Here is a 288,358-nt window from a genome sequence, read left to right as displayed (position 1 = left end):
GGCATGGCCGTAATGTCAGGAGCCTCCGCCCCGTATCGCTAGTCGGGGGGGTGGAGTACCATTTAAGGGTAGGTCCATACTACATTCCTGCCCTTATTAGTCATATCCGTCGGCATCCCACAGAAATCGGGATGCCAGTCTATATTGTTAACGGGAGCAGCGGACCCAATGATTTCTCTGGCTGTATCCACTATTTTAAAAGCATAAAATAGCGCATAAAATAGCGCTTAGGTCCTGAACAAAGTCACTAGGGGGGGGGGGGATTCATCAAAACCTGTCCAGACGTGCCCAGTTGCCCATAGCAATCAATCAGATTGCTTCTTTCATTTTTCAGAGTCCTTGTAAAAATGAAAGAAGCAATCTGGCTGGTTGCTATGGGCAACTGGGCAACTTTTCCTCTGGACAGGTTTTGATAAATCTCCCCCCTAGGTGACTCCGCTCACCCATAGAAGTGAAAAGGGTCTGCTGCTCCTATTAACAGTGTACATCAGAGTCCTGTTTTCGGCAGGGGAAGGAACGCAGTGTGATCGTACCCTTGCAAAATAAATGTTAACAGGGGGGGGGGGGGGGGACTTATCAAAACCTGAGTAGAGGAAGATTGGTGCAGTTGCCCATAGCAACCAATCAGATCGCTTCTTTCATTTTTAAAAGGTCCTCTGGAAAATGAGGCAGTCTGATTGGTTGCTATGGGCAACTGCACCACTGTTTCTCAGCACAGATTAAAAAAAAAATCTCTCCCACAAATCCTATTGTGACTCCTCCTCATTACTAGATCAGAAGTAATGGTGAAGGTCCAGCTGAGTGTAATAAGGCATCAGGTGGGGCGGTGTTGGTGTGATAGGGAGGGGTATAAAGCTCAGCTCCCTCCACCCTCTCCTCATGTGACTTGTCCTCTAGTCAGGATGGAGCTGTGGATCAGGTGGAGGTGGCTCTTAGTGGTTCTGTTCTATGGATCAGGCTTTAGCAGTGCCTTGGGTAGACACCGGCGCCAGTCCAACACTTGGAGAAGTAACCAGCCTGAATGGGGATCTCCTAGAAGACTTGGACAATCTGCCTCTGGATTAGGCTCTTCTAGATCAAACCCTTGGTCTCAGACTCGTTCCGTCTCTGGTGTTGGGTCTGCGAGAGGTTTTCTGCCGGTGTCTGGGTGGGGCCCTGGGTTTGGTAGAGGAGACCATCAGTCCAGACAGCTTCCACCACAATCCTCCTCCTCCCCTATCAGTGTGCAGTGTAATGAGGACAGCATGGTGGTGACTGTGAAGAGAGACTTCTATGGGAATGGGAGGCTGGTGAAGCTCTCAGACCTGTCCTTGGGTTCCTGCCCCCCTGGAGTTCAGACTACAGATCCTGTTGTGGTTTTCCAAACTGACCTTCAAGACTGTGGGAACATCTTAGAGGTGAGTGATCACTGGAGGATATCAGATTTCTTCTGTTACTGATGTTCTCTCTAGTATGGTGCATATGCCTGGACTTCACAAGTCTCAGTACAGAACTGCTAATTTGCTTATATGACTTGCAGAGTTGTTTGTTTCAGTGGGAGACCTTACTGTAACCCAATGAGAAATGTGGCATCTGCTTTCATGCACATATGAAATTCTAGTTTTGTTACAATCAGTTTAAGGTTCCATTCCAGAGAATAGGAGGGTCATATCTATGGGGTCTTCACACATATGTAGGATCTTCTACTGCATTTGAGATGTTCGGTCAGTATATGACCCATATACCTACTCTTGTCTTCTTCTCACCAAGATGACTCCAGACTTGCTGATCTACAACTCTGCCCTACGCTACACACCCACCACCTCCAGCAATGTGCCCATCATCAGGTCCAACTCTGCTGTGGTTCCCATTCAGTGCTTCTACCCAAGGTGAGTCTATACTGGGGCAGGTGGTTTGGCAGTGGAGAGGCCGCAAATGTTGGGTGACTTTATAGGACCATCTCATGAGGTTAAAGGTAACCTGCTTTATGCTGCCTGTGGGCAGCATGAAACTGGTTCAGGGTCCTAGTAAAATAAAGGTGTAACTGCAGTACAGAACATCTTATTCCATATCTGCAGGATAGAAGATAAATGTCTAATTGCAGGGTATCCAACTACTCAGACTTCCTGTAATCTCCTGCCCGGTGACCTAGCTCTCCTGTAGACCACTGCACGATGCAGGGATTAACTTGCTTCCTCCATGTTTCTTTATGGGAGAGCCAGACACACATACTGTATCTCCGGCACTCCCATAGAGATGCATGAAGGGGGGGGTCAATCATGGCCGCTCCAAGCAAGAGAAGAGTCGGTGTTCAGAACACCCGGGTGCCGGGCAGGAGACTGCACAGGTCCCAGTGGTTGGCCTGGGGATAGCTGATAAGATGTTATGTATAGGAGTTCCCCCTTCAATTCTGAAAAGCATTTTTGATTGAATCTATTTTCCAGGACACAGCTCCCCTGTACTCTTCATGCTGCATGTTATCAAGGATTAGGAAAGCCCCATCTTGTACTGTGTGGTATTACAAATTGGCTTTATTGGCTTTAGTAGAGCTGCAATACTTATGTAGGATTGGAAGAAATGGCTCTGGTAGTCTGGATACAAAAGGACTATGAACACTGTATATAAAATCATTTTAAAGGGACAATACACACAGGCAACATGTTTCTGGTCCATACCGGACCCTTCATCAGGCAGTCTATACACTTTGCCTGACAAAGGGTCCGGTACAGACGAGAAATGCTTTGCATATGTATATAAAATTGTTTTAAAGTTAGTCCTTTTTATATCCAGACTACCAGCGCCAATACATTCCTTCCATTGCCTTTAACTTGGACAGCAAGGCTGCTACCAGAGGATGGGGGCTGCGGATCTGGAGATATATTCTGAAAACACTACAATTAGGTGTTTTGCTCTTAGCGCAGCACAACTCAGTGCTGAACCTCTCTCATAACTACCTTCACTAGGTGCGCAAATTTCACCTTTTTTCTTGTCTCATGTAGGATTGGAAAAGCATAGTGCCACATGTGACCTCAGTCAGTGGGTGGTATAACATCATAGATCCAAGCAGCAGTACCACAACCTGAGGACTGTTGTGGTGCTGTGCTTTTCCAATCCTGGACAACTCCTTTACATGAGATGGTATATAGAAATGCCTCCCTACTGTTTTACCACAGAATCAGGAAACCTACCAAACATCCAAAAAACACTAGCACTAGTTTGGCATTCCAGGTTTGCAGTGCCACAATAGTTGGCTGGAAATCAAATACCATAAAATCTAGATGTTTTTACTTGTGACAAGTCCTCAGTGTTCCACTGACCACACATGGCACATTCTTGCTACCTTTGTCCATCCTTCTTGTCTAGACATGGCAATGTGAGCAGTAATGCCATCAAGCCAACATGGATTCCATTCAGCACCACGGTGACCTCAGAAGAACGGCTGGCCTTCTCCTTGCGTCTCATGACTGGTAAAGTTTTCCTCATCTAGAATGGTACAAAGTCTCTTGGTTTATGCTAATACTCCAGTATCTTTTCTTCAGCGGACTGGAGCGCTCCCAGTCCATCCCTGGTCTTCCAGCTTGGTGACATGTTCTACATTGAAGCCTCTCTGGAGACCCAGAACCATGCCCCAATGATCCTGTTTGTGGACAGTTGTGTGGCCACCATTACCCCAGATGTGGCCTCCACTCCTCGCTATGAAATCATCTCTAACTATGGGTGAGTTACTACTAGAGATGAGCGAACTTACAGTAAATTCGATTCATCACGAACTTCTCGGCTCGGCAATTGATGACTTTTCCTGCGTAAATTAGTTCAGCTTTCTGGTGGGCTGGAAAAGGTGGATACATTCCTAGGAAAGAGTCTCCTAGGACTGTATCCACCTTTTCCAGAGCACCTGAAGGCTGAACTAATTTACGCAGGAAAATCGGATTTACTGTAAGTTTGCTCATCTCTAGTTACTACCATCAATTCTGTACAGGTCTTCAGTCTATTGTCTACAACTAATCTGTTCTACAGGTGCTTGGTGGATGGGACGGAAGAAGATTCCTCTTCAGTCTTTGCTTCTCCAAGACCCCAAGCAGACAAGCTTCGCTTCATGGTGGATGCCTTCAGGTTCACCAACAATGCTGCCTCTCTGGTAAGGTCTCTTATGAACTGTACTTCAGTGCTCTTTATATAGTTTCTATATTCTTTTTAAAGGTGGACATCTAACCAAAAGTGCCTGTACTTGGTTAGGATCAGATGATGAATCTGTTTTACCAGACCTGTAGTACAACTTTTGCACAACAAGAGCTAATAGTAAGATAGTGTGGGTTCTAGATCATGACTAGTCTTGGTTGTTCTAGATCTATATCACCTGTTCCTTGAGAGCTGCTGCCATCAGCCAGACCCCTGACCCAGTGAACAAGGCCTGCTCCTACAACAAGGCATCCAGCAGGTAAGATCCTAGACAGTTGGTTGAGTATCCAGGTCAAATGATAACATGACCTTAGATGGTGTAGAACAATGGAGTTGGATGATGCAATGGTGATCTCAATGTCTTCTAGTTGGTCACCTGTGGAAGGACCAAGTGGGATCTGTCAGTGCTGCACCACCGGGACGTGTGCTACTGCTGTGGGCCAGAGATCAGCATGGGGCTCATCCCTTTGGAGGCAGAGAAGACCTTGGAAGAGAGATGTTGGTGAGTGAACGTTTCTGACACTGAGTAAGATTTATCAAAACCTGTGCAGAGGACGAGTGGAGCAGTTGTCTATGGCAACAAATCAGATCGCTTCTTCAGAGACCTGTGAAAAAATGTAATCTGGTTGCTATGGGCAACTGCACCACTTCTTCTAAACAGGTTTTGATAAATCTCCCCCTATTGTCCTGGAGAATCCTCTATGCATTGGACTGTATATTAGTTCAGGCTAGTTTTCTAATGTTAGGACCAATGTCCTACTTGTGGCTCTCCAGGTATTTAACTACACATCAGGATTGTTGGGCATAAGACCTGGCATATGTTAGCTAACTTTGTCTTAGTTTGTGTTGCTGCAAATAGTCTAATACTTCTTCTTCTGTCAGGTTCTCATGTGGAGGAACATGTCCTGGCCACACTGGGTCCTCTTCTAGTGACTGGAGCTGAGCCTAACCAGATGTCCAGAGCAGGAACCGCCCAAGCTTCCATGATGAGTGCAGGACATGGACCTCTACAGCTGTGGGTGCTGGTGGCTGTGGGATCGGTCACTTCAGTGGTTGTTGCCGTGTTGCTTACTGTAGCTGTGAAATGTCTTCTGAGAAGATTTTCTGCTAAATCTGTGTAGAAATAAAACACATTTTGACAAATCATTGTTTATTAATTGTTTCATATAGATGACACGTGAATAGTTTCGTTCAGTCTTCATACAGGATGACTGTCGTCTAGTCTGAGGCAGTAGAGATCTGGGCACCATGCAGGTTCTTGGGTTGTACATTTGCTATAAATCACCTATAGACTTCTATACTGGAGTCATGGAGGGAGATTTATCAGAACCTGTCTAGAGGAAAAGTTGCTGAGTTGCCCATTGTAACTAATCAGATTACTATCATTTTTCAAAGCCCCCCCCCCCAAAAGAAAAATGAATCGCTCTGATTGGTTGCTACGGGCAATTTTTCCTCTGGACGGGTTTGATAAATCTCCCACCATATGTATTTAAAGCTCAAAGCATTTTGTAATGTTATATAAACCATATTAAGTTTAGGAGAGATTCCAAAACCAGACAGTCCCATTCACAAACATTTTCTGCACACAGGAAAAAATAATGTACAAGATCAAAACTGGACACAATCACATCTAGTTTTGTATGGGATGTCAAGTAAATTTTTCTTACTAAGGGTACATTCCCACACGGCATATTTTATTTGCTCTGAAGTCAATGGGTAGGAAAATACGCAGCACCATACGCCGTGTGAGAACGTACCCTAAAGCTGTATGTGAAAAAACTTGATGTGAATGCACCTAATAAACTTGGCCCATGTTCACTATTAGCACCACACAAAATAAAGGTGGACAACACCTGCAACAACAAATTCAAACAAGCTGTTACCGCATGTCGCCATAACACTTACGGTAACTTAGCTTTAAAACCCTCAATCCCTTAAACCTGTAAGAAGTCAGATGTCTTGTTCTGGGGGTCAGGGATGTGCACACATACTCAAAAGGGGCTTGAGCCCCTGCCCCTTTAATGCACATGCCCTGATTGGGACCCCCCCATGGGGAAATGTGGGTCCCATTCAGCTGATAGGACTGCTTGATGTCCCTTACCTCAGGAATTGTGGGTTAACAAGGTTTTCACTTTAGCCTCTGCCCACCCAAAATGTCTGTGCACGTCCCTGCTGGGGGGGTCCAGATGCTAATATGGTAAGCCTCGGGGGGGGGGGGGGGGTGTAGGGTAGCTGTGGTGTTGCTGAGGTGTTTAACCCTTGTCACTCGTGATGCCAGGGTGAGATTTTGTAGCATAGATCCGCTGGATTTAGGGGTAGGTTTAGGTCCAGTGATCTTGCGGAGTTAGAGGGGGATTGTAAGAACTCAGTCTTTAGCGTAGGCCGAGGCCGCAAGGCTTTGGCCTAGTAATTGTCTTTGGAAGTTGTGGAGGTACTACCTCATCCAGTTCAGCAACCCAAGAGTGATTATTGGCTGCAGCTCCCTTATATGGGCAGGGTCTGAGCGGTTTTGGATTGGTCCATAACAGCTGTCACTCACCGTTACATGGCATTGTGGGTGAACACCTGACACAAGAACCACCGAAGGTCCTTCAACAAACCATAGAGTTCTGAACAGTCACATGACCTAAGGTCCTGCAACGCTAACAGGTAGGCATTTAAATATACATATTTATATGAATATTAGCTAACTGAGGGGTGACGAGGAGCTAACTAGAAAAGAGGGACCCCACCGTTCTTAGGAACTCTGACTTTGGGGACCTCTACCAAGGTATGGTATGCAATACGGTACCGGGACACTACACTAAGACCCCACTGATCACTAAAATGAGAGGGTAGATGCCCTCAGCCCTTTGGCTTATTCTCTTGAAGCCGAGCAAACTGTATATGGACTAGTATATGGTCTTATAGACTTTCAGTAAATCTGTATAGGGCTCAGTCCACATTGCCCTAGGGCAGGGGTACTCAACTCACGGGTAATCCAGACCTCCTCATGATTCATTGCAGGCTGCGAAACAGGTCAGGTCACTGCAATAGTAGTTAGAGCAGTGTCAGGGCAGCAGGAGCGCTGCTGCAGCAAGTCGGGGGTTAAAATCATTGCCTATAATGAGCGCAGGGGGAGCACCGCTATACATTATGTTGCCACAGCAGGTCCATTACTTCATCCCCAGCGCCGGCTCTTTAAAAATCCGGTGCAGGTCAGGGGCTGCTGGGAGCACATGCACACATCTCCTCCAAACCCCTGACAGGTCCCACTGTCTGACCTCACAGATCACCGGCAGTGCACACAGGAGCACAGAAACAGCACCCTCCGTGCTCCCTCACATTCTACCAGCGGCACTGGCTTGGGGAGGGGAGGATGGGGAATGTGTGTGTGAGGAGACTGTGGATGGATGGGGGGAGCACAGCAGCATCACTAATTCTGGGGGCCCAGCAGCATCATTAAATTTGTGCGGCACAGTGGCATCACTAATTCTGGGGGCGCAGCGGCATCACTAATTCTGGGGGCATAGTGGCATCACTAATTCTGGGGGCACAACAGCATCCTTAATTGTGGGGGCACAGTGGCATAAATAACTCTGGGGCACAGTTGCATTATCAACCCCTTAAGGACCCCTGATTTTTTACCTCAATGACCAGGCTCTTTTTTTTTTTTTTTGACATGTATCTCTTTAAATGGTAATAACTTTAGAACACTTTTTCTGAGCAGAGCGATTCTGAGAGTTTTTTCGTGACATATTGTACTTTTGTATGGCTGGTGCATTTTTTGTGAAAAACTGAAAAATTTCTGATGTTTAAAAAAAAAAATTATGGTGTACACTGTGCGGTAAAAGCGTTAATTTTTAACGTAAATTTGTTTTCCCTTAGTCCTAACAGCAGCACAAGTGGGGTGTTCTGCCCCTGTGAAGCTGGCAGGACGGTGGAATTTTTAATTCCGCCCAAGTAATTAAAGACTTAATTAGACCCCCATATAAGGCCTCCTTCCTTAGGCCACATTGCTTAATAACAAGTAAAACAAAACAATTTGGGCGGGAAAATTTGTGTGCTGCTGTTAGGACTAAGGGAAAACAAATTTACGTTAAAAATTAACGCTTCCCTTACGTCCTAACCAGCAGCACAAGTGGGGACTTAGCAAGTAACAACACAAATAGGGAGGGACTAAGGCAGAGTGGCACTTAGGATTGATTGCCCGAAGGCCAACTCTTCCGAACGTTTGGCATTAACCCTGTAATGACTAATAAATGTATTATGCGTGCTCCAGGAGGCAGCAGCGCAGACTTGTTCTAGAGGAACAGCTTTTCTTTCTGCAAAAGAAGTAGAGACTGCCCTAGTGGAATGGGCAGTGACAAAGGCAGGAGGAGCTAACTCCTGGGCTACAAAAGCCTCCCGAATTGCCTCTTTAATCCATCTACTCAGAGAGGGTTTAGAGGCTTTAAGACCTTTGTTCTTCCCAGAAAAGGAAACAAGAAGGTGCTCCGATCTTCTAAATTCTCCAGTTCTTGAGATGTAAATTCTGAGGATTCTTGAAATGTCCAGAGTATGGTCAGCAGCTTCCTCGGGAGAGGATGGATTAGGACACAGAACTGGAAGGGATATAGCTTGATTGATGTTGGAGAACGTCGGGACCTTAGGAACAAAGGTGGGCAAAAATCTCAACAGGAATCTATCCTGGAGAAAAAGCGTATAAGGCTCGAAAGCCGAAAGGGCCTGAAGCTCGCCAATCCTTTTGGCTGAGGTTATGGCCAATAAGAAGGTGACTTTAAGGGACAAATACCTAAAGTCGACTTCTTCCAGAGGTTCAAAGGGGTGTGAGCATAACCCCTTAAGAACAATGGTCAAATCCAAGCAAGTGATGCTATGCAGAATGACTTCTGTATTTGATTGATTGTCCTTTTTGTTCCACGTTTACCCCAGAGCTGGCATAGTTTGTTGTGATTCTTGCCGCCAAGTTGTCCACTACCTTTCTTATTTGGTTCTTCCTTTTTCCCTTTCTTATTATTTTGCTCAACTCAGATAGCTAACTCCGTATTGCTATTATCTCTGATTGCATTGCTGTTAGTTGTGACATCCCCGTCTGGTGTCTGTAGGCACCAGTCGGGTTTTTAATCTTGTGGGGAGGAAGTTTAGTTGTCCGTCTCCGAGGTCGTCTACTGTTGACACTGTAACCTCAAAATGGGAATTGATGTAATTTCACTGAATGTGAATGGACTTAACAGTCCATACAAGAGGCAGTTTCTGTGGAAGGAGCTGGAGAGATGCAATGCGACCATTGCTTGCATTCAAGAAACGCACTTGTCCTCCACCAACACTCCCCAGCTTCGACACAGAAAGTACCCACATGTTATCCACTCCACTTACTCTTCCAAAAAGAGGGGTGTACTGATTGCAGTTAGAGATAGTGTTGCCTTCCAGATTACAAAGTGTATTATTGACCCGCATAGTAGATATGTCCTATTGGTATGCTATATTGACAATGTCGAGTACACAATTGTTAATCTGTATGCTCCAAATTCTAGACAAAATCGGTTCCTGAGGAAGGTGTTCAGACTCCTTGATCTTCACAAAAGAGGTGAGGTCGTAGTGTGTGGGGATTTTAATTCGATCTCTAATCCCACTGTGGACCTGTCGGATCAATCCTCCCATAGATCTTTCTCCCTTAATTCCCTACTGGGCGACCAGGACCTGTTTGACGTTTGGAGGCTGCAGCATGCCACAGAGAGGGATTATACATACTTCTCCCCCAGATTTCGCTCTTACTCACGTATTGATATGATACTAGTGAGCAGGTCTCTCCTTGATAAAACACTAGACACGTCCATAGGACAAATTACTTGGAGCGACCATGCCCCTGTAAATGTATCATTCTCAGAGCAGTCTCCAAAACATAGTGACTTCGTTTGGAGGGCGAACACACACATTATCTCACATTCAGAACACTCCAAGAAAATTGAGTCTGCCCTGTTAGACTATTTCTCCCTAAATGATTCTCCTACTACTGACAAAAACACGATATGGCTGGCCCATAAGCCAGTTATCAGGGGCACCTTCATACAGTTAGGTTCTATCCTCAAACGTCAGCGGACTACTCAAATTACGACAGCTATTGATCGCATTGCTACATTGGAGGCTATACATAAAGGAGTTCCCTCGCCACAAACTTTGACAGATTTGATGAACGAGCGTATGCATCTCCGTAGGCTTCTATTGTATCAATGTGAAAGGAGCTTTAAAAAGACTAGATTAAAGTACTATTCTCACGATAACAAACCGGGTTCTCTATTAGCAAAGAGGATTAAACCAGCTCACCTCAAGCAACGAATAGCTTGTATCAAACACCCGCTATCAGGTACACCTGTGGCCTCTCCTAGAGGTATAGCTAATGCCTTTAGAGATTATTATGAGAAGCTTTACAACTTGCACACGGACTTGAACACCCCGCAGCCGACCCAGGAGGCCATTGATGGCTTCTTGTCCACCATACGGCTCCCTCGAGTTGACAAACCCATGCTCGACTCCCTCAACTCACCGATTACTCCTGCAGAAATTCTAAAAGCGATCAACTCGCTCCCAGTGAATAAGGCGCCAGGACCTGATGGGTTGCCTAACGAATACTACCGTAAATTTAGTGGGATTTTAGTCCCTTACCTGCTGAGGGTGTTTGGTGGGGCGATGGAGTCGGGCACTTTACCCAGAGAGATGTTATCGGCCCTTATCACAACCATCCCCAAGCCGGGTAAGAGTACTGAACAGACATCGAATTTCCGCCCTATTTCGCTGCTTAACAGTGATGTGAAAATTTATGCGAAAATACTAGCGGAACGTCTAAAACCAATTATTCCCCAACTGCTACATAGGGATCAAGTGGGGTTTACTAATGGAAGGCAGGCCCCAGATAATACGAGAAAGGTGATCTCTCTTCTCCAACATTGCGAACATTACAAAGTCCCGTCTGTTTTCCTGACATTGGATGCCGAAAAGGCATTCGATAGGGTGAACTGGCGATATGCTTTCTCAGCGCTCCGTTCATACGGATTTTCGGGCTCCATTGTGACGGCGATTGCAGCATTGTACTCTAATCCGGCAGCGCAGGTTTTCACCAATGGAGCCCTATCTAACCAGTTCACCTTGTCGAATGGGACCAGACAAGGTTGTCCATTTTCCCCTTTGCTGTTCACACTATCCATTGAACCACTGGCCCAGGCCATTAGAGAGAATCCCAATGTCAAAGGTATAAGGATAGGACCGACTGAACATAAACTGGCGCTCTTTGCCGACGATGTGATGCTGACCTTGACGGACGCAGAGGACTCCCTACCTCACCTATTCTCGACCATAGAGACATTTAGCGCACTCTCCTACTATAAACTGAATACATCCAAATCCCAGATTATGCCAGTAGCCTTAAATCCCCGCCTTATCTCCTCCCTACGTAAAAAGTTTCCGTTAGACTGGCAACCTTCCGCACTATCCTACTTAGGTATCCGCCTTACCCACCCTACAACTAAACTGTTCCATAACAATTTCTTGCCACTTGCCCAATCTCTGTATAGCTCCATGCAAGACTATGCCAAATCTATACCTTCATGGTTTGGGCGACTGGCAACGTTTAAAATGATGCTGCTTCCGAAACTGTTGTACTTATTTAGAACTATCCCGATTATTCTCCCTAAAAAGTATCTCTCTGCCCTTGACAAACACCTCTCACGATTTATCTGGCAAAACAGAAGACCTCGCATTGCTAGACGCATAATGACCTTACATAGGAGAGGGGGGGGCCTCGGCTTACCGCACTTGGAGGACTACCTAATGGCATGCCATTTGGATCACATTACCAATTGGTGGTCTAACAATACTGAAAAATTATGGGTGGAGGTGGAGTCCTACTCCTCCCTTCCTATCTCTCTGAGATCCCGCATGTTATTACAATTGAGGGGTCGACAGCCCCCCAAGTCGCACCTCCTGTCTGTATCTTCATCTGATGCAGCGTGGAGGTATGCTCTGCGTCAAAAGTTATTTTGCATCCCCTGCCCTCTTAAGACCTTCTCACTTGACTACCTAGAATACCTGATCCCGGACCTGCAGATTCGTCATTGGGAAACATATGGCATTTATAATGCCCAAGATCTACTGTCCCCAGAGGGAGATGTTCATTTTCCCACCTTACACGCTACTTTTCACGTTCCCCATAGGGAATTTTATAAAAGCTTACAACTGCGTAGTCTGCTGACTAGAGACTTCTCTTCCCAACACCAGATCCCGAGAGACATACTCACTTATCTAAATAGTGACTCGAAAAAGGGTATTACCTTCTTTTATAATGTTCTCCATGATAAATGTGCCTTATCCAAACATCATTACATGACAAAGTGGGAATCTGATCTGGGGAAGGATTTCACGCTAGAGCAGTGGTCCACTGCGCTGAACTACTCACGTACACTGTTCAGATCTACGAACCACCAGGAAGCTGTATCAAAAACGATTTATAGATGGTATTACACACCCTCCAGACTTCATCTTATTGACAATACTGTTTCTAACTTGTGTTGGCGTGGTTGTGGTGGGGTTGGCTCACTCCTTCACACTTTATGGGAATGCCCTCGCCTCAAGGATTTATGGAAGGGGATTGAAATGCTATCCACCAAAATGCTGCAGTCTCCGAACACCCTTGCCCCGGAGGAGGTCCTTCTCCTCATGAACTTTGATACGGTCCCTTGTGAGGTGCGGTATCCTCTTGCCCACTTATATATGGCTGCCAAATTACATATAGTCAGAAACTGGAAATCGGAAAAAATTCCCTCCCTCAGTGAAGTAGTCAACCTCTTGAACCTCATCTGTAACTATGAAAAGGCTTTCTCCTTAGCTACATATACGCATGACAAATTTCTGACTCGATGGAAATCTTGGTTGTCAACTCCCCATTATGCGTAGTGTTCTCACCTGGGTAGATGACAACTTAGGTCTGAACTTCTGTACTCTTATTATGTTCTATTACTTAGTTCTTGATCTATTTGGAACCGTGAGTGATGTGCTACATGATCTGGTAAAGTAGCTCACACCCTTATTATTATTATTATTGTTATTTTATTTTCTGTTTTAACCACAATTTGCTATATTCTCACAGATGTTAACATGGTTTCCTCAGAAGTGGGAAACTTAAGATGTAATGTTGTGCTACTCATTCTTTATAATATGATTGAATTCTTGTCTAATTCTGTAACGTTTGATAACAAGTGAAAAACCAATAAAAAACTTTGAATTAAAAAAAAAAAAAGAACAATGGTCAAATCCCATTTGGGAATGGGTCTGAGAACTGTAGGCTTAAGTCTTTCAGCCCCTTTGAGGAATCTTCTAACCAGGGATTTTTGTGATAAAGATCTGCCTAAAAAGGCAGAGAGCGCTGAAACTTGAACCCTCAGAGTGGATGGGCTAAGACCCTTGTCAAGGCCATCCTGAAGGAAACGTAAAATTGCCGAAAGAGGAGGATCTGAGGTTACTACCTCTTTCGTAGCACACCATCGAAGGGAAATCTTCTTTATCCTAGAATAGACTTTGTTTGTAGACTCTGCTCTAGAGTGTGCAATTGTTCTCAAGACCTCCGCAGGAAGCCCACTACTTAGTAGGGTCCTGTCAATCTCCAGGCTGTCAGATTGAGTCTCCTCAGATCTAGGCAGGAGCCTGTGTTGTGAGACACAAGGTTCTGCACGTGGGGAAGCCTCCAATAACACCCCTGACTCATCCTCATGAGTTGGGTGAACCAGGACCTCTTGGGCCAGAATGGTATGATGGCAATCACTGAGGTCTGGTCTTGCCTGACTTTCATCAATACCCTTGGTATCATGGAAAGTGGAGGGAATATGTAGGCCAGCCTGAACCTCCATGGAATGGACAGAGCGTCTATCGCCACTGGATTGTCCTCTTTGTAAAGAGAGCAAAACTTGTTCACCTTGGCGTTCAGACGAGTTGCCATGAGATCTATCTCTGGCATACCCCACCTTAGGGTTATCTTCTTGAAGATGTCTTCGTTCAGGGACCATTCCCCTTGGACCGGAAGCCCGCGACTTAGACGATCTGCCACTATGTTGAGATCCCCCTTGATGTGGACTGCAGAAAGGTGGGTTAGATTGAGCTCTGCCCAAGAAAGAATTAGTCCGGTCTCCTTGAGGAGCACTTGGGACTTTGTGCCACCCTGTCTGTTGATGTAAGCCACCACAGTGGTGTTGTCTGACTGAACTCTTATCGCTTTCCCTAGAATAAGGGGTGCGAAATGGAGAAGAGCTAGACGAACTGCTCTCAGTTCGCTCATGTTGGAGGAGAGAAGTCTCTCCTGAGGGTTCCAAGTACCCTGTACTGGATTCTCGTCCAGATGGGCTCCCCAGCCCAGAAGGGAGGCGTCCGTGGTTAAAGTGATCCACTGAGGTTGAATCAAGGACTTCCCATCTGTCAGATTCGTCCACCATCTGAGAGATGCACGGACCTCGGTCGACAGGTTGCACTTTTTGTCCAAACCACTGGGGTTGCGATTCCAGACCTTCAAGAACTTGATCTTGGAGAGGCCGGAGGTGCCATAGGGCCCAGGGGACTGCCTCTGCAAACGCTGACATATGACCCAACATCTTCATTAGAGTTCTGATGGGAACCTTGCGAGGGACCATCAAAAACTCGGCGGCTCTTATGACTCGATCTTCCCTTTCTGGAGTGAGGGATAGAGTCATCTGAGAGGAGTTCAGGACAAACCCCAGAAACTTCCTTGAGGTGGACGGGTTGATTTCTGATTTCTCCCAATTTATAAGCCAGCCCAAGCGCTGGAGAAAATCTAGAGCCAGATGAAGATGAGACTGTAGAACGTCTAGAGTAGCGGCTTTTAGAAGCCAGTCGTCTAGATAAGGAATGATCTCTAGACCTTTTAGTCTTAGAGCAGAGACCACTGGAGCCACCACCTTTGTAAAGGTGTGCGGGGCTGAAGTGATGCCGAAAGGCAGAACAGCGAACTGGAAATGCTTTACCATACCGTTTATGGTGACAGCAACCCTCAAATATTTCCTGTGAGCAGAAAAAATAGGAACATGCAGGTAAGCATCCTTCAAGTCGATGGTAACCATGAGATCTTGAGGATCCAGGATACTGACTACTGAGCGAATGGTTTCCATCCTGAACCGCCTTTCCCTTATGAAACGGTTCAAAAAGCGAAGATCTATGATCATACGCCAGTCGCCCGATGGTTTCGGCACCAGAAATATTGGGGAATACACCCCTGACCCTCTTTGGTCGGGGGGAACTTCTTCTAGTGCATGTTTCCCCACATACTGTAGGACAGAGTCCTCTAGAATAGCCTGTTTTGGCTGAGGAAGTAACTTTGTTAAAACAAATTTCCTTGGAGGAGGGGAAATGAAATCTATTTTGTACCCCGACTGAATGACATCCAGAACCCAAGGATCCTGGATTTCTTGCATCCAGGTTGACAGAATCAAACTTAAACGTCCTCCGACCGGAGGGGGATTGGTAGATAGCTTCTCTACCTGAACTTCCCGAGGGGAAGGGAGAGGGGAAACGTTGGTGGACCTTAGAGGAGAGTCATAGCTCGGCTTTACGGTCTTTACCACGGCCGCGTCCTCCACCACGCTTTTGAGTAGACTGGCGTCTCTGGGATCTGGAAGGGCCCTGGAACTTCCCCCCCTTGGATCTACGCTTGCCCCGAAAGGACTGTACAGGTAGGCATTTACCTTTTTTATCCGCAAAACCTTCCATGATTCTGTCTAACTCAGACCCAAAGAGCCAATTAGGCTCAAAGGGCATCCCACAGAGGTTGAACTTTGAGGTATTATCAGCTACCCAGGGACGCAACCACAGGGGGCGCCTGCTTGCGGATGAGAGCGCCATGACTTGGCAGCAAGTTTGAGGTGCTGTTGGGATGATTCGCATAGGAAGTCTACCCCAAGGAGTAGCGTTTTGAAGCTGTCCAGAATATCCTCCCTAGCAACATTACTTTCAATCTCAGACTGAATGCGTTGTACGTGTTCTTTGACAAAGTCGGCAACCTCACTTGAAGCAACAGCCACCGAGGCAGATGCTGAGGCCGCCGAATAGTTGCATCTTAGAAGGGAGTCCACCTTCCTGTCAAGGGGGTCCTGAAGGTTACTGCCATCATCTGCAGGAACTAGAACCCTCTTGGACAGCTTGTTAACAGCCATATCCACTTTTGGCGGTGGCATTCAGGATTCCGACTCAGCTTCTGATAGAGGAAACATCAGCTTGAACCTCCGGGTAACAACAGCAGGCTTGTCTGGGTGCTTCCACTCAGCATTCATCAGTTTCCTAAGTGTATCATCCACTTTGAAAACCAAAGGTCCTCTAGAGGTGGATGTAGAGGCTTCCCCTTGATCAACATCCTGATCCCTTGATCGGATGGATCTAAGCAATCTCTGCGTCTTTTCCACAGGAAAAAGAGGTGGAGAGATTACTTCCTCTACTGACTGTTCCGACTGATCGCCCACAGACATAACGGAATCCTCCACGACAGATGGAGGACCAGACTCGGTCCTAGGCCTCTTAGGGGCAAAGGAATTCTTGATCTCGTTGATAGAATTTCCCATGAATTCTTTCATCCAGATGAACATGTCCTGGACTGTAGGTTCAGCTGGATTAACGGGTGGACGACATCCAGGACACCTGTTATATTCATAGGAATCAGGCAGTGGAGTACCACAGTCAGCGCAAGTTAGATGGCGCTTCTTTGAAGCAGACTTGCGACTATCAGCATGTGTATCACTCGACGGAGGAGTGGACATAGTTCTGGAATTAAAACAATAGGTTAGAAAGACACCAGAACTGTTACCATTGCAGCGCAAATGGAAAAAGAGTACCTATTGAAAAATAGACAAGCTCTTTTACAAAACCCAAGAATAGCAGGAACCACACAAGTGTAGTCAAGCTAGCAAGGCAGCAAGAGGCCAATGAAGGCCAGTACTGCCTTTAATAGGGGAGAGGGCGGCAATTTTAAAATAAGCCCCGCCCCTCCAGGAAGTCAGAGCACCAACCAGATCGAAATCTAAAAAACGATCTGAAATAAAACATTTTTGCTCTGAGCCCCTTCCTTACCTTGGAAGGGGCAAGTAACTAATATATTAAGTATAATAATAGTTAAAACTAGCGCTCATTGCGCCAGAAAGCTCCGATGCCGGACCGGAAGTCGTCAGATGACGCACTTCCGGTCCGCGGCTCCGCACACAGCAGAGGACCGGAGCGAGACAGCGGCGCTGCCGGAAAGGTAAGGGCGGAATGCCCGAGTAGCAGAGGGATCGGAGGATCCCTGAACCATAGAGGGCGGCGCTCAGCGCCGCCTGAACAAAGAAAATAAACTGTATCTACAAACCCGTACTGAGTCATAGATACAGAGTCTGAAAAAACTCAGCTGGGGCAGCGCCAAACAACGCCGCCCAGGCTGACAGAAAAGAAGGGGCAGCAAGCTGCAATGAAAAATAGGACTAACAGTGTCCAGGATGTGCTCTATAAAACTTAACTTTTAATGTCAAATTAAAGATATTAACAAGTGTCTAGTAGTATGAAAAAATATGATTATCTCGGTCTAATAAGAGACATTAACAAGGTGTGTCCGGGACTCTGCAGGGCCCAGCCAGTCCCGAATCACCTCTCACTAGAGGGTGCCGTTTAGTTGCACACCTATAGAGTATAGTAATCAAATAACCCAACGCGTTTCTGCTCGCTAGTATATAGCGGGCGTCCTCAGGGGGTATAAACAAAGAAATAAATCAATGACCGAGAGGATATGATGTGTAAATTCCGTCATCTATATCCAAACTGTTAAGAGAAAGGTACATCTCTATATATGCAAGATAAAGGAGTCAATTAATTATGTAATGACATCCATAGCATAAAATATAGTGACCCAGGAGCCTGGAAAAATTTTTTTACTCTATCCCTAATTAAACCTGCAAAAATTAATGTATGCAAGGTGTTTATTCCTGTGGGGAAGAAAAAAGCTGTCCCTAGGGTCACTTATGCACACAGAGATATATAATGCAGTTGGCATAAACCGGGTCCACGGTTAGCCGAACTGTGAACTGTATGCAGGCGCGGTCCCGCTGTCAGCGGGAGCCGGAGTTGTCCGGCCGCTCTCTCCTCGTGTGGGGAGCGAAGGCGTCTGACGTCACATCCGTCGGCTAGTCTGCTTAAATGCAGTGCGGCGCGCACCGCCCCTGTGACGCCAGAAATGGGGGCGTGCGATCGCATGTAAACAAAAACATGCCGCGCTGTCAATGTCAAGTAGCAGATGCCGATGTCTGTAGGCGTATTAATTAAACAGTAAAAGAACAGGTAAGGAATGGAGGAGTTCAATTATTCTAGATACAGGCTAAAGATGGCGAGAAACCGAGGCATAGCTGACTGTCACTCATATGTAGCTGTCATTGTCGCAATTGACAGGAGAGGTCAATATGCAAAAAAACCTGGTGTAGGGACAATGCTATCAAAGATGCATTGTTCTGATCCAAGATTGGTGTATCTATGGTCATCCCACAATCGGGGTATTAGAATCAGTTGTAATTGTACATGAAAATCAAAACCCCTTACTGGGGCTATAATTAGTGAATATATATACAGAAGATGAATTAGAGGTAAGAATCCAGACCACCCCACGGTAGGTGGTTATACTACTGCTAGTTGTAAGGTAACCCTCATTAAAGGGGGGTGTGAGGGTAAGGTAGGTTGGCTATGGATGGGGTGGGGGGGGGGGCAATCCTGACTGTCTATAGGGAGGGAGTGGGGATAGCGGGGCCCTAGGGATCCTGAACTCGCCCTAGTAGGCCCTGTACTCAGTCCCTAAACCTAGGCGGGGTGGCCGCCCTAAAAAGGGCGGTCCCGCACAGGAACCTCCTAGACTATAACTGTAAGGCCCTTTGGATAATGGGGTTCGGGTGATAGTTATCTCCTGTCCGACCAGCTACGGTCGTCCCTAACTACCTGGAATACACCCGTGGGGAGAAAGTGTGAACTATAGAAAACATGCAAAATGGAGCTGCTCATTTAGACCTCTGGGAGATAATGAATCTAGGTGGTATATCCACCTACATTCTTTTTGTAGGATCAACCTGTCCAGGTTGCCTCCACGTACAGAGGGAGTTACTTTTTCGATTGCTGTAAATTTAATCTGGCTCAGGTCTCCTCTATGTACTTCTATAATGTGTGTTGCCACCGGGGTGTCTCGTGCATTGCGTATATCGCCCACATGTTCCAAAATTCTTTTTTTGAAAGGGCGAATGGTCTTGCCTACGTAGAGGAGCGGGCAGGTACACACAGCTACATAGATGACACCTGTAGAAGAGCAATTCATAAATTGTTTGATTTTGATCGAAGACTGTGGGACTGTGGTACTTTTCAAAACATATTGGCATGCCCGACAATGTCCGCATTGGAAACACCCCTGTGGAGGTTTAGAACTATTAAGCCAAGTATGTACCTGAGTGTCATTAGTGGAAAGATGGCTATGTACCAAAAGGTCTCCCAAGCTTTTACCTCGTCTATAAGTTATCTGAGGTTTAGTGCCTACCAAGTCAAGGAGATCAGTGTCCATTCTTAGAATTTCCCAATGGCGGGAGATAATCTCCCGTATTGGAGCAGCCATTTTATCAAAAGTTCCAATTATTCTCGCTTGATGCGAGTGATTGGATTCTCTTGTTTTTGGAGTAAGTAATTCCGTGCGTGGTCTGGATGCTGCCTCTCTGTATGCCTGTTTAATAATGTATTGTGGATAGCCTCTATCTCTGAATCTTGTGATCATATCTTGGGCCTCCACCTGAAAGTCCTGGGTTCTTGAACAGTTCCTCCTGAGGCGGAAGAACTGCCCCTTGGGGATCCCCCTTTTGAGGGGGCCCGGGTGGCAGCTCTCCCACCTCAAGAGGCTGTTAGTAGATGTCTTTTTGCGAAAAATTGTACTCTGCAAGGTATGGTCACTATCAATGAATATCTTGATGTCCAGGAATGCCAATTCTTTATCCTGAATCTCGTGAGTAAAGAGCAGTCCCAGACTGTTTTGATTAAGAGATTGTATTAATCGGGAGAAATCATCTCTAGTCCCGTTCCACAGAACAAACACGTCATCAATATACCTCAGCCAAATTATGGCTAGGTCACTAAAGTGTTCCCGCTCATCGCAAAACAAAGTGGTCGCCTCCCACCAGCCCAGGGTGAGGTTCGCGTAGCTGGGGGCACAGGGGCTCCCCATCGCGGTGCCCCTGAGCTGGTGGAAGAAGCGACCTTGAAACAGAAAGTAATTTCTTGTAAGAGTAAAATGTAACAACTGAAGTATTAACTGGTTATGCTCTTGGAACTGGGATCCCCGTGTACTGAGATAGTATTCAACCGCATGTAGGCCCACTGTGTGGCGGATGGACGAGTATAAGGCCTCGACATCTACGCTAGCCATCAGAGTATTATTGTTGACAGTGATCCCCTCAATGCGTTTCAGCAAATCCATCGTATCCCTCAAGTGTGAGGGTAAGCTGAATACGAATTGCCGAAGAACCTTGTCAATATAGATCCCCACGTTTTGCGTGACACTTCCCACGCCTGACACTATAGGACGGCCTTTAAGTGGTAACAGGCCTTTGTGAATTTTGGGAAGGGCGTAAAACGTGGGGATCGTGGGAGCGGTAGGTGATAGATATTCGAATTCTTTTTTGTCTATGAGGCGCTTGTCAAGGGCTATTTTGAGGATCACATTAAGTTCTCTACAGTAGGCTGACGTCGGATTAGAGGGAAGGATCTCGTAGGTGTCTTTGTCATCTAAAAGTCTTTTGGCCATCCGTACATATTTGGATTTGTCCATAAGGACGATATTACCGCCCTTGTCAGATGCTTTTATGATGAGTTTATCATTGTGCTGGAGTTCAGATAGGGCTCGTCTCTCCATAAATGAGAGGTTGTCCCTGTATCCCCTCGTCATGGGAACTGTTCTGAGATCCCTCAGAACTAATTCCAAGAATACATCTATACATGACGTATCGGATACAGGGGGAAACAGTTTGCTTTTAGGCCTAAGGTCCGTAAAGGGTCCCTCACCTTCTATTCGCTCGCCCTCATCCATTAGTCCAACTAATTGTCTGGCGACTGCAAGTTCATCCTCAGTCAAACCATGATCTATACACGCTCTTTTGTCTTTCATTTTAAAGAACTTGTGCCATTTTAATTTTCTGGCAAATAGATGTAGATCTTTAGTCCATTCAAAAGGGTCATGGTTGACTGAGGGAACAAATGAGAGGCCCTTTAGAAGGACTTTCGTCTGAAATTCAGAGATGGAGACACTAGATAGATTAATAACTTGGGTTTGTACAGAGTTAGTTAGTGTCGGTATTGAGGTCTGCGAGGTGGAGGTTCGCGAAGTTGGTACGGATCTCTCTGATTGTTCCCTAAAAAAGGAGAGGGTGCAGAGGATGATTGTTGGGTAGAGCCACATGGTGGGGTGTAGTGAGGGTATGAGCCCCTGGGATCTGATGGTATATAATTATTATAGGCTCCCCTGGACTCTCCTCTCCCCCTTCCTCTCTTGTTCCTCCCAGTACCTCTATAAGGGCCTTTTTTACGAGATTGTGATCCCCCCTCCGATTGATCTGTGTCAGAAGAAGTAAGGTCAGTTTCTGTGTCTCTTGAATGGGTATTTTTCTCCAACACACTGTATACCCTATTTTCTTTGAAGTCAGCCAGATCTCGGATAAATTGGGTGTGCTTACGTTGTTTGATCAAATATTGATATTTCTCTATTTGGGACTGTAATTGTGATTCTTTATTAGCAAAATCAGGGTCTGTTTTAAATCTTAACACCACTTCTTTTTGTTCTTGTAGTTTGTTAGTTAATTGTTCTAAATTAAGTTTCTCTGCTTCCAAGAGAATAGTCATAAATCGTAGGGAAGAGGCTGTCGCCTCTGCCTCCCATTTATTTAAAACTGCAGGAGTTCTAAGACGTCTTGAGGGCAAAATTGGTACCCTCAACCCTCTAGGAACTATGTTATTCTTCAGGTAGCTTTCGAAACCTTGAATCTCCCAGAAGGAGGTAAGGTGTTGTTTGTAAAGGTTTGTGAGCTCTCTGAATGCAGATCGTATGGACGGTGTATATTTAGGTTGTGTGAAGTTGTTCTCTGAAAAGACGTCTCTAGCCTCTGTTACCCAGCCATTAGTATCCAAAACGGTATTGATAAAACCTGCCATTTATAAATATTCAGAAAAATTCACAAAAACGTAGAACATTAAGGGGGATCTACGCGGTGCCCCTAGTATCAATTGTTCCATCCAGCATAAATGATATGAAAAATAGGACTAACAGTGTCCAGGATGTGCTCTATAAAACTTAACTTTTAATGTCAAATTAAAGATATTAACAAGTGTCTAGTAGTATGAAAAAATATGATTATCTCGGTCTAATAAGAGACATTAACAAGGTGTGTCCGGGACTCTGCAGGGCCCAGCCAGTCCCGAATCACCTCTCACTAGAGGGTGCCGTTTAGTTGCACACCTATAGAGTATAGTAATCAAATAACCCAACGCGTTTCTGCTCGCTAGTATATAGCGGGCGTCCTCAGGGGGTATAAACAAAGAAATAAATCAATGACCGAGAGGATATGATGTGTAAATTCCGTCATCTATATCCAAACTGTTAAGAGAAAGGTACATCTCTATATATGCAAGATAAAGGAGTCAATTAATTATGTAATGACATCCATAGCATAAAATATAGTGACCCAGGAGCCTGGAAAAAATTTTTTACTCTATCCCTAATTAAACCTGCAAAAATTAATGTATGCAAGGTGTTTATTCCTGTGGGGAAGAAAAAAGCTGTCCCTAGGGTCACTTATGCACACAGAGATATATAATGCAGTTGGCATAAACCGGGTCCACGGTTAGCCGAACTGTGAACTGTATGCAGGCGCTGTCCCGCCTGCATACAGTTCACAGTTCGGCTAACCGTGGACCCGGTTTATGCCAACTGCATTATATATCTCTGTGTGCATAAGTGACCCTAGGGACAGCTTTTTTCTTCCCCACAGGAATAAACACCTTGCATACATTAATTTTTGCAGGTTTAATTAGGGATAGAGTAAAAAATTTTTTCCAGGCTCCTGGGTCACTATATTTTATGCTATGGATGTCATTACATAATTAATTGACTCCTTTATCTTGCATATATAGAGATGTACCTTTCTCTTAACAGTTTGGATATAGATGACGGAATTTACACATCATATCCTCTCGGTCATTGATTTATTTCTTTGTTTATACCCCCTGAGGACGCCCGCTATATACTAGCGAGCAGAAACGCGTTGGGTTATTTGATTACTATACTCTATAGGTGTGCAACTAAACGGCACCCTCTAGTGAGAGGTGATTCGGGACTGGCTGGGCCCTGCAGAGTCCCGGACACACCTTGTTAATGTCTCTTATTAGACCGAGATAATCATATTTTTTCATACTACTAGACACTTGTTAATATCTTTAATTTGACATTAAAAGTTAAGTTTTATAGAGCACATCCTGGACACTGTTAGTCCTATTTTTCATATCATTTATGCTGGATGGAACAATTGATACTAGGGGCACCGCGTAGATCCCCCTTAATGTTCTACGTTTTTGTGAATTTTTCTGAATATTTATAAATGGCAGGTTTTATCAATACCGTTTTGGATACTAATGGCTGGGTAACAGAGGCTAGAGACGTCTTTTCAGAGAACAACTTCACACAACCTAAATATACACCGTCCATACGATCTGCATTCAGAGAGCTCACGAACCTTTACAAACAACACCTTACCTCCTTCTGGGAGATTCAAGGTTTCGAAAGCTACCTGAAGAATAACATAGTTCCTAGAGGGTTGAGGGTACCAATTTTGCCCTCAAGACGTCTTAGAACTCCTGCAGTTTTAAATAAATGGGAGGCAGAGGCGACAGCCTCTTCCCTACGATTTATGACTATTCTCTTGGAAGCAGAGAAACTTAATTTAGAACAATTAACTAACAAACTACAAGAACAAAAAGAAGTGGTGTTAAGATTTAAAACAGACCCTGATTTTGCTAATAAAGAATCACAATTACAGTCCCAAATAGAGAAATATCAATATTTGATCAAACAACGTAAGCACACCCAATTTATCCGAGATCTGGCTGACTTCAAAGAAAATAGGGTATACAGTGTGTTGGAGAAAAATACCCATTCAAGAGACACAGAAACTGACCTTACTTCTTCTGACACAGATCAATCGGAGGGGGGATCACAATCTCGTAAAAAAGGCCCTTATAGAGGTACTGGGAGGAACAAGAGAGGAAGGGGGAGAGGAGAGTCCAGGGGAGCCTATAATAATTATATACCATCAGATCCCAGGGGCTCATACCCTCACTACACCCCACCATGTGGCTCTACCCAACAATCATCCTCTGCACCCTCTCCTTTTTTAGGGAACAATCAGAGAGATCCGTACCAACTTCGCGAACCTCCACCTCGCAGACCTCAATACCGACACTAACTAACTCTGTACAAACCCAAGTTATTAATCTATCTAGTGTCTCCATCTCTGAATTTCAGACGAAAGTCCTTCTAAAGGGCCTCTCATTTGTTCCCTCAGTCAACCATGACCCTTTTGAATGGACTAAAGATCTACATCTATTTGCCAGAAAATTAAAATGGCACAAGTTCTTTAAAATGAAAGACAAAAGAGCGTGTATAGATCATGGTTTGACTGAGGATGAACTTGCAGTCGCCAGACAATTAGTTGGACTAATGGATGAGGGCGAGCGAATAGAAGGTGAGGGACCCTTTACGGACCTTAGGCCTAAAAGCAAACTGTTTCCCCCTGTATCCGATACGTCATGTATAGATGTATTCTTGGAATTAGTTCTGAGGGATCTCAGAACAGTTCCAATGACGAGGGGATACAGGGACAACCTCTCATTTATGGAGAGACGAGCCCTATCTGAACTCCAGCACAATGATAAACTCATCATAAAAGCATCTGACAAGGGCGGTAATATCGTCCTTATGGACAAATCCAAATATGTACGGATGGCCAAAAGACTTTTAGATGACAAAGACACCTACGAGATCCTTCCCTCTAATCCGACGTCAGCCTACTGTAGAGAACTTAATGTGATCCTCAAAATAGCCCTTGACAAGCGCCTCATAGACAAAAAAGAATTCGAATATCTATCACCTACCGCTCCCACGATCCCCACGTTTTACGCCCTTCCCAAAATTCACAAAGGCCTGTTACCACTTAAAGGCCGTCCTATAGTGTCAGGCGTGGGAAGTGTCACGCAAAACGTGGGGATCTATATTGACAAGGTTCTTCGGCAATTCGTATTCAGCTTACCCTCACACTTGAGGGATACGATGGATTTGCTGAAACGCATTGAGGGGATCACTGTCAACAATAATACTCTGATGGCTAGCGTAGATGTCGAGGCCTTATACTCGTCCATCCGCCACACAGTGGGCCTACATGCGGTTGAATACTATCTCAGTACACGGGGATCCCAGTTCCAAGAGCATAACCAGTTAATACTTCAGTTGTTACATTTTACTCTTACAAGAAATTACTTTCTGTTTCAAGGTCGCTTCTTCCACCAGCTCAGGGGCACCGCGATGGGGAGCCCCTGTGCCCCCAGCTACGCGAACCTCACCCTGGGCTGGTGGGAGGCGACCACTTTGTTTTGCGATGAGCGGGAACACTTTAGTGACCTAGCCATAATTTGGCTGAGGTATATTGATGACGTGTTTGTTCTGTGGAACGGGACTAGAGATGATTTCTCCCGATTAATACAATCTCTTAATCAAAACAGTCTGGGACTGCTCTTTACTCACGAGATTCAGGATAAAGAATTGGCATTCCTGGACATCAAGATATTCATTGATAGTGACCATACCTTGCAGAGTACAATTTTTCGCAAAAAGACATCTACTAACAGCCTCTTGAGGTGGGAGAGCTGCCACCCGGGCCCCCTCAAAAGGGGGATCCCCAAGGGGCAGTTCTTCCGCCTCAGGAGGAACTGTTCAAGAACCCAGGACTTTCAGGTGGAGGCCCAAGATATGATCACAAGATTCAGAGATAGAGGCTATCCACAATACATTATTAAACAGGCATACAGAGAGGCAGCATCCAGACCACGCACGGAATTACTTACTCCAAAAACAAGAGAATCCAATCACTCGCATCAAGCGAGAATAATTGGAACTTTTGATAAAATGGCTGCTCCAATACGGGAGATTATCTCCCGCCATTGGGAAATTCTAAGAATGGACACTGATCTCCTTGACTTGGTAGGCACTAAACCTCAGATAACTTATAGACGAGGTAAAAGCTTGGGAGACCTTTTGGTACATAGCCATCTTTCCACTAATGACACTCAGGTACATACTTGGCTTAATAGTTCTAAACCTCCACAGGGGTGTTTCCAATGCGGACATTGTCGGGCATGCCAATATGTTTTGAAAAGTACCACAGTCCCACAGTCTTCGATCAAAATCAAACAATTTATGAATTGCTCTTCTACAGGTGTCATCTATGTAGCTGTGTGTACCTGCCCGCTCCTCTACGTAGGCAAGACCATTCGCCCTTTCAAAAAAAGAATTTTGGAACATGTGGGCGATATACGCAATGCACGAGACACCCCGGTGGCAACACACATTATAGAAGTACATAGAGGAGACCTGAGCCAGATTAAATTTACAGCAATCGAAAAAGTAACTCCCTCTGTACGTGGAGGCAACCTGGACAGGTTGATCCTACAAAAAGAATGTAGGTGGATATACCACCTAGATTCATTATCTCCCAGAGGTCTAAATGAGCAGCTCCATTTTGCATGTTTTCTATAGTTCACACTTTCTCCCCACGGGTGTATTCCAGGTAGTTAGGGACGACCGTAGCTGGTCGGACAGGAGATAACTATCACCCGAACCCCATTATCCAAAGGGCCTTACAGTTATAGTCTAGGAGGTTCCTGTGCGGGACCGCCCTTTTTAGGGCGGCCACCCCGCCTAGGTTTAGGGACTGAGTACAGGGCCTACTAGGGCGAGTTCAGGATCCCTAGGGCCCCGCTATCCCCACTCCCTCCCTATAGACAGTCAGGATTGCCCCCCCCCCCACCCCATCCATAGCCAACCTACCTTACCCTCACACCCCCCTTTAATGAGGGTTACCTTACAACTAGCAGTAGTATAACCACCTACCGTGGGGTGGTCTGGATTCTTGCCTCTAATTCATCTTCTGTATATATATTCACTAATTATAGCCCCAGTAAGGGGTTTTGATTTTCATGTACAATTACAACTGATTCTAATACCCCGATTGTGGGATGACCATAGATACACCAATCTTGGATCAGAACAATGCATCTTTGATAGCATTGTCCCTACACCAGGTTTTTTTGCATATTGACCTCTCCTGTCAATTGCGACAATGACAGCTACATATGAGTGACAGTCAGCTATGCCTCGGTTTCTCGCCATCTTTAGCCTGTATCTAGAATAATTGAACTCCTCCATTCCTTACCTGTTCTTTTACTGTTTAATTAATACGCCTACAGACATCGGCATCTGCTACTTGACATTGACAGCGCGGCATGTTTTTGTTTACATGCGATCGCACGCCCCCATTTCTGGCGTCACAGGGGCGGTGCGCGCCGCACTGCATTTAAGCAGACTAGCCGACGGATGTGACGTCAGACGCCTTCGCTCCCCACACGAGGAGAGAGCGGCCGGACAACTCCGGCTCCCGCTGACAGCGGGACTGCGCCTGCATACAGTTCACAGTTCGGCTAACCGTGGACCCGGTTTATGCCAACTGCATTATATATCTCTGTGTGCATAAGTGACCCTAGGGACAGCTTTTTTCTTCCCCACAGGAATAAACACCTTGCATACATTAATTTTTGCAGGTTTAATTAGGGATAGAGTAAAAAATTTTTTCCAGGCTCCTGGGTCACTATATTTTATGCTATGGATGTCATTACATAATTAATTGACTCCTTTATCTTGCATATATAGAGATGTACCTTTCTCTTAACAGTTTGGATATAGATGACGGAATTTACACATCATATCCTCTCGGTCATTGATTTATTTCTTTGTTTATACCCCCTGAGGACGCCCGCTATATACTAGCGAGCAGAAACGCGTTGGGTTATTTGATTACTATACTCTATAGGTGTGCAACTAAACGGCACCCTCTAGTGAGAGGTGATTCGGGACTGGCTGGGCCCTGCAGAGTCCCGGACACACCTTGTTAATGTCTCTTATTAGACCGAGATAATCATATTTTTTCATACTACTAGACACTTGTTAATATCTTTAATTTGACATTAAAAGTTAAGTTTTATAGAGCACATCCTGGACACTGTTAGTCCTATTTTTCATATCATTTATGCTGGATGGAACAATTGATACTAGGGGCACCGCGTAGATCCCCCTTAATGTTCTACGTTTTTGTGAATTTTGCAGCAAGCTGCAACCCTGCTAGAAACAAACCCTTCTCCACATAAAAGAGGGGGAAGGGAAAAACTCCATGCAGGCTCTGCTAAAAAATCAGAGCCTGCACCGTCCTGCTGTCCTGCACAGGACAGAAAAAAAGCAATGTGGCCTAAGGGAGGAGGCCTTATATGGGGGTCTAATTAAGTCTTTAATTACTTGGGCGGAATTAAAAATTCCACCGTCCTGCCAGCTTCACAGGGGCAGAACACCCCACTTGTGCTGCTGGTTAGGACGTAAGGGAAGTGATGTTATATTTATTCTGTGGGTCAGTACGATTATGGTGATAGCCATTTTAGATAGCTTTCTATGTTTTTTTTTCCTTTTCTGAGCAAAATTCTTTTTCTGCCATTCATTTTCCAACAGCTGTAACTTTTTTATTTTTCGTCCGACGCCATTGATTGAGGGCTTATTTTTTGCGGGATGAGCTGTACTTTTATTGATATCATTTTTGTGCTACGTGCTACCTTTTGATCTTTTTTATTCCGCTATTTGTACCAAAATTGGCGAATTTAGCGCTTTTTTTAATGTTTTTTTTTTTACGGAATATTATCACCATACGTTATCATTATACTGATACTAACCAAATCCTGTATACTGAAACCAATACTACCAATAATACCAGTATACAAGGAGGAATATTATCACTATACATATTACATCATACGGTAACTGACCAAATCCTGTATACTGAGACCAATATTCCCATTCCCTTACGTCCTAACCAGTGGCACATATGGTATATTTCGCCCCTTGGAACTGGTGGAATTTTAATGACACCTAGCAAGTAATTAAGCTTTTAGACTCTCCCACCCTTTCCATAAAAGGCGGAGATACCCCCAGCCCCTTGTGTTTTTTTCTGTTCTCATGGACAGTGTTAGAATCGGTGGTGGGTTCTCTGGTACCCCCCTGTTTTTTTCTATCATGACTTGGTGTGCTTTCATACCGTTTTTTCTTCCTAGCTTTGCCGGTATCCTTCTTCGCTCCGGCACTTGTGACGCAGGCCACCTCTATCTTTCATGACCGCGTCCCCGATACTGCTTCTCTGCGCTGTGAGCGCCTTGTTCGTGCCGGGGGGGGGGGGGGGGGGATGGGCGATTCGGAGCTCCTGCAACGTCACTTCCGGTTTTGGGGCTCCTGTTATTTCATTCAAAACGTTTGTTCCCTTTCCTGCAAACGTTTTTCTTGATCCTGGATATGTCCAGGATAGTTGTGGGACTCTTTCTACCTGTATTAATAAATAATAGATATAAGTTTCGGTACCGCCCACTTGGGGGCGGAGTCTAAGGTTCTGGCATCCAGGAGGCTATTTAAAGGGGTACTCCGTTGCTTAAACATCTCCTTTGGATAGGGGATAAGATGCCTGATCGCGGGAGTCCCACACCTGTGGACGCCCGGGATCATGCATGCGGCACCCCCTTTGTAATCAGTGCCCGGAGCGTGTCCCCTCCCGTAGGCTTGCATTGAGGGGCGGAGCGTGACGTCACACACCTCCGGCCCTGCGATCGCCAACAATAAGTCCCGGAGCGAACACGCTCCGGGCACTGATTACAAACGGGGTGCCGCATGCATGATCCCGGGCGTCCACAGGTGCGGGACTCCCGCGATCAGGCATCTTATCCCCTATCCTTTGGATAGGGGATAAGATGTTTAAGCACCGGAGTACCCCTTTAAACCTGCTAAAGCAGTCATCAGGTCTCCTGGAGTGGTGCTGCAAGTTCTTTGTTGCCACTTACCTTGAGTCCTTAGTGCTTAGCCTTGCTATTTATATTGTAGCAATTTATTTGCGCTATTTTCCGTACTATTGTTCGGTTAAAAAAAAAATTAGGATTTAAAAAAAAAAAATTTCTGTTTTTTCCCCCCTCTCCTGTTAATAATTCTTGCGCTTCTTTCAGAGCATGTCTTCTGCGGACGGGTCCAGGGATGCTTCCTCTAGGAAGACTGCCTCTAAGAGGAAACATCTCCAGTGCCATGACTGCCTGGGGCTTCTGGAGGATGATTATCAGTATTCCCATTGCCCGTCTTGCCATGCTAGAAATTAAGCCCAGCAAGAGCCATTCAGGAAATGGTCATCTGGGTGAAAGACTTTGTTTCATACAACATGTCTACCATGGGGGTTTCTATTGAGGAATTGTGTCCTCCAAGCGTGCTAGACCATCGTCTCCACCTAGGTCCATGGAGGTGTCGGGGGAAGTTGCTCGGGAAGACTCCCAGTCTTTGTCGTCTGAGGAAGAGAATAAATTCCAGTACATGTTCTTTCCTGAGAAGACCCAGCGGCTACTTAGGTCCATCAGGTCGGGGGACCATGATGTTGACGGGGGTGAAGCCTCTACTTCTGCCTCTAAGGGGCCTAGGGCCTTTAAAGAAGATGATTCCCTCCTGTCTTTGATGAAGACAGAGCAGAAGAAACCGGAGAAAGGTCCCGTTTTAACCAAACGGTTTAAAAGCATGTTTCCCATTCAGGAGGACCAGGTGTCTTCCTGGGGACCTATTCCTAAGGTGGATTTTTGCCATTTCCAAACTATCCAAACGGACCCTGGTGCCATCTGATGATGGCTCAAGTCTCCAGGATCCGATGTATCGCAAGGCCGACTGCGCCCTCAGGCGCTATTACTCTACTGCCTCATCTGCTGCTATTAATTCTATTGAGGTAGCTAGATTTCTGAGAAACTGTTTTTCTCAAATCCAGTCTGACTTGGACCAGGGGGTCTCAAGAGATGTCATCCTTGCCTCCTGTAAAACCGCTAGTTTAGCGATTGATTTTCTTTGTGATGCAGCTCCTCAGCAATTAAAGCTGGCCGCCAAATCCATGGCTCAATCTGTTGAGGGCCGTTGCCCTCTGTGGCTTACACCTTGTAGGTCAGACAAGTCCTCTAAGCATACGCTATCTGCTATGACCTATGAGCCGGAAATTCTGTTTGGGACCGAGCTCAACCGTATTATTGAGGGGCTGTCTGATAGGAAGGGGAAATCTCTTCCTCAGCAGTCCTTCCGTGGTCGAGGAAGATGGTACGGAGCCAGGTCCGGCTTTCAAAACCAAACCAAGAAAGATTGGGGGTCCCGAAGACAAAGGGGCGCCAGACGCTCCAGGGGTTCCAAGGGCAGAAAGTCCTCGGCGCCCTGACTACGGGCCTCTCTGAGGCTCTTGGATTGTTGCCAGTTCTCCTGTTCTGTCTCAACTCCCTTCCCCTTCCATTCCTGTAGGTGGTCGCCTTCAGCATTTCCTTCCTTCCTGGGAAGCTCATATGCAGGACCCTTGGGTCCTTCGGATAATTTCAGAAGGGTACAAGGTAGAGTTAGACAGCATTCCTCCAGACAAGTTTGTCAGGACCAGACTGTTACCTTCCAACAAACAAGCAGTTTTGGAAGCTTACATCCTAGAATATCTCCAAAAGGGGACCCTGGAAGAGGTCCCTCCTCAGGAGCTGGGGGCAGGAATCTATTCTCCTGTGTTCTTAGTCCCTAAAGTCACTGGGGACTGGAGAATAATAATAGACCTTAGTGTTGCTTGCAAAAATTAGCAACGCAAATTTTATTCGCGAATATCGCATATTCTCGAATTTGCAAATATTTTTTATTTTAATTTTTTATTTTTACAGTACACATCACACTGATCAACCTGTCTCTGCTTTCAGCTTGTGTGGTGTAAAGAAGGCTCTAATACTGTGTGAGACAGGTGTGCAAATTTTGGCATATGGAAAAATTAGCATATGCAATTTTTCGCGTATGTGAATATTCACATATGCAAATTTTTGTCTATGCTAATCTTTACATATGCTAATTTCCGCATATGCGAAAATAAAACGCAAATATTTCGAATATGCGAATTTAGCGAATATATGAGGAATATTCGGCCATATATTTGCGAAATATCGCAAATTCGAATATGGCCTATGCCGCTCAACTCTAATGATTACTCCTAAAAGTTCCCTAAAGGGACTAAAAGTGTAAGAAAAAAAGATTAATAAAATTCTACAAAAACACACATTAACCCCTTCCTGATTAAAAGTTTCCCAAATTCCATATAAAAAATATAAAAACATAATAAAAATAAACAGATGTGGTATCGCTACGTACATAAATATCCGAATTATTAAAATATAATGTTAATTAAACTGCATGGTCAGTGGCGTGTACATATAAAATAACAAACTCCAAAATTGCGTAGTTTTTGTCACTTTGTAAAAATTTATAAAAAAAACAATCAAAAAGTCCTATAAAAACTAAAATGGTACCGATGAAAACTTCAGATCATGGTGCAAAAAATTAGCCCTCATACTGCCCTATATAAGGAAAAGTTAAAAGTTAAAGGGGTCAGAAGTTGAAATTTTAACCCCTTTGGGATGTTTTTTTTTTCCATTTTTGCACTTTAGTTTTTTTCCTCCTTACCTTTTAACCCCTTAAGGATCGAGGGCATACAGGTACCCCTTTGCTCCCTGGTACTTAAGGACCAAGGGCGTACCTGTATGCCTGTGGGAATTTCGGTGTCCGCTGCACGCCGGGTGGGGACCGGACCGGGGTGACTGCTGATATCGATCAGCATGCACCCCGTGCCATTTCCCAGGGCGGTCATCAGACCCCCCCCCCCCCCTGTAGGCGATCATCGAAAATCGCAAGTGAATTCACACTTGCGATTTTCGGCTATTCCGGTGATACGTGTGACCCGCTGACCCGGAGATACATGGCAACCGGGGGTGTAGGATACACCCCCTATCACCCACTGTATCTATGGGGAGGTGGTGATTTCGTCATCCCCCCCCCCCAGGATCGCTGCTATTGGCCGGCAGGGGAGGGGTTAACGGCCCGCTCTTGCGGCTCTGCTTGCCCCCTGAGTTCATTCAGCGGGCAGAGCTGCGAGAAGGAGCCAGGGACTCTGTGAAGATCGGAGCCCCTCACAGAAGACCCCTTGTTAGAGCAGGGAGAGAATAAAGCCCAGGGACAGGTAGGGTTGAAGTAAAGTAAAAAAAAAAGTAAAATCCCCCCCCCCCCTAATAGGACCTAAAGGGTCCGCCACAATTTTTTTTTGTGTGACCCAGGCCTATTAGGGGTTCAGGGCGCTGAATTTGGCCCCCCCCTTTTTTTTTTGCCCGCCGCTTCTCCCCTCCCCATACAGTTACAGTTACACCAATCACACACACTACATACTCACCCCCCCCCATACACACACACACATACCCCCCCCCCACAAACCCCCCTCCCCCCGTCATCCCACCACCACCGTAGAAAAAAGGCGATGGCTCACCAGGCATTTTTGGCAGCGGAGGCATACGCTTTTCTTGCCTCCAAAACTGTCAGTGAGGACGATGAAGATCCAACATTCCTGTCTTCTTCATCATCCTACTCATCATCTGATGATGAGTCACCTGTGCGGCGGAGGAGACGCCGCCAGGCCAGGCCACACCCCCCCCCATGATTGTGGCCCAGTGGCCGGCACTAGTACAAGCGACAATGCCGCTGGTACTAGGAGTCCGACCCCCCCAGACAAGTTTACCGGAGCCCCATTCCGGTGAACCTGTCTGGAGACCCCAGAGGATTATCAGCCACGGATTCCGGAGTTTGTTGGCAACTTCGGAATTCGGATTGACAATTCTGGATTCACTGAAATTTACTATTTCAGTTATTTTTTCAGTGACAGTTTTGTCAATCTGATGATGGAGCAGACAAATCTGTATGCCAGGCAGTTCATCGCCCACCACCCTGATTCCGTTTTGGCCAGGCCCAATGAATGGTACGCCATTGATGCAGCAGAAATGAGGACATTTTGGGGCCTCTTACTGCATATGGGTCTGGTCAAAAAGCCAAGTGTCAGGCAGTACTGGAGCGGGGACATCCTATACAAGACCCCGCTTTACAGTATGGTCATGGCGCGGAGGCGGTTCGAGGCCATTTGGAAATGCCTCCATTATGCAGATAATGAGGCATGTCCACCCCGAGGTGATCCCACCTATGACCGGCTTTACAAAGTGAGGCCGGTCATCGATGACTTTGTGGCCAAATTTTTGGAGGCCTACATACCCCTCAGGGACCTCTCGGTCGATGAGTCTCTTATCAGTTTTAAGGGGAGACTCATCTTCCGTCAGTATATTCCCTCGAAGCGGACGCGGTATGGTGTGAAGCTCTATAAACTTTGTGAGAGTACCTCCGGGTACACTTACAAGTTTAGAGTGTATGAGGGACTAGATTCCCGTATTGAACCCCCAGATTATTCCCCCACTATGGGTGTTAGCGGGAAAATCGTTTTGGAGCTTGTACACCCTTTGCTGGATAAGGGTTACCACGTGTACGTGGACAACTTTTATACCAGCATCCCTCTGTTCACATCCCTTGCCGCCAGATCCACGTTCGCTTGTGGGACAGTGCAGAAAAAACAGAGAGGCCTCCCTCTAAATTTGATCCAGACACCTATGCCCAAGGGTGAGTCCTGTGCCCTTACCCATGAAAACTTGTTCCTGGTCAGGTATAAGGATAAGAGGGATGTCCTTATGCTAACCATTATTCATGGTAATGGGAGCTCACCCGTCCCTGTGCGAGGTACCACAACAACGGTCCTCAAGCCCGATTGTATTCTGGACTACAATCGGTATATGGGGGGAGTTGATCTTTCTGATCAAGTCCTCAAGCCATACATGGCCATACGGAAAACACGGGTATGGTACAAGAAAGTTGCGGTCTACTTGGTACAGGTTGCCATGTACAACTCTTTTGTATGGTCCCAGTACGCTGGCAACACAGGGACATTCCTCCAGTTCCAAGAAGAAGTCCTAAAGGTCCTGATCTTTGGCGACCGGGAAAGAGCAGGCCGGACTTCCCAAGAAACTGGAGTTATAGGTGCCAGGATCGTCCCAAGACAACACTTTCCAGGTGAAGTCCCCCACACTGGAAAGAAGGGACGATCCCACAAAAAATGCAGAGTGTGTAACAGGAGGGGGATACGGAAGGATACCACCTATCAATGTGACACTTGCCCCGATCATCCGGGCCTCTGCATTGAAAACTGCTTCAGGGAGTATCACACTTCCATGCAGTACAACATTTTCCCTTTTCATTTTCATTTTCCATAATTTGACCCCAATTTACCAAGTCCAGAGTACATTCAATTTTAACACCATAAAACCACTAAATTGCCCCAAAAACTCATCTTAAAAAAAAAAAAAAAAAACTGATAAGACCTCTGGGGGCATTTTTTTTCTCTGGGTCATGGGTCACTGAGTCACTATTATCGGGGACTTTTTATGTTGCCTCAAATGCGCAGCGCTCTCTCTCCACCTGAGTGGGGTGGGCATTGGAGGCAACATGTTAGGGACAGCCACACACACATCACATTCCCAGAATGATGATTCAGAGCATAGGGTTTGGGGTGGGCATATTTTTTAGTTTTGGCTAAGCTCTGGGTCATCATTCTGGGAACATAACCTGTTTAATAATTTTATGTCCCACTGTACCCCATTTTAGTTATTTAGTGTACCCCAGTTATTTACCCCATGTAATGCCCCTTGAGGGGGGTCCCACTGTTCTGACTCCATAGGCCGCAACGCAGAAGCTCAAGGCCCCTAAATGCGACTTGCTCCTCTAAGACCAGTGTGCATGCTGTTTACGCCCAGACATGAGGTATGTCCTTACTCCAAAGAAATGTATTTACAAATTTACAAAGACATTTTCTCTTTTTACCACTTGTGAAAATGAAAAATTTGAGGTAACCCCAGCATTTTAGTGTAAAAAAAAATCAAATTTTTCATTTTCACATCCCACTTCATGAATATTTATCAAACACCTGTGGGGTGTTAAGACTCACTGTACCCCTTGTTATGTTCCTTAACCTCTTAAGGACCCATGACGTATGCAAACGTCATCACGCCCTGGGTCTTAAGGTCCCCATGACGTATGCATACGTCATGTCTTTTCACGGTCTCCGCCGCTCCGGCGGAGATCGGAAGCGGATCCCTGCTGAAATCCTTCAGCAGGGATCCAGGGCAAACGCCCTTGCGATCTGCGGCGATACCGGGCTGATCGGGTCTCTGGGACCCGACCGCCCGGTAATTTCGCATGATCCCGGCTGTCACAGACAGTCAGGACCATGGTGAAGACTAGGAGCGAGGTGGCAAACCTGCCACCTCCTCCTATTTCCTGCGATCTGTCGGTTAGTTAACCGACCAATCGCAGGAGGGGGGGCGGTTACTTCCTCACGTCCTGCCCGGCCCCTTGAAGTCCGGAGAGGACGGGAGGAAGACCGGAGAACGCGGCGGGGGACGGGGAGTGCTGGGGACCGGCCCCGGTACTTACCTCGTCCCTGAAGACCCGGATCCCGGCGAGGAAGATGGCGGCGGCGGCGACAGGTGAGTAGATCTTCAGCCGCGGTCGGGCCCTTTACAGCAATGCACGTCGCCGTAAAGCGACATGCATTGCTGTATTGGGACCCTATATACTACAACTCCCAGTATGCCCAGACAGCCCTTGGCGTCTGGGCATGCTGGGAGTTGCAGTTTTGCAACATCTGGAGGTCCACAGTTTGGAGACCACTGTGCCCTTCCAGATGTTGCAAAACTACACATTCTCAGCATGCCCTTACTGTCCAGGCATGCTGGGAGTTGTAGTTCTCTAACATCTGGCCCTTCAGATGTTGCAGAACTACAACTCCCAGCATGCCTGGACAGTTTTGGCATACTGGGAGTTGTAGTTTTGCAACATCTGGAAGGGCACAGATAAGGAACCACTGTATTAGTGGTCTGCAAACTGTAGTCCTCCAGATGTTGCAAACTACAACTCCAAGCATGCTGGGAGTTGTAGTTCGGCAACATCTGGCTCTAAAGATGTTGCCGAACTACTACTCCCAGCATGCCTGAGAATGTTTGGGAGTTGTGGTTTTGCAACAACAGGAGGCACACTGGTTGGCAAACATTGTCTGTTTCCCAACTCAGTGTTTCCCAACCCGTGTGCCTCCAGCTGTTGCAAAACTATAACTACCAGCATGCACTGATAGACTGTGCATGCTGGGAGTTGTAGTTTTGCAACAGCTGGAGGTCCCCCCCTTGTGAATGTACAGGGTACATTCACATGGGCAGGGGGCTTACAGTGAGTATCAGGCTGCAAGTTTGCGATGCAGCAAATTTTGCGCGGCAGCTCAAACTCGCAGCGGGAAAATCGCTGTAACCCCCCCCTGCCCGTGTGACTGTACCATAAAAACACTACACTACACTACACTAACACAAAATAAAATAAAAAGTAAAAAACACTACATATACACATACCCCTACACAGCCCCCCTCTCCTCCCCAATAAAAATGAAAAACGTCTGGTACTCCACTGTTTTCAAAATGGAGCCTCCAGCTGTTGCAAAACAACTACTCCCAGTATTGCCGGACAGCCGTTGACTGTCCAAGCATGCTGGGAGTTTTGCAACAGCTGGAGGCACCCTGTTTGGGAATCACTGGCGTAGAATACCCCTATGTCCACCACAATGCAAATCCCTAATTCAGGCCTCAAATGCGCATGGTGCTCTCACTTTGGAGCCCTGTCGTATTTCAAGGCAACAGTTTAGGGTCACATATGGGGTATCGCCGTACTCGGGAGAAATTGACTTACAAATTTTGGGGGGCTTTTTCTGCTTTCACCCCTTATGAAAAGGTGAAATTGGGGTCTACACCAGCATGTTAGTGTAAAAAATAATTTTTTTACACTAACATGCTGGTGTTGCCCTATACTTTCATTTTGACAAGAGGTAAAAGGGAAAAAAGCCCCCCAAAATTTGTAATGCAACTTCTCCTGACTACGGAGATACCCCATATGTGGGCGCAAAATGCTCTGGGGGCGCACAACAAGGCCCAGAAGGGAGAGTGCACCATGTACATTTGAGGTGATTTGCACAGGGGTGGCTGATTGTTACAGCGGTTTTGACAAACGCAAAAAAAAAAAAAAAACACATGTGACCCCATTTCGGAAACTACACCCCTCACGGAATGTAATGAGGGGTGCAGTGATAATTTACACCCCACTGGTGTCTGACAGATCTTTGGAACAGTGGGCTGCGCAAATTAAAAATTTTGTACAGCCCACTGTTCCAAAGATCTGACAGACACCAGTGGGGGTAAATGCTCACTGTACCCCTTGTTACGTTCCTCAAGGGGTCTAGTTTCCAAAATGGTATGCCATGTGGGGGTTATTTTGCTGTTCTGGCACCATTTAGGCTTCCTAAATGCGACAAGCCCCCCGAGCAAAATTTGCTCTCAAAAAGCCAAATATGACTCCTTCTCTTCTGAGCATTGTAGTTCGCCCGTAGTGCGCTTCAGGTCAACTTATGGGGTACCTCCATACTCGGAAGAGATGGGGTTACAAATTTTGGGGGGTATTTTCTGCTATTAACCCTTCCAAAAATGTGAAATTTGGGGGGAAACACACATTTTAGTGATTTTTTTTTTTTTTTTTTACGTATGCAAAAGTCCAGAAACCCCTGTGGGGTATTAAGGCTCACTTTATTCCTTGTTACGTTCCTCAAGGGGTCTAGTTTCCAAAATGGTATGGCATGTGAGTATTTTTTTGCTGTCCTGGCACCATAGGAGTTTCCTAAATGCGACATGCCCCCGAGCAAAATTTGCTCTCAAAAAGCCAAATATGACTCCTTCTCTTCTGAGCATTGTAGTTCGCCCGTAGTGCACTTCATGTCAACTTATGGGGTACCTCCATACTCAGAAGAGATGGGGTTACAAATTTTGGGGGCTATTTTCTGCTATTAACCCTTGAAAAAATGTGAAATTTTGGGGGGAAGCACACATTTTATTGAATTTTTTTTTACATTTTTTTACATATGCAAAAGTCGTGAAACCCCTGTGGGGTATTAAGGCTCACTTTATTCCTTGTTACGTTCCTCAAGGGGTCTAGTTTCCAAAATGGTATGCCATGTGGGGGATTTTTGCTGTTCTGGCACCATAGGGGCTTCCTAAATGCAACATGCCCCCCAATAACCATTTCAGAAAAACGTACGCTCCAAAATCCCCTTGTCGCTCCTTCCCTTCTGAGCCCTCTACTGTGCCCGCCGAACACTTTACATAGACATTTGAGGTATGTGCTTAGTCGAGAGAAATTGGGCTGCAAATAGAAGTACACATTTTCTCCTTTTACCCCTTGTAAAAATTCAAAAATTGGGTCTACAAGAACATGCGAGTGTAAAAAATGGAAATTGTGAATTTTCTCCTTCACTTTGCTGCTATTCCTGTGAAACACCTAAAGGGTTAAAATGCTGACTGAATGTCATTTTGAATATTTTGGGGGTTGCAGTTTTTATAATGGGGTCATTTGTGGGGTATTTCTAAGATGAAGACCCTTCAAATCCACTTCAAACCTGAACTGGTCCCTGAAAATTTGTGATTTTGGAAATTTTGTGAAAAATTGGAAAATTGCTGCTGAACTTTGAAGCCCTCTGATGTCTTCCAAAAGTAAAAACTCATCAATTTTATGATGCAAATATAAAGTAGACATATTGTATATGTGAATAAAATAAAATAATATTTGGAATATCCAATTTCATTACAAGCAGAGAGCTTCAAAGTTAGAAAAATGCAAAATTTTCAAATTTTTCATCAAATTTGGGGATTTTTCACCAAGAAAGGATGCAAGTTACCAAAAAATGTTATCACTAAGTTAAAGTAGAATATGTCACGAAAAAACAAACTCGAAATCAGAATGATAACTAAAAGCATTCCAGAGTTATTAATGTTTAAAGTGACAGTGGTCAGATGTGCAAAAAATGGCCGGGTCCTAAGGTGTAAAATGGCTGGGTCCTTAACCCCTTAAGGACCAGGCCATTTTACACCTTAAGGACCGGAGCGTTTTTTGCAATTCTGACCACTGTCACTTTAAACATTAATAACTCTGGAATGCTTTTAGTTATCATTCTGATTCCGAGATTGTTTTTTCGTGACATATTCTACTTTAACTTAGTGGTAAAATTTTATGGTAACTTGCATCCTTTCTTGGTGAAAAATCCCAAAATTTGATGAAAAAAATGAAAATTTAGCATTTTTCTAACTTTGAAGCTCTCTGCTTGTAAGGAAAATGGATATTCAAAATATATATTTTTTGGATTCACATATACAATATGTCTACTTTATGTTTGCATCATAAAATTTATGAGTTTTTACTTTTGGAAGACACCAGAGGGCTTCAAAGTTCAGCAGCAATTTTGAAATTTTTCACAAAATTTTCAAACTCACTATTTTTCAGGGACCAGTTCAGTTTTGAAGTGGATTTGAAGGGTCTTCATATTAGAAATACCCCATAAAAGACCCCATTATAAAAACCACACCCCCTCAAAACTACACCCCCTCAAAATGACATTCAATAAGTGTATTAACCCTTTAGGTGTTTCACAGGAATAGCAGCAAAGTGAAGGAGAAAATTCAAAATCTTCATTTTTTACACTCGCATGTTCTTGTAGACCCAATTTTAGAATTTTTGCAATGGGTAAAAAGGAGAAAATTTTTACTTGTATTTGAAACCCAATTTCTCTCGAGTAAGGACATACCTCATATGTCTATGTTAATTGTTCACCGGGCGAAGTAGAGGGCTCAGAAGGGAAGGAGCGACAAATGGTTTTTGGGGGGCATGTCACCTTTAGGAAGCCCCTATGGTGCCAGGACAGCAAAAAAAAACACATGGCATACCATTTTGGAAACTAGACCCCTCGGGGAATATAACAAGGGGTAAAGTAAACCTTAATACTCCACAGGTGATTGACGACTTTTGCATATGTAAAAAAAATATATATTTTTTTACCTAAAATGCTTGGTTTCCCAAAAATTTTACATTTTTAAAAAGGGTAATAGCAGAAAATACCCCCCAAAATTTTAAGCCCAATTTCTTCCGATACAGAAAACACCTCATATGGGGGTGAAAAGTGCTCTGCTGGTGCACTACAGGTCTCAGAAGAGAAGGAGTCACATTTGGCTTTTTGAAAGCAAATTTTGCTCTGGGGGCATGCCGCATTTAGGAAGCCCCTATGGTGCCAGAACAGCAAAAAAAAAAAAGACATGGCATACCATTTTGGAAACTAGACCCCTCGGGGAACGTAACAAGGGGTAATGTGAACCTTAATACCCTACAGGTGTTTCACGACTTTTGCATATGTAAAAAAAAATATATATTTTTTTACCTAAAATGCTTGGTTTCCCCAAATTTTTACAATTTTAAAAAGGGTAATAGCAGAAAATACCCCCCAGAATTTGAAGCCCAATTTCTCCCGATTCAGAAAACACCCCATATGGGGGTGAAAAGTGCTCTACTGGCGCACTACAGGTCTCAGAAGAGAAGGAGTCACATTTGGCTTTTTGAAAGCAAATTTTGCTCTGGGGGCATGCCGCATTTAGGAAGCCCCTATGGTGCCAGGACAGCAAAAAAAAAACACATGGCATACCATTTTGGAAACTAGACCCCTCGGGGAACGTAACTAGGGGTCAATTGAACCTTAATACCCTACAGGTGTTTCACGACTTTTTTTGCATATGTAAAAAAATATATATTTTTTTTACCTAAAATGCTTGTTTTCCCAAAAATTTTACATTTTTAAAAAGGGTAATAGAAGAAAATACCCCCCAAAATTTGTTAGGCAATTTCTCCCGAGTACGGCGATACCCCATATGTTGCCCTAAACTGTTGCCTTGAAATACGACAGGGCTCCAAAGTGAGAGCGCCATGCGCATTTGAGGCCAAAATTAGGGACTAGCATAGGGGTGGACATAGGGGTATTCTACGCCAGTGATTCCCAAACAGGGTGCCTCCAGCTGTTGTAAAACTCCCAGCATGCCTAGACAGTAAACGGCTATCTGGCAATACTGGGAGTAGTTGTTTTGCAACCGCTGGAGGCTCCGTTTTGGAAACAGTGGCGCACCAGACGTTTTTCATTTTTATTGGGGAGGGGAGGGGGGCTGTGTAGGGGTATGTGTATACGTAGTGTTTTTTACTTTTTATTTTATTGTGTGTTAGTGTAGTGTTTTTAGGGTACAGTCGCACGGGCGGGGGGTTCACAGTAGTTTCTCGCTGGCAGTTTGAGCTGCGGCAGAAAATTTGCCGCAGCTCAAACTTGCAGCCGGATACTTACTGTAATCCTCCGCCCATGTGAGTGTACCCTGTACATTCACATTGGGGGGGGGGGAACATCCAGCTGTTGCAAAACTACAACTCCCAGCATATACGGTCTATCAGTGCATGCTGGGAGTTGTAGTTTTGCAACAGCTGGAGACACACAGGTTGTGAAACACCGAGTTTGGCAACAAACTCAGTGTTTTGCAACCAGTGTGCCTTCAGCTGTTGCAAAAGCTACAACCCCCAGCATGTACGGACAGCGGAAGGGCATGCTGGGTGTTGTAGTTATGCAACAGCGGGAGGCATACTACTTTGGCTGGGGATGCTGGGGATTGTAGTTATGCAACAGCTGGAGACACACTGGTTTACTACTTAACTCAGTGTGCCTTCAGCTGTTGCAAAACTACAACTCTCAGCAGTCACCGACAGCCAACGGGCATGCTGGGAGTTGTAGTTGTAGTCACTGGAGACCCGATTGACCCGGAATCGCCGCAGATCGCTGGACTGAATTGTCCAGCGATCTGCGGCAATCGCCGACATGGGGGGACATAATGACCCCCCTGGGCGATATGCCGCGATGCCTGCTGAACGATTTCAGCAGGCATCGGGCACCGGCTCCCCTCCGGCTAGCGGCGGGGGGCCGGGAAAGGACAGGACGTACTCCTACGTCCTCGGTCCTTAAGGACTCGGAAACGGGGGCGTAGGAGTACGTCCATTGTCCTTAAGGGGTTAAGGGGTTAAAGGGTGTAGTTTCCAAAATAATATGCAATGTGTTTTTTTTTTTTTTTTTGCTGTCCTGACACCATAGGGGCTTCCTAAATGAGACATGCCCCCCATTTCAGCAAAATTTGCAAATGTGACTCCTTCTCTTCTGAGCATTGTAGTATGCCCGCAGTGCACTTGACGCCCACACATGGGGTATTTTCATACTCAGAAGAGATGGGGTCACAAATTTTGGGGGCATTTTCTACTATTACCCCTTGTAAAAATGTAAAATTTGGTGGAAAACCAGCATTTTAGTGTAAAAAAAATAATAATTTACACATCCAACTTTAACGAAAAGTCGTCAAACACCTGTGGGGTGTTAAGGCTCAGTGGACCGCCTTGAGGGGTGTAGTTTCCAAAATAGTATGCCATGTGTTTTTTTTTATTTTTTTTGCTGTCCTGGCACCATAAGGGCTTCCTAAATGGGACATGCACCCTAAACCTATTTCAGAAAAACTCACTCTCCAAAATCCCATTGTGGCTCCTTCCCTTCTGAGCCCTCTACTGCACCCGCCAAACACTTTACATACACATATGAGGTATTTCCTAACTCGCAAGAAATTGGGTTACAAATTTCAGGAAGATTTATCTCCTTTTACCCTTGTAAAAATTCAAAAACTGGGTCTACAAGAACATGCGAGTGTAAAAAATTAAGTTTTTGAATTTTCTCCTTCACTTTGCTGCTATTCCTGTGAAACATCTAAATGGTTAACACACTTACTGAATGTCATTTTGAATACTTTGGGGTGCAGTTTTTATAATGGGGTAAGTTTTGGGGTATTTCTAATATGAAGTCCCTTCAAATCCACTTTAAACTGCACTGGTCCCTGAAAAATTCCGCTTTTGAAAATTTTGTGAAAAATTTGAAAATTGCTACTGAACTTTGAAGCCCTCTGATGTCTTCCAAAAGTAAAAACATGGCAACTTTATGATGCAAACACAAAGTAGACATATTGTATATGTGAATCAATATATAATTTATTTGGGATGTCTATTTTCCGTACAAGCAGAGAGCTTCAAATTTAGAAAAATGCAACATTTTCATTTTTTTCATCAAATTTTGGAATTTTTCACCATGAAATGATGAGAGTATCGACAAAAATGTATCACTAACATAAAGTAGAATATGTCACGAAAAAACAAGCTCGGAATCAGAATGAAAGGTAAAAGCATCCCAGAGTTATTAATGCTTAAAGTTACAGTGGTCAGATGTGCAAAAAATGCTCTGGTCCTACAGTGAAAATTGGCCTGGTCCTTAAGGGGTTAAAAATCATGACCGTTTTAATTTCGCACTTAAAAATCCATATGATGGCTTATTTTTTGCGCCACCAATTCTACTTTGTAATGACATCAGTCATTTTACCCAAAAATCTATGGCGAAATGGAAAAAAAAAAAGTTACTTTTGGGGGCTTCCGTTTCTAGGCAGTACATTTTTCGGTAAAGATGACACCTTATCTTTATTCTGTAGTTCCATAAGATTAAAATTACACCCTACTTATATAGGTATTTTTTTTTGTACTTCTGGACAAAATCCTAACTACATGCAGGAAAATGTATGCGTTTAAAATTGTCATCTTCTGACCCCTATAACTTTTTTCTTTTTCCATGTACGGGGCGGTTTGAGGGCAATTTTTTTGTGCCATAATCTGTAGTTTTTAGTGATATAATTTTTGTATTGATCTGACTTTTTGATAGCTTTTTATAAATTTTTTCATGATATAAAAAGTGACCAAAAAGACGCTATTTTGGACTTTTGGAATCATTTTGACCGTGCAGTTTAATTAATGATATATTTTTATAATTCATTATAATTCAGACATTTCCGCATGTGGCGATATCACATAGGTTTATTTTTATTTACACAGTTTTTTTTATGGGAAAAGGGTGGTGATTCAAACTTTTATTAGGGAAGGGGTTAAATGATCTTTATTAACTTTTTTTTCACTTTTTTTTTTTTTTTGCAGTGTTATAGCTCCCATAGGGGGCTATATCACTGCACACACTGAACTTTTACATTTTTTACAGGAAACCATTGATCAATGATTCTGCCGCTTGAATGCTCATGCCTGGATCTTAGGCACTGAGCAGTCATTCGGTGATCGGACAGCGAGAAGGAAGGTAGGGGACCCTCCTTCTGTCCTACAGGTGGCCCCGCATCATAGCGGGTCAGGCCCGGCCTCTAACAACAGCTGGGACCCGTGGCTAATAGCCTAATGGCTATTAGCCACGGGCCCCGGCTGTTGTTAGAGGCAGGGACCCGTGGCTAATAGAGGTTAATACCCTTTAGCTCAAAGTTGAATGCTGCGTCTAAAGTGAAAGCAAACCAATGTCGGTTAGCTCAGGGACATGTTCGGGATCGCCACAGTGAAATTGCAGCATCCTGAACAGCTGTAGGAAAGCAGGAGGGTCCCCTTACCTGTCTCCTGTTGTCTGATCGCCGAATGACTGCTCAGTGCCTGAGATCCAGGCATGAGCAGTCAAGCGGCAGAATCATTGATCAATGGATTCCTATGAGAAACCATTGATCGATGTAAAAGATCAGTGTGTGCAGTGTTATAGCCCCCTATGGGAGCTATAACATTGCAAAACAAAAGGGGGAAAAAAAGTGAATAAAGATCATTTAACCCCCTTCCCAAATAAACATTTGAATCACCCCCCTTTTCCCATTTAAAAAAAAAAAACTGTGTAAGTAAAAATAAACATATGCGGTATCGCTGCGTGTGGAAATGTCCAAATTATAAAAATATATTGTTAATTAAACTGCACGGTCAATGGCGTACACGCAAAAAAAATGCCTATGGAGGAATTTACTAATGGTTCCGAGAGTTAATATACAGACCTAGCGGCTACCAAAAGGAACATAGGAGGGTGACATCTAGATATAACCTCTCAACAACCTGGCACCTCTCGGTGTCTTGTACCTTTGTGTAGATATGTGAGGGGCAATGGGTACACATAGCCAATACTTTACAGTTTAGTTTCAGTTGTGCGTAAGCAAAGGGCTCCACTGAAATTACAGTGTAAGTGAGCAGTCACAGAAAATATATACAGAAGCCACTGAACTACCTATTAAGTTAGCAACCATGGAAAAATTACATACAGAAGCAGGGACTCCTGTCAAAGACAAAAATCACAGTACAGTAAGCAATGATACCATTGCATCACAGTTTTACCCCTGACATTTGAATGCTGAGCTGCATGCTTTATTGTATGATTGTAGGGGATATACAGGAATGTATGCATCACTGTTCCTCACTATATTCACATACTTGGGTGCTCTTCATGGTGGTGCTGGAAAACCCTTGATAACTTTATTCTATCTTGACAACTTTCTATTCAGTAAACAAAAGCTCAACATTTGTGTAGCATATAGCAAGTGAATAATAACATTGACAATTGTTGTGGAAACATTTTGCACATGAGCCAAGAACTGTACTAGCTGTATAAAGTTCTTTGGTATAGTCCTCAGTTTCAAGAGTTATTATCACTATTTATTTGGCGCTGCATTTGAAAGTGTTAAGGTATTTTATTTCTGTTTAATTCACCGTGCAATGAAATAATATTGTGTTATGAAAACAGCATTATGCCTACCTGACAGATTCCTCTACCTCTAAAACATGTGAATAATCAATCACACTGTCTGTTCTAAAGTCTACAAATGCTTGAGGTGCGTTTGGCAAGGAGAATCTAAACATGCACAGCACATTACAGTTAATCAAGTGCAGATACAGCCTTGAGTATATTCCCACCTGAGACTGTCAAACTCAGTTAAGAGGCAAATCTGAGGTACAGAGCAAAATTGTTGATCTTGTACCAATGTGCCTTGATAGCCTGCCAGTTACTTATTACCAGGTTATTGAGGCAGCAAATCAGCAGATGAGATGCTCTCTTACCCACTGAAGTAGAATACAGAAGAGAAAGGCAATTAAGTAATAAGAACAGTGTACATGTATACAGTATAACACAACTTATTTCCAAGGTCTGATTTTAGCCTAAATAATAAAAGTGAGGTAGAGAATGTCATTGAAAAGGTCATTCATAACTGAACTGAAATCAATCACACATTCTGTGCAACAAAAACCTTAAAGTACATGTCACTTGGTCTCCAATGGTTTAACTGGCAACACTGTGAAGTAGGGGATAACAACCACATACAAGGCATACTTGTTTTGGGATTTGGTAAGGGTCAAATAGGTGTGGCCTGTGGTTCACTATGCCCCAGGACCACAACGCCTTTCTCCTCTGTCAGGCCAAGTGCGCTTGTTGAGTGACAATCAGGGCTTACCTTCCAGTGGCAGTCCTGTGTAGATTGCCATGCATGCACTGTCCAATTCTTTAGCTGTCAGACTCACTACATGTGCATTGAAGTAGCTAGAAACAGAGCATTCAATCTGTTCCTCTAGCGATTTGTCTTCTTTGCGCATGCACGGGCAATCTACACAAGCAAGACAAGCCCTGTGTGTCAATTAACAAACAGAGCAAGCATGACACCCTGATTTGTTGTGGACCCAGGGGCACAACGCTCTGATACTCTCGATAGATAGATATACATGTGTGTGTGTGTGTGTATAACCTCTACTACACTGGTTCAAGCATTGTGCATTAAGGGACAGGTGTACTTTAAAAAATTTACACTAGTTTGGAAAAAAGGGCCCAGTACTTAGAGAAACAGTATTATTATGGAATCTTAAAGATTATTCTTTGTTTACTGAAAACTAATACAGTTTTAAAATATACTTTCTGTTTTACTTCCTTACAATATTCAAGATCTCTTTTATCTGACATTCAATAGAGACCTATTTGTCTGGCCATGTGATGGACATACACGTGCACACTTTGTTACAGGAGAGCTATTGTAACCCTCACGTTTCAGTAGACTGGAACACTGATGATAGTGGATCCACTGGACCTGTGTGGTAGATGACTCGGACCGTACAAGGGAGCAGAGTCTAAGGTGCCGCTGGTTTTAACCAGAGCCAGCCGCAAAGCACGAGGGACTTGCTGAAGCAGGCGGCACCCAAGTCGCGACCCCTGGCATGGCTTGACCACACAGGCGGCTGAGGAGATTCGAGGTGCGGGTGGGGTAATGCAACTCGTGGTCTGGATAGCAAGAAGTCAGGACAGGCAGCACAGTAGCGTAGTCAGGAACAAAGCAAATAGTCAGTAGGCAGGCGGCAAAGGCGCAAGGTCAGGTCACAGAGCAAGGGTATGATACACGGCAAGGCAATAACAGGAATACTTTCTCTAAGGCTCTAGGGCAACAAAGATCCAGCAGGGAATTGTGGGACGTGGAATAATTTATCAATGAGCCACAGGTGTTACTTCACTAATGGGTGCACTGGCCCTTTAAATCTTAATGCTCCAGCGCGTGCGTCCTAGGGGACGGGGAAACGTGCTCCAGAGCAGAGAGGCAGAGGCAGAGGCGGGGCAGGAGAAGCACCAGGTGAGTGACGGGCTGGGATTTGCATGCAGGCGCATCCCGTGATGCGAATCAAAGCCCCGCTAGCAGCAGCAGGTTACTGTACTGTGCTCATGGCCAGCGTGTGCGACCGGAGCGCACAACGTAACAGCTATCTCAGGTAGGTAGAGGTGAGTAAATCTCTTAAAGGGGTACTCCACCCCTAGACATCTTATCCCCTATCCAAAGGATAGGAGATAAGATGTCAGACCGCTGCTGGGGACCCCGGGGATCACTGCTGCAGCCCCCCGCTATCATTACTGCGCAGAGCGAGTTCGCTCTGCACGTAATGACGGGCAATACATGGGCCGGAGCAACGTTACATCACGACTCCGCCCATCGTGACGTCACGGCCCGCCCCTGTCAATACAAGTCTATGGGAGGGGGCGTGTCAGTCGTCACGCCCCCTGTCATAGACTTGCATTAAGGGGATGGGCCGTGATGTAATGAGGGGCGGAGCCATGACATCACGCTGCTCCGGCCCCTTTATTGCCCGTCATTACGCACAGAGCGATAGGGGATAAGATGCCAGGGGCGGAGTACCCCTTTAAGATTAATTTTGGGTCTGATTCGGCAAATCGGTCAGATTCATTTTGAATTGGTATCCCTATAAAGATTTGGAGGTGCCCCAATTGCCTTTCAATTGACCATGAACAGTATGTGTGGAGGAGCATCCCAGGGAGTATTATAGACTAATAGTGTTTTATTGTTCTATTTCACCAAAGAGGTAATATGAGTTTTGTTTACTGTTGAAACACATGCATATCCTGTTTGTAGTGGATGTTATGTTCTGTACCTCTGTGTAGAAATATTTTATGTGTTTTCATTATTGAGTTGCCAAGGGACCCTGGACGTTCTGCGTCGGGTGGAATGACAATATAGCAAGATGGTTAAGATGCCCTTTTTCAGGGAACAATCACATAAATAGGGGCATGTAGTACCTTGTTTGGATGCCAGAATTTGTGCCTCTTAGATGGATGAGCCACAACAGTGTTAACATGAGAGACAAGGTGCCAAGCATCCAGAATAACAAGGGCCAGATAGTGGTGCCATGGATAACAATATGACAAAGCAGAGCTGCTGGTTTTTGCTGGAAGACAAAAGTTCTCTGCCCTAAAGACAGACAAAGTGACTATGCAAGATAATAGTTGGCCTGCACCCTACCCATGTGTATATGTGGTAAGACCTGTAATGTTTAAATGGGCAAATGTATTTAATGTAAATAATATCATAATATGTTTATTGGCAATATACAATGGATAAAATAGGGTTATATTTTTTGGTGAAATTATTATTATTTTTTTCATTATGGGCCCCATCACTGTACAGAATACTGTCCTGTCCCTGCAGCTGTTGCCTGCGCACTGAGAAAAAAGTGTGGGCAGGGCATGCAGGTTTATGTTTATATAAAAGCAAAAGAATAACAGTTCTCAAGGTTATATGGGAAAATACATATAGGTTTATTCAGGGGTCAAGTTCCTGGGAAGAACTCCTGCTAGTGCGAATGGTGTTCCTGCTGTGAAAAAAGTGCAGTAACTCAGTTCCCACATGTTCCTGAAGGACTTGAGCGCTAGGTTTATTACCACAATATAAAAATGAGTTAAAGAGAAGTGGAAAAAAAAAAAAAAAAGAACTGCCGTACCCTTGTGGTCTATTCACATAACCAAATATAAAAAAATATAATTAAAACATGTCAGTATACATAAAATATCAAGTATTAATAGAATGTAATGAATAGTATAGCTGAATTCAGCAGTAATTCTTAAATGTATATATATATATATATATATATATATATATATATATATATATATATATGTCCCAAGGGAGCAGCACTCCTATATCTCAATAAGATAAGTGGTGGGGTGCAGATAGTTGCATAAGATCCTGGTGGCAGAGCCTTCCTGATAGCAAACGAATAGGCAACAGCACTCCCATAAGGTGCAAAAAAACGGTCCTTTATTCACATAATCGTGGAGGTGGAGATTGTCGAATCCATCGTATGTTGAGGGATCCGTGCAATGTAAAGTATAGGAAGTTGTAATCACCTGTCCCTGCCACTCCGGACCAGGTCCTCACCGCTCCCGATGCTATCCCAGGGGCTCCCGATGCTGTCCCGCTGCTCCCGTGTCTTCTTTGCGATCCTCCGGCTTCTTCCGCATGTTCTGCAGGGTCCGGGCCTTGCTTTCTGGTGACGTTATTACGCTGCTGCGCCGGCGCGGCGTGCGTAGTGACGTAATAACGACGCCGGAAAGCGAGGCCCGGACCCTGGAGAAGATGCGGAAGACGCCAGAGGATCGCGAAGTGGACCCGAAGCAGCAGGAATAGGTAAGCGAACCTGCCCGGGATGCTTAAACTGCTATCCGACAGCAGCTTAAGCATTTTGCGCTGTCGGATAGCAGTTAATGCGATGGCCCCGACATATAAAAGCATCGTATGTCGATGCTGACATCGACATGCGATGGCCTCTGAGAGGCCATCGTATGTCGATTTTATCATATGTCGGGGCCATCGCATGTCGGGGGGTTACTGTATATATATATATATAGATCAGCAAAACAAGAGTCTCTCAAGAGAGGTATTCAAAATGGCGTACATACTGGACACATTTCAGGGTGAAAGTCATTTCTTCAGCAGTTTAATTGATAATGTATTATTGAATACCAGTACATGTCCTTTATATTTATATACAATATGTATATGCATATTATATATGTGGTCTCCCGGTACCGTATCCTATCCGGTACCTGCGTGTGCGTCCCCTTAGCCAGAGTCCCTAGGACGTCGGGGTCCCCATTGTCTAGTTCACCCCTGGTCACCTCTCATCTAGATAGTTATTGAGCTAATAGTTTATTTAGGATGCATGTAAATATGATGATATCAATGTCTATAAATAGTTAATTACCTGTACACAGCGTAGCAGGACCAGCGGGTCACGTGATCAGGAAAACTCTATGGTTTTTGCTTTAGGACCTTTGGAGGTCCCTGTGACGTATGCTGTCCATCACTCCTTGTAACGGTGAGTGACAGTTACTGGAACCAATCCAAAACGGCCCTGCCCATATAAGGTAGCGGCGGCCATTGCTCTCGCTCTTTGCTCCTGTGCTCCTGACGAGGAAGGATCTATACAGCTATCTCCCGCAGTGAGTTAGGCCCGAGCCTTGCAGCAACAGCTGATCGTTTCTAAATTGAGAGTGTATCAATCCCTAAGCACTCTGCATGATCACCGGACCTTATCTATCCCCTAATTCCGGACAGATCTGCAAATATTACCCTAAATTCAGAGACTGTATCTAAAAGTCAAAGTCCACAACAACTTTCAGTCATTGCACCATATAGAGACTGTATTCCTGAGACTGTTATTGTGCATTGGATGTACCGCAAGCCTTTCAGTAAAGTTTGTTCAAGTTCAAGTACCTTGTGGACCTTCAGTCCTTTTTATATATGCACCTATCGTTACTGGGAAGGGCGGCGATAGGCCGGAGAATTACCTCAGCATACTACTGGCGTCACGAACTATAGGGTTAACATTAACCCCTCATCTACCAAAACAACTCCCCAACTACCATATGCCCCCCCAAGGGCTACCACAAAGCCTTTTTGGCGTCACAAACAGGATACGTGTGTGTGCCTACTACAGTCACCATTAGTGAAAGTGTACTCCCCCCCCCCCCCCCCCAGATAAAGAACTTTATTCATGTGCTCTAAACTGTGTTGTTGTGTACAGGAACGGTGCTTGTGGTGCACCATACAAAGGGGCCAAGAGAAAAGTAAGGGGGGAGGCTAAAATTCTGTTACAACTAAGATGTGTAAACTGCGCAATGAGTTCATGCTGCGATCCTTTGGTCTGGTCGGCACAGGTGGAGCCGATCTGCTGCCAGAGAAGCGCGCAAAGAAAGCCCGCACTGCGCCACGCCCCGCCGCTGGGCATGGCCACCAAGTTGCAGTGTCGCAGTCGAAAGGGAACTCAGAGATACAGGAGTCATTTCTGGAGGGACCGGAAGTCGGGGCTGCACCGATAGTGTCCTTCCTGCCGGGCGCCATTTTGGAGAAGCCCACTATAAGAGACGCCACGCACAGCGACCTCTTCAGTCTGCACGGAGAGCCGGAGAGTACATACATGGCGGAGAGCAGCATTCCACGTGGTGAAGTTAGCAAAATGGCGCCGGAAACACAGAAAGTTGTGTCAGTCGCAGCCCAACTTTTTCAAGAGCTTGCTGACCATCTGCAGCAGTTGTCATTAGACGAAGAGGGGGCCTGCAATCTTCCCCCACTGCCTGATGATGATGATGATTGGCCAGAGACACCTCCAGCGGAAAGCACAGGGACACCTGGAGGTGCATCACCGGTGAGATTGTCCCCTCACCACAGAACTTGGGGCTCGTGGGCCGAGATCCCGTCGGAGGAGTCTGCTGTGAGTACCCCACCAGAGGTGGCCTATTCTTCCTCCTCCAGCCCTGCGGTCATACCTCGATCAAGCTTGCCACGTGCACGACCTCACCAAAATTGCTCACCAAAATTGCCGCAATGGGTGTTCGGAGATGAGCCGGAGCTGATCGAGTACATGCACAGAGTACTTCAACCATTTCCTGGGAAGCCACTCCCACCAATCCCAACTGCAGAAAAGGAAAGGCCCCATCAAGAAGCCGAGCTGGCTGAATTGATAAAGGCACGTCACAAAGAACTTTATGCCCCCAAGCACGTGCATTTGCCTTATGAAGAAAAAGTGCGGTATCAAGAAAATGGAGGCATTGTACATACGCAAATGGGATCACCCCCAAGAAGGGAAGGAGCCATTAGAAAGAAGCAGAGCAACTGTGGCCAAGTTCGACAAGGTCAGAGGTTATGGGAAACTCCTTGACTGCCACACTGGGCAGACCATCCTCATAAACCGGCGAGCAGTGCAAAGGCCATTTCTCCATAAGAAATTCTACACCTTGGAGGTGGGTGAAATTGTGGAGCACACCCCCGTCCAGAGCCTTCGTGGAGAATGGGCTGCAGCAGTCACCAGACCAACAGCCCCAACACAGCTTTCCTTCAAATATTTCCCGTCAATGGATTGGGAGTCTGATCCCTTCAACTTGAGGCCGAAAAGGTCTGCTCCTAAAGCCTCCACCAGCGTACCCAAGGAGGAGGAGCCTAAAGAGTCAAGTTCATCATCTTCTATGTACAGCAAAGAGTCAAGTTCATCATCTTCTATGTACAGCAAAGAGTTAAGTTCTTCATCTTCTTCATACCGTCGAGAGTCAAGTTCTGCACAGGGTGAAGAAAGTAGGCCAAAGTTGCGGCCACCCAAGTCAGTACCTAGACCCTCTTGGAGCAATGAGTGTTTGTCTAACCCTGGGGTACCAACCTATGTACCTAGCCCTCTTGGAGCCATGAGAGTTCGCCTGTTCCTGAGGTACGAACGAAAGAGTTGTGGGTCCATCCTGGTTTGGAGATGGTACTCAAGCCCTATTGCCCCACTATGATCCCGGCTAGTAAGCCTATAACCCCTTCGCAAGCTGCTTTCCCCCACTCCATCCTCACCAATGTGGTGTGGCAAAGCTATGTCAATTCTAATCCTGCCCCTGATGTTTTCAGATATAGGGGAACCAAGAGAGGCACTACAAGAGTAAAGAAGAACATCTTCTAAAGAGACTCTAAAGTAATGTCCTATTGTTTTTCTGTCTAACCATTTTTTGTCTTAGAGCAACCAAGTTCAAGAATTGTGCCTAGCAGGACTGTGCTAAGATTGTTCCAGTTCAAAGTTCAGCAACGTAACCACTAAGCTTGTGCCTGACTATTAAGTCAAGAGACTCCTAGCCTGTAGGAGATTTGTCAAGGACTGTACCCGGCTGAGTTGTGGTTAAGGCCGTGTTTACCTTTCCCTTCCATGAACTCTTAGTGTAGGTGGACTGCTGATCCTTACACATCTATTTTATGTATATACCAGCAGCTTCATAAGAACTCTTATGCTAAATGTTGCACTTATCAGGTGAATGCGCCTGAACCATGTTGAAGTGTTGATAATTGTGTGTCTGTATAGTAAATATTTATATAATTCTTGTACACAGGAAGGTATCCTCGTGTCTGTGTACATAAAAAATAAGTAAAGGTTTGTACATAGAAAGATAGTCTAATGTCTATGTACATAAAAAGTGAGCTGTACACAGAAAATATCGACGTACTGCACGTGTACACTCAACGCTAAGAACATAAATAATTCTTGTACATACAAATGTATAAAATGCTAAAGGTGTTTAGTAGGTAACTTAACAGGGGACACCTCGGCTCCTCCAAGGGTAGTATTATTGCTTTCGCCCATCGCTAGCACCTGTCTCAATAAAAACAATAGGGAACATTGCCCCTTAAAATAGTAATTGCACACATAGTACCCTAGATTACTAACTTAAATGTACTATCTCAAGTTTCTCTAGTACATACATCAAAATAAATATCTCACTTAAGAAAACACTTAGGAATTGTAGCATATTGATATCTAATTCCTGCCACTGCTAGGTACACTAATTCTTCTCTTTCATTGCGTGTGTGAGATGCTCTGCCTGGCCAGTAGGTGCTCTTGCTAATACAGAATTAAACACTTCATTCTAATAATAACCTTGTTAGGTTGTTTTGAAAGTGCTCTATGGGTAAGTAGCGTGTAGTGATAGACCTTAGCAGCCACCACTACTGTGACCTAGCTTCCGGCTAGCCAGTATAACCTTATGTGTACTTACAGGTAACTTATTGTTGGCAAAGAAATAAAATGTGTGAGATAATAAAATTGTCTAGTCAGCTTGACGCTAAAGGTATATAGAGCTGAACTAATGTCTAGATAGTCTCATGTAGTGTTGCTCGCGAATATTCGCAATGCAAATTTTATTCGCGAATATCGCATATTCGCGAATTCGCGAATATTCGCGAATATTCGCGAATATAGCACTATATATTTGTAATTACGAATATTCTTTTTTTTTTTCCACAGTACACATCACAGTGATCATCCCTCTCTGCTTCCAGCTTGTGTGGTGTAAAGAAGGCTCTAATACTACTGTGTGAGACTGGTGTGCGAATTCTCGCATATGCAAAAATTTGCATATGCTAATTTTCGCATATGCAAATTTTTCCTTATGTTGATTTTGTATATGCTAATTTTCGCAAATGTAAATTTTCGCATTCGCGAATTTTCACATATGCGAAAATAAAACGAGAATATTACGAATATGCGAATATTCGCGAATATATGACGAATATTCGTCCATATATTCGCGAATATTCGCGAATTTGAATATGGCCTATGCCGCTCAACACTAGTCTCATGTATAGAGAGTTATACTAATGTTCAGTTTAGCCTCCAAGAATGTGTAGGGAGCTACTAAAATGTCTTAGGAGCTAGAAACTACATGTCAGATAGCTGCTTAGTTGTCTAGTAAGCTTGGAATGTATAATAAGCTTAATGAAAATGTCTGAAAAGCTAGAAACTAAAGGATAGATAGCTTCATTAATGTCTAGATAGCATTTATGTCTAGATAGCACCAATGTCTAGATAGATTCCTATTGTCTAGTCCAGATACTAGTAAGAGTATCAGAGAATGTAAATGTGTTCAATGTTTACTTAGAATGTATAGCAAATTTATAGATCATCCTGTTCTAGTCCCTCTGTCTTAGGGGACAGGAGTTGAGGTCGACTTATCTTAAGTAAGGGGGTTTGTGGTGTCCCGGTACCGTATCCTATCCGGTACCTGCGTGTGGGTCCCATTAGCCAGAGTCCCTAGGACGTCGGGGTCCCCATTGTCTAGTTCACCCCTGGTCACCTCTCATCTAGATAGTTATTGAGCTAATAGTTTATTTAGGATGCATGTAAATATGATGATATCAATGTCTATAAATAGTTAATTACCTGTATACAGCATAGCAGGACCTGCGGGTCACATGATCAGGAAAACTCTATGGTTTATGCTTTAGGACCTTTGGAGATCCCTGTGAAATATGCTACCCATCACTCCTTGTAACGGTGAGTGACAGTTACTGGGACCAATCCAAAACGGCCCTGCCCATATAAGGTAGCGGCGGCCATTGCTCTCGCTCTTTGCTCCTGACAAGGAAGGATCTATACAGCTATCTCCCGCAGTGAGTTAGGCCCGAGCCTTGCGGCAACGGCTGATCAATTCTAAATTGAGAATGTATCAATCCTTAAGCACTCTGCAAGATCACCGGACCTTATCTATGCCTTAAATCCGGACGGTTCTGCAAATATTACCCTAAATTCAGAGACTGTATCTAAAAGTCAAGGTCCGCAACAACTGTCAGTCATTGCACTATATAGAGACTGTATTCCTGAGACTGTTATTGTGCATTGGATGTACCGCAAGCCTTTCAGTAAAGTTTGTTCAAGTTCAAGTACCTTGTGGACCTTCAGTCATTTTTATATATGCACCTATCGTTACTGGGAAGGGCGGCGATAGGCCGGAGAATTACCTCAGCATACTAGCCCTGAGCCTGGCGTCACAAACTATAGGGTTAACATTAACCCCTCATCTACCGAAACAACTCCCCAACTACCATATACCCTCCAAGGGCTACCACATATACAGTCAGTATATTATTACTCTGAACATAAAAGACGTGCATCCCTCACCCACAAGGGTGCGGTTATTTATCTATTGCCTGCCATCACATAACTTGGAGACGTCTATAATAGGATACATGGATCCTGCATATTGGATATTTCAGTATGTGGATACCGACTATAATGGCTGTTTAACTTCCTGAAGTCACTGGCCGCTATACTCTTGCTAATACCAGAGGGCATTACTGGATTTGCAGTCCTCCAGTGCATATTGGAATGTACTAAAGAAGTGCCTGTCACCAATCATTTTTTTTTTTTTTACTTTGAATTCCTTTTAAAAGGCCATCCATCTTGCTACTTGATATTTTATGTATACTGACATGTTTTAATTATATTTTATTCTTACTTCATTTGGCTGTGTGAATAGACTGCAAGGGCCCTACAGTTTCTTGTTTTCACTTCTTTTTTACTCATTTTTGTATTGTGGTAATAAAACTATATGTATTTTTCCATATAACCTTGAGGACTGCTATACTTTTGCTTTTACAATTTATCTTTTATTCCTTGGGGTATAGGAAATTGGCAGTAACCTCGGTTATCTGGCTAGTACAGTGAGCTGCACATTATTTGTGTAAGTTTATCATCTAGGTTTCTGTTCATGTTCCCGCATTGTCAATCAGCCTTCTCTGTGAAACAATCTGATTGGTTGGTAAGGGCAACCGGTCAACTTTTTCTCTGCACAGGTTTTTGATCAATCTCTACATTTTATGTACTGCAAGTACAGCTTAAATCCAAAACAGCTGTAGAAGAAAGAATGAATGGCACTCACCATATGCTTCTTAGGACTTTGTTGTGCCCACGGTTGCAGGTACAATATGACATCATGCGGCCAGGAGCTTGAGCTCTGCCAACAGGTAACAATTGGTTTGTGAGTGCTCATGCTTTTACAGACCCTCCCCTTCCAATTCAGGTACGACACCTAAATACAACCATCATAGATGATGTCTGTCACAGGGCGGGCATTGCAAGCAAAGGATTAAAACCTCAAAACGTACAAAGTTAAAAACAATAAAAAATTCTTAGAGAAATATGCCCATGTCAATCCTGTCATTCAGACCCGCTGCTACTTGTGCATTTGTTATTAAAATCCAGCGGGCTTCAATTTCACGGAAGATTTTGACTGTCTCTCCCTTCCTGGCAAATTACTCTTTTTAAACCAATAAACTTCAGTGCACTAGCATCTCCATTGTGTGCTGACTTCATGTGCTCTATTAGATGTGGGGAACCTTTCCCGGACCTCAAAGACCTGTCATGCCCACAGAATCTGGTGTTCAATGCCCGAGCAGTGCTGCCGATGTAAAATTGCCCACAACTACAGGTAAGTGTATAAATTACAAAAGGGGTCCTAAAACAAGTAAATGCAGCATATACAGCTGAGTAATACAGGATTAATGGAAATAATGGAAGATAGACATAAAATTTGTCCATGTATTAACATAGACAAAACACTTTACAAATGCCACAGGATTATCACAATGGATTATGCTATTTAAAAATCTGGCACATCTTTAGCTTAGCTGGCTTAACTTTACATCCAATATGTTTTCCAAAATCTTTTTTTTTGCATATTTATTCCATGCCCCTTACCAACAAAGACTCATCCAATTTCAGGTAAGCAACAAGTTTGTTGAGCCTGACAATTAAGTGTCTTAAAAGTGTAAAAACATTTAAAAAATGTAGTGCAAGTCATGCAAACCAATTTTAGGTCCAAACAGCAACACATTTTTGGGGCAGCCATGTTTATTTATCTCCCCCAGTGTATATTTAGTGATAGAAAGTAATGGATATAAATAGTCCCTTCACTCAGTAGTGCCTTACTTGGCCTCCCGCTTGTTACAGCCCTACATTTATGTTTAAAGGGCAGTTTTATTTACAGTAGTATTTTCTTTTAACTCCGTGTCTGTAACATGAATTAAGTAAACAGCGCTGAGCATTCTGTTACCTGGAGGTTATGTTTCCCCAATATGATCCTGTTCAAATTCTGCTGCTCACCAATATGACAATCACTGTGACTACCACTGCCCACATTTGAATAGGTTATAATAATATCACATTGCCAAAGGAAAGGTGAAGACTGGTAAATGTGCATGGTCGTGCTGCACAACAGAGACTTTAGCTTAATACAACCATACACCAAAGAAGAAGGAAATATTGGAGCACTCACCACAATCTGATGTGAAACAGGTGTACACTGCTGCTGTATCTGCTCTGCAATCTGTATGAAGGTGTAGAACATATGTTTGTGTTTATGGAATAAAAGATTACAGCAAATATTCCTGTTGTTTTATTATTATTATTTTTTTAAATTACAATTTTTATTCATATTTGTTAAATAAAAGGAAAAAGAAATAACAATGACAGGGTCATAACCGCAATACAGAACGTATCACATAACAAGAGAGACATCAGAGAGTGAAGACTCCTGTTGTGAGTGCTCCAATATTCCCTTCTTCTTTGGTGTATCTCTGAGACTTACATTCACCTTTGTTATCCCTCACCAAACGGGATTGTGTAAGGGCAAATAAAGACACTGGCTGCTTAAAAAGATTATCTTCCATTCCAATATACTTGCAATTCTGACACTGATTATATACTCCAGTGGAAAACATTTTTTTTTTTTTTATGAACCTGTGCCAGAAATTTAAACAGATTTGTAAATTATTTCTATTTAAAAATCCTAATCCTTCCAGTATTTTTCAGCTGCTGTATGCTCCACAGGAAGCTCTTTTCTTTTTTTTTTTTTATTTATTTTCAGTCTGACCACAGTGCTCCATGTCAGGAACTGTCCAGAGCAGGAGAGGTTTGCTATGAGGATTTTCTTCTGCTCTGGACAGTTCCTGACATGGACAGATGTGTCAGCAGAGAGCACTGTGGTCAGACAGAAAGAAAATTCAAAAAGAAAAGAACTTCCTCTGTAGCATACAGCAGCATATTTTTTTAATAGGAGTAATTTACAAATCTGTTTAACTTTCTGGAGCCAGTTGATCAGTTGACCAGAGTACCCCTTTAAGATCATACATTTCTTATAGATCAATTACCTAATGTGTTTACTATAGCAGTGTTTACTTCATAAAATGGAGTGATAAGACCAAACATGCAAAAAGCATGGTGTACTCTTTGGCACAGGGATTTTTCCTATTTCTGACATTGTATTAAGCCTAGTGCATGGCCTTTATGTTGTAGTAATATTTCTGTTTAAACCAGAATAGGGCAATTGAGGGTTGTACAGTAGATAGTGTTAAAACTATTTACAAGACCCATTTATAACTTCAAACTAAATGTGAATTGTCAGTATTTACATGCAGTCACCACACCATTCTCATTACCGAGTATGTTATATTGTAACCAAGTACAGCACATAATGACTGAATGACATCAAGACAAGCACATTGTTCAGTCTTTCAGCTTGAGAACTGCTTGACGGACTAAAAAGAAAAAAAAAAGCCTATTTATTTAAACCCAATATTGTTTTGTTACTCAACTTTACTATGTGGAGAAAAGCAAGATTTAGTCAATTAAATATTGCTATTACATAGAGTGAAACTGGCAGTACTTTTTGCCTGAAAGCTATGTCTTAGGTTGAGAATTAAACATCAATCTCCTGGCTGGCAGCAGCTATTGGGCAAACAGCCAGATCCGCTGAAAGTATATATAACAAATAGTAGTCTGCCTGATTCATTTTCACTCAGTGGAGATAGCTTTACATCAAGAACCAGTATACATACTTTTCTACTTGCTAAGTTTTACATGTAGCAATATCCTAAATTGTGCTGAGTATTGAAATGCAATATATGAGATCATTTTCTATGAGAAAAAAGCAAAATGAAAAGATTATGTATAAGTATTATAACAATTCAGCAATAATCAATAATGATTGCAAAAAATATTGACCTTAGAATATATATATAAATCATATATACATATCCATTATTTAAAGTATATGTTTGTCTATTTATTTATAACTTCACTAATATTATTGTTGCTTATTTTATATATCCAAATCTAATATCAAACACAATTTGGCTTAAGGCTTTCCCACTCAAATGCTTTTTCAAAACTGCTTCCTCTCAGGAAAGACTATTAGCTATCAGACTACATTAGAGGTCTATCTTTGAAGTTACTGTATTCTGACATAACTCTGACATACCTGCAAAAAAGAGAAAAAGGGCAGAGTGCCTCATAGGGTGACACTGCAACACCGTCCGCAATAAATACAGAAAGGTGCTCACTATTTGGATGTGTAAGACCACAGCACAAATGATAGCCTTATTAACCCAAAAGTCCTTTAGTAAAAATTTTGTTAAATTCCAGCAAAAAAGCAGCAGCCTCAACAGGCCTGGCCTCAGTCTCAGGTTTGCTTATACATAGAGATGAGCAAACTTTTCAAAAATTCGATTCGGCCGGTTCGCCGAATTTTCCGAAAAAGTTTGTTTCGATCCAAATTTTTTCGCGGCAAATCTATATAAAAAAAAGGCTATTTCTAGCCTACATACAGCCTCTATAGGGGTATAGAACACTTTGCTGTGTTCTAAAACACATATGGAGTGTGCTGGGTTAGTGAAATAATACTGTTATTCAGAATAACTTGCAGATTACTGGTGCATTGCCATAGAATGAGATTTGCCATAGAATGAGATGGTCCACCTCCATCACATTCTATTGGCTCACTCTTGTCACGTGACATATTTAAACGTCACGCATCGCTGCGCACAGAATTCTCAGTTTGGCTATCACAGGGAGAGGATCTCCACTCCCTGTGATAGCTGAAGCTGCACGGAGCTCACATGGGCTCTGTGGCCTGACAGAAGCTCACACATTTACGCAGCTCATATACATTTACTGTATTATTACATGTACTGTTGATCCACAGCGCTATCGGGATCCCTATGCCCGATGGCGCTGTCATCAGTGTGCGTCCCCGCGAGTGCCCCACGCCCGCAGTTCTACTCCCCGTCCCGTTAACGCTCGCATGTGCAGTACTATTTTACCTGCGCCCGATGCTCTACTTTCCGTTCCCCGCTCCCTGAGCGTTAACGGGACAGGGAGTAGAGCTACGGGGGACAGGGAGTAGAGCTACGGGGGGCGGGGAGTAGAGCTGCGGGGGACGGGGAGTAGAGCTGCGGGGGACGGGGAGTAGAGCTGCGGGCGTGGGGCGCTCGCGGGGACGGACACTGATGACAGCGCCATCGGGCATAGGGATCCCGATAGCGCTGTGGATCAACAGTACATGTAATAATAGAGTAAATGTATATGAGCCAGCCGTATGAGCTGCATAAATGTGTGAGCTTCTGTCGGGCCACAGAGGCCATGAGAGCTCCGTGCAGCTTCAGTTATCACAGGGAGAGGAGATCCCCTCCCTGTGATAGCCAAACTGAGACTGCTGTGCACATCGATGTGTGACGTTTAAATATGTCACGTGACAAGAGTGAGCCAATAGGATGTGATGGAGGCGGACCATCTCATTCTATAGCAAACCTCATTCTATGGCAATGCACCGGCATCTCTTTTAGAATCACTGCCGCACAGCAGCACAATGACAGAGCCTGGTGGTGGCATCAGTGTCAGGAGACCATATAGTGACTGAATGACAGCGTGGAGGTGTTGGCAGCCTGAGGAGACCATTTAGTGGCTGAATGGCACAGCATGGAGGTGTTTGCAGCATGAGGACACCATATAGTGGCTGAATGACACAGCATGGACATGTTGTCAGCATGAGGAGACCATATAGTGGCTGAATGACACGGCATGGAGGTGTTGGCAGCACGAGGAGACCATATAGTGGCTGAATGGCACAGTGTGGAGGTGTTGGCAGCATGAGGACACCATATAGTGGCTGAATGACACAGCTTGGATGAAGCTGAAGCATGAGGACCCCATATAGTGGCTGAATGACACAGCATGGAGGTGCTGGCAGCATGAGGAGACCATATAGTGGCTGAATGACACAGCTTGGATGAGGCTGAAGCATGAGTACACCATATAGTGGCTGAATGACACAGAATGGAGGTGTTGGCAGCATGAGGAGACCATATAGGGGCTGAATGACACAGAATGGAGGTGTTGGCAGCATGAGGACACCATATAATCGCTGAATGGCACAGCGTGGAGTTGTTGGCAGCATGATGACACCATATAGTGACTGAATGACACAGCATGGACATGTTGTCAGCATGAGGAGACCATATATTGCCTGAATGACACAGCCTGGAGTTGGCTGATGCACGAGTTCACACCAGGGCTTCATTTTTTTAAAAAGATTTTGGATAGCGGGTGCTACCCATGAGAAAATTTGAAATTAACAGACCCAGGCCCCACATCGGCATCAGTAACCCATATATTTCCTGAATGACACAGCCTGGAGTTGGCTGATGCACGAGTTCACACCAGGGCTTCACAATCCCCCTAAAAAAAGACAACAATTTTTGAAATTTTTGAAAAAGATTTTGGATAGTGGGTGCTACGCATGAGAACATTTGAAATTCCCAGACCCAGGCCCAGCAGCGCCATCATTTTTTTATTTAAAATTTAAAACAACCTTTGCGTGTCCCGGACCCAAGCGTCTGGGTACGAAGGACCAAATCCAACAAGCCCACACAGGGCTCATGTGGCCGTGAGATTTAGTTGAAACGTCTCCATTGCCCTGACCGGCCATTGTTTCCAAGACTTCACGCCAAGGCAAACCATGTGAAGAACAGCGTGACACCGCCGTGACCTGCACACATGCTATGCTGAAGGGCCACTGAGACTTGTCCGGGCAGTGGAGGCTTAAGACAGAGTGGAGGATGTGGAGGCGGAGTAGCACACTGTCGCAGGACCAACGGGCTGACAGAGTGTAGCAGGAAGCAGCATTGCATACACTCCAGGGCTTCAGAATCCCAAAGAAAAAACAACCATTTTTAAAATAATTTTAAGAATATTTAGGACAGCGGGTGCTACCTATATGTTGCCTGAATGACACAGCCTGGAGTTGGCTGATGCATGAGTACACACTAGGGCTTCACAATCCCTCCAAAAAAACACAACAATTGTAGAAACTTATGTAGAGACTTATGGATAGCGGGTGCTACCTATGAGAAAATTTGAAATTCCCAGACCCAGGCCCAGCAGCGCCATCAGTAAACCATATATTGCGTGAATTACACAGGCTGGAGTTGGCTGATGCATGAGTATGCACCAAAGCTTCACAATCCCTAATAAAAAAGACAAACATTTTTGATGAAAAATGTTTACGAAAATTTAGGTGTGCTCTCTATATATTAATAGAATGACGCAGCCTGGAGTTGGCTGCAGCATGAGGAGACCATTGAAATCAAATTTGTGACCTGGACCCCGCCGTGTGGGTACAAAGGACTTAATCTCACTAGCACCCGCAGGGCTCATGTGGCCATAAGATGTAGGCGCAACGTCTCCATAGTTCTGACCGACCATTTTTGGTTTTTGTACCTTTAAGAACAAGCGCATATCCAAGAGACCAGAAGACTCTACAATGCAGGATGGTGGACCACCAAAAGACATTCTTCTATAAAATATTTTTTTATGAAATAAAGAAGCAGAATTCATCCCTCTATGTATTTTTTTTTGAAAATTTTACTTAAAAAATCACACACAACAATCGTTCAATGGTGTAATGGTTATTATTAAATTCAAGTTTATTACTGTGATCATTAACAGAGAATTTGAAAAAACACTACCCAAGAGTGTTTAATAACCCCATACATTGCACCATAAATGTTGAAATTTAAATTAAACATGTATGTATGTATTTCAAAAATCCTAAAATTAAAGGCCCAAGCCCAGAAGCCTCATGAAGTCAAGTAGTTCCTGAAAGACACAGGAGCAGTCAGGAGTAGGCTTCAGCAGTACCCAAGAGGCTTTAACAACCCCTTACATTGCACGATCACTCGCAAGATCGAGCAATAACAGGTGTGTTATGCCCTCAGATGTCCGGGGCTGCACGCGCGCTACACTGAACGGACCAGCGTGTGTCTATCTTTCACCGACAGGTGAGGGTAACCCGCTGAACCCTGTTCGTGATAGGGATCAGGGATTGCAATTATTTGCCAGGAAAGAAGAATCACAACTAAGCGCCGGTCATGAGCTCAGGTTCATTAAGTCCCTGTCCTATGTACACACCGCATGTCTGTACTATTGATTGGATGGTTTAGTGAGGTCCTCGGATAGGCCCCGGCGGGGTAAAGATCATTGTTGAAATTTGCATTAAGCATGTATTAGCTACTGCTAAACTGCCAAAAATTTAAGGCCCAAGGCCTGAGGCATCAGGGAGGCAATTATTTCCTGAAAGACACAGAATGAGTCAGGAGCAGTCATTCGCAGTACCCAAGAGGGTTTCATAACCAACCCCTCACATTTAAAAAACAATGTTGAAATTTGCATTAAGCATGTATTTAGCTACTGCAAAACATCCAAAAATTTAAGGCCCAAGGCTTGAGGCATCAGGGAGGCAGGTAATTCCCGAAAGACACAGAATAAGTAAGGAGCAGTTATTCACAGTAGCCAAGAGGGTTTCATAACCATCCCCTTACATTTAAAGATCAATGTTGAAATTTGCATTAAGCGTGTATTTAGCTACTGCTAAACATCCAAAAATTGAAGGCCCAAGGCCTGAGGGCAGGGAGGCAAGTAGTTCCTGAAAGACACAGAATGAGTATGGAGCAGGCATTCGCAGTACCAAAGAGGGTTTCGTAACCCTAATTGATAACCCAAGAGGGTTTCATAACCAACCATAATTGGGAAATGTTGGTGTAGCAGCATGGTCAATCTACTCTGAGGCATCTGGCATTGGTGGATGGAAATCCTGGCTGATCCATCCCTGATTCATCTTGACAAACGTCAGTCTCTCCACATTTTTGGTGGACAGACGAGTTTGCCTTGGGGTGACTATGGCCCTGGCCACACTAAACACTCGCTCTGATGGCGCACTACTGGCCGGGCAGGACAGCTTTTCAAGGGCAAACTCTGCTAGTTGTGGCCATAAATCAAGTTTGGCTGCCCAGAAGTCCAGCGGATCTTCATTGGTTGTTGGCATGGCCATGTCAAGGTATGCCACCACCTGCTGGTTCAGGTTCTGCTCCATGTCTACCTGCTGCTGATGAGTTGCTTCACTATGCGGGTGAAGAAAGCTACTCATCAGCGACTGTAGACTCAGGCTGCTGCTCATTGAGCTGCTCCTCCCACCCCTCCCATCCCCAGCAGCCATGGCAGTGGAAGGTGAGCGCAGAGGGCCCCCCGAGTCAGACCTGCGAGTGGATGGACCATGTGGCCGATAGGCATCAGCCAACTGACTACATAGAAACTCTCTGTAGTAGGTCAGTTGGTCCTCCCTCTCAGTGGGTGTAAAAAAGGCCCCAATTGTGGGACGGTAGCGAGGATCTAATAAGGTGGAGATCCAGAAGTCATCCCGCTGACAAATTTTGACAATTCCGGGGTCACTACGCAAGCAACTGAGCATGCATTGTGCCATTTGCGCCAGTGACTCGGAGGGACTACCTGCCTCCATCTCCACTGCATACTGCCACAGTGTGTCTGGGTCCTCTGTCTCAATTTCCTCATAACCCTCCAGCTCCTCTGGCTGCTCCTCCTCTCCTGTCCGAAGGCTAGAAACACCGGCCATCTCATCCAACTGAAACTGTGCTCCGCTCTGCCCCCTCATCATCCTCCTCCTCCAGTTCAGCCCCCACAGGGCTCATGTAGCCTTGAGATGTAGGCGCAACGTCTCCATTGCCGTGACCAACCATGGTTTCAATCATTTGTTGTAGAAAATGTAGGAGTGGAATTACATCGTTCATGGCGTAATCCTGGCGACTCCCAAATACTGTGGCTTCCTCAAAGGGCCTCAGCAAACGGCAGGTGTCACGTATGAGCTGCCACTGGTTCACATTGAAGTTACACAGGGGAGTACTCCTATCTGCTTGGATCATCAAGAAATCGGTGATGGCTTTTCTCTGTTCGTATAGTCTGTCCAACATACGGTGGGTGGAATCCCAACGTGTGGCAACGTCACAAATAAGACTATGTTGTGGGATACCGTTCTGACGCTGCAGCTCAAGGAAGGTGTGCTTGGCGGTGTACGAGTGGCTGAAGTGCATGCACAGTTTCCTTCCCATTTACAGGATGTTTTGCAAATGGGGTGAAGACTTGAGGAAGTGCTTGACAACCAGATTCAACACGTGTGCCATGCAGGGCGCATGTTTCACACTTCCTTGTTGCAGTGCGGACATGATGTTCTTCACGTTGTCGGTCACAATGGTTCCCATTTCCAGATTTCGTGAAGTAAGCCATACTCTAATTTCTTTACGAATTAACTTTAGCAGTTCCTCCCCTGTGTGACTCCGTTCGCCAAGGCAAACCATGTGAAGAACAGCTTGACACCGCCGTGCCCTACACACATGGTACGATGAAGGACCACCGAGATTTGGACATGCAGTGGAGGCCGAGGACACAGTGGAGGATGAGGAGGCGGTGTCGCACACTGTAACAGGACCAACTGCCTGGGAGCGAGAGCATGGAGGAGGAAGTGGTGTGACCTGTCCAAGTTGCTGTTGTGGCTGTGCAGCAACCACATTTACCCAGTGAGCCCTAAAAGACAAGTATTGTCCCTGCCCGTAGTTACAGCTCCACACTTCGGTGCTGCCGTGCACTTTTGAACACACCGACAGGCTCAAGGACTGGCCCAACTTCTCTTGTACAAACTTATGCAGGGCTGGTACTGCCTTCTTCACAAAGAAATGACGGCTTGTGACTCTCCACCTCGAGTCGGCACAAGTCATCAATTCTCTGAAAGGTGCAGAGTCCACCACTTGAAAAGGGAAAGACTGCAACACCAGCAACTTGGACAGGAGCACATTCAACTTCTGCGCCGTTGGATGAGTGGGTGCATACTGTTTACTCTTGGATATGGCTTCGCCGATGGATTGTTGGCGGAATGGCTGACTAAAAGCGGGAGAAGCTGGAGCGACAGAAGGAGGGTTTGACACACAGCTCCCTTCGGTTGAGGTGGTGGAGCCTTGGCTGGATGAAGGAGGGAGCAGATGGCCACTGGGTGATGCATCAGGCTGGACCACAACACCGGAGCCATGGTTCTCCCTGGCCGCTTTATGGTGGCAAAGCATGAGGTGACGCAGGGCCGCGGTGCTGACATTGGGACCCTGGCCACGCTTCACCTACTGCCGACAGATCTTGCATGTGGCTACATGAACCTCCTCCGGATGCCTTATGAAAAACTTCCACACCGCCGCGTAGCTGATTTTCCCACCCGCAGTCCGCACTAATTGACTGCTACTGGCGCTGTCTCCAGGAACCCCTGTTCCACTACCTCCCGGAAAGGTAGGCTGCCGCAAAGCAGGTGGTCTCCCCTGGGCACAACAACAGTTGTGTGCACGTCACTGATGTCCTCCTCAGGTTTCCCAACAGTGTCTGCTTCAGGACCCTGAACACTTGCAACACCGCCTCCCACGTCACTCTCCGCATCACTACTTGGCCGCCTAGAGGAGCAAGTGGTGCATGTCTCCTCCCCTTCTTGACTGTCCAGTAGCTGCTGACTGTCCTCTATTAGATCATCCTCAGTAAATAGTGGAGCTGATCCCACAGCATAAGATACTTCTTTAGGAGAGGGAACAGCATAGGACAAAGGCAATGGGAGGACACGGACTGCTCCCGGGTCATGCCAACTGAGGGTTGTGTCTGAGGAACCCACCGAATGTTGACTGGGGGTGTCAGATGTCACTTGTGATGATGTGGATGAGCGTGTTAACCAATCCACGACGGCAGATAGGTTGCTGGTGGAGACACGACCGCTGGCTGATAACGGGAGCTCAGGCCTCTCGCTGCGACTCCTGCTGCCACTCGCCCCAAGTCTGCTGCCAACTCTGCCTGAAGTATTTAGGCCTCTGCCACACCTCTGTGCACTTCCTGGCACTTCTCTGCCTGACATACTTAGTGCGTTTATGAGGGTATTACAATATGCTACACTACTCTTTAAGTAGTATTTGTCTAGAACAGCAGCAGGTGATTACTTGCGGCTGTCCTTTCACAGTATGTAGGCCCTTGACAGATTAACAGGTACTAGATGATACAATACTTGGATATACCTATGCGGTATGCACTGAGTAAGGCAGTAATATGCCTAACTATTAGCAGAAAAAATCTGTATTTTTGCAAAACACCAGCCGGTGGATACTATTGTTTGGACTTTGACGTTATGGAGCACCTTGACAGCTTAACAGGTACTAAATGGTATAATACTTGGATGGACAGATGTAGAGATGGTATAAGGTAAGTTAAGTGATATAAATGTAAGCAAATCCCCAGGGCCGGATGGACTACACCCAAGAGTTCTTAGAGAGGTAAGTTCAGTAATATCTGTACCCCTGTTCATGATATTTAGAGATTCTCTGGTGTCTGGTATTGTGCCAAGCGACTGGCGCAAGGCGAATGTGGTGCCAATCTTCAAAAAGGGCTCTAGGTCTTCCCCAGGAAACTATAGACCGGTAAGTTTAACGTGCATTGTGGGTAAATTGTTTGAAGGACTTATAAGGGATTACATACAGGAATACATAGGGGATAATTGTATTATAAGTGATAGCCAGCATGGGTTTACTAAGGATAGAAGTTGTCAAACCAATCTAATTTGCTTTTATGAAGAGGTGAGTAGAAGCCTTGACAGAGGAATGGCTGTGGATATGGTGTTTCTGGATTTTGCTAAAGCGTTTGATACTGTCCCTCATTGACGTCTGACAGGTAAGTTAAGGTCTTTGGGTTTGGAAATTTTAGTTTGTAACTGGATTGAACACTGGCTCATGGATCGTACCCAGAGAGTGGTGGTCAATGATTCATACTCTGATTGGTCCCCGGTTATTAGTGGTGTACCCCAAGGTTCAGTACTGGGCCCGCTGTTGTTTAATTTATTTATCAATGATATAGAGGATGGTATTAACAGCTCTGTTTCTATCTTTGCAGATGACACCAAGCTTTGTAGCACGGTACAGTCTATAGAGGATGTGCATAAGTTACAAGATGACTTGGATAGACTAAGTGTCTGGGCACTTGGAAAATGAGGTTTAATGTGGATAAATGTAAAGTTATGCATCTGGGTACTAATAACCTGCATGCATCGTATGTCTTAGGGGGGATTAAACTGTCAGAGTCACTGGTAGAGAAGGATCTGGGTGTACTTGTAGATCACAGACTACAGAATAGCATGCAATGTCAGGCTGCTGCTTCCAAAGCCGGCAGGATATTGTCATGTATCAAAAGAGGCATGGACTCAAGGGACAGGGACATAATACTCCCCCTTTATAAAGCATTGGTACGGCCTCACCTGGAATATGCTGTTCAGTTTTGGGCACCTGTCCATAAAACCCCTTAATTCCCTGGTTGAACTTGATGGACATATGTCTTTTTTCGACCGTACTAACTATGTAACTATGTAACTATGTACCTATGCAGTATGCACTGATGAGGGCAGTAATATGCCTAACTACGCAGAAGAAACTCTGTATTTTTGTAATACACCAGCCGCTGGATATTACTGTTTGGATGTTGACGGTATGGAGCACCTTGACAGCTTAACAGGTACTAAATGGTAAAAAACTTGGATGTACCTATGCGGTATGCACTGATGAGGGCAGTAATATGCTTAACTATACGCAGAAAAAACTCTGTATTTTTGTAAAACACCAGCCGGTGGATACTATTGTTTGGACTTTGACGGTATGGAGCACCTTGACAGCTTATCAGGTACTAAATGGTACAATACTTGGATGTACCTATGCGGTATGCACTTATGAGGGCAGTTATATATGCGTAACTATACGCAGGAAAAACTATTTTTAAAAAAAAACAGCCGGTGGACTTGCACAGTATGTAGCCAGCCCCTTGAAAGATTAACAGGTACAAAATGGTACAAATGCACTACAGTTCGCTGAACAATCACGTATTTCTGAACAACAGCAGGACCCAACAGTGCAGCACCACAAAAAAAATATCCAGGGATTAAACCCTAAATTGCACTCTGTCACACAATTTTGAGCAGCAGAAGATTTGTGGAGCAAATAAAAATAAACAATTGGGCTGAAAAATGAGGAGATAAGATGCTTCAGAAAGTTCAGGCAGCTTGGAGATCTGTATGAGGCAGCTGACAGCTATCTGCCCCTCTCTGCTGCAATGCTCAATAACGTGAATAGGAGGTTTAGCTATCAATGATCCTTCTCAGTGTAACAGCACAGCACTCTGCACTCCTGCCTTTCCCTAATGCTAATGTGAGTAGCAGTTGCAGTGTAATGCTGTGGTATGAGCTATTCACACATACGCAGTCCGTCCTCTCCATCTGAGTGCATAGATGAAATGAAGAGAGGCAAGATGGCCGCCGATTATATAGGGCCTGTGACATCACAGGGGTCAGTGAACACTGATAGGCTGCATCTCACATGTGATTCAGGGTCAGCCCGCCTACCTTCATTCCCGCCGCTGTTTCCCGCCCTCCCATAATCCCCTGCCCCATGTACTCACATGTGGATCCGCCATCTTAGGTCTCCAATAGCCTGGAACGCTGTAAAATGGAGTTTAATGAAGCGATTTGCACAATAGAATCGCGGCGGAATTTGTAATCGTTGCAAATCGAATTTTTCATGAAATTCGTAACGAATTCGGGTTCGTCAACTTCGATTCGCTCATCTCTACTTATATACAATGACATCTTACCTGTGGAAGGCCAGTTCACTGTGAGGCTTAGTTTCCACTTGTTTTTTCTTCTGACCGGAAAAACGCCAGAAAAAATGCCACAGCAAATTCCTGCGCTTGGCATTTTTTTTCTTCTTTTTTTGGGTGTTTTTGAGTGGAAATTGCATTTTTGGCCCCTTTGGCATTTTTTTTCTTAAATTGTTATAATTAATATACAATAAAGTTATTATTAGTCATGTATTTTAATAATGTGTTTAATAATGTGTTTAATTTTCACTTTTTCCCTTTTTTTTCTTTACTTTTTACATTTTTTAGGTAATACTACTACTCCCAGCATGGAACAGACTGTACTTATAGACAGATCACTTCTGACACCCGTTGTGATCCTCCTATATAATTTATAGAAGTGGGCGGCACTGCCACTTCTCCACTCCCTGCACTGTATTCTGCAATGTAAAGTTATCTTCACATCACAGATTCATATTTCCCGCAGAGAGCTGTGATTGTCCAGATGGTTCCAGCCAATCACAACTCTCAGCAGCAAATACGAATCTGTGATGTGAAGATAACTTCACATCACAAACTACAGTGCCGGGCAGGGGACTAGAGAAGAGTGGCCGTGCCGCCCATATCCATAGCTTATACAGGATGATCGCAGCGGGTGTCAGGAGTGACACCTGCTGTGATCTGTCCTTTACTGCAGGTACTACTGCTCCCAACATGGAGCACACTCTGCTCGATGTGTCACTTCTGACTTGCAGCCAACATCTGGCCACAGCATTTTTTAACTAAAAAAAATGCTATTGGGCCATTTTGAAATTTTACAATATCAATACAATACAATTTTACAATATCAATACAATACAATCAGAGGCTACAACTCTGCCCAACACAACTGGGATTGACAGATGTTGAGATAATAAGAAGAGAGTATAACAATCATAATAAGCAGAACAACAGCTATAACTTCACAGGGCATGGGTAGGAAAATATGCAGCAGAAAATACACAGCAAAATATGTCACACTTGACAGAATGTAGTCATGGTGGATTACTTTATGGTCGGTCTAAATTGGTTGCTGTTTGTATAAGGTATACATTATATAACTTTTTAAAGGTGTTTCAAGACATACCGTATATACCTGAGTATAAGCCGACCCGAATATAAGTTGAGGCCCCTAATTTCCCCCAAAAAACGCAGGAAAAGTTATTGACTTGACTATAAGCCTAGGGTGGGAAATACATCATCCCCCCATGTAATCATCAAGACCCCCGTCATCATCCCCCCCTTCATAATCACCGCCTGTCAATCCCTTCATCAGTGGTCTTCAACCTGCGGACCTCCAGATGTTGCAAAACCACAACTCCCAGCATGCCCGGACAGCCATCGGCTCTCCGGGCATGCTGGGAGTTGTAGTTTTGAAACCTCTGGAGATCCGCAGCTTGAAGACCACTGCGGCCTTAGTCATCATCCAGCTCCCCCCCCCTTTTGTTTTGTACTCCCCTCCCCTCGGCAGGAATTTAGGGTGAGCTGGTCTGGGCCATCTATGCTGCAGGCACCGTCCGGTGGGAATGGTTAGTCGTTGCGCGTTGTCCATTTTTACCAAGGGGCCCTCTTCTCCGCGCTTCAGGCTTTCCCCGGACTAGTGACGTTGCCTTGACGACGACGCACAAGGACGTTCATGCGCAACGTCCCTGTGCGTCGTCGTCAAGGCAACGTCATTAGTCTGTGGTTTAATAGACTGGAGGAGCAAAAGTGTTGCTGTCAGGTGCGGAGGACTGTCCGCTTGTGCGCCGGTGCAAGCATCACTACGGACGCGTTGCTATGGATGCCGGTCACATGACTTGGTGTGAGCCAATGGGGGCGCGGGGCATGTTAAGCTCCGTGCCCCATAGGAAACAAGTGATCGCAACGGAGATGCAATTAGCATAGTAAGGTGCAGGCTGACATTGTATTAAGTAATGATAATGCAGTAGGTGGCTTCATATAATACATGCAAAATTCAGGGGGACAGTACTAGGTCTTGGTAATGCAGTGGGTGGCAGAATATATATAAGGAGTACATAGCTAATGTATTAAGGATCTTTTCAATAGGCATGAGCACTGTGGGACATGCCTGGAGTGGTGGTTAGGTATAGAGCAATAGGGACCGGAGGTAGGGTGGTGATATATCACATGCAGGTAGGGGTCCAGAAAGGAGAGGGGGTTCATACTTACGTTGTGGTACAAAAAATGAATAGAGAGGCGCACATATGCTGGTGTATGTACATGTATACATCCACACCACTGTGCAGGTAAAAATGTAGTGAAGGAAGATAACATATATATATATATATATATATATATATATATATATATATATATATATATATATATATATATATATAAATAACCATAGGCATTGGATAACATGTATATATATATATATATATATATATATATATATATATACTCCAAAAAACAAGAAGCCGCAGCACTCCAGTAAGGTGAATAAGATTTATTGACCCAACATCAGGAACAACGTTTCAACTGCCCAATTGCAGTCTTTCTCAAGCTCAACAACCAGTGCAAATGACAAGATATTTATACAAAAGGGGTGTATACAATGTTAATTAATTAACATAGTGGATAAAGTGCTTACAGTATCAAACAAATATTAATAAAAGCCATCATGGCGCGCATCAAGTGCATAGTGCATTACGGGATATACATGCTTCGCATTCTTGATAGTGTTCCGCATATAATTATCATATCCTAACAAAAGTGTGTGACATTAAAATATTGTAAGAGAGGCAATTCATACTTAATACAATGATTGGATGGGTAATAATAGTGTAAATTACCATGTAAGATGACTGTATCATGTTGGCGTGGAACGCCGCCCGTGCTTCCGGTACGCTGCGCCATGACAGATCGCAGGGCGCATGCGTGTGGAAGACGTCACGGGACCAAAGGCCAATGACGGGCCAGCGTCACTGTAGCCATAGAAACATAACTAAATATATATATATAAAAAGCTTTTGGTTCTTCACTCATTTGTTTTCATGTCCTCCACATTCTTATATCCCTTTCCATACCTCTCATATGGGCTTGCTGTTTTTGCTTTTGCTGGGCTCAGCTTCAGCCCTACTTTTTATGGCAGTTACAACTAGCACCTAGGTAATGTGTCCCCTTTGTATATTTATACACCCACAGCCATGAGTTACTATTTCACTGTACTCTTATATCATCATCAGGATCGTGTATGCATGCCTGTATGAGTGGGACACTTCTGGCTGGGGCACCACTCATGCCACTCCCGAAAATTTGGCCTTCGAGACACGCTGTCTCCCCATTTACCACGGGGTACAGTTTGTTCTCCACTTGCCAGATCCCGGGACTTTTCCATCCTTGGTACCTGGCACACAACCCACGGGAGTCCAGATCGCTGTGTCCGTATGTATGGTTCGATCCTGACAGCAGAATGGTTATTATTTACCTATACAGTTTTGCGCCATTAGCATGAGTCATTGCGCTTTTAATCTTTTACTCTGGGTTACACATGTGCAAGTTGAACAATGCTTCTTCATCCAATCCATTCGTTATGTTTTAATTTGCCTTTTACTTTTAGTTTCTCATAATCCCTTTTATCATTTTCATTGCTTTATTATTTCACTCATACTTTCATTCTTTTTCTACTCTACTCACCTTTCACTATTCTTTACACACTTAGGGTGCGTTCCCACAGGGCGTATACGCAGCGTATTTGACGCTGCGCAAAATGTATGGCAGCAGCGGGAAATACGCTGCGTATCCCTTGCTCACTATAAACACAGGGCTTTCCGGCGGCAGCCCTATGTGTGTAGTGAGTTTTGGAGGCGGGGCCGTGTGCCGGCGTATCTGTGATGCGCGGCTCCGCCTCCAAAACTCACTACACACATAGGGCTGCCGCCGGAAAGCCCTGTGTGTATAGTGAGCAAGGGATACGCAGCGTATTTCCCGCTGCTGCCATACATTTTGCGCAGCCTCAAATACGCTGCGTATACGCCCTGTGGGAACGCACCCTTATTCTCACTTTTCTGCTTTTATTTCATTTTATCCATTCATACTCTCCCTTTTACACATTGCCCTTAGTTTTGCCCATCACTGTCATGGCTGCAGAGTCCATCCGGCATCTCCGCGCATGCGTGACTGCACGACTTCCGATTGAACTCCTGAGCTTCCGCTTTCTCCGTGGGATCCGAGCTTGGGTCTTTCACTGTGTGACGGCGCTGCCATTCGGCATCACGCAGGTCCAGCCCAGAGCTTCCGTCACTGTGAGTTTTATTTATGTTTGTATATGTTCTTTTTACACTGTATTCATGCGATCTTGTACACTAGCTATGCTATATATGAGTATCAGTGCACTGCACTGTTGTATCTTATTGTAACTATACCGTTCTTGTGATCTCCTTTTTGTTTTGGTAATTATGCAAATGCATGATGTCACTGTGATGTCACGATATCCACCATATTTATATGCCTTCAGTAACACTGTGTAACTGCTTGATAAAGGCTGCATGTACGCAGCTGAAACGTTGCCCTTTTTGAACTTGATGGAACAAACGCTTCTAAACGTTTTTCACTACAACTTGGAGTGCTGCGGTCTTCTTGCATATTTATCTAACCTCAATCCTGTGACCGAGGATTTCCATTGATAGCACCCACCTCTTGAGGTGTGCTGCTCCTTTCTACACTTCTATATATATATATTTATATATATATATATATATATATATATATATATATAACCATTGGCATATGATATATAGACTTTTTCTTGTGTTGATGTTTTTGCTCTGGGACCAGTGGACCAAGGGGCGTACACAGTATGAACATGAGTTATACTCAATATGCCCATTAAATTATTTATATGGACATGTAGATTGTACTTGTGCATCCTATTAGGTCGGTGGGGATATTTACTTAGTTTTAGAATATATTTTGATTTATTTCGGTAAGAGTCCCTCAGTGGTGTTGTCTGGACGAGTTTCACTACGGGTCATGCAGTGTTTATGTACATTGCAGGGCGGTACCTTGAATGATTGTGGCTTACATATGGCAGACAGGAGGGAGGTGACAGGAACACTGTACCTCTGTCACCTTGACTGACCATGCTGTGTTTCCCCCATATCCTAGGTACGGGCTGGAGAGTGTTATGTACAACTTTCTGATGTCCATAACTATAGAGGTTACGGGCCGTGGTGTATTATATATAGCTCACGGATGGAACTAAAAAATTAATAATTAATAGCATGCATGTTTGTATGTATGTTAACTACTATTGGGGGACTCATCTGTATATATATATATATATATATATATATATATATATATATATATCTCAAAACACCTACTACTATATATATTAATATACTTATATCTATTATAGACTTATATATATATTTTATATTTGTTTTTCCCGTGGACATAGGTTGCTAGAGACAACTACACCTTAATTTGCAGGTTTTGGGCAGTTATAGACTATTTCCAGCATTCAAGATGGCCTTGCGGAAATAAGAGAACATACAACTGTTACGCCTAGCGCTCCGGGTCCCCGCTCCTCCCCGGAGCGCTTACGGCGTCTCTCTCTCCGCAGCGCCCCGGTCGGTCCCGCTGACCGGGAGCGCTGCACTGTCATGGCCGTCGGGGATGCGATTCGCACAGCGGGACGCGCCCGCTCGCGAATCGCATCCCAGGTCACTTACCCGTTCCCGTCCCCTGCTGTCATGTGCTGGCGCGCGCGGCTCCGCTCTCTAGGGCGCGCGCGCGCCAGCTCCCTGAGACTTAAAGGGCCAGTGCACCAATGATTGGTGCCTGGCCCAATTAGCTTAATTGGCTTCCACCTGCTCCCAGACTATATCTGATCTCCTCCCATGCACTCCCTTGCCGGATCTTGTTGCCTTAGAGCCTAGTGAAAGCGTTACTGTGTTTATCCATACCGTGTACTTGACCTCCTGCTTGCCTTATTGACTACGATTCTTGCTGCCTGCCCCGACCTTCTGCTACGTCCGACCTTGCTTTGTCTACTCCCTTGTACCGCGCCTATCTTCAGCAGTCAGAGAGGTAGAGCCGTTGCTAGTGGATACGACCTGGTCACTACCGCCGCAGCAAGACCATCCCGCTTTGCGGCGGGCTCTGGTGAACACCAGTAGTGACTTAGAACCGGTCCACTAGCACGGTCCACGCCAATCCCTCTCTGGCACAGAGGATCCACCTCCTACCAGCCGGGATCGTGACAGTAGATCCGGCCATGGATCCCGCTGAAGTTCCTCTGCCAGTTGTCGCCGACCTCACTACACTGGTCGCCCAGCAAGCCCGACAGATCGCCCAACAAGATCACCAGCTGTCGTACTTGACCACCATGACACAGCAACTCCAGTCGCAGCTACAGCAGCTTCAGTCACAGCTACAGCAATTTCAGTCTCAGCTACAGCAGCAGCAACCATCTCCTCCGCCAGCTCCTGCACCTCTTCCGCAGCGAGTGGCCACTCCTAGCCTCCGCTTGTCCCTGCCGGACAAATTTGATGGGGACTCTAAGTTTTGCCGTGGCTTTCTTTCGCAATGTTCCCTGCACTTGGAGATGATGTCGGACCAGTTTCCTACTGAAAGGTCTAAGGTGGCTTTCGTAGTCAGCCTTCTGTCTGGAAAAGCCCTGTCATGGGCCACACCGCTCTGGGACCGCGATGACCCCGTCACTGCCTCTGTACACTCCTTCTTCTCGGAAATTCGAAGTGTCTTTGAGGAACCTGCCCGAGCCTCTTCTGCTGAGACTGCCCTGCTGAACCTGGTCCAGGGTAATTCTTCCGTTGGCGAGTACGCCATACAATTCCGTACTCTTGCTTCTGAACTATCCTGGAATAATGAGGCCCTCTGCGCGACCTTTAAAAAAGGCCTATCCAGCAACATTAAAGATGTTCTGGCCGCACGAGAAACTCCTGCTAACCTGCACGAACTCATTCATCTAGCCACTCGCATTGACATGCGTTTTTCTGAGAGACATCAAGAGCTCCGCCAGGAAAAAGACTTAGATCTCTGGGCACCTCTCCCACAGTCTCCGTTGCAATCTACGCCTAGGCCTCCCGCCGAGGAGGCCATGCAAGTGGATCGGTCTCGCCTGACCCGGGAGGAGAGGAATCGCCGTAGGGAAGAGAATCTTTGTCTGTACTGTGCCAGTACCGAACATTACTTGGTGGATTGCCCTATCCGCCCTCCACGTCTGGGAAACGCACGCTCGCACCCAGCTCTCGTGGGTGTGGCGTCTCTTGATTCTAAGCCGGCTTCTCCACGTCTCACGGTGCCCGTGCGGATTTCCCCTTCAGCCAACTCCTCCCTCTCAGCCGTGGCCTGCCTGGACTCTGGTGCCTCTGGGAATTTTATTCATGAGTCCTTGGTGAATAAATTCCGCATCCCGGTGACCCGTCTCGTCAAGCCACTCTACATTTCCGCGGTCAACGGAGTCAGGTTGGATTGCACCGTGCGTTTCCGCACGGAGCCCCTCCTAATGTGCATCGGACCTCATCACGAAAAAATTTAGTTTTTGGTCCTCTCCAATTGCACTTCCGAAATTCTCCTTGGACTACCCTGGCTTCAACACCATTCCCCAACCCTGGATTGGTCCACAGGGGAGATCAAGAGCTGGGGTTCCTCTTGTTTCAAGGACTGCCTTAAACCGGTTCCCAGTACTCCCTGCCGTGACCCTGTGGTTCCCCCTGTAACCGGTCTGCCGTCCTGCCATAAGAAGTGCCTCTCCCCCCCTCCCAGTCCAGTCAGGCAAGCCTCGGTGCCTCCCCATGGCCCCCGTCCTGGTGTCACACTGCCCCGTGCCAGGCCTCGCCCTCTGCCCTCCCTCCCCATTCCCACTCCTGCTGTACTGCCTGCCGTTGAGGAAACCCTCCTTTCTTTCCCGGTGTCCTCATCCCAGGGGAGGCAGTTACCGGACAAAGAGAAGGGGAGACCTAAGGGGGGGGGGGGGGGTACTGTTACGCCTAGCGCTCCGGGTCCCCGCTCCTCCCCGGAGCGCTTACGGCGTCTCTCTCTCCGCAGCGCCCCGGTCGGTCCCGCTGACCGGGAGCGCTGCACTGTCATGGCCGTCGGGGATGCGATTCGCACAGCGGGACACGCCCGCTCGCGAATCGCATCCCAGGTCACTTACCCGTTCCCGTCCCCTGCTGTCATGTGCTGGCGCGCGCGGCTCCGCTCTCTAGGGCGCGCGCGCGCCAGCTCCCTGAGACTTAAAGGGCCAGTGCACCAATGATTGGTGCCTGGCCCAATTAGCTTAATTGGCTTCCACCTGCTCCCAGACTATATCTGATCTCCTCCCATGCACTCCCTTGACGGATCTTGTTGCCTTAGAGCCTAGTGAAAGCGTTACTGTGTTTATCCATACCGTGTACTTGACCTCCTGCTTGCCTTATTGACTACGATTCTTGCTGCCTGCCCCGACCTTCTGCTACGTCCGACCTTGCTTTGTCTACTCCCTTGTACCGCGCCTATCTTCAGCAGTCAGAGAGGTAGAGCCGTTGCTAGTGGATACGACCTGGTCACTACCGCCGCAGCAAGACCATCCCGCTTTGCGGCGGGCTCTGGTGAACACCAGTAGTGACTTAGAACCGGTCCACTAGCACGGTCCACGCCAATCCCTCTCTGGCACAGAGGATCCACCTCCTACCAGCCGGGATCGTGACAACAACGCATACGTTCAATGATGGAAGCTAATTCTCGCGATATCCACAAATCCATCTTGATGCATCGGGCGCAATTAAGGGTACGCATGCACGAGGATATGCGTGTACGCGAATGTTTTTTCGCGTTTGCGCACATATGGGCTTATACCTGAATGCGCCTGCGCATACCAGTGTGCGCACGATTGGCCGTCTGTAACCCTGAGCAAACACTGCAAGAGCACGAGAACTGTGAACAGTGGTTCCGGTCCTGCGCTCTGTTTATTTACAAATGGAGACAGCGTGTTGACTGGAAAATGGGGGCGTACACATGTCACGGAAGGTGTATGGGTGAGTCACAGCCCACTTTATGGAAACTATTGTGCTTTATGGTGGATATTACACAAGCACTGATGATCGGAATATGAAGATTGATGACACATGATATGTTGCATAACACTGTATGCCTTTTTGCTGTATATTTTGTGATACACTGTATAGATTTATGAATTGTGATTTTTGTTTATATGCATATATTATGCAAATCAGAAGCACTGATGTCACTGAGTTGCATAATATAAAAGGAAGTGATGTTCGTTGTACCACTGGCTTGAAAAAGGTCTCATTGAGAAGACCGAAATGTAGCACTATTCACATGATGGGTGAATAAACCACCACTTTTTTCTACCTACTTTGGAGTGCCGCTTCTCTCTTTTGTTGACTATATCAGAATTTTGGATGCATACGCCTTATCCCCATTGAAATGATACCTAAAGAGGACCCACAGAAATTCAACACATTGCAAAAACAAGAACATTTCTGGATTTATAAACTTCAAACTTTGATACCATTAGGGTTTAATGAAATGATTGAATGCAATTTTTAATGAAGGCCCTTGTTTTTTTTCTGTTGCGTGGACATTTCTTCTGTTACGTGGACAATTTATTACTCCTTTCCATATTTTAATGGACACACATGAAGCTTATGGATATTTCCAATATATGTAATTTTACTAGATGTATTTATTTATTTATACATTTATATGTTTATGTACTTCATTTATTCCTGCTTTATTTTGCACCTTCCCTATGGTAATACATTTTTCTGCCTGCCAATACCCTATATTGGTGCTATCCTTAGTCCATAGCTTATCTATGGTTCCATTAATACACTCTACTCATATACATTATATATATATATATATATATATATATATATATATATATATATATATATATATACTTATTATTTTCCTTCCCTACATTTTTACCTGCACAGTGGTGTGAATGTATACATGTACATACACCGTCATATGTGCGCCTCTCTACAAATTTTTTGTACCACAACCTAATTAAGAACCCCCTCTCCTTTCTGGACCCCTACCTGCATGTGATATATCACCACCCTACCTCCGGTCCCTGTTGCTCTATACCTAACCCCCACTCCAGGCATGTCCCACAGTGCTCATGCCTATTGACAAGATCCTTCATACATTAGCTATGTACTCCTCATATATATTCCGCCACCCACTGCATTATCAAGACCTAGTACTGCCCCCCTGCATTTTGCAATGTATTATATGAAGCCACCTACTGCATTATCATTATTTAATATAATACAATGTCAGCACCTTACTATGCTGACCGCATCTCCGCTGCGATCATTTGTTTACTATGGGGCACAGAGCTTAACACGCCCTGCGCCCCCATTGGCTCACACCAAGCCACATCACCGGCATCCATAGAAACACCTCCGTAGTGACGCTTGCGCTGGCACACAAGCAGACAGTCCTCCGCTCCTGACAGCAAGACTTCCGCTTCTCTCCGACACCTCCAGTCTATTAAACCACATATTATTTATTTAACCAGCACAGAGCAGGGTCATTAATTTTGGTCTCTTTATGTACACTAGCCCTGGTTTCTTCATTTCTATTTGTTTCTTCTGAAGCACTGTTCCCTGTAACATCTGTGACATCCCACATCTAGTCCACGCCCCCTTATGTGTTTGGCGCCCTTTTTTCATATAAATATGGATCACTGTCACCATGTATGCACACCTGATCTGAGGAAGAGGGGATGGATCCCCCCTAGAAACGCGTCATCTGTCCTTTTATTATCTTTCTACAATAAACTAATGTTTTATTTGAACTAAAAGTTTATTTGGCCTTTTTTCCTCCATTTGATGACCAAGTGGGCAGCGCCTGGACTACATAGGTCTTTTTTCCTCCATCCTTGATGACAGCCTCAGGACAAGTATCCACTTGTTTCCTGTGACCTTCCGGCTCAGCAGCTCCCTGGACATCAGTGAGTACTCCATCACGGGGTGATATGCGCTATTATTGATTTCTTTTGGTGAGCATGCACCTATAAGACCTATGGGTTTTCCCACACTACACTTTTCTAAATATAAAGGGTAATACACAAGGCGCTGTTCACTGTCTTTGTTCCTTTCCTTTTCCGGATGAATAGATGCAGGCGGCATTGTGAATCAGCACATGGACAATGTCTGAGAGCAAAGGAAACCAATCCACACTCTTCACCTCTAGGCTTTATCCCAGACTGAAGTTCTCTCATTGGTGCTCTCTTTTACAGCTTCATGATCCTGGAAGAGGAGGGGTGAAAGCAAAGGAAAATAGTAAACGTGGAGTTAAAATAGCGTAAAGTAAAAGGGACACAAACTGATGCAAACTGATGTTATTAGATGCATGGGTGCATTCACACCACGTTTTTGCAATTCATTTTTGCAATCAGTTTTATTGCCAGACTGAAAACTGTGGCATATGTACATATTTTCATAGAATTTGTATATAGTATTATACTGTACATATGATCAGAACATTCATTCTATGTATACATTTATAGCATCTAGACTACGTATTTGTTCTATCAAATATACAGAAAACATGTTAATTATTTTTCCTTGAAATTATTCTCAGTTGTTGTCTTAGATATGTATAGTGTACTTCATATATATATATATATATATATATATATATATATATATATATATATGTGGGAAGCCTATCAGGCTGAATTTGTGGGAGGGGCTTTGGCTATTTAACATCCATCGTCCCCTCCCTCTGGGCGTATGCTGGGTTGGCGAAATTGCGGGGGTTCTTTCGTTGCGTACGCTGGGTCAGGTGTGTGGTGGTGCAGGTAAGTGCCGGGTGACCGGCAGGTTTCTTTTACTGGGGCCCTGGTCTGTTGCTATTGCTCCCCTCGTTTGGCGGGCAGGCTCCGGCACCCAGCGTGTTATGTAGGCGGCGGTCCGTCGGTGCAGCGCGTGCCCGGGCTGGCCGCAGTGAACACGGCCTCTGGATCCAGCGGCAGCTGGCGGCATGGCAGGCACGGGGAGACGCGACCCACGTGGGTCTCCCTGTGCCGGCGTCTCACGTGTAACACGGGGCTCTGAACGGGCGGAGTCACAGCATGCCAGGGAGCCGGCGGTATAGCTCCACGGATGGCCAGCAGGTGGCGCTGAAAAAAAAAAAAAAATGTGTGTGTGAGGAAATGTTAGGCTTACAGAGTGTATTGGTACCATGCAGTAATACGGGGCTGGCTCATGGTGCACCGGTGTCAGGCCACAGTTCCTGACACATGCACTGTCGCAGACAAGGGGCAGCTTGTAAAGTTAATAATACGATAATCCATATTACTGTGGCTTCGGTTTAGGGGGGGGGGTGGTCATGCATATCGGGGTACCGGGTCAGAAGCTTGGGGTAGTCAAGTAATTAGTGGGGTTGGGGTAGTTTCAGGCATAGGGGGGGGGTAAGGGGGGTCAGCATGTATGGGTCAGAGGTGGTAGGTGGCGCGTAAACCATATGGTTAGTACACTGTTAGTTTCTCTTGCAGATTAGGTGGGCTGTATCCAGTTAGGTGGTCGTTACATTCCTGATCATTGCAAATTTGGCTACGGTCAGTACCAACCGTACGGCGGTTGTTCATGTTATTTATTCACGTTTCACGGTGGTCATCACTTTCGCTAGCAGACGCTAGTTCACGTCATTTCAGTCAAATGCTTAATACTCCTGTTACATTAGTTAATGTTACGCACTACTGCTGTTACACATAGGCCCTGAATCACTGTATATCTGACTCGACATGTCAGATAGGGTTCAAGGCGTCATTGCTACTGTCACGCATACAGAGCATTTCGTTTACACGGGTAGTGGTCACTGCGATCTTAACTCTTCTTCAAGGGTGACCACTTGCCTGCGGTGGTTGCTGACACGTCTTCAGAGCCATCGCTAGTTAGTTAGAAACGGTGCACACTGTAATCTTGACTCGCAGTTAAGAGGTGTTCACGGTTTAATTATTCATGACTATACGCGTCATGCACACGTTCTCGGTCAGACACACGGTCAGGCCTCGTTTCAAACTATTCAGGTGGTACTCTGGGTCGCACTGGCACCACGGTCAGCACTCTTGGGTTCGGCCACATTGCACGGGCAGTCTGCAGCTGTAAGCTAACATTAAATATGTATTCGGTTGTTTGCAGGGTTACAGTCGATTTGCTGTTCGTTCAGACGTCTTACTGTTGTGTTACAGTGGTGGTAAGGTCAGTCAGTACTCAGCAAGGGGGGTACACGTTTCTCATATCTGGTGACTCACGATTACCGTTTTGTTTCCCCGGCACCCGTTACGGCCCGGATAGGTCATGTCTCACGTGTCAGACATAGAGGACCCGATGTCCATCCCTGATACACCAGCTAGAAGCTCCGTGCGAGGGACGCCCTCCTCTGCAGCTTACAGGGCTTGGACGATCCCCAAATTGATGGAGGAGTTGCGCAAGAGAGCAATTCCATTTCCAGCAACCGCCCGAAAAGCAGAGTTGTACAAACTCCTCATGGCGAATCAGGAGGCTGGCGACAGTCAGGAGGGGACCTCGGGCCAGTCCACCCTCTCTGAACTGCATGCAATGATGACTTCCATGTTGGGCAGGCTGGATTCTCTGGAGAGAAGGGGCATTCAGGGGCCCCCAGCTCCAGCAGCATTGCAGGCGCCAACGCCTACACAGATGTCTGCCCCTGTTCCAGTAGGCAACCCAGGTAGGCGCTCTGGGCCACCAAGGGTGTCACCAGTCCATTTTGTCCCAGCGGCCCTGAGAAAAGACATACTGGAAGGGAAGGACATCAATTTGGCGGCCCTGTTGCTATCTGCCTTCGACGTTGAGGACACTAGAACGGTAGCATGCGCTGACTTATCTGTTGTCCTTAAGAGTAAGGACACCAGGCTGAAACGGAAGCTAAATATCCATGAGTTTGTGATTGCCTTCAGCAAATACAGGGAGGTGATATGCTCAGCCAGGCCGGAGCGCAGAGAGGAGCTCGACCTGTATTTGCTGAGGGTTACTGAATATGCATACAAATACCGTGGTACCCATTTCTACGATTATCATAGAAGTTTCTCAGCCATGGCAGCGGCGGCCTTCAGCCAAGATGGGTACCTCACGGACTGGAGCATCGAAGATTCACAGATGTTCTGCAGCCACTTCGCAAATCTCAAATTCCCCGCATGTGCCGCCTGTCAATCAATCACGCATACTACAGCGTGGTGTGTAGGGCTGGCTCAACAGGGCGAGCAGGGCGCCACCAGACCGTCCACTTCCACGGACAGTTTCAGCAGGTCCGCACCTTCCGTGGATAAGTTGGGCCGTCCAGTACACTATCTCGGAGGCTCACAAATTTGTAACAACTATAACATGTCTTCGTGCAACTTCAGCAATTGCAGGTTATTACACGTCTGCTTCTACTGCTTCAGGGCACATCCGGGCTCTGCATGTAGGCAGAAAGGGCCAGCATGACTAGGCGGGGTACGTACCCCAGTCCTGGCCGCTCTGCTCGCGGATCACCCGGACCCAGATTGGGTCCAATGGTTGATCAATAGTTTTGATAGAGGCTTCCACGCCGGCATGGTCACACTGCTGCAGGCCACATTTGAATGCGACAATCTGCTGTCTGCCGTAAACGATCCCGCTGTTGTCACTGAATTAATAAATGCTGAGCTAATGAAAGGTTATATGATTGGCCCCTTGTTAGTTTCTCCATTCAGGTCTTGGAGGGTCAGTCCGGTAGGGGTGGTAACAGGCAAGTTCAATGGGAAAAGAGACTGATATTTGACTTGTCGGCTCCTCATGGGTCACTTGTCCCCAGTATCAACTCTCTCATTCCATCCGAGGAGTTTAGCATGCATTATTCTTCCATAGACCAGGCTATTCAGGTCATCTTGGCGCTCGGCCTAGGGACTTGGATGGCGAAGGCGGATATCACTGACGCCTTCAAGTTGCTGCCATTGCACAGGGACCAGTGGCAATGGTTTGGGCTCAAATGGCAAGGGGCATATTATTTTGCTTCCAAGTTGACTTTCGGATGCAAGAGCAGCCCGTGGCTGTTTGACCAACTGGCCCAGGCATTGCACTGGCTGCTGGTTAATGTCTCTGGATGCAGCCAGGTCATCCATTACTTGGATGACTTTCTTCTGCTCAGTCGCCCGAGGGAAGAGCCGGACCAGTTGGTCAGATTGCTGAAACTGTTCACTGATATTGGGGTGCCAGTGTCTCCCAAGAAAAGGGTCGGTCCAACTAAGTGTCTCACCTTTCTGGGAGTAATCCTAGATTCAGTCGCAATGCAAGTCAGCTTGCCCACTGACAAACTCAACCGTATCAGAGACACTATCCACAAGTACACCGTCTCTCAGGTCACGACCAAGGGCGAGTTGCAGAGCTTGCTGGGAATGCTGGCATTTGCTATGCGAGCAATCCCGCAGGGCAGAGCGTTCGTATCCAGAATATTGTCTTTGCTGCATGGTGTCCCTCATCAACACAGTAGGGTTTGGTTAGATTGCCAAGCCCTGGCTGACCTGAACATGTGGGATAGGTTCATGGCACAATGGAATGGGACGGCTATGTTTGTCCCGCCAGCCTCCGAGTTGTCCCCCAAGATCTGCACCGATGCGTCATCTTCCATCGGTTATGGTGCAGTGTGGGGCGGCAGGTGGATGGCGGGCCAATGGTCCAAGCAGGTATTGGCTCTGGCAGGCTTCAGCAGCACTTCGGCACTTTTTGAGGTTTTCCCCATTGTAGCAGCTGCAGTGACATGGGGCGACAAGTGGTCAGGGCAGACGGTGGAGTTTCAGTGTGACAATCAGGCGACAGTTGCCATAGTCAACAAGGGCAGTTCCGGGCATGCTACTGTCATGTCATTCATGCGCAGATCAGTCTGGGTGTCCTTACAACACAATTTTGTAGCCAGACACATACCGGGGGTAGACAACACGGCCGCAGATGCTCTGTCCAGGGCTAATTTCCGTCTCTTTTCACAGGTGGCTCCGCAAGCAGACGCAGTAGGAACACAACCCCCATTGCCTGGCACAATTAATCTTGGACTGAATTATTACACACAGGTGGCCCGGGAATTAATGTCGGACGCCTTAGCCCCCATTACCAGAAAGGCCTATCATGCAGCACACGACACCTTCAGGGCATATCTGTCGCAACATAGCATCCCCTTTTCTTACGACACCACTATCATTCTATCTTTCATCGGTTTCTGCCACTCTTCTCTGCACCTGTCTCATAGCACTATCAAATCTTACCTTTCGGGCATTCAGCATTTCATTTCTTTATCCCACCCAGACAGGCTATCTATCCTATCATCTCAGGCTGTCAAGGCTGCGCTCAGAGGGGTGGTGGCTCGTAGCGCCACAGCGCCAACTCTCAGGAAACCGATCAGCGGCGAGCTGTTCCGAGCCATGTCTGACGCATTAGCCAATAACCCGTTTGGCTTCGAGCGCAGTCTGATAATCAAATCTGCCATTCATCTAGCCTTCTATGGCTTCCTCCGGCCGGGTGAATTTTCATGTGTCAGGCGGGGAGCGACACATCCACAGAAGGCTCATTTAAGGTGGCAGGGTTCTTGGTTCGAAGTTTCACTGTCTGTCACAAAAACTTGTAGGTGGGGGGCGGTGGTTAAGTATTTTCCTTCAGGCAACAACTGGTGCCCGGTGGCGGTGTTGGCACAACTGGTTGAGTTCCTCCATGATAAGCCTCCGGAGTCGCCACTGTTGCCTTTCGGTGGGGGTGCTCTTACCACTTCTCTTTTCACATCGCATGTCCGCACGCTGCTTGGTAATTTAGGACACAACCCCAGAGAGTTCTCAGGTCACTCATTCCGCATAGGAGCAGCATCGGCGGCCTCCAGGCACAAAGTGCCTGTACATATCATCCAGAAGTTGGGGAGGTGGCGTTCTGATGCATATACCACTTATGTCCCAGATCCCTCAAGGGAAATGGCAGAGGCATTTCAATTTTTGGCACTGTAAATAAATGATACTTAATTACCCTAACTGGTGGTGTATTTTTGCCCTCTATAGGCGGACCCTCCACGCGGTTTTCAGGCACACCTCAACCGCTGTTCTATGTTATAAGTAGAGTTTTGTGTTAGGTCTTGGTAAATCTAGTTTCTTGCAGGTGGCCTTGGCAGGAGATAACAGGTAAGCCCATGCACGGTTCAAAGTCCTGACCACAAGTGGGAAGCCTATCAGGCTGAATTTGTGGGAGGGGCTTTGGCTATTTAACATCCATCGGCCCCTCCCTCTGGGCGTATGCTGGGTTGGCGAAACTCACCCTCCTCACCCTTTTCTTCATCACCATACATAAGGGAATGCCCTCTATAGGCGGACCCTCGACGCGGTTTTCAGGCACACCTCAACCGCTGTTCTATGTTATAAGTAGAGTTTTGTGTTAGGTCTTGGTAAATCTAGTTTCTTGCAGGTGGCCTTGGCAGGAGATAATAGGTAAGCCCATGCACGGTTCAAAGTCCTGACCACAAATATATATATATATATATATATATATATATATATAATTTATTTTTTTTCCCTCGCATTCTAAAATCCATAACTTTTTCATATTTCCATCTACAGACTCATATAAGGGCTTCTCTGCCACACATTTAACATCTTGGGTTATTAGACTCCCCCCCCCCCCCTTCTCCTCATCGCCTTGTCAGTCTTCCTTATGATTACAACCCCCCCCCCCCCTCTCCCCCCAATTATGTACATTTTAATCATCCAGCCCTTTTTTCCTATGCACAAATGCTCTATATATATTTTGTATATAGGCATAGGTCAATACAGAGGGTTCGCATAGAAGTTCTATTTTTGCTTTTCATAGGACGTTTCTAATATTTCTCACCCCGCACCTGTATATGCATATTTATCATGGTCCGTTTTACCTCTAGATTCGGCTAAATACTTTGATTCTTTCAGTTGCTGGCAGCACTGTTGGTAATTACCTGGCGCTGCCTAGCAACGAGCGACGCTCGGCGCTGGGATATGCGTCACCGGAGGTGAGACGTCACCACCGGAAGTGACGCACGGCGGCCTGGGAAGCGCGCGTGATCTCCTTTCAGACACGCATAAGTATAGCGTGGGTGTCCGCGGCAGGTTAGCCAGGACACCGATCGGCTGAGTGCGCTACCCACCATTGTGGGAGTGCACCTGGGGATACCGCCACTGCGGCAACCCGTGGTAACCGTGAGTAATCATCTGCTGGCATTTTCTGCCAGTAGACAGCTGACATTATTAGCACCATTATTGCCTAAACTGGATAGGTGCTTAATAGTTAGATATACTCATGGCATTGCCTAAATTGTAAATACTTTTGTAAATTCTATTTGGTGATAGCCCTTACTTTGATTACTTTTCACATTATTGTAACTGTAAATTGGGATATTGATTCTTTGCAAGTTGCCTGGTTAACCCCTGAGGAACCCACCGATGTGGTAGAAACGCGTCGGGTATACCAGAGCAAGGGCATGTTTTATTTTGCCAGGGATTTATAGGGCGCAGTCCAAGGGATATATCGGGGCAGGGGTCGCTCTTTTTAGGGCGAGTGCCCCGACAGTCCCTGTGGGAGCAGGGGTAGTCTACACTACATCTCCCCGATAGGGCATTTTAGGGTGATTTATGCACTCTGTGCACCACTGCTCCCCTCACTATCCCCTACATAGACACACCTCCATCTGTGTGCAGTCTATACTTTTAGATCTGGTGTCAACTTAAACCACTGGCTTTTTGTTGTGGGGCCTGTGCTATTGATTGGTTTTAGACGTGTCTGATTAAAAGTTATATTTTAAAGTGTGTACCCCTCTGTGAACTATTGTACTTCCTGGTACTATTTAGTTGTCCCCCAAGTGGATCTAACTGTGAATTACTTGTTTTTTGTGTGACCAATTTTACTTTGTAATTAAACCTCTAATTTTACCATAAAATGTACGGTGAACCCCAAAAAATATTTTTTTTAGGGCGGAAATTTTAATGAAAACCACAATTTTGCACATTTTGGAGGGTTTCGTTTTCACACTGTACAATTTACGGTAAAAATGACGTGTGTTTTTTATTCTGTGGGTCAATAAGATTAAAATGATACCCATGGCTAGATACTTTTATATTTTTTTACCGCTTAAAAAAAAAATCTAAAACATTTTGTACAAAATCAGTAAGCTAAAATCCCCCTATTTTGACCACATATAACTTTTTCATTTCTCCTTATATATTGCAGTATGAGGGCTCATTTTTTGCGCTGTCATCTGAACTTTTGATACCACATTTGCATGTATAAAACTTTTATATCTTTTTTTATAAATTTTTTTAATAAAATGTGACAAAAAAGCAGCATTTTTGGACTTTTAAAAAAATGTTTACTTTTACGCCAATCACCGTACGGGATCATTAACATTATATTTTGATATTTCGGACATTTATGCTCGCGGCGATTCCAAATAAGTTTTTTTTTTTTTTTTTTAAATACGCGTTTTGGGGGTAAAATGGGAAAAACGGCCAATTTTTTTTTTTATATTGGGGGAGGGGATTTTACACTTTTCATGTCCCCATAGGGGACTATCTATAGCAATCATTTCATTGCTAATACTGTTCAGTGCTATGCATAGGACATAACACTGATCAGTATTATCGGCTAGCTCCTTCTCTGGTCTGCTCGATCTCAGACCAGAGCAGGAGACGTCGGAAGACGGCATGTGAGGGGACCTCCGTCCCCCATTAAAGATGATCAGATCGCCGCGGCATCGCTGCGGGCGATCCCATCATCTATTTTATTATGTGCATTGCCGCAGATGCCTTGATCTGTACAGATCACGGCATCTAAAGGGGTTAATGGTGGACATTTGCGCGATCGTGGATGTCGGCCATTACCGATAGCAGCCAGAACCTGCTGTGTATGACGCGAGCAGCACTCCGATGCTCGTGGTCATACACAGGACGTAAATGTACATCCTGGTGCGGGAAGTACCGCCAAACCAGGATGTACATTTACGTCCGTGGTCGTTAAGGGGTTAAAGGCCGGTTGCCCTCACCAATCCACTAAGCCTCCAGATGTCATTCTGCAGAGCATGCATCATACGTGCCTTTGTCAGTTAGGTTTTCTATCATGGTATGGCACTCTTGTTGGTAGGTTCATAGGCATACATTGTGAAACTCAAGATAGTGGTAGTGCAAGCAAGCATAGATCATGTTATGTTACTGTTCTTTCGTTTGTACCCCATGCTCACCTTTTGTTAAGGGTGGATTACATGATGCTACGGAAGCCTCTTTTTTTTCTTTGGTTCATTCTTTCTGGTCCGGTTTACATGCTTCAATTTTGGGCACTGTCCTCACCATCTGTTCCATTCATTTGTTTGTTATGTACACTGTTCCTAAGAGGCAGATTACCCATCAATCCTTGCGCCTCACGTCATCTTTGTTATGCTTGTCAGTTACATTTGTAACTCAGTTACTGTAAGATCGGTTGCCCGTCAGTCCAGGAGTCTTTATCACTGTCGTTCTGTTTCTTCTGAACGTCATACCCATCCTTGTTAGAGACAGATTGCGTCGACAAAACGGACTCCTTGCAGAGGCAGTTAGAGGCAGATTGCGTCGAGAAAGAGGAATGGCTTATCACTGTTTTATAGCAATTGTCTTGCTGTCTGTATTCTTGTGTGCTATTTGGTTGTCATGACGTTGTAGTTTATTCTCTCCACATTTTAGGGTGAATACTTCGGTCTTGGTTAGCTTTGGAGTCACACGTTGAGTGTGTTTGTATGTTATTACACCAGTTAGGGGCAAATCTCCATGGCTTACTAAACTTTGTTTCTTGTATGTTCCTGCATTTTTTCTGTTGTATTCGGGCATGGTTACACCCCGTGTGCATGTTGTTTGTTCTTGCAAGATGCAACTAGTACTACCTAACAGGTACTAGTTTTTGCCACCTTAATATTTCATAATGTTTCATACGTCATTATATCTTAAAGATCCGTTTTTCTGGCCTTTCTTATACGTATCACCGTTGCTTTCCGGCTTCACTCAGATACCGCTATTTTGAGGACTTCATGTCGCTCATGTAAGTTTTCATGTCTTCGAGGACTTCATGTCTTCTCTGTCTGCGTAGGGGCAGGGCCTTTCCAGACCTAATATGGCATCACATGCCTATGACGGCATCTGGCTTGGTCCTGGGGGGGAGGTTAATACAGGTGGAGCAGGTGAGTGTGTTACAGGTGTTACAGATGTAGTTACCACATGCATAAATATGTGCACAGCCCTACAGTTTCTCAGATGGTACTGATGTTAGTCAGGTTGGTATTCATGTGACATTCCTGTAGTAAGGTGGCCAGGTTTGTCTTAAGTTGCTCATAGATTTGTCTTCAGGGGTCTGTGCCTTGGGGCTATAATAGATCAATACCCTCCTACATGGCAATCTTTACCCCGTTCCTTAGGTATTCCTACTTTTCCTACCAGGGCACCCCCCAGCAATCTTAACACCCTTGTTACGGACCTTTAAGGACATGACCACAAGTGTCAAGTAATTTAATTAATTAATTGTATTTGTGGGAGGGGACTGGTGTATTTAAGCCCCCCTCACACTCAAATGACGTTGACATCGGCACTTATGATGTACCCACCCACCCACCATCCACTTTTTTAGATATTCCTTTATTTTTACATTCTCCTCTACACTAGGTGTGCCCACTTCTTTAGGTATACCTACCCCAGGCAATCATAACACCCTCCTTACGGACCCATAATGACACAACCACAAATATGTATGCATACCAATTCTGCTGAAAGATAAGTAATACTTTCCTGCAGTTAGGATTCTGTAACATGATTTAGCAATTGCAGTGCATACACTTGGTTTTCCGAAAATGTAATTTTTAACCTTGATTTAAATTGCAGCTTATGACTTGACGGTACATCTTTGTAAGTTTCACGTTACACAAAAATGTATGGTTTTGAATTTGTAGGCTTTGAAAATGCTGATAAATATTGTCTGTCTTTAAAAGTTATTAGAGTTACACAGACACTAAAACAATTTTGTCACAAACACAGTTTCCACCTTGTCTGAGCAACAAAACAAAAGTGTGTCACTGGAGTCTGAGCACCAGGGGTGAAAAGATATATGTATATATATATATATATATATATATATATATATATATATATATATATATATATATATATATAGGACCTGTGGTCAGTAAAAAAAAAAAATTAATAATAATATATAACACTGGACTGACACAAATAATATTATATAACCCTCTTTGGGTTGTGCAACAAGGCAAAGTAGGTATAATCAGCTGTGTAACACATAGACAGACACAAACACACACACACACACATAAAATATATATATATATATATATATATATATATATATATATATATATATATATATACTGTTTGTTTTAAGTAAAGGCTGGTTTACATCTATACCATAGCAGTACAATGCAAAATACATTTAAAGGTACCTAAATGTATGCTGTCATGTGGTGTGTCACTTTTGGATTTGTTTTGCTCCCCGTTCCCTTGTTAAACATATGCAAATGTATGCAAGCGGATATAAATGTATACCACAAATGAAAACATATACCACAAAATCTTATCCAACACTGAGCCAAATTGGGCTTGTACATACACATGGTATACCACAAATGGATGTATGTAATACAGATGTGAACCCACCTTTACTTACATCCCTGTGTGGTTTTCTCCCCATGGATCTGATCACTTTCTTGATTTCTTTCTGAAATGGTGTCCTGCGGTTGCTAGGCAACAAAACACACACATTCCCACAATTCTCCTTGTTTGCATACATGTATGCCCTAAGATGACCATGCCAATGGCAACAGGGCAAAACAAAGATCAGTAAGTTATACCTGAAATACGTTTATTTTCCAATAATGCATCGCTATAGAGCTATTTTTTAAGCATTAATAACTCTGGGATGCTTTTACTTATGAATTTGATTCCGAGATTGTTTTTTCGTGACATATTCTACTTAAACATAGTGGTAAATTTTCATCATTACTTGCATTTTTACTTGCAAAAATTCAAGAATTTCATGAAAAATTAGAAAATTTTGCATTTTCATTAACTTTGAAGCTCTTTGATTGTAAGGAAAATAGACATACCAAATAAATTATATATTGATTCACATATACAATGGCCCTCATTTACTATTGCAAACCCAACATTTGTCTGCGTCAGATTTTGCGCCAGAATTGAAAAAAACCCGACTAACTCTCCATTTTACTAAGAAAACCCGAAAAAGGGCGTGGTCACCAGGAAAAGGGAGCGTGGTCACCAAAAAGGGGCGTGTCCCCAACATTTTCACAAAAACCCAACTTATTTACTAAGGTTTCCACAGAAAATATAGTCAATTTCAGCTGAGGAAATCCCGACAGATCAGAGCATGTGTAAAAAACAGGAAAATGTAGGGAAAGTGGAAAATGTAGGGAAACCTTAGTAAAATAAATACAGTGGAAATAAAATTGTAGGAAATTAAAACCCACAAAGAAACGTACACTCCACTCCACTTAGTAAATCAGGGCCAATATGCAATTTTCTAATTTTTAAAGAAATTTTCAAAATCAGAATTTTTCAGGAACCAGTTCAGTTTTGAAGTGGATTTGAAGGGCATTCATATTAGAACTACCCCATAGATGACCCCATTATAAAAACTGCACCCTCAAAGTATTTAAAATTACATTCATAAAGTGTGTTAACCCTTTAATTGTTTCACAGGAAAAGCAGCAAAGTGAAGGAGAAAGTTCAAAATCTTGATTTTTTACACTCATGTTCTTGCAGACCCAGTTTTTGAATTTTTTCAAGGGGTAAAAGGAGAGAAATTCCCCTAAAATTTGTAACCCAATTTCTCTCAAGTATGGAAACACGTCATGTGCACTGCGGGCGCACTACAATGCTCAGAAAAGAAGGAGTCACATTTGGGTTTTGGAAAGCAAATTTTGCTGAAATGGTTTTTGGGGGGCATGTCACATTTCGGAAGCCCCTATGGTGCCAGAACAGCAAAAAAAAACAACAACAACATGGCATACTATCCCTCAAGGAACATGACAAGGGGTACAGTGAGCCTTAACACCCCACAGGTGTTTGGTGACTTTTCGTTAAAGTTGGATATGTAAATTATTCTTTTTTCACTAAAATGCTGGTTTTCCCACAAATGTAACATTTTTACAAGGGATAATAGGAGAAAATTCCCCCCCCAAAATTTGTAACCTCATCTCTTCTGAGTATGGAAATACCCCATGTGTGGATGTCAAGTGTACTGCGGGCACACTACAATGCTCAGAAGAGGAGTCACATTTGGCTTTTGGAAAGCAAATTTTACTGAAATCGCTTTTGGGGGGCATGTCACCTTTAGGAAGCCCCTATGCTGCCTGAACAGCAAAAAAAAAAAAAAACACATGGCATACTATTTTGGAAACTACACCCCTCATGGAATGTAACAAGGGGTACAATGAGCCTTAATACCCCACAGGTGTTTGATGACTTTTTGTGTAAATGAACCTGCCGGTCTGAGTTGGCTCAAGACCCCCCCTCCAGGGGTTTGCACAGGGTGCCTGCTGAATGATTTCAGCAGGCATCCCGGTCCGGTCACCGTACGGCAAGCAGCAGGGACCGGATTTCCCACTGGCAAACCGGTACGCCCTTGATCCTTAAGTGCCAGGACGTCCAGGGCGTACCTGTACGCCTGTGGTCCTTAAGGGGTTAAATGTTACATAAAGTGCACATATTATGCACTAATTACTCATGATTTTTCTTATTTTAGTAATATGAAATATATTGAAATCATTTTACAGATGTTGCCTATGTATTCAATCATTAAGACCTGCAAATGTATATGATTTGAATCATGAGCTAATTTATTTGACAATTATGTATTTTAACATAGCGAATGCAGATACTGTACAATCTGCAATCAGAAAGGAATTTTGCAAGGTAAATGTCAATTTGTAAACCAAATAAACCTTTGTGTTTGCAATGCTGAAGACCAGATGCTGGTGAATTGAAGCAAAATCTCCAATTCTTCCCCTTTTTTTTCCTAACATAAATAATTAAATGACATTTTTCATATTATAGAAAGTCCAATGGTGACTATCTTGCTTTTTGTATGGAAAATTACAAGTGAAATCAGGAGTTTTCAGGAATTCAGGGGCGCTGTACAGGACTTCAAACACGGGAGCCAGCAGTACGTGTTAAAACTTTTACCCTGTATGTCATGCAACGTGTTTCACTGCGCATGTATAGCTTCCTCAGGCATGTCAGGAAGGGAACCCTCCCAATTTCATACCGGAGGATTTTAACCCTTTACATTCAAATACAATTTATCAAAAACATACAATACAACCCACTTAGAAAATCACATAAATAAAAATATACTTATGACTATACCAATCAGTCTACATATAGTATACACTATAAAAAAAATCCATATATAAAAAATATATAAAAATGTATAAAAATATAGGTGGATATATTGGCACCTTCATACTTGCTTAACTACACTAAGTACATAATAAAACTAGCGGGAATTTTCGACAGTCTCATTCAGGCCATGAGGGGTTAAAGTAGCCAACTTATGAATCCAAAAGGATTCACGATTAATTAAACGCTGGAATCTGATTGGAACTTCCACTGGAATAGACTCTAATATAACCAAATTGAGAGAATCCAAGCTCCTATGGTATATATTAGTGAAGTGTCTTGACACACTATGGAGAATGATTTGATACACTTCATTAAACTACACCATAGGAGCTTGGATTCTCTCAATTTGGTTATATTAGAGACTATTTCAGTCCTGTCAAACTAAACTGATCAGCTTTTATGAGGAGGTGAGCTCCAGACTGGACTGGGGGAATCACTGGATGTTGTATACCTGGATTTTTCCAAAGCATTTAAAATGGTTCCTCATAAAAGGTTGGGTAAGTAACTGGCTCAGTGATAGGAAACAGAGGGTTTATTATGGTTAATTCATGGTACTTATTCTGATTGAGTGACTGTTACTAGTGGGGTATCACAGGGGTCCGTCTTGGGTCCTGTCCTATTTAATATATTCATTCATGACCTTGTAGAGGGGTTGAATAGTAAAGTAGCAATCTTTGCAGATTATACTAAACTCTGTAAAGTGGTAAACACTACAGAGGACAGTGCACTATTACAAATGGAACTGGATAGGTTGGAAGTTTGGGCTAGGAAGTGGCAGATGAGGTTCAACACTGATCAATGTAAGGAAATGCACATGAGGAAGAAGAATCTGGATTGGGATTATGTATTAAATGGGAGAACACTTGGGATGACTGACATGGAAAAGGACTTGGGAGTCTAAATTAACAGTAAAATTTAGCTGTAGTGAAGAGTGTCGGGCAGCTGCTGCCAAGGCAAATAAAATCATGGGGTGCATCAATAGGGGCATTGATGCCCATGAAAAGGAAATAATTCTACCGCTGTACAAATCACTAGTTAGACCACACATAGAATACTGTGTACAGTACTGGGCACCAGTGTACAAGAAAGATATAGTGGAGCTGGAGAGGGTTCAAAGAGGGGCAACCAAGGTAATATGGGGAATGGGAGAACTACAGTACCCAGAAAGATTATCAGAATTAGGGTTATTTAGTTTAGAAAGAAAAAGACTGAGGAGTGACCTAATTACTATGTATAAATATATCAGGGGACCATCCAGAGATCTTTCCCATGATCTATATATACCCAGGACTGTATCTATAACAAGGGGGCATCCTCTATGTCTAGAGAAAAAAAAGGTTTCTACACCAGCACAGATGGGGGTTCTTTACTGTTAGAGCAGTGAGACTGTGGAATTCTCTTCCTGAGGAGGTGGCCATGGTGAACTCTCTAAAAGAGTTCAAAAAGGGGATGGATGCATTTTTGGAGAATAATGACATTACAGGTTATGTATATGTGGTGTCCCAGTACCGTATTGCATCCAGTACCTAGTGTAGAGGCCCCCAAAGTCAGAGTAACTATGTTCAGGTAGGGTTCCTCAGGTGGGACAGCCCCTAGTCGCCTCTCCTTAAGTCTAACTTTAATGTTCATAAGTGTATATATTAATAATTATATCTATATTCTATAGAAATGTATAGAAATGTATAGTACTTACCTTGTTCAGCGTCGCAGAACCTTCAGTCATTTGACCATGCTAGTAACCTCTTTGGTATGTTGCAGGACCTTAGGAGGTCATTGAGGCACATGTTACCCACAAATCTCTGTAAAGGTGATTGACATCCATTTGGACCAATTAGCGTTAGTCCATCCCCTGCCCATATAAGGGAGCTGCATCCAATTATCGCTCTCTTGGGTTGCTGCTCTTGTGGATGCCAGACTAACAGGATGGTGTGCTACGCAACTTTCAAAGACACGCTAGGCCTCAAAACCTACAGCCTCAGAAGAATCAAAAATCGTGAGTTTTACTCTAATTCCTGCTAATGCTAGCGTGACTACTGGACCGCAACTAATTCCCCTAAATCCAGTGAAATGCAAAAAGCGCAATAGACTAAAGACTTTTAAAGCTAAAGTCCCAACCATTGTCAATCTCCAAAAGGAAGCTGTTGTATTGATAAGAGACTGTTATGTTAATGAAGTGTACAGAAAATCTTCAGTAAAGTTAACGCTGTTTACAGAAGCTTTCTGGTTGTGGACAATCCATTATTACTCACTACCTCAAGCCTATTACCATCTACCTCCCTATTGTTCCTGGGAAGGGCGGTGGTAGGAAAAAGCTTTATTGAGGAGCCCCCACCCTGGCGTCACGAATAGCAAGGGTTAACAAGCACCCTTTAATACCCGCACAGCTACACTCCCCATACCCTACATCCCCCTGGCTACCACATAGCTTTTTTGCATCTTACGAACAGGATACGGGTGTGTGCCTCCAGCTGTGGCCACCAAGTAAAGTGTACTCCCCCTGTATAATAGACTGTCCTCATGTGTTACGGAGCACCATATAATTGTACGGAAGATTGCATATGATGCTGCGTGCAGAGAGCACATGCAAAAGTAAGGGGGAGAAGAAAATGTTATTGCTGCAGAAATGTGTAAAGTGAGATGTAATTGTATGCTACGATCCTCAGGTCCGGTCAGCATTGCAAGAGTTAACTCGCTGCTGGAAAAGCACGCGAAGAAGACCCCCGCTGCGCCACGACCCGCCCCTGGGCGTGGCTATCAAGTGAGTGTATCACAGCCGAATGGGAACTTAAAGACGCGGTTGTTGTTTCCGGGGGAACAGGAAGTTGGGGCTGCACCGATGACGTTCTTCCGGCCGGCAGCCATTTTGGCGAAGTCCAGTATAAAGGAAACCCTGCACAGCGATCTCTTCCGGCTGCACAAAGAAGAGCCGGAAGGTACAGACATGGCGGAGAGCAGCGTTCCAAGTGGCATGCGCACGAAGATGGCACCGGAACAAAGGAAAGTTGCGGCGGTCGCAGCCCAACGGTTCCACGATCTTGCCGACCATTTGCAGCGGTTGTCATTGGATGTCATTGGATGTCATTGGGCCTGCAATCTTCCCCCACTGCCCGATGATGACGACGGCTGGCAGGATACCCCTCCGGGGGACACCGCAGGGACACCTGGAACTCCTTCACCGGTGAGATTGTTCCCTTACCACCGCACCTGGGGCTCAGGGGCTGAGATCCCGACGGAGGAATCCTCGGCAAGCACACCACCTGAGGCTGCCTAACTTCCTCTAGCAGCCCTGAACCAGAGATTCCCTTATATGCCCTGCAAAATGCATGACCGTGCTCACCAAAATTGCCCCAATGGGTCTTTGGGGATGAATAAAACTTTAACCAATATATGCATGATGTGCTTCAATCCCTGCCTGGGAAACCTCTACCATCGGTTCCTAAGGCACAACAAGAAAGGGCCGGAAAGGAGGCCAAAATAGCCGACCTGATGGAAAACTTAATCCCTTGGGGACGGAGCCCATTATGACCCTAAGGACGGGAGCATTTTTTTCAGTTTTTGCATTTCTTTGTGAAAAATTCCAAAATTTGACGAAAAATTTGAAAATGTTGCATTTTTCTAACTTTGATGCTCTCTGCTTATAAGGAAAATACAGAGGTATAAGAGAAAAAAGCTGTGATGGTGCTCCCAAGGAATTAACCCGAAGTTGTGGTTATTGGTGAAAAATAAATAATTTATTTTTACAGCATAAGAAATCAAAGAAAAGAAAAGAAAGCAAGACGCGTTTCGGGAGTCACAGCTCCCTTTTTCAATTGCAGGTTGTTGCTGTATGGCAAGGTGACAGGTATACGTGTTTAAATACATGAAAAATGGCGCCAAAACCAGGTGAGTTGGTGACGTCATGAGGGGTAAATGCCGGGGCCAGGTAAGGGCCGAGCATAAAAGACCTATATAATAAAACATATTCAAAGAAGTGGCATGATAACCACATAAAACATGTAAAAAAGCATAGGTATAGTCTTTTACAGGAGTATTTTGATGTTCAAACTGAACCGCGAGAAATGTCCGTGGTGGCGACCAATCAGGAAGCTGCCGGCATCCGTGGGACCAATCAGGAGGCAGTAGGAGGCTGTCATCGCTGTGCAGGGTTGCCGCTGTGGGGAATGAATGGAGACGAGCCTCTTGAAGCTGATTGGCTGCTTGCTGTGAAGAGGTGGCCAATCAGGAGCAAGCCGTACTGGGTTGTGTACAGTTACGCTGTCATAGGGGAACATAGGCCGTACGGGGATAAAGTCCAAAGATATGTAAGGGGATAGTGGGCGGGATGCTGATTGGCTGTCCGTGATGTTAGATGAGCCAATCAGAGGTTTGCAAGTCCTTGTCGCTGGTGGCGGTAGAAAAAGGTTCAAATGTATCAACACTGGTGTTAAATGCTGCCGTTGAACTGGAACGTATTGTTCTTCAGGATAAAAAGGATGCTGTCCAAGATGAATTATAGAACAAAAAGTCCCGGCACTCACCAAGTTGCAAGCCAATTGGTATTTATTGTATGCGGGTAAACAGGACGCGTTTCGGCAAAGCCTTCCTCTGCTGTCTAGCTAGACAGCAGAGGAAATCTTTGCCGAAACGCGTCCTGTTTACCCGCATACAATAAATACCAATTGGCTTGCAACTTGGTGAGTGCCGGGACTTTTTGTTCTATATGCCTATTCTTTCCACGTGCACCACCCACCACAGAAGTGCCGACCCTTTTTCCTATAGTCCAAGACGAATTGGCGCTGGAGTTGTGGCATGGTGGGATCACTTTGAAGAAATTGCCTGGGAATTGCCTCAGTATCCCACTTTCTTCAAAGTGATCCCACCATGCCACCACTCCAGCGCCAATTCATCTTGGACAGCATCCTTTTCATCCTGCAGAACAATACGTTCCAGTTCAATGGCAGCATTTACCACCAGTGCTGTGGCACAGCGATGGGGAGCCGATTCGCACCTAGTCTCGCTAACCTCTTTATGGGACACTTCGAAGAGACTGTACTGTACAGAAATGAACTGTTCAAACACTAGATACTGTACAAAAGATACATAGATGACATCTTCATCATTTGGGCCCGCTCTAAAGAAAATCTTAATAACTTCCTCATGTCCCTCAATGAAAACTCCTGGAACATCCAATTCACCTCTAACCACTCAGGGGACTCCATTGAATACCTGGATGTCATTGTCTACCACACCGAGGACAACCAGATCCAGACTAAGACCAACTTCAAGTCAGTGGATGGGAACAGCTACCTCAACTATGACAGCTGCCATTTCAAGAAGTGGACTCAGAACATCCCCTTTGGTCAATACAAAAGAATCAGAAGAAACTGCACCGAACCCTCAGACTTTGTGGACCAAAGTAGAATCCTGGACCAGCGCTTCAAATCCAAAGGCTACCCCACCTCACTCATCAACCAGAGCAAACTCAAGGCTAGCAAATTCTCACAGAAAGAGTTCTTGAAACCTAAGGTCACCAACAATGACCCAATGAGCCACCTGAACATACCCACTCCTTAAACTTCATCACTACCTACAATGATGACCAGAAAAGCATCAAGAAGATCATCACAGACCAATGGAAGACTCTCCTGCTGGACCCCTTCCTTAAAGACATTCTGCCCCCCAGACCTAATATCACTTTCAGAAAGAACAGGTCTCTCAAAAATATGCTGTCAATCAGTAAACTCAAAGCACCAAAGAAACAAACTACCCTGCTGGACACCCCACCTGTCACCGGCTCATACAAGTACAGCAAACCCCTTTGCAAATGCTGCAACAACATTGCAAACAAATGCACCAAGTTCACCTGCAGGATCACCAACATCACTTACCCCATCAAGAGCTTCATCAACTGCAGCACCTCCTACGTGATCTACCTCCTCGAGTGCCCCTGTGGTCTCCAGTACGTCGGACGTACCATCCAACTGTCACGATGCCGGCTGGCAGGTAGTGGATCCTCTGTGCCAGAGAGGGATGGCGAGGACCGCGCTAGTGGACCGGTTCTAAGCCACTACAGGTTTTCACCAGAGCCCGCCGCAAAGCGGGATGGTCTTGCTGCGGCGGTAGTGACCAGGTCGTATCCACTAGCAACGGCTCACCTCTCTGACTGCTGAAGATAGGCGAGGTACAAGGGAGTAGGCAGAAGCAAAGTCGGACGTAGCAGAAGGTCGGGGGCAGGCGGCAAGGTTCGTAGTCAGGGGAGATAGCAGAAGTTCTGGTACACAGGCTTTAAACACACAAAACGCTTTCACTAGGCACAAGGGCAACAAGATCCGGCAAGGGAGTGCATGGGAGGAGACCAGATATAGCCAGGGAGCAGGTGGGAGCCAATTAAGCTAATTGGGCCAGGCACCAATCATTGGTGCACTGGCCCTTTAAGTCTCAGGGAGCTGGCGCGCGCGCGCCCTAGAGAGCGGAGCCGCGCGCGCCAGCACATGACAGCAGGGGACGGGAACGGGTAAGTGACCTGGGATGCGATTCGCGAGCGGGCGCGTCCCGCTGTGCGAATCGCATCCCCAACGGCCATGACAGAGCAGCGCTCCCGGTCAGCGGGACTGACCGGGGAGCTGCAGGGAGAAAGACGCCGTGAGCGCTCCGGGGAGGAGCGGGGGCCCGGAGCGCTAGGCGTAACAGTACCCCCCCCCTTAGGTCTCCCCTTCCCTTTGTCCGGTAACTGCCTCCCCTGGGATGAGGACACCGGGAAAGGATGGAGGGATTCCTCAACGGCAGGCAGAACAGCAGGAGTAGGAATGGGGAGAGAGGGCAGAGGGCGAGACCTGGCACGGGGCAGTGTGACACCAGGACGAGGGCCATGAGGGGACACAGAGGCTTGCCTGATGGGACTGGGAGGGGGGGAGAGGCATTTCCTGTGGCAGGCAGAGTCCTTAATGACCTTAGGGGGACCGGATACAGGAGGAACCACAGGGTCACGGCAGGGAGTACTGGGAACCGGTTGAAGGCAGTCCTTGGAACAAGAGGGACCCCAACTCTTGATCTCCCCAGTGGACCAATCCAGGGTTGGGGAATGGTGTTGAAGCCAGGGTAGTCCAAGGAGAACTTCAGAAGTGCAATTAGGAAGGACAAAAAATACAATTTCCTCGTGATGAGGTCCGATGCACATTAGGAGGGGCTCCGTGCGGTAACGCACGGTGCAATCCAACCTGGCTCCGTTGACCGCGGAAATGTGGAGTGGCTTGACAAGACGGGTCACCGGAATGCGGAATTTATTCACTAAGGACTCCCGAATAAAATTCCCAGAAGCTCCAGAGTCCAGGCAGGCCACGGCTGAGAGGGGAGAGCTGGCTGAAGTAGAAATCCGAACAGGCACCGTGAGACGTGGAGAAGCCGACTTAGCATCAAGAGACGCCACACCCACGAGAGCTGGGTGCGAGCGTGCGTTTCCCAGACGTGGAGGACGGATTGGGCAATCCACCAAAAAATGTTCAGTACTGGCACAGTACAGACAAAGATTCTCTTCCTTACGGCGATTCCTCTCTTCCAGGGTCAGGCGAGACCGATCCACTTGCATGGCCTCCTCGGCGGGAGGCCTAGGCGCAGATTGCAGTGGAGACTGTGGGAGAGGTGTCCAGAGATCTAAGTCTTTTTCCTGGCGGAGCTCTTGATGCCTCTCAGAAAAACGCATGTCAATGCGAGTGGCTAGATGAATGAGTTCATGCAGGTTAGCAGGAGTCTCTCGTGCGGCCAGAACATCTTTAATGTTGCTGGATAGGCCTTTTTTAAAGGTCGCGCAGAGAGCCTCATTATTCCAGGATAGTTCAGAAGCAAGAGTACGGAATTGTATGGCGTACTCGCCAACGGAGGAATTACCCTGGACCAGGTTCAGCAGGGCAGTCTCAGCAGAAGAGGCTCGGGCAGGTTCCTCAAAGACACTTCGAATTTCCGAGAAGAAGGAGTGTACAGAGGCAGTGACGGGGTCATTGCGGTCCCAGAGCGGTGTGGCCCATGACAGGGCTTTTCCAGACAGAAGGCTGACTACGAAAGCCACCTTAGACCTTTCAGTAGGAAACTGGTCCGACATCATCTCCAAGTGCAGGGAACATTGCGAAAGAAAGCCACGACAAAACTTAGAGTCCCCATTAAATTTGTCCGGCAAGGACAGGCGGAGGCTAGGAGTGGCCACTCGCTGCGGAAGGGGTGCAGGAGCTGGCGGAGGAGATGGTTGTTGCTGCTGTAGCTGTGACTGTACTTGCTGTAGTTGTGACTGGAGTTGCTGTGTCATGGTGGTCAAGTACGACAGCTGGTGATCTTGTTGGGCGATCTGACGAGCTTGCTGGGCGACCAGCGTAGGGAGGTCAGCGACAACTGGCAGAGGAACTTCAGCGGGATCCATGGCCGGATCTACTGTCACGATGCCGGCTGGCAGGTAGTGGATCCTCTGTGCCAGAGAGGGATGGCGAGGACCGCGCTAGTGGACCGGTTCTAAGCCACTACAGGTTTTCACCAGAGCCCGCCGCAAAGCGGGATGGTCTTGCTGCGGCGGTAGTGACCAGGTCGTATCCACTAGCAACGGCTCACCTCTCTGACTGCTGAAGATAGGCGAGGTACAAGGGAGTAGGCAGAAGCAAAGTCGGACGTAGCAGAAGGTCGGGGGCAGGCGGCAAGGTTCGTAGTCAGGGGAGATAGCAGAAGTTCTGGTGCACAGGCTTTAAACACACAAAACGCTTTCACTAGGCACAAGGGCAACAAGATCCGGCAAGGGAGTGCATGGGAGGAGACCAGATATAGCCAGGGAGCAGGTGGGAGCCAATTAAGCTAATTGGGCCAGGCACCAATCATTGGTGCACTGGCCCTTTAAGTCTCAGGGAGCTGGCGCGCGCGCGCGCCCTAGAGAGCGGAGCCGCGCGCGCCAGCACATGACAGCAGGGGACGGGAACGGGTAAGTGACCTGGGATGCGATTCGCGAGCGGGCGCGTCTCGCTGTGCGAATCGCATCCCCAACGGCCATGACAGAGCAGCGGCCATGACAGGAGCTGCAGGGAGAAAGACGCCGTGAGCGCTCCGGGGAGGAGCGGGGGCCCGGAGCGCTAGGCGTAACACCAACCACTGAATCAGCGCATTAACAAGCACAAATCTAATGTCAACAAGGGGTACCAACTCCATAGTGTCTCCAGGCATGCAGCGGAAAAGCACAGCAGCCACTTCAGGTGTCACACCATCACACCCATTGAACACATCTCAGCCGACTTGGCCCACCACTTCGCAGTACTGAGGAAACGTGAAAACTTCTGGATCTTCACCCTCAAAACTTTGACCCCCTCGGGTCTGAATGAATACATTGAAAACGCCACGTAATCCATACCCCCAGTCCACCCACTGATGCGAGCTAAAGGCAGCACAAGGCCCTGATGACATCATGACAGCCACACCAGTTGCCTCTTCACTGCGGGACAAGCTGACAGCAAGCCGCCGCCGGAACCACCTTTCTCTCTCCCCTCCCCTTCTACCTCTTTTCTCCCTTACAGGTTTACAACTCTTCCATGACAAGTTCCAAGGGTGTTCCGGACTTCGATGACCTCCAGATTAGATGACAGCCCTCCCGGTCGATGATAAAGTCTGACACCGGCATCCCGACAGCACTACTACACATCCCTCTTCATGATTGGTCCCCGCCGGGACCTGCCCAGCAGCTATTGGTCATATTCTTCAAAATGGATTTGCCGCCGATGCCTCTAGGAGTCACCAATAGAGGATATACATGTCTTCATTCTGATTGGCCGCCACCCGGACCGATCCAGCAGCAATTGACTGATACGTTTGAACCTTTTTCTACCGCCACCAGCGACATGGACTTGCAACCCAGACTTATACGTCCCCCCTCTGATTGGCTCATCTAACATCACGGACAGCCAATCAGCATACCGCCCACTATCCCCTTACATATCTTTGGACTTTATCCCCGTACGGCCTATGTTCCCCTATGACAGCGTAACTGTATACAGCCCAGTACGGCTCGCTCCTGATTGGCCACCTCTTCACCTCTCACAGCAAGCGGCCAATCAGCTTCAAGAGGCTCTTCTCCATTCATTTCCCACAGCGGCAACCCTGCACAGTGATGACAGCCTCCTACTGCCTCCTGATTGGTCCCACGGATGCTGGCAGCTTCCTGATTGGTCGCCACCACGGACATTTCTCGCGGTTCAGTTTGAACATCCAAATACTCCTGTAAAAGACTATACCTGTGCTTTTTTACATGTTTTATGTGGTTTTCATGCCCCTTCTTTGAAAATGTTTTATTATATAGGTCTTTTATGCCCGACCCTTACCTGGCCCCGGCATTAAGCCCTCATGACTTCACCAGCTCACCTGGTTTTGGTGCCATTTTTCATGTATTTAAACACGTAAACCTGTCACCTTGCCATACAGCAACCACCTGCAATTAAAAAAGGGAGCTATGACTCCTGAAACGCATCTTGCTTTATATTATTTTCTTTGATTGCTGTAAAAATAAATTTTTATTTTTCTCTTATACCTCTACATTTCTTTACGGACTCTCCTCTGGGCTCCGTCACCATGCTGCTGGCCTGCATACCAAGCTACCATCACCGGCAAGGAATACGCTACCCCCACTTGGGTAACCCCCTACACTGGCTAAAGACCTACACCGCACCCGACGCTACCTCCGCTTTTTTCCTTCATTTATTGCTGTAAGGAAAATAGACATTTCAAATAAATTATATATCGATTCACAAATACAATATGTCTACTTTATATCTGCATCATAAAGTTGACATGTTTTTACTTTTGGAAGACATCAGAGGGCTTCAAAATTCAGCAGCAATTCTCCAATTTATCTCAAAATTTTCAAAATCGGAATTTCAAATGACAAATACCCCACAAATACCCCACAAATGACCCAATTATAAAAACTTCACCACTCAAAGTATCCAAAATGACATTAAGTAAGTTTGTTAACCCTTTAGGTGTTTCACAGGAATAGCAGCAAAGTGAAGGAGAAAATTCAAAATCTTCATTTTTTAAACTTGCATGTTCTTGTAGACCCAGTTTTAGAATTTTTACAAATTTATCATTTTTACAAAGGGTTATGGGAGAAATGCCCCCCAAAATTTGTAACCCCATCTCTTCTGAGTATGGAAATACCCCATGTTAGGACGTAAAATGCTCTGCGGGCGAACTACAATGCTCAGAGGAGAAGGAGCACCATTGAGCTTATAGAAAGAGAATTAGTTTGGAATGGTAGTCAGGGGCCATGTGCGTTTACAAAGCCCCCTGTGGTGCCAGAACAGTGGACCCCCCCCACATGTGACCCCATTTTGGAAACTACACCCCTCACAGAATTTAATAAGTTTGCAGTAAGTATTTACACCCCACTGGCGTTTGACAGATCTTTGGAACAGTGGACTGTGCAAATGAAAAATTAGATTTTTCATTTTCACGGACCACTGTTCCAAAAAATCTGTCAGACACCTGTGGAGCATAAATGCTCACTGATCCCCTTAATACACTACATGAGGGGTGTAGTTTCCAAAATGGGGGGGGTCCATTGTTCTGGCACTATGGGGGCTATGTAAACACACGTGTCCTTCAAATTCGGACAAATTTTCTCTGCAAAATCCCAATGGCGCTCCTTCTCTTCTGAGCATTGTAGTTTGCCCGCAGAGCACTTTACATCCACATATGGGGTATGTTCTTACTCAGAAGAAATGGGGTTACAAATTTTGGGGGATTTTTTTCCTATTTTCCCTTGTGAAAATGAAAAATTTAGGGTAACACTAGCATTTTAGTGAAAACATTTTTTTTTTCATTTTCCCATCCAAATGTAATGAAAATTCGTCAAACACCTGTGGGGTGTTCAGGCTCACTATACCCCTTGTTAGGTTCCATGGGGGGTGTAGTTTCCAAAATGGGGTCAAATGTGTATATTTATGTTTTTGCGTTTATGTCAGAACCGCTGTAAAATCAGCCACCCCAGTGCAAATCACCAATTTAGGCCTCAAATGTACATAGTGCGCTCTCACTTCTGAGCCTTGTTGTGTGCCCGCAGAGAATTTTACGCCCACATATGGGGTATTTCCGAGAAATTGCGTTACGAATTTTGGGGGTCTTTTTTTTTTACTGCTTGTGAAAATAAAAAGTTTGGGGCAACACCAGCATGTTAGTGTAAACATTTTTATTTTTTTTACACTAACAGGCTGATGTAGCCCCCAACTTTTCCTTTTCATAAGGGGTAAAAGGAGAAAAAGCTCCCCAAAATTTGTAGTGCAATTTCTCCCGATTACGGAAATACCCCATATGTGGCCCTTAACTGTTTCTTTGAAATACGACAGGGCTCCAAAATGAGAGAGCATCATGCGCATTTGAGGACTGAATTAGGGATTGCATAGGGGTGGACATAGGGGTATTCTACGCCAGTGATTCCCAAACAGGGTGTTTGCTGTTGCTAAACTCCCAGCATGCCTGAACAGTCAGTGACTGTCCAGAAATGCTGGGAGTTGTTTTGCAACAGCTGGAGGCTCCGTTTTGGAAACACTGCCATACAATACATTTTTCATTTTTATTGGGGGGTCTGTGTAAGGGGGTGTATGTGTAGTGTTTTACCCTTTATTTTGTTTTAGTGTAGTGTTTTTAGGGTACATTCGCACTGGCATGTTACGGTGAGTTTCCCGCTAGGAGTTTGAGCTGCTGCTAAAAATTTGCCGCAGCCCAATCTTGAAGCCGGAAACTTACTGTAAACCCGCCAGTGTGAATGAACCCTGTACGTTCATACAGGGGGCAAACCTCCAGCTGTTTCAAAACCACAACTCCCAGCATGTACTGACAGACCGTGCATGCTGGGAGTTTTACTTTTGCAACAGCTGTAGGAACACTGGTTGGAAAACCTTCAGTTAGGTTCTGTTACCTAACTCAGTATTTTGCAACCAGTGTGCCTCCAGCTGTTGCAAAACTACAACTCCCCGCATGTACTAATCGCTGAAGAGCATGCTGGGAGATGTAGTTATGCAACAGCTGGAGGTTACGCAACTACAACTCCCAGCATGCCGAAACAGTTGTTTGCTGTTTGGGCATGCTGTGATTTGCAGTTTTTCAACATCTGGAGGGCTACAAGTTTAGAGACCACTGCACAGTGATCTCTAAACTGTGACCCTCCAGATGTTGCAAAACTACAAATCCCAGCATGCACAGACAGCAAAGAGCTGTTTGGTCATGCTAGGAGTTGTAGTTTTGCAAGATCTGGAGGGATACAGTTTAGAGACCACTGTATAGTGGTCTCAAACTGCAGCCCTCCAGCTGTTGCAAAACTACATATTCCAGCATTCACAAACAGCTGTCTGGGCATGCTGGGAGTTGTAGTTTTGAAGCATCTGGAGGGCTACAGTCTCAGACTGTAGCCCTCCAGATGTTGCTAGGCAACTTACCGTCTTCCGTAGGATCCACGGAGCCGTCCTCTTCTGCCGCACGACATCGCCGCCCGCCGGTCGCCTTCGGCCACAGCCTCCGGACGGGTAAGTTGATCTTCAGCGCCTGGTCCCCTTCGGTCCCCCGTTATTCCCTGCCTATTGTGGGTTGGCAGTAAGGGGAAAACAAAAGTTAATCCCCTCGCCCCCAATCTGCTATTGGTGGTCGCGTCTAGACCACCAATAGCAGGGATAGGAGGGGTGGCACCTCTGCCACCTCACTCCTATCCCTTCAGGGGGATCGTAGGTGTCTTAGACAACTACGATCCCCCTTATATCCCAGGTCACCGGGTCACCATAGACCCGTATGACCCGGAATCGGCGCAAATCGCAAGTTTGAATTCACTTGCGATTTGAACTGATCGCCGACATGGGGGGGGGGATCTAATGACCCCCCTGGGCATTTGCACGGGGTGCCTGCTGATTGATATCAGCAGTCACCCCGGTCCGGTCCCCACCCGGCGTGCGGCATGGACCGAAATTCCCACGGCGTATGGATACGTCCTTCGTCCTTAAGTACCAGGACGCAAGGGCGTATGCATACGCCCTTCATCCCCAACAGGTTAAAGGCCCGACACAGAGAACTTTATGCTTCTAAACATGTACATCTGCCTCTTGAAGAGAGGATCCGCTATCAGGAGAACACCAAGGAGATGGAGGCACTCTTTATTCGCAGATGGGATCATCCCCGAGAAGGGGAGAAGCCCTTGGAACCTTGCAGAGCAACAGTGGCCAAGTTCGACAAGGTCAGAGGTTATAGTACCCTCATTGATTGCCACACCGACTATACCATCCTCGTAAACCGGCGAGCTGTACAGAGGTCATATCTACATAAGAAGTTCCATTCCCTGGAGGTGGGTGAGATAGTGGAATACACCCCCGTATGGGGCCTGCGAGGAGAGTGGGCGGCCGCAGTCACCAGGCCAGCAGCTCCAACACAGTTGGCCTTCAAGTATTTTCCGTCAAATGATTGGGAAGCAGACCCCTTCCAGCTGAGGCCGAAATGGCCTGCTCCTGATGCCTCCACCAACGTACTCAAGGGGGGGAGCCTCAACAACAGCAACCAGTTCCTAATGTCTACAGCAAAGCACCCTGGCCTACTCCTGTCCAGGGGGTTTGGCCTCGACCGCGGGTGCCAACAGAAGTACCTGGGCCTACTTCCGACAAGGAGCTTTGGTCTGCCCCCCAGGTACCAACAAATGTGGTTCGGCCCATGCCTGATGAGGAGGTGGGGCCAAACCAACCAGCACCAGCTGTTAACCTCAATCCTTCTGTGTCACATTCTACCCTGACCAATGTGGTGTGGGAGAGCCACATTAACTCTTTGCCTGCTCGGGAGCCTGAGAGGGGTAGAGGCTCTAGGCGAGGAGCAGGACGACATCGCCAGAGTTTTATTTGAAGCTGACACTTATTCTGCTTTGAGAATTCTTTTATTTTTGCCTTCACAGACTGTTTGCAACAAGTTCAAGAAATGTGCCTAGCAGGACTATGCTAAGACTGTTCAAGTTGTAATGTAACCATCAAGCTTTTGTGCCTGGTGTTTAGACCAAAAGACTCCCAGAATTAGGAGACTCGTAAGTGTGTGCCCGGCTAATAGCTGTAGCCGTTAAAGTTTTTACTCTTAGTGCAGGTGGACTGCTGATCCTTGCACGCACGTTTACATGTATATACCTCAATCGTAACGTGACATTCTTCATGAAAGTTGCACTTATCAGGTGAATGCACCGGAACCCTGTTGGAGCGTTTAATAAATATTCATGCTAGAATAACTAAATGTAAATGGTTATTGTGCACATGTACATAAAAAAAATTGTTCATAATAGGTGTTGTAGTATTTGCTAGGAGGTGGCTTCTTCGGCAGAGGAATAACGATTTTGTCACCCATCACTAACACCTTCATAAAGGTTCACTCAAGGGAAACTACCCTTAACCTGTTGGGAAGGAAGGTCCTGATACTTAAGGACGAAGGGCTTATCCGTACGCCCGTGGGAATTTCAGTCCCTGCCGCGCGCCGGGCGAGGACCGGACCAGGGTGACTACTGATATCAATCAGCAGGCACCCCGTGCAAATGCCCAGGGTGGTCATTAGACCCCCCATGTCGGCGATCAGCGCAAATCGCAAGTAAATTCACAGTTGCGATTTGTGCCGATTCCCGGTCACACGGTTCTATGGTAACCCGGAATCAGGGCCGTTTGAAGGAATTTGGGGGCCCCAAGCAAAATGGACATGGAGGCCCCCCCCCCCCCATCTTTGATGTTCACTCATGTTACGCTCTAGGGACGGCTTCAGGACATAGTAATGCCGGCCCTTGAATTCTGGGAGCGCAACGTAAGGTGCAGCAGTGTTCCCCCTACATTAGGTGCAGCAGTGTTCCCTCCACATTAGGTAGACAGTGTTCCCCCCACATTAGGTACAGCAGTGTTCCCTACTCATACCCCCTGTCCAGACCCCCCCCAGGGCCATTTTTTTTGGTGGGGGTTTGACTGCTGAGACCCCCACCAATTACCTCGGTTAAAGTGGTTCTCCAGCTGTTGGAAAGCTAAAACTCCCATCATGTCTGAAGAGCCTCTGGCAATGGGAGTTGTAGTTTTGTAACAGCTGGAGAGACACAGATTGGACACAGTTTTACCCATCATCACTGCAGAACTTACAAGTGACTACAGCTCTGATGGGACAGTCAGGAGAATACACAATGATATCAGTGACCTGAGTGACGTCTTCTGACTTGAGTGATATCTTCTCTGTTATCTTTTCTTCTTAATCTGGTCCAGAGACCAGGTCTTCCTACAGCTCCATCTTCTCTGCAGAGTCTGACATCAAGACATCATTGGCTCTTCACTTTGTCAGCAGATCCCCATCCTCTGCATGAAGACAGTAATCATTATAACCTTGCCAGAAAGTGTACCCTAAATAAAATACTGCCCCACACTGTACCCTAAATAAAATACTGCCCCATACTGTACCCTGAATATAATACTGCTATACACTGTACCCTAAATAAAACACTGCCCCACACTGTACCCTGAATATAAAACTGCTATACACTGGGTGGTAGATGGGGGTCTTGTGATATGAAATATATCTTAAAAACATTAATCATATATCTATAATAATGTAATGTCTGTGTCTCTTTAATTCACACTACTATTTTCAATCCTGCATCTCTGCTTCTAGAAAATATCAGCTTAAATGTAACAGATGGCAAACCTTCCTTCCAGCATGGCAATACCAGGATATTAAGATTGAACTTTGTTTGATTACTAATATTGCTGTTGTAAGGAGATAATGTTAGCCATATCAGGATGTGTGTCCTGGACACACACTGATATGGTGATATTGCCTGCTTGCTAATGCCCGATCGATAAAATGTCAGGGTGACCACCTGGAAGGAATGTCAAACTCAGCGCTTAGACGCAAAAACAGGGCTATAAACTTATTGCATGACAGATTGCATACACATATATACACGTCATGGAAAAAATTATCAATAATATGGGTGTTGATTTTATGATGATCTTAAGGCCTTATAAACCCATGTAAGACGCTTGAATAAACAGAAGAGATTTGGTTATCTGAACCGTGTGTCAGTTGTCTAATTTCTCTCCTCCGATGCATGCATCTTCATATACCTTCCAATTTGGCCGGCAATAGATAAACCAGGAGCCTGAAGCAGGCATTCTATTTCAGGTGGCGCCCGAACAGGGACTCGAGTTCAGGCCTGATGCCAGTCAATTGCAAAATAAAATCCATTGGGTTAACCAATCGTTGGACGGAAACAGACGAGAGTTGATCGCCTCCTGTATGGTAGGACAGAATTTTTCTTGTAACCTAGCCAGTACACTGTCTCCCCCGCTTGGTTGCCTTATGGCTTAGCCAATTGCCTCATAGGCCACAAAAAGACAGGTATAGTTTTTGCTCGAGATCTATTTACTGGACCTGTCAAACAGTGTGTTTATCTATTGCTCAGATATATGTGTTGATTTGGCATAAGAGTGTGTGTGCTTGCTCATTACTTGTTCCCGGGAATGCATGGTACATTGGGCCTCTGAGGAATTGAATAGACCGAGGGGACTAATAACTGTTGCTGCAGATACTTCGGTTCAGTCAGCCACCAGGGTATTAGTGGATTGAGGTGCTAGACACCTGGAGTTTCAAAGAGTCACTCTGGAGGCGGAGTCTTGAACATACATACGTGTTGTGCTGCAAAGTATAACACGGGAGTCCCTCGGATTATAAGATATTCCTGTGAGCCTCCTTTGACATCGTGCAAGTGTGTGTGTATGGGCAGATTCACAGATTCACCGAGGGGTTTCATTCCAGGGAATACTAATAACCCTTCTTCCAGGGATCTGTGAGAGAAGGTATTAGTGATTATTGACATCTGGCAAGCAGCCAGGAGATAAGTGCATGATCACAGGAGGAAATTCCCTGGTAATAAGACACTTCTGATCTGTCCTGAGCAGTGTGTTAGTGTATTGTACTTTGTCTGTATATGTCATGTCATGTCCTAATTGTGTGTGTGGGTTAATGCTAGCAGTTTCAGCAAAAGGGTGGAGATTGGTTCAGGTTACTGTCCCAGGTTATCCTATTGAATTATTGGAACGCCACCCTATTTGGCCAGAGTTGGAACATTGTTTAGTTTTCAGATTGAATGTCCACTTTCTAATAGGAAACTGGAGAGTGGGGTTGCTTTGGAGGGAACTAGAAAGTAGAGCAAGAGCTAGAGGACTTGAACCAGTTAGGTGCCCCTGCCACCAGGAACAGCCAGAAGATTGTGAGAAAGACGAGCAGGAAAGAGAAGCAAGTGTTTTTGGACTCCCACTGGGAGGGCCAAAGTAAAGATGGGACAGAAACAGGTGAAGCCAAAGAAGGGAGTTTTAGCATGTGATTTGGTGGCAGAGAGAGAAGGTGAAGGGAATGTCAAAAAGATGAGAAAGTTGATGAAAATATGTGACATGCAACCTGTGATTGCTGGAAGGTTGCAACCAGAAGAGTGGCGGAAAGTGCTTAGAGAAAAAAAGGGATTATTGGTTGATAATAATCTGTTGAAAATAGCAGAAGCATGGTACAATACAGCCAGATTTGTGCAGCAGGAGAATTGGCTAGAGCAGGAAATGGAACAGGGGAAGAAGAAAATGTATGTGTATCATAACTGTTCTGATAAGAAGTCCCCATACCCCATCAATGTGTTTGGCCACCCACCGCCCTATGCTGGAGAACCAGGGTGGGTGTGTTTTAATTGTGGTGCCCAGAATGCCCCCTGGCGAGATACGTTATGCTTGTGGTGCCCATAGGCCCCACCCACTCTCCTCCCCTGGTAATGACTCAAAAATGCCTGCCTCCTTGTGTCCCATAATATCCAACCCGGCCGCACCCAGGGTGACACCAACTTCCGGTTGCGGCCATGCTGCTACTCTCAGAACTACCTCAACTTCCGCATCCGGAACTGGTGGCCATCTTGGTGTTCCCGGAAGTATGGGTACTCCCACTTCCAGCCCCACCCCTATGTATCCCGTGCTTAATCTTGATGGCTCGTATTATGTTCCACCCACCCCTATCCTTCCTCTCTCCCAGGTAAATGGGGAGGGGCAGGGTGATGAATCAGACAGAAACAAGTCTGGTATAGCTACCGGCGGGTTGGAGGTGGCTGAAGGAATAGAACCACCCCCTGTGGAGCCAGACCAAGGGCAGCCATCCCGGATGCCGGCTATGCATTTAACCCAGGGGATGTCCTCACGGAGGCACCAGCAGCCCACCCCAGGCAGCCGGTAGATTTGTTTACCCTCGCCCGCTTCCAAATATCAGCTTATGATCCATCTAGTGGCCATACCACGCCGATTGACAGTATTGTGAGACGGCCTATAGAACATGCACGGGGGAATGCCCCATTAGATGCCCCTACAATGTATGTCACTTTTAATCCGAGTCAAGCAGCCACCCATGTGCCTCAACTCCCAGACCCAGAGAAACAGCCAATGCCTTTTTACCGTAGGATCAGAGAAATCCAACAGGCCTACTCGGCCTCATTTAAAGACCTGCAGAGCCTATGTCAAATAAAAGCTGGTTACACCTACTGGCCAATAATGGAACCGCATCTCCAGAAGCAGTATTATCCTGAACACACTAGTTACCAGTTAGGTACCTTCTTCTGTGAGTGCCTCCTAAAGTGGTCTCAAGATAGATTGGAAGATCAAGCCACAAGTGTTCATGATGTTAGTCAAGACAAAACTGAGTCTGTTGAGAAATATTATGCCAGGCTCAAACAGCTTTTCCATGATTTGGGGTTTGATTCAACCAACAAATCTCATACACAAATGTTATCCTCTGCTTTGGTAAATGGTCTTAAGGACCCAGTGAAAAAAGGCCTTGTCCTCTCACGCCCAGAGTATAGAGTACTGCCACTTGACACCCTACTACTTGTAGCAAAAGGCCTAGAATCTAGTCAAGCCATGACCAGAAAACCTGCCCCTCTCATGGTTGCTAGGGACCAGCCCACTAACCATTCACCACGTGAATGCAGGCAACTCCTCTGCTTTAACTGTAAAAAGCCTGGTCATTTTAAGCGTTACTGCAGGTCACTAAAAAGATCTGGATCCCCACAAGACCCATACAGGCAATCCAATGGCCCATCTGACAATCAAGAGCCCAGATACCCCTCAAACCAGGGGCAAAGATCCAATCAGGATCATGTGGAATGACTACCATAGGTCCTAGGCAAGCCTGTGTCTCACTCCCCTTCTATGGCAGTATCCTCAATTAACAATGATGGCCCTCTGGCTAAAATGACACTACCCATTGAAGGGCACCCTACAACCTTTTTAATAGACACAGGTGCAGCCAGAAGTGTAATAAGGGCCCAAGATCTGCCAACTAAATCCTTTCTATCTAAAATAGATGTATCCTGTGTGGGAGTTGATGGAGTTCCCCGTACTAAACCCCTCACCAAGCCCCTCCGCATAGCCAACACTCCCCACTTGTTTGCGAGATTTGTGGTCTCAGACACCTGTCCACTCAATCTACTGGGTGCAGATGTCCTTTCTAGACTCCAGGCCTCCATCAAATTCAGTAAGGATGGGACTGTATCCATCTCGACCCCTTTGGAGGCTGATGATGTTTCTGCTCTATGTTCTATCCCGATTATGTTGGCTCTCCAACAAACTCCCACCTACACAATCCCACCAGAGGTACTTGCCCGTATCCCAACAAGTCTTTGGTCCACTGGTCCAGAAGACATTGGTAAAGTTAGAGTTCCGCCTGTTATGGTAACTCTTAAGCCAGGAGCTCCACTGCCTAGGAAACCCCAGTATCCACTCAAGATTGCCCAATCAGAAGCCATCTCTAAACAAGTTCAGACATTGGTTAATAAAGGGGCTCTTATCCCATGCACCTCCCCCTGCAACACGCCCCTATTCCCAGTAAAGAAGAAGACTGCAAAGGGGGAACCTGAAAAGTACAGGATGGTCCAGGACCTCAGAGCTGTGAATGAAGCCACAGTGCTGGAAACTCCTATTGTGCCTAATTCTCACACTCTGCTGTCAAAAGTACCCCCTACTGCTAAGTACTTCACCGTTGTTGATTTAAGCAATGCATTCTTCAGTATTCCTCTAGATCCCAACTGCTGGTATCTATTTGCCTTCACCCATGAAAGACAACAATACACTTGGACTGTCATGCCCCAAGGGGCCCAGAACTCGCCTAGCCAATTTGCTAAAGCCATGACTCTAATCCTATCCACCTGGCAAGAACAGAACCCATCCGTGGTGCTTGTCAGCTATGTGGATGATCTTCTGTTATGTGCTGATGACCTCTCATCTGCAGAAAAGCACTCTGAGAGTCTCCTCTGCTATCTAGCGGATCAAGGCTGCAAGGCCTCAAAGCAGAAACTACAGTGGTGTGCCACTTCAGTTGTCTTTCTTGGTCACTGCATCTCGCAAGGCACAAGACACCTTACTCAGGACAGGATCAAAGCCATACAGGCTATACCAGTGTCAACAAGGCCCAAGGACTTACATGCTTTTCTTGGATTAATTTCTTACTGCAGGTCTTGGATCCCAGAAGCCTCTCTATTGATGCAACCTCTCTACGACGCTTTGAAGACGGATCCCTTTGACCTCTCTGAGGAGGCTATCTCAAGCTTCCAGAATCTCAAGGCGGCCATCTCTACAGCACCTGCACTTGGCCTGCCAGACTATGACAAACCCTTCAAACTTTTTGTCTCTGAGAGACAGGGACATGCCACTGGTGTCCTAGCCCAGTCTCAGGGCAATAAGACACGACCTATCGGATACTACTCTTGCAGACTTGATGCCGTAGCCAGAGGAGGTCCCTCATGCCTCAGAGGTGTCTTTGCTGCACAAGCATTATTGGACAAAATATCTGACCTAGTTCTTGGTCATGACCTCATCCTTCTGGCTCCTCATGACATCTCTGCAATTCTTAACCAGACTCAACCAAAGCATTTCTCTACAGCAAGACACCTCAGACTACAGTGCTTACTCTTGATCCCTGATAATGTCACCCTACTGAGATGTAATGTTTTCAATCCTTCCACCCTGCTTCCACTTCCTGAGGGGGGAAATGAGGGCGATGAAGAGAATCAAGGTGAAGAGGTTATGGGGGATCACCCCCATGACTGTTTTGAGCTTATGAAGATGGAAACAACTCACTTACCATCTGTAAGTGAAAACCCACTGCCAAATCCAGATCTCATCCTCTTTGTGGATGGCTCAAGGTTTGCAGATAAACATGGAAAGTACCACACAGGATATGCTGTCACTACAGAGGACACAGTTCTAAAAGCAGAGTCTCTCCCTCCAACAGTGTCAGCACAGGAAGCTGAACTGCAAGCCCTTATCATGGCATGCAAATTGGCCGAAGGCCAAACAGCGAACATATATACGGACTCCTCCTACTCTTTTGGAGCCGCCCACAACTTTGGCCTCCTGTGGAAAAATAGGGGCTTCCTTACAGCAGCACAGTAAAACATGGCAAGGCCCTTAAGGACCTGATGGGTGCCTTACTTCTCCCAACTGAAGTAGCGGTTCTGAAAGGGAAGGCCCATGGAAAATTAAACTCTAAAGAAGCAAAAGGCAACAACTTGGCAGACTCTGCAGCCAAACAAGCGGCTAGGAATCCACAGGAAGTAGAGAGCAGAGTGGAAGATACACCAACATTGGCCTTACAGACCCTACCAGTGGAAAGATCCCAGTTGAGGGAATTGCAGGAGGCAGCAAGTCCTGAAGAAAAGAACATATGTGTTACGCCGAGCACTCCGGGTCCCCGCTCCTCCCCGGAGCGCTCTCTACACTCTCCTCACTGCAGCGCTCCGGTCAGATCCACTGACCCGGGGCGCTGCGATACTGCCTCCAGCCGGGATGCGATTCGCGATGCGGGTAGCGCCCGCTCGCGATGCGCACCCCGGCTCCCGTACCTGACTCGCTCTCCGTCGGTCCTGTCCCGGCGCGCGCGGCCCCGCTCCTTAGGGCGCGCGTGCGCCGGGTCTTTGCGATTTAAAGGGCCACTGCGCCGCTGATTGGCGCAGTGGTTCCTATTAGTCTGATCACCTGTGCACTTCCCTATATCACCTCACTTCCCTTGCACTTCCTTGCCGGATCTTGTTGCCATCGTGCCAGTGAAAGCGTTTCCTTGTGTGTTCCTAGCCTGTGTTCCAGACCTCCTGCCGTTGCCCCTGACTACGATCCTTGCTGCCTGCCCCGACCTTCTGCTACGTCCGACCTTGCTTCTGTCTACTCCCTTGTACCGCGCCTATCTTCAGCAGCCAGAGAGGTGAGCCGTTGCTAGTGGATACGACCTGGTCACTACCGGCCCAGCAAGACCATCCCGCTTTGCGGCGGGCTCTGGTGAAAACCAGTAGTGACTTAGAACCGATCCACTAGCACGGTCCACGCCAATCCCTCTCCGGCACAGAGGATCCACTACCTGCCAGCCGGCATCGTGACAGTAGATCCAGCCATGGATCCCGCTGAAGTTCCTCTGCCAGTTGTCGCTGACCTCACCACGGTGGTCGCCCAGCAGTCACAACAGATAGCGCAACAAGGCCAACAGCTGTCTCAACTGACCGTTATGCTACAGCAGTTACTACCACAGCTTCAGCAATCATCTCCTCCGCCAGCTCCTGCACCCCCTCCGCAGCGAGTGGCCGCTCCTGGTCTACGCCTATCCTTGCCGGATAAATTTGATGGGGACTCTAAGTTTTGCCGTGGCTTTCTTTCCCAATGTTCCCTGCACCTGGAGATGATGTCGGACCAGTTTCCCACTGAAAGGTCTAAGGTGGCTTTCGTAGTCAGCCTTCTGTCTGGAAAAGCCCTGTCTTGGGCCACACCGCTCTGGGACCGCAATGACCCCGTCACTGCCTCCGTACACTCCTTCTTCTCGGAAATCCGAAGTGTCTTTGAGGAACCTGCCCGAGCCTCTTCTGCTGAGACTGCCCTGTTGAACCTGGTCCAGGGTAATTCTTCCGTTGGCGAGTATGCCGTACAATTCCGTACTCTTGCTTCAGAATTATCCTGGAATAATGAGGCCCTCTGCGCGACCTTTAAAAAAGGCCTATCCAGCAACATTAAAGATGTTCTGGCCGCACGAGAAATCCCTGCTAATCTACATGAACTCATTCACCTAGCCACTCGCATTGACATGCGTTTTTCCGAAAGGCGTCAGGAGCTCCGCCAAGATATGGACTCTGTTCGCACGAGGCGTTTCTTCTCCTCGGCTTCTCTCTCCTCTGGTCCCCTGCAATCCGTTCCTGTGCCTCCCGCCGTGGAGGCTATGCAAGTTGACCGGTCTCGCCTGACACCTCAAGAGAGGACACGACGCCGCATGGAGAATCTCTGCCTGTACTGTGCTAGTACCGAACACTTCCTGAGGGATTGTCCTATCCGTCCTCCCCGCCTGGAAAGACGTACGCTGACTCCGCACAAGGGTGAGACAGTCCTTGATGTCTACTCTGCTTCTCCACGTCTTACTGTGCCTGTGCGGATGTCTGCCTCTGCCTTCTCCTTCTCTACTATGGCCTTCTTGGACTCTGGATCTGCAGGAAATTTTATTTTGGCCTCTCTCGTCAACAGGTTCAACATCCCAGTGACCAGTCTCGCCAGACCCCTTTACATCAATTGTGTAAACAATGAAAGATTGGACTGTACCATACGTTTCCGCACGGAGCCCCTTCTAATGTGCATCGGATCTCATCACGAGAGGATTGAACTTTTGGTCCTCCCCAATTGCACTTCTGAAATTCTCCTTGGACTTCCCTGGCTTCAACTTCATTCCCCAACCCTGGATTGGTCCACTGGGGAGATCAAGAGTTGGGGGCCCTCTTGTTCCAAGGACTGTCTAAAACCGGTTCCCAGTAACCCTTGCCGTGACTCTGTGGTTCCTCCAGTAACCGGTCTCCCTAAGGCCTATATGGACTTTGCGGATGTTTTTTGCAAAAAACAAGCTGAGACTCTACCTCCTCACAGGCCTTATGATTGTCCTATCGACCTTCTCCCGGGCACTACTCCACCCCGGGGCAGAATTTATCCTCTGTCCGCCCCAGAGACTCTTGCCATGTCTGAATACGTCCAGCAAAATTTAAAAAAGGGCTTTATCCGTAAATCCTCCTCTCCTGCCGGAGCCGGATTTTTCTTTGTGTCCAAAAAAGATGGCTCCCTACGTCCTTGCATTGACTACCGCGGTCTTAATAAAATCACGGTTAAGAACCGCTACCCCCTACCCCTCATCTCTGAACTCTTTGATCGCCTCCAAGGTGCCCACATCTTTACTAAACTGGACTTAAGAGGTGCTTATAATCTCATCCGCATCAGAGAGGGGGATGAATGGAAAACGGCATTTAACACCAGAGATGGACACTTTGAGTATCTGGTCATGCCCTTTGGCCTGTGCAACGCCCCTGCCGTCTTCCAAGACTATGTTAATGAAATTTTTCGTGATCTTTTATACTCCTGTGTTGTTGTATATCTGGACGATATCCTGATTTTTTCTGCCAATCTAGAAGAACACCGCCAGCATGTCCGTATGGTTCTTCAGAGACTTCGTGACAATCAACTCTATGCCAAAATTGAGAAATGTCTGTTTGAATGCCAATCTCTTCCTTTTCTAGGATACTTGGTCTCTGGCCAGGGACTACAAATGGATCCAGACAAACTCTCTGCCGTCTTAGATTGGCCACGCCCCTCCGGACTCCGTGCTATCCAACGCTTTTTGGGGTTCGCCAATTATTACAGGCAATTTATTCCACATTTTTCTACCGTTGTGGCCCCTATCGTGGCTTTAACCAAAAAAAAATGCCGATCCCAAGTCTTGGCCTCCTCAAGCGGAAGACGCCTTTAAACGACTCAAGTCTGCCTTTTCTTCGGCTACCGTGCTCTCCAGACCTGACCCTTCCAAACCCTTCCTATTGGAGGTTGATGCCTCCTCAGTGGGAGCTGGAGCTGTTCTTCTACAAAAAAATTCTTCCGGGCATGCTGTCACTTGTGGTTTTTTTTCTAGGACCTTCTCTCCGGCGGAGAGGAACTACTCCATCGGGGATCGAGAGCTTCTAGCCATCAAATTAGCACTTGAGGAATGGAGGCATCTGCTGGAGGGATCAAGATTTCCAGTTATTATTTACACCGATCACAAGAACCTCTCCTACCTCCAGTCTGCCCAACGGCTGAATCCTCGCCAGGCCCGGTGGTCTCTGTTCTTTGCCCGATTTAATTTTGAAATTCACTTTCGGCCTGCCGATAAGAACATTAGGGCCGATGCTCTCTCTCGTTCCTCGGATGCTTCGGAAGTTGAACTCTCTCCGCAACACATCATTCCTCCTGACTGCCTGATTTCCACCTCTCCAGCCTCCATCAGGCAAACTCCTCCAGGAAAGACCTTTGTTTCTCCACGCCAACGCCTCGGAATCCTCAAATGGGGTCACTCCTCCCATCTCGCAGGTCATGTGGGCATCAAGAAATCTGTGCAACTCATCTCCCGCTTCTATTGGTGGCCGACTCTGGAGACGGATGTTGTGGACTTTGTGCGAGCCTGCACTATCTGTGCCCGGGATAAGACTCCTCGCCAGAAGCCCGCTGGTTTTCTTCATCCCCTGCCTGTCCCCGAACAGCCTTGGTCTCTGATTGGTATGGATTTTATTACTGATTTACCCCCTTCCCGTGGCAACACTGTTATTTGGGTGGTCGTTGATCGATTCTCCAAAATGGCACATTTCATCTCTCTTCCTGGTCTTCCTTCAGCGCCTCAGTTGGCTAAACAATTTTTTGTACACATTTTTCGTCTTCACGGGTTGCCTACACAGATCGTCTCGGATAGAGGCGTCCAATTCGTGTCTAAATTCTGGAGGGCTCTCTGTAAACAACTCAAGATTAAATTAAATTTTTCTTCTGCATATCATCCCCAATCCAATGGACAAGTAGAAAGAATTAACCAGGTCTTGGGTGATTATTTACGACATTTTGTTTCCTCCCGCCAGGATGACTGGGCAGATCTCCTTCCATGGGCCGAATTCTCGTATAACTTCAGAGTCTCTGAATCTTCCTCCAAATCCCCATTTTTCGTGGTGTACGGCCGTCACCCTCTTCCCCCCCTCCCTACCCCCTTGCCCTCTGGTCTGCCCGCTGTGGATGAAATTTCTCGTGACCTTTCCATCATATGGAGAGAGACCCAAAATTCTCTCTTACAGGCTTCATCACGCATGAAGAAGTTCGCGGATAAGAAAAGAAGAGCTCCTCCCATTTTTTCCCCTGGAGACAAGGTATGGCTCTCCGCTAAATATGTCCGCTTCCGTGTCCCTAGCTACAAGTTGGGACCACGCTATCTTGGTCCTTTCAAAATTTTGTGCCAGATTAATCCTGTCTCTTACAAACTTCTTCTTCCTCCTTCTCTTCGTATTCCTAATGCCTTTCACGTTTCTCTTCTTAAACCACTCATCATCAACCGTTTCTCTCCCAAATCTGTTCCTCCCACTCCTGTTTCCGGCTCCTCGGACATCTTCTCCGTCAAAGAGATTCTGGCATCTAAAAAGGTCAGAGGGAAAACCTTTTTTTTAGTGGATTGGGAGGGTTATGGTCCAGAAGAGAGATCCTGGGAACCTGAGGACAATATCCTGGACAAAAGTCTGCTCCTCAGGTTCTCAGGCTCTAAGAAGAGGGGGAGACCCAAGGGGGGGGGTACTGTTACGCCGAGCGCTCCGGGTCCCCGCTCCTCCCCGGAGCGCTCGCTACACTCTCCTCACTGCAGCGCTCCGGTCAGATCCACTGACCCGGGGCGCTGCGATACTGCCTCCAGCCGGGATGCGATTCGCGATGCGGGTAGCGCCCGCTCGCGATGCGCACCCCGGCTCCCGTACCTGACTCGCTCTCCGTCGGTCCTGTCCCGGCGCGCGCGGCCCCGCTCCTTAGGGCGCGCGCGCGCCGGGTCTTTGCGATTTAAAGGGCCACTGCGCCGCTGATTGGCGCAGTGGTTCCTATTAGTCTGATCACCTGTGCACTTCCCTATATCACCTCACTTCCCTTGCACTTCCTTGCCGGATCTTGTTGCCATCGTGCCAGTGAAAGCGTTTCCTTGTGTGTTCCTAGCCTGTGTTCCAGACCTCCTGCCGTTGCCCCTGACTACGATCCTTGCTGCCTGCCCCGACCTTCTGCTACGTCCGACCTTGCTTCTGTCTACTCCCTTGTACTGCGCCTATCTTCAGCAGCCAGAGAGGTGAGCCGTTGCTAGTGGATACGACCTGGTCACTACCGCCGCAGCAAGACCATCCCGCTTTGCGGCGGGCTCTGGTGAAAACCAGTAGTGACTTAGAACCGATCCACTAGCACGGTCCACGCCAATCCCTCTCCGGCACAGAGGATCCACTACCTGCCAGCCGGCATCGTGACAATATGGAAACAAAAAGGAGCTGTGCTGAACAGAAATGGCCTATTTGAAAATGACAGGAAACCATGCTTACCCAAGAGTTTGTACCCAGCAGTGGTGCAATGGGCGCATGGAGCAGCCCACTTATCAAAGACTCTCATGAATGCTCTAATTCAAAAATACTACACAGCGTCAGGAATTACACCACTAACAGACAACTACTGCAAATCCTGTGCCATTTGTGCTAAGTGCAACCCAGGACGCATGGAGAAGACACCCCGGAAGCACTTGGCAAGAGCACAATACCCATTTCAAAGGATACAAATCGACCACATACAGATGCCAAAGAGTGGGAGATTTGAATATGCCCTTGGGGTAGTGGACATGTTCTCAGGATAGCCAGAAGCCTACCCAACTGCCAATATGACAGCCAAAGCAACAGCTAAAAAGCTTCTGAATGAAATAGTGTGCCGATATGGAGTACCAGAGGTCATAGAAAGTGACCAAGCACCTGCCTTCACAGCTACTGTCACCAAGGAAATCTGGTCTGCCCTAGGAGTCACTTTATCCTTTCACACTCCCTACCATCCCCAGAGCAGTGGTAAAGTGGAGAAAATGAATGGCACCCTTAAGACCCGAATCCTGAAGATGTCTCAAGAGACTGGTTTACCCTGGCCTGATAGTTTACCCATTGCCCTCTATAGCGTCAGGTACACCCCAGGAGGGGAACATTCTCTATCTCCCTATGAAATTTTGTTTGGCACTGCCCCCAGATTAGGGTGTTACCATCCTCAGCAGCTACAAGTACAATCTGATGCACTTACTTATTATGTGACCGCATTGTCTAAGGAGTTGACTAACATACATGCCCGAGTGTTTTCTTCTCTTCCAGATCCCGAAGCAGTTGCTGGGACTCACAGGCTATTACCTGGTGACTGGGTATTAGTGAAAAGATTTGTGAGAAAGAATCCTCTTGAGCCCAGATTTGATGGTCCGTTTCAGGTTCTGCTGATCACATCCACCTCAGTCAAGGTGGGGGGCAAAAACACTTGGATCCACGCCTCCCACTGCAAGAAAGTGCCGCCACCAGACGAAGAAACCAGTCCGACTCAATCATGAGTATCATACACCGCATCATACATATCCTTTGTATAATATTAACAACAGTAGGCAAACGCCGCCCAGACATTGCCATAACTAACAAAAATGGGATAGTACAATTTTGGTTTAACTCTGAAAACACTACTACAGCATCATATGTCTTTGATGCTTGCACAATACTACCATGCCCAAAGGGTGCCACTAGGATATATAAATGGTATCATGAGGCATATGGGGAGGGATATATATGTGTCACCGGAGGGGAGTGGGGAGAAGATTGTAGCTCCTGGGTTGCAGCCGCATGGAATTCCGGTCCCTCATGGGGTTACAAGCCAAAAAATTCAGTGGCCACAAACAGTAAAGATAAAGAAGGTAGACCATTATCAGAACGTATGAAATTAGTTAAAATAGGCCCTAATATGCGGCTTTCATTAACTATTCAGAACCCAGTCCCTAGTGATTCAGGAACTTATATTCTTGGTTGGTGGTTTGGTGGAACTACTCAAGGACACCAGACAAAGTTTGAAATCAAGGATATAAGTACCTCAGGAGACTGAAGAGAACCTAGTAAAGAACTCATAGTCCGTGCTCTAGAGCATCATATTCAGGCTTACAACAAATTTATAGCAATTGCAAACCCCACCTTTGTTGATACCATGGCCATAGAAACAGGTTATTCAGATATTAATCTCTGGCTCGAGTGGATGAGGTATACCGCAGGAAAAGGTAATAAAAGAAATTGTTATGTTTGTGGTAGCGATAGACCGCATCTAGGTACAGTCCCATTAAATATTCCAGCGCAGGTAGAGGACTGTTTCCTATGCCTATAAACCAATAGCTCCTCCAATCACACAGATTGTGAACGGTGGAAGAAAGAATATCCTATAACCACTAAAACCCCTAGACCAGGAGAAGGTATCACCATTTACCCTGGAAATTACACTTGTTATGTCATTGCAGGTGACCAAGGCAGATTCCTGGGAAATTTCTCGGATGATTATTGTTCCATCTACCGAGTTATAAATAAAGCTAAACTGCAAGGCCAAGTCCAGTCTATAGGTGATATCTACTGGTTGTGTGGAGACAGTTAAGGGCCATATATATGGGGTATTTCCGTACTCGGGAGAAATTGCACTACAAATTTTGGGGAGCTTTTTCTCCTTTTACCGCTTATGAAAAGGAAAAGTTGGGGGCTGCACCAGCCTGTTAGTGTAAAAAAATTAAAAAAAATTGCACTAACATGCTGGTGTTGCCCCATACTTTTCATTTTCACAAGCAGTAAAAGGGAAAAATTTGTAACGCAATTTCTCCTGAGTACGGAAATACCCCATATGTGAGCATAAAATTCTCTGCTGGCGCACAACAAGGTTCAGGAGTGAGAGGGCACTATGTACATTTGAGGCCTACATTGGTGATGTTACAGCGGTTCTGACATAAATGCAAAAACATAAATACCCACATGTGACCCCATTTTGTAAACTACACCCCTCATGGAACGTGACAAGGGGTAGAGTGAGCCTTAACACCCCACACTTGTTTGACGAATTTTCATAAAATTTGGATGGGAAAATGAAAAAAATAAAACATGTTCACTAAAATGCTGGTGTTACCCTAAATTTTTCATCTTCACAAAGAAAAATAGGAAAAAAGCCCCACAAAATTTGTAACCCAATTTCTTCAGAGTAAGAAAATACCCCATATGTGGATGTAAAGTGCTCTGTGGGTGCACTACAATGTTCAGAAGAGAAGGAGCGCCATTGGGCTTACAAAGCCCCCAGAGTGCCAGAACAATGCCCCCCCCCACATGTCCCCCCATTTTGGAAACTAAAACCATCATGTAATGTAATAAGGGGTACAGTGAACATTTACGCCAGTGTGGTGTAAATACTCACTGCACCCCTTATTCAATTCTGTGAGGGGTGTAGTTTCCAAAATGGGGTCACATGTGTGGGGGTCCACTGTTCTGGCACCACGGGGGGCTTTGTAAATGCACATGATCCCTGACTTCCATTCCAAATAAATTATCTTTCCAAAAGCTCAATGGCGCTCCTCCTCTTCTGAGCATTGTAGTTCGCCAGCAGAGCACTTGACGTCCACACATGGGGTATTTCCATAAGAAATGGGGTTACAAATTTTGGGGGTCATTTTCTCCTATTACCCCTTGTAAAAATGTTAAATTTAGTGAAAAAACTTCATTTTAGTTAAAAAACATTTTTTTTTCATTTACACATCCAACTTTTACAAAAAGTCGTCAAACACCTGTGGGTAGTTAAGGCTCACTGTACACCTTGTTACGTTCCTTAAGTGGTGTTGTTTCCAAAATAGTATGCCATGTGGGTATTTTTTGCTGTTCTGGCACGACAGGGGCTTCCTTTTTTTTTTTTTTATAAAAATGTTGTATTTTATAAATATCAATACATACAAAATCCATTATTACTTTCAGCATTATCAATACCAATACCAATTTTTCCTCCCCATATAAGATTATTTAATATACTTTCCAATTTTTTAAACCAAGTATTTTTAATCCATATGGGAGAAGTTCTCAAATAATGCGTTATCATGGGGAGTAATACCATTCTCAGCAGTCCTATTCTATCCGCTATACCTAATCTCAGTTTTCTCCAAGTATTTATCTTTCCCCTTACCTTCCCCATCAAAGGTACTAAATTTAATCTCTCAAAGTCCAAGACAGCGCTAGACATCTTAATACCCAAATATTCCAAACTATCGTTAACTCTTAGCACGTTTACAGGGACAATTGGAACCTCAATTTCTACATCCAATGGCATAAGACCGGACTTCTGCCAATTAATTTTCATTCCTGAGAAACACCCAAATTTTTCCACCAACCTGATCACTTCCTGAACTTTCTCTACCGGATTCCTAACAAACAGAAGCACATCCTCGGCATATAATAACAATCTTTCTCTCTTTTTCTATCCCCTTGTACCCCAAACCCCTTAAATACCTCAGTGTTCCTAACCATGGCTGCTAGTGGCTCTATAAAAATTGCAAATAATAAAGGTGATAGTGGACATCCCTGTCTTGAACCTCTTATTAAAAATATCATGTTAGAAAAATTCCCCTTAATACTAATTTTTGCTGTAGGAGCTGAATACATTGTTTTAATTGCTTTTAAGAGTAGAGTGCCCAAGTTAAATCTCTCCACCACCCCAAAAAGGAAACCCCACTCCACCCTGTCAAACGCTTTATTAGCGTCCAGCGACAGGATGGAGCTGGGGTTCCCTCCACGTGTTTGAATATTAAGGAATGTCCTGTGTATATTACTAAACATATTCCTACCCACCATAAAGCCCCTCTGCTCTTCCCCTATAATTTCACCCAAAACCTTTTTTAATCTTCCTGCCCATATTTTTGTAAAGATTTTGTAATCCGTATTCAAAAGTGCTATAGGCCGATAATTCTTCATCTTTTCCCTGCCACCCCCCTTCTTAGGGATCAATATTATCACTGCTTCAGACATCGAAGGGGTCATAGCCCCTCTTTCCAAGGATTCATTAATAATCTCTAGTGTTGCTCACGAATATTCGCAATTCGAATATTATTCGTGAATATCGCATATTCGCGAATTCGTGAATTTCGCGAATATAGCGCTATATATTCGTAATTACGAATATTCGTTTTTTTTTTTTTTCTTTTCTTCACAGTACACATCACAGTGATCACCCCTCTCTGCTTTCAGCTTGTGTGATGTAAAGAAGGCTCTAATGCTACTGTGTGAGACTGGCGTGCGAAAAATCGCATATGTGAAAATTTGCATATGCGAATTTTCGCATATGCAAATTTTCGCGTATGCTAATTTTGTATGTGCTAATATTCACATATGTTAATTTTCGCATACGCGAATTTTCGCATATGCGAAAATAAAACGAGAATATAACGAATATGCGAATATTTGCGAATATATGACGAATATTCGTCCATATATTCGCGAATATTGGCGAATTCGAATATGACCTATGCTGTTCAACACTAATAATCTCCAACAAGCAGTGTAGCAGAGACCCGTGAAATTTTCTATAAAAATCAAATGAACACCCATCTGACCCAGGGGCAGAATTCCTCATGCATGTTCTCAATGCTTCTTGCACTTTACCCAAACTGATCACCTCATTCATCTTCCTATTCTTCTCCTCATTTAAACTTGGTAGTGCTAAATTTTGTAGGAATGCTTTGATCTCAAATTCTGATTTTTTCCCCTCAGATTGATATAATGTTTGATAATACTCCGTCGCTATCTTCCTTATCTCCCCTTGATCCGTTATTATCATTCCCTGTTTATTTTCTAAATTAATAATTTCAGTGTTTTCCCTTTGATTTTTTATTATACTAGAGAGCCACTTATTAGATTTTCCCCCTTCCACATAACGTTTTTGTCCCCAGAAAAAAATCCTATGTTGTGCCTTCTCAAGCACTTGCTCTTTATATTCTTTTTGTGCTTGTTCTAGTTTTTCCCAGTTCTCATTACCAGTGTCCTTTTCATAGGCTTCCTCTAATTTTTTAATCCGATCTACTAAATTATCTTCTTTCTCCCTTACTTTCCTCCAAAACTGGGCTATATTTCGGATCAAGATCCCCCTCAGATATGCTTTCATAGCGTCCCAAACCATAAATATATCGGCGGAGCCTTTGTTAGTGACCCAAAACCACTTAATCTCCTCCTCTATACCTTTTGTCACTTCTTCCACCTCAAACCAATGCGGATTAATATTTCTATTCTTGTTCTGGGGGGAACCCGATCTTCACAACCAAAACTACAAACCATCATGGAGTGATCAGACAAGCCCCTGGGTTAATAAGCAATTTTTTTTAAACTCCTTGCTCCGCTATCATTGGCCAGGATCATATCAATACGTGAAGCAGTTTTATGGCTCAGATTGTAACATGAAAAATTTTCTCGCCCAGGATTCAGATTTCTCCATACATCCCTCCATCCTACTTCTTCACAGAACTCTGCCAAAACATTCCTCTCTTCCCTCATTACTCCTCCTCTCCGATCCTTTTTATTATCCATTACTGAGTTAAAGTCCCCCATAATGTATAGATATTTATAATTTTTATCACTTAAGAAGTTCACCAAATTTGCCAGTACTTCAGTTTTGAAAGGGGGAGGGATATAGACAAATGCAAGAATAACTTGTACCCTATTCCACACTACGTTGAGAAAAACAAATCTCCCCCTAACATCATCACAGCAAACACTTTTAACCTGCATATTCATTTTACCGTGAATCAACACCGATACCCCTGATGAATAATTTGTTCCAAACGAGTGGAATTCCTGAGCCGCCCATTTCTTTTTAATTAAATGGACAGATTATTTTGTTAAATGTGTTTCTAACAAACATACCACTGCAGGTAGATAATTTTTGACCCTATCCATGATAGCTACTCTTTTCCTTCTCTCCTTAATACCTCTAATATTCCAAACTAGCGCTCTACCTCCTTGGCTACCCTGGGTCCTCATACACTTTTACTCCACCATCTCCACTCCTGACAAATTTCCAGGCTGTCTTCCCACCCCTTTCCCACCCTCTCCCTCACATCAATCCGCTTCTATCAACAGATACCTCCACTATTCAGTTAACTCCTCCACCCCCCCTCTCCCCACTGCCTCCCACCCCCCTCTCCCCCCTCTTATTTTTTTATTTTATTTAATACCTAAACTTTCCAAAATTTTGCGCTACCCCAGCCTTTACAGAACTTTACAATCCCTGTCTTTCCATCCATCTTCCCGCCTCTACTGAGGACAGGAAAATTAATGTTTTCCCATCATGAACCACCCTCAAACGAGCTGGGAATAACAATGAAAAAGCAATATTCAAAGTGTGCAATCTCTACTCCATTCTTTTCCATTGAGTCTCTTTTGAAAAGTCAGGATAAAAAAAGACACCCGCACTCCCAACCTCAATTTTTCCCTTCTCCCTTGATAATTTCAGTAGGGTATCTCTATCCTTAGCACACACAAATTTTAACAGTAAAGTCCTTGGCGGTGCTCCAGGCGGCGGTTTAGTATATGGTATCCTATGAGCTCTTTCTATAACATAACAGGTTGAAAATGTCTGTTCTTTGTACAGAAGGCAATAGGGTCAGCTCCTTCTTTCCCTTCCGGGAGGCCAATAACTCTTGCATTAGCCCTCCTTGACCTGTCCTCTAAATCTTCTTTCTTCCCTTTTAAAAAACTGTTTTCCTTTGTAAGTTCTTCCTGAGCTTTCTCAATGCTCTGTAGTTTACCATCCATCTGAGGCACCATTTTCTCTATTTTCCCCACTCTTTCTTTCACCTTTTTCATATCTTCACGGATAAAGCTGACATCTGAGCTGAGACTACCCACTTGAACTGTCAGATCTTCTAGTGCTTTATTACTTTTTTCCACACCGCTTAGTATAGAAGCCAGTATAGAGTTATTAACGTCTTCACTCTCTCCCTCCTCTGTTGCTCCTTCCTCCTGAAGAGCTACATATCTGGAGCCATACTGTCCCCATGTCTTTGTGTTCTAGTTTTTATTGTATCTTTAGGAGATTTTAAAAATGTATCCAGTTTGCCTGCTTCTCCTGAAGAGTTCCCGCCTGATCTCCTAGGTTGGATCTTGGGAGCCATATTAATTTGTACTAGCTTTTGTTATATTATACTCGAGGGGAATATAATTCCGTTGTTCAATTCTCTGCTGGCTCTACACAACAGCTGTTGCTCTTAAAGGGGTTATCCAGGAAAAAACTTTTTTTTATATATCAACTGGTTCCAGAAAGTTAAACAGATTTGTAAATGACTTCTATTAAAAAATCTTAATCCTTTCAGTACTTATGAGCTTCTGAATTTAAGGTTGTTCTTTTCTATCTAAGTAACCTCTGATGACACGTGTCTCGGGAAACGCCCAGTTTAGAAGCAAATTTCCATAGTAAACCTCCTCTAAACTGGGCGGTTCCCGAGACAGGTGTCATCAGAGAGGACTTAGACAGAAAAGAACAACCTAAACTTCAGAAGCTCATAAGTACTGAAAGGATTAAGATTTTTTAATAGAAGTAATTTACAAATCTGTTTAACTTTCTGGAGCCAGTTGATAAATAAAAAAGAGTTTTTTCCTGGATAACCCCTTTAATACCTATATCCTCTTCCTCCCTACAGATGCCTTCAATTAGGACGTTTTTATTAAACCTTGTGGTTGGCTGGAAATTCAGTCCCCCTCCGTCTCCGACTCGTGTGCTCTTCCTAGGTGCTTAACGCCGGTGCCGGCAGCTGCTTGCTGGCGACGGTTTCCCAGTTCCCGGAGCGGTTATCATCTTCCGTAGAGCAGTGGGGTGGCTCATGCCTGTCTCGGTGGTCGCTTCTTGAAGGCGGGCCATCGGAGCGGCCAGCGTCTTCCGTAGCGCGGGTCCGCTCACGTGACCCCCTCCAAGCTGCTTTGCACCACTCGTTCTCGCTTCCTGCCGCTCCGCCTCCTCCTTTTCTTTCTGCCGGGTCTCCTTTTTGTTACCAGGATACCTCTCCAACCGTGCACCTCCGCCGCCACCACTGACCACCGCTGGGAACCCGCCCCACTTCCTCCTGCACCGGTCACCCCCATCTCCACAACGGGGTCCAGACCCATCCAATTAGGTACCTCTTTTCCTATTTTCCCCCCAGGTCAGAAGCATCCATCCTGGGAAATAACAGTCATGCTTACCGGTGGGGGGGGGAAAGGGAGGGAGGGAGGGAGAGAGCCCTGGAGCGGACGGAGCTGACGAGATCACATCCTCTCGTCACGTGACCAACTTTAAGAAGCCAGGGGCTTCCTAAATGCGACCTGCCCCCCAAAAACCATTTCCGCAAAATTCACTCTCCAAAATCCCATTGTTGCTCCTTCTCTTCTGAGCCCACTACTGCGCCTGCCAAACACTTGACATACACATATGAGGTATTTTCTTACTCAAGAGAAATTTGGTTACAAATTTTTAGGGGCTTTTTCTCCTATTACCACTTGTAAAAATTCAAACTGGGTCTACAAGAACATGCAAGTGTAAAAAATGAAGATTTAGAATTTTCTCCTTCACTTTGCTGCTATTCCTGTGAAACACCTAAAGGGTTAACACACTTACTGAATGTCATTTTGGATACTTTGAGGGGTGCAGTTTTTATAATTGGGTAATTTGTGGGGTATTTCTAATTTGAAGGTCCTTCAAATCCACTTCAAAACTGAACTGGTCCCTGAAAAATTCAAATTTTGATTTAAAAAAAAAAAAATGTAAGAATTGCTGCTGAACTTTAACCTCTTCAGGACATAGGGCGTATGGATACGCCCTGAATCCCGAGTCCTTAAGGACCGAGGGCGTATCCATACGCCCGTGGGAATTCCGGCCCCCACCGCTAGCCGGTTGGGGACCGGAGCTGGATGCCTGCTGAAATCGTTCAGCAGGCATCCCGGCATATCGCCCAGGGGGGTCATTATGCCCCCCCATGTCGGCGATCACCGCAGATCGCTGAACAATTCAGTCCAGCGATCTGCGGCGATTCCGGGTCAATCGGGTCTCCGGTGACCCGGTGACCCGGAATTACTGGCTGTTCGGGGCCGTCTCTGACGGCCCCGAACAGCCAGAGCCTGCAGGGGTGAGGTGGCACTGGTGCCACCTCACGATCGCCCTGATTCGTCGGCCGGATTACCGGCCGACCAATCAGGGCGCCTGCTGCGGGTGTCACTCCCGCACCCGCTCCGCCCCTCTTCCGGAGGACGTGAGCGGGTGCGGGAAGACGACCCCCGGTGCTGGGGACCCCGATCCCCGGCGCCCCTGTTGGGATCGGGGCCCCAGGAGCAGCTGCGGCGGCGGGACTGACCTGCAGCGTCTGGATCGTTGGAGGTGAGTGACAGCCTCCTGCTGTTGCTTAGCAACAGCTCCCAGCATGCAAAAAGGGCATGCTGGGAGCTGTAGTTATGCAACAGCAGGAGGCAGACCACCACAACTCCCAGCATTCCCTTATGGGCATGCTGGGACTTATGGTTTTGCAACAGCTGGAGGCACATTCTTTCTATGGAAAAGTGTACCTTCAGCTGTTGTATAACTACAACTCCCAGCTTGCACAAACAGCTAAAGTGCATGCTGGGAGTTGTAGTGGTGCATCTGCTGGTTGCATAACTACAACTCCCAGCATGCCCGTTGGCTGTCGGTGACTGCTGAGAGTTGTAGTTTTGCAACAGCTGAAGGCACACTGATTGTGAAACTCAGAGTTTTTTTTTACCTAACTCAGTGTTTCACGACCGGTGTGCCTCCAGCTGTTGCAAACTACAACTCTCAGCAGTCACCGTACACCATGCACCGTACATGCTGGGAGTTGTAGTTTTGCAACAGCTGGAGGCACACTGGTTGTGAAACACTGAGTTAGGTCACAAACTCCGTGATACATAACCAGTGTGCCTACAGTTGTTGCAAAACTGCAACTCTCAGCAGTCACCGACAGCCAACGGGCATGCTGGGAGTTGTAGTTATGCAACAGCTGGATGTCCCCCCCCCCAATGTGAACGTACAGGGTACACTCACATGGGCGGAGGCTTACAGTAAGTATCCGGCTGCAAATTTGAGCTGCCGCAAACTTTCTGCTGCAGCTCAAATTGCCAGCGAGAAACTACTGTGAACCCCCCGCCCGTGTGACTGTACCCTAAAAACACTACACTACACTAACACAAAAAATAAAATAAAAAGTAAAAAACACTACATAAACACATACCCCTACACAGCCCCCCTCCCCTCCCCAATAAAAATGAAAAACGTCTGGTACACCACTGTTTCCAGAACGGAGCCTCCAGCTGTTGCAAAACAACTCCCAGTATCTGTTGCAAAACAACTCCCAGTATTGTCGGACAGCCGTTGACTGTCCAGGCATGCTGGGAGTTTTGCAACAGCTGGAGGCACCCTGTTTGGGAATCACTGGCGTAGAGTACCCCTATGTCCACCCCTATGCAATCCCTAATTTAGGCCTCAAATGCGCATGGCGCTCTCACTTTGGAGCCCTGTCGTATTTCAAGGCAAGAGTTTAGGGTCACATATGGGGTATCGCCGTACTCGGGAGAAATTGTGTTACAAATTTTGGGGGGTATTTTCTGCTTTTACCCTTTTTAAAAATGTAAAATTTTTGGGAAAACAAGCATTTTAGGTAAAAAAAAAATATAGTTTTTTTACATATGCAAAAGTCGTGAAACACCTGTGGGGTATAAAGGTTCACTTAACCCCTTGTTACGTTCCCCGAGGGGTCTAGTTTCCAAAATGGTATGCCATGTGTTTTTTTTTTGCTATCCTGGCACCATAGGGGCTTCCTAAATGCGGCATGCCCCCAGAGCAAAATTTGCGTTCAAAAAGCCAAATGTGACTCCTTCTCTTCTGAGACCTGTAGTGCGCCAGCAGAGCACTTTTCACCCCCATATGGGGTGTTTTCTGAATCGGGAGAAATTGGGCTTCAAATTTTTAGGGGTATTTTCTGCTATTACCCTTTTTAAAAATAAAAATTTTTTGGGAAAACAAGCATTTTAGGCAAAATTTTTTATTTATTTTTTACATTTGCAAAAGTCGTGAAACACCTGTGGGGTATTAAGGTTCACTTTATCCCATGTAACATTCCCCGAGGGGTCTAGTTTCCAAAATGGTATGCCATGTGGTTTTTTTTTGCTGTTCTGGCACCATAAGGGCTTCCTAAAGGTAACATGCCCCCCAAAAACCATTTCAGAAAAACGTACTCTCCAAAATCCCCTTGTCGCTCCTTCCCTTCTGAGCCCTCTACTGCGCCCGCCGAACACTTTACATAGACATATGAGGTATGTGCTTACTTGAGAGAAATTGGGCTACAAATACAAGTAAAAATTTTGTCCTTTTACCCCTTGTAAAAATTCAAAAATTGGGTCTACAAGAACATGCGAGTGTAAAAAATGAAGATTGTGAATTTTCTCCTTCACTTTGCTGCTATTCGTGTGAAACACCTAAAGGGTTAAAACGCTGACTGAATGTCATTTTGAATACTTTGGGGGGTGTAGTTTTTATAATGGGATCATTTATGGGGTATTTCTAATATGAAGACCCTTAAAATCCACTTCAAACCTGAACTGGTTATAACAAATACCCTATTAAAATTTACCTTTTATTTATTAAAATATTACAATTTTATAAATCTCCAGCGATCTGCTGTATATATAGATAATTAATGATGCTCACATAAACCTGATAACCATATGTTTCAGAGGTATGTATACTTGGACAATAATATATATATAAATCACCAATACAATAAAGCAATAACGTTGGATGGCACTTACATATTGTGGATCATGCTTTCTTTTCAGTCCTATGGGGGGAGACTGTTCCATTATCTTATGATTTGGTGAAGGATTTATTTATTTATTATTTATCACTTTTTGTACACATAGATGTGCTGTATAATGATGCATCATTATATACATTAAAGGTATGCTTTGTATTGTCATGCATGTATACTATGGTTATAGTCAGCTATAGGGAGTGGAGAGTCAACGGTTGAAGTGGGGGCGCCTCCCCCGCTGTTAGGTAGGGTGAGGATCTGTTGTAATAGGAGTGTTAGTTAGATTACATCATCAATATTGAATACATCAGAGCAATATTCTAACTGTATCTTACCCTATGACAGTCTCCCCCCATAGGACTGAAAAGAAAGCATGATCCACAATATGTAAGTGCCATCCAACGTTATTGCTTTATTGTATTGGTGATTTATATATATATTATTGTCCAAGTATACATACCTCTGAAACATATGGTTATCAGGTTTATGTGAGCATCATTAATTATCTATATATACAGCAGATCGCTGGAGATTTATAAAATTGTAATATTTTAATAAATAAAAGGTAAATTTTAATAGGGTATTTGTTATATTTAGTAAGTTAATTTCTACACATGCCCACTCTATATGGTAATTTAATTGTAAAAATTTTGGTTGTTGCTTTGTAATGGCCAGTTTTCTGTCAGATCCTGTGGACTTTAATGTTTGGCTCGCAGATGCCCGAAGTGTTTTTTCTGAAACTGAACTGAACTTGACTGATCAAACTCCAAGTATTGGAAAGGTGTTCTCTGAGCTGTATCATGCCTACAAAGAGAATATAAAATCATGGTGGGAAATACAGTCACTTGAAACCTATATTAAGAATAATATCGTACCGAAAGGTTTAAGGATTTCAATTACCCCAGCTCAGAGATCACGTTCCGATAACTTACTTGAAAAGTGGGAGAAAGAATCTGTGGCAAGTTCAGTTCGTCTAATGACTATACTTCTAGAGGAAGAAAAATTAATTTTTCAGCAAACTTCCTCTAGATTAACTGATTTAATTGAAAAAGCTCTGAGATTCAAATCGGATCCTGACTTTATAAGACGGGAGACAATCCTTAAAACTTCCATTGAGAGGTTCCAGCTTTCCTTGAAGGATAGGAAACACAAACAATATATAAAGGATGTGACAGAGTTTAAGAACAGGACTGTCTTTAATTATTTAACCATCTCACAACCTCCCCCTGTACCTCATAGTGATATCTCTACATCAGAAGTAGAGTCATCAGATACTGAAAGACGCACTCAAAATCCGGGAGGGAACAGAGGTAGAGGAAACAGGTCAAGAGGGAGACCACGCAAATGGAAGGGTCAAGGACGAGGGGCATCAGGGTACAATGTACCTTCCTCCTCTTCTTCCTCTTTTTTAGAGGGACAAAGGGGGGAGACCCAATACGAACTACGGACTCGTACGCAGGATCCCCCAGGGAAACAGTGATAGATACTAAACACATCATAAATCTGACTGAAAAGGTTTTTTCACATGATGAGCTACAGGTACTCGCGAAGGGTTCATCCTTTGTCCCAACAACATCGTTTGATCCGTTTATTTGGGCAAAGGATATAAACCTGTTTGCAAGAAAGCTCAGATGGAAAAAATTCTTTAAAACCCAAGAACGAGATCAGACTCGAACACTGGGTCTGGGAGACATTGATCTATCAGAGGTTAGAATTCTAGCTGAGCTCTGGGAAGAAGGTCAGAGAAACCTGGGGGAGGGACCTTTCACATCCCTGAAACCAAAAAGTACCAGAATGCCCCCAATATCAGATACAAACTGCATTGATATTTTTGTGAGCTTAGTAATTAAAGATCTGAAAAAAATTAATTGGAGGGATGCCATCGACAATAATCTTACTCCAACAGAACGTGAGGCTCTCTCTGATATTGAACAAGATAAAAATCTTATCTTCAAAAATGCGGATAAGGGTGGGAATCTGGTAGTTATGAATCATGAACAATATCTCAAGATGGTCAATGCCCTGCTTAATGACAGATCCACATATGGGATTCTGAGAGAAGACCCAACAAGGGTTTTTTTGGAGGAACTTGAAAACTGCTTGACATCAGCCCTGGATGACAAGTTGATTTCTAGTGACGAGCTGGCATTTATGTTACCTAAATCTCCAATAATTCCAACTTTCTATGCACTTCCCAAGGTGCACAAGGGGCTAACCCCTCTCAAGGGTAGACCCATAGTGTCAGGGGTGGGATCCCTCACGCAGAATGTTGGGATTTATTTGGATTCTTTTCTTCGCCAGTTCGTCACTAGTCTCCCCTCATACATCAGGGATACGACCGATTTACTGAACAAGTTAGAGGGGATCACTATCGGCCCGGATATCATTTTGGGGTCGATCGATGTGGAGGCATTATACAGCAGCATTCCACATGTGAGTGGTCTGGATGCAGTAAATCATTTTCTCCAAAGTAGAGGAAATCATTTCAGAACCCACAGTTCTTTTGTTATTACATTGCTTAATTTTATTCTTTCCCATAATTACTTTACATTCAACGGTAAGTTCTTCCACCAGCTCAGGGGCACTGCGATGGGGAGCCCTTGTGCCCCCACCTACGCAAATTTGCTCCTGGGCTGGTGGGAGGACACCGTTGTTTTTGGGGAAGAAGATCTTTGGTGGAACCCCCAGATAATTTTCTGGGGGCGTTATATTGATGACATCCTGATACTCTGGGCAGGTACGGATATTTCTTTTAAGAGGTTTGTGGAGGAACTAAATATCAATAACATCGGTCTCACCTTTACCAGCGAATTTAGTCTCACTAGCCTTCCATTTTTGGATGTTATTATAAAAAAGGGGCCAGATGGATACCTAAGTACAAAAACCTTTAGAAAACCCACTGCCTCTAACAGCCTACTAAGATGGGACAGCTACCATCCCACCAAACAAAAAATGGGTATACCAAAAGGTCAGTACCTTAGATTACGTCGAAATTGTTCGAATCCTGAGGATTTCTATGATCAGGCACAGGATCTAAAAAGGAGATTTACTGATAGAGGATATCCATCCGCACCCCTGACACAGGCTTTTAAAGATGCATGCACCCGTGATAGAGTTTCTCTTCTTACCCCTAAACAAAAAACGGATGAAGAAAAAATCATACGTTTGATAGGTACTTATGACAATCAAAACCAGAAAGTAATGACAGTGCTAAGACGCCACTGGGGTGTCCTACTGGCTGATCCTGATGTAGCAGACTTTGTGACCCATAGACCCTCTGTGACTTACAGAAGAGGACGCTCTATAGGTGATCGGATTATACATAGCCACTATAGTCGTCCTGCACCAGAGGGTACCTGGTTGGACAGAAGACCTACGGGTACCTTCAGATGTAGCGGCTGTGTGGCATGTCCGTATATCGGTCAGGGTAGAACTTTCAGCAGCGCCGTAACCGGTAAAACATATTTCATTCGAGATTTTGCAAATTGTAGAAGCGTTGGTCTGATATATTTAATCTCCTGCCCCTGCCCTAAAAACTACGTAGGCAAGACAAGAAGGGAGCTGAGACGTAGAGTGGGGGAACACCTTGGTGACGTGAGACATAGGAGAGACACCTCTGTGGCACGTCATACTTGGGAGTATCATGAGGGTGACACAAGGTGTATTACTTTTAAAGTCATAGAGATGGTAAGAAAAAATGCAAGGGGTGGAGATTGGGATAGAGCCATGTTGAGAAAAGAAAAACAATGGATTTTTAGGATGGATTGCGTCTTTCCTAAAGGACTCAATGATCAATTGACATTTCAGAGCTTTATTGAATGAACACTGGCAATATCTATCTAAATTACTTCATTTCATTTTATATGACATGGATAGAAATGAGCAACAAACATGTTTGTATATGTTCCGTGGGAAAAAGAAAACTGGCCAAAAAATCCTGGTTCTAAGGTCCAGGAATGTTGTAATCATGAACTGTGGGGTATTAGTATTTTTAGAGAATATTGGAAGAATTTTATTTCTCCTTCATTCCTCTCTTTTGTTTCTTTCCCCTTCTCTCCTCTTTTGTACTAGAGGTTCTTACAGTTCTATAACTTCTGTCCAGCCTAAACATTGTCTATGGTAATATATATATTACATAAAAAACAGTCTGCCCAATTTTTTGGAAATGTTATCTCTATATTTAACCAAAACTAAATATATTTTGTGTATTGTGTATTAACAATTTTTGTGTGATTTAACCAATTTATAGATGTATCATCATGTATGCGTTCCAGTTGCTGTCTAGGTGGGACGCACTGGACACATCTATAACTATAAATGAGGTGGACGAGTTGCGCTCCACCTAGAGAGAACCGGTGGAACGCACTCGTCACATTCATGGTCAGAAGGATACGAGATGAGTTGCGTTCCACCTAACAAGAACCGGTGGAACGCATCCGTCATTTCCGGTTTCCATCTACGAAATATAATTGGTATAACTCACTAATAAGAACACCGAGTGTACCATATGTCCTTTTCACTAGGGGTATTAGTCATATTTGATTAATTATACCCGTAGAGAGACATCTCTATGTGCCCCACTCGACGGATCATCTACGTCACTTCCGGCTGATACCCGGAAGTGACGATTGTTGTTTGGAGCCTCACATGGAGACGCTGGCCAGTATCACACGTGAACACAATGTGAGTTATCATCCTTACTATAAATATGGGCATAATGGCTGAATATAGTGTGGCATGCAGTTTGATTGTATGCATGCCTCCCTGTGCAGAAAATACTTGTGGGTCAATGATTTTTTGTGACATTGTCTCCACTTGCTCCTGCACAGTACCTTTTTTGGTAAAAACCTCCTGAGGAACCCCGGGTACTAGCTTTTTGCCGGGGGGAAACGCGTAGAGGTACTCTAAAGGTTTACATTTTATCCTTCATTTATTTTTGTTCCATTATCTTATGATTTGGTGAAGGATTTATTTATTTATTATTTATCACTTTTTGTACACATAGATGTGCTGTATAATGATGCATCATTATATACATTAAAGGTATGCTTTGTATTGTCATGCATGTATACTATGGTTATAGTCAGCTATAGGGAGTGGAGAGTCAACGGTTGAAGTGGGGGCGCCTCCCCCGCTGTTAGGTAGGGTGAGGATCTGTTGTAATAGGAGTGTTAGTTAGATTACATCATCAATATTGAATACATCAGAGCAATATTCTAACTGTATCTTACCCTATGACAGTCTCCCCCCATAGGACTGAAAAGAAAGCATGATCCACAATATGTAAGTGCCATCCAACGTTATTGCTTTATTGTATTGGTGATTTATATATATATTATTGTCCAAGTATACATACCTCTGAAACATATGGTTATCAGGTTTATGTGAGCATCATTAATTATCTATATATACAGCAGATCGCTGGAGATTTATAAAATTGTAATATTTTAATAAATAAAAGGTAAATTTTAATAGGGTATTTGTTATATTTAGTAAGTTAATTTCTACACATGCCCACTCTATATGGTAATTTAATTGTAAAAACCTGAACTGGTCCCTGAAAAATACTGAGTTTGAAAATTTTGTGAAAAATCGGAAAATTGCTGCTGACCGTTGAAGCCCTCTGGTGTCTTCCAAAAGTAAAAACTCATCAATTTTATGATGCAAATATAAAGTAGACATATTGTATATGTGAACCAAAAAAAATGTATTCGTAATATCCATTTTCCTTACAAGCAGAAAGCTTCAAAGTTAGAAAAATGCGAAATTTTCAAATTTTTCATCAAATTTACGGATTTTTCACCAAAAAAGGATGCAAGTATCGATAAAAATTTACCACTATGTTAAAGTAGAATATGTCACGAAAAAACAATCTCGGAATCAGAATGATAACTAAAAGCATTCCAGAGTTATTAATGTTTAAAGTGACAGTGGTCAGATGTGCAAAAAACGCTCCGGTCCTTAAGGCCAAAATGGGCTCCGTCCTGAAGGGGTTAAAGCCCTCTGATGTCTTCCAAAAGTAAATACATGTCAATTTTATTATGCAAATATAAAGTAGACATATTGTACATGTGAATCAATATATAATTTATTTGGAATGTCTATTTTCCTTAAAAGCAGAGAGCTTCAAAGTTAGAAAAATGCAAAATTTTCTAATTTTTAGTAAAATTTTTGAATTTTTCACCTAGAAATGATGCAAGCAACGACAAAAATTTAACACTACCATAAAGTAAAATATGTCACCAAAAAACTATCTCGGAATCAAATTTAAAAGTAAAAGCATCCCAGAGTTATTAATGCTTAAAGTCACAGTGGTCAGATTTGCAAAAAATGCTCCCGTCCTTAGGGTCATAATGGGCTCCGTCCCCAAGGGGTTAAGTATGGCTTCATGCGTCAAGTGTAGAATGTGGGTTTAAGACCAGTTATTGACAGTTAACCTTAAAAGGAAAACTGTCAGCTTTATCCCCCTGCACTAACCAGAGGTACTGGCTGGTAGTGCGGGGGACGCTGATCAGTTTGATCCTTACTGTGCCTGTCCCGCCACGCCGTTCAGCCCTTCTATTTTCTATATATTCAAATGAGGTGCAAACTGGCACTCTGATGTCAGTGGCGTGCCGCAACGCAGCCCAGCTCATCAACATTCCTCTCCTCCCTCCGCCTCTCCCACTTCTGCCCACTCTGTAATGAAGAGAGAGGGGAGGAATATTGATGAGCTGGGCGGTGCTTTGGCCCGACACGGACGTCAGAGAACCAGTTAGCACCTCATTTGAATATACAGAAAATAGAAGATTAACCCCTTAAGGACTCAGCGTTTTTCCATTTTTGCATTTTCATTTTTTCCTCATCACCTTCTAAAAATCATAATGCTTTCAATTTTGCACCTAAAAATCCATATGATCTCTTATTTTTTGTGCCACCAATTCTACTTTGCAGTGACATTAGTAATTTTACCAAAAAATCGACGGCGAAACGGAAAACAAATCATTGTGCGACAAAATTGAAGAAAAAATTTCATTTCGTAACTTTTGGGGGCTTCCGTTTCTACGCAGTGCATTTTTACTCCTAATGTTCGACGGCCTGCTCCAACAAGAAAAAGCCGTTAATGAATATTTGTATGACCGGGGTGCTAGGACATCATCTGCGGAGCTGGGAATTTTTTTGCCACGTTACTGGACGCTCATGCGCAATGCCTGTAGGCTCATGCGTCCTTTTGAGGCGGTGACAAACCTAGTCAGATGCACCGAAGGCACCATCAGCGACATCATACCATTTGTTTTCCTCCTGGGGAGTGCCCTGCGAAGAGTGCTGGATCAGGCAGTAGATGAGCGTGAAGAGGAAGAGTTGTGGTCACCATCACCACCAGAAACAGCCTCATCAGCATTGCTTGCTGGACCTGAGGCAATGCTGGAAGAGGATTGTGAAGAAGAGGAGTCAGAGGAGGAATGAGGCTTTGAAGAGGAGGAGGAAGACCAACCACAACAGGCATCCCAGGGTGCTCATTGTCACCTATCTGGTTCCCGTGGTGTTGTACGTGGCTGGTGGGAAGAAGATGATACCTTCCCTGACATCACTGAGGACGAGGAACGGGACATGAGTAGCTCGGCATCCAACCTTGAGCAAATGGGGTCTTTCATGCTGTCATACCTGTTGAGGGACCCTTTTATTTTGAAAAGGATTTCTTTGTGTTTTTCACCGTCCTGCATTATAGAGTCCTCTGGACTTTATGATAATTTAAACTTGAATTTTCAAGAGTACTAACCATTACACAAAGGAATGCTTGTTGCGTGTGATTTTTTTACTTAAATTTTCAAAAGTAAAATACAGAGAGGGAAGAACTCTGTTTCTTTATTTGATGAAACATTTTATTTAGAAAATAATTTCTTTGTGTGTTTCTCCGTCCTGCATTATAGAGTCTTCTGGACTCTTGGATATGCGCTTGTTCTTATTTTTCAGCCATGTGTACATGCCTAATTTTTCTGGCCTCTGGCGCTGCACTTTTTCTGCTGCTACAATTTTTCAGTGGCTGCAACAATACCAACTTTTTGAGGCATGTGTACATGCTTAATTTTTCTGGTACTCTCTGCTGACATCTCTGTCCATTTTAGCAACCGTGCAAATTAGATGTATGCTAAGGGTAGCATGGTGGCTCAGAGGTTAGCACTGCTGCCTTGCAGCGCTGGGGCCTTGGGTTCAAATCCCACTATGTGTTGCCTAAAGGGGGGCTCTAACTATGTGCTGCCTAACATGGGGGAATCTATGTATTGCCTATAGGGGGATCTAACTATGTGATGGCTAAAGGCGGGATCTAACTATGTGCTGCCTAAAGGGGGCTCTGTGTGCTGCCTAAAGGGAGGCTTTACCTATGTTCTCCCTAAAGGGGGGCTCTAACTATGTGCTGTGAATATGGGGAAATCTATGTGCTGCCTAAAGGGGGGATCTAACTATGTGATGCCTAAAGGGGGGCTCTATGTGCTGCCCAAAGGGGGCTAAAGCACGTTATTCCAAAGAATTTAGGAATGTTAGGTGATTTATGCCCTTTATGGATTAAAACCAGACTCTGCATCAACTATGTAATTTTCCATGGGAGTTTTGCCATGGATCCCACTCCAGCACGCCACAGTCCAGGTATTAGTCCCCTTGAAACAACTTTTAAATCACTATTGTGGCCAGAAAGAGTCCCTGTGGGTTTTAAAATTCGCCTGCCCATTGAAGTCAATGGCGGTTCGCCAGGTTCGCCGGTTTGCGAACATTTGAGGAAGTTTGCGATCGCCGTTCTCGAACCGAAAATTTTATGTTCTCGACATCACTAGCAACAGAATGGCTTGTGTATACTAGTAAATTACAGCAACATACTACTATCACTAAGATGCATGCATAATATGATGTGTTTTAAATTGCAATAATGCTATAGAAAACAAAATAGAGGTTCCTAGCATACTATTTGGCAAATAATGTGTACAGTCCCACTACAGTAAAGTGACCTCAATTGGTAGGGATCCTACACTATAGATATGCCTCTTCTGGGCTATATATATTTTAGCATATTTTTGCATTTGTATTTTAGCCACAGCACCTGTATACTTATAAAATCTATAATAGTTGTAAAGTATGTGCACATAGGGGGAGATTTATCAAAACCTGTGTGAAGGAAAAGTTGCCCAGTTGCCCCTAGCAACCAATCTGATTGCTTCTTACATTTTTACAGAGGCCTTGTTAAAAATGAAAGAAGCGAGCTGATTGGTTGCTATGGGCAACTGGGCAACTTTTCCTCTGGACAGGTTTTGATAAATCTCCCCCATAGTTATTAGCATACATTAGGATGTAATTGCAATGGAACATGCACTTGTGTGCTATAGAGCTTCATTATAGACTACCAGAATAATTTATACCGGTGGATACAAGTTGGACATTAAAATAAAAAATAAAAACATGTTAAGTTGATGTCACTTAAAAACTTGTGAGAGGAAATAATTTCATTTTGTGTAAAACAAATACATAAATTATCTTTATGTTTGAAATTCCTATTTTTGTTGTTATGTAAATAATAAATTAGTCAGGGCCAGGGGATCCAATAAAGCTGATAATATACATGAAGATATTTCTATAGTAAACAAAAATCTTGGATTCTGTCAAAACAGAACGTTTTATCTTATAACCGGAAATATATAAAATAAATTGGTTAAAGGACGACTTGTAGAAAATTTGAAAGAATGATTATGAAACATTTTTGTTTACCATCAACTTTATTTTTCTTTGTTTCACATGAGTTTGAAAAGAAGTAATCCGAACTATATGATGACACAAGAGCATTTCTTTTTATGTGAATTCTGTCAGAAGTTATAAACACTCTGACAACACAAAATGTACTTCACCCTAAAATATAGACAGACCAATGCATTTTTGTGATATTTTTTAAATGTGTCATTTTCAGTTCTAATTTATGAAGTCAAATCTTTGATTTCAAAGTTAGTTTTGAAGTTATGCCCCCATTATACATCTTTCCTTAGTGTGACTTGTCGTCACTTATTTTTACTGTGATGGTTTTTTAGAAATTCTAAGTTTTCCCTAAAACTTTTTCATACATACAGGCTTTAGAAATACAATTGTCTAAGTATTATACAGTATATTACCGTAAAACATTGGAGGAATTTGTGCTTTTGTAAAAGTAACTACCATTTATCTGATACAAAATACAGAATAAAGAATCTAACTTATCCCTCACCAAACTTAAATGTGCACTGTAATAAAATATAATAATAATAATAATTTAATATTTGATTCCTTATGCCAAATAAATAACTTTTGTAATTGGCTTCCATTTAAAAAAATAAAAAAAAATGTTATTTTTTCTGCTGTATACTTCTGGCCACCAGAGGTCTCCCTACTTGGCCAGAACACATTCCATCTTGTCAAAATCTCAGATTTTGGTCTCCTGCTTGTAATGGCAGGAGACCAAACTCCGGAAATGCTTCTCTGCTCTGAGCTTGATTGACAGCTGCAAAGAGTCTCACTGAAAGCAGCTACAAAGACTAAAAGCTGAACAGAGCTTCACTGAAAGATACAGACTGAAACTGATACTGCTGCACAGAGCCTGAGGTCTTTTATTAATTACAGCGCTGCAAAAATGTGAGGACGGAAGTGGTCCCCCAGCAGGCTTCAGTGACATCATGCCATCTGCCATCTACTGGGAGATTTCACTATGTGAGCAAAGAGAAAGGTAAGATACAGAGGTTTTTAAAGCTCTGAAATGTTTTCTAAGGGTGGGATGGGTGTTAGGAGTAGTTAGGGAACACAACATGAGTTAGTTTTGAAAAGTTTATTTAGTGACAGGTACTCTTTTATAATATAAATTAAATAAAGCCAAAAAAGGTGAAAAACCAAGCACTGTATATGTAAATTATAGCCTTAGCAAACTTGCAGTGTGTATCTAGAAAAACTAACATACACCCCCCCACCTAACATTCTTTACAACTTTTAGTGACCTCTTAGAAGCACATATGTACTATAGCGATTATAGCAGAGTACCAATGGCAGAGGTGGTATAGATTTCCAATATAACCACAGATCTAAATTAAAAAGCAGTATGAAGTATATGGTACAAAATTAAAATCTTCAATTATATATGCCATGCTAGTGCATCACGTAGGGCTGGGAAAAGCGAGCCCTAAGGTGACCCTGAATCTCTTTCCCTACTTGCACAACCACCCTACAATGGCGGCTCACAAATGGGATAGACTAAACCTGACCAGGTAGACATAATAACATACACAATATAGAAGCAGGACTAAAAGCTTAACAGGACAAGAACCATGGAAATACAGAGTGCATGTGCACAGAGACAATGTGCAGAGTGAATTCAAATCAGCAGCAAGGCTGAAGGCCAGAGAAGGCTAGCTATAACCCCTCCTAGGTTCTGATTGGTTAGCGTAATTAACATAAGGCTGGTCAGAGTGCAACATGCACAAACTGGCCAGAGGAGATAACAATATAGTAGTTAAATATGTTGAGCAGTTTCCCACAGAATCCTTCACAATTTACTGACTCAAAAAGTTAATCTAAAGCTTGTCTCAAAGAATTACAACCTTTAGTTAAGCTTCAGTATGCTGGTCGAGCATGCTCAGTTGCAGCATTGGGAGTTAACCCCTTAATGACTCAGGGTTTTTACATTTTTATACTTTCATTCCCCCCCACCTTCTAAAAATCATAACACGTTCAGTTTTCCACCAAAAGTTTTATATTAGGGCTTGTTTTATAAGAAACAAGTGTACAAAGACATATATACAGTAGTACAAGTGATCATCATATCAGTGAGTAACAACATGTGAATGATACATATACACAGAAAATAAGTACAATTTGAGCTAAAAAATAACTCACATAGACGGAAGCTCTGGGTGGAACCTGCTTGATGTACAATGCGATCGCTGGCCACATCATCACTACGTCAGACGCACGAGCGGCGTGAAAGGAGAAACCGAAAACTCGGAAGTTCAACCGGAAGCGTGCGTGGTGACACATGCGCCGGAGAGCACGGAGCGCTCCGCATCCATCTTACAATGGGGCAAAAGTGAGGGCAATGTAGAGTGTAGAAAATGCACTCTCTCACTGATTTCCATTCTTTTCTGAACACCATCTGTCCACATATTCAATTTACTCTCAGTTCTTCTTCTACCTCTATACAGTTTCTCGACACACTGGTTTCTGTTAATTCCCATAGGTTATCTACTACTTTATTTTCTAAACCCACTGATTGCAACTCCATATTACATTACACCAGTCAACACCCCAAATCTGTAATAAAATCCCTTCCGCGGAGCCAAATGCTCCGGGAAAGACGAATTGTGAGTGAGGAGACAGCCATTATTCCTACATTGGATTCCATTGCTACCAATTTTATACAACGTGGGTACCCCCAAAAACTGGTTACACAGTGTAAGAACTCTGTATTGGCACATGATCGCAAGTCACTGGTTCATGACAATCTCATCAGGTTTCAGAGATAGTGAGGAAACATTGGCATTTATTGAAACGCGCATTCCCTAACATTAGCAATTTTCAATCGCCACCATTGATGTCCTATAAGCGGGCATGTAATCTCTGTGACAAGCTCGTGCGAGCTGACATTGGCACAAAGTCCTCTACACGACAACAATATCTTACAGTGAAAAGTCAAGGTTGTTATCCATGTTGTCATTGCATAAATTGTCCTAAGATTGTTAAGGGACCTGCTTTTACTCATCCCAAGCAGGGCAAGATCTACAAAATTAGACATTATCTTACTTGTACGTCTACTTTTGTGATCTATGTTCTGTCATGTCCTTGCAACATTTTGTATGTTGGAGAGACCACAGGGGAATTCTGTACCCGCTTTAATCATTATCGGTATACAATCAGGAAGGGGAGACAGGATCTCCCCGTCCCGAAACATTTTGGGGAATGTGGTCACTCGCAGCGGGACCGTCGGTTCGCTCTGATTGGCCACATTCCCCCTCTCAAAAGGGGGGGTGATCGCATTGCTGCACTTCACCGCTGTGAATTGCCCTGGATCTTCGAGCTACAAACGCTCAAATCCAATGGCCTCAACGTTGACTTTCCTATTGTTAATGTCTAATTCATCAATCTATGTTAGCCAGTCATGTCCTGACATCCCTGTAAATTACCACCTGCAGTTATGCTCTGAATACACTGTGTTGTTGAGATTTTAATCTCCTCTTTTTTAATTTATTCTAGAGATGGCATGACGGAACATGCATGAATATTCTTCTCTGTTATTACCAGCCTCTGGAAACACAAGATCAACCGAAATGTGTTAATTTATTTACATTTGATATCACATTTGTCACTACCTGTTCCAAATAAATATTGTTAATAATTGATCTTTTTCCCCCTCATAGTTTTGATTTAATTCCCATACATCCTATTTCATTATCCCAATATTATCACCACTGTCAACATTCTCTATATCACCTATAAAATTATCACTATTATTATTATTTTTACATCACCTATTTTTATTTAGTTTTCTTTATTCTTCTCTTTTATCTAAATTTTGTGTTCATTTTGGCAAGCAGTATCCACCTTCATGTTTTTCATAATCTTTTGAGCCTGCACTTTCTGGCATCATTAGTATGTATGTCATATCTATAGCATTCATTGGGCAGTCCCCAGTATTTCTCAATCTAGGAGCAGTATTTCTCCATATAGGAGCAATTTTCCAGGATCGAGTACGTGTGAATGATTGAGGGACACTTCTGGCCAGGGCAATGGTTATGCCACTCCTGAATATGGGATTGGTGATGGCAGGGGTACTCCCCACAGTATGTGGGCTGCCCCCCTGTCTCTCAACTGTCTGGTCCCTGGCTCCAATATCATGGGCACCAGACACAATACCCTAGGGAGTCCAGAGTGCTGTGTCCGGTATCACATGGTTCCGCTGTATGTTCTGATCCTGTTTCTTGTTGGGTTATTCCCACTCACCTGGACACGTATGCCCATGTACCCTCTTTTCATATTACTTCTGAACCCTATAAGTGCAGGCACGAGTATCAATCCTGCTATAAAAGCTAATAGACAAAAATGTTTTTTTTAATTTTTCTTTATATTCATTTTTACCCGTCTTCTGTTGTAGTATCTTTTCCCCTATCACATTGTATCCTTATACATTTTTTCACTATCATTAATTTTTTTTTCTGTCATTTTCATTTTTTCAAATTTTTTTAATTTTTTTCATTTTTCCCGCTTTGTGGCTTTTTCACTCATTTGTTTTTATATTTATTTTACACCTGTTTTCATCCTTCTTTTTTTACATTTGTATGGTAACTGATCCATATTATTAATATTCCCCATGCTGACTCACTCTGACCCTTCCGCTAAACTTTCAATTCACTCCTCCAGTTCTTGCTTTGTTAGTTAAGCATTTAACTTCAATTACACCTTTGTAGTGCATTTTCTACACTCTACACATCGCCCTCACTTTTGCCCCATTGTAAGATGGCCGCGGAGCGCTCCGTGCACCACGCACGCTTCCGGTTGATCTTCCGAGTTTCTGGTTTCTCCTTTCACGCCGCGCCCGCTTCTGTCACAGAGTGATGACGTAGCCAGCGATCGCATTGTACATCAAGCAGGTTCCGCCCAGAGCTTCCGTCTATGCAAGTAATTTTTTAGCTCAAATTGAACTTATTTTCTGTATATATGTATCATTCACATGTTGTTACTCACTGATATGATGATCACTTGTACTACTGTATATATGTACACTTGTTTCCCGATCGTCTGATCACTTAAGCTTTTCACTTATGTTATGATTGATATGCAAATTTGTGATGTCATAATGATGTCACAGTCTCCACCATACTTATATCACCCATTGTACACTGTGTGTTTGCTTGAGAAAGGCTGCAGGAACGCAGCCGAAACGTTGCCTTGATCTAGATGGAATAAACGCTATCTAATATTTCACCTATTCTCGGAGTGCTGCGGTCTTCTTCACATTTATCTACTTACATCCTGGGACCAAGGATATTGGACTGATAGCACACACAGCCTTAGGTGTGCTGCTCCCTCTTTGCTTAATATATATATATATATATATATATATATATATATATATATATATAGACAAAAGAAAGAAACAATGTGAGCAACAACAAAAAAAAAACTGTGGTAGAGAAAAAGAAAACATTATATAAAGTCAACACATCTATTTGCAAAGTAATAAGAATCTACAGGATAGTGAGAGAAGGCCAAATGCAATGTTTAGATGGCTTTCAATAAATTGGTAATTTAAAAACAATTTATACAGTGCAGTGATTTTAGATTAAACATTTCTAGGAACCATTTTCAGTTGGAAAAATAATGAAGCCATACTTAATGACTTTTGTTTCTGTTGTCTAAACCAATATTGGCCAGCTAAAGCTTAAATACTATACTCAATATTAAAGCAGAACAGCTACCAAAATGACACGGTAGACTGAAATGTAATGTCAGTATACAACCCAAGCATATTATCTGGACAATGAACACATCTAGTCATTGGTGTAGTAATAATCATGGAATTAGAATAACAGAGAACTTAATATTGTATATATATTTAAAGGGGTATTCCAGGCAAAACCTTTTACATATATATATATATATATATATATATATATATATATATATATATATCTCAACTGGCTCCGGAAAGTTAAACAGATTTGTAAATTACTTCTATTAAAAAATCTTAATCCTTCCAATAGTTATTAGCTTCTGAAGTTTTCTGTCTAACTGCTCAATGATGATGTCACGTCCCGGGAGCTGTGCATGATGGGAGAATATCCCCATAGGAATTGCCCAGCTCTCGGGACGTGAGTCATCGGAGAGCAGTTAGACAGAAAACAACAACTCAACTTCAGAAGCTAATAGCTATTGGAAGGATTAAGATTTTTTAATAGAAGTAATATACAAATCTGTTTAACTTTCCGGAGACAGTTGATATATATAAAAAAAAGTTTTGGTCTGGAATACCCCTTTAACCCCTTAACGACGCAGGACGTATATTTACGTCCTGCGCCGGCTCCCGCGATATGAAGCGGGATCGCGCCGCGATCCCGCATCATATCGCGTCGGTCCCGGCGCTCATCAATGGCCGGGACCCGCGGCTAATACCACACATCGCCGATCGCGGCGATGTGTGGTATTAACCCTTTAGAAGCGGCGGTCAAAGCTGACCGCCGCTTCTAAAGTGAAAGTGAAAGTGACCCGGCTGCTCAGATCCAGGCAGGAGATCCAGGCAGGAGCAGTCAAGCGCCGATAACACTGATCACAGGCGTGTTAATACACGCCTGTGATCTGTGTAAAAGATCAGTGTGTGCAGTGTTATAGGTCCCTATGGGACCTAGAACACTGCAAAAAAATGTAAAAAAAAAGTGTTAATAAAGGTCATTTAACCCCTTCCCTAATAAAAGATTGAATCACTGCCCCTTTTCCCATAAAAAAAATAAACAGTGTAAAAAAAAAATAAATAAACATATGTGGTATCGCCGCGTGCGTAAATGTCCGAACTATAAAAATATATAATTAATTAAACCGCACGATCAATGGCGTACGCGCAAAAAAATTCCAAAGTCAAAAAAAGTGCATTTTTGGTCACTTTTTATACCATTAAAAAATGAATAAAAAGTGATCAAAAAGTCCGATCAAAACAAAATGGCGTTTTTTCTTCGATTTTGTCGGACAATGATTTTTTTTTCTGTTTTGCCGTGCATTTTTGGGTAAAATGACTAATGTCACTGCAAAGTAGAATTGGCTACGCAAAAAATAAGCCACGATATGGATTTTTAGGTGGAAAATTGAAAGGGTTATGATTTTTAAAAGGTAAGGAGGAAAAAACGAAAGTGCAAAAACTGAAAAACCCTGAGTCCTTAAGGGGTTACATGTTGTTACAATTTTACTTTAAAAATTTAAAGTGAGAGAAATAGAAATGTAATACAGTAATTTAGTAAAATAGTATTTACTATAAATTGTCTGATGCAGGTTGTAAAACAGGCTATAATCTACTTGAAAAACTTACCATTGAATGCCGTTGGGAAGGTGGAGAAGAAGGTTTTCATGCTTTAGATGTCAGTTTATATAATATTCATTCAATAGTAAAAACTAAGTAATTTGCCTAATAGGTTAAGCTCAATCAACTGAATATGTGTTAAAATAACAACAATTGAGTAAGTATAGGGCTTTATGTTATCTTGATTCATATTGAGTTTATTTTTAAAATTTGATGGGACTGGAAAAGCTCTTAAAACACAGTTTTTAATTAAATGTATTTTCTTATACAATTAAATAAAAAATCTCAAAATGCTAATAATAGAGGTCATTGTGGAATGACAATATTGATAAGGTGTTAAAATACACATGTTAAATACATTTTAAATCATTTTAAAATGCTTGTGACAAAGTGATTGTAGTGCTGTCACTGTTGTTATTCGGCTCCCTTCATGAGAACTCCCCTCAAGTATACATCTCTTTCTCATTTACTTTATTTCAGAGAATGGTACCAAAGCTGAGTTGTTTGCCAATCATTTACACAGTTAATTCCTCACTTATTTATTTGGCCAATCACAGCATAGCACTTACTTATTTTTGCTATGCCTTGACATGGGGCTAGTGCACTGGATTGAACAGGCTGGGACTGCACTAGGTGATTTATAGTACATATATAATACATACATAAACCTTGTCCTTAATAAATTCTACAAACACTTAATAATTGTATATTTTATTGTTGAACAACAAAAAATACATAAACACAACAGACTTGTTTGAAACATGATGGTGGGTTAGCACAAGTGGGGGAGTATGAGAGTCAAATACAAAATGTAGAGCTGATGACCGAAAATATAAAAACTGCCTTATGCCAATAAATAACTAAATTGGTGTATATTACACCAGAAAAGGTAATTAGTAGAATATATAAATAAACGCCCACAATATAATACTGGAGTCAATAGTTACCCATAGTTAATGTAATGTACAGGTGCAGATGAAAAGCAATGAAATAACTACAACTGTATTAATGCGAACCACAATTGTCCATGTAGTGCATGACTGGCCTGCCACATGTCCGGGCAAGAAGGTGTAACAAACCATGTATATGTGACTGTTCAAAATTCCCTTAGCATTACTTCATGTTCCCCACCACACCCTCCGACGTGCTTTGTGAATACCTATTCAGTTATAATCAATCTTGGTTCAGCTCTGTCATACAATAAAACTGAACAAAATGGTGTTCATGTAAGAATACCACACAAAAAATGCTAACAAATAGTAGACTGTTTCAATTTGCCAGACACCTTCTAGGGGAAATGTTCTTTAGACAGATGTGTTAGACAAACATGGAGAATTTGTGTACATATCCACAACACTATTTGAAGAGAAAAACACTGCTCACTAACACCAAAATTTCATCAAAACTGTAAAGCACTTTGTTGGGAGCATAATGATTTTTGCCTGCATTGTTGCCTCTGGACTTGGTTGCCTTGAGTTATCTGGGGGAACAATGAAAATAAAAATTTATTAAAACATGTTACAGGACAATTTAAGGGCAGCAGTCATTTTAAAAAGTCAGCGGGTGAAGAGAATGAACTACAAAATGGTTCAAAGCAAAAATCTCGGAAATACTGATGTACTAAAGGATGTTGGCAAGGAGGAATCGTTCAAAGTCTTCCGCAAAATCTTATATTGATGAGCATAATATACTGTATTTTGGAAGTAGAAAATAAGGATAAGAGTAATGCAAGGATCTGAACTACTCTGTCAATAGCAAAATTGTGATGGCCAAATGTTTGGGTCAGAGCAAACCCAAAATGGCATGTTGTGTGGGATGTTTCCAATATGCAGTGGTTGGTATCTATAAAATGTGATTCAAAGAAGGGCAATCTGTGAACCAGTATTCATGTTACCTATATAATGTGGGCAGGATATTTAAATCAGTATTCAGCCTTGCTGCTAATTTTAATTCACTTTGTACTCTTGTCTGTGACTGTGCACACATGTATCATTGTATCTTCATGGCTTATTACTTTTTGTCCTTTTTGGTTTTGAACATGTTCTGTTCTCTGTTATTCAGTGTGTACTTGGTCAGCTTTAGTCTTTCCTGCTTGTATATGTTATGTCAACTTTAGTTATGTCCTGTAACCAGTTTTGTGTCTTGGTTTGTGTTCACACCTGTTTCAGTTATCGGTCATCTTGTCATGTTGTTTTAGTATGTTTTTATTTTGTGTATTCCTCCAAGGTTAGGTCCTGAATTTTGTATTTTGTGTCCCTCCATTTTTGGAGTTTGGTTTTGTAGTCAATCTGGTTCCTCCTATTGCTTAGGTCCATTCCATTTCTGAGCTTTGCTATTTCCCTAACTTAGGAGTTAGTTTGGTTTCGAGTTTCAAGTGTGAATTAGTTATGTGTATCCTGATTTTGGGTGTTCAGACCTTTGGGTTTTTGTGCATTTTTGTATTTTGTCTAAAGTAAATTGGTTCTTATGCATCCTTGATCTATTCTTTAGGTGTCTTATTTCAATTCAACCTGTCCATCCCCTGAATTACTGGTCTAGTCTTGCCATCACATATTTCTAGTAATCTTGTCTTTTTTACATTATTATATCTGCAGTTTGTCTTGTTTTGATTACTGATGATGTTGTCTATACACTATATACCTGCTGCTATGATTCCCTGATATCTGTTTACTACTTTGAATTTCTGGCATTATTCAGTATTCTTGTTTCCTGACTTGTGTCCCTCAACTTTGTACATTTTTACTTTTTTTTTTGACCATTATGCCCCTGCTCTTTATTTAGTGTATGAACTGTCACCCAGTTAAAGAGTTATCATTTTAGGGTGGCTATGCAAGTAGGCAGGGAAAGAGGTTCAGGGTCAGCCTAGGACTCTTTCTTCCCTGCCAGATGTTCTACGCATTCATGACACCTAAGCATTGTTGCATAAAAAGTGCATATCCTAATGGCAGCATAATTCCCTAATGAAAGTTGCCTCTTTAGGCGGAATAAAGCTCCTTGCCACAATTCAGAAGTTATTTAGGAACAGTTTAAAGAATGATTTTGGCTCCAGCTTTCCCACTTTCTTTCTGATTGAGCATCTGTGGAAAATGCTGAATAAACAAGTCCAATTCAAAAATCCCCTCACAGCTTAAAGAATCTGCTGTCATTTTCTTGGTTTTATAGTTTATTGCATACTGGTACATCATTAAGTAAAGCCTATATGTAGTAAGCTCCTATGCTCCCTCTAAAGAGGGACATATTTACTTGTTTATTTAAACTCATATTTTTTTCTATAAATAATTGAAACTCTGCATCATAAAATTAAAACTCTGTAAAGATATAATAAAGAGTAATTATAAAGTTTAACTATTGCCCCCTTTTCAGAAATGGGCTAGTGCACGGAACTCATTAGGTGTCGTGCAGTTGTTCCTGCAATTGTACTGTCCAGTATGGAATGAGTCTCTCCATGCTGGATCTGAAGAATGAGTGGGGGTTGAACTTTAGAAATATTCTTTAACATGTGCAAAGAATTTTGGATATATTTATTTTTATGGGTTATGAGAGAATACTACAGGCAAGTAATTCAGTAAATGGCACTGTATCAGGAAATTGTTGAGTTTTTATTTAAGCAATTTAAAAATGTATTCTTTAAAATAAAACTATGGGATTTTACGTAAAGCTTAATTTCCCATATAATTATTGTACATTGGTTCTATTTTTTCTTGGCACAACGAAAATCCTTTTCGTAAGCATCAATTACTTAAGAGTGATTTTCTTATAAAGACTGTAAGAAATTGTATACATTGAATTTTAATATTTGATGCATACGTTATGGATTTTATCTGAAAACTCCAAAATTGGCTTACATTTTAATTTGGGAAATAATCAAAATAATAAATATCATCAGGCAACAAGTCTTCAGCACTATGATTGCTTCCACTACTGGGATGGTTATTTTCTTGAAGTATGGGTTATTAGATTTTTTACATTTTCCCTTATGTGCTCATTAGCCAACCAAATGCCTGCTAGCCTAAATGAGTGTACAGACAACTAAATAATGTCATAATAATATGATAAAACCCAAGAGAACTTTTATATAAAACTAGTAAAAGTTTAAACATTCTAGTGATTAAAAATCTGCCAGAAAATTTAAAATATAAAAAAGAATATGATGTAATTAACTAGACACTGTTTTCTAATTATACATTAGAGTTCTTTAATTGTTATAGATACATTTTATCTTGTAGCTTGGTTTATTTAATTGAAAGATTTGAAAATTGTGACATTGCTTTATTAAAAAAAGGCTTTAGGTAAAGATACCTGTTCAAAGCAAATGTCTCATGATGCATTAAAAGTTGAGATTAGGTTGCTGCTTTATAATGTATTTATACTTTGCTAATTTAGCAACTAAACTGAAATTTACTGATCAATTAAATAAAAACCTTGTTTTATGTAATTATTAAGTGATAACATATGTGAAAGATGATTGAACTCATGTGCATTAAAATATCCAGTGCACGGACCTGGCATTTCTATGCTTAGACCATATTGAGAGAAATTAAGTTAATTCTCCCATTGGGTTGAAAATTGTCAAATCTGTTAGATGCTTACATATTCATTGATTCAACCTCTGCAGTTTTGTTGCAAAGTGTTCAACAATTGATCCATGTAGGATGTATAACATAGCTGCAGACTTGTGATGAGTGACCTTTCTGAAAGTTTCAGAAAGTGTTTGGTTCCAACAGTGAAAAGAAAGGGCTCTCAGGGAATGATGGGGGGAGTTGTAGGTTGGCAACAGCAAGTTTTCTCTTGTGGTTCCCCATATTTTCACGCTCAGCCAGATACCAACCAAGCAGCAACAGTCTGACATTACAAAGTGGACGAGGACCATTGTAATTGGCCCTCCCAAGCGTAAATAACGTCAGCCAGTTACCGTCTAGGCCCAGGAGAGCCATTTTTGACGGCTTCCACTAGTAAGCCTGATAGGTAAATTAAAAAAAATTTAACATATGAAAAAAAAAAAAAAACACTTCCCCACAAGCCCTCATTAACTAAAGTACTTTATTAAAAGATATATTAAAAAAATGCTGGTCGTCAACGTACTCCACAGAATCCGACCAGTCCACAGGATACACAAATCTGAAACGAGACGAAGGAAAAAGTTAGTTAGTACACTTAGGGCACTCTCCCAAGGGGGGAAAGCACCAATAAACCAGTGTGTCCCCAAAGAAGAAGCCTCTAGCTGTTGTCTTTGTCTGTCCGGGAATAATGAGAGTTGTACTTAACCCCTTGGGGACGGAGCCCATTATGACCCTAAGAATGGGAGCATTTATTGCAAATCTGACCTTTATCACTTTATGTATTTATAACTCTGGGATGCTTTAACTTATATATAAGATTCCGAGATTGTTTTTTCGTCACATATTCTACTTTATGTTAGCGCAAAATTTTCGTCGATACTTGCATAATTTCTTGGTGAAAATTTCATGAAAAATTTGAAAACTTTGCATTTTTATAACTTTGAAGCTCTCTGCTTGTAAGGAAAATAGACATAACAAATACATTATATATTTATTCACATATACAATATGTCTACTTTATGTTGACATCATAAAGTTGACATGTTTTTACTTTTTGAAGACATCAGAGGGCTTCAAAGTTTAGCAGCAAATTTTCAAGTAAATTTCCAAATATGAATTTTTCAGGGACCAGTTCAGTTTTGAAGTGAATTTGAGGGTCTTTATGTTAGAAATACCCTATAATGAACCATTGTTTCTGGATGCCGGACAGCGTGTCCAACCATCTGGTGTCAAAATTGAGATCCCGGATGATTGTAAACGGTCCCATTTAAATGAATGGGATCAGTTCTAGCATCAGGCATGCACTGGAGGGAAACTATTCCGGATGCCAGACATATGTGAACCCAGCCTGAGAATGAACTAGAGCTCCTTTAAATTATTTTTCATGGTCAAATTTACGATGACTAGGCAAAATGTAACTTTGGGGTACTTTCACATGTACATATTCTGCTGCATATTTTCTGCTGCTGATTTTGCTACCCATTACCCATTAAGCCTTAATGCATTATTTGCTTTAACAGTATTTTTGTAGGGTTATTGAGGTGTAGAATAACAATACAAGGAAAAGAGAAGAAAATAAACAATACATAACATGGACATGGTCTCTCTCTACCCAGGTCTTGGTAATACATATCTTAAAAATAATAATAGAATCTTATAAATGCAGAAATAAGTCATTATATTCATGAGCACAATATACATAATAGTAGTAGTAAATGCCTAATATACAGTTGACTAACTTTTCAATATGTCAAAAAATCCAAATTCAAGCTTCCCAGGAACATTGTTATTTTTTACTTCTATCAGCTCAAATCGCTTACACTAATTTACACCAAAAAGAAGAAACACCAATTAATGGCTTAATATGTGAACATCCAGTGTCATAAAGGCAACATAACAACTAGGGATGAGCAAATCGAATCTGACGAATCAGGAAAAATTAGATTTGCTACGAATGCCAGCCACCACTGTGATGTCACAGAACTATAAGATCGACAGCCATCTTGCAGCCACTCACATCAGTGTTCCATTGCAGAGAGAGAGAGAGGGACATAGAGCAATGTGTTGCACAGAAAAGCAAAGCAATTTTACAGCAGCGATTCACCTTAGGCCCAAATCCAGCCTAGAAGCACTGATAGGGAAGGGAGAGAGATTGAGAGAGAAAGTGCAATTTTGGGTGTAGTACACAGCGACTGTGTGCTTCTGGACTAGTGGGTACAACAACTGAAAAGCTAATAGTAGCCAGCCAGTTAAGGTGAGCAGAGCACTAAAATCGTATTGTCCTCTATTAGGTGTAACCTGTGCGTAGACCTAAGTGGTGTACCATTTTGTTCATGTTAAAGTCTCAAGGGCCTAGTTACTGTGGAAGGCCACGCAAAAGTACACACCTGCTGTTGTTGTAGACAAATACTGTTTTAAATGTACTGGAGTGCATTATACTCCCCTCATAAGTGCATTCCACATACGTTCATCTATGTGGCGTACCATTTTGTTCCTGTTGAAGTCTTAAGGGCCTAATTACTGTGAAAGGCCAGGCAAAAGTACACACTTGCTGTTGTAGACAAATACTCTTTTAAGCATACTGGAGCGCATTGTACTCCCCTCATAAGTGCATACCTCATACGTACATCTAAGTAGTGTACCATTTTGTTCCTGTTAAAGTCTTAAGGGCCTAATTACTGTTAAAGGTCAACCAAAAGTACACAATTGCTGGTGTTGTAGACAAATACTGTTTTAAGCATACTGGAGCACTTTGAACTCCCCTCATAAGTTCATACCACATACGTAAATCTAAGTGCTATACCATTTTGTTCCTGTTGAAGTCTTAAGGGCCTAGTTACTGTGAAAGGCCAAGAAAAAGTACACACTTGCTGGTGTTGTATACCAATACTGTTTTAAACATAGTGGAGTGCATTGTACTCCCCTCATAAGAGCATCCCACATATGTGCATGTGATGTTTGTCCCATTTTGTTCCTGTTAAAATCTTAAGGGCCTAGATACTGTGAAAGTCCAGCCAAAAGTACACACCTGCTGGTGTTGTAGATAAATACTGTTTTAAGCGTAGTGGAGTGCATTGTAATCCCCTCATAAGTGCATATCACATTCGTACATCTAAGTGGTGTACCATTTTGTTCCTGTTAAAGTATTAGGGGCTTGATACTGTGAAAGGCCAGACAAAAGTACACACCTGCTGGTGTTGTGTACAAATACTGTTTTAAGCATACTGGAGCGCATTGTACTCCCCTCATAGGTGCATACTACTTACGTAAATCTAAGGGGTGTACCATTTTGTTCCTTTTAAAGTCTTAAGGGCCTAGTTACTGTGAAAGGTTAGCCAAAAAGAAAAGTACACACCTCATAGTGATGTAGACAAATACTGTTTAAAGCGTAGTGGAGCGCATTGTCCTCCCCTCATATACACACTAAGTATGTCGCTAAGTGCCAGGATGTGCACAGAGGAGTGGCAGAGGCCTAAATTCATCAGGCAGAGGTCACATCAGACTAGGGGAAAATGGCAACAGGAGTCGCAGCGGGAGGCCTGAGCCCCCGGTAACAGCTTGCAGTTTTGTCTTGACCAGCAACCCATCTGCCTTCATCGATTGGTTAACATGGTCATCCACTTCATCACAAGTGACATTTGACAACCCCAGTCAACAGTCAGTGGTTTCCTCAGACACAACCCTCAGTTGGCATGGCCCGGGAGCCATCACTGTCCTCCCATTGCCTCTGTTCTATGCTGTTTCCTCCTCCACAGAAGTATCTTATGCTGTGGGTTCAGCTCCACTATTTAGTGAGGACGATCTAATAGAGGACAGTCAGCAGCTTCTGCTCAGCCAAGAAGTGGAGGAGACATCTGCCACTTTCTCCGCTAGGTGGGCAAGAAGTGATGAGGAGAGTGGCGTGGGAGGTGGTGTAGTTAGCGTTCAGGGTCCTGAAGCAGACACTGTTGAAGTGCAGACACTACTCAATGATGATGATAATGAAGCCGATCGCACTTGGGAGCTGGGTGCAGAAGGGGCTTCATCATAATCAGGAGAGGAGGATTGCAGGTTGCCCGTGAGGCAGCAGCACAACCAGTAAGGTGGTAGTATGGTTAGCAGTCAGCATGGTGGCAGAAGTGGAAAGTCTGGAGCCAAATGTGTCGGGTAGATAACCTGCTTTGTGGCAGCCTATCTTCCCGGGAGGTAGTGGAACAGGGGTTCCTGGAGTCGGTGGTAGTAGCAGTCAATCAGTGAGGACTGTTGGTGGGAAAATCAGCTACTCAGCGTTGTGGCAGTTTTTCATAAAGCATCCGGAGGAGGTTAACCTGCCCACATGCAAGATGTGTCGGCAGAAGGTGAAGCTTGGCCAGGGTCCCAATGTTGACACCACGGCCCTGCATCAACATATGCAGCGCCACCATGAAGTGGCCTGGGAGAACCGTGGCTCTGATGTGGTGATCCAGCCTGCTGCATAACCCAGTGGCATGCCGTTCCTTGTTTCAGCAGCCAAGGTACCACCACCTTAGCCGAAGGGAGCTGTGTGTCATACCAAACTTCTGTCACTTCAGATGCTCCTGCTCCTCCTCCTTCTAGTCAGTCATTCTGCCAGCACCCCATTGGCGAAGTTATGTCCAAGAGACAACAGTTCCCGTCTCCACGCTCTCAGGCCGTTGGTCCTGTGACAGTGTGGGACTCCACCTCCCCATCCTCTACATTGTCCTCAGCCTCCACTGCACAGACAAGTGTCAGTGCCCCTCCAGCATACCATGTGTGCAGGGCACGGCATGTCATGCTATTCTTTACATGGTTTTTCTTGGCAAACGGAGCAACACAGGGGAATAACTGCTAAAAGTCATTCATCAGGAAATTGAATCATGGCTTACTCCATTAAAACTGGAAATGGGAACCATGGTGACCGACAATGGGGAGAACATCTTTTCTGAGCTGCAACAAGGAAGCCTGAGCCATGCGCCCTGCATGGCACACGAGTTCAAACTGGTTTTCAAGTGGTTACTGAAGTGTTCCCCCAATCTGCAAGACATCCTATCAATGGGAAGGAAACTTTGCATGCACTTCAGCCACTCATACACCGCAGAGCACACCCTCTTTGAGCTGCAGCGTCAGAACGGTATCCTCCAACATAGTCTGATTTGCAACATTTCCACACGTTGGAATTCCACCCTCCATATATTGGTCCGACTATTCAAACAGAGAAAAGTATTCACCGATTTTGTGATGATCCAAGCGGATAAAGGGACTCCCCTTTGTAACCAGCAATGTGAACAAGTGGCAGCTCATACGTGACACCTGCCGTTTGCTCAGCTATGCCAGGATTACGGGATTAACAACGTCATTCCACTGCTTCATCTACTACAACATGTGTTGGAATTGATGGCTGGTCAGTGCACTGGAGATGTGGTGCCTACATCTCACTGCCACATGAGCCCTGTGGGGGCTGAACTGGAGGAGGAGGAGTGGGAGGGGCACAGTGGAGCACAGTTTAGGTTTCGCAAGATGGGCAGTTTTTCTTGTCATCTGACAGGAGGGGAGGAGCAGGAGCAGCCAGAGGAGCTAGAGGGTTATGAGGAAGGCGTGACAGAGGAACCAGACACACCATGGCAGTATGAAGAGGAGATGGAGGCAGGGAGTCCGTCTGAGTCACTTGCACCAATGGCACGATGCATGTTCACTTGCTTGTGTAGTGACCACTGAATTGTCACGATGCAGCGGAATTACTTTTGGCTCTCCACCTTATTGGACCCTCGCTACCGGCACAAAATTGGGGCCTTTTTTACACCCACTGAGAGGGAGGACAAACTGACCTACTACAGAGACATCCTATGTAGTCAGTTGGCCAATGCCTATCTGTGCCATTGTCCAGACTATAGTCGCTGATGAGTGGCTTTCTTCACCCGCATAGTAAAGCAACTCATCAGTAGCAGGTAGAACTGGAGCAGGACCTGAACCAGCAGGTGTTGGCTTACCTTGACATGACCATGCCAACACACCTTGAAGATCTGCTGGACTTCTGGGCAACTAACTAGCCTCTAGGCAGCCAACTAGCCAAGAAGCACGCAAGTTGCGCAAAACAGTTCTGTCCTGTACACCCCTCCCCCAAATGTTCCTGCCTGCTAAAGTCACCATGCTTTATCTGCTCCAATAAAGGTTTGTCACAGATGGTAAGTGCAGTCTATCTTTTATTCTTCATTCAAAGCATTGTTTATGTCTGCCTGAGATTTTGCATCACCGGTGTCCTGACCTAGGAGGATCGTCTGCCTGTTGGATCTATATCAATTTAGTTCCTTTAATCCCAGTTTTGTATGTGCCGGCTATACATTTCTTCTATAGACTTAATAATTAAAAAGACTGAATAGACCACTTCCAGAGAAGGGGACTAGGAAGTCCCAGTGTCCGGTCCATCCTGGGTACACTTGTCTAGGAGGTCCTACTTGATACCTCCAGGGGGACTTGTAAAAATCCCAGAAGCCTAGTTCTCTGCAGAGGACAAGGCAGCCCATGTACCTGGGCCAGAGGGAACCTTTCCTGGGTAGATCTGTCCAGAAGGTTTCCAGTGAGACCTCTAGAGGGACTTGTAAAAATCCAGGAGGCCTGGTTCTCTGCTGGGGGACCAGGCAGCTCAAGTAACCAGGTCTGGGTCCATCTTTCCTGGGCACACTTGCGTGGAAGAGGTAGGTAAAATGGAAGGCATGCAGTACCTCAAAGTTGCCATGCTTCAAATAGTCTCACTTCCATAGAGGGGGACTAGGCAGCCAGAGTGCACCCTTCCTCCCTTCCTGGGTTCACTTGTCTGGGATGTCCCCGGGGAGACCCCCAGAGGGACTTGTGAAAATCCCAGAGGCCTGGTTAACTGCAGAGGAACAAGGCGGCCAATGTACCCGGGCCAGAGGGAACCTTTCCTAAGTAGGCCTGTGTGGAAGAGGTAGGGTAGATGGAGAGCAGGCAGTACCCCAAAGTCGCCACCAGATGGCACCAGCGCTCCAAATGGTCCCACTTCTAGAGAGGGGACTTAGCAGCCAGTGCCCCGGCCAGAATGCACCTTTCCCAGGTAGGCCTGTGCGGAAGGTCCAAGGTGAGACCTCCAAAGGGACTTTTAAAAATCCCAGAGGCTTGATTCTCTGCAGGGAGACAAGGCGCCCGAGCTGTCGCCCTCGAGTATATGCAGCCTTAGTCCCTCGGGGGGGAGCAGGATAGGGGAAGCATGACAGGGCACCCGCTCTTGGCACAGATGTCAAACGGGGTGGACTGTGCTCTGTGAGCCCCGACCACGTTAGTTCAGCCTTCAGGTGCTCCGGTGGGCTGGAAAAGGTGGATACATTCCTAGGAAAGAGTCTCCTAGGACTGTATCCACCTTTTCCAGCCCACGGGAGCACCTGAAAGCTGAACTAATTTATGCAGGAAAAGTCATCAACTGCCGAGCCGAGAAGTTTGTGACGAATCGAATTTACTGTAAGTTCGCTCATCTCTAGTTGGCACGGAGGCGTTCAGTAAATATTCTATTTTGTAAGAAGGCATTCAGTAAATATTCTAGTTTGTATGAAGTCGTTCAGTAAATACTGGTTTTGCAACAAAGTTGTTTAGTAAAAACTGGTTTTAAAGGAGAACTACGGGATTGAAAAATGTATCCCCTATCCTAAGAATAGGGGATAAGTTTTAGATCGCGGGGGTCCGACCGCTGGGGCCCCCCGTGATCTCCCGTACGGGGCCCCGGCTCTATGGTTAGAGAGGGCATGATGAACACCGCACGAAGCAGCGGCCGACACGCCCCCTCCATACACTGCTATGGGAGAGTCGGAAATTGCCGAAGGCAGCGCTTCGGCTCTCCCATAGCAGTAAATGGAGGGCGCATGTCAACCGCCGCCTCGTGCGGTGGTCGACACGCGCTCTCTTTGCAGAGAGCCGCGGCCCCATACGGGAGATCGTGGGGGGCCCCAGCTGTCGGACCCCCCGCGATCTGAAACTTATCCTTAGGATAGGGGATAAAATTTTCAATACCGTAGTTCTCCTTTAACTGGGAAAAAGCAGTCAATTCTAGTTTTCATAAAGGCATTGTAACATCTGCGCTCTGGCCAGACATGCTGGCCGTGAGTGCTCTCTTGTCATGTCCACGCTGCCGGCGGAACTGGGATTTGAATCAAGGGACGCGCCCACATGCAAATCCTAACCCAACTCTCCCCTCCCTGGTCTTCCTGTTCTTGCAGCCCCAATGCACGTGCCCCCGCCTCCTAGAGCACACACACCTGAGCTCTTACTTTTAAAGGGCCATTACCCAATTAATTGTTTACACCTGCACCCTGTCTTTAAGTATCATCTCCTCCCTTTGTTCCCTGCCAGATCTTTGTTGCCTTGTGCCCTAGTGAAAGCATACAGTTCCTATGTTCCTGATATCCGTGTTTCTCATCCATGTTCCGTTACCTGACCCTGCACCAGTGCCACCTTTCCTGACCTACTGCTACCTTGACCTCGCAATTTTCCTTTTGTGCCACATCCCAGCAACCTGTGTGGATGAGTCATGCCAGGGGTAGCAACCTTGGTGCCGCCTGCCGCAACAAGACCCTCCCTTTTTGCGGCAGCCTCTGGTGAAAACCAACGGCACCTTACACTCCGCTCCCTGGCATGGCTCACGTCATCATCCACACAGGCCCAGAGGATTCATCACATGCCGTGACCCATTACAGGCGTTCAGTCAAAAATAGTTTTCACTGGGGAAAAACAGTCAATTCTAGTTTCCCCAAAGGCATTCAGTTAAAACTTGTTTTCACTAGTTTTAACTAAACACTAATTTTAACTGTAACTGTCTTTCAAGAAAAATGAAGTATTTCTCACAGAAAAGGATTGCAGTAACACATGTTTTGCTAAACACGTGTTTATTCCCTTTGTGTGTATTGGAGCTAAACCAAAGAAGGGAGGAAAAAAGCAAATTGGACATAATGTTACACCAAACTCCAAAAATGGTCCGGACAAAATTATTGGCACCCTTAACTTAATATTTGGTTGCACATCATTTGAAAAATATAACTGAAATCAGTTACTTCCTATAACCATCAATAAGCTTCTTACACCTCTCAGACGGAATGTTGGACCACTCTTCCTTATCAATCTGCTCCAGGTCTCTCTTATTGGAATTGTGCCTTTTCCCAACAGCAATTTTAAGATCTCTACACAGGTGTTCAATGGGATTTAGATCTGGACTCATTGCTGGCCACTTCAGAACTCTCCAGTGCTTTGTTGCCATACATTTATGGGTGCTTTTTATGTATGTTTGGGGTCATTGTCCTGTTGGAAGACCCAAGATCTTGGACACAAACCCAGATTTCTGACACTGGGCTTTACAGTGCGACCCAAAATTCATTGGTAATCCTTTGATTTTATGATCCCATGCCCACATTCAAGGTACCCAGTGCCAGAGGCAGCAAAACAACCCCAAAACATCATTGAACCTCCATCATATTTCACTGTAGGTACTGTGTTATTTTCTTTGTAGGTCTCATTCCATTTTCAGTAAACAGTAGAATAATGTGCTTTACCAAAAAAGCTCTATCTTGGTCTCATCTGCCCACAAGACATTTTCCCAGAAGGATTTTGGCTTACTCAAGTTCATTTTGGCAAAATGTAGTCCTGCTTTTTTATGTCTCTGTGTCAGCAGTGGGGTCCTCCTGGGTCTCCTGCCATAGTGTTTCATTTCATTTAAATGTCGACGGATAGTTTGCGTGGACACTGATGCTCCTTGAGCTTGCAGGACATCTTAAATATCTTCGGAACTTGTTTGGGGCTGCTTGACATCTTTCATCAATTTTTCTCTTCTGTCCACGCTCAGGGAGATTAGCTAAAGAGCCATGGGTTTCAAACTTCTTGATAATGTTGAACTTTTCTCCTTTGTATCTGCTTTCAGGTGTCCACACCTGTTACTTGCCCCAGGTGAGTTTAAAGGAGCATCACATGCTTGAAACAATCTTATTTTTCCACAATTTTGAAAGGGTGCCAATAATTTTAAACAAACAACATCCTGGTGTAGGATTCAATTGTGGCACATGTAGTCTGCTGCAGGCATCCTCCATTGTATGCATTTTTATGCTGGGGATCGCCCTTAGCAACGGACTACAAGGGCAGGATCTGCTCCCCCAGTATAAATGGACAACCGCATTTGGGGTTGAGTACCTCCAGCCATTTGAGACCATGTTTTTTTGTTGTTTGTTTCAATTTTATATTTGGAGGTGTGTAAACTCCAAAATTAATGTGCCTTGAATATCTACAAGGCAGCATTAAGGTAGCACCTGTGAGGCCAGGCACCCATATTAGCCAACTCAGGTGGGGCTTGCAGCTTGCCTCCTCCCATTGCATGTGTGCTCAGTCACACTGGAGGGTATCTGGGAGGAAGTTGTGAGTCAACCGAATGCTGCCGTAATTGCCCACTGGCCCCTGTTTTGCTTATCAAGCACAGGTAGGATTAGCGTTAGGTCTCGCACCAATTTGAGAAACCTTGGCATTGGTGTGCGGGCTCTGGTGTGTCGTTCATATAAGGATACACTGGTGAATGTCTCAATTTTAACATCAGTGTTGAGGGATAGCCAATGTATTGTTTACATCTACCACAGTAGTGCACCCATATTCCTGTATTGTATTCTAATTGTTACACATCCACACCGTTTATCTGGTGTAGGATTCTATTGTGGCACTTGTAGTCTGCTGCAGGCATCCTCCATTGTATGCATTTTTATGCTGGGGATCGCCCTTAGCAACGGACTACAAGGGCAGGATCTGCTCCCCCAGTATAAATGCACAACCGCATTTGGGGTTGAGCACCTCCAGCTATTTGAGACCACGTTTTTTTTTTTTTTTGGTGTTTGTTTAAATTTTATATTTGGAGGTGTGTAAAGTCCAAAATTAATGCGCCTTGAATATCTACAAGGCAGCATTAAGGTAGAACCTGTGAGGCCAGGCACCCATATTAGCCAACTCAGGTGGGGCTTGCAGCTTGCCTCCCTCCTCCCATTGCATGTGTGCTCAGTCACGCTGGAGGGTATCTGGGAGGAAGTTGTGAGTCAACCGAATGCTGCCGTAATTGCCCACTGGCCCCTGTTTTGCTTATCAAGCACAGGTAGGATTAGCGTTAGGTCTCGCACCAATTTGAGAAACATTGGCATTGGTGTGCGGGCTCTGATGTGTCCTTCATATAAGGATACACTGGCGAATGTCTCAATTTTAACATCAGTGTTGAGGGATAGCCAATGTATTGTTTACATCTACCACAGTAGTGCACCCATATTCCTGTATTGCCAATAATTTTATCCAGCCTATTTTTGGAGTTTGGTGTGACAATATGTCCAATTTGCTTTCTTTCCTCCCTTTTTTGGTTTAGTTCCAATACACACAAAGGGAATAAACATGTATATAGCAAAACATGTGTTGCTGCAATCCTTTTCTGTGAGAAATACTTCATTTTCTTGAAAAATTTCAGGAGTGCCAACAATTACGGCCATGACTATATATATATATATATATATATATATATATATATATATATATATATATGCACGGTGCCCATGTAGCCCCCACAAAAGCCAGAGACTATTACACCTATCCTACCCCTACCCCACTTTAGAGTCAGCCATTTACTACTGCACCTACCCTACCTCCATTCAAAGTTCATCTTTCTGGGAGTAACAAGAGCTTTTTAGTCTGCCAAGCGGAGAAGATACCTCAGATTTCTTGAGCTGTTTAAAAAAATTATCCCTTTTTGGGACTAGGAAGAGCTTTTTAGTTTGTGTAGCAAAGAAGATGGCACATATTTCTCCAGCCGTTCAAAATTATTCCTTTTCGGGAGGAGCTACAGAATTGAAGGACTGTCTGTCATGATTGACTGCGGGGACAGGGAGAGTGAGCCCTAAACTGACCCTAAAAACACTCTCCCTGCCTACTTGCCCATTCATCTTAAGCTATTGATCGACAACTTGGAGCCGGTCCCTATCTACGCTAAAGTGAATGGCATAAAAACAAACATGAAGCATAGTCAGTCACATGCCAGAAACAGAAAACTACCAGACAATCAGACAGGATACAAATACTAACAGGGCAGAATCTAAACAGGCAAACTGATCAGGAACATAGGACACTGTTCACAAACAGATCCAAGTACAAAGGACAAAGATCAGATAAACCAAACAGGATATAAATATAGAACTTTGTTCACACTGGACACAGATAACTAACAAACAGATTTGGTCCAGAACACAAGGCTGGGAAATGGATTAATCTGCATATTCTCCAGGAGCTAACAGGAATAAAAACTCAATCCCTGAGAAAACCTCCAGAAAACACGGGAATGTCTTGATACTAGAACTCAATCTCCCAGAGTCCACTATGGAGCACGGAGGTATCTTATACTAAATGTGAATTCCCCTGAGTCCCATTAAAAGGTCACTGGGATGTCTTGTTACAAAAACTCAGAAAATGGATACAAGAAAATCACAGTGTGAACAGCGACATAGAAGAACAGACCTACATCCTAAAAACTGACTAATGTAACACAGACTAAAATACAAGGAGCATGATATTTAACTATGGCTAAAAACTCAGATAAAATATCACAAGATAAATACAAAGGTAAATGCTCAAGCAGACATAGAAGTATAATGCACAGACATTATAGCAGCATTATTGCACAAGCGGCCAAAGTGTATTGCCCATAACAACTTCAAAGCAGCATGTATGCACAGATAGACATCATAGTAGCAACAGGTCAATCATCAGCTCAAAACATAGACTGAGCTGGATATATATAGACACACCTGCACTGCCATTGGGTGAAAGGCCAAGAGCTTTAACTATTCCCTAGCCGGGAACATCAAACTGTTCGGCCACAACTTAAATCCAATGGCCATGTCTGAACATAAATCAAGACAGACATTACACTGTCATTAGCCAGTGTACAGCAGGAGTTGGTGGTCTGGTGTTACTGGCATCAGCCAGCAGACCGCAGGAGGGGTCAGACTGGTGTTACTAGTAGTATCTAGCGTACAGCAGGGGTGGCAGTAGTACTGTGTAATCAGTGTCATTCGGCACAGATTGTTTTTGGAATTTAGCCAGCCAGGAGACTGAGGCCTGGCTGCAGGGCCGGTGTTAGGGCAGGGCATCCTAGGCAGTTGCCTAGGGCCCCCATCCAAAAGGGGGCCCCTGAAAAGCTTTAGGGCATTACTAACAATACTGCATTTTGCGCAAAATCACGGTAAAATTGCGGCGTTTTTGCCACAATTTCGCGCAAAATGCAGTATTCAGAGCTTAAGGCACTAACACTCCTCCCCCTGTCCTCAGCATTCTGGAGGAGCACTGCTTGCGTTCCACTAATCAGACATCACCACGCTCAGGCAGCGCTCCACTAGTAAACCCCCCTCACATCCTCATCATATTTAGTGGAGGAATGAACGCTGCTTGCGCTCCACTGCTCAGGGCCCCGTGCGATCGCTGCCAGCACTTTTTTTTTCATTCTACTATGTGCGGCCCTGCAGGGCTGAGGAGGCCAAGGGCTGCTGGGAGCTCCTACTGATGTGACCCTGGCACAGAAGCAAGGCAGCCTCAGCCAACCGGGTCTCCAGCAATCATCTCCTGGGGGTAAGGAGAGCCTTTGGGTTGGGGATATGTATTTTATATGTGTGTATATGATTTTTTATGTGTACATGTATTATGTGTGCATGATAGATGTATGTGTATGTATGATGTGTGTATGTGTGTTAGATGTCTATGCATATATGTATGTATGATGTGTGTATGTATGAGTTTTGTTACAGTGTGTCACCCTAGTAGTAAGATGATTACATGAGGAGGAAGTTTGTTACAGTGTGTCACCCTAATAGTAAGGTGATTACATGAGGAGGAGGTTTGTTACAGTGTGTCACCCCAGTAGTAAGGAGATGAAATGAAGAGGAGGTTTGTTACAGTGTGTCACCCCAGTAGTAAGGTGGGAGTCAAGGGGCGGAAAAATTAGTTTTTGCCTATGGTGGCAAAAATGGGGGGGGGGGGGGGGGCATCACTATTAAGGACATCCCTGTGTCCCAAAGATGTTTTTGGGACACAAGGTTGCCCAAATTAACTCTCTGCGACACTGCATTAACTTAAAAAACACAGGGGCGCACGCCAGAGATAGCACATGCCGGGAGGTCACTGACATCCCGTGCATGTGCTCATAGGAATGGAGGCACAGAGCATCGAGCAGGAGGACGCCCGCTGGCCAGCGTGGTAAGTTACCAGCGGCACGTCATCTTCAGTGCTTCAACCACTGCTCCTCCGGTCCCGGGACCTACTGCTATGGCCTATAAGCTAAGAGTAGCAGTGGTCGGAGCACTGAAGCAGGGCAATACATAGACATACAGCCTCCAGCCATACACTGTATATGGTAGTAGGCTATATGTCTGTGGTGGAACATACTGCCAACCTAATGTGGGGGAACTATACTGCCAGCCTAATGTGGGGGAACATACTGCCAACCTAATGTGGGGGAACTATACTGCCAACCTAATGTGGGGGAACTATACTGCCTACCTAGTGTGGGGGAACTATATTACCAGCCTAATGTGGGGGAACATACTGCCAACCTAAAGTGGGGGAACTATACTGCCAACCTAATGTGGGGGAACCAAACTGCCAAACTAAAGAAAGGGAACTATACTGCCAACCTAATGTGGGGGAACTATACTGCCAACCTAATGTGGGGGAACTATACTGCCAACCTAATGTGGGGGAACTATACTGCCAATAATAATAATAATAATAATATGGGGCACAATGGGGCACAATGAAGAACATCTTTAAGAAATATTGGCCGATACTGTTGACTGATAAGAAAATGGGTGAATTCCTACCGGAGATCCCATCTCTGACACCCAAGAGATCACCTAATTTACGTGGTCTATTGGTGACTAGCCACTACATTCCTCCGAGCAACCCTAGTTTCCTTAATAGTAGAGGACCGAAATGGGGCAATGTGTGTTGTGGAAATTGCACTGCCTGTACCTCGATGGAACAATCTAATACATTTGAGGGAGCTCAAATGTATTCAATTGCAAAACATCTAATGTTATTTACTATGCACAATGTCCTTTCCGGGAAGATTTATATTGGCATGACTACCAGGGAGTTCAGGGCTAGGATACTGGAACATATTCGGGACATCAAAAACAGTACCCGCCTGGACCCTGAGAAATTAAAATGGAAACCAGTTGCAAAACACTTTTAGAGATTGCCATCAGAACAACTGGAGATTACTTAAGTTCAAAGGCATAGACAGGGTGTATAGTGGTAACCGGGGTGGTAATATGACAAGGATATTACAACAGAAAGAAACCAAATGGATCATAAAACTTAACACATTAAACCCTAGAGGACTAAACGAGAACCTGAGCTTCAGTGCATTTTTATAGATGTTATTTTAATGTGATTTTAATTATAATGTTTTCATTCTAGTTATGACCCTAGTGATCCCTTCCCTTTTTTGCACCTTGTGGAGTTGATATTTAATGAGGATTCCAGATGACCTAGTAAGAAAAGAAAGAAAAAAAGAAAAAAAGAGAAAATGAGAAGAGCAGAAGACAAATATGGGAAATTAATAGGAGACCGATACAGCTATACTGATGTGGATTATGGTTGCTATAATGATGGATTTTAATATTGGTCTATGTTGATCACCCTTGTGAATTGCTTCTTCGATATGTACACTGCCATTATTTTGAACATATGGTTATGATCTGGTACCCCTTATTGTGAGTATGGAGTATGAATGTGGTAGCAGATGAGTGGTTGGTGTTGGGGTGTGTATGGTTGGGTGTGTGATGGGAGTGAGTGAGGTGTTTTCTTGTTGTTTGGAGGGGGGGGTCACTTCTGGTGGTTCTTTTTGGGTTGAGTAAGTGTATGGGATTTTTTTTGTGTGTGTGTGTGTGGGGGGGGGGGGGGTTATCACATATTCACCTAATTTTAAATAATGTTATTGTTATGGACTTGGTCCTCTTAGGGCACTTTTTGATGTGATGGGTACACTTGATTATGAATTCTTTATTGAGCACTTGTATATATATAAATTTTTTTTACATGTATTGATATTGATCACTTTTTGAATGTTGTATTTAATTTCCTCTTTGGAGGAATACTGTATGGGGTATTAGAGAGAGAGAGAGAGAGAGAGATGATTGGGTGTTGCTACATTTTGGTTTATGGACGGTTTGGGGCTGGTATGGTCACTGTATTATGGATTTATTATGTTTAATTTTTGGGTGATGCATGTATTTATAAGTATATGCATATGATTATTTTATTTTATAATTCTAAATTTTATTTTATTGTATTATTTATTATTTTTGAATTATGGATTATTTATTATGTGATATCTAATATGAATTGAGTATTATGAATTATTAATCACTAATTGTTATAATTTATTAGTTATTATGAGTTATTATATATTGTAAATAAGAGTTTTGATTATTATATGTATGTTTTGAATATTAATATTTGCCCCCGAACTGATCAATATGATTTTAGAGTACTTTATATGAACTGGTCATACCCCCAGATTAAAGATTAATACCAACAATTGTTCTATATATGACCCCTATGGGGAATGGTATAAACCGGGTCTATTGTTGTGAATAACTAGTATATCGGTTGTACATATATGAAATATATATATATATATTTTACATGCATATTTCTATTTCTCTCTGGACCAATGGTAATTGGTAATACTAATATGTTTACTCATAATATGTGTCACGATGCCGGCTGGCAGGAGGTGGATCCTCTGTGCCAGAGAGGGATTGGCGTGGACCGTGCTAGTGGACCGGTTCTAAGTCACTACTGGTTTTCACCAGAGCCCGCCGCAAAGCGGGATGGTCTTGCTGCGGCGGTAGTGACCAGGTCGTATCCACTAGCAACGGCTCAACCTCTCTGGCTGCTGAAGATAGGCGCGGTACAAGGGAGTAGACAGAAGCAAGGTCGGACGTAGCAGAAGGTCGGGGCAGGCAGCAAGGATCGTAGTCAGGGGCAACGGCAGGAGGTCTGGAACACAGGCTAGGAACACACAAGGGAACGCTTTCACTGGCACAATGGCAACAAGATCCGGCGAGGGAGTGCAGGGGAAGTGAGGTATAAATAGGGAGTGCACAGGTGAACAAACTAATTAGAACCACTGCGCCAATCAGGGCGCAGTGGCCCTTTAAATCGCAGAGACCCGGCGCGCGCGCGCCCTAGGGAGCGGGGCCGCGCGCGCCGGGACAGGACAGACGGAGAGCGAGTCAGGTACGGAAGCCTGACCGGAGCGCTGCAGTAGCGAGAGTGAAGCGAGCGCTCCGGGGAGGAGCGGGGACCCGGAGCGCTCGATGTAACAGTACCCCCCCCCTTGGGTCTCCCCCTCTTCTTAGAGCCTGAGAACCTGAGGAGCAGACTTTTGTCTAGGATATTGTCCTCAGGTTCCCAGGATCTCTCTTCAGGACCACAACCCTCCCAATCGACCAGAAAAAAAGTTTTCCCTCTGACCTTCTTGGAGGCTAGTATCTCTTTTACGGAGAAGATGTCCGAGGAACCGGAAACAGGAGTGGGAGAAACAAGTTTGGGAGAGAAACGGTTGATGATGAGTGGTTTAAGAAGAGAAACGTGAAAGGCATTAGGAATACGAAGAGAAGGAGGAAGAAGAAGTTTGTAAGAGACAGGATTAATCTGGCACAAAATTTTGAAAGGACCAAGATAGCGTGGTCCCAATTTGTAGCTAGGGACACGGAAGCGGACATATTTAGCGGAGAGCCATACCTTGTCTCCAGGAGAAAAAATGGGGGGAGCTCTTCTTTTCCTATCAGCAAACTTCTTCATGCGTGATGAAGCCTGTAAAAGAGAATTTTGGGTCTCTTTCCATATGGTGGAAAGATCACGAGATATTTCATCCACAGCGGGCAAACCAGAGGGCAAGGGAGTAGGGAGGGGGGGAAGAGGGTGACGGCCGTACACCACGAAAAATGGGGATTTGGAGGAAGATTCAGAGACTCTGAAGTTATACGAGAATTCGGCCCATGGTAGAAGATCTGCCCAGTCATCCTGGAGGAAACAAAATGGCGTAAATAATCACCCAGGACCTGGTTAATTCTTTCCACTTGCCCATTGGATTGAGGATGATATGCAGAGGAAAAGTTTAATTTAATCTTGAGTTGTTTACAGAGAGCCCTCCAGAATTTTGACACGAATTGGACGCCTCTATCCGAGACGATCTGCGTGGGCAACCCGTGAAGACGAAAAATGTGTACAAAAATTTTTTTGCCTACTGAGGCGCTGAAGGAAGACCAGGAAGAGGGATGAAATGTGCCATCTTGGAGAATCGATCAACGACCACCCAAACAACAGTGTTGCCACGGGATGGGGGTAAGTCTGTAATAAAGTCCATACCAATCAGGGACCAAGGCTGTTCGGGGACAGGCAGAGGATGAAGAAGGCCAGCGGGCTTCTGGCGAGGAGTCTTATCCCGGGCACAGACAGTGCAGGCTCGCACAAAATCCACAACATCCGTCTCCAGAGTCGGCCACCAATAGAAACGAGAGATGAGTTGCACGGATTTCTTGATACCCGCATGACCTGCGAGATGGGAGGAGTGACCCCATTTGAGGATTCCGAGGCGTTGGCGTGGAGAAACGAAGGTCTTCCCTGGAGGAGTTTGCCTGATGGAGGCTGGAGAAGTGGAGATCAGGCAGTCGGGGGGAATGATGTGTTGCGGAGAGAGCTCTACTTCCGAGGCATCCGAGGAACGAGAGAGAGCATCGGCCCTAATGTTCTTATCGGCAGGCCGAAAGTGAATTTCAAAATTAAATCGGGCAAAGAACAGAGACCACCTGGCCTGGCGAGGATTCAGCCGTTGGGCAGACTGGAGATAGGAGAGGTTCTTGTGATCGGTGTAAATAATAACTGGAAATCTTGATCCCTCCAACAGATGCCTCCATTCCTCAAGTGCTAATTTAATGGCTAGAAGCTCTCGGTCCCCGATGGAGTAGTTCCTCTCAGCCGGAGAGAAGGTCCTAGAAAAAAAACCACAAGTAACAGCATGCCCGGAAGAATTTTTTTTGTAGAAGGACCGCTCCAGCTCCTACAGAGGAGGCATCAACCTCCAATAGGAAGGGTTTAAATGGGTCAGGTCTGGAGAGCACGGGAGCCGAAGAAAAGGCAGACTTGAGCTGTTTAAAGGCGTCTTCCGCTTGAGGAGGCCATGACTTAGGATTGGCATTCTTTTTGGTTAAAGCCACGATAGGAGCCACAATGGTGGAAAAATGTGGAATAAATTGTCTGTAATAATTGGCGAACCCCAAAAAACGTTGGATAGCACGGAGTCCGGAGGGGTGTGGCCAATCTAAGACGGCAGAGAGTTTGTCTGGATCCATTTGTAGTCCCTGGCCAGAGACCAAGTATCCTAGGAAAGGAAGAGATTGACATTCAAACAGACATTTCTCCATTTTGGCATAAAGTTGATTGTCACGAAGTCTCTGAAGAACCATGCGGACATGCTGGCGGTGTTCTTCTAGGTTGGCAGAAAAAATCAGGATATCGTCCAGATATACAACAACACAGGAATATAAGAGATCACGAAAAATTTCATTAACAAAGTCTTGGAAGACGGCAGGGGCGTTGCACAGGCCAAAGGGCATGACCAGATACTCAAAGTGTCCATCTCTAGTGTTAAATGCCGTTTTCCATTCATCCCCCTCTCTGATGCGGATGAGATTATAGGCACCTCTTAAGTCCAGTTTGGTAAAGATGTGGGCACCTTGGAGGCGATCAAAGAGTTCAGAGATGAGAGGTAGGGGGTAGCGGTTTTTTACGGTGATTTTATTAAGACCGCGGTAGTCAATGCAAGGACGTAGAGAGCCATCTTTTTTGGACACAAAGAAAAATCCGGCTCCGGCAGGAGAGGAAGATTTGCGGATAAAGCCCTTCTTTAAATTTTCCTGGATATACTCAGACATAGCAAGAGTCTCTGGGACAGAGAGAGGATAAATTCTGCCCCGGGGTGGAGTAGTGCCCGGGAGGAGGTCAATGGGACAGTCATAAGGCCTGTGAGGGGGTAAAGTCTCAGCTTGTTTTTTGCAAAAAACATCCGCAAAGTCCATATAGGCCTTAGGGAGACCGGTTACAGGGGGAACCACAGGGTCACGGCAAGGAGTACTGGGAACCGGTTTAAGGCAGTCCTTGGAACAAGAGGGACCCCAACTCTTGATCTCCCCAGTGGACCAATCCAGGGTTGGGGAGTGGTGTTGAAGCCAGGGTAGTCCAAGGAGAATTTCGGAAGTGCAATTGGGGAGGACCAAAAACTCAATTTTCTCATGATGAGGTCCGATGCACATTAGGAGGGGCTCCGTGCGGAAACGTATGGTACAGTCCAATCTTTCATTGTTAACACAATTGATGTAGAGGGGTCTGGCGAGACTGGTCAGCGGGATGTTGAACCTGTTGATGAGAGAGGCCAAAATAAAATTTCCTGCAGATCCGGAATCCAAGAAGGCCATAGTGGAGAAGGAGAAGGTAGAGGCAGATACCCGCACAGGCACAGTAAGACGCGGAGAAGCAGAGTTGACATCAAGGACTGTCTCACCTTTGTGCGGAGTCAGCGTACGTCTTTCCAGGCGGGGAGGACGGATAGGACAATCCTTCAGGAAGTGTTCGGTACCGGCACAGTACAGGCAGAGATTCTCCATGCGGCGTCGTGTCCTCTCTTGCGGTGTCAGGCGAGACCGGTCGACCTGCATAGCCTCCACGGCGGGAGGCACAGGAACGGATTGCAGGGGACCAGAAGAGAGAGGAGCCGGGGAGAAAAAACGCCTCGTGCGAACAAAGTCCATATCCTGGCGGAGCTCCTGACGCCTTTCTGAAAAACGCATGTCAATGCGAGTGGCTAGATGAATGAGTTCATGTAGGTTAGCAGGGATTTCTCGTGCGGCCAGAACATCTTTAATGTTGCTGGATAGGCCTTTTTTAAAGGTCGCGCAGAGGGCCTCATTGTTCCAGGATAGTTCTGAAGCAAGAGTACGGAATTGTACGGCGTACTCGCCAACGGAAGAATTACCCTGGACCAGGTTCAACAGGGCAGTCTCAGCAGAAGAGGCTCGGGCAGGTTCCTCAAAGACACTTCGAATTTCCGAGAAGAAGGAGTGTACAGAGGCAGTGACGGGGTCATTGCGGTCCCAGAGCGGTGTAGCCCATGACAGAGCTTTTCCAGACAGAAGGCTGACTACGAAAGCCACCTTAGACCTTTCAGTAGGAAACTGGTCCGACATCATCTCCAGGTGCAGGGAACATTGAGAAAGAAAGCCACGGCAAAACTTAGAGTCCCCATCAAATTTATCCGGCAAGGATAATCGTAGGCCTGAAGCGGCCACTCGCTGCGGAGGAGGTGCAGGAGCTGGCGGAGGAGATGGTTGCTGAAGCTGAGGTAGTAGCTGCTGTAGCATCACGGTCAGTTGAGACAGCTGGTGGCCTTGTTGCGCTATCTGTTGTGACTGCTGGGCGACCACCGTGGTGAGGTCGGCGACAACTGGCAGAGGAACTTCAGCGGGATCCATGGCCGGATCTACTGTCACGATGCCGGCTGGCAGGAGGTGGATCCTCTGTGCCAGAGAGGGATTGGCGTGGACCGTGCTAGTGGACCGGTTCTAAGTCACTACTGGTTTTCACCAGAGCCTGCCGCAAAGCGGGATGGTCTTGCTGCGGCGGTAGTGACCAGGTCGTATCCACTAGCAACGGCTCAACCTCTCTGGCTGCTGAAGATAGGCGCGGTACAAGGGAGTAGACAGAAGCAAGGTCGGACGTAGCAGAAGGTCGGGGCAGGCAGCAAGGATCGTAGTCAGGGGCAACGGCAGGAGGTCTGGAACACAGGCTAGGAACACACAAGGGAACGCTTTCACTGGCACAATGGCAACAAGATCCCGCGAGGGAGTGCAGGGGAAGTGAGGTATAAATAGGGAGTGCACAGGTGAACACACTAATTAGAACCACTGCGCCAATCAGCGGCGCAGTGGCCCTTTAAATCGCAGAGACCCGGCGCGCGCGCGCGCCCTAGGGAGCGGGGCCGCGCGCGCCGGGACAGGACAGACGGAGAGCGAGTCAGGTACGGAAGCCGGGGTGCGCATCGCGAGCGGGCGCCACCCGCATCGCGAATCGCATCCCGGCTGGAGACGGTATCGCAGCGCACCGGGTCAGTGGACCTGACCGGAGCGCTGCAGTAGCGAGAGTGAAGCGAGCGCTCTGGGGAGGAGCGGGGACCCGGAGCGCTCGATGTAACAATATGCTTCCTTATACTACTTACTAAGATGTGGTGACACCTATTGGCCATCCAGGGAATCGTATCTTAATTAATTATTTGGGTTTTCGGATCTCAGTCTGAGTCCTCTGTGTGCGCGCGCATCGCGTTCCCAGGCGGAAGTTCGGATCCCTATGTGTCACGTTTGGGCGGAAGCTGTCATGGTCACATGACGGTGGACACCCAGTGATGCGGCGGGTTCCGGATTCCGCTTCCGGGACGCGATCTGTGCTCCGGCTATGGAGGCATATATAACGAGCAAAGGGGTGAGATGACAGCACCTCCTGACGAAGTGGGGAGACCCACGAAACGATGTCCGTTGAGGGTGCACTGTGTCCCTGGATGGCCTGTGGGAACATGCCTACTACAGGTAGTGTTTAATGGATATATACTATTCCTATAATTGATCTTGTGTTGATCTTGTATTGATGTATACACTGCCGTACCGATGTTAAGGGGGATATATTACTCTATGCAGTGTTCCTATTATTTACCATCTTCTGATAATCAGGACCAGGGCACCAGTGCCATTCTGGGGTATATGTTTTTTTAGGGGGGGGGGGGGGGTTGTCTGTCCTTTCTTTTGTAATTGTTTATAATAATAAAGTTATACTATTTTTGCATGAATTTTGCATTATTGGTGGTTATTATATGGTGACAATTGTAGGAGTATTACCATAGGTGGTTTTTGTTGCCATTTCTATTGGTGTCATATTTCAGAGGAAGAGTGTAGGTTATATTGAACTATACTGCCAACCTAATGTGGGGGAACATACTGCCAACCTAATGTGGGGGAACGATACTGCCAACCTAATGTGGGGGAACTATACTGCCAACCTAATGTGGGGGAACTTTACTGCCAACCTAATGTGGGTGGAACTATACTGCCAACCTAATGTGGGGGGAACTATACTGCCAACCTAATGCGGGGGGAAATATACTGCCAACCTAATCTGGGGGAACTTTACTGCTAGCCTAATGTGCGGGAACATACTGCCAACCTAATGTGGGGGAACTATACTGCCAACCTAATGTTGGGGGACTATACTGCCAACCTAATGAAAGGGAACTATACTGCCAACCTAATGTGGGGGAACTATACTGCCAACCTAATGTGGGAGAACTATACTGCCAGCCTAATGTAGGGGAACATACTGCCAACCTAATGTGGGGGAACTTTACTGCCAACTTAATGTGGGGGGAACTATACTGCCAACCTTATGCGGGGGGAAATATACTGCCAACCTAATGTGGGGGAACTATACTGCCAACCTAATATGGGGGAACATACTGTCAACCTAATGTGGGGGAACTATACTGCCAAACTAATGTGGGGGGGAACTGTGCTGCCAACTTAATATTGGGGAGGGGGGGAACTATGCTGCGTACTTAAAGGGGTAGTCCACTGCCCCAGTGTTCGGAACATTTTCAGCAGGCCACGGGCGGGCGAGGCGGGGGAAGGCGGTGGCAACACCTGGAGGCACAAAATGGGTCGGGTCACCGGCGGATCCACAGATGTTTCCGGCACGGAAATTCCATTTTCTGTGTCCGCACAGAATGCATGGCTGTCTATGAGACGGTGCATTCCTGTGCAGTCCTAGTGGTGGCATATTATGTTGGTGTCCTGCAGTTTACAGCAGTAAAGATGTGATGATATAACAGTGACTGCCGTAAGGCAAAAATAGACAAACAGAAACTAGAAAGGACTTCGATTGTGTAGCCAAAGAAGACCTCCCTATTAGGAGGGCTTGTATGGTAATAATAGGGTGATAGGGGAAGGAGGGAAGAAAGAGAATAGGGAGAGAGGGGAAGAGAGAGGCAAGGTAGGAGAAAAAGAATGATAGAGGGAGGGGGGGACAGGAGGGAAAGGGGAAGGGAATTGGATTTAGGGCCTAAGGGCGACCGTTTCTTTTGGGCCGGCCGAGGCACCGAGAGTACAAACATCAAACATCATAGGAGCGTATGCCAGCAAGTTAACAGCTAATAACAACAGGTACATATGGTCATTAGTACAGAGAAATAAGAGGAAATATCCAGGACAATGTAGTGAGACCTAGGGTCCAGCGGCCTAATATAATATAATCAAATCAGGCGCTTCCAGGTTTAGAGACAAAGGACAGCCAAGGACCCCAGATCTCACGGTAGGAACCATAGGCTCTCTCAGATCTACTCGCCAACTCCTCAAAACGGCACACCTGGTGGACCTTGGACTCCCATTCAGAAACAGAGGGTGGGCTGGAGTTAAGCCACTTTAGCGGAATTAAGGATTTGGCGGCCGACAAGAGGTGCGCTAATAATTTGTGCTTATGGGGCTGGAAGGTTGACGTCGGCCTACCAAGAAGCACCATATCAGGCTGTATTTTGAAGGAGATGGAAAGCAGACTACTGATTTTGGATTCTATCTCACTCCAATAAGGCGAAATAGCTGGGCAGGTCCACCAGATATGTGTATGGGTCCCCGTATGGGCATTGTACCTCCAACACAACTTGGAAGGAGCTAGGCCATGAGCGTAGAGAAACTCCGGGGTTTTATACCATCTGGATAGGAGTTTAAAATGCATTTCTTTCAATCTGACGCATCTAGAGTACCCGTGGAAATATTTCAATATGTAGTTTCTCTCGTCCGTGGATAGTACTAAATTCAATTCTTTCTCTCAGGAGATCAAGTAACCAGGAATAGAGGAGCTGTCTATGGAGGAACAGAATTTTTTGGCATAGGAGAGTTTATGTATACCTCTCGGGGGGGGACGTCAAGTCTACCTCAAAGTCCGTCAAGGGTCTCAGGGGCCCCACTTTACTCCAAAATTCCCTGCAACAGATATGAAGGTGGGACAGTTGGAGAAAGGACAGCTTTTGCATGGGGAACATGGAGGACAACTCTTCAGTGGTTGGGAACCTTCCGTCCGTGAACACATGTGCAATAGTGTAGTTCTTCAATTTGGCCCATAAAGAGCTATACGTGGGGGATGTGCGGTCTAGAACAGCAGGGATGAGGACAGCAGGAAGTAAAGGAGAAACTGGGGGAGAGAGAGTAGGAGCGAGAGAAGACCACACGGAGAAGAGACCCAAGAAAAGGAGTGAGGGGTGAGAGTGAGAGAAATTTTGTCTCCCTGGAATCCAAAGGTGGCGCAAGAAGTCAGCACCGTACGCCCAACGGGTCCATAGATCCTCTCTGAACTCCGAAGGTGAAGGGGGAGGACCTGAGGGTGAACGGCAAAAAATCCCCCTCCTCAATTGAATAGCCTTGTATATTACCTGGACATCCGGCATACCTATTCCTCCTCTGGTGGGGGATCTAGCCAACAGTGACCTAGCCAGTCAGGGTTTTTTGGCTTTCCAGAGAAAGCGGGAAAAGAGTCTCCTTATGGTTAAAAAGAACAAGGGCAGGAGTGCTATCGGGAGCATTGACAGTTTATAAACTATCTATGGAACCACATATGCTTGGATAACGTTACGCCTACCGATCCATCATATAAGGGGATTGTCATAGTCCGTCAGTAATTGCTGGGTGTCTGTAAGGAGGGACTTAAAGTTAGCATCGTAGAGGCGTGTAATTGTGGGGGTTATATGCACTCCAAGGTATTTTAAGGAGGACTTGGCCCAGGGAAAGGGGGAGATATTTAGTAGGGTAGCCTGTGTGGCGGGAGGGAGCGTGACGTTAAGTAACTCTGATTTGTTCACATTAACTTTAAAGTTGGAGAGGGTGCCAAATTTCTCGAATAAGGAGACCAGGCAGGGGAGCCCCCTCTCGGGATCTGACAATAAGAAGAGCAAATCGTCAGCGAAAGCCAACGTCTTAAGTTCCCCTCCTGGCGTCTCAAATCCCCTAACTTCAGGCATCTGCCTAATTTTCTTGAGCAGGGTCTCCATCACCAGAATGAAAAGAGAGGGGGATAGGGGGCACCCCTGCCTGGTGCCATTCGTTATGCAAAAGGGTGGGGAGAGGGAGTCATTAATTTGTAGGGAAGCGTAGGGGCTGGCATGAAGAGTGAAAATCGCTGACACAAATGCTGGGGGAAAACCAAATCTAAGAAGGACCGCTCTCATGTAGGACCAACTGAACCTATACCAAAATACAAATACAAATACAGTGTAACTTCAAGGTACTGAAATAAAAGTTAGATAGGCCAGGCAAATAAAATAAAATAAAGCAGTGAATGGAATTGAAAAAAACACCAATGTAGAGTGGAATAGAGCCGACCATTTCCAGAGGTGAAGTCCAGATCTGGGAAAGTTCAGGGAGTCCAGCGATGAGAATCAGCTCAAAGTCCCCCTGCAGGATGAAGTGTCTGCGAAGAGAGTTTTATAAAATAAAAGGTGGGGGGGTGAGATGGGAGGAGAGGGGGGGGAGTTTAAGTCCCTTGCATGTTTTAGCAGAAACGTCGCAAGCAGTGTGTGGGGGGAGTGAGGTAAACAAGCACCCTTAAAGTGAGAAACCCAAGGGTTAAGTGTTCCAAAGAAGTTCCGTGTTGCTGCAGGGTTCACAATGGGATCATACAGGGCTGCTACATCCTAGCATAGGAGGAGGGAGGGGGGGGATGTTGGGGAGTAACGGACTAATGACTTACAGTACATTGTCATAGGTGCCACCATTGGTAAAACGTTGAGCACACAACACACTGGCGAACATGTTCAGAGAATGGAAGGTAACTGTAGGGTTAACGATAACAGATGATCCTCATCAGGGGGAGAGGAAAGCTCAAAGCCCTCACATAGAGGGGGCGAATAAAAGACTCACTGCGCTCCCCCAACGGGTCAGCGTGGCGGGGGACCATCCTTAACAGGCGTCTTCTTGTGTTTATTGACTTTGGTGCGGGAGACGATTTTCCATTCCTACGGTTTCGGCAGGGGAGGTAGCTGGGTTAGATTTGACATCGGGAGCCAGGAGGGTATGTCCAGCGGTTCCATCTCTAGGGTAGGCCAAACTCGGTCTAGGTCAGATGGCGTACAAATAGTGAGTCTCCTGCTCTTGAAGTTGATGGACAGGCCGAAGGGGAATAGCCATTCATACTGGATATCTTTATCTCTCAGCTTTTCCAGAAGCGGTCGTAGAAGGCGCCTTGTTGCCAGCGTAGATGGGGCTATATCTTGGTATGGAGCGATTCCAGTATCCCCATAGCAAATCGGCCGTTTTTCCCTGGCGGCCCGGAGAATGTCCTCAGTGTCTACGTAGGACAGGAGCCCACATACTACATCACGAGGGGGATCAGTCGGCTTCGGTTTCGGCTTGAGGGCTCTGTGAATCCTCTCAATGACCACTCTCTTTGCTCTATCAGGACCCAACAGGCCGGCGAAAATCTCACCCGGAACATTCCAGAGCGCCTCTGCCGCCCAGGACTCTGGTAAGCCTTTTAGCCTTATATTCTTCCGGCGGCTGCGATTTTCCTGGTCTTCTATGAGAGTGTAGGTGGAATCCAAGTGGGTCTCCAGGAGGGACGTGCGATCCGCCATAGCAGCTGAGTGCACAGAGAGGGATGCGCAAGCAGTCTCCAAGGCCTCGGTCCTGTGACCAATCCCCAAGACTTCAGACTTTATCTCGGCTAGTTCAGTTAGGACCGGCTTCAGCGGCTGAGGTAAGTCTTTTTTCATGAAGGACTTCAGGAATTGCTGGGTGAGAACTGCCGATGTGTCCGCATTGACTTCACTCTCGGCCTCACTGTCGTCTCCTGGGTCTCTGAGTGGGGTAGTCTCATGCGCCATCTTGGCCTGCTGAGCGGGAGACACACCGCCCTTTTTCTTAAATAATTTTGACATATCTGCCTGATTCCTACCCGGTTTGGGCGACTCTCCAGGGTCTCCAGGTACAAGCTTGCCGTATTTGACCATTTGTAGGGTAAAATAAGGTAGTTAGAAGGCTTGATTCTCCGGTCAGACGAGAGAGCAGCAGGCTCACGCGTCCATTCCTGTCCGCGGCTAGGCTCCGCCCCCAGTTTGCGGAATATCTGCACGGAGATTTTCCATGTGGACATTCTGTCTGTGAACTTAGCCTTATAGCATATGTGGGCGTTATTACTGATAGGTAGCATTGAGTTCACTGTTTATCTGTGTGCGGTGACTATTACTGTATAAAGAACAAGGTGACAGTATTAGGTTAGGGCTAGATGGCAAAAATGAGTTGCACAAAGATTGCCATGTTGTTCTCCTTGAATCGTGCTGAATCTCAGATAATGTAAGTAAATGTGGTCACACAGAAAAATCCAGCACAAATCAGTTCTTGCTTTTTGGGGGGTTTATTAAACCCTTAAAACAGCATCATAAAATGTATGGCTTTCTGTGACCCTGTGGTTTCCTGTGACCATACATTTTATGATGTTGTTTTGTGCTGGATTTCTCTACGTGTCCTTACAAGTTGCTGTTGCTCCACAGCTGTCCGTGCACTTCGTTCTTGCAAAGGGGGGAGCTGAGCTGATCTGCACTAAATGGGGTCACATTGTGACCCCCAAATTACCACAGCCACAAATTCCTCCTGGATGGAATTATTAAGTTTCACATGTTGTAGACACAGCCATTTGTGGTTTTCAGCTCAATCTCATTTACTCTTATTAGCTGAGCAGCACAATTCAGGGGGCGCAACATAGTGATCTTTGATCACGCAATCTGGGGGTCCCATTTTTCATTTTTGCCCAGGGCCTCACTTAGTCTAAAACCGGCCCTGCCTGGCTGGAAGTAACAGGTTTTAAAAAATATTTTTTGTAAATGTTGCCAGCCAGGTGGAACAGGCCTGGCTAGAAGTAACAGGTTCAAAAAAATTATTTTTGACAATTTGTCTTTACTCACCTAGTTTTATCTTCTACTGCTGTAATTGCACCCTCTCAGTGTCATTGACAGCCAGACCATGGTCTGCATCATCTCTCTGCTCCATCTGCTTAGGGAGCAAAGTGGTCTTGAGGGCTGTTAATCACACTGTCAATCAGGGGGCGTGATTACAGCCAGAGAAAATGGGACTAGGTGATTATAGCTCCCTGCCCAGGGGACTACTTATGGGACTGGCAGGGGATACTTTTAACCCCTTAAGACTAAGCCCATTTTGGCCTTAAGGACCAGGCCAATTTTCCTTTTTGTACTTTAGTTTTTTTCTCCTCCCTTTGTAAAAATCATAACGCTTTCAATTTCACACCTACGTACCTATATAATGGCTTGTTTTTGCGTCACCTATTGTACTTTGTAATGACAACAATGAATTCATAACAAAAGTTAAAACTAAACAAAAAGAAAATATTTGTGGGGTGAAAATGAAAAAAAAAAAAACAATTTTTTTGGGGGCTTCCGTTTGTACGCAGTGTACTTTTTGGTAAAAATTACACCTTATTTTTATTCTGAAGGTCCATATGGTTACAATACTACTCTTGTAAGTTTTATTTTATTTTTCTTCTTTAAAAAAAATGCATACATGCACCAAAAATTTGTATGCACAATATTGTCCTCTTCTGACCCCTATAACTTTTTTTTCTTTAACTTTTCTGCATAAGGGGCTATATAAGGGTTCATTTTTTGCGCTGTGATCTGTAGTTTTTATCTGTAGTATTTTTGCTTTGATGGGGCTTTTTGATATTTTATTTATATTTTTTATGGTATATGAAGTGACCAAAAATGCACAATTTTGGACTTAAGTATTTTTTTTATATGTACGCCATCAACCGTGCAGTTTAACCCCTTCATGACCCAGACCATTTTTAACTTCAGGACCTGGGCATTTTTTGAAAATCTGACCACTGTCACTTTAAGCATTAATAACTCTGGAATGCTTTTACTTATCATTCTGATTCCAAGATTGTTTTTTTCGTGACATATTCAACTTTATGTTATTGGTAAAATTTCACTGATATTTGCATCCTTTCTTGGTAAAAAATTGAAAAATTTCATGAAAATTTTGAAAATTTAGCATTTTTCTAACTTTGAAAGTCTCTGCTTGAAAGGAAAATGGATATTCCAAATAAATTACATATTGATTCACATATACAATATGTCTACTTTGTGTTTGCATAAAAAAAATTGACAAGTTTTTACTTTTGGAAGACACCAGAGGGCTTCAAAGTTCCGCAGCAATTTTCCAATTTTTCTCAAGATTTTCAAAATCGTAATTTTTCAGGGCCCAGTTCAGGTTGGAAGTGGATTTTAAGGGTCTTCATATTAGAAATACCCCATAAATGACCCCATTATAAAAACTGCACCCCCCAAAGTATTCAAAATGACATTCAGTAAGCGTTTTAACCCTTTAGGTGTTTCACAGGAATAGCAGCAAAGTGAAGGAGAAAATTCTACTTCTTCATTTTTTACACTCGCATTTTCTTGTAGACCCAATTTTTGAATTTTTACAAGGGGTAAAAGGAGAGAAATCACCCTAAAATTTGTAACCCAATTTCTCTCGAGTAAGGAAATACCTCATATGCGTATGTAAAGTGTTCGGCGGGTGCAGTAGAGGGCTCAGAAGGGAAGGAGCGAATGGGATTTTGGAGAGTGAGTTTTTCTGAAAGGGTTTTTGGGGGGCATGTCCCATTTAGGAAGCCCCTATGGTGCCAGAACAGTGGACCCCCCCCACAAGTGACCCCATTTTGGAAACTATACCCCTCATGGAATTTAATAAGGGGTGCAGTGAGCATTTACACCCCACTGGCGTTTGACAGATATTTGAAACAGTGGACTGTGCAAATCAAAAATTTTATTTTTCATTTTCACAGACCACTGTTCCAAAAATCTGTCATACACCAGTGGGGTGTAAATGCTCACTGCACCCCTTATTACATTCCGTGAGGGGTGTAGTTTCCAAAATGGGGTCACATATGGATATTTATTGTTTTGCGTTTGTCAGAACTGCTGTAACAATCAGCCACCCCTGTGCAAATCACCTCAAATGTACATGGTGCACTCTCCCTTCTGGGCCTTGTTGTGCGCCCCCAGAGCACTTTGCGCCCACATATGGGGTATCTCTGTAGTCGGGAGAAATTGCATTACAAATTTAGAGGGTCTTTTTTCCCTTTTACCTCTTGTGAAAATGAAAAGTATAGGGCAACACCAGCATGTCAGTGTAAAAAATAAATTTTTTTACACTAACATGCTGGTGTAGACCCCAACTTCACCTTTTCATAAGTGGTTAAAGAAGAAAAAGCCCCCCAAAATTTGTAAGGCAATTTCTTCAGAGTACGGCGATACCCCATATGTGTCCCAAAACTGTTGCCCTGAAATACGACAGGGCTCCAAAGTGAGAGAGCGCCATGCGCATTTGAGGCCTGAATTAGGGATTTGCATAGGGGTGGACATAGGGGTATTCTATGCCAATGATTCCCAAACAGGGTGCCTCCAGCTGTTGCAAAACTCCCAGCATGCCTGGACAGTCAATGGCTGTCCGGCAATACTGGGAGTTATTATTTTGCAACAGCTGGAGGCTCCGTTTTGGAAACAGTAGCGTACCAGACGTTTTTCATTTTTTTGGGGAGGGGGGCTGTGTAGGGGTATGTGTATATGTAGTGTTTTTTACTTTTTATTTTAGGTTAGTGTCAGTGTAGTGTAGTGTTTTTAGGGTACAGTCACATGGGCAGAGGTTCACAGCAAGTTTGCCGCTGGAAGTTTGAGCTGCAGCGCAAAATTTGCGCCATCTCAAACTTGCAGCACTCACTGTAAACCTCCGCCCATGTGAGTGTACCCTGTACATTCACATTGGGGGGAGGGGGCAAACATCCAGCTGTTGCAAACTCCGAGCATGCCCTTTGGCTGTCCGTGCATGCTGGGAGTTGTAGTTTTGCAACAGCTGGAGGAACACTGGTTTGGAAACACTAAGTTAAGTAATAAACTTTCAAGTGTTTTGCAACCAAACTTAGTGTTTCCAAACCAGTGTGCCTCCAGCTGTTGCAAAACTACAACTCCCAGCATGCATGGTCTGTCAGTGCATGCTGGGAGTTATTGTTTTGCAACAATTGCAACAGCTGGAGGCACTGAGGTAGGAAACGGACAATGTTTCCCAACTAGTGTGCCTCCAGTTGTTGCAAAACTACAACTCCCAGCATGCCCAGACTGCCCAGGCATGCTGGAAGTTGTAGTTCGGCAATATCTGAAGGATCAGATGTTGCCGAACTACAACTTCCAGCATGCTTGGGCAGTCTGGGCATGCTGGGAGTTGTAGTTTTGCAACATCTGGAGGTCCACAGTTTGGAGACCACTGTATAATGGTCTCCAATCTGTGCTCTTCCAGATGTTAGAGAACTACAACTCCCAGCATGCCTGGACTGATTGAGCATGCTGAGATTTGTAGTTTTGCAACATCTGGAAGAGCACAGATTGGAGACCATTATACAGTGGTCTCCAAACTGAGGACCTCCAGATGTTGCAAAACTACAACTCCCAGCATGCCCAGAAAGCCAAAGGCTGTCTGGGCATGCTGGGAGTTGCAGTTTTGAAACTCCCAGAGGCAGCAGGGAGATCGCTTTACGGCAACCTCACTGCTGCCAATGAAGATGCCGCACTGCTGCCGGAAACTCACCTCCGGGACGCAGCGCCGCCGGGACCGCATGAGGATGTCGCTCGCGCCGGGACGCCGCATGGACGGGTAAGTGACGCCGGGGGACGGGTCAGGACACTTAGCAGAGCGGTGTGTGTCCCGATCCCCGTGATCGGGACTCACACACCGCGCTGCCAAGTATTCTGATAGCGAAACGCTGCTATCAGCTAGTAAGATTTGACCAGCTGATAGCAGCGATCGCTGGAGGGGGTGGAGGATGAAACCCCCCGTGGTCGCATGGTAATATGGCTGGCTATCAGTGATAGCCACCATCTTTCCGGGCGCTGCGGGATGCCACGAGTAGCGGCAAAAATGTTCATGACGTACCTGTATGTCATGGGTCGGGAACACCTTGCCACCCATGACGTACAGGTATGTCATAGGTCGGGAAGGGGTTAACTAACCTTATATTTTAATAGTTTGGACATTTACGCACTCAGCGGTACCACATATGATCATGTTTATCTTGGATTACATTATTTTATTTGAAAAATGGGAAAAGGGGGTGATTCAAACTTTTATTAGGGAAGGGGTTAATTCACTTTTATTAACTTTTTAATTTTACACTTTTTACTTTTTTTTGTCCCCATAGGCGGCTATAACATGCAATCTTGGGATTGCATACACTGTTCAATGCTGAGCTTTGGCTCAGAATTGATCAGAGTTATCGGTGCACTGCTGCTCTAGCCTGCAGAGCCTGGTTGGGACATCAGAGCTACAACTGGACAGCGAGGAGGCAGGTAAGGGCCCTCCCACAATCCACTCAGCTGATCAGGACCCATGATTTTGCCGTGGAGGTGGTTGAGCTATGGGCAACGTTAGATCCCTCATTTAGATGCCACAATCAACTTTGATTGTGGCATCTAAACGGTTAACGCCGGGCATCGGCCCGATTGACGATGTCCAACAACAACCCTGGGTCCTGGCTGCGTATAGCAACTGAAACCCAATGGGTATGAAGCGTGCTCAGCTCGTGAGCACACTTCGAACTATGGTAATGGAACTAAAGTGTACAGGTACGCCCTTGGTCCTCAAGTGCCAGGACTCAAAGGAGTACCAGTATGCCCTTCATCCTTAAGGGGTTGAACTATATAGTCTCACTATCCTTGCAGGAAGGAACTTCTCCTGGAGATAGTGAGGAAGAAGATTTTACCATATATAACTTGCCGTGTAAACTCTGAAGACAGGTTCTTTTTAATGCAGGGGTGAAGAAGAAGAGGGATCAGAGAACACAGAGAAATAAAAGGAGGCATGGGTTAGTGGACAGCTACTCATAGAAGATTAATACCCAATGGAGTGGAATTGTGGAGGAACTTCACTGATGGGCAAGGTATTTCTCCAGAATACTTTGCTCAAGCCTCATTTTAATTAATTTTATCTAGCAGCTCTCTTCAGGCTAAACTGTTAGAGAGGTTTAGTAGAACAGAGTCTTCTTGTCCCTCTCAAGCACACCAGGGTTTGGGTGTTACCATTACCTCTACACCCTCCACAGCTAAACCACCCCACTGTTTATAGATCATAGAATCTTCTTACCAAATAACGCAAATGTAAACAAGATAATATCACAGTCTGGAAAAGGTTAAATTATTCTCGGCGTCACTTTATAAAATGTTTCCCTAAACTTTGTATAAATAATAAATTGTTGACTTTTATTGTTTCTCATGATCCTCATTATTGTCTTCATCATGATATGTGAAATATCCTTATCATCATTTTTAGTTCTCGCTCCCTTTGTTGAATTGTTTGCGTAAATGCAGCCCTGTAATGCTAAAAGGAACAGCCACCGGCATTTGATTATCCACTGAATCTTCTAGTTTGCCAATTACTGTCACTAGGGCTGCTAAGTATTGACTTAAAGGAGGAGGCTGATGCTGATGCCAGTGTTTCTGTTCCTCACTCTTGCTGCATGCACTTTTATTGATGCCTCCCTAATGAAATCTTCTTGCAAAGCAAATTGTTTCTACATTTATTAACTGACTAACTTGGGGGAACTCTGCACATCAGAAACAATCAAAAAGGCTTAAAACTATGCTGGGCCATCAATCATAGCTACTATATCTAGCATGATAAGCTAGTTTGGAAAGAATATCAAATATTCATCACCTTCTATGCCTTTGGATGACATTAGAAAAGTAAAGTACAAGTAATACAATCATGTTATTCCTAGCTGCTCTACAATTTATGACATTTGCTAAAGACCAGTTATAAATCATATTTTTGTCAGTCTCACATGTGCTACAATGATGTTCTTAGTTCAGGTCATCAGACTGGCTGATGGGCCATGGTTGGGCTTGGATTTATTGCTGTAATAGTGTCACATACATGCGCCATGTGGTTCTTTGGCCCCATACATTTGTTTGTCCACGGGCTTAGGTTGGCAAAAAAAAAAATATATAAATAAATAAACTGTACTTGACAGTTGTATTTGTCCAGTCTCACATTCTCATTTTGTCTCAACATACTGAAAGCCTCTTCTCAGCCAATCACAGGCTGAGGCAGGGGACCAGGGAAGGTATATATATAATCAGTTTGTAATGCACAAATGGATTTTCATGGAAAACCAGGACCATCACCTGTAACCCTTTATTTATAAATATGTAATATTATAGAAGCAGCAGTGAATAGTATAGGCATAATATGACAAATATGCCAGATGTTTAAAGGAATATATGCACCACTTTTTAGATTGCTTATTAAATTATATTAATGATATAGCAAAAAGATAGTGTTAACACATATCAAATAATCCCTTGTTGGCCAGCCATGAAATTGTATCTCCCTATTTTTAATCAATGTAGTAAAGATAAATGACTTCCAGTATAATATTAAATTACATGTACAATTAATTAGTAGTAGTTAAGAAGCCCATTAGGTAGCTAAAAATCATGAAACAATGGACTAAAAAAAGGATAAAATAAAATTCATAGGATTCATAGCCAGTCTGGTCATTTGATGAAATATCAGTTCATGGAGAGGGACCCTACTTAGTTAGAGAATAAGACTGTGCCAGCTAAGTAAAGTAATCTTATGTATTACAAAAGTTCAAATATTGTTCACTATAACTGTTCATAAATATGTAACTGTTCACTAAGATACTTGGCATCCACATACTCTGTATCAGTGTCTTATTTGTGTATAGCTTTTATTCGTAGATCACTCTTGGATGTCTGATTGTTTTGTTAAACCACTTCCCATTAATGTAGTGAATGCTTCAGTAGATGTTTGTGACATATTGTAGCTGCATATTCAATAAAGAAACTATCCTGGGCTTCTTAGTTTCAGCATGTTGCTGCAGATTGAAATAGTTTTCATTGTGACAATATATTATTTTAAAATAAAGTTATGAAGTGTTGTACAATTATTATAAAATTAAAAAGTGTTGCACATTGTTCAAAGTTAAACTATTGTTTATCTGCATGTGCCTATACACTTCTATCAGTACCCTTCTGATATATCTTGCTAGACATGTTTCAAGGCCATCTCAGACTCTTCCTCATAAGCTGTATTTAAAAAATTAAAATAATAAAACCCTTTTAATAAATAATCATAACAGTTAATGTAGTAGTAGTAGTAGTAGTAGTAGCAATACATCTCTGATATACTACATATATCCTGACATGTCAAAAAGCTTAATCCAATATGTGTGCCAGAAGGGCTTTTTTTATATTCATTTATAATGAGGGGCATAGGGTGAGTTTGTGTGTAAATCACGGTGCTGCAACTTTTTTGAGACTTTTTTGAGACTTTCAGAGAAAAGTCGCAAATAATGAATCAATGCCTACTGCATAAAACTAGTCTAAAGCACTGCATATGGTAGTTCACTTTCAGATATGATCTATAGCAAAAGTCGCACAAAAGTCGAAGGGGAAGTGACTGAGACCTTTTTTGAGTCAATTTTAGATATAAAAAAAAACATAAAAATCTAAACAGCTTGATGAATTCCCCTCAATATCCCCAAACTGGGGCATAGCTAAATGCTCATGGGCCCTGGTGCAAACATTTAGCTTGGTCCACCATTGGCCTCTCTTTGCATTTTAGCTAAATTGCTGGGTCTTTTAAGTGACCTGTGAATGACTATTGCAATGGATATTCTAATTTTTACTTACAGATCAGTAGTAGAAATTATAATACAGTTACATCAAGTGATACAAATGTGAACTCTTCTCTAAATTGAGTCATTCAATTTCCTTTTCTTCTCTTTCTGGCACATAACCTGATGACAACTTCTGCTGATACCATCCTACTGTTCCTCCCAATGCCTTGCTTTCTGCAAACTTTTAGTGAGTCGTTTGTGCCCCACACAATTATTCCCAACTGTACTTTTACAAAGAGATGTCGCCCTCACATAAGTAATAATGGCCCCTTTGTGCCTCCACAACATAATATTGCCCTACTTTTTCCCCACTTTCTCCATAGCAATAACCCTCCTTGTTACTCCAAAGTAATATGCCCCCCTGTGTTTTTTTTTATGAGATAATAGTACTTCATCTGTTACCTTGCAAAGTAATAGTGCCCCCTTTGTACCCCTTTTCCCCACTGGGTATCAGTACTTCTCTATGCCCCCAAAAGGTAATAGTTATCTTTTTGTGTCTCCATCATAACAACAGTGTCTCCTCTGACCCCCTACTAAGTAATAGTGCCTCTCTGTACCCCACTGCCCCCACTGGATATTAGTGTTTCATTGTACCCCACAGAAGGTAATTGTGATCATTTTATGTCTCCCTCATTATGACAATACCCCCTCTGTGTACTTTCTCCCTTCCTCCACTATGTATAGTAATATTAATATTACCCCTCTCTCTGCTCTCAACTTGGTAATAGTGCCTCTCTGTACCTCTCTTTGCCCCCTTGCAGAAGGTAATAATGCCTCTCTTGGCCCTGGCCCCCCTCCATCACACTAGATAGTAGAGCCCCCTGTCCTTTTACATTAGTTGTTTTCCTTTTATGCTTCACTGAACAAACTGCAGCAGCATCTGCATCCTGTGTCTTCCTACAGATATAGGTTGCTGCTGTGTGGCGTGCACTGTAATAGAACATGCAGAAAAGAATTGTATAGGTACATTTAACCATACTGCTCCCCCTTTAGCCTAGAGACCAGGTCACAACTGAAACATTTGCAACTTCCTATTACTAATCCACTGCCCCAAGTATCCCCTCACTGTGCCTGTGTGCCTTCAAGTCTATCCAGGAGAGGTGTGCACACAGATACAGCTGAATGACAGGGACTGCGAGATTCTGACATTACTAACCACTTTAGAAATGTGTCTGTGCAGCATCTGCTCCTGGATAATGTCAGAGGTACAGACACGGCTCAACTCAGACATGAGACTGCAACCCCATGTCTGAGGCTGGGTTCACACTACGGAACTTCCAAGTGGAATTCTGCAGAAATTCTTGTGCAGCAGCCTCATTTTTTTCAATGGGGTTCTGCTGTACCATACACACTTTTGATTTTCTGTGGTGGACAATTGCACCAAGAAAATTCAAATTCTGGACTTTACCAAAGGGATGAAAATGTTCATTATTTCTGCAGATCCGCACAGAAATGCATTGACATCAATGGTAACAAACATCAGCCACAACACAACCTTTGCTCTTTTGAAAGCTGTTCACATCAGCCTTGTGGCTTCTAGTTATAACAGAAGCCCCAATACTGTGTCTAACTTGTTACATGAAAGACATTGGTGGCTTCCTATGAATCCTACCACTACTTGTTTGCCATATTGATAGAAAATATAACATTGCAAGTATGCATTTAAATAAATGGAATCAGCAGTGGAGGCTCCTCTTATGTGAGATGAGCTTAAGGGTCTATTCACATGTCTTGCAGAATTCTGTCTCAAATTAAAACTCCTAGAATTCTATGGATTCCACAGAATTTCAGAAGTGTAAGTGGGAGTGTGGAATCCCATAGAAGTCTATGGGCCTTAATTTGAGGAGGTATTCCGCAGGCGGAAATTCTGCTGTGAGATTAGACCCTAAGGCTAGGTTCAGACTACAGAATCTCCAGACGGAAAATTTCCGTCTACAGATTCTGAGTGCGGCCAGCAGGCACCAGTAGATTGGAATTTGTTCCGCTAGTAGATCCACCTGAACAATGAGCACCACCAATGTTGAAAGCAAGAGTGAATTGGTGAACAGAAAACCCCATTCACTAGCATGTAAATTTTAGTAAGCAGAATTGCTGCCTGCAATTTCAAAGAAAAATTTAAGGCAGAAACTCCATAGTCTGAACCTAGCCTTACACTATTACCGACACCAGTAGGAGTTCCGCCTAATGAAATGAGAGGGTCCACAATTAGTCCTCTTGTCTCCACGTATATAAAGTATATAAAGTCACTTTTACAAAACATTCCTACTATGGGAGGGAAACTGCCAGATGGTAAATAGCCAAGATTAATATCATGCAGTGTGTCTACATTACCTATAAAGAAGAATGTTCAAACAGTACAAGCTCATATATAACATTTTTATTTGTTTGTTCTTTAGGAAATATTTCATAAGGTAACCTTTATTCAAACCAAAACCCTGCTTCAGCAGGCGGGCTGGAGTCTGATTCTGTGTTGTACAAAATGTCTTTTAACAGGAAACTAAGGGCCATTTTTCATGCTAATGGTACTTTTCTTATGGCTACATGGCAGCGCCCACCCACATTTATAAATGTTGTATACTTCTATGCTGCTCTTTCTGTACAAATGCAGTTTTATTTTTTGCTTTCCTTTTAAAAGAAAATAAACTCTATTTTAAGCATGTTAGGATGTATTCGCACTGTAAATACAACAGATGTGTTCAAAAACATTTACAGGATTATAAAATACTTAAAATGTGACAGATGACTGGACTTACAATTTTTTTTAACTATATTAAAAAGTACAGTTGATAATAATTTCCAATATAAAGTTGTTCTGCAAAAAAGATGTCAACAATTTTTAATAGAAAGGTGTCTTGCAAAAAACATCAGTCAATATCGGAGACATTTGAGCATTGGCTTAAAGCAGTGATTCCCAACCATGGTAGTTTCGGCACAGCCTGGTGTGCCCCGTGATTTTGGCCTCAATTTTTTAATTTTTTTTGTCTGGCAATCATGGCGGGCATTTTTTTTCCCCTCCTCTTGCGCCAAATTGTCCCCCAACCCCGCATCTGCCTAAACCCCTCATTCTACTTGCAGATTTGCTGAGACCGCAAGGCGGGAGTGTTGCGTCACCTGTGGCTGTCCCGCCCATGATGCAGGACACATCCCACCATAGAGGAGCAGCAGCTGTGTGACCGCCTGCTGTTCACAATGCTCGTCACACATTGTGAGTCACACAATGATAGGAAGGAGGGAGGGAGGGTGGGTTAGAGAGCCTATATAAATGGCTTGCCATGGGCCTGGGGGAGAGAGAATGGTGATGATGGTGATGATGATTGGGGGGAGGGGGTTAATGGTGCTTGTGATACTGATGATGATGGACCTGGGGGAGAGGGAATAATAATGGTGGTGGTGATGATGATGATTAGAGATGAGCGAATTGAATCTGAAGAATCCAAATTCGTTACAAATTTCTTGAAAAATTTGATACGCAACGAATGTGAACATCATCGCGATTCTATTGCGCGAATCGCTTCTTTAAACTCCAATTAGTGTGGTCCGGGATCCGGGGCATAGAAAATGGCAGATCCACATGTGAGGACATGGGGCAAGGAACTCTGGGAAGGTGGGAACAAGGGTAGGCGGGATGACCCTTAATCACAAGCAGACTATCAGCAGCCAGCCACCCCTGTGATGTCACAGCCCTATATAATCAGCAGCCATATTCCGGCTAGTCACTTCATCCTTTCATTGCAGAGAGATAGAGAGATAGGACTGTCAACGCTTTGTGTGTTACACAGAAAAGCTCTTTCCAGCAGAGTTTGACCTCCTAGTAACGTCAGCATTCTGGAGGACAGAGAACAGTGCATTTTTCACACAAAATTATTTTTACTGCAGCCATTAACCTCCCAGTCACTTTCTACAGCATTGCATTACAGAGCGCGGCAGAGAGCTGTGTGTTGCATCATACGTTTGAACAAGCTGGCTTAGCTTGAGAAACCTTAGCAGAGGATGGAGGAATAATTTTTCAGTCCAACTCTGTGTCTTTGTTCCACAACAAATGGTATGCTAGTTATACTAGTCTGTAGACGGTATAATACCAAGCAGTCCATTCCTAATAGTCTTCGAGAGAGTGCAATTTTGGGTTTAGTACACAGCGATTCAGGGAGTTTAAATTGAAATATTTCTTTATTTTTTTTTTACTGTAAATTTTTGAAATCCCCAAATCTAGTATGGCCTCCATGTTGGAAAAGGCAGTCCAGTGTGCATCTTGTTCAATGTATGCAATACTTGAGAAGCAGTTTGAGGGTGCATATTGTTGTGCAAGATGTGTGCGAGTTGTTCATTTGGAAGCCCATTTTTCTGCCCTCATTAGTGCATACCACAGACGTACATCTAAGTTGTGCACTATTTTGTACCTGTTAATCTGTCAAGGGCCTAGATACTATGAAAGGCAAGGCAAAAGTAGTCACTGTCTGGTGTTTTACTCCAATATGTTTTCTAAGCGTACTGTAGCACATTTTTCTGCCCTCAAAAGTGCATAACACATACCTACATCTAAGTAGTGTACTATTTTGTACCTTGTAATCCGTCAAGGGCCTAGATACTGTGAAATCACTAGTAATCACTTTTTTTTTTTTTTTGCATTCACTTCCAGGCAGTGGAAGAGAAAGGTGGTTTGTTTGTGGTAAACATTAAAGCAAGTACACTAAGCAATTGTTGAGCTAGCGATTGTGTCTGTATACAAGAGTGTGAAATATACAAGTGAGTGTAAGTATAAAAGTGAGAGGGACTTAAAATTAAGGGAATACTGCAAGAAATATTATGAGCATTGTTGAGTGCATTTCTGTGTTTTTTTTTTCTCTCTCTCTTTCTGGGAGAAATACAGGTGGAGAGTGGGTGGAGTAGTTAAACAATTAGCATCTGATAACTTGCAGCTGCTTGCAGCCAGCTAGCCATTTGCATTCACTTCCAGGCAGTAGAAGAGAGAGGTGGTTTGTTTGTGGTAAACATAAAATCAAGTACACAAAGCGATTTTTAGAAATATACAGTGGAGCCTGAGAGGGTTCAAAGACAGGCAACCAGGGTAATACGAGGAATGGGAGGAATACAGTACCCAGAAAGATTATCAATATTGGGGTTATTTAGTTTAGAAAAAAGAAGGCTTAGGGGAGACCTAATAACTATGTATAAATATTTCAGGGGGCAGTACAGAGATCTCTCCCATGATCTATTTATACCCAGGACTGTCTATATAACAAGGGGGCATCCTCTACGTTTAGAGGAAAGAAGGTTTCTACAACAGCACAGGGATTCTTTACTGTAAGAGCAGTAAAACTGTGGAATTCTCTGTCTGAGGAGGTGGTCATGGTGATCTCGGTAAAAGAGTTCAAAAAGGGGCTGGATGCATTTTTGGAGAATAATAACATCGCTGGTTACGTATACTAGATTTTTAGGGACAGAACGTTGATCCAGGGATTTATTCTGACTGCCATATTTGGAGTCGGGAAGGAATTTTTACTTCGAGTATAGGATTTTTTTTTTTTGCCTTCCTCTGGATCTACTCAGTAGGGACTTATTAGGGTTATAGGTTGAACTTGATGGACTCTGGTCTTTTTCAACCTATTTTGCTATGTTACCGGCTGGTGTTTTACTTCAATGCTTTTTTAAGCGTGCTGTAGCACATTTTTCTGCCCTCTTTGTTCCACAACAAATGGTCTGCTGTTTTTACTTGTCTGTAAATGGTATAATACACATCCAGCAGTCAATTCCTAATAGTCTGTAAGAGAGTGAAATTTTGGGTTTAGTACACAGCGACTGTGTGCTGCAGTACTGTTGTGTACTGCTGGTGTTGTGCAAAAATGTGTTCTTTAAGCATACTGTAGCGCATTGTTTTGCCATCATAAGTGCATACCACATACATACATCTAAGTAGTGTACTATTTTGTACCTGTTAATCTGTCAAGGGCCTAGATACTGTGAAAGGTCAGGCAAAAGTAATCACCGGCTGGTGTTTTACTCCAATACATTTTTTAAGAGTACTGTATCAATTTTTTTTTTACCCTCATACGTGCATACCACATACCTACATATAAGTAGTGTACTATTTTGTACCTGTTAATCTGTCAAGGGCATATATACTGTGAAAGGACAGCCAAAAGTACACTCCTGCTGCTGTTCCAGACAAATACTGTTTTAAGCGTAGTGAAGCATATTGTACTCCCCTCATATAGGCACTAAGTATGTCAGTCAGAGAAGTGCCAGGGCGTGCACAGAGGGGTGGCAGAGGCCTAAATTCATGAGGCGCAGGCAAAGGTTGCAGCAGACTAGGGGCGAGTGACAGCATGGCCCGGGAGCAGTCCCCGACCTCTCATTACCTCTGTCCTATGCTGTACCTTCCTCTAACGAAGTATCTTATTCAGTGAGGATGATCTATTAGAGGACAGTCAGCAGCTCATGCCCAGCCAAGAAGTGGAGGAGAAATCTGCCACTTCCTCCACTAGGTGGGAAAGTAGTGATGAGGAGAGTGGTGTGGAATTTTGTGGAAGAGAAGGTGGGCCAGTCCTTGAGCCTATCGGTGTGTAGCAAAATACACGGCAGTGCCGACGTCTGGAGCTGTAACGATGGTCAGGGACAATACATGTCCTTTATGGCCAATGTGGTTCCTGCACAGCCACAACACCAACTTGAACACGTCACTACAATTCCTCCACGCTCTCAGGCCGGTGGTCCTTTGACAGATTGCGACTCCGCCTCCTCATCCTCCCCCGTGTCCTCAGCATCCACTGCACAGAGAAGTCTCAGAGTCCCTTCAGCATACCAAGTGTGCAAGGCACGGCTGTATCACGCTGTTCTTCACATGGTTTGCCTTGGTGAACAGAGTCACACGGGGGAGAAAGTGCTAAAAGTCATTTATAAAGATATCTGAGCATGGCTTACTCCACGAAAACTGGAAATGGGAACCATGTTGACTGACAATGGAAAGAACATCTTGTCTGCGCTGCGACAAGGGAGGCTGAGCCATGCGCCCTGCATGGCCCACATGTTCAATCTGGTTGTCATGTGATTCCTGAAGTGTTCCCCATATTTACAAGACATCCTAACTAGAGATATATCGCCGCGATTCTATCGCACCATTTTACAGCGTTCCAGGCTATTGTAGAGCTAAGATGGAGGATCCACATGTGAGTACATGGGGCAGGGGATTATATGAGGGCGGGAAACAGCGGCGGGATTGAAGGTAGGCGGGCTGACCCTGAACCACACGTGAGATGCAGCCTATCAGTGTTCACTGACCCCTGTGATGTCACAGCCCCTATATAATCGGCGGCCATCTTGCCTCTCTTCATTTCATCTATGCACTCAGATGGAGAGGACTGGACTGTGTGTGTGTGAATATCTCATACAACAGCGTTACACTGCAACTGCTAGTCACATCAGCATTAGGGAAAGGCAGGAGTGCAGAGTGCTGTGCTGTTACACTGAGAAGGATCATTGATTGCTAAAACTCCTATTCACGTTATTGAGCATTGCAGCAGAGAGGGGCAGATAGCTGTCAGCTGCCTCATACAGATCTCCAAGCTGCCTGAACTTTCTGAAGCATCTTATCTCCTCATTTTTCAGCTCTATTGAGTTTTTTTTTTGCTCCACAAATCTTCTGCTGCTCAGAATTGTGCGATTTAGGGTTTAATTAGGGTTTAATCCCTGGATTATTATTATTTTTTTTGTGGTGCTGCACTGTTGGGTCCTGCTGCTGTTCAGAAATAAGTCATATTAGTGTGGACTTTAGTGCCTTTTTACCATTTTTCACCTGTTACTCTGTCTCTGTGCTAAATTCAGTGTTATACCACACATTATAAACCTGCCGGTGTATTAAAGAAAAAATTTTTTTTCCTGAGTACAAAGACGCTTTTTCAGTGGCCTTATCATTGCAAAGGGCCTAAATACAAGCAAAAAGCGTACAATATACTACCTTTTTTTCTGTCTCTGTGCTAAATTAAGTGTTATACCACACGTTATACGCCTGCCGGTGTATTAAAGAAAAAAAAGTTTTTCCTGCGTAAAAATACGCTTAACAGTGCCCTTATCATTGCAAAGGGCCTACATACAAGCAAATAGCGTACCATAGACCACCTTTTTTTCTGTCTCTGTGCTAAATTAAGTGTAATACCACACGTTATACACCTGCCGGTGAATTAAAGAAAAAAAAAGGTTTTCCTGCGTAAAAATACGCTTAACAGTGGCCTTATCATTGCAAAGGGCCTAAATTCAAGCAAATAGTGTACCATATACCACCTTTTTTCTGTCTCTGTGCTAAATTCAGTGTTATACCACACGTTATACACCTGCCGGTGTATTAAAGAAAAAAGTTTTTCCTGAGTACAAATACGCATTTTCTGTGGCCTTATCGTTGCAAAGGGCCTACATACAAGCAAATAGCGTACTATTTAGTACCTGTATTTCTGTTTTATACCACACGTTTTACACCTGCCGATGTATTAAAGAAAAAAAAGGTTTTCCTGCGTAAAAATATGCTTTTTCAGTGGCCTTATCATTGCAAAGGGCCTATATTCAAGCAAATAGTGTACCATATACCACCTTTTTTTCTGTCTCTTTGCTAAATTAAGTGTTATACCACACATTATACACCTGCCGGTGTATTAAAGAAAGAAAAAAAGTTTTTCCTGCGTACAAATACGCTTCACAGTGCGCTCATCATTGCAAAGGGCATACATACAACCAAGAAGTGTACTATTTAGTACCTGTATTTCTGTCTCGGTGCTAAATTCAGTGCTATTCCACACATTAGTATACACTGGCTGGTGTATACAACAAAAAAAGAGTTTTTTATGCCTATAAATACGCTTAACAGTGCTCTCATCATTGCAAACGGCATACATACAGCAAAGGAGTGTACTATTTAGTAACTGTTATTCTGTCTAGGGCCTATATACTTTGAAAGTACATCCATAAGTAATCGCCTGCTGCTGTTCTATACCCTCATAAACGCACTAAGTATGTCAGGCAGGGAAGTGCCAGGACGTGCACAGAGAAGGGGCAGAGGCCTACATACGTCAGGCAGAGTTGGCAGCAGACTTGGGGCGAGTGGCAGCAGGAGTCGCAGCAATAGGCCTGAGCTCCCGTTAACACCCAGCGGTCGTGTCGTCGACCCATCTCTCCTCGTCAATTGGTTTGCAGACTCATCCCTATCATCACAAGCGACATCTGACAACCCCAGTCAAGAGTCGGTGGGTTCCTCAGACACAACCCTCAGTTGGCATGGCCCGGGAGCAGTCCCCGTAATCACATTGCCTTTGTCCTATGCTGTTCCCTCTCCCAAAGAAGTATCTCATGCTTTGGGTTCAGCTCCACTATTTAGCGAGGACGATGTACTAGAGGACAGTCAGCATCTCATGGGCAGCCAAGAATGCGAGGAGACATGCGTCGCTTGCTCCGCAAGGCGGCCAAGTAGTGATGCGGAGAGTGACGTGGGAGGCGGTGTTTCAATTGTTCAGGGTCCTGAGGCAGACACTGTTGTGGAACACGAGGAGGACATCAGTGATGTGCACACATCTTTTGATGATGATGAAGCCAATCGCAATTGGGAGCCGGGTGCAGAATCCGGGGCTTCATCATCATCAGGAGAAGAGATTTGCTCTTTGTCTATAAGGCAGCAAGCCTGTAGCAGGGTTGACAATCAGCGTGGTGGTGGCAGTAGTGGAAATTCAGAAGCCAAACGTTCCAGGGGAGACCACCTGCTTCGCGGCAAGCTACCATTCAGGGAGGTAGTGGAACAGGGGTTCCTGGAGACAGCGCCAATAGCAGTGAAATAGTGTGAACTGCGGGTGGGAAAATCAGCTACTCTGCGGGGTGGTTGTTCTTCATAAAGAATCCGGAGGACCTTAGCGTAGTCACATGCAAAATCTGTGGGCAGAAAGTGAAGCGTGGCCAGGGTCCCAATCTTGGCAGTACGGCCCTGCGTCAACACATGATTCACCACCATGAAGCGGCCTGGGATAACCGTGGCTCTGAGGTAGTGGTCCAGCCTGCCGCATCACCCAGTGGCCATCCGCTCCCTCCGTCATCCAGCCAAGGCTCCACCACCTCAGCCGAAGGGAGCTTTGTGTCAAACCCTCCTTCTTGCGCTCCTGCTTCCTCCGCTCATAGTCAGCCATTGCACCAACAACCATGTCCAAGAGACAACAGTATGAGCTCACTCATCCAACGGAGCAGAAGTTGAATGTGCTCCTGTCCAAGTTGCTGGTGTTGCAGTCCCTCCCTTTCCAACTGGTGGACTCTGCAGCTTTCAGGGAATTGATGGCTTGTGCCGAGCCAAGGTGGAGAGTCCCAAGCCGTCATTTCTTTGCGAAGAAGGCAGTACCAGCCCTGCATAAGTTTGTACAAGAGAAGGTGGGCCAGTCCTTGAGCCTGTCGGTGTGTTCAAAGGTGCACGGCAGCGCCGACGTGTGGAGCTGTAACTACGGGCAGGGACAATACATGTCTTTTACGGCCCACGGGGTAAATTTTGTTCCTGCACAGCCACAACAGCAACTTGTACAGGTCACACCGCTTCCTCCTCCACGCTCTCGCTCTAAGGCAGTTGGTCCTTTTACAGTGTGCGCCTCCTCCTCCCCCGTGTCCTCGGCCTCCACTGCACATCCAAATCTCGGTGGCCCTACATCGTACCACGTGTGTAGGGCACAGCGGTGTCAAGCTGTCCTTCAGATGGTTTCCCTTAGCGAACGGAGTCACACAGGGGAGGAACTGCTGAAGTTCATTAGGGAAGAAATCCGAGTATGGCTTACTCCCCAAAATCTGGAAATCGGAACCATGGTTACCGACAATGGAAAGAACATCGTGGCCGCGCTGCGACAAGGAAGTGTGAACCATTCGCCCTGCATGGCACACATGTTGAATCTGGTTGTCAAGAAGTTCATCAAGTCTTCATCCCATTGCAAGACGTCCTGACAATGTCAAGGAAACTGTGCATGCACTTCAGCCACTCGTACACCGCCAAGCACACTTTGCTTGAGCTGCAGCATCAGAACGGTATCCCACAATATAGTCTCATTTGTGACGTTGCCACACGTTGGAATTCCACCCTCCATATGTTGGACAGACTATACGAACAAAGAAAGGCCATCACGGATTTTTTGAAGATACAAGCAGATAGGAGTACTCCCCTGTGTAACTTCAATGTGAACGAGTGGCAGCTCATACGTGACACCTGCCGTTTGCTGAGGCCCTTTGAGGAAGCCACATTTTTTTGTTAGTCGCTTTAATTACGCCATGAACGACGTAATTCCACTCCTACATTTACTCCAAAAAATTATTGAAAACATGGCTGATCACGGCAATGGAGATGTTGCGCCTACATCAGAAGGCTACATGAGTCCTGTGGGGGATTAACTGGAGGAGGATGATCAGGGGCAGAGCGGAGCACAGTTTACGGTGGATGAGATGGCCGGTGTTTCTGGTCATTGGACAGGAGAGGAGGAGCAGCAGCAGCCAGAGGAGCTGGAGGGTTATTACGAGGGAGGCGAGACAGAGGACCCAGACACACCGTGGCAGTATGCAGTGGAGATGGGGGCAGGTAGTCCCAGTGAGTCACTGTCACAAATGGCACGATGCATGCTGAGTTGCTTGCGTAGTGACCCCTGAATTGTCAAAATTCGTCAGCGCGATGACTTCTGGATCTCCACCTTATTAGACCCTCGCTACCGGCCCAGAATAGGGGCCTTTTTTACAACCACCGAGAGGGAGGACAAACTGACCTACTTCAGGGAGCTTCTACGTAGTCGGTTGGCTGATGCCTATCGGCCACATGGTCCATCCACTCGCAGGTCTGACTCGGGGGGCCCTCTGCGCCCACCTTCCACTGCCACGGCTGCTGGGGAGGGGTGGCAGGAGCACTACCGGCTCAATCAGCAGCAGCCAGAGTCTACAGTTGCTGATGAGTAGCTTCCTTCAGCCGCATAGTGAAGCTACTCATCAGCAGCAGGTGGACATGGAGCAGGACCTGAACCAGCAGGTGGTGGCTTACCTCGACATGACCCTGCCAACAACCGTTGAAGATCCACTGGACTTTTGGGCAGCCAAACTCGATTTATGGCCGCAACTAGCGGAGCTTGCCCTGGAAAAGCTGTCCTGCCCGGCCAGTAGTGTGCCATCAGAGCGGGTGTTTAGTGCAGCCGGGGCCATAGTCACCCCAAGGCAAACTCGTCTGTCCACTAAAAATGTGGAGAGACTGACGTTTGTCAAGATGAATCAGGGATGGATCAGCCAGGATTTCCATCCACCAATGACAGATGGGTCTGAGTAGATTGACCATGCTCCTACAACAACATTTTCTCTATTGTGGTTGGTTATGAAACCCTCTGGGGCAGACATGGGGATTGTACGGCCCACTTGACACATACGGCCCTTTGATTGGCTCTGACCGGCCCGTGCTGATTGGCGGACAACTATGCTGCCTAATCTGGGGGACATCTATGCTGCCTAATCTGGGGGACAAGTATGCTCCTAATCTGGGGGACATGTATGCTGCCTAATCTGGGTGACATCTATGCTGCCTAATCTGGGGGACAACTATGCTCCTAATCTGGGGGACATCTATGCTGCCTAATCTGGGTAACATCTATGCTGCCTACTCTGGGGGACAAGTATGCTCCTAATCTGGGGGACACCTATGCTGCCTAATCAGGTTGACATCTATGCTGCCTAATCTGGGGGACAAGTATGCTCCTAATCTGGGGGACATCTATGCTGCCTACTCTGGGAGACATCTATGCTGCCTAATCTGGGTGACATCTATGCTGCCTAATCTGGGTGACATCTATGCTGCCTAATCTGGGGGACAACTATGCTCCTAATCTGGGGGACATCCATGCTGCCTAATCTGGAGGACAAGTATGCTCCTAATCTGGGTGACATCTATGCTGCCTAATCTGGGGGACAACTATGCTGCGTAATCTGGGGGACAACTATGCTCCTAATACGGGGAAAACTGAAGCTTCTGGCCTTGGGCCTATAATTAATTAATGCAAATGTCAACATTGATCTTTAAATGTAAGGGGTTATGAAACCCTCTTGGGTACTGAGAATGACTGCTCTAGACTCATTCTGTGTCTTTCACAAACTACTTGCCTCCCTGGTGCCTCAGGCCTTGGGCCTATAATTTTTTGAAGTTTAGCAGTAGCTAAATACATGCTTAATGCAAATGTAAACATTGATCTTTAAATGTAAGGGGTTATGAAAACCTCTTGGGTACTGCAAATGCATGCTCCAGACTCATTCTGTGTCTTTCAGGAACTACTTGCCTCCCTGGTGCCTCTGGCCTTGGGCCTTACATTTTTGGATATTTAGCAGTAGCTAAATACATACTTAATGGAAATTTCAACAATGATTGTAAAATTCTCGGCGCTCTGCCAGGGCCTTCTCCTACCCCGCCTGGGCCGATCCGAGGACCTCACTAACCAACTCACTAACTAATCCAATCGCTTATAGCGACAGGCGGTGTGTACAAAGGGCAGGGACTTAATAAACGCCAGCTTATGACCCTCACTTGCTGGTAATTCCTCGTTTTAAGATTAAATAATTGCAATCACAGATCCCTATCACGAACTGGTTTCAGCGTGCAACATGCACCTGTCCTTGAAAGATAGAGACACGCTAATCCGTTCAGTGGAGCGCTAGTGTGGCACAGAACATCTGAGGCCATAACACACCTGTTATTGCTCGATCTGGCAATTGATCGGGCAAGGTAAGGGGTTATTAAAGCCTCTTGGGTACTGCTGAGGCCTACTCCTGACTGCTCCTGGTGCAATGTATGGGGTAATTAAACACTCTTGGGTAGTGTTATTGTTAAATTTACTGGTAATTTTATCAGAAAGCCTATATAGTTGCACCAAACTGACACAATATTATGAGTAAATATAAATCTTTATTATAATCAAATAGGATAAAACATGATAAAAAATCAGCAGCAGTTAGAAAGAAAACGACTCCGAACACAGATATTAAATATCCAATAGGTACATGGAATGGCACATAAATATAGGTATACAATACTTAATGAAAAGTGGACTAAAAACAAGCCACAGTACATGTATATATATAAAGAATTCACCTAGAAGTGCCTAAGTAAACCCAGTACACTAATGTAAACAAGAAGGACATATGAAGAAGTATAGCTAGTATAGTATCATTTGCCCGGTGCTATCGGCAGTACAAAAACAGGGAGACAAGGATGTTACCCATACAAATCTGAGGGGAAACAAACCACCTCAGTGAAAGTTGGAGCATCGGTTGTCCCTGAAAAAAGTTGGATTAAACATGTAAGACTGTCCATGCACCTAGCCAACTGACACCCAGCTGTACTTACACAGGTCAGGAGCCTACCCCTACGTCGTTTCGCTCACTCGCTTCCTCAGGGAGTGTCATATGGAGGGTAAACGGAAGTATATATATATGATATCGACCAATCAAACAAGTTCTATAAGAATTAAATACCTGGTGCAGCTGTGCGCGCTGTAAGCGTGACATGCAATGGTCTGCGCCATCTTGTCTTCAACCGCGCATGCGCACGGCACCACCGGAGTGCGTACATATTGACGTCACCACGATGGTAGCGGGCGCACGCGCAGTGAACACAAGAAGCTAGAACTGGTAAGGGAAAATCCAACGCATGCGCAGACAGATAGGTAAGCTGCGCGTGCGTGGAGATGATAAGCCCGTATTCAACGGGCGCATATAACCAAATAGTGGTAATAAGGGGAGCGCTATATTGAGGACATAGACAACACAAACCACATGTGGTGATGACAAGAATGTGCAAAGGTGCTCGTGCCCAAAATAAAATAAAGTGATCATGCTCGTGAAAAAGTGGAACATAGTAAAAACACAGAGTCGAATGTAATAATGGTATCACATAATGAGGAATAAATTTTGAAAAAGAAAGTGACACATAAATATATATATATATATATAATGGATAAAGTGCATGTGTGCATATACAAATATGTGCATGTAGGTGTATCCATATTCAGTGTACTTATACATTAGTTATGTGTAAAATGAATAGGTGAATGATGAAGTGTGTTACAAAAATATTTGTAATAATACAAAATCACAATGTGGTGTTGAGTCGGTGCATACAGTCCCGCGCTGAACTCAAAATCCGCAGATATGCCAGGTACCTAAGAAGAAAAGGAAAGGAGAAAGAGAAAGGAAGAGAGAACGAAACAGAGAGAAAGAAAGACCAGGGTAAAGATATAGATAAACCGGAGAACAGAAAAAAGAAGAAAAAGAGGGAAAGGGAAAAAGAAGGAAAAATGGAAAAGAAGGGGGAAGAAGAAAAAAGAAAAGAAAAGAAAAATAAAAAGAAAAAAAGAAAAGAAAAGATAAAAATAAGAAAGAGAAAAAGAGAACAAAGGAATATAAAACCAATTAGTCCATAAAATCTCAAAAAGTAATAATAAAACCAACCACAGACCAGACGTGGTCAGTACAATATTAAATGGAAAATATATATGAAAATAAAGATGAAAATCAAAATAAATATAAATAAAACTGTGGGGAACAACCATGATTACAAGAATGGAGCATAGTTATTATGCTCGTTGAGGCCAAAGGGGATAACAGTTTTTAAATCAAAAATCCATCGGGTTTCCCTTTGTGCCAAAGTACGCTTCCAGTCTCCCCCTCTGGGTCCCACAATCACCCTATCGATTCCTCTTACCTTCAATAAATGTCCATTGCATGCATGATGCTCTTTAAAGTGCCTAGCCAATGTCTTGAGTTTAGTGGCATCCTGTTCATTCTTGGCTGCTTCGATGCTCAGAACATGTTCCCTTACTCTTCTCCGTAGCTCCCTAGAGGTCAAACCCACATAGATCAAATTGCAGGGACAGACAGCATAGTAGACAACCCCAGTGGTACAACAATCTATAGCGTGGGTGATTTTATACTTTTTGGACCCTGTGGAGTCCCAAAAGTCTGTGGCCCTTTCAATGTTGGGACAAGCCACACATCCCCCACATGGTTTGCACTCCCATTTGGGGCCCCTTGTTCCAAAAATGCCTTTCATAGATGGTTTTTTATGGTGGCTGTGCACGAGTATATCTTTTAAATTTCTTGCACGTCTATATGTAATAGATGGCTTAGTGGTTAGATACTGTGCAATAACTGGGTCCATTTGTAAAACGGACCAGTGTTTTTGTAGCGCTTTCTGCATTTGTCGCCAGCGTGAGGTATAATTAGATATATATCTCACCTGGTTATCCGGGTTTTTCTGCTTGGGTTGCATCAACAGATTGTTCCTGGGGGTATTCTTTGCTCTTGAATATGCTTTTGATATATCCTGCTGCCTATATCCTCTTTCTTTGAATCGATTTGTGAGGTCCTTAGCCTGTTCCTCAAAGAATGTGTCCGATGAACAAATGCGCTTCATCCTGAGGAATTGACCTACAGGGATGTTGGAGATGAGAGGTTTTGGATGAGAAGATGTCGCGTGTAAGAGGGAGTTTGTGGAGGTCTTTTTACGATATACATTTGATGATATGTATCCATCTGATTCGATGTTGAATAGTACATCCAAAAACTCCATATTTGTACGTCCATATTTATATGTAAGTTTAATGTTGTAGTTGTTATTGTTGAGTTGATCCATGAATGATCCTAACTCGTCAATGGACCCATGCCAGACAAACAGAATATCATCAATAAATCTGCCCCATAGCGACACCTTTTCAATGAGTGCAGGGGGTTCAAGCATGAATATCCTCCTCTCCCACAATCCAAGGAATAAATTTGCATATGAGGGCGCACAAGCCGCCCCCATAGCAGTTCCCTGGATTTGTAGGTAGAGGAGGTCCCCAAATAAGAAGAAGTTGTGCGTAAGAGCAAATCTCAATAAGTTTAAAATAAACTCACAAGTTTCTGGTTCAAAGTCAGTCATCAAAAGGAACTTCTCCACTGCTTCAAGACCGTCTGCATGGCGAATGGACGTATATAAAGCTTCAACGTCACACGTTACCAGAAGGGCATCTTGATCCAATTGGATGCCATCCAACCGTCTCAAAATGTCCGTTGTGTCTCGTAGGTAGGAAGGTAGGGATTCAACGATGGATTTGAGAAAATGATCAATGTATCTACAAATGGGTTCAGAGAGAGAGTTATTGCCTGCCACAATTGGGCGACCGGGTGGATTTTCCAATCCTTTGTGGATTTTAGGGAGCAAATACAGTGTGGCTAATTGAAAAATTTATTACATCGACAGATGAAAATCTGGTGGAACCGTGTAACACTTGACAAGTATGTACAAAAACAGTTAATACCACGGGGCCTTAGGATACAGACTTTTCCGTCTTTTAATTTGGACAATGAGTCTTATACAAAAAAATGGGAGGAAGCATGTAGTTTTTGCTCCAGGACTTTTATGTCCATAATCATGGAACACAATACACAATCTTTGGGAGAAATAGCAGCACAAATTGTGTGTGTTGAACAAGAAATATCTAAGGTCCTGTCATCCGAAGACTTCTGTACCTTTAAAACAGAATTAGATGAAACAATGAAAATATGGGAAAAACAAATTAAGAGCAATAAGGCTAAAAAATTCTCAAGAGATGTGGGTGACTTCGCCGGAAACAAGGTGTATAAATGGAAACAGGCTGTGAGAGAGGGCAGAACCAGGATACCCTCTGTTTCCTCCACTACATCAATGGGGGCTGAATCCACAACTTCATCATATACACCTACTATCCATAATCCTAGATTTGCTACCAATAGGAAACCACAGAGAAATAGACAGAACCAAAGGAAAAGAGTTGAGGAGCGTATGGACACTAGAAGTTCTAATGGCCCACGCAAGGTAATTAATTTATCAGACAGGACTTTGACTCCTGCAGAACAGGAGGTCCTAAGCCTAGGCTTAACTTTTTCACCTTCTTCATCTTTTAATCCCTTTGTTGCAGTGAAGGACTTACATCTCTTTGCGAGAAAATTAATTTTTAAAAAGATGTTTCATTGTACACCGGACACAGAGACCTTCCAAACAGCAGAAGAAATTGATGCAGTTCATACATTAAATGAACTTTTGGAGGAACAACAACTCCCAGAAATTGGTAAGTTCCCTAAACATCTTCTTTCTAAGTCTAAAAACTTCCCTCCACTCACTTTGAACCACTATGTAGACGTTTTTGTCCAGTTGGTTACCAAAGAATTTGAACGTATACCCAGGAATCGAGCATCTGACAATCTCACAAGGGTGCAACGCAGGGCTCTCATCGACCTGGGCCACTTGGACGACATTGTCATAAAACCATCTGATAAAGGTGGCAACGTCGTCCTGTGGCCTAGATCGATGTATGAGAAAGAAGCAAGTAGACAGTTAAGGGATAATGTATGTTACAAACACCTGACCTTCAACCCACTTTCCAAGTATAAACAGGAACTTGCTGCTATCCTGGAATTGGGTGTGGAGGAAGGTGTAATCACTCAAAAACAATTTTCATATCTGCTACCGGAACACCCTGCGGTAGCCACACTGTATTTGCTCCCTAAAATCCACAAAGGATTGGAAAATCCACCCGGTCGCCCAATTGTGGCAGGCAATAACTCTCTCTCTGAACCCATTTGTAGATACATTGATCATTTTCTCAAATCCATCGTTGAATCCCTACCTTCCTACCTACGAGACACAACGGACATTTTGAGACGGTTGGATGGCATCCAATTGGATCAAGATGCCCTTCTGGTAACGTGTGACGTTGAAGCTTTATATACGTCCATTCGCCATGCAGACGGTCTTGAAGCAGTGGAGAAGTTCCTTTTGATGACTGACTTTGAACCAGAAACTTGTGAGTTTATTTTAAACTTATTGAGATTTGCTCTTACGCACAACTTCTTCTTATTTGGGGACCTCCTCTACCTACAAATCCAGGGAACTGCTATGGGGGCGGCTTGTGCGCCCTCATATGCAAATTTATTCCTTGGATTGTGGGAGAGGAGGATATTCATGCTTGAACCCCCTGCACTCATTGAAAAGGTGTCGCTATGGGGCAGATTTATTGATGATATTCTGTTTGTCTGGCATGGGTCCATTGACGAGTTAGGATCATTCATGGATCAACTCAACAATAACAACTACAACATTAAACTTACATATAAATATGGACGTACAAATATGGAGTTTTTGGATGTACTATTCAACATCGAATCAGATGGATACATATCATCAAATGTATATCGTAAAAAGACCTCCACAAACTCCCTCTTACACGCGACATCTTCTCATCCAAAACCTCTCATCTCCAACATCCCTGTAGGTCAATTCCTCAGGATGAAGCGCATTTGTTCATCGGACACATTCTTTGAGGAACAGGCTAAGGACCTCACAAATCGATTCAAAGAAAGAGGATATAGGCAGCAGGATATATCAAAAGCATATTCAAGAGCAAAGAATACCCCCAGGAACAATCTGTTGATGCAACCCAAGCAGAAAAACCCGGATAACCAGGTGAGATATATATCTAATTATACCTCACGCTGGCGACAAATGCAGAAAGCGCTACAAAAACACTGGTCCGTTTTACAAATGGACCCAGTTATTGCACAGTATCTAACCACTAAGCCATCTATTACATATAGACGTGCAAGAAATTTAAAAGATATACTCGTGCACAGCCACCATAAAAAACCATCTATGAAAGGCATTTTTGGAACAAGGGGCCCCAAATGGGAGTGCAAACCATGTGGGGGATGTGTGGCTTGTCCCAACATTGAAAGGGCCACAGACTTTTGGGACTCCACAGGGTCCAAAAAGTATAAAATCACCCACGCTATAGATTGTTGTACCACTGGGGTTGTCTACTATGCTGTCTGTCCCTGCAATTTGATCTATGTGGGTTTGACCTCTAGGGAGCTACGGAGAAGAGTAAGGGAACATGTTCTGAGCATCGAAGCAGCCAAGAATGAACAGGATGCCACTAAACTCAAGACATTGGCTAGGCACTTTAAAGAGCATCATGCATGCAATGGACATTTATTGAAGGTAAGAGGAATCGATAGGGTGATTGTGGGACCCAGAGGGGGAGACTGGAAGCGTACTTTGGCACAAAGGGAAACCCGATGGATTTTTGATTTAAAAACTGTTATCCCCTTTGGCCTCAACGAGCATAATAACTATGCTCCATTCTTGTAATCATGGTTGTTCCCCACAGTTTTATTTATATTTATTTTGATTTTCATCTTTATTTTCATATATATTTTCCATTTAATATTGTACTGACCACGTCTGGTCTGTGGTTGGTTTTATTATTACTTTTTGAGATTTTATGGACTAATTGGTTTTATATTCCTTTGTTCTCTTTTTCTCTTTCTTATTTTTATCTTTTCTTTTCTTTTTTTTCTTTTTATTTTTCTTTTCTTTTCTTTTTTCTTCTTCCCCCTTCTTTTCCATTTTTCCTTCTTTTTCCCTTTCCCTCTTTTTCTTCTTTTTTCTGTTCTCCGGTTTATCTATATCTTTACCCTGGTCTTTCTTTCTCTCTGTTTCGTTCTCTCTTCCTTTCTCTTTCTCCTTTCCTTTTCTTCTTAGGTACCTGGCATATCTGCGGATTTTGAGTTCAGCGCGGGACTGTATGCACCGACTCAACACCACATTGTGATTTTGTATTATTACAAATATTTTTGTAACACACTTCATCATTCACCTATTCATTTTACACATAACTAATGTATAAGTACACTGAATATGGATACACCTACATGCACATATTTGTATATGCACACATGCACTTTATCCATTATATATATATATATATATTTATGTGTCACTTTCTTTTTCAAAATTTATTCCTCATTATGTGATACCATTATTACATTCGACTCTGTGTTTTTACTATGTTCCACTTTTTCACAAGCATGATCACTTTATTTTATTTTGGGCACGAGCACCTTTGCACATTCTTGTCATCACCACATGTGGTTTGTGTTGTCTATGTCCTCAATATAGCGCTCCCCTTATTACCACTATTTGGTTATATGCGCCCGTTGAATACGGGCTTATCATCTCCACGCACGCGCAGCTTACCTATCTGTCTGCGCATGCGTTGGATTTTCCCTTACCAGTTCTAGCTTCTTGTGTTCACTGCGCGTGCGCCCGCTACCATCGTGGTGACGTCAATATGTACGCACTCCGGTGGTGCCGTGCGCATGCGCGGTTGAAGACAAGATGGCGCAGACCATTGCATGTCACGCTTACAGCGCGCACAGCTGCACCAGGTATTTAATTCTTATAGAACTTGTTTGATTGGTCGATATCATATATATATACTTCCGTTTACCCTCCATATGACACTCCCTGAGGAAGCGAGTGAGCGAAACGACGTAGGGGTAGGCTCCTGACCTGTGTAAGTACAGCTGGGTGTCAGTTGGCTAGGTGCATGGACAGTCTTACATGTTTAATCCAACTTTTTTCAGGGACAACCGATGCTCCAACTTTCACTGAGGTGGTTTGTTTCCCCTCAGATTTGTATGGGTAACATCCTTGTCTCCCTGTTTTTGTACTGCCGATAGCACCGGGCAAATGATACTATACTAGCTATACTTCTTCATATGTCCTTCTTGTTTACATTAGTGTACTGGGTTTACTTAGGCACTTCTAGGTGAATTCTTTATATATATACATGTACTGTGGCTTGTTTTTAGTCCACTTTTCATTAAGTATTGTATACCTATATTTATGTGCCATTCCATGTACCTATTGGATATTTAATATCTGTGTTCGGAGTCGTTTTCTTTCTAACTGCTGCTGATTTTTTATCATGTTTTATCCTATTTGATTATAATAAAGATTTATATTTACTCATAATATTGTGTCAGTTTGGTGCAACTATATAGGCTTTCTAGTATTTCTGGGCACCGAACAGTGGTTTATACCTTGTTTGTTCTTTGGCCTCAATTTATTGGTTTACATGGTAATTTTATCAGTAATAAAATAGAATTTTGCAGAATGCAAACCGTTACACAAAGGAACGCTTGTTGCATGTGATTTTTTAATGAAAAAAAAAATAGATGGAGAGTGATTAACTCTTCTTAAAAATTTTTGGCGATTAGAATCCTTTTGCCATCTGATTTTTTGGAGACAGATACACTTACACACATGCAATAATTTTTTAAACCAAATTTCAAACATTGTGTGGTTTATTACTTTTGAGAAGAATGTCTTTGGGTGGTCCACCATCCTGCATTATAGAGTCTTCTGAACTGCTGTATATGCGCTAGTTTAAAAAAAAAAAAAAGGTATTTTGTCTGACAATTCAATTTCGATAAAATGCTGCCGTTTTTTGGGGTGGATTGTGAAGCCCGGGTGACGGGTGTGTAGTGTGTACTCGTGCATCAGTCAACTCCAGTCTGTGTCCGTTAGGCAATATATGGGTTACTGATGCAGCAGAGGTGGGGCCTTGGATTTTCAATTATTTAAAAAAAATTGAACATATTGTGTGGTTTATTGTCAGGATCCGGACTGGTATGAAGCGGGGACACTGGAGGTGGATCCTCTGTGTCAGTGAGGTAATGGCGTGGGCCGTACCAGGAGAACGGAATCTAAGGGGTTACTGGTTTTCACCAGAGCCCGCCGCAAATCGGGATGGACTTGCAGCGGCAGTTAACCCCAAGGTCGTTCCACCCGATAGCGATTCAACCCCACTGACAGCTGAGGCAGGCGCGGTACACAGGGACAAGGCAAGAGCAAGGTCGGACGTAGCAGAAGGTCAGGGCAGGCAGCAAAGGGTCGTAGTCAGGGGCAACGACAAGGGTCTGGATACACAGGCTTTGGATACACAAAACGCTTTCTCAGGGCACTAAGGCAACAAGATCCGGCAAGGGCAGGAAGGGGAAGTTTTTTTTTTATATCAATGGGAGTGATTGACACTGATTGGGCTAGGCACCAATTAGTGGTGCACTGGCCCTTTAAATCTCAGAGAGCTGGCACGCGTGCCCTAGAGAGCGGGGCCGCACGCCGGGACGTGAATGCCGGGGAATGGGACAGGTGAGTGGATTGGGATGCGACCCGCGGGCAGGCGCGTCCCGCTACGCGGATCGCATCCCCGCCGGCAGTGACAGTGCAGCGCTCACGGTCAGCGGGTCTGACCGGGGCGCTGCAGAGAGGAGAACGCCGCGAGCGCTCCAGGGAGGAGCAGGGACCCGGAGCGCTCGGAGTAACAGTACCCCCCCTTTGGTCTCCCCCTCTTTTTGGAACCCAGGAACCCATGGATGAGCTCCTTGTCGAGGATATTGTCCTCAGGCTCCCAAGACCTCTCTTCGGGGCCACAATTCTCCCAGTCAACAAGAAATGTTTTTTTACCTCTGACAAACTTGGAGGCGAGGATTTCTTTAACTGCAAAGATATCAGAGGAGCCAGAGACAGGAGCAGGAACGGTGACCTTGGGGGAAAAGCGGTTAAGAACGAGAGGTTTGAGAAGGGAAAAATGAAAGGAGTTAGGAATACGAAGAGAAGGAGGAAGATGGAGCTTGTAGGAGACAGAGTTGATTTGACTTTTGACTTTAAATGGCCCAAGGTAACGTGGACCCAGCTTGTAGCTGGATATATTTGGCCACACTTTGTCACCAGGAGTGAAGACAGGAGGAGTTCTCTTTTTATCTGCATGTCTCTTCATACGAGACGAGGCCAGTAGGAGCGACTTTTGAGTCTCCTTCCAGATAACGGAGAAGTCCCGGGTTATTTCATCTATGGCAGGAACTCCAGAAGAAGTGGGAATGGGAAGGGGGGGGGCAGAAGGTGATGGCCGTACACCACAAAGAATGGGGATTTGGCGGAGGATTCAGAATTTTTGAAATTGTACGAGAATTCAGCCCAGGGCAAAAGGTCCACCCAATCATCTCGGTGGGATGAGACAAAATGTCGCAAGTAGTCACCAAGAATCTGGTTTACTCTTTCCACTTGTCCATTGGATTGGGGGTGATAGGAGGACAAGAAATTTAATTTGATCTTTAATTGATTGCAGAGAGATCTCCAAAATTTTGACACACATTGAACGCCTTTTTCCGAGACGATATGCGTGGGAAGCCCGTGAAGGTGAAAAATGTGGGACTTCCGGTTCCGGCGCGGCCATGTGAGGAGCGGAGAGACGGAGCTCCTGTACCCCACACCCCAGAACGGCACAGTACCGGGCGACTTTGCCCCGCTCGCAGTCCCTGCACGAACCTGCAACCCCGTGAGAGCTACGGAGATCAGCCAGCAGCGAAGCTCCCACTCCCCATGCTATACCGGGCAGCGCATCAATCTCGGAGTTCCGGAAGCTGACTGAGATAGCGGGAGCCGGAGAGAGGACCGGGAATACAGCTGGGCGGCCTGAGGAAGACTGCGGAAAACCCGGTGAGCACAAAAACAGGTGCCCGCAGCCAGGACAAGCTCCGGTGCGGGGAGGGGGGGCCCTCATCGGGTGCACTCAGCTGGCTCCCTGCACAGCGCTACTCAGCGCCATCTTGGCCCCTCTGAGCCACCACTGACTACTCTTCCCTGTTCCCTGCTGAGCTGCTATTGCAACAGGGCATTCCCACACTGACTTTAGGGAGTGACTTCATACGGACATAACAGCCTGGTCATGGATAAATTTGTCCACAAGGGACCTCAGGGCCCGGCAGTCTCTGGATTACACGCATCTCCTGCGCCTTCTGGGCCCCCCCGCCCCCCTACCCCTCAGCACGAGACCACAAACGGCGCCTCTATTTCTGCTGCAATGGAAGTGAATGGTAGCCAACTCCTGTTCTCTCAACTTGCAGAGTCCTCTGGTCTGGGGGTCCAGCTCTCAGATGCCATGGCCGCAGGACCCTCTGTGGGGGGTTTACCGGCCCACCCTGATCTACAGGCACTGGCCGCAGCGCTAGTTTCTCTCATCACCCCCACGATACAGAAAACTTTAGAAAATACCATACGTGACACCCTAACGCAGATACGCACAGATTTGGGCGCTCAGGAGGGCCGCATTGGCGAGATGGAGCATAGAATTGTTGCGCTTGAGGATGAGAACAGCGGCCTGGCTACCAAATTGCACCAAATGGACATAGATTTATGCTATGTTAGCGGAAAGCTGGAAGATTTGGAGAACCGTTCGCGGCGCAACAATCTGCGTTTGGTAGGCGTTACTGAGTCGCTCCTTCCTGCGGACCTTCAAGATTTTTGAGAGAGTGATCTACCTAAGGCGCTGGGTCTGCCACACAAATGCAGGGTGGAGAGGGCACACCGTATAGGCAAATTGCCTGACCGTAATGTTGCTTCCAAGGCGAGTTTAGATAGCCGTCTGCGTCAAGTCATATTTAAACTGCTCGACTACAACGACAAGGTTAGCATCCTGATAGCGTTTCGAAAGCGCACAACACCTCTGACATTCCGTAACAAGAAGATGCTGATATTTGAAGATTTTTCGGCTGATGTAGCGAAGAGAAGGAAAGCTTTCAGCAATGTTTGCACTGCCTTATACAATGCAAAACGCCGCTTTCAACTGCAATACCCAGCCACATTAAAAGTGCACATGCCGGATGGATCTTTTCGCTCCTACCAGACTCCGTCAGCAGCCGAGGCGGAACTGCGAGATGTGCTAGCGGACCACCAGAGACAACCCAGACATTCACCTACCCGCCAAGACCCCTCAAGAGATCAAGGTCCCCTGGCACAGAGACCCGCCCGTCGTAAGGAGGGGAGGGACCGATCCCCTGCAGAAGGAAGGAAGAGAAAGAAGTCTCCAAAACGGAGGAGCAGAAGCCGTAGTAGCAGATCCTCGTCACCGGACTGAATCCCGGTCTTCCAGCTATTGTTTCCACACACCCCCCTCTCTTTTTTCTTTATTTTTATTTTTTTCCCCAGCTTCCGATAAAGTACACGGACGTACGGACTTGCAGAGTAGTTGCTCCATGGAGCCATCATAGAAGCTGTTCTCATTTCTACCACGGCTGAGAGTATAAGACTGCACTGTATAACGGGTATTGTTCATCCTTATCCCCCGTGCTTGACTCTTGGGACTTGAGATTTTGAGTTATTGGCCATAGTATTTTGAGGGGACTGTTCCATTATTGGGCCATGGCGGTTCTTTGCATATCGTTAATGGGTATGTTTCGGGAGTGGGGCGGGGCCACGTGTACGGGTGGGTGTGGGGAGGGGTGTTCCTGTCTCCTCTCATGTCTGAAAAAAGTGAGGTCCACATCCAGTCAGGGGGTTGCCATTTTTCCACACAGGGCTTCCCTCACTGTTGGAGTTACAAATATTGTTTTTTCCTGTTTTTTTTATAATTTGAATGTTTTTTTCTTACGAGCTGCGCAAGCAGGGGCACACTCTAAGTCGAAGGGTTTAGGATTACTGTGGCGCTCCCCTTCTGCGAGCTCTTGTCATGTGCTGAGGTACTTCGATAACTTGCGCTGGCGATCCCTGCTCTTCCCCTGTCTGCCCATAGTCCTGGGAGTTTCCCTTGGGTGGGTTTTTGTGTTGTGTCCCTACGTCTCCCTGTGCATTACTGCTACCCTTCCTCACTGTATTCACGATGTGTAGAATTGTTTCGTGGAATGTGAAGGGTCTAAGATCACCTCAGAAGAGAATGTCCATCCTTCGATATCTCAAGCGCTTGAGGCCGGATGTGGTTCTTTTGCAGGAGACACATCTGACCGCAACCGATTTCCCTAGAATGAGGAGGTTGTGGGTGGGTAGTGTGTATGGTTCCCCGGCGGTGGACCGAAAGGCGGGTGTATTGATTCTGATACACAAAGCATTCCAACACCATTTGATCTCCCATACCCATGATGATGCGGGACGTCTTTCCCATATTTCCTTAGTACATGGCGAGCAATCTTATGCTATTTATAATGTATATGCACCGAATGGAGATAACGCCTCTTTCTTTCGTTCCCTAACAGATGAGTTAACTAGTGCAGCAGGTCTGCAGGTGGTGGTTGGAGGTGATCTGAACTCGGTGGTGGATCCTCTGGTGGACAGGAGAGGGGCGACATCGGCGCCAGTGGCCATCCGACAGAGTGACAGGGTCCTGCAACCGTTTCTGTCCAGTACAGGCTTGGTGGATGCCTGGAGACATTTTCATCCCGACGGTCGTGAGTATACGCACTACTCCCATACACACAATTCCTGGTCCCGAATTGATTACCTCATGGTAAGCCCTTCCCTTTGCCCTAGGGTGACTGTAACGGACATCTCTGACCTGATCATTTCTGACCACTCCCCCGTAGTGTTGGAGTTTCGGCAATCACACCCGAAGGGGACTGACTTTTTGTGGCGCTTCCCTTCTTATTTAGCGAAGGATGAGTCTTTTCAAGATCTTCTTCGGGGGTGGTGGCTGGAATTTCAAATTGACAATGCCCAACATGAAGGGGACCCTGCCCTTTTCTGGGAGACAGCCAAGGTAGTCCTGAGAGGTAAAGTAATGGCCTATCATTCCACGATAAAACGTAAATTGCAAGAGGGACATGCGGCCGCCAGCTCTCGCTTAGCCGCAGCATATTCCAAGTTTGTATCCTCCTCGACCCCCCCCAATAAACTGGCATGGCAGACAGCACGTGCCGACTATGAACTATGGTTAGACAGGAGGGAGCGAGTTTATCGCTCACATTATGATCTCCAGCTGTTTAAACAGGGAAACAAGGCAGGTCGCTTGCTGGCTAGACTAGCGAAGGGCCCACATTCATCCACGCATGTGCTTGCTCTGAAGGACACCCAGGGTCAAATTAGTAGAGATCCGAAGGCTGTAAGTGCTCTATTGGGTGCTTACTATGCGGACTTGTACTCCGCTCCACCTGACGTAGGTTCTGAGGGTCGGGACTTTTTGGACAAAGTGAGTCTCCCAAAGCTGTCTGAGGACCAACGACGGGAGCTGAACATGGCCATCACAGTAGAAGAGGTTAGGGGGGCTATCAGATCTCTAGCCAATGGGAAGGCCCCGGGACCGGACGGTTATCCGGGGGAATTTTATAAACCCCTAGTTGATCAGGTCACTCCTGCCCTGACGGCTTACTTTAACGGTGTCCTGTCTGGTGGAAACTTGTCGCCGGGAGCAAAACTAGCCTTCATTAAGGTTCTCCCCAAGCCGGGCAAAGATCCGCTAGATCCTGGCTCCTATCGTCCAATATCACTTATTAATCAGGATGTTAAATTACTTACCAAAATATTAGCGGACCGGCTAGCGAAACTATTGCCCGAGTTGGTAGGGGATCATCAAGTGGGCTTTGTAAAAATGCGTTCAGCTGTCACGAACATACGGAAAGTTCTAGCGGTCATGGATAGTGTAGGCAGAAGGCCTGCGGCTGCGCCCCACCCTGCACTGCTCGCTCTAGATGCGGAAAAAGCGTTCGATAATGTCCGGTGGGATTGGTTACATTTGGTTCTAGAACGCTTTGGTATCACAGGGAGGTTCAGTGGTTTCCTGGAAAACCTCTATTCTGGCCTGGCAGCCAGGGTGTATACCCCGGGCTTTTTGTCTCCATATATCCAACTGTATAGAGGGACACGACAGGGATGTCCTTTATCGCCCCTTTTGTTTGATTTAGCAATTGAACCCTTGGCGCGCTTTTTGCTCGCTTCGGACACGTACAAAGGTATAGCGGTGGGTTCCAGAGAACTCAAAATATTCTTGTTTGCAGATGATGTGCTGATGTTCTTGGATGACCCAGGGCGGGATGTTCCCAAGGTATTGTCTTTTCTGGCCGGGGTGGAAGGTTTCATGGGCTATAAGGTGAACGCATCCAAAAGTGTGCTCCTTCCTTTGGGGAAGGGCCCGCCTCACTGGGAGCGGATGGCTGGGGATTTAGGGATCACTTATAGCACTTCTTCCATTCTCTACCTGGGGATTAGGATAGGGAGAACCGCGGATACACTATATGCGTTGAATTTTACCCCGGTGATTAAGAAGATAGTGGACGAGTTGGCACGGTGGAAAGACCTTCCGCTGTCCTTTATGGGACGTTGTCATCTGGTGAAGATGATAAGTTTTCCCAGGCTACTTTACCCTCTGCAGACACTCCCAATATTGCTGAAGCACGTAGATGTCAGGACACTCAACGCAGCATTCACTAAATTCATATGGCATGGGAAGAGACCCAGAATTGCGCTTAAAAAGTTGATGCTGTGTAGGATGGAAGGGGGGGTTAACCTCCCCAATGTGAGGGGTTACAACTTGGTATGCTTGTTCCGCAATGTGATGGATTGGTTGCATGATTCATCATACTTCTCTAACCTATTGATTGAGCGAGAGCTGGCGGCACCGTGGTCATTGACAGCCCTACTGCATACTTCCTACACTAAGCTACCCCCGCAGGTCAAGGGCTCGCAGGTCCTTAGGGATACCATTATTACATGGAAGGAACTCCGTAAGACTTTTGGCCTATCGCACTTGTTGTCCAAGCGAATGCCACTCAGGGGACACCCTGAATTCTCTCAAGGGACTTCATCTACCTGGCTTGCTCTCTGGGAGAGGGAGGGGGTTTTGAGGGCTAGGGATTTGTGGGACGAGGATCGAAGGTCATGGCTTTCACCTGCAGAGATGGTAACAAAATTTTCTTTACCCCAGACTCAATTGATCTATGCAAATCAATTATACTCCTTTTGTTCGACCCGACTTAGGAACCTGACAGTTGAGGCCCCTGTCCACTCTTTTGATGACATAGTGGGGGATGGTCCGAGGAAGGCTTCCATTTCCCAACTATACCTAGCTTTACGGGGGAGACTTTTAAAATTCGACCCAAAACACCTATTTACCACCTGGGAGAGATGGACTGGGGATCCAGACATTCATGAGACTATACTTACGGGATGGGAGGCGGTTTGTAAACAGGTTATCAATGAACGATGGAGGGAGACCTATTTTAAAGTTTCCCACGCAGCCTTGTACGGCTTTAATATCCCACCGTCGCCTTGTTTCCCTGAGCGTATAACACACTGCCCCAAATGTCTTACACCTATGACAAATCTTTTTCACGGGATCTGGGACTGTGCTCACTCGGCTGGCTACTGGCGCTCGGTCTGCTCCTACATCAGAGACCACTGGCGGGTAAGTCTTCCTTTTAAGATTCAGACCCTTATATTTCACCAGCTTCGTCCTCCGGAGGAGGATCGGGCGGGGATCCAGAGGATCCCTAAAATAATACATGTGGTCTTGCTGGTTGCTCTCCGATGCTTGTTTCTCCGGTGGTTGGAGGACCGGGTACCGGACCTGCAATTATTGATAGCTCAATTGAAGTTCTTTTTAGGGGTAGACAGATTGGATGCTGAACGCCATTGCAACTCTGGCACGGCACGTTTCTTCGAAAAGTGGACGCCGTTCATTGTTACACACTATAATCCCCGGGAGGTAGCAGACATAGTATATCCTTTTAGACATACCACATGGTACCTTACGGAATCATTGAAAGGGACGCTGGGGGCATTACAGCTCCCTGATTCAGTTTAGACTGTAAGGATTAAGCTTATTGAATCCTTGGGGAGAGAGGGAATCCTACATCACTTCACTACAGCACCTCAGTATTTGTCATTTTTAAGACAGTTGTTGAATTGTATGTTGGATCGCGTTCCATTATTTTTCCCAGGTGGGGATCGTGCTATTTCTGATATGTTTTTGTATTGTTCTGAAAATGTTGAATAAAAATATATTGCAAAAAAAAAAAAAAGGTGAAAAATGTGCAGAAAAAATAGCTTTGCCAACTGTGGCGCAGAAGGAAGGCCTGGAAGCGGAATGAAGTGAGCCATTTTGGAAAAACGATCAACGACCACCCACATGACGGTGTTGTCATGGGATACGGGAAGATCAGTAATGAAATCCATGGCAATTTGGGACCATGGTTGCTCAGGGACGGACAAAGGAAGGAGGAGTCCAGCAGGCTTCTGGGGAGGGGTCTTATCCCGGGCACAAACAGTACAGGCCCGAACAAAATCAGTAACGTCACTCTCTAGTGTAGGCCAATAATACAGACGGGAGATGAGCTGAATGGACTTTTTAATGCCAGCATGACATGCCAGGTGAGAGGAATGCCCCCATTTGAGGATCTTGAGGCGAAGGCGTGGAGGAACAAAAGTCTTTCATGGGGGGGTTTGCCCCAGTGAGGCTGGAGCAGGGGAGACCAGGGACTCAGGCGGTACAATATGCTGCAGAGGGGCTTCAGACTCGGAGGCAGCAGAGGAACAAGAAAGGGCGTCAGCTCTGACATTCTTGTCAGCGGGACGGAAGTGTATCTCAAAGTTGAAGCGGACAAAAAGCAACGACCATCTAGCCTGGCGAGGATTCAGATGCTGAGCGGACTGGAGGTATGAGAGATTCTTGTGGTCAGTGTAAATGACAATGGGGTGTTTGGAACCCTCCAATAGATGCCTCCACTCCTCGAGTGCTAACTTGATGGCCAGAAGTTCATGATCTCCAATAGAGTAGTTCTTTTCTGCCGGAGAGAAAGTCTTTGAGAAAAAACCACAAGTAATGTTACGTCCGGTAGCGTTTTTTTGCAGAAGTATGGCTCCGGCTCCGACTGAGGAAGCGTCTACTTCCAGGAAGAATGGTTTAAATGGATCAGGTCTGGACAGAACTGGTGCTGAGGCGAAGGCAGCTTTGAGGCGATTGAAGGACTCATCCGCGCCATGACTTAGGATTAGCATTCTTCCTGGTCAGAGCCACAATAGGGGCCACTATGGTGGAGAAGTGGGAAAAAACTGTTGGTTATAGTTGGCGAATCCCAGGAAGCGTTGGATAGCGCGGAGTCCAGAAGCGCGTGGCCAATCCAAAACAGCCGACAGTTTATCTGGATCCATTTGAAGCCCTTGGCCTGAGACTAGGTAACCTAGGAAAGGAAGACTGTTGCATTCAAAGAGACATTTTTCGAATTTAGCGTACAGGTGGTTTTTATGTAGTCTTTAGAGCACTTGACGGACATGACGACGGTGTTCCTCTAAGTTAGAGGAAAAAATCAAGATGTCATCCAAGTAAACCACAACACAGGTATACAATAAGTCCTGAAAGATCTCATTAACAAAGTCCTGGAAGACTGCAGGAGCATTGCAGAGCCCAAAGGGCATAACTAGATATTCAAAATGTCCATCTCTGGTATTGAAAGCAGTCTTCCACTCATCACCTTTACGGATGCGAATAAGATTATACGCGCCCCTTAAGTCCAGTTTGGTGAAGATACTTGCTTCGCGTAGACGGTCAAAGAGTTCGGAGATCAAAGGTAGGGGATAGCGGTTTTTGATGGTAATTTTATTTAAACCGCGGTAGTCAATACATGGACATAAGGATCCATCCTTTTTAGAAACAAAGAAGAACCCCGCTCTAGCAGGGGATGAGGATTTCCGAATAAAACCTCTCTTTAGGTTTTCCTGGATATACTCTGACATGGCTTGAGTTTCTGGGGATGACATAGGGTAAATCCTGCCACTGGGCGGAGTGGTACCAGGAAGAAGGTCAATGGGACAATCATAAGGTCTATGAGGAGGTAAGATCTCTGCTTCCTTTTTGCAGAAAACATCTGAAAAGTCCGGGTAAGCCTTGGGAAGGCCCGGTAAAGGTGAAGCCTCAGGGGTTTGACAAGTGGGAGCAGATGTGAGGCATCGCTTGTGACAAGTAGGACCCCAACTTTTGATCTCCCCGGTGGTCCAGTCGAGGGTAGGAGCATGACGCTGGAGCCACGGTAGGCCAAGAAGAACTTCAGAGGTGCAGTTAGACAGGACGAAAAATTCAATTTTTTCATGGTGAAGTCCAATGCTCATGGGCAGGGGTTCAGTGCGGTAGCGCACAGTGCAGTCCAATTTCTCTCCGTTTACAGAAGAGATAAAGAGCGGCTTGACGAGACGGGTTACTGGAATACTGAACCTATTAACGAAAGAGGCCAAGATAAAGTTTCCTGCAGAACCTGAGTCCAAGAAGGCCACTGCTGAGAAGGAGGAGTTGGCGGTAGGAGAAATCCACACAGGTACAGTCAGACGTGGAGAGGCAGAATTCACACCAAGAGTCGATTCACCCTTGTGAAGTAGGTGCGTGCGTTTCTTCTGACGCGGAGGGCGGATAGGACAGTCTTTTAGGAAGTGTTCGGTACTTGCACAGTACAGGCACAAATTCTCATCACGGCGGCGAGTCCTCTCTTCTGGGGTCAGGCGAGACCGATTCACTTGCATAGCCTCCTCGGCGGAAGGCACAGGAACAGATTGCAAAGGACGTTTGAACAGAGGAGCCGGGGAGAAAAACCGCCTGGTGCGAACAAGATCCTTTTCCTGTCGAAGTTCCTGGCGTCTTTCCGAGAAACGCATGTCGATGCGGGTGGCCAAATGGATTAGTTCAGACAGATTAGCAGGAATTTCTCGTGCGGCCAGGACATCTTTGATGTTACTGGATAAGCCTTTCTTGAAGGTCACGCAGAGGGCCTCATTATTCCAGGATAGCTCAGAGGCGAGGGTACGGAACTGGATGGCGTATTCCCCCACAGAAGAACTCCCTTGGACGAGGTTCAGTAAAGTAGTCTCGGCTGAGGAAGCCCGGGCTGGCTCCTCAAAAACTTTACGTACTTCTGAGAAGAAGGACTGGATAGTAGCGGTGGCGGGATCGTTGCGGTGCCAAAGCGGTGTGGCCCATGACAAGGCCTTTCCAGAAAGGAGACTGACCACGAAAGCCACCTTAGACCGTTCGGTAGGGAATTGGTCTGACATCATCTCCAGCTGTAGGGAACACTGGGACAGGAATCCACGGCACTGTTTAGAGTCCCCATCAAACTTGTCCGGTAGAGACAGACGGAAGCTGGGAGCAGCCACTCACTGCGGAGGAGATGCAGGAGCTGGCGGAGGAGATGATTGCTGTAGTTGCGGCAGAAGCTCTTGCAGCATAAAGGTCAGTTGAGTCAGCTGCTGTCCTTGTTGCGCGATCTGTTGTGATTGCTGGGCGATCACGGTGGTTAGGTCAGCGACACTAGGCAGCGGGACCTCAGCGGGATCCGTGGCCGGATCTACTGTCAGGATCCGGACTGGTATGCAGCGAGGACACTGGAGGTGGATGCTCTGTGTCAATGAGGTGATGGCGTGGGCCGTACCAGGGGAAAGGAATCTAAGGGGTTACTGGTTTTCACCAGAGCCCGCCGCAAAGCAGGATGGACTTGCAGTGGCAGGTAACCCCCAGGTTGTTCCACCCGATAGCGACTCAGCCCCACTGACAGCTGAGGCAGGCACGGTACACAGGGACAAGGCAAGAGCAAGGTCGGACATAGCAGAAGGTCGAGGCAGGCAGCAAAGGGTCGTAGTCAGTGGCAACGGCAAGGGTCTGGATACACAGGCTTGGGATACACAAAACGCTTTCTCAGGGCACTAATGCAACAAGATCCGGCGAGGACAGGAAGGGGAAGTGGGTTTTTATATCAATGGGAGGGATTGACACTGATTGGGCCAGGCACCAATTAGTGGTGCACTGGCCCTTTAAATCTCAGAGAGCCGGGACGTGACAGCCAGGGAACGAGACATGTGAGTGGATTGGGATGCGACCCGCGGGCGGGCGCATCCCGCTACGTGGATCGCTTCCCCACCGGCAGTGACAGTGCAGCGCTCCTGGTCAGTGGGTCTGTACGGGGCGCTGCAGAGAGGAGAACGCCGCGAGCGCTCCGGGGAGGAGCAGGGACCCGGAGTGCTCGGTGTAACATTTATTATATTATAGAAGAATGTCTTTGGGTGGTCCACCATCCTGCATTATAGAGTCTTCTGAACTGCTGTATATGCGCTTGTTTTTAAAAAAAAAGGTATTTTGTCAGACAATTTCGATAAAATTTTCCGTTTTTTTGTGGTGGATTGTGAAGCCCGGGTGATGGGTGTGTAGTGTGTACTCGTGCATCAGTCAACTCCAGTCTGTGTCCTGATGCAGCAGAGGTGGGGCCTTGGTCTTGGAATTTCAATTATTTAAAAACATTTGAACATATTGTGTGGTTTATTATATTGTAGAAGAATGTCTTTGGGTGGTCCACCGTCCTGCATTATAGAGTCTTCTGAACTGCTGTATATGTGCTTGTTTTAACAAAAAGGTATTTTGTCAGACAATTTCAAAAAGATTTGCGTTTTTTTGGGGTGGATTGTGAAGCCCGGGTGTGTACTCGTGCATCAGCCAACTCCAGGCTGTGGCTTTCAGGCAATCTATGGGTTACTGATGCAGCTGAGGTGCGGCCTGGGTCTAGGAATTTCAATTTAAAAAAAAAAAAATCAACAATTGTGTGGATCATTATTTTTGAGAAGAAAGTCTTTGGGTGGTCCACCGTCCTGCCTTATAGAGTCTTCTGAAATGCTGGATATGCGCTTGTGCTTACACAAAGCTGTAAATAAAATAAAAAAATGTATACAATTTTGTTGATTTTGGGACAGATTGTGAAGCCCTGTGTGTACTGGTGCATCAGCCAACTCCAGGCTGTGTCCTTCAGGCAATAAATGGGTTCCTGATGCCGCAGAGGTGGGGCCTGGGTCTGGGAATTTAAAATTTTTGGATTGCGAGTGCTACAAAAAAAGATGGACACACCCTAATCCGTTCAGTGGAGCGCGCCTGCGGCCCCGGACATCTGAGGGCATAACACACCTGTTATTGCTCGATCTCAGGAGAAGGGGGGTTCATCATCGGGAGGAGAGAGTTGCAGGTTGCCCTTGAGTCAGCAAGGCGGTAGCACGGTTGGCAGTCAGCGTGGTGTGGCAGTAGGGGAAATTCTGGAGCCAAACGTGCCCGGGGGAGACCACCTGCTTCGCGACAGCTTACCTTTCCGGGAGTTAGCGGGTTACCAGCACCGGTCGGTGAAAGATAGAGACACGCTAATCCGTTCAGTGGAGCACGCCTGCGGCCCCCGGAAATCAGAGGGCATAACATACCTGGTATTGCTCGATCTCGCAATTGATCGTGCAAAGGTAGGGGGTTATTAAAGCCTCTTGGGTACTGCTGAGTCCTACTCTTGACTGCTCCTGGTGCAGTGTATGGGGTAATTAAACACTCTTGGGTAGTGTATTTATTTTTTTTTTTATTTACTGATAATTTTATCAGTAATAAAATTTTATTTTCCAGAATGCTAATCGTTACACAATGGAACGCTTGTTGCGTGTGATTTTTTAATGAAAAAAAAAATACGGACAGGGTTTAACTCTGCTTCATCATTTTGGGCGAAAAAAGTCCTTTGGTGATCTGATCTTTTGGAGACAGATGCGCTTACACACATATTGAATTAGTTTTTGTAAAAAAAATTTCAAACATTGTGTGGTTTATTATTTTCGAGAAGAATGTCTTTGGGTGGTCCACTGTCCTGCATTATAGAGTCTTGTGAACTGTTGGATATGCGCTTGTTCTTACACAAAGGTATTTCTTAAAAAAAAATTCTAAAATGTTGTTGTTTTTTGGAGGGGATTGTGAAGCCCGGGTGTGTACTGGTGCATCAGCCAACTCCAGGCTGTGTCCTTCAGGAAATATATGGGTTCCTGATGCCGCAGAGGTGGGGCCTGGGTCTGGATATTTCAAATTTTTGGATAGCGGGTGCTACCAATGAGAAATCTTTGACAAAAAATGTATATATTGTGTATTTTTTTTTTTTTTTGGGGGGGGGGGGATTGTGAAGCCCTGGTGTGTACTCTTGCATCAGTCAACTCAAGGCTGTGTCATGCAGTCAATATATGGGTTACTGATGGGGTGGGGCCTGGTTCTGGAAATTTATGATACACCCCCTATCACCCACTGTATCTATGGGGAGGTGACGATCATCCAGCCAATAGCAGCCGGCAGGGGAGGGGTTAACAGCATCTTCCCGCAGCTACCGCCACTGGCTGAGTTCTGTCAGTGGTCAGAGCTGCTGGAGGAAGATCGGGACCCCCCCTCTGCTGAGATCGGAGCCCCACAGAAGAAAAGAAGCCCCCCATAGATCAGGGAAAGAATACAATGCAGGGAAAGGTAGGGTAAAAAGTAAAAAAAAGTTACAAAAAAGTAATTCCCCCCCCCCCCCTGACCCCCTAATAGGTCCCCAAGGGTCTTCTGCAGTTTTTCAGTGTGACCCGAGCCCTATTAGGGGTTCAGGGCACTGCATTAGCCCCCCATTTTTTTGGGGCTGCAGCTTTTTTTTCTCCAATATACACCAAGCACACACACAGTACATACCCCCCCCCCCCCCCCCCCCCCACACACACACACGGTTCGAGGCCATTTGGAAATGCCTGGATTATGCAGATAATGCGGCATGTCCACCCCGAAGTGATCCCGCCTATGACAGGCTTTACAAAGTGAGGCCTGTCATCGATCACTTTGGGGCCAAATTTTTGGAGGCCTACGTACCGCTTAGGGAGATCTCGGTTGATGAGTCTCTTATCAGTTTTAAGGGGAGACTCATCTTCCACCAGTATATTTCCTCGAAGCGGGTGAGATATGGCGTGAAGCTCTATAAACTTTGTGAGAGTACCTCTGGGTACACTCTGAAGCTTAGAGTGTATGAGGGACGAGATTCCCGTATTGAATCCCCAGATTGTTCCCCCACTCTGGGTGTTAGCGGGAAAATTGTTTGGGAGCTTGTGCACCCATTGCTGGATAAGGGTTACCACGTGTACGTGGACAACTTTTATACCAGCATCCCTCTGTTCACATCCCTTGCCACCAGATCGACGTCCGCTTGTGGGACCGTGCGGAAAAACCAGAGAGGCCTCCCTCTATATTTTGTTAAGACACCTATTCCCAAGGGTGACTCGCGTGCCCTTACCCATGAAAACCTGTTGCTGGTCAAGTATAAGGATAAGAGGGATGTCCTTATGCTGACCACTATTCATGGTAACGGCAGCTCACCCGTCCATGTGCGAGGTACCACAACAATGGTCCTCAAGCCCGATTGTATTCTGGACTACAATCGGTATATGGGGGGAGTTGATCTTTCTGATCAAGTCCTCAAGCCATATAACGCCATGCGGAAAACACGGGTATGGTACAAGAAAGTGGCGGTCTACATGGTACAGGTTGCCATGTACAACTCTTTTGTACTGTCCCAGTACGCTGGCAACACAGGGACATTCCTCCAGTTCCAAGAAGTAGTCTTAAAGGTCCTGATCTTTGGCGACCGGGAAAGAGCAGGCCGGACTTCCCAAGGAGCTGGAAATATAGGTGCCAGGATCGTCCCAGGCCAACACTTTCCAGGTGAGGTCCCCCACACTGGAAAGAAGGGACGAGCCCAGAAAAGATGCAGAGTGTGTTACAAGAGGGGGATTCGGAAGGACACCATCACTCAATGTGACACTTGCCCCGATCAGCTGGGCCTCTGCATTAAGGATTGCTTCAGGGAGTATCACACTTCCATGGAGTACTAAATTTTCCCTCTTCATTTTAATTTTCCACAATTTGACCCCAATGTACCAAGTCCAGAGTACATTCCAAGTTTTAACCCCATAAAACCACTAAATTGCCCAAAAAAATGTTTAATAATAAAAATAAAAAAATGATAAGACCTCTGGGGGTATTTTTTTTTATAAAAAAATGGGTCATGGATCACTGAGTCACTATCATGGGACTTTTTATGTTGCCTCAAATGTGCAGCGCTCTCTCCACCTGAGCGGGGTGCGCATTTGAGGCAACAGGTTAGGGACGGCCACACACATCGCAATACCAGAATGATGATTCAGAGCATAGGGTTTGGGGTGGGCATATTTTTTAGTTTTGGCTATGCTCTGGATCATCATTCTGGGAAAATAACCTGTTTTATAATTTTATGTCCCACTGTACTGTACATTTTAGTTATTTAGTGTACCCCAGTTATTTACCCCATGTAATGCCCCTTGAGGGGGGTCCCACTGTTCTGGCTCCATAGGAGAAATACACAGCTCAAGGACCCTGACTGATCTCCGGGACCTCTGAGACCGGTGTGCATGCTGTTTACGCCCAGACATGAGGTATGTCCTTACTCCAAAAAAATGTACTTACAAATTTACAGTGATATTTTCTCCTTTTACCACTTGTGAAAATGAAAAATTTGGGGTAACCCCAGCATTTTAGTGTAAAAAAATAATTTTTTTCCTTTTCACATCCCACTTAATGAACATTTATCAAACACCTGTGGGGGGTTAAGGCTCACTGTACCCCTTGTTACGTTCCTTGTGGGGTGTAGTTTCCAAAATAGTATGCCATGTGTTTTTTTTTTTTTTTTGCTGTCCTGGCACCATAGGGGCTTCCTAAATGCGACATGCCCCCCCCCCCCCCCATTTCAGCAAAACTTGCAAATGTGACTCCTTCTCTTCAAAACATTGTAGTGCACCTGCAGTGTGTTTACATACTCAGAAGAGATGGGGTTACAAATTTTGGGGGTCATTTCCTCCTATTACCCCTTGCAAAAATTATAAATTTGGGGGAAAACTAGCAAAAATAATAAGAAAATAAGAAAAAATAATTTACACATCCAACTTTAACGAAAAGTCGTCAAACACCTGTGGGGTGTTAAGGCTCACTGTACCCCTTGGTATGTTCCTTGAGGGGTGTAGTTTCAAAAATAGTATGCCATGTGTTGTTTTTTTTTTTTGCTGTCTTGGCACCATAGGGGCTTCCTAAATGGGACATGCCCCCCAAAAACCATTTAAGGAAAAATTGCTTTGCAAAAGCCAGATGTGACTTCTTCTCTTCTGAGCATTGTAGTGCGCCCGCAGTGCACTTGACGTCCACATATGGGGTGTTTCCATACTCAGAAGAGATGGGGTTACAAATTTTGGGGGGCATTTTCTCCTATTACCCCTTGCAAAAATTGAAAATTTGGGGGAAAACTTGCATTTTTGTGAAAAAAAAAGAAAAAACTATTTACACATCCAAATTTAACGAAAAGTCGTCAAACACCTGTTGGGTGTTAAGGCTCACTGTACCCCTTGTTATGTTCCTTGAGAGGTGTAGTTTCCAAAATAGTATGCCATGTGTTTTTTTTTTTGCTGTCCTGGCACCATAGGGGCTTCCTAAATGGGACATGCCCCCCAAAAACCATTTAAGGAAAAATTGCTTTGCAAAAGCCAGATGTGACTCCTTCTCTTCTGAGCATTGTAGTGCGCCTGCAGTGCACTTGACGTCCACATATGGGGTGTTTCCATACTCAGAAGAGATGGGGTTACAAATATGGGGGGGCATTTTCTCTTTTTACCCCTTGCAAAAATTGTACATTTGGGGGAAAACTAGCACTTTACTGAAAAAAAAATAATAATAATTTACACATCCAACTTTAACAAAAAGTCATCAAACACCTGTGGGGTGCTAAGGCTCACTGTACCCCTTGTTATGTTCCTTGAGGGGTGTAGTTTCCAAAATAGTATGCCATGTGTTTTTTTTTTTTTTTGCTGTCCTGGCACCATAGGGGCTTCCTAAATTTGACATGCCCCCCAGAAACCATTTCAGAAAAACTCACTCTCCAAAATCCCACTGTCGCTTCTTCCCTTCTGAGTCCTCTAGTGCACCCACCAAACACTTGACATACACACATGATGTATTTCCTTACTCGAGAGAAATTGGGTTACACATTTTAGGAAGATTTCTCTCCTTTTACCCCTTGTAAAAATTCATAAACAGGGTCTACAAGAACATGCCAGTGTAAAAATGAAGATTTTGAATTTTCTCCTTCAATTTGCTGCTATTCCTGTGAAACACCCAAAGGGTTAACAAACCTTTTGAATGTCATTTTGAATACTTTGAGGGGTGCAGTTTTTATAATGGGGTCATTTGTGGTGTATTTCTAATAAGAAGGCCCTCCAAATCCACTTCAAAACAGAACTGGTCCCTGAAAAATTTCGATTTTGAAAATTTTGTGAAAAATTGGAAAATCGCTGCTTTAATTTGAAGCCCTCTGATGTCTTCCAAAAGTAAAAACATTTCAACTTTATGATGCAAACATAAAGTAGACATATTGTATATGTGAATCAATATATCATTTATTTGGAGTATTCATTTTCCTTATAAGCAGAGAGCTTCAAAGTAAAAAAAAAATTTTTCATCAAATTTTGGAATTTTTCACCAAGAAATGATGCAAGAATCGACATAATTTTATTATGTAGAATGTCACGAAAAAACAGTTTCGGAATCAGAATGAAAGGTAAAAGCATCCCAGAGTTATTAATGCTTAAAGTAAAAGTGGTCAGATGTTCAAAAAATGGCTGGGTCCTACAGTGAAAAATGGCTGGGTCCTTAAGGGGTTAAACACACTTTTTTCTGCTTTTTTTTTCCCTGTTCCACCTCTAGGGAGAGGAGTTGATTGGGCACAGGTGTATAAATCTTAGCTTGGGACTCTTTATTGAGCTTGCTCTTTCTGAGTGTTGCTGTGTAAGAGTGGGCTTGAAAGAGGAGTTTCAAAAACAGTGAATATCTGTTATGCGAAGTGAATCTGTGGTGTGGGTGTGACTGCCTATAGTCCTCATTTATATTTTGGGTAAGTCTTTTTCTCTTGCACATAGTGGGATAACTGTTAGAGTTTAAACACCCTTTTTCTGCATTTTTTTTTTGCTTTTTTTCTCTGTTCCACCTCTAGGGGGAGGAGTTGATTGGGCACAGGTGTATAAATCTTAGCTTGGGACTCGTTATTGAGCTTGCTCTTTCTGAATGTTGCTGTGTAAGAGTGGGCTTGAAAGAGGAGTTTCAAAAACAGGAGTTTGAAAGCAGGAGGTTGAGATCGCTGTGAGTGTTATTTTCTGAACCCACAAGGTCTACAAAAAATTTGAGGTGTAATTTTTACTGTCTGTTTTTGCCTATACATTTGTGAAATCCCCATAACTAGATGGCCTCTATGTTGGAAAATGCAGTCCGGTGTACATCCTGCGCGATGTATGCAATCCTTGAGCAGCAGTTCAAGGGTGCATACTGCTGAGTGAGATGTGAGCGAGTTGTTCATTTGGAAGCCCAGGTCCTGGATCTAGAGGAACAGCTTGCAACATTGAGATGCATTGACAACCCGGAGAGGAGTCTCCTGCTCACTGAGCAGGTACTCTCTGGGGTAGAGGTGGGGGAGGATAGTGGGACGGAGGTGCAGGACAGTCAGGCAGTTAGCTGGGTTACAGTTAGAAAACGGGGTAGGGGAAAAAGTTTCAGGCAGGCTAGTCCTGAACTAGCACACCCCAACAAGTTTGCCCGCTTGTCAGATGAGGGGGGTGCCATCACAGAGATAGCAGAACTGCAGCAGGATACTGCCTCTGACCACCAGGGGGGTGTCTGCTCCAGTAAGGAGGGAGGGAGGAGTGGAGGGCAGGCCAGACAGGTACTAGTGGTGGGGGACTCAATTATTAGGGGGACAGACAGGGTGATCTGTCACAAAGACCGGGATCGCCGAACCGTGTGTTGTCTGCCTGGCACTCGAGTTTGGCACATCGCGGATCGGGTTGACAGGTTGCTGGGCGGGGCTGGAGAGGACCCAGCAGTCATGGTACATATTGGCACCAATGACAAAGTAAGAGGTAGGTGGCGTGTCCTTAAAAATGATTTCAGGGACTTAGGCCGCAAGCTTAAGGCAAGGACCTCCAAGGCAGTATTTTCCGAAATACTGCCAGTACCACGAGCCACACCAGAAAGGCAGCAGGAGATTAGGGAGGTAAACAAGTGGCTCAGAAGCTGGTATAGGAAGGAGGGGTTTGGGTACATGGAGAACTGGGCCGACTTCACTGTCGGCTACCAGCTCTACCGTAGGGATGGGCTGGACCTCAATGGGGAGGGTGCAGCTGTGCTTGGAGCGAAGATGGCTAAAAGGGTGGAGGAGTGTTTAAACTAGGGACTTGGGGGGAGGGAACCTACTGCAAAGAGGGGGAAGATAGTGTAGATAGAGAGGGGGGACTTAATAATGTACCTGGGGGTGTAGCGGAGGGAGGGGTTAGAATAATTAATAGGAATAGGCTTCATAGGAAAATAAAACTTACACCCTTGAATCCCATTAACCCCAATAACATAAAGGATGGAAATGTAAAGTGTATGTTCACAAATGCCAGAAGCCTAGCAAATAAAATTGGGGAACTTGAGGCCTTGATACTGAAGGAACATATTGATAGAGTTGGGGTCACTGAGATATGGCTGGATTCCTCGCATGACTGGGCTGTCAATCCGCAGGGGTTTACATTGTTTCGCAAGGATAGAATGAACAGGAAAGGTGGTGGACTCTGTCTTTATGTAAGAAGTGGTATGAAAGTCAGTGTGAACGATGCCATAGTGTGTGATGATTCTGAGGATGTGGAATCACTGTGAGTAGAATTACAAAAGGAGGGAAATATTGAAAAAATTAAATTTGGTGTAATCTACAGACCCCCTAATATCACTGAAGAGATAGAAGGTTGGCTGCATAAACAAATAGAGAGGGCCGCCCGGGCAGGTACAGTGGTAATAATGGGAGATTTTAACTATCCAGATATAGATTGGGGTCCGTGGTTGGCTAAAACTACAAAGGGGCGACAATTCCTAAATTTATTGCAGGATAATTTTATGGGCCAGTTTGTGGAGGACCCAACAAGAAGTGATGCCTTGTTGGATCTGATCATTTCCAACAACGCAGAGCTGGTTGGTAATGTAACTGTGCGGGAAAACCTTGGTAATAGCGACCACAATATAGTTACTTTTGACTTAAAATGTGGAAAACAAAGACAGGCGGGGAAGGCAAAAACATATAACTTTAAAAAGGCAAACTTCCCTGGGCTGAGAGCTGCACTACAGGACATGGACTGGGGGGAGGTGTTGTCAAACACTCATACAGAAGGTAAATGGGACATCTTTAAATCAACTCTAAATAACTATACAGCTAAATATATACCAAAGGGGAACAAAAATAAACAATTAAAACTAAATCCTACATGGCTGACAAATGATGTTAAAAGATCAATAAGCAACAAAAAAATAGCTTTCAAAAATACAAATCTGATGGGTCAGCTATAACATTTAAACAGTACAAGGAGCTTAATAAAATCTGTAAAAATGTAATAAAAACAGCAAAAATTCAAAATGAGAGACAGGTGGCCAAAGAAAGCAAAACTAACCCTAAATATTTTTTTAGATATATAAATGCAAAAAAAACAAGGACAGAGCATGTAGGACCCCTTAATAATGATAATGGGGAGGTTGTCACAGGCGATATAGAGAAAGCAGAGCTACTAAATGGGTTCTTTAGTTCCGTATATACTAAGGAAGAAGGAGCTGACATTGGACAGGTCAGTGCTCAATGTACTGAACTGGCTTAATGTAGAGATGGTACAAGGTAAGTTAACTAATATAAAAACGTAAGCAAATCTCCAGGACCAGATGAATTGCACCCAAGAGTTCTTAGAGAGGTAAGTTCAGTAATATCTGTACCCCTGTTCATGATATTTAGAGATTCTCTGGTGTCTGGTATTGTGCCAAGGGACTGGCGCAAGGCGAATGTGGTGCCAATCTTCAAAAAGTGCTCTAGGTCTTCCCCAGGAAACTATAGACCGGTAAGTTTAACGTGCATTGTGGGTAAATTGTTTGAAGGACTTATACGGGATTACATACAGAAATACATCGGGGATAATTGCATTATAAGTGATAGCCAGCATGGGTTTACTAAGGATAGAAGTTGTCAAACCAATCTAATTTGCTTTTATGAAAAAGTGAGTAGAAGCCTTGACAGAGGAATGGCTGTGGATATAGTGTTTCTGGATTTTGCTAAAGCGTTTGATACTGTCCCTCATAGATGTCTGACAGGTAAGTTAAGGTCTTTGGGTTTGGAAACTTGGTAACTGGTAACTGGATTGAATTTGGAAACTTGGTAACTGGTAACTGGATTGAACACTGGCTCATGGATCGTACCCAGAGAGTGGTGGTCAATGATTCATACTCTGATTGGTCCCCGGTTATTAGTGGTGTACCCCAAGGTTCAGTACTAGGCCTGCTGTTGTTTAATTTATTTATTAATGATATAGAGGATGGTATTAACAGCTCTGCTTCTATCTTTGCAGATGACACCAAGCTTTGTAGCACAGTACAGTCTATAGAGGATGTGTATAGGTTACAAGATGACTTGGATAGACTAAGTGTCTGGGCATCCACTTGGCAAATGAGGTTCAATGTGGATAACTGTAAAGTTATGCATCTGGGTAATAATAACATGCATGCGTCGTATGTCTTAAGGGGGCATTAAACTGGCAGAGTCACTGGTAGAGAAGGATCTGGGTGTACTTGTAGATCACAGACTGCAGAATAGCATGCAATGTCAGGCTGCTGCTTCCAAGGCCAGCAGGATATTGTAATGTATAAAAAGAGGCATGGACTCGAGGGAAAGGGACATAATACTCCCCCTTTATAAAGCATTGCTACGGCCTCACCTGGAATATGCTGTTCAGTTTTGGGCACCAGTCCATAAAAGGGACACTGTGGAGCTGGAAAGGGTGCAGAGATGCGCGACTAAACTAATATGGGGCATGGAACATCTTAGTTATGAGGAGCGATTAAAGGAGTTACAATTGTTTAGTATTGAGAAGAGACGTTTAAGGGGGTAATATGATAAGTTTATATAAGTATATTAATGGCCCATACAAAAAATATGGAGAAAAACTATTCCAAGTTAAACCCCCCAAAGGACAAGGGGGCACTCTGGAGTAGAAAAGGTTTAGTCTCAAGGGGCGACACGCCTTCTTTACCATAAGAACTGTGAACTTATGGAACAGTCTACCTCAGGAACTCATCACAGCAGGAAAATTTAAAACAGGGTTAGATACATTAATGCTTATGAAGAAAAATAAAATCCCATCCCTTCCCCAATATCGCGCCACACCCCTACCCTTCAATTCCCTGATTAAACTTGATGGACATATGTCTTTTTTCAACCGTACTAACTATGTAACTATATAACTCAACTTTGGTTTCATCTGTCCACAGAATATTTTGCCAGTACTGCTGTGGAACATCCAGGTACTCTTGTGCAAACTGTAAACGTTTTTTTTTTTTGACAGCAGTGGCTTCCTCTGTGGTATCCTCCCATGAAATCCATTCTTGTTTAGCGTTTTACGTATGGTAGATTCGCTAACAGGGATGTTAGCATATGTCAGAGAATTTTGTAAGTCTTTAGCAGACACTTTAGGATTCTTCTTCACCTCATTGAGCAGTCTGCGATGTTCTCCTGCAGTCATCTTTACAGGACGGCCACTCCTAGGGAGAGTAGCAGCAGTGCTGAACTTTCTCCATCTATAGACAATTTTTCTTACCATGGACAGATGAACAGCAAATCTTTTGGAGATACTTTTATAACCCTTTCCAGTTTTATCAAAGTCAACAATTCTTAAAGGGGTACTCCAGCGCTAAGACATCTTATCCCCTATCCAAAGTATAGGGGATAAGATGCCTGATCGCGAGGGTACCGCCACTGGGGACCCCCGTGATCTTCCACATCGCACCCCGTTAGAATCAGTGCCCAGAGCGTGTTTGCCCGGGTCTGATTACTGGCGATCATGGAGACGGAGCATAGTGATGTCACGGCTCCGCCCCGTGTGAAGTCACGCTCTGCCCCCTCAATGCAAGCCGATGGGAGGGGGCGTGACATCTGTCACACCCCTCCAATAGACTTGCATTGAGGAGGTGGAGCGTGACATCACACGGAGTGGAGCCGTGATGTCACTATGCTCCATCCTTGTGGTCGAGCCTGAGGAGCTCCCGCAGTTCTGGAAGCCGCTAAAGGTGGGTGCTGCATGGTAGATCCCGGGGGTCCCCAGCGGCGGGACCCCCGCGATCGGATAAGATGTCTAGGGGTGGAGTACCCCTTTAATTGTAGGTCTTCTGAGAGCTCTTTTGTGCAAGGCATCACTCACATCATGCAATGCTTCTTGTGGTGGGTGTTTTTTTTTATAGGGCAGGGCAGCTGTAACCAACACCTCCAATCTCATCTCATTGATTGGACTCCAGCTGGATGACACCTCACTCCAATTATCTCTTGGAGATGTCATTTGTCTAGGGCTTCACATACTTTTTCCACCTGCCCTGTAAATGTTTACATGGTGTGTTCAATAAAAACATGGTAACATTTAATTCTTTGTGTGTTATTAGTTTAAGCAGAATGTGATTGTCTATTGTTGTGACTAAGATGAAGATCAGATCACATTTTATGACCAATTTGTGCAGAAATCCATATAATTCCAAAGGGTTCACATACTTTTTCTTGCAACTGTATTAAATTATTATGTAAATAATTCTGTATCATGAACGGGATAAATGTAAAAAAAAATATCAAAAGTCAATTGCTGATTTTTGGTCACATAGCATCCCAGAAAAAAATAAGTAAGATAAAAAGTAATCAAAAATGGTCATAAATATTCAAAAGTGGTACCAATGAAAAAATGAGCCCTAATACAGCCCTGTATATGCAAAAATAAATAAAAAATTAAAGAGGGTCAGAAGAGGGCAAATTTGAAAAGTTTATTTAAAATGTTAGAATTTTTTAAAAGTTGTACAATAATAATAATAATAAAAAAAAAAAAAGATTGCAAAGATAGGTATCATTTTAGTTTTCTTGACCCACCGAATAAAGAGAACATTTTTACTATAAAGTGCACTGTGTAAAAACAAAAAAAAACCTAATGATTAAAAATTGCTGGTTTCTTATCAATTTCCCTCCATAAATAATAACAGCATTTGGCGATCGGGGAATGATGGAAGTTGTAGTTAAAGGGGTATTCCAGGAAAAAAACTTTTTTTTATATATCAACTGGCTCCAGAAAGTTAAACAGATTTGTAATTACTTCTATTAAAAAATCTTAATCCTTTCAGTACTTATGAGCTTCTGAAGTTAAGGTTGTTCTTTTGTGTCTAAATCCTCTCTGATGACACCTGTCTCGGGAAATGCCCAGTTTAGAAGCAAATCCCCATAGCAAACCTCTTCTAAACTGTGTGTTTCATCAGAGAGGATTTAGACAGAAAAAAACAACCTTAACTTCAGAAGCTCATAAGTACTGAAAGGATTAAGATTTTTTTAATAGAAGTAATTTACAAATCTGTTTAACTTTCTGGAGCCAGTTGATATATATAAAAAAAAGTTTTTTCCTGGAATACCCCTTTAAGCAACAGCGATCTTCCAGTTTAGCAACAGCTGGAGACTCGCTGTTGCTAAACTACTACTCCCATCATTTCCAGATAGCCTTTGGCTGTCTGGTATAATGGGGTTTTAGTTTAACCACAGCGAGCCTCCAGTTTAGCAATGGCTGATGGCTCACTGCTTAACTACTACTCCCATCATTTCCAGACAGCCTTTGGCTGTCTGGGAATGATGGGGGTTGTAGTTTAACAACAGTTTGAGGATCCCTGTTTGGGAATGCACTGTTCCCATTATACACTTCTAGGCCGTATGTCCTGTGCTTGTAAATGATTATGGCACAGATTTATCAGACTGTGCGAGAATAAAAGTGGAGTGATGTTCCCACAGCAACCAATCACAGCTCAGGTTTCATTTTATCAGGGCTCATTAGCTGAGCTGTGATTGGTCGCTGTAGGAAAATCACAATTTTTTTTTCTCTCACACAGTTTGATAAATCTGGGCTTGTGTATGTTTTTAACCCCTTAAAGACCAGGCCCATTTTGGCCTTAAGGACCAGACCAATTTTATTTTTGCATTTTCGTTTTTTTCCTCCTTGCCTTCTAAAAATCATAACTCTTTTATATTTCCATCGACAGACCCATATGAGGGCTTGTTTTTTTTTGCATCACCAATTGTACTTTGTAATTACATCACTTATTTTACCATAAAATGTACGGTGCAACCAAACAAATATTATTTATGTGAGAAAATGTAAAAGAAAACCGCAATTTAGCAAATTTTGGAAGGTTTTGTTTTCACGCTGTACACTTTCCGGAAAAATTACATGTTTTCTTTATTCTGTCAAAAATGATAGCAATGTTATATGCTTTTCTGTAACGGTACCGCTTAAAAAAAATCTCAAACAATTTTAACAAAATTAGTATGCTTGAAATTGCCCTATTTTGACCTCCTTTAACTCTCTCATTTTTCCGTATATGGGGCGGTATGAAGGCTCATTTTTTTGTGCCATGATCTGTATTTTTTATCAGTATCACTTTTGCTTATGTTTCACTTTTTATAAATGTTTTATACATTTTTTATAAAAAAATTTGGAATAAAATGTGACAAAAAGGCTGCAATTTTGGACTTTTTTTTAATTTTTTTTTTACGTTCACGCTGTTCACCGTATGGGATAATTAACAATATATTTTAATAGTTCAGGCTTTTACACATGCAGCGATACCAAATATGTGTATTAATAATTTTTTAACGTTTTTTTTTACACTTTAATAGTCCCCATAGGGGACTATTTATTGCAATCATTTGACTGCTAATACTGTTCAGTGCTGTGCATAGAGCATAGCACTGATCAGTATTATCGGTGATCTTCTGCTCTGGTCTGCTCAATCTCAGACCAGAGCAGGAGACCCCAGGAGACAGCCAGAGACAGGTGAGGGGACCTCCGGCCGCCATGCTGGATGATCGGATCCCCACGGCAGCGCAGCGGGCGATCCGATCATCCATTCAAAGTACCGCACTGCCGCAGATGCTATGATCTGGATTGATCACTGCATCTGAGGGGTCAATGACAGACATCCACGCGATCGTGGATGTCCGCCATTACTGGTGGGTCCCTGGCTGCAGATAGCAGCCAGGAACTGCCGTGCATAACGCGAGTACCGGTCCGGCGCTCACGGTCATGGTGGCGCGTAAATGTATGTCATGGTGCGTTAAGCACCACAGCCCCCTGACGTACATTTACATCCATTGTCGTTAAGGGGTTAATGTGTATATTACAGTAAAAATATTATCAATGATAAACAGGGTGAATATGTGCAAATGTGCCATAGATATATCACAGATGAGTATTTAAGTGGAAGCGATTGATAAAATTGACTGGGCAGACTGGATGCATCATTGCCTATGCTCAAATGAATGAATAAATATTGATGTAAGAGAGTTCAGCTTGTACTGTAGTTTGGGACAAATGATGGAGCATTGATGTGTTGACACATTGCTATTAGTAAAAAGGAGAACTATAATTATTATAAAATTACAATCTTTTCGCAGTCTACAAGAGATTACACTGGCTTGATATCTCATTCTGAGCTGAGCGCTATTAAGGAAATTTTTCAGGCAGTGTTAATTGCAGATATTTCATCAGAGCAAAGTTGTTGTTCCACATTCATGACTACCAACAAATAGTTAAAAATCTGTACAGCATGTTTAAAAAGCATGAACTATTTCCATTTATACTATAGTTTGTAAATGTGAAGCCAGAATTTAAAATATGACATTAAAGTTAGAATTATTCATGTGTAATCCTCAATAAGGTAAATGTATATAGTTATGCAGTTGCTGAGGTTGAGAACAAATGTACTGCAAGTCCACCTACACAGCTTTCTATCATTTTTAATAAACTGCAAGGTTCACTGTGCGTCATATAGTTTAATAAGGTAATATACATGGTTTAAAAAGCTTAAAAACCAAATCTGGGTAAAATAAAAAAGGAATTAAATAAGACCCAGGGAGAGGATGTGTTTGTATGAAAGACAACATTATCTTGTAGTTTAAACTTAAAAAAATAAATAAAATAAATTGTATATGGATCCAGCATGTCACCCAGTCAGAGGCTGTATGCCGAGCAGAGGTGAGTTGGTATCTGAGTGTTAGGCTCAGAATGTGTGTTAGGGTCCCATCCTAAATGAGGCCACCTCCCCGTGGTGGATGGGGGACCCGTTTTTGATCAAAAAAGTGCGCTAAGAGCCTCAATTTTTTGACCAATGTGTGCTGCTGCAATCTTCTTTTTTGTATACTCTGCATCTGCCACAGCAGTGTGCACCTGTGTATTAGGTTGTTGTGCTGACTAATTTTATTTTTGCTTGTATTTACTACACAGGGGGAATGACACCCTCTTTAGCTGTTCACCCCTCCCCCTTTCTCCCAGGTGGTGTTTTAAATTGTATATGGATCCAGCATGTCACCCAGTCAGAGGCTATATGCCCAGCAGAGGTGAGTTGGTATCTGAGTGTTAGGCTCAGAATGTGTGTTAGGGTCCCATCCTAAATGAGGCCACCTCCCCATGGTGGATGGGGGACACGTTTTTGATCAATGTGTGCTGCTGCAATCTTCTTTTTTGTATACTCTGTATCTGCCACAGCAGTGTGCACCCGTGTATTAGGTTGTTGTGCTGGATAATTTTCTTTTCTTTTTGCTTGTATATTATATATATATATATATATATATATATATATATATATATATATATATATATATATATATCTTTCTTTATTAATCACTATATGTTAGCAAAATAGTTTTATTATACACTCCTTAATGGTCTATTCACACGTACAGTATTCTATGCAGATTTGACGCGCAGATTTGATGCTCAGGATTTTCTGCTGCAGATGTAAACTAAACACAGCTTGAAATTCTGCGCATCAAATCTGAGCAGAATATTGTACGTATGAATAGACCCTAAAGGGGTATTCCAGTAGAACCAAAAAATTCTTAAATGAACTGGTGCCAGAAAGTTAAACAGATTTTTAAATTATTTCTATTTAAAAATCTTAATCCTTCCAGTAGTTTTCAGCTGCTGTATGCTCCAGAAGAAGTTATTTTCCTTTCTGTCTGACCAGCGGAGAAGTTTGCTATGAGGATTTTCTCCTGCTCTGGACAGTTCCTGAAATGGACTGAGGTGTCAGCAGAGAGCACTGTGGTCAGACAGAAAAGAAATTCAAAAAGAAAAAACTTCCTCTGAAGCATACAGCAGCTGATAAGTACTGGAAGGATACAGATTTTGAAATAGTAGTAATTTACAAATCTGTTTAACTTTCTGGCACCAGTTGAATTTAAAAAAACATTTTCCACTGCAGTACCCCTTTAACATTAAAAGTACAACAGCAAGAAGTAGAGTTGTGGAATTATGGAAATCACAGGATCAATTGACATGTTATTGAAAGAGATGAGTGAACGTTTGAAAAATTCGATTTGGCCTATTCGCCGAATTTTTCGAAAAAAAATCATCTCAGGTTGAATATTTTTGCAGTGCATCGTTATTAAAAATGGGTTTTCTGACCTACTGAGAGCCTCAATAGGGGTGTAAAGCACTTTGCCTTGTCCTAACACGCATAGGGAGTGTGCTGTGTTAGTGAAATAATAGTGTTATTCAGTATAACATGCAGATTACAGACATTGCTATTAGAATCACTGCTGCAGAGCGTCGATGTGGCAGCAGGGAGACCATATGGTGTCAAAATTGAAGAGAAAAAAATATTTTTAATGTAATTTTTATTTAATTTAATTTGAATTTATTAAAATTTTTTGAATACCCATTCTAGTGAGCATCGAGCTGGCGGTCCTCCGCCAGGCGAGATATCACCTGTTCCAGCCCCTGCCTATCAGCGCACCCCTGACTATGAAAGTGCAAATGTTTCATTTAATCAGTTCAGGTTCATTGTTATCACTCCAAGCTGTTTTATTGGATTCTTGTGATAATTTTACAGGTAATATTATGTTGACTACAATAGGGCCTCAGTCTTGAAAAAAATTACATTGATTTCTTTAAATTTAGGGTTTATATTAGATTCCCAAATTTAAGGTCCCGGTGTTTACTTTGAACTAATACTGTATGACCACAAAACCCAATCTAACAAGGAGTCACATGGCGGCACAATAACAGAGCCTAGAGGTGGCAGGAGCATGGGGAGACCATAGACTGTCAGAATGACACAGCCTGGAATTGACAGCAGCACTAGGAGACCATATAGTGGCAGAACGACCCAGTCTGGAGGTGGCAACAGCCTGACAAGACCATAGGGCCTCACAATAGAGAAGATTAAATATATTTTAGAAAATCTTAATTGAAGATTTATGGTATCTAGTGCAACCATAAAATATTTTTAGGTAATGTCCCATGCCCAGCAGCATCAGTAAACCATATAGTGGCTGAATGGCACAGCCTGGAGCATGAATAGACAATAGTGCTTCACAATCTCTAAGATTAAAAGATGAATTTAAAAATTTTAATTGAATATTTTTTGGAGCTAGTGCTACCATAACATATTTTTAGGTACTGAACCAGGCCCTGCAGCATCAGTAAACCATATAGTGGCGGAACGGCACAGCTTGAAACTGGCGGCAGCATGAATAGACAATGACAATTTTAAACATATTAATTTTCCTACATGAAGTTATGATTTTTTCCAGAAGTAACGACAAAATCAAACCTATATAAGTAGGGTATCGTTTTAATCGTATGGACCTACAGAATAAAGATAAGGTGTCATGTTTACCAAAAAATGTACTAAGTAGTAAAGGGAGGCCCCAAAAGTTACAAAACAACGTTTTTTTTTTTCAATTTTGTCGCACAATGATTTTTTTCCGTTTCACTGTAGATTTTTGGGCAAAATGACTGACGTAATTACAAAGTAGAATTGGTGGCACAAAAGATAAGTGATCATATAGATTTTTAGGTGCAAAATTGAAAGAATTATGATTTTTTAAAGGCAAGGAGCAAAAAACGAAAGTGCAAAAACTGAAAAAATCCCGGTCCTCAAGGGGTTAATAACCCCTAACATTAAAAGGCTAATATTGAAATATGTATAGAAGATGTATGTTAGCTAGTGCTAACATCAAAGAGAATTAGGCACCGACTCAACATCAGTAAGCCAAGTAGTTCCTGAAACACACAGCCTGGATCATGCAGCAGGATGTGTACATAAGAGGGCTTCGCAACCCCTAACATTAAAAGATCAATGTTGAAATCTCTATTGAGCATGTATGTTTGCAAGTGCTACCATAAAAAAATTGTAAGTAATATCCAAGACAGTCCCAGAAGCATCAAAAAACAATATATTGGCTGAATGACACAGCCTGGAGGTGGGGAAAGCATAAGGAGCCCATATAGTGTCTGAATGGCACAGCCTGGATTTGGCAGCAGCATGACGAGACCATTGAAATTTAGGATTTTTTAATTTAAGATTTTGAAATCAAAATGATGGATTTTGTAATTGAAATTTAACTTCTCTGCCTGACATACTTATTGCGTATATGAGGGGAGTACAATACGCTTCACTTTGCTTAAAAAATTTGTCTAGAACAGCAACAGGTGTATACTATTGACTGTCCTTTCACAGTATTTAGACCCTTGACCGATTAACAGGTACAAAATAGTACACTACTTAGATGTAGGTATGGGGTATGCACTTATGAGGGCAGAAAAATGTGCTACAGTACACTTAAAAATACTTATTTTTACCTGTGTCCCGGATTCCAAAATTCCTTTATAATCAGAAATTGTCAGAATACCACCTGACATTCAAAATAATAAAATTATAGAAACGTTCTCTGGAGAAAAGGATCCTTCATGAGATGACAATATGAGTATTGTGTGTTCCAGTGACATTAGCTCATTGGAGGAACAGGAAAACATGATACAACTTAATTTTACAACTGAAGAACCACAACAAAGAATGAATGACTTAAAGTCTACTGGAACTGAGGAACTTCAAAATGGTAAATCTACCACCTGGGATAGTCACTCATTTCCAACAGCCGGTGGTCAGTATCCACAGTTCCCTGTTTCTGCTAGTCCTTGGCAATATTCCTTTTATTACTGCTCTAGTATCAATGTGGCAATAATGCTGGGATAGTAACTCAAGGATACCCACATGTTTCCTACAATACACAGTCAATATATGGAGACCATATAGTGTCTGAATGGCACAGCCTGGAGTTGGCAAAAGCATGAGGAGACCATTGAAATTTAGGAATTTTAAATAGAAATTTTTAGATTTTTAAATCGAAATTGAAGATTTTGAAATTGAACTTTTAACTCCCAAGTTTTAGTGTGGCATGTGAGTACAAAGGACCAAATCTAGTCACATGTCACATGTCAGCACAATGACAGAGCCTGGAGGTGGCATCAGTATGAGGAGACCATATAGTGGCTGAATGACTGCCTGAAGTTTGTGGCAGCATAGGGAGACCATATAGTGTCTGAATGACACAGCCTGGAGGTGGCATCAGGAGTCCTGAAAGTGACCCTAATGCAAGGAATTTCTGAAACTGGGGATCAGCACCTTAATTATGTTTTGCAGTATCCATGGCAGCACAATGAGAGAGCCTGGAGGTGGTAGCATCAGCATGAGGAGACCATAGAGCAGCACAATTAGAGAGCCTGGAGGTGGCAGCATCAGCATGAGGAGACCATATGGTGGCACAATAACAGTGTCTGGAGGTGGTAGCATTAGCATGAGGAGACCATATGGTAGCACAATGATAGAGCATGAAGGCGGTAGCATCAGCATGAGGAGACCATAGAGCAGCACAATGAGAGAGCCTGGAGGTGGCAGCATCAGCATGAGAAGACCATAGAGCAGCACAATTAGAGAGCCTGGAGGTGGCAGCATCAGCATGATGAGACGATATGGCAGCACAATGACAGAGCCTGGAGGTGGTAGCATTAGCATGAGGAGACCATATAGTGGCACAATGACAGAGCGTGTAGGTGGTAGCATTAGCATGAGGAGACCATAGAGTAGCAGAATGAGAGAGCCTGGAGGTGGCAGCATCAGTATGAGGAGACCATATGGCGGCACAATGACAGAGCCTTGAGCTGGTAGCATTTGCATGAAGAGACCATAGAGCAGCACAATGATAGAGCCTGGAAGTGGCAGCAGCATAAGGGCCATGCCAACTGTGGGTTGAGTCTGAGGAAACCAAAGATTGTTGACTGGGGGTGTTGGATGTCACTTGGGATGAAGTGGATGACTGAATTAAACTGATCAATCATGGCCACTGGGTTGCAGGTCACGACACGACTGCTAGCTAACACCGGGAGCTCAGACCTCTCACTGCGACTCCGGCTGCCACACACCACTACTCTGCTGCAACCTCTGTGCTAAAATATGCCTAAAAATTCTGTATTTTTGTAAAAGACCAGCCGGTGATTATTTTTGTCTGTCCTTTCACAGTATGTAGGCTCTTTACAGATTGACAGGTACAAAATAGTACACTACTTAGATGTATGTATGACGAATGCACTGATGAAGGCGGAAAAATGGGCTACACTACGCCTAAAAACTCTGTATTTTTTCAAAAACATCAGCCAGTGATTACTTTTGTCTGTCTTTTCACGGTATGTAGGCCCTTGACAGATTAACAGGAACAAAATAGTACATTACTTAGATGTACGTAAGCGGTATGCACTGATGAGGACAGAAAAATGCTCTACAGTACACTTAAAAAAGTATCTGAGTACAACACCAGCCGATGAGTACTTTTGTTTGGACTTTTACAGTATGTAGGCACTTGACATATTAACAGGTACAAAATAGTACACTACTTAGATGTACGTATGAGGTATGCACTTATGAGGGCAGAAAAGCGCGCTACAATGAGCCTAAAAACTCTGCAATTTACTGAAAACACCAGCCGGTGATTACTTTTGACTGTCCTTTCACAGTATGTAGCCCTTTGACAGATTATCAGGTACAAAATAGTACACTACTTAGATGCACCTATGCAGTATGCACTTATGAGGGCAGAAAAATGCGTTACAATGAGCCTAAAAACTCGGTAATTTATTGAAAATACCAGCCGGTGATTACTTTTGACTGTCCTTTCACAGTATGTAGCCCTTTGACAGATTATCAGGTACAAAATAGTACACTACTTAGATGCACCTATGCAGTATGTACTTATGAGGGCAGAAAAATACGCTACAATGAACCTAAAAACTGTGCGTTTTTTTTTTAAAACACCAGCCGGTGCTAACCTTTGGCTGTCCTTTCACAGTATGTAGGCCCTTGGAAGATTAGCAGGTACAAAATAGAACACTACTTAGATGCACGTATGCAGTATGCACTTAAGAGGACAGAAAAATGCGCTACAATGAGCCTAAAAACTCTGCAATTAATTTAAAACACCAGCCGGTGATTACTTTTGCCTGGATTTTCACAGTATGTAGGCCCTTGACACATTAACAGGTACAAAATAGTACACTTCTTAGATATAGGTATGTAGTATGCACTGATGAGGGCAGACAAATGCTCTACAGTACAATCAAAAAAGTATCTGAGTACAACACCAGCTGATGAGTACTTTTGCCTGGACTTTCACAGTATGTAGGCCCTTGACAGATTAACAGGTTCAAAATAGTATATACTAACAACCAGGTACAAAATAGCATATACTAACAACCTGTTAGTTTTTTAAATTATGCTGAGAAGCAATTAGATAATTTTGCAAGATTCTAGATGTGCGACCATGTCTGTCTTCTACCTGAATTTACAAAATAGTACACTACTTAGATGTATGTATGCAGTATGCACTTATGAGGGCAGAAAAATGCGCTACAATGAGCCTAAAAACTCTGTAATTTATTTAAAACACCAACCGGTAATTACATTTGCCTGGACTTTCACAGTATGTAGGCCCTTGACAGATTAACAGGTACAAAATAGTACACTTCTTAGATGTACGTATGCGGCATGCACTTACGGGGACAGAAAAATGCGCTTCAATGAACCTAAAAACTCAGTATTTTTTAAAAACACCAGCTAGTTATTACTTTTGCCTGGACTTTCACAGTATGTAGGCACTGGACAGATTAACAGGTACAAAATAGTACACTACTTAGATGTACATCTGCGATATTCACTTATGAGCTCAGAAAAATGTGCTACAATGAGCCTAAAAACTCTGTAATTTATTTAAAACACCACCAGAGAAAATGCCATTTTGTGACTTTTGGGGGCTTCCGTTTCTACGCAGCGCATTTTTCGGTAAAAATGACACCTTATCTTTATTCTGTAAGTCCATACGGTTAAAATGATACCTGACATATAGGTTTGATTTTGTATTAGTTATAAATTGATACGTTTAAAATTGTCTTCTTCTGACCCCTATAACTTTTTTATTTTTCCGAGTACGGGCCGGTATGAGGGCTCATTTTTGCGCCGTAATCTGAAGTTTTTATCGGTACCATTTTTATTTTGATCGGACTTTTTGATCGCTTTTTTTTTAAAATATAATTAGTGACCAAAAATACGCTCTCTTGGATTTTTTTTTGCGCGTAAGCCATTGACCAAGAGGTTTAATTAAAGATATATTTTTATAATGCGGACATTTCCGCATACGTCAATACTACTTACCGTACATACTCGAGTATAAGCTGACCCGAATATAGGCCGAGGCGCCTAATTTTACCCAAAAAAACAGGAAAAGTTATTGACTCTACTATAAGCCTAGGGTGGGAAATACATCATCCCTACATGTAATCATCCAGACCCCCGTCATCATCCCCCCCTTCATCATCAGCGCCTGTCAATCCCTTCATCAGTGGTCTTCAACCTGCGGACCTCCAGATGTTGCAAAACTACAACTCCCAGCATGCCCGGACAGCCACCGTCTGTCCAGACATGCTGGGAGTTATAGTTTTGAAACCTCTGGAGGTCCGCAGGTTGAAGACCACTGCGGCCTTCGTCATCATCTTCCCCTTCATCATCACCGCCTGTCAATCCCGTCATCAGTGGTCTTCAACCTGCGTACCTCCAGATGTTGCAAAACAACAACTCCCAGCATGCCCGGACATTCTTACTTTTATTAGGGCAGAAGTTAAATGATTTTTAATAACTTTTTTTTCCCACTTTTTTTGCAGTGTTATAGCCCCCCCCTAGTGGCTATTACACTGCACATACCGATCTCATACACAGATCATTTCCATGCATTGACACGGCAAAGATCAGTGTTATCGGTGGTCGGTTGCTCAAGCCTGGCTTTCCGGCTTGGAGCAATCAATCGCTGATCGGACGCGATAGAGGCAGGTAAGGGGACCTCCGCTCGCGTTGTAGCTGATCGGGCCATCGCAATTTCATTGCGATGATCCCAATCAGCCTGACTGAGCTGCCGGGAAACTTTCACTTTCATTTAGGACGCGGCGATCAACTTTGAACACCGCGTCTAAAGGGTTAATAGTGCTCGGCACAACGATCGATTCCCCACGCTATTAGCCCAGGGTCCCAGTTGTCATCAGCCGCCGGAACTGACCCAGTATGACGCACTCATTTGCAAAACTGAACTCATTTGTAACAAGCATAGATTTTACTTTTGGACATTAGAAAAGGACAAAATGCACGTCATCTATTAAGATACATACACCTTTACAAGGGTACCCTGGAGGAGAAAAATATTTTCAAATCATCTGTCAAAAATGTTAAAAAGTTAAACAGATTTGTTAATTACTTCTATTAGAAAACAAAAGTTTTCCAGTACTTATCAGCTGCTGTATGCTCCAAATTAAGTTGTGTAGTTATTTCACTGTCTGACTACAGTGCTCTCTGCTGCCACCTCTGTCCATCTTGGAAACTGTCCAGAGCAGGAGCAAATCCCCATAGCAACTTCCCCCTGCTTTAGACAGTTCCTAACAGGGAAGGTGGCAGCAGAAAAAACTGTGGTCAAACTAGAAAATAGACTTGTGCACTAGAAAAATTTTTGTTTAATTTCGTTTCGTTTTTTCGTTTTGGAAAAAAATTTCGGTTCGGCAATATTTTCGGTTTAGATTTTTCGGATACATTCGGTATTCGGGTATTCGTGTTGTTTTTTTCGGATACATTCGGTATTCGGGTACATTCGGTAAATCTTTTTAGTCTTTTTTTGGACTTTAGCGATCCTAATAAATAATGGAGATACCTTTTTTATTAAAATTTCGCAGGGTATCATAAAAAAATCATAATAAAAAAGATACAGTGGTGATGGAAAAAATTGTATCTAACTAAATGTATATTTTTTATTATGAAATGTTTATTCATTTTTAAACAGGGATCAATTTATGTGAGCGGGTAAAGCACAAAAAATGGAGCCGACAATAATAAAAATGTAGTGTGTGCGTGTTTTTCACTTTTTTTAAAACATTTTTTAGGTAGTACTACTACTCCCAGCATGGAACACACTCTTCCATGATGGGAGTAGTAGTTACCTGTACTAATTGACAGATCTCCGGAGTCCCTTGCGATCCTCCTGTATAATGTATAGATGCGGCGGCTGCTCTTCTATGGTCTCCTGCACTCACGTATATATACACATATTCATATTTACCGCAGAGCTGTGATTGGCCAGATGGTTCCAGCCAATCACAGCTCTCTGTGAGAAATAGGAATATGTGTATATATACGGCCATGCAGGGGTCCATAGGAGAGCGGCCGCCGCATTCATACATTATACTGGAGGATCGCAGCGGGCGTCAGGAGTGATACCCGCAGTGATCTTCCCTTTACTACAAGTACTACCACTCCCAACATGGAGTACACTCTGCTCCATGCTGGGAGCTGTAGTACCTGCATTAATAGACAGATCGCAGCGGGTGTCAGAAGTTACACTCGCTGCCATATGTCTATTAATGCAGGTACTACAGCTCCCAGCATGGAGCAGAGTGTGCTCCATGTTGGGAGTATTAGTACCTGCAGTAAGGGACAGATCCCAGAGATGTCACTCCTCCTGACACCCGCTGCGATCCTCCTGATGTGAATGTCGGGATCAGCTGTTCTCAGGGCTACAGAGACGGGAGAACAGCTGGCTCTGAGCCATAGGTATACATCGTATATCTACTGCCCAGCAAGAACTTACAGTGAGCCTGCAATGTGTATACAGTATACACATTGCTGGCTCACTTAACCCCTTGCTGAGCTGTGCGCTATGCGCAAGCCCAGCAAGGGAAGAGTTAACTTACACTGCTGGACAGTGTAGGTTAACCCTTTGGGCGGTATACACTTTATACAGCTATCTATAGATAGCTGTATACAGTGTATACAGAAGACGAAGTCCAGCTTACTTCCCTCGAGTCCCGGGCTGGGTTCGTGTAGCTCCGCCCCTAGTGATGACGTCATTAGGGGCGGAGCTACAGAAGGGAACAAGGCTAGTTAATCTGAAGCTCTGATCACATTGTACGTTTTGTATAATGTGAACAGACCCTTCTGGCAGTGTCTACCCAGACAGGGAGACTCCAGCTGTTGCTAAACTACAACTCCCAGCATGCCCAGACAGCCAAAGGCTGTCTGGGCATGCTGGGAGTTGTAGTTTTGCACCAATTGGTTGCTCCCTGTTTGGGTAGACATTGCATCATGGGTGCTCTCCCCAGCGGACAGCGCCAAAAATGTCATAACCAATTTTTTGTGTTTTTTTTCCTTCTCTTTTCAGATCCGTGTATGCAGAGGATTACTGCGAATTCGATGGATTAAGGCGGATTATTTTTTTTTTCCTTTAATAAAATGGTTAACGAGGGCTGTGAAAATATGGGAACCCTATGCGTTTTTTTTTTTTATTTAAATAAATTTTTTTTTTTAAAAACGCATAGGGTTCCCCGTATTTTCATTCTCAGCACAATACCAACCAAACAGCAACAGCCTGACGTTACCAGGGTGGGCGAGGACCATTGTTACTGGCCCTCCCCAGCCTAAATAACGCCAGCCTGTTACCGTCTAGGCCCAGGAGCGCCATTTTGATGCTCCGGGCCTGTTGGTACCTGCTCTTCCCGGCACCCCTGTGGCGGTGGGTACCGGGGTAATAATTGGGGGTTAGCGCTAGCTGTTTTGGGGGCTAGCACTAAGCCCTGGCCTAGTAATGGATTCCGTCAATAAGACAGCTTCCACTACTAACCCTGAAAATTCAATAAAAAAAAAAAAAACACAACACATTGGAAAAATTATTTTATTTAAAAAAACACTTCCCCACAGCCCTCGTTAACCATTTTATTAAAGGAAAAAATAAATAATCCGCCGTAATCCATCGAATCCGCAGTAATCCTCTGCATACAGGGATCTGAAACGAGAAGAAAAAAACACAAAAAATTGGTTATGACATTTTTGGCGCAGTCCGCTGGGGAGAGCACCCATGATGCAATGTCTACCCAAACAGGGAGCCACCAATTGGTGCAAAACTACAACTCCCAGCATGCCCAGACAGCCTTTGGCTGTCTGGGCATGCTGGGAGTTGTAGTTTAGCAACAGCTGGAGTCTCCCTGTCTGGGTAGACACTGCCAGAAGGGTCTGTTCACATTATACAAAACGTACAATGTGAACAGAGCTTCAGATTAACTAGCCTTGTTCCCTTCTGTAGCTCCGCCCCCTAACGACGTCATCACTAGGGGGGCGGAGCTACACGAACCCGGCCCGGGACTCAGGGAAGTAAGCTGGACTTCATCTTCTGTATACACTGTATACAGCTATCTATAGATAGCTGTATATTGTGTATACCGCCCAAAGGGTTAACTTACACTGTCCAGCAGTGTAAGTTAACTCTTCCCTTGCTGGGCTTGCGCATAGCGCACAGCTCAGCAAGGGGTTAAGTGAGCCAGCAATGTGTATACTGTATATACACATTGCAGGCTCACTGTAAGTTCTTGCTGGGCAGTAGATATACGATGTATACCTACGGCTCAGCGTCAGCTGTTCTCCCGGCTCTGTAGCCCTGAGAACAGCTGATCCCGACATTCACATCAGGAGGATCGCAGGGGGTGTCAGGAGGAGTGACATCCCTGGGATCTGTCCCTTACTGCAGGTACTAATACTCCCAACATGGATCACACTCTGCTCCATGCTGGGAGCTGTAGTACCTGCATTAATAGACATATGGCAGCGAGTGTAACTTCTGACACCCGCTGCGATCTCTCTATTAATACAGGTACTACAGTTCCCAGCATGGAGCAGAGTGTACTCCATGTTGGGAGTGGTAGTACTTGTAGTAAAGGGAAGATCACTGCGGGTATCACTCCTGACGCCCGCTGCGATCCTCCAGTATAATGTATGAATGCGGCGGCCGCTCTTCTATGGTCCCCTGCATGGCCGTATATATACACATATTCCTATTTCTCAAAGAGAGCTGTGATTGGCTGGAACCATCTGGCCAATCACAGCTCTGCGGTAAATATGAATATGTGTATATATACGTGAGTGCAGGGGACCATAGAAGAGCAGCCACCGCATCTGTACATTATACAAGAGGATCGCAAGGGACCCCTGCGATCTGTCAATTAGTACAGGTAACTACTACTCCCATCATGGAAGATTGTGTTCCATGCTGGGAGTAGTAGTACTACCTAAAAAATGTTTAAAAAAAAAAAGTGAAAAACACGCACACACTACATTTTTACTATTGTCGGCTACATTTTTAGTGCTTTACCCGCTCACATAAATTGATCCCTGTTTAAAAATGAATAAACATTTCATAATAAAAATCATATATTTCATTAGATACAATTTTTTCCATCACCACTGTATCTTTTTTATTATGATTTTTTTTTATGATACCCTACGAAATTTTAATAAAAAAGGTATCTCCATAACTTTTTAGGATCGCTAAAGCCCAAAAAAAGAATAAAAAGATTTACCGAATGTACCCGAATACCGAATGTATCCGAAAAATCAAACTATCTGTATCCTTTTTATTAACTTTGTTATCAGAAATCAGAATTAATTCTTCACGTCGTTTACGGATAACGAATGCATTCGTTATTTACAGGACGGGAAATAACGAATGTATTCGTTACTTTGCTATTCGTATTATCTTGGCTATTCGGGAATGTTCAAAATATGTTTTCGTGCATTCGGATGGGTCCGAATGCACGAAAACGGTAAAATTCGTTAATTTAGACATTCGTGCTGAACCGAATTGCACATGTCTACTAGAAAGATCTATACAACTTCTTTGGGAACATTCAGCAGCATACCAAGTACTAGAAGGCTTGGGATTTTAAATAGAAGTAAATTACAAATTGGTTTAACTTTTAAACACCAGTTGATTTGAAAACCTTTTTTCTTTGGAGTACCCTACATTTTGACCAATTTACAATCTCCCCAAAATTCTGCATGCCCACTAGTTTCATTCCCTGCTCTCTAGAGTGCTAAACCCTTTGCTTTTTTTTATTTTTTATTTTTTTAATCAAAGTTTATTTCCATTTATTTGGTTGTTTAATCATAACTAGAAAAACATATAAACTGCAAGGAAAATATTTACATTTAGAGAATCAAAGATAAATTATCATGAAAAATTGCATCACAGCTATATGTAAACTTTTTACTCTTTGTAAAATATGTTATGTTTATGATAAAGTAATATTTCTTGTTTATGTATAAATAAAAATAAACCACCTTGGTTCTAACATTGTTTGGGAATGTAAAGCATTCAAATATAGGGAGCATAGAATAATTACGATGTCATCAAACTGAGTTAGATATTAGTTTTTGTTTCTTGATTTGTTTACTGGTGTTCTATAAGCATGTCAAAGCCATGCGCCAAGACAATATATCCTTTATATAAAATACAAATCTAATGTTGGGTTTTGAAAGATTGGAATGAAAAGATTTAATTTTTCTTTTGCAAAATAGTAACTGCGAATTGGAGTTCATAGAAGGTAAAAAAGAATTGTGAAAACAGCAATTGGAATACCAAGCCTGGGAATAAAAGTAATTTAAAATACCCAGTACACATTTTTGATTATTTACTTACATTTTTTCTTATTATTACAATGGCCTTTAAACTGCCTCCAACCCAATTTTCTGACAATATGTTATGACATTCTTTAGCCAGTTCATTGAAATTTTTGCTAAAGGCTCATATAAATGAGTATATGTATTATGTTTTGAGCATGTCAATAGATATTTTACATTGCCCTGTTCATATAGGGGGGATAATTATTGTGGTGTTTAGAGCTTTAGAGCTGGTGTCAAAGTATAATAAAGCAACTTGCTAATATCATGTTATTACCAAGGGTCAAGTACTGGGGGAAAAAAGTGTGGGAACTCCTGCTAATGGTTGGAGGGAAAGTACAGGAACTCAGTTCCCATGCGTTCATGCAGGACATTTCCCCTAGTTATGACCTATACTGCACAGATCTATCCATATATACTGTGCTTTCTCTCTTGTAGCTGTGATGGCAGAGAGTTTTATCAACCCCCCGCCCAACTCCACCCCCCCTTGCTTGCTCAGGACTAAAGATAAGCAAGCTTGAATATGGGTGAATAGATGAATATGGGTTAACAGATGGTACCCGGTGGTAGCTAATAGACTTAATAAAACACACTGTACTAATGACAGTGTGACATATACCTGCTAGTGTACACTTGCACACAGAGGTATCAAACTTTTTTCTAGTGGTCCAGAAATTCTCTCTTTTTAAGAGTGGCAACAGGGTTTTTCCTAGAAAGTGAGGAAGCAATGGATTTATACATGCTGCGAAAAATAATCCCAGTTTGAGGTGTAAAAACAGGATTGCCATCCTGTCTATCCAAAACCCTTGATGCACAGCATTTCCACAATTAGTGTAAAACAAAAAAAAAACTGTCCCAAGATTTTGCACTGACAAAACACTCCCTTCTGATTTACTACAATAACAATATATATATGTGGTCCTACCTTTATCTGTGTTGTTTACTGCTTTGTGCCCCTCTAAGAGATCTTCACCTAACACCTTCCTTATCTAAAATGGCTGATTAAGCTATGTGTATAGGCCTTTATAGCAGCTTTGATATCACCCCTATACTGTATCCTGATTGTCTGAAAGAGCTGTCTAAAATGCATTATGGGACCCCCTGAAGTTATGTGATCCTTCCTCCTTTTTTATGTCATGTAACTGATGCTACTTTAGCAAATTCTGCTGAATCAAACAGCCCAAAAATTGAGTTCTAGCCAAACTAGCAGTTTGGGTTGCTCATCTCTAATGTTAATACCTACTCAGGAATAGACCATTGATGTGAATAGTGGAGCCATATTACTGCTCATATGATTTGAAGGCAGCAGGAAGCCTTTTGCGGATAAAACATCAGTAAGCCTGTTCAGTCAGAATGTACTATGACTGAGAAAGGTGCCCGGCTGCCTTAAAATCTAATAAGCAGTAATATGAGCCAACCTCTTCACATAACTGGTCTAGACCTGACCAAACAGAAGGCAGGAAGTTGCAGGGATGGGAACAATGGGATGTCACAAATACAAGCGAGACAGCTCAGCTGATATGGAGAGATGTGTGAAGTATGACTAATAATGTTTTATTAGTAAGTTGCTGTATTATACTTTTTGACAGCATACACAGGTTGTTTCATTTAGCTGGACAGTCCCTTTAACCCCTTTAGAACGATGGGCGTACAGGTACTTAAGGTACTTAAGGGCCGAAAGCGTACCTGTATGCCCTGGTCCTGTTACTGGGGTTTAAAGCATGCTCCCAAGCTGAACACACTTCATATCTGGTGGGTCCTGATTGCTATTAGCAGCCAGGACTCACCGTTAATGTCAGGCATCCCTGATCGGGCTGATGCCCAACATTAATTCTTTAGACTCTGCGATAACATTTTATTGTGGTATCTATAATACAAGGTTAACTGTGCTCAGCAGAACTAATCAGGAAATAGGAGGCAAAATCGTTCAAAATCCCAATGAGCTGAGTGGCCGGCAGGAGGGTCCTTACCTGCCTTCTCATCCTCTGATCAATGCTCTGAGGCTCTACCAGCTATGGCAGGCTAGAGCAGAAGAGCAACAATAACAGTGATCAATGCTATGGTATGGCATAGCATTGAACAGTGTATGCAATCATAAGATTGCATGTTATAGCCCCCTATGGGGACTAAAGAAAAAAAGTGTAAAAAAAAAAAAAAAATAAGTTAATAAAAGTGAACTAACCCCTTCACTAATAAATGTTTGAATCACCCCCCTTTTACCATTTTTAAAATAATAAAATGTAATCAAAAATAAACATAATCATGTCAAGCGGCAGAATCATTGATCAATGGTTTCCTATGGGATAACAATGATCAATGAAAAAGATCAGTGTGTGCAGTGTTATAGCCCCCTATGGGAGCTATAACATTGCAAAAATAAAGCAAATTTTTGTTTAATAAAGATCATATAACCCCTTCCCTTATAAAAGTTTGAATCACCCCCATTTCCCATTAAATAAAAAAAACCTGTGTAAATAAAAATAAACATATGTGGTATCGCCGTGTGTGGAAGTGTCCGAATTATAAAAATATATTGTTAATTAAAGCGCACGAACAATGGCATACGCGCAAAAAAATTCCAAAGTCAAAAATAGCGTATTATTGGTCACTTTTTATATCATGAAAAAAGGAATAAAAAGTGATCAATAAGTCCGATCAATACAAAAATGTTAACGCTAAAAACTTTAGATCACGGCGCAAAAAAATAATCCCTCATACTACCCAGTATACAAAAAAATAAAAAAGTTATAGGGGTCAGAAGATGACAATTTTAAATGCATACATTTTACTGCATGTAGTTATGATTTTTTGCAGAAGGTCAACAAAATCAAACCTATATAAGTAGGGTATCATTTTAATTGTATGGACCTACAGAATAAAGAGAAGGTGTAATTTTTACCGAAAAATGTACTGCATAGAAAGAGAAGACCCCAAAAATGGCAAAATGGTGTTTTTTCTTCAATTTTGTAGCACAATGATTTTATTTCTCTGTTTCGTTGTAGATTTTTGGGTAAAATGACAGATGTCATTACAAAGTAGAATTGGTGGTGCAAAAAATAAGCCATCATATATATTTTTAGGTGCAAACCCCCTGGTCCTTAAGGGGTTAATACAACATAAAACATTTTTAAAAAGCGTTTAAAAAGTCCCATCAAAATAAAAATGATGCCGATAAAAACTACAGATTACGGCACAGAAATAAGCACCCATTTGGCCCTGCATGTGGAAAAATAAGAAGAGGACACTTTTAAAGGGGTTCTCCGCCCCTAGACATCTTATCCCCTATCCAAAGGATAGGGCATAAGATGTCAGATCGCCGGGGTCCCGCTGCTGGGGACCCCCGGGATCTCAACTGAGGCACCCCACTATCATTACTGCACAGAGCACACTTGCTCTGTGCATAATGACCGGCGATACAGGGGCCGGAGAATCGTGACGTCACATCTCTGCCTCCTCATGATGTCACGGTCCACCCCTTTAATGCAAGTCTTGTATTGAGGGGGCGGGCCGTGACATCATAATGGGGCGGAGCCGTGATATAACAATGTTCCGCCCCTGTATCGCCGGTCATTACGCACAGAGCAAGTGTGCTCTGTGCAGTAATGATAGCGTGGTGCCGCAGCAGAGATCCTGAGGGTGCCCAGTAGCGTGATCCCGGTGATCTGACATCTTATCCCCTATCCTTTGGATAGGGTATAAGATGCTAGGAGCGGAGTACCCCTTTAAGCATTAGAGATGTCCCAAATAGTTCGCCGGCGAATAGTTCCCGGCGAACATAGCTTGTTCGCATTTGCTGCGGCGGGCGAACATATGCGATGTTCGATCAACCCCCTATTAATCATCATTGAGTAAACTTTGACCTTGTACCTCACAGTCAGCAGACACATTCCAGCCAATCAGCAGCAGACCCTCCCTCTCAGACCCTTCCACCTCCTGGACAGCATACTTTTTAGCTTCATTCTGAAGCTGCATTCTTAGTGAGAGGAGGGACAGTGTAGCTGCTGCTGATTTAAAAGGAAAATCGATAGTTAGGCTAATGTATTCAGTGTCCACTACAGTCCTGAAGGACTCATCTGATCTCTGCTGTAAGGACAGCACCCCAAAAAGCCCTTTTTAGGGCTAGAACATCAGTGTGTTTCCCCCCCCCCCCTGTGTAATCTAATTGCAGTTGCCTGCCTGCCAGCGTGTGTGTCATGCTCACAGAGTATACTGTGCCCACTTGCTCAGTGCCACCGCTCATATCTGGTGTCACAATAGCTTGCATAAAAAAAAAAAAAAAAAAACCTTTTTTGACTGGAATATAATAGCAGTCAGTTTCGTTCAGACGTGTGCATTTCAGGGCCTGCAAGGGCACAGTGTCACACCAGTGCAACTCATATCTGGTGTAATAGTAGTGTACATTTAAAAAATAAGTAGAAATTTGACTGTGAAATAATAGCAGTCAGTTTCCTTCACACGTGTGCCCCAAATTTGAAGTGGGAGGACCGACCAAGCATTTATTTCCATGTCCCGGTTCCTAAAATCGAAGCCACATACACATTCCCTGATAGGGGATGTAACAGGGATTAAACTGATAGGAATAGTACTACTTAAAACACCTTATAATAACGCAGAGAGAGGCAACACAGAGAGAGGAGTCTGAAGAAGAGGAGTCAGAGGAGGAAGGTGGCTTTGAGGAGGTGGAAGACCAAATACAGCAGGCGTCCCAGGGGGCTTGTTGTCACCTCTCAGGGACCCTTGATGTTGTACGTAGCTGGGTGGAGGAAGAGACCTTCAATGACATCAGTGAGGACAAGGAATGGGACATGGTTAGCTTGGTATCCAACCTTATGCAAAAGGGGAGTTTGCGGTTGTGCAAATGGACTGTTTGCAGTTGTTTGCGGTGCGTTAAAGGGGAGTTTGGTCTGTCACTGCGAAGTGAGCGTACTCCTTACACTACCTGATCGATAAAACATCATACCTGATGTTTTAACCTCTTCAGGACGTGGGGCGTATGCATACGCCCTGCATCCCGTGTCCTTAAGGATGTAGGGCGTATGCAAACGCCCTTGGGAATGCCGTTCCCCGCCGTTAGCCGGTTGGGAACCTTACCAGGATGCCTGCTGGAATCATTCAGCAGGCATCCCAGCACATCGCCGAGGGGGGTCCTGAGACCACCCCATGTCGGTGATCGCAGAAAATCGCATTTCAATTCAGACATGCAATTTTCTGCTATTCCGGGCTGATCGGGTGTCTGGTGACCCGATCACCTGGAAAATAGGGATGATCGGAGCTGTCAGTGACAGCCCCGATCATCCTGAGGGATAGGAGCGCGGTCGCAGTGCTGCGATCTCCTCCTATCCCCTGCCATTGGTCAGAAATGAATTCAGACCAATGGCAACGCAGGACAGTGGGTTGCCATGGATGTGGGGCAGAACAGGGGGAAAAGAAGGAGGCCTTTACCTGAGTACCAGATGCGATGGGGCCTGGTGATCATCAGAGACATCAGCGGAGATCACGGCGTAGGTAGGGAAACGACGGTGGGGGGGAAGGAAGGGGGCAGTAAGCAATATTTACTGCTGCCCTTCCTAGTGGGTGCCAAACTGCAACTCCCAGCATGCCCAGAAAGCCAAAGGCTGTCTGGGCATGCTGGGAGTTGTAGTTTTGCAACATCTGGAGGGTCACATTTTGGAGACCACTGTTAAAGTGGTGCCCAAACGGTAGCCCTCCAGATGTTGCCAAACTACAACTCTCAGCATGCCTAGACTGCCCAGGCATGCTGGGAGTTGTAGTTCTGTAACATCTGTCCCTTCAGATTGTGGGATTTTCAAAACATTTTTGAAAATTGCTGCTCTACTTTGAAGCCCTCTAATTTTTAAAAAAATAAAAATATGTCCATTTTATGATGCCAACATAAAGTGGACATATTGTATTTGTGAATAAAAATAAAATTTATTTGGAATATCCAATAGCAGCTGTATGTTCCAGAGGAAGTTATTTTCTTTTAAAATTTCATTTCTGTATGACCACAGAGCTCTCTGCTGACACTTCTGTCCATTTTAAGAACTGCCCAGAGTAGGAGCAAATCCCCATAGCAAACCTCTGGACAGTTCCTAAAATGAACAGAGAGGTCAGCAGAGAGCACTGTGGTCAGACAGAAAGGAAATTCAAAAATAAAAGAACTTCCTCTTGAACATACAAATGTTAATAAGTACTGGAAGGGTTAAGATTTTTAAATAGAAGTAATTTACAAATCTGTTTAACTTTCTGGCACCAGATGATTATTTTTTTTCCCCCAGAGGTTACTTTAAAATAATCTATGATAGCCATTTATATAGCTTAAATGTGAAGATAAAAATAGGCAGCTACTTCCCTTATAGAACATTGCAAGTCATACAGATTGAAATCTTTACAGAATGGAAACAAACAAGTTGTATCTAAGCTGTCTATGCAAAATATTATAGTGTGTTAAAGTATATCTTGCCAGCAAACTGATGTGAAAACAACAATATGAAAAAATTACTTCCATCACAGGTGTGTTTACTTGAAAACAACATTTCATACACTTTACTAAACCTCCAAATTACAGGACATTGCAATATACTCAAATGCCTCCCCTGATTTTGGAAAACATATTTAAAATTAAGCGCATTAACAGTTGCTGAGGTGTGTATATTGGCATTAAAATACAGGCTAAGATGCTAAGGGATGCATATTTTTATGTTAATGCTGAACAAGCAAAAATGTTCAAAACACAAACAGCTAATGTATGCAGTTCACCACTCGTACTTTTAGAATATGCAACAAAGAAAGGCTTAAAGATAACTGAAAAAAAAAAGCAAAAGGAAATACTTGTAAGTACCGTAGTTAGGCATCTAATTAAACTTTCTTCAACACAAAGCCTAAACCCTGAATCTCTGCTTAGCTTTTACATTTCTTGACACACAGCAGATAACTTAAAAAGAAACCTGAACTGTCAAAATAATTTATATATATTAAATGTCAGCGCAGCTCAAGGGGAAGATAAAAATTTGTTTTTGCTATGACATTTATAAGCCAACTTTTGATTTAGATATGCAATGGTAGCAAGTCATGATTGTGGAATAGTTCTATGGCCTATTTCTGAGGAAGGTGTCCTACTTGTGCTTAAAATAATGGTGATTGAGTCAATTAGCTGGAGTCAATAAACTCTAAAATCTGCCATAAAAAATACATATCAGGCTGGGCATGAAGTCTACATTTACCGAGTGACTGGATAAAGACTTGAAACTTTAACCTTTACTAGTTCTTTTTAAAAAGATACTCTGTACCAAAGTAAATTAAATGCTTTAAAACTGCAAAATAAGGGTTGAGAAGCTCAACAAAGATCTATAAACACAATACCGAGGATACTGTGATGCACACTACCCTATGTTCCAAATTTTGACTAGAAATAGCAAATAAGAATAGCAGTTCTACTAGGTAATGGGCACAAAGTATATTAAAAAGGTAAAAGAGGGGGGACCAAGTGAGAATCGGTTTAAATATAACTAATTTATGAAAATATATGCACATCAAACATCATTTGCAGGGCCCATGCAGCAGATGCGACACACACAGACAATTAAAAATAAAATATACATAAAATAATTTAAACCACCTAACTATACAAATTAATACAGTTTTTGATAGAATCGTACAAGTTGCAAAGTTCTATTTGAATAATATTCTTGTGAGAAAATAAGGCAATGTTCTGTGCGAACTTTTTACTGTACCTAAATAGTTTTGTGTTGCATCGCTGGTATAGACTATAATATATACAGAGGTTGGTGTACCACCCACCCACTGATGCCAATCTGATATTCCATTCCATTGGATCACTGGAGCAAGATGAGGCACTCCACTTTATGTCCGGACTGTCACGCCGTTCACCCTTTCACTCCTGCAAGCTGCCACAGACACTGCCTAGCCACCTGATGAATGGTGCTTGCCAGAGGGAAAAGGCTGTGAAGATGCTGTTGTTGGCATCCTTGTACGGGAAGTTTATGGTCAGAGCGCGCGCTAAAAGAAGAAAGCCAGCGGTAAGAGAATTCTTCACTTTATTGTATCAAACCGATAAAAACAGCTTCTTAGCACAAGACATCATAAACAAAAGTAGCAAAGGCAACATCACTCAACGTCAACATAAACACCTATAAATCATGTGCTCTAAAAAAAATACGCACTCGTAGAAGTATTCAAAATTACTTTCAGGAAGTTTTTTTTAACCCTTTTAGTGTTTTAGAGGAATCAAGGTAAAACCACATTAAACATGTGGTCAGGAAATTTGGCCACATAAGTTTTGTCTAGTGTGAATGTATGTTGCATGTAGAGATGAGCGAATTTTGAAATATTCGATTCGGACGATTCGCCAAATATTCTGAAAAAAAATTGGTTCCATCCAAATTTGTTTGCAGTGAATCACTATTAAAAACAGCTATTTCCGGGTTACAGAGATCCTCAATAGAGGTGTAGAACACTTTGCGTTTCTGTAAAACATGCATAGTGATTGTGCTGGGGTAGTGAAATAATACTGTCACTCAGTATGACATGCAGATTACTGGTGTCGCTATTAGAATCACTGCCAAAGAGCATCTGGATATGGCAGCAGGGTCGGGAGACCATATGGTGTCACAATTGAAGAGATTAAAGAGTTTTTTAATTTAATTTCAATTTCATTTTTTAAAATCCTTTTTTGAGGAACCATTGAAGGGCAAGTCTGGTGCCAGCAGCCATGGTAATTCCAGCTACAATAGTGTATAATTGCTGCAGTGTAAGCTATGGAAAAGCTTGTACTTGTATCTTAAAACTGAGCTGCCAGTCCGCCGAGGGCGAGCTACCACATGTTCCAGCCCCTTCCTCTCAGCACCTGCCCCCACCCTCCCCGGTGCTCAGGAATGAGTGTCCCGGGTGCCCAAAGCTTTTACTTTGAAAAAGTACTGGATACCCACAAAATCAATATAACAAGGAAATCCCCTGGCGGCAGAATGAGTCTAGAGGTGGCAGCAGCATTACGAGACCAAAGGGCGAAATTATGATAGAGCCTGGATGTGGCAGCAGCCTATGTAGGCCGCAGAGCGGCATAATGTCAGGGCCTGGAGGTGGCATCAGCATGAGGAGACCATATGGCGCATGATGACAGCCTGGAGGTGGCAGCAGCATTAGGAGACAAAATGGATGCATAATGACACAGCCTGGAGGTGGCGGCAGCATGAAGAGACCAAATGGCAGCAGAATGACACAGCCAGGAGGTGGCGGAAGCATAAGGAGACCATATGGCAGCAGAATGACATAGCCAGGATGTGGCGGAAGCATAAGACCATATGGCGACAGAATGAGACAGCCTGCAGGTTGTGGAAACATGAGGAGACCATAAGGCAGTAGAATGACACATTCTGGAGGTGGCATCAGCATGAGGAGACTATATGGCGGCACAATGACACAGCCTGGAGATGGCAAGAACAGCATCAGGAGTCCTGAAAGGGACCCGGTGACAGATTGGGGCGGTGGGTGGCAATACCAGTACTAGCTGACAAAGGTGGGCGAAAGAAGGAGCACTAGGCATCAGATGTGTGGCAGGATCAGAATAGTAGCTGAGGCAGGTAGGAGGAGGAAACGGTCTCTTTTGTGAAACTGTTGGTGCATTGAGGATATGCATTAGCTAAAATAATATTTTAATAATATTAATAGGATAAAATATATGGACACCAATTATTTTTTTTAAATCAAACAAAAGGAAAGGCGTGCAAAAAAAAAAAACATTTGCCACCTAACCAAGTATTGATGTGATGCAAAAACCTCTAAAAGGTGGAAGGGAACAACATATGGTCCATTGTAACAGGTGGGGGTAAAAACTGACCCAGTAAGGCCCCACTCTCGCCCTATTAATTCCCAGCAATTTCCCAGGGTTTTTAGAGGGAAATAGGGAGTTTCCTGTGTGGAGCTGCCCTTTTTAGGGCGAGTAACACTTGCCTCAAAAAGGTGGAAGGGAACAACATATTGCCCATTGTAAAAGGTGGGGGTAAAAACTGACCCTGTAAGGCCCTATTCTTGCCCTATTAATTCCCTTCTAGGCAAGTGCTACTCGCCCTAAAAAGAGCTGCCCCAGACACGAACCTCTCCTTGTTTCCACGAAAAAACTATGGAAAATAGCATGATTTTTAGGTGGAAATAGGGAGAGGTTCCTGTGTGGGGCCGCCCTCTTTAGAGCGAGTAACACTTGCCAATAAAGGAATTAATAGGGCCAGAGTAGAGCCTTACAGGGTCAGTCTTTACCCCCACCTGTCACAATGGACCATACATTGTTCCCTTCCACCATTTAGAGGTATTTGCATCGCATCAATACTTGGTGGTGTAGGTGGCACATGATGTTTTTTGCACACCTTTCCTTTTGTTTTATTTTAAAAAACAAATTTGGGTCCATATATTTTATCCTAAGAGAATGAACATTTTAGCTGAGGCACTTGTGGTCTGATGCAGAGGAATTTCTGTAACTGGGGAGCAGCACCTTAAATAATTTTTGCTGTATCCATATTTGTGAAGTGTTGGTGTGGCACCATGGTTAATCTGGCCTGATGCTTCAGGCATTGGTGGGTGGAAATCCTGGCTGATCCATGCCTGATTCATCTTGACAAAGGTCAGTCTCTCCACATTTTTAGTGGGCAGGTGAGTTCTCCTTGGGGTTACTATGGCCCCCGCCGCACTAAACACCCATTCTGATGCCACACTACTGGCCAGGCAGGACAGTTTTTCCAGGGCAAACTCTGCTAGTTGCGGCCACAAATCCAGTTTGGCTGCCCAGAAATCCAGCGGATCTTCAAGGTGTGTTAGCATGTGCATGTCAAGGTATGCCACCACCTGATGGTTCAGGTCCTGCTCTAGGTCTGCCTACTGCTGATGAGTTGCTTCACTAAATGACAAAAATAAAGCATTTAAACTACTAAAAAAGGACGTCAGTGAAGAAGCATTAAAAAGCTATAGAGAAAATATTTAAAAAACAGATAAAAGCCGCAAAAATAGAGACAGAAAGGCTTGTTGCCAAAGAGAGTAAAGCTAAACCTAAAATGTTCTTTAACTATCTAAATAGCAAAATTGTAAAAAATTAACGTGTTGGCCCTTTAACCCCTTAAGGACATAGGGCGTATCCATACGCCCCCGTTTCCAAGTCCTTAAGGACCGAGGGCGTATGGATACGCCCTGAGCATTTCCGGCCCCCACCGCTAGCCGGAGGGGAGCCGGGGCCGGATGCCTGCTGAAATCATTCAGCAGGCATCCCGGCATATCGCCCCGGGGGTCCTTATGTCCCCCCATGTTGGCGATTGCCGCAGATTGCTGGACAATTCAGTCCAGCGATCTGCGGCTGATTCCGAGTCAATCGGGTCTCCAGTGACCCGATGACCCGGAATTACTGGCTGATCGGGGCCGTCAAAGACGGCCCCGAACAGCCAGAGCCAGCAGGGGTGAGGTGGCACTGGTGCCACCTCACGATCGCCCTGATTCGTCGGCCGGATTACCGGCCGACCAATCAGGGCGCCTGCTGCGGGTGTCACTCCCGCAACCCGCTCCCCCCCTCTTCCGGAGGATGTGAGCGGGTGCGGGAAGACGACCCCGGGTGCTGGGGACCCCGATCCCCGGCGTCCCTGTTGGGATCGGGGCCCCAGGAGCGACGGCGGCGGCGGCGAGGGACAGTCCTGCAGTGTGGATCGTTGGAGGTGAGTGACAGCCTCCTGCTGTTGCTTAGCAACAGCTCCCAGCATGCAACAAGGGCATGCTGGGAGCTGTAGTTATGCAACAGCAGGAGGCAGACCACCACAACTCCCAGCATGCCCTTATGGGCATGCTGGGACTTGTAGTTTTGCAACAGCTGGAGGCACATTCTTTCTATGGAAAAGTGTACCTTCAGCTGTTGTGTAACTACAACTCCCAGCTTGCACAATCAGCTAAAGTGCATGCTGGGAGTTGTAGTGGTGCATCTGGTGGTTGCATAACTACAACTCCCAGCATGCCCGTTGGCTGTCGGTGACTGCTGAGAGTTGTAGTTTTGCAACAGCTAAAGGCACACTGAGTTAAGTAGTAAACCAGTGTGTCTCCAGCTGTTGCATAACTACAATCCCCAGCATCCCCAGCCAATGTAGTATGCCTCCGGCTGTTGCATAACTACAAGACCCAGCATGCCCTTCCGCTGTCCGTACATGCTGGGGGTTGTAGCTTTTGCAACAGCTGAAGGCACACTGGTTGCAAAACACTGAGTTTGTTACCAAACTCGGTGTTTCACAACCTGTGTGTCTCCAGCTGTTGCAAAACTACAACTCCCAGCATGCACTGATAGACCGTACATGCTGGGAGTTGTAGTTTTCCAACAGCTGGATGTTTCCCCCAACAATGTGAACGTACAGAGTACACTCACATGGGCGGAGGATTACAGTAAGTATCCGGCTGCAAGTTTGAGCTGCGGCAAATTTTCTGCCGCTGCTCAAACTACCAGCGAGAAACTACTGTCAACCCTCCACCCGTGTGACTGTACCCTAAAAACACTACACTACCACAAAATAAAATAAAAAGTAAAAAACACTACGTATACACATACCCCTACACAGCCCCCCTCCCCTTCTCAATAAAAATGAAAAACGTCTGGTACGTCACTGTTTCCAAAACGGAGCCTCCAGCGGTTGCAAAACTACAACTCCCAGCATGCACTGATAGACCGTCAATGCTGGGAGTTTTAGTTTTGCAACAGCTGGATGTCCCCCCCCCCCCCCAATGTGAACGTACAGGGTACACTCACATGGGCGGAGGATTACAGTAAGTATCCGGCTGCAAGCTTGAGCTGCGGCAAATTTTCTGCTGCAGCTCAAGCTGCCAGCGAGAAACTACTGTGAACCCCCGCCCGTGCGACTGTACCCTAAAAACACTATACTACACTAAACAAAAAATCAAATAAAAAGTAAAAAACACTACATATACACAAACCCCTACACAGCCCCCCTCCCCTCCCCAATAAAAATGAAAAACGTCTGGTACGCCACTGTTTCCAGAACGGAGCCTCCAGCTGTTGCAAAACAACTACTCCCAGTATTGCCAGATAGCCACTGACTGTCTAGGCATGCAGGGAGTTTTACAACAGCTGGAGGCCCCCTGTTTGGGAATCACTGGCGTAGAATTCCCCTATGTCCACCCCTATGCAATCCCTAATTTAGGCCTCAAATGCGCATGGCGCTCTCACTTTGGAGCCCTGTCGTATTTCAAGGCAACAGTTTAGGGACACATATGGGGTATCGTTGTACTCGGAAGAAATTGGGCTTCAAATTTTGGGGGGTATTTTCTGCTATTACCCTTTTTAAAAATGTAAAATTTGTGGGAAAACAAGCATTTTAGGTAAAAAAAATATTTTTTTTTTTACATATACAAAAGTCGTGAAACACCTGTGGGGTATAAAGGTTCACTTAACCCCTTGTTACGTTCCCCGAGGGGTCTAGTTTCCAAAATGGTATGCCATGTGTTTTTTTTTTGCTGTTCTGGCACCATAGGGGCTTCCTAAATGCGGCATGCCCCCAGAGCAAAATTTGCTTTCAAAAAGCCAAATGTGACTCCTTCTCTTCTGAGACCTGTAGTGCGCCAGCAGAGCACTTTTCACCCCCATATGGGGTGTTTTCTGAATCGGGAGAAATTGGACTTCAAATTTTGGGGGGTATTTCCTGCTATTACCCTTTTAAAAAAAGTAAAATTTTTGGGAAACCAAGCATTTTAGGTAAAAGTTTTTTTTATTTTTTTTACATATGCAAAAGTCGTGAAACACCTGTGGGGTATTAAGGCTCACTTTATCCCTTGTTACGTTCCCTGAGGGGTCTAGTTTCCAAAATGGTATGCCATGTGTGTTTTTTTGCTGTCCTGGCACCATAGGGGCTTCCTAAAGGTGACATGCCCCCCAAAAACCATTTGTCGCTCCTTCCCTTCTGAGCCCTCTACTGCGCCCGCCGAACAATTAACATAGACATATGAGGTATGTGTTTACTCGAGAGAAATTGGGTTTCAAATACAAGTAAAAATTTTCTCCTTTTTACCCCTTTCAAAAATTCAAAAATTGGGACTACAAGAACATGCGAGTGTAAAAAATGAAGATTTAGAATTTTCTCCTTCACTTTGCTGCTATTCCTGTGAAACACCTAAAGGGTTAATACACCTACTGAATGTCATTTTGAATACTTTGGGGGGTTTAGTTTTTATAATGGGGTCTTTTATGGGGTATTTCTAATATGAAGACCCTTCAAATCCACTTCAAACCTGAACTGGTCCATGAAAAATAGCGAATTTGAAAATTTTGTGAAAAATTTCAAAATTGCTGCTGAACTTTGAAGCCCTCTGGTGTCTTCCAAAAGTAAAAACTCATAAATTTTATGATGCAAACATAAAGTAGACATATTGTATATGTGAACCCAAAATAAATTATTTTGAATATCCATTTTCCTTACAAGCAGAGAGCTTCAAAGTTAGAAAAATGCAAAATTTTCATTTTTTTCATCAAATTTGGGGATTTTTCACCAAGAAAGGATGCAAGTTACCATAAAATTTTACCACTAAGTTAAAGTAGAATGTGTCAAGAAAAAACATTCTCGGAATCAGAATGATAACTAAAAGCATTACAGAGTTATAAATGTTTAAAGTGACAGTGGTCAGAATTGCAAAAAACGCTCCGGTCCTTAAGGTGAAAAAGGGCTCGGTCCTTAAGGGTGATAAAGATGAAATTATAAACAGGGATCAGGAAAAGCTAATATATTTAACAAATTCTTCTCCACTGTATTCACCGAGGAAAATGAAATACAGTGAGATAAGGTAAACTCCCCAGTACAGGTCGCCTGTCTAACCCAGGAAGAAGTACAGTGGCGTCTACAAAAAATCTAAATGGACAAATCACCAGGTCCAGATGGCATTCACCCCCCCGTGTTCTAAAGGAATTAAGTAATGTAATAGACAGACCCCTATTTTTAATATTCAGGGACTTTATAGTGACAGGGACTGTTCCCCAGGACTGGGGCATGACAAATGTGGTGCCAAGATTGAAGAAGGTGTTAAAAGGTGACCCTGGGAATTATAGGCCTGTTAGTTTAACCTTGGTTGTATGTAACTTGTTTGAGGGTTTCCTAAGGGATGCTATTTTGGATTATCTTGATCTAAATTAATGCATGACCCCATATCAGCATGGCTTTATTAGGGATCGGTCCTGTCAGACTAACCTGATCTGCTTTTATGAGGAGGTGAGCTCCAGACTGGACCAAGGGCAATTGCTGGATGTCGTCTATTTGGATTTTTCCAAAGCATTTGATACGGTACCACATAAAAGATTGGTGTATAACATGAGAAGGATTGGGCTGGGGGATAATGTGTAAAGGGGTAAGTAACTGGCTCAGTGATAGGAAACAGAGGGCAGTTATTAATGATACTTATTCTCATTGGGTGGCTGTTACTAGTGGGGTACCACAGGGTCCGTCTTGGGTCCTGTTCTATTTAATATATTCATTAACCCCTTAAGGACCCGGGCTTTTTCCGTTTTTTTCATTTTCAATTCTTCCTCCTTAACTTTAAAAAATCATAACTCTTAAAAAATTTTATCTAAAATTCTATATAATGGCTTATTTTTTGTCTCATTAATTCTACTTTGTAATGACATTAGTCATTTTACCCAAAAATCTACGGTGAAACGGGAGAAAAAAATCAATATGTGACAATATTGATGAAAAAACACTATTTTGTAAGTTTTGGGGGCTTCCGTTTTTACGCAGTAAATTTTTCGGCAAAAAAGATACCTTATCTTTATTCTGTAGGTCCATATGGTTAAAATGATACCCTACTTGTATAGGTTTGATTTTGTATCACTTCAGAAAAAAATCATGAATACATGCAGGAACATTTATACATTTAAAATGGTCATCTTCTGACCCCTATAACTTTTTTATTTTTCTGTGTTCAGGGCGCTATGGGGGCTAATTTTTTGAGCCGTCATCTGATGTTTTTAGCAGTACCATTTATTTTCTGATAAGACTTTTTGATCACTTCTTATTCACTTTTTTGTGGTATAAAACGTGATCAAAAATGCGCTATTTTGGAATTTGTAATTTTTTTGCGCGTACGCCATTGAACAAGCGGTTTAAAAAGCAGTATATTTTTATAATTCGGACATTTCCGCACACGGCGATACCACATATGTTTATTTTTATTATTATTTACACTATGTTTTTTTTTTATTCTTGCAAATGCCGGGTGATTCAAACTTTTATTAGGGGAAGGGATTATTGAAAGGGTTAATGATTTTTTTACACTTTTCTTATGCCATATTATAGCTCCTATAGGGGGCTATAACATTGCATGTACTGATCTTTTACACTAATTGATCCATCTCCATAGGAATGGATCAATCAGTGTTTTCGGCGATTGAATGGTCAAGCCTGGATCTCAGGCTTGAAGCATTAATTCGGCGATCGGACAGCACAGGAGAAGGTAAGAAGACCTCCTCCTGTGCTACAGCTGTTCGGGATGCCGCGATTATACCGCGGCGATCCCGAACAGCTACCTGAGCTAACCGGCAGCTTTCACTTTCGTTTTTAGCAGCGATCAGTGCCGCACGCTATTAGAGGCTTGTCCCGGGTTCACTATGACGCCGGGCCGGCCGCGATATGATGCGGGGTCACTGTGTGACCCCGCTTTATATCGCAGGACCGGGACCCAGGACGTACCCACACGTCCTGGGTCCTTAAGAGGTTAATGACCTTGTAGAGGGGTTGAATAGTAAAGTACCAATCTTTGCAGATGATACTAAACTCTGTAAAGCGGTAAACACAATAGAGGACGGGGCACTATTACAAATGGATCTGGTTGGAGGCTTGGGCTGGGAAGTGGCAGATGAGGTTCAACACTGATAAATGTAAGATTATGCACATGGGGGAGAAAAATTCGGGCAGGGATTATGTATTATATGGGAGCACTCTTGGGTAAGACTGACGTGGAAAAGGACTTGGGAGTCTTAGTTAACAGTAAATTTAGCTTTAGTGACCAGTGTCGGGCAGCTGCTGCCAAGAGTAATAAAATAATGGGGTGCATCAATAGGGGCATAGATGCCCACAACAAGGAAATAATTCTACCACTGTACAAATCACTAGTCAGACCACACAAAGAATACTGTGTACAGTACTGGGTACCAGTGTACAAGAAAGATATATTTGAGCTGGAGAGGATTCAAAGACGGGTAACCAAAGTAATACGGGGAATGGGAGAACTACAGTACCCAGCAAGATTATCAGAATTGGGGTTGTTTAGTTTAGAAAAAAGGCTTAGGGGTGACCTAATTACTATGTATAAATATATCAGGGGACCGTACAGAGATCTCTCACTTGATCTATATATACCCAGGACTGTATCCATAACAAGGGGCATTCTCTACGTCTTGAGGAAAGAAGGTTTCTACACCAGCACAGATGGGGATTCTTTACTGTATGAGCAGTGAGACAATGGAACTATCTGCCAGAGGAGGTAATCATGGGGAACTCTGTAAAAGAGTTTAAAAGGGGTCTGGGTGCATTTTTGGAGAGTAATAACATTGCTGGTTATGTATACTAGATTTGTAGGACAGAATGTTGATGCAGGGATTTATTCTGACTGCCATATTTGGAGTCAGGAAGTATCAACTCAGTAGGGACTCATTATGTATATAGGTTGAACTTGATGGACTCCGTTTTTTTTTTCAACCTTGTGAACTATGTTACTGTGCGGGTGAAGAAAGCTACTCATCAGCCACTGTAGACTCCGGCTGCTGCTGATGGAGCTGGTACTGCTCCTGCCACCCCAACCCTCCCCTACAGCCATGGCAGTGGAACGTGATCGCAGAGGGTCCCCGTAGTAGGTCAAATTGTCCTCCCTCTCAGTGAGTGTAAAAAAGGCCCCCATTTTTTCCAACAAGGTGGAGAGCCAGAAGTCATCCCTCTGCCGAATGGTGACAATTCGGTAGTCACTACGCAAGCAAGTGAGCATGCATCGTGACATTTGTGCAAGTGACTCGGAGGGTCTCCCTGCCTCCATCTCCACTGCATACTGCCACATTGTGTGTCTGGGTCCTCTGTCTCGTCTTCCTCAACACCCTGTAGCTCTTCTGGCTGCTCCTGCTCCTCCTCTCCTGTCAGAGGAGTATAAAAACCACCCATTTCACTACACATTGCCTGGGCACCACTGTCCCCCTGACCCCCTGCAAACTATTACCTTTAACCAGAATAAACTTGGAATGAGTACATATATATTTCACTCATTTGCGGACAATAACCCCAAAAAGGTTGCACCAGATATAAGCGTAACAAGCTAGTGCGGAAGTATTTTAGTGCTGCTGAGTGCGTATATAGTTCACTTTTTTGCTGATAATATGCCCCAAAAAGATTGCACCAACAATAAGTGTACTCTCTCACACACTGAACCGTCCCTGCCTGTCTGCAGTGATGCAGGCTTGAGGTGAATGGATTTTGCTGCTGTGAAGAATAAGATTTGTATTGTGATTGTCAATAACACACAGTCTGTTCTCTTAGCTAACAGTCCCAGAAATGCCTGTCTTCATTAATGGCTGCCAAATATGTAAAGCTGTGACATTACAGGGCTGGCTGGTTGCCGATCAGCTGCATGCCACCATGCAGAATTCCTTGCCCCATGTCCCCACAAGTGTAGCAGCAATTTTAGATCCCCTGGTCTGGACCGGACAATAGGGAGATTAATGAAGCAATTCCTTTTATCGAATCGCGGCGATATTCGGATTCGTTACAAATTGAATTTTCCAGGAAATTCGTAACGAATCGTCCAATTTGATTCACTCAGGAGATGATTCTTATAAATGTTATCAGCTTAGTGATTGTGAAAACCTATGGAGCCACTAAGCAATCTTACACCTGGGTGGGATATGCAGTAGCATAGGGTATCCTCCAAAAGTCCCTCCACAGGTTTGGACAAGAGCTATTGGCCATCTTAGGTGCAACTTGACCTACTAGGTGTTACGTTATGCACTCCGGCCGGACACGCTGGCCGTGAGCGCATGGTCCCATTACCTGCTGCTGCCGACGGGACTTGGACTCGCATCATGGGACTTGCACGCATGCGAGCCCCAGTCTGTCACTCACCTGGTGCTTCTCCTGCTCCCGCCTCTGCCTCTCTGCTCCGGCGTGCTTGTCCCTGTCCCCTAGGGCGCATGTGCCGAAGCTTTAAGATTTAAAGGGCCAGTGCGCCCATTAGTGTAATTCACCTGTGACTCATTGATAAATTCCTCAACCCCCCTCACTACCATGCTCAATGTTTGTTTCCTTGAGCCTGAGAGAAAGCATTCCTGTTATTGCCTTGCCGTGTATCTGATCCTTTGCTCCGTGACCTGACCTTGCTCCTTGCCACCTGCCTACTGACCATTTGCTATGTTGCTGACTACGCTATTCTGTCACCTGACCTAACCTTCTGCTATCCTGACTCCGAGCTGTCTTATCCCTCCTGTGCCTCGCATCTCCTCAGCTGCCTGTGTGGTCGAGCTGTGCCAGGGATAGTTACCTGGGTGCCGCCTGCTGCAGCAAGTCCATCCCGCTTTGCAGCGGGCTCTGGTGAAAACCAGCGGCAACTTAGACTCTGTTCCCTGGTACGGTCCAAGTCATCTGCCACACAGGTCCAGTGGATCCACATCCACCTGGGTTCCTGTCTTCTGAAACGTGAGTGTTACAGTAAGATCCGGCCATGGATCCCGCTGAGGTACCCCTACCTGAAGTTGCGGATCTTCCCTCCATTGTGGTACATCAGTCACAGCAGTTGGCCCCACAGGTGCATCAACTTTCTCAACTTTCTGCTATGATGCAACAGCTTTTGGCCTTACAACAGTAGCAGGTACCGCAACCTGGTCCACTCTCACCAAAGGTTCCTGCAGTGTCTTCTTGCTCCCAGCTACGTCTGCCATTACCTTCCAAGTATGATAGGGGTTCCAAGTCATGCAGAGGCTTTGTTAAACAGTGCTCCATGCACTTGGAGCTCATGTCTGAACAGTTTCCGATGGAATGTGCTGGGTCCTGTCAAAATCTTTGCCTCCAATCAGTTCAGTCTAAAATTGTTTCTAGTCCTCCTCCTTTGCATGACCTGCCACCACCTTACCAAGATTTCTCTGATGTTTTCTCCAAGAAACATCTCTGTTTTCTCTGCCTCCACATTGTCCTTATGACTGCCCTATTGATCTTCTGCCTGTTACCACTTCTCCTCGTGGAAGGATATATCCTCTATCGGTTCCTGAGACCAAAGCCATGGCTGAGTATATCCAGGAGATTCTCCAAAAGGGATTAATCCGTAAGTCCTCTTCTCCTGCTGGAGCTGGTTTCTTATCTGTTGGAAAGAAGGATGGCTCACTTTTTCCTTGGATTGACTACAGGGGACTTAACAAAATCAAGATCAAGAACCGTTACCCTCTACCTCTTACCTCTGAACTTTTTGACTGTCTGCATGGTGCTAAAGTCTTCTGCAAGTTGGACTTATGTGGAGCATATAACCTCATTCGTATCCTCAAGGGAATGTAAAATGGCCTTCAATACTCGTGACGGACATTTTGAGTATCTTGTAATGCCTTTTGGTCTCTGCAATGCTCCAGATGTTTACCAAGAGTTTGTCAATGATATCTTCAGTGATCTTCTCTACACCTGTGTTGTCATATCCCTAGATTACTTCCTGATCTTCTCTTTCAACTTAGAAGAGCATCGTACTCATGTTCGTCTGGTTCTTCAGCGACTTCTGGAAAATGCTTGTTCGAGAAAACTAGTCTTCCATTTCTTGGCTACATTGTCTCTCATCAGGGCCTGCAGATGGATCCAGATAAATGGTCTGCATTATTGGATTGGCCTTGTTCTTTGGGCCTACGTGCTATTCAACGCTTTCTGGGATTGGCAAACTATTATTGTCAATTCATCCCACATTTTTCATCCTTGGTTGCTCCAATTGTGGCTCTCACTAAGAAGGCATCTAATCCTAAGTCTTGGCCTCAAGAGGCTGAAGAAGCATTTTCCCGTTTAAAGTCTGCATTTGCTCCCATGCTTACAAGACCTGATCCGGAGAGGCCCTTTGCTTTGGAGGTTGATACCTCATCTATTGGAGCGGATGCTTTTCTTACTCAGAAAAAAACCAAGGGCAAGACTGTTACTTGTGGGTTCTTCTCCAAGACCTTCTCTCCTGCTGGGAGGAATTACTAGCTTTGGAGGAATGGCGACATTTATTGGAAAGTTCTTCTCAGCATCTACTCCGACCATAAGAATCTTCTATACCTTCAGTCTGCTCAGCGTTTGAACCCCCACTAGGCAAGGGGGTCACTGTTCTTTTGTAGGTTCAACTTCTTCATTCACTTCCGTCCAGCAGACAAGAACATCAGGGCTGATGCACTCTCCAGGTCCTCTGATGCCATTTGTTTGGACTCCACGCCTAGGCATATTATTCCTCCTGACCTTTTGATTCCTGCCACTCCTGCTGAGATTCAGCCAGTTCTTCCGGGAAAATCCTCTGTGCCCACCAGATTGAGACGCAAGGTCCTGAAATAGGGTCATTCTTCCTTAACAGCAGGACATCCTGGAATACGTAAGAGACTCTACTTCTTATCACCCAGTACTACTGGTGGCCCCATCTTGAACGTGATGTTTCTGATTTTCTTCGGTCCTGTTTAACATGTGCCCATGACAAAACTCCTCAAAAGAGACCTGCAGGACTCTAACAGCCTTTACCCATTTCAGAGACTTCCTGGTCCCATGTCGCCATGGATTTCATCACCGATTTACCACCATCTCAAAATAACACTGTCATCTGGGTCGTTGTAGATGGCTAATTTCATTCCTCTACCAGGTCTTCCTGTTGCCTCGCAGCTGGCGAAGCACTTCTTGTTGCACGTCTTTCGTTTACATGGTCTTCCTCAGCATATCATTTCGGATTGTGGAGTGCAGTTTCCCTCTAAGTTCTGCCGAGCCCTTGTAACCGTCTGGACATCAATCTGGACTTCTTCTCGGCCTACCATCCTCAGTCCAACGGTCAGGGGGAAATGGTTAATCAAATCCTTGAGACTTATTTTCGGCATTTTGTTTCAACCTTCTTCCCTGGGTTGAATTCTCATATAATCATAAGGATTCTGAGTCCACGAGGTTGTTCCCCTTTTTTGTTATCAACGGACTCCATCTCCGTCCTCCTCTTCCTCTCCCAGTTTCCTATGGTGTGCCTGCTGTTGACAAGCTGGTCAATGACTTCTCTATCATCTGGCAACAGACCCGACAGTCGTTATCCCAGCCTTCTTCACGCATGAAGGCGCAATCGGTTAAAAGTAGAAGACCTCCTCCGTCCTTCTCTCCTGGTGACATGGTGTGGCTTTCATCCAAGTACATCCACTTCAAGATCCCCTGTTACAAGCTCAGTCCTCGCTACCTTGGTTCCTTCCAGATTCTACAAAAAATCAACCAAGTCTCCTACAAACTCCATCTACCTGCTACGTTACGTATTCCCAATTCCTTCCACGTCTTTCTTCTCAAGCCTCTTGTCATAAATCGGGTTTCTCAGAAGAATCTTTTCCCCACACCTGTCTCCGGCTCTTCTGACATCTTTAAGGTTATGTAGATAAATATAATGAAGAAATTATATGACCAGTCCTCAAGGATATTGAAAAGAGTGAAAAAGAGAAAAAATAGAAAGGGAGAAGCAAAAGGTGGAGATAAAATATGTGGACAAATTGACAGATAGTAGGTCACAAATAAAAGTATGGAAATTAGACTAATGCTGACTACAGTAATCTTATCTTGATTACATTGATAATAAAAAATGCCTGCAAAATAGAACTTAAACAATCATGTACATTTATTAAGTGAAAATAATAATAAAATAATATTAAAACACCTGGGCAGGGCCCTTGCCCAGGTATTAGAGATATACTTAAAAAAATTAACTTATAAAAATTCTTGTAAATGATAGATTGCCAACCTTCTTATAAAAATAATTGCTTATAAAATATTGTATATAAGATAGCAACCAATGGCCAAAGTCAGTGTGATAGTTTTAGTCTATTTTAGCGGCCACAGTAGTTGGAATTGTTCATCTCATGAAGCCAATGTACTGTATTGGTAACAAAATGGATACAAAGTATCCGTTAAATATAGCAGATGAGATGAGCGATACAGTTATGCCTCTCACTTTACTTCAAAGAACGATCACAATATAGGACATTCAGAGCGGTACCTTATTTGAAGTCTTCACCGTGTTGTACGGCAGCTGACTGTCTCCGGAGCGGCAGACTCCTGGAGACTGGGATGAATCAGCGCCCGCACGGACAAAAACGAGGGCAACCACCAACCTGGCATAGGTGCAGGGGTTCCTCCGGGAAAGCGTATGTGGAGGTACGTTGGTCCCAAATGATGCACTGTTGTTCTCTGCGATGTATAGAGCCGGCATCCAATATGAGGCAGTGGGTGAATGGAGTTATGCTGGGCACTACTCGCCTGTCGGCCTAAGGAGTAGCGATCGGCTGTGAGCCGGCGTCCTCGTGGTGTGAATAGCGCGCTATTCAGTAGTGGGCCACGAGTCTGGGTATTGCAGCGCTGGCAAGGCGGTATTGGCTGACTTGGTGGCTAATATAAATAAAAGATGGTTGTGGCAATGCTTAAAGATTGAGGCTAAACGCGTTTCACCACAATTGTGGTATTCCTCAGTAGCCTTGATATATTAGAAAAAAAAACTTTTGTAGTGCCCAGCATAACTCCATTCACCCACTGCCTCATATTTGATGCCGGCTCTATACATCACAGAGAACAACAGTGCATCATTTGGGACCAACGTACCTGCAGGCGCTGATTCATCCCAGTCTCCAGGAGTCTGCCGCTCCGGAGACAGTCAGCTGCCGTGCAACACGGTGAAGACTTCAAATAAGGTACCGCTCTGAATGTCCTATACTGTGATCGTTCTTTGAAGTAAAGTGAGAGGCATAACTGTATCGCTCATCTCATCTGCTATATTTAACGGACACTTTGTATACATTTTGTTACCAATACAGTACATTGGCTTCATGAGATGAACAATTCCAACTACTGTGGCAGCTAAAATAGACTAGAACTATCACACTGACTTTGGCCATTGGCTGCTATCTTATATACAATATTTTATAAGCAATTATTTTTATAGGAAGGTTGGCAATCTATAATTTACAAGAATTTTTATAAGTTAATATTATTTTATTATTATTTTCACTTAATAAATGTACATGATTGTTTAAGTTCTATTTTGCAGGTATTTTTATTATCACTGTAATCAAGATAAGATTACTGTAGTCAGCATTAGTCTAATTTCCATACTTTTACTTGTGACCTACTATCTGTCAATTTGTCCACATATTTTATCTCCACCTTTTGCTTCTCCCTTTCTATTTTTTCTCTTTTTCACTCTTTTCAATATCCTTGAGGACTGGTCATATCATTTCTTCATTATATTTATCTACATATTTCTTGGTCTTGGGGTAATCAGACCTTACCAGTTAACCTCAGGCTATTTATTGATTGAGCTGCACTACCCTTGATTTTATTATCTTTAAGGTTAAATAGATTCTTGCTACAAAAGCTGTGAGAGGTAAACACATTTTTTTTTGGTCGACTGGGAGTGTTACAGTTCTGAGGAGAGATCTTGGGAGCTTAAGGAGAATATCCTGGACCGTGACCTTCTCGGGAGTTTTCTGACTCGTAAAAGAAGGGGGAGACCAAAGTGGGGTACTGTTACGCTATGCGCTCCGGCTGCACACTCTGGCCGTGAGCGCATGGTCCCCTCACCTGCTGCTGCCGGCGGGGCTGGGACTCGCATCGCGGGATGCGCCCGCATGCAAGCCCCAGTCCATCACTCACCTGGTGCTTCTCCTGCCCCTGCCTCTGCCATTCTGCTCCGACGCGTGTGTCCCCTAGGGCGCACATGCTCTGGAGCTTTAAGATTTAAAGAGCCAGTGCGCTCATTAGTGTAATTCACCTGTGGCTCATTGAAAAATTCCTTCACCCTCCTCACTTCCCTGCCTGATCTTTGTTGCCTTGAGCCTGAGAGAAAGCATTCCTGTTAATGCCTTGCCTGGTATCTGATCCTTAGCTCCACGACCTTGCTCCTTGAAGTCTGCCCACTGACCATTTGCTACGTTCCTGACTATGCCACTGTGCCCTGACCTTCTGCTATCCTGACTACGAGCTATCTTATCCCTCTTGTGCCTCGCATCTCCTCAGCCGCCTGCCACAGCAATTCCATCCCACTTTGCGGCGGGCTCTGGTGAAAACCAGCGGCACCTTAAACTCCGCTCCCTGGTACGGTCAGAGTCATCTGCCACACAGGTCCAGCGGATCCACATCCACCGGAGTGTTACACTAGGTGATTAGTAGTATGGCCCTAGACCCAATCCACAAGAGACTGTTAGAGAAAATTCAGTTGATGGTGGTACTTAACCCCTTAAGGACACAGACATTTTGAATTTTGCAGTTTTATTTTATCTTCCTCATCTTCTAAGAGCCATGACTCTTTTATATTTCCATACTCAGACCCATATTAGGGCTTGCATTGATCAGCGACCAGTTGTACTATGTATACTTATGTGTGGAAACTGAAAAAGAAAACCACAATTTTACAAATTGTGGAGGGTTGGTTTCCCTTTTTCACGCTGTAAACTTTACAGTAAAAATTAAGTATGTTTTTTTTTTTATTCTCTGTGTTCATAGAATAAAAATTATAACTATTTTTACCTGATTTTCTACTGTTGTTAAAAAAAAAAAAATTCTTTTACAATAATAACTATGTTTAAACTTGCTCCATTCTGACCCGCTATAACTTTCCCTTTTTTCTGTATATGGGGCTGTATGAGGGTCCATTTTGTGCCATGATCTGTAGGGTTTTTTATGTATCACTTGTGCATGATGTGTCCTCCTTACCTTGAATCTTTATGCATAATTGTGGGACCCTCTCCAGTCCTTCCTTATTACATTTTTGCTATGCCTGACCTTTTTTTTTATGCTGATCACTTTGTCTTGTTATATACATATATTTTTATATTTAGAGATGCTTGTTAAAATTAGGAAAGTTTATTTATAGAGATGAGCGAACTTTTCAAAAATTAGATTCGGCCGATTCGCCAAATTTTCCCGATAAGTTTGTTTCGATCCAAATTTATTCGCGGCGAATCAATGTTAAAAAAGGCTATTTCTAGCCTACATACAGCCTCTATAGGGGTATAGAACACTTTGCTGTGTCCTAAAACGCATATGAAGTGTGCTGGGGTATTGAAATAATACTGTTATTCAGAATAGCATGCAGATTACCGGCATCGCTCATTCTGGAAAATTAAATTTTATTACTGATAAAATTATGAGTAAATAAAAAATAAAAAAAACACTACCCAAGAGTGTTTTAATTACCCCATACATTGCACCAGGAGCAGTCAAGAGTAGGCCTCAGCAGTACCCAAGAGGCTTTAATAACCCCCTTCCTTTGCACGATCAATTGCTAGATCGAGCAATACCAGGTGTGTTATGCCCTCTGATTTCCGGGGCCGCAGGTGCGCTCCACTGAACGGATTAGCGTGTCTCTATCTTTCATCGACCGGTGCTGGTAACCCGCTAACTCCCGGAAAGGTAAGCTGCCGTGAAGCAAGTGGTCTCCCCCGGGCACGTTTGGCTCCAGAATTTCCACTACTGCCACATCACGCTGACTGCAAACCGTGCTACCGCCTTGCTGACTCAAGGGCAACCTGCAACTCTCTTCTCCAGATGATGAACCCCCCTTCTCCTGAGATCGAGCAATAACAGGTGTGTGGACCACCCAAAGACATTCTTCTATAATCTAATAAACTACACAATATGTTCACATTTTTTTAAATAATTGAAATTCCAAGACCAAGGCCCCACCTCCGCTGCATCAGTAACCCATATATTGCCTAAC

The 288,358-nt window shown here is 44.3% G+C and overlaps 1 protein-coding gene across 1 annotated transcript; it reads left to right on the top strand.

The window, feature by feature from the left end:
- Nucleotides 1-902: 902 nt before the first annotated feature.
- LOC130313755 (zona pellucida sperm-binding protein 3-like) lies at nucleotides 903-5,279 on the top strand. The gene is made up of 8 exons (XM_056552718.1): nucleotides 903-1,397; nucleotides 1,750-1,868; nucleotides 3,343-3,446; nucleotides 3,519-3,696; nucleotides 3,997-4,117; nucleotides 4,326-4,417; nucleotides 4,527-4,660; nucleotides 5,041-5,279. Exons 1-8 carry the CDS (start codon nucleotides 903-905, stop codon nucleotides 5,277-5,279), a joined length of 1,482 nt encoding a protein of 493 aa, XP_056408693.1.
- The last annotated feature ends 283,079 nt before the right edge of the window (nucleotides 5,280-288,358 follow it).

Source organism: Hyla sarda, chromosome 1, assembly GCF_029499605.1.
Source record: "Hyla sarda isolate aHylSar1 chromosome 1, aHylSar1.hap1, whole genome shotgun sequence".
NCBI lineage: Eukaryota > Metazoa > Chordata > Amphibia > Anura > Hylidae > Hyla > Hyla sarda.
The sequence above is the reverse complement of the archived record's forward strand: the minus strand, read 5'-3'. Positions and strand labels throughout refer to the sequence as shown.

Bases quoted from the DNA above. Each gene is read 5' to 3' on its own strand.
- LOC130313755 (XM_056552718.1), top strand. From the start codon at position 903: ATGGAGCTGTGGATCAGGTGGAGGTGGCTCTTAGTGGTTCTGTTCTAT. The intron at 3,697-3,996 runs GTGAGTTACTAC...TCTGTTCTACAG, and splicing joins GAAATCATCTCTAACTATGG to GTGCTTGGTGGATGGGACGG. The intron at 4,418-4,526 runs GTAAGATCCTAG...AATGTCTTCTAG, and splicing joins TACAACAAGGCATCCAGCAG to TTGGTCACCTGTGGAAGGAC.